The following is a 279568-nucleotide window of genomic DNA, read 5'->3' on the forward strand; positions in this document are numbered from 1 at the left end:
ACAGAGGGCGAGAAACAGAGGGTCTGAAACAGAGGGCGTGAAACAGAGGGCCTGAAACAGAGGGTCTGAAACAGAGGGCGAGAAACAGAGGGTCTGAAACAGAGCTTCTTAAACAGAGGGCGAGAAACAGAGGGCGAGAAACAGAGGGCGAGAAACAGAGGGGCTGAAACAGAGGGGCTGAAACAGAGGGGCTGAAACAGAGAGGCTGAAACAGAGGGGCTGAAACAGAGGGCGAGAAACAGAGGGCCCGAAACAGAGGGCGAGAAACAGAGGGTCTGAAACAGAGGGTCTGAAACAGAGGGCGCGAAACAGAGGGCGCGAAACAGAGGGCGAGAAACAGAGGGTCTGAAACAGAGAGCGTGAAACAGAGGGCCTGAAACTGAGGGTCTGAAACAGAGGGCGAGAAACAGAGGGTCTGAAACAGAGGGTCTGAAACAGAGGGGCTGAAACAGAGCTTCTTAAACAGAGGGCGAGAAACAGAGGGCGAGAAACAGAGGGCGAGAAACAGAGGGGCTGAAACAGAGGGGCTGAAACAGAGGGGCTGAAAGAGAGGGGCTTAAACAGATGGCGCGAAACAGAGGGGCTGAAACAGAGGGGCTGAAACAGAGAGGCTGAAACAGAGGGCGCGAAACAGAGGGCGAGAAACAGAGGGTCTGAAACAGAGGGCGTGAAACAGAGGTCCTGAAACAGAGGGTCTGAAACAGAGGGCGAGAAACAGAGGGTCTGAAACAGATGGTCTGAAACAGAGGGCGAGAAACAGAGGGGCCGAAACAGAGGGCGAGAAACAGAGGGTCTGAAACAGAGGGGCTGAAACAGAGGGGCTGAAACAGAGAGGCTGAAACAGAGGGCGCGAAACAGAGGGCGAGAAACAGAGGGTCTGAAACAGAGGGCGTGAAACAGAGGGCCTGAAACAGAGGGTCTGAAACAGAGGGTCTGAAACAGAGGGGCCGAAACAGACGGCGATAAACAGAGGGTCTGAATCAGAGGGTCTGAAACAGAGGATCTGAAACAGAGGGCGTGAAACAGAGGGTCTGAAACAGAGAGGCTGAAACAGAGGGCGCGAAACAGAGGTTCTGAAACAGAGGGCCCGAAACAGAGGGGGAGAAACAGAGGGTCTGAAACAGAGGGTCTGAAACAGAGGGTTTGAAACAGAGGGCGAGAAACAGAGGGCACAAAACAGAGGGCGCGAAACAGAGGGTCTGAAACAGAGGGGCTGAAACAGAGGGCGAGAAACAGAGGGTCTGAACCAGAGGGCGAGAAACAGAGGGCCCGAAACAGAGGGCGAGAAACAGAGGGGCTGAAACAGAGGGCGAGAAACAGAGGGTCTGAAACAGAGGGTCTGAAACAGAGGGCGCGAAACAGAGGGTCTGAAACAGAGGGTCTGAAACAGAGGGGCTGAAACAGAGCTTCTTAAACAGAGGGCGAGAAACAGAGGGCGAGAAACAGAGGGCGAGAAACTGAGGGGCTGAAACAGAGGGGCTGAAACAGAGGGGCTTAAACAGAGGGCGAGAAACAGAGGGTCTGAAACAGAGGGGCTGAAACAGAGGGCGAGAAACAGAGGGGCCGAAACAGAGGGCGAGAAACAGAGGGCGAGAAACAGAGGGTCTGAAACAGAGGGGCTGAAACAGAGGGCGAGAAACAGAGGGGCTGAAACAGAGGGCGAGAAACAGAGGAGCCGAAACAGTGGGCGAGAAACAGAGCGTCTGAAACAGAGGGGCTGAAACAGAGGGCGAGAAACAGAGGGCACGAAACAGAGGGCGCGAAACAGAGGGTCTGAAACAGAGGGGCTGAAACAGAGGGCGAGAAACAGAGGGTCTGAACCAGAGGGCGAGAAACAGAGGGCCCGAAACAGAGGGCGAGAAACAGAGGGGCTGAAACAGAGGGCGAGAAACAGAGGGTCTGAAACAGAGGGTCTGAAACAGAGGGTCTGAAACAGAGGGCGCGAAACAGAGGGCGCGAAACAGAGGGCGAGAAACAGAGGGTCTGATACAGAGGGCGTGAAACAGAGGGGCTGAAACAGAGGGGCTGAAACAGAGGGCGAGAAGCAGAGGGTGTGAAACAGAGGGCGAGAAACAGAGGAGCCGAAACAGTGGGCGAGAAACAGAGGGTCAGAAACAGAGGGGCTGAAACAGAGGGCGAGAAACAGAGGGCACGAAACAGAGGGCGCGAAACAGAGGGTCTGAAACAGAGGGGCTGAAACAGAGGGCGAGAAACAGAGGGTCTGAACCAGAGGGCGAGAAACAGAGGGCCCGAAACAGAGGGCGAGAAACAGAGGGTCTGAAACAGAGGGTCTGAAACAGAGGGCGCGAAACAGAGGGCGCGAAACAGAGGGCGAGAAACAGAGGGTCTGAAACAGAGAGCGTGAAACAGAGGGCCTGAAACAGAGGGTCTGAAACAGAGGGCGAGAAACAGAGGGTCTGAAACAGAGGGTCTGAAACAGAGGGGCTGAAACAGAGCTTCTTAAACAGAGGGCGAGAAACAGAGGGCGAGAAACAGAGGGCGAGAAACAGAGTGGCTGAAACAGAGGGGCTGAAACAGAGTGGCTGAAAGAGAGGGGCTTAAACAGATGGCGCGAAACAGAGGGGCTGAAACAGAGGGGCTGAAACAGAGAGGCTGAAACAGAGGGCGCGAAACAGAGGGCGAGAAACAGAGGGTCTGAAACAGAGGGCGTGAAACAGAGGTTCTGAAACAGAGGGTCTGAAACAGAGGGCGAGAAACAGAGGGTCTGAAACAGATGGTCTGAAACAGAGGGCGAGAAACAGAGGGGCCGAAACAGAGGGCGAGAAACAGAGGGTCTGAAACAGAGGGGCTGAAACAGAGGGGCTGAAACAGAGAGGCTGAAACTGAGGGCGCGAAACAGAGGGCGAGAAACAGAGGGTCTGAAACAGAGGGCGTGAAACAGAGGGCCTGAAACAGAGGGTCTGAAACAGAGGGTCTGAAACAGAGGGGCCGAAACAGACGGCGATAAACAGAGGGTCTGAATCAGAGGGTCTGAAACAGAGGATCTGAAACAGAGGGCGAGAAACAGAGGGCCCGAAACAGAGTGCGAGAAACAGAGGGGCTGAAACAGAGGGCGAGAAACAGAGGGTCTGAAACAGAGGGTCTGAAACAGAGGGTCTGAAACAGAGGGCGCGAAACAGAGGGCGCGAAACAGAGGGCGAGAAACAGAGGGTCTGATACAGAGGGCGTGAAACAGAGGGGCTGAAACAGAGGGGCTGAAACAGAGGGCGAGAAACAGAGGGTCTGAAACAGAGGGCGAGAAACAGAGGAGCCGAAACAGTGGGCGAGAAACAGAGGGTCAGAAACAGAGGGGCTGAAACAGAGGGCGAGAAACAGAGGGCACGAAACAGAGGGCGCGAAACAGAGGGTCTGAAACAGAGGGGCTGAAACAGAGGGCGAGAAACAGAGGGTCTGAACCAGAGGGCGAGAAACAGAGGGCCCGAAACAGAGGGCGAGAAACAGAGGGTCTGAAACAGAGGGTCTGAAACAGAGGGCGCGAAACAGAGGGCGCGAAACAGAGGGCGAGAAACAGAGGGTCTGAAACAGAAAGCGTGAAACAGAGGGCCTGAAACAGAGGGTCTGAAACAGAGGGCGAGAAACAGAGGGTCTGAAACAGAGGGGCTGAAACAGAGCTTCTTAAACAGAGGGCGAGAAACAGAGGGCGAGAAACAGAGGGCGAGAAACAGAGGGGCTGAAACAGAGGGGCTGAAACAGAGGGGCTGAAAGAGAGGGGCTTAAACAGATGGCGCGAAAGAGAGGGGCTGAAACAGAGGGGCTGAAACAGAGAGGCTGAAACAGAGGGGAGAAACAGAGGGGCCGAAACAGAGGGCGAGAAACAGAGGGTCTGAAACAGAGGGGCTGAAACAGAGGGGCTGAAACAGAGAGGCTGAAACTGAGGGCGCGAAACAGAGGGCGAGAAACAGAGGGTCTGAAACAGAGGGCGTGAAACAGAGGGCCTGAAACAGAGGGTCTGAAACAGAGGGTCTGAAACAGAGGGGCCGAAACAGACGGCGATAAACAGAGGGTCTGAATCAGAGGGTCTGAAACAGAGGATCTGAAACAGAGGGCGTGAAACAGAGGGTCTGAAACAGAGAGCCTGAAACAGAGGGCGCGAAACAGAGGTTCTGAAACAGAGGGCCCGAAACAGAGGGGGAGAAACAGAGGGTCTGAAACAGAGTGTCTGAAACAGAGGGTTTGAAACAGAGGGCGAGAAACAGAGGGTCTGAAACAGAGGGTCTGAAACAGAGGGGCCGAAACAGAGGGTGAGAAACAGAGGTTCTGAAACAGAGGGCCCGAAACAGAGGGGGAGAAACAGAGGGTCTGAAACAGAGTGTCTGAAACAGAGGGTTTGAAACAGAGGGCGAGAAACAGAGGGTCTGAAACAGAGGGTCTGAAACAGAGGGTATGAAACAGACGGCGCGAATCAGAGGGTCTGAAACAGAGGGCGTGAAACAGAGGGCCTGAAACAGAGGGTCTGAAACAGAGGGCGAGAAACAGAGGGTCTGAAACAGAGGGTCTGAAACAGAGGGGCTGAAACAGAGCTTCTTAAACAGAGGGCGAGAAACAGAGGGCGAGAAACAGAGGGTCTGAAACAGAGGGCGTGAAACAGAGGGCCTGAAACAGAGGGTCTGAAACAGAGGGCGAGAAACAGAGGGGCTGAAACAGAGGGGCTGAAACAGAGGGGCTTAAACAGATGGCGCGAAACAGAGGGGCTGAAACAGAGGGGCTGAAACAGAGGGGCTGAAACAGAGAGGCTGAAACAGAGGGGCTGAAACAGAGGGCACGAAACAGATGGTCTGAAACAGAGGGCGGGAAACAGAGGGTCTGAAACAGAGGGGCTGAAACAGAGGGCGCGAAACAGAGGGCGCGAAACAGAGGGCGCGAAACAGAGTGTGCGAAACAGAGGGTCTGAAACAGAGGGGCTGAAACAGAGGGCGAGAAACAGAGGGTCTGAAACAGAGGGCGAGAAACAGAGGAGCCGAAACAGTGGGCGAGAAAAAGAGGGGCCGAAACAGAGGGCGAGAAACAGAGGGCGAGAAACAGAGGGTCTGAAACAGAGGGGCTGAAACAGAGGGCGAGAAACAGAGGGTCTGAAACAGAGGGCGAGAAACAGAGGAGCCGAAACAGTGGGTGAGAAACAGAGGGTCTGAAACAGAGGGGCTGAAACAGAGGGCGAGAAACAGAGGGCATGAAACAGAGGGCGCGAAACAGAGGGTCTGAAACAGAGGGGCTGAAACAGAGGGCGAGAAACAGAGGGTCTGAACCAGAGGGCGAGAAACAGAGGGCCCGAAACAGAGGGCGAGAAACAGAGGGGCTGAAACAGAGGGCGAGAAACAGAGGGTCTGAAACAGAGGGTCTGAAACAGAGGGTCTGAAACAGAGGGCGCGAAACAGAGGGCGCGAAACAGAGGGCGAGAAACAGAGGGTCTGAAACAGAGGGCGTGAAACAGAGGGCCTGAAACAGAGGGTCTGAAACAGAGGGCGAGAAACAGAGGGTCTGAAACAGAGTGTCTGAAACAGAGGGGCTGAAACAGAGTGGCTGAAACAGAGGGCGAGAAACAGAGGGCACGAAACAGAGGGCGCGAAACAGAGGGTCTGAAACAGAGGGGCTGAAACAGAGGGCGAGAAACAGAGGGCGAGAAACAGAGGGCGAGAAACAGAGGGGCTGAAACAGAGGGGCTGAAACAGAGGGGCTTAAACAGATGGCGCGAAACAGAGGGTCTGAAACAGAGGGCGAGAAACAGAGGAGCCGAAACAGTGGGCGAGAAAATGAGGGGCCGAAACAGAGGGCGAGAAACAGAGGGTCTGAAACAGAGGGGCTGAAACAGAGGGCGAGAAACAGAGGGCGAGAAACAGAGGAGCCGAAACAGTGGGCGAGAAACAGAGGGTCTGAATCAGAGGGGCTGAAACAGAGGGCGAGAAACAGAGGGCACGAAACAGAGGGCGCGAAACAGAGGGTCTGAAACAGAGGGGCTGAAACAGAGGGCGAGAAACAGAGGGTCTGAACCAGAGGGCGAGAAACAGAGGGCCCGAAACAGAGGGCGAGAAACAGAGGGGCTGAAACAGAGGGCGAGAAACAGAGGGTCTGAAACAGAGGGTCTGAAACAGAGGGTCTGAAACAGAGGGCGCGAAACAGAGGGCGCGAAACAGAGGGCGAGAAACAGAGGGTCTGAAACAGAGGGCGTGAAACAGAGGGGCTGAAACAGAGGGGCTGAAACAGAGGGCGAGAAACAGAGGGTCTGAAACAGAGGGCGAGAAACAGAGGAGCCGAAACAGTGGGCGAGAAACAGAGGGTCTGAAACAGAGGGGCTGAAACAGAGGGCGAGAAACAGAGGGCACGAAACAGAGGGCGCGAAACAGAGGGTCTGAAACAGAGGGGCTGAAACAGAGGGCGAGAAACAGAGGGTCTGAAACAGAGGGCGTGAAACAGAGGGCCTGAAACAGTGGGTCTGAAACAGAGGGCGAGAAATAGAGGGTCTGAAACAGAGGGTCTGAAACAGAGGGGCTGAAACAGAGCTTCTTAAACAGAGGGCGAGAAACAGAGGGCGAGAAACAGAGGGGCTGAAACAGAGGGGCTGAAACAGAGGGGCTGAAACAGAGGGGCTTAAACAGATGGCGTGAAACAGAGGGGCTGAAACAGAGGGGCTGAAACAGAGAGGCTGAAACAGAGGGCGCGAAACAGAGGGCGAGAAACAGAGGGTCTGAAACAGAGGGCGTGAAACAGAGGGCCTGAAACAGAGGGTCTGAAACAGAGGGCGAGAAACAGAGGGTCTGAAACAGATGGTCTGAAACAGAGGGCGAGAAACAGAGGGGCCGAAACAGAGGGCGAGAAACAGAGGGTCTGAAACAGAGGGGCTGAAACAGAGGGGCTGAAACAGAGAGGCTGAAACAGAGGGCGCGAAACAGAGGGCGAGAAACAGAGGGTCTGAAACAGAGGGCGTGAAACAGAGGGCCTGAAACAGAGGGTCTGAAACAGAGGGTCTGAAACAGAGGGGCCGAAACAGACGGCGATAAACAGAGGGTCTGAATCTGAGGGTCTGAAACAGAGGGTCTGAAACAGAGGGCGTGAAACAGAGGGACTGAAACAGAGAGGCTGAAACAGAGGGCGCGAAACAGAGGGTCTGAAACAGAGGGCGCGAAACAGAGTGCGCGAAACAGAGGGTCTGAAACAGAGGGGCTGAAACAGAGGGGCTGAAACAGAGGGCGAGAAACAGAGGGTCTGAAACAGAGGGTCTGAAACAGAGGGGCCGAAACAGAGGGTGAGAAACAGAGGTTCTGAAACAGAGGGCCCGAAACAGAGGGGGAGAAACAGAGGGTCTGAAACAGAGTGTCTGAAACAGAGGGTTTGAAACAGAGGGCGAGAAACAGAGGGTCTGAAACAGAGGGTCTGAAACAGAGGGTATGAATCAGACGGCGCGAAACAGAGGGTCTGAAACAGAGGGCGTGAAACAGAGGGCCTGAAACAGAGGGTCTGAAACAGAGGGCGAGAAACAGAGGGTCTGAAACAGAGGGTCTGAAACAGAGGGGCTGAAACAGAGCTTCTTAAACAGAGGGCGAGAAACAGAGGGCGAGAAACAGAGTGCGAGAAACAGAGGGGCTGAAACAGAGGGGCTGAAACAGAGGGGCTTAAACAGATGGCGCGAAACAGAGGGGCTGAAACAGAGGGGCTGAAACAGAGGGGCTGAAACAGAGAGGCTGAAACAGAGGGGCTGAAACAGAGGGCACGAAACAGATGGTCTGAAACAGAGGGCGAGAAACAGACGGGCCGAAACAGAGGGCGGGAAACAGAGGGTCTGAAACAGAGGGGCTGAAACAGAGGGCGCGAAACAGAGGGCGCGAAACAGAGGGCGCGAAACAGAGTGTGCGAAACAGAGGGTCTGAAACAGAGGGGCTGAAACAGAGGGCGAGAAACAGAGGGTCTGAAACAGAGGGCGAGAAACAGAGGAGCCGAAACAGTGGGCGAGAAAAAGAGGGGCCGAAACAGAGGGCGAGAAACAAAGGGCGAGAAACAGAGGGTCTGAAACAGAGGGGCTGAAACAGAGGGCGAGAAACAGAGGGTCTGAAACAGAGGGCGAGAAACAGAGGAGCCGAAACAGTGGGCGAGAAACAGAGGGTCTGAATCAGAGGGGCTGAAACAGAGGGCGAGAAACAGAGGGCACGAAACAGAGGGCGCGAAACAGAGGGTCTGAAACAGAGGGGCTGAAACAGAGGGCGAGAAACAGAGGGTCTGAACCAGAGGGCGAGAAACAGAGGGCCCGAAACAGAGGGCGAGAAACAGAGGGGCTGAAACAGAGGGCGAGAAACAGAGGGTCTGAATCAGAGGGCCTGAAACAGAGGGCGCGAAACAGAGGGCGCGAAACAGAGGGCGAGAAACAGAGGGTCTGAAACAGAGGGCGTGAAACAGAGGGCCTGAAACAGAGGGTCTGAAACAGAGGGCGAGAAACAGAGGGTCTGAAACAGAGGGTCTGAAACAGAGGGGCTGAAACAGAGCTTCTTAAACAGAGGGCGAGAAACAGAGGGCGGGAAACAGAGGGCGAGAAACAGAGGGGCTGAAACAGAGGGGCTGAAACAGAGGGGCTGAAACAGAGAGGCTGAAACAGAGGGGCTGAAACAGAGGGCGAGAAACAGAGGGCCCGAAACAGAGGTCGAGAAACAGAGGGTCTGAAACAGAGGGTCTGAAACAGAGGGCGCGAAACAGAGGGCGCGAAACAGAGGGCGAGAAACAGAGGGTCTGAAACAGAGAGCGTGAAACAGAGGGCCTGAAACAGAGGGTCTGAAACAGAGGGCGAGAAACAGAGGGGCCGAAACAGAGGGCGAGAAACAGAGGGTCTGAAACAGAGGGCGAGAAACAGAGGGTCTGAAACAGATGGTCTGAAACAGAGGGCGAGAAACAGAGGGGCCGAAACAGAGGGCGAGAAACAGAGGGTCTGAAACAGAGGGGCTGAAACAGAGGGGCTGAAACAGAGAGGCTGAAACAGAGGGCGCGAAACAGAGGGCGAGAAACAGAGGGTCTGAAACAGAGGGCGTGAAACAGAGGGCCTGAAACAGAGGGTCTGAAACAGAGGGTCTGAAACAGAGGGGCCGAAACAGACGGCGATAAACAGAGGGTCTGAATCAGAGGGTCTGAAACAGAGGATCTGAAACAGAGGGCGTGAAACAGAGGGTCTGAAACAGAGAGGCTGAAACAGAGGGCGCGAAACAGAGGTTCTGAAACAGAGGGCCCGAAACAGAGGGGGAGAAACAGAGGGTCTGAAACAGAGGGTCTGAAACAGAGGGTTTGAAACAGAGGGCGAGAAACAGAGGGTCTGAAACAGAGGGTCTGAAACAGAGGGGCCGAAACAGAGGGTGAGAAACAGAGGTTCTGAAACAGAGGGCCCGAAACAGAGGGGGAGAAACAGAGGGTCTGAAACAGAGTGTCTGAAACAGAGGGTTTGAAACAGAGGGCGAGAAACAGAGGGTCTGAAACAGAGGGTCTGAAACAGAGGGTATGAAACAGACGGCGCGAAACAGAGGGTCTGAAACAGAGGGCGTGAAACAGAGGGCCTGAAACAGAGGGTCTGAAACAGAGGGCGAGAAACAGAGGGTCTGAAACAGAGGGTCTGAAACAGAGGGGCTGAAACAGAGCTTCTTAAACAGAGGGCGAGAAACAGAGGGCGAGAAACAGAGTGCGAGAAACAGAGGGGCTGAAACAGAGGGGCTGAAACAGAGGGGCTTAAACAGATGGCGCGAAACAGAGGGGCTGAAACAGAGGGGCTGAAACAGAGGGGCTGAAACAGAGAGGCTGAAACAGAGGGGCTGAAACAGAGGGTACGAAACAGATGGTCTGAAACAGAGGGCGGGAAACAGAGGGTCTGAAACAGAGGGGCTGAAACAGAGGGCGCGAAACAGAGGGCGCGAAACAGAGGGCGCGAAACAGAGTGTGCGAAACAGAGGGTCTGAAACAGAGGGGCTGAAACAGAGGGCGAGAAACAGAGGGTCTGAAACAGAGGGCGAGAAACAGAGGAGCCGAAACAGTGGGCGAGAAAAAGAGGGGCCGAAACAGAGGGCGAGAAACAGAGGGCGAGAAACAGAGGGTCTGAAACAGAGGGGCTGAAACAGAGGGCGAGAAACAGAGGGTCTGAAACAGAGGGCGAGAAACAGAGGAGCCGAAACAGTGGGCGAGAAACAGAGGGTCTGAAACAGAGGGGCTGAAACAGAGGGCGAGAAACAGAGGGCATGAAACAGAGGGCGCGAAACAGAGGGTCTGAAACAGAGGGGCTGAAACAGAGGGCGAGAAACAGAGGGTCTGAACCAGAGGGCGAGAAACAGAGGGCCCGAAACAGAGGGCGAGAAACAGAGGGGCTGAAACAGAGGGCGAGAAACAGAGGGTCTGAAACAGAGGGTCTGAAACAGAGGGTCTGAAACAGAGGGCGCGAAACAGAGGGCGCGAAACAGAGGGCGAGAAACAGAGGGTCTGAAACAGAGGGCGTGAAACAGAGGGCCTGAAACAGAGGGTCTGAAACAGAGGGCGAGAAACAGAGGGTCTGAAACAGAGGGTCTGAAACAGAGGGGCTGAAACAGAGGGGCTGAAACAGAGGGCGAGAAACAGAGGGCACGAAACAGAGGGCGCGAAACAGAGGGTCTGAAACAGAGGGGCTGAAACATAGGGCGAGAAACAGAGGGCGAGAAACAGAGGGCGAGAAACAGAGGGGCTGAAACAGAGGGGCTGAAACAGAGGGGCTTAAACAGATGGCGCGAAACAGAGGGTCTGAAACAGAGGGCGAGAAACAGAGGAGCCGAAACAGTGGGCGAGAAAATGAGGGGCCGAAACAGAGGGCGAGAAACAGAGGGCGAGAAAAAGAGGGTCTGAAACAGAGGGGCTGAAACAGAGGGCGAGAAACAGAGGGTCTGAAACAGAGGGCGAGAAACAGAGGAGCCGAAACAGTGGGCGAGAAACAGAGGGTCTGAATCAGAGGGGCTGAAACAGAGGGCGAGAAACAGAGGGTCTGAACCAGAGGGCGAGAAACAGAGGGCCCGAAACAGAGGGCGAGAAACAGAGGGGCTGAAACAGAGGGCGAGAAACAGAGGGTCTGAAACAGAGGGTCTGAAACAGAGGATCTGAAACAGAGGGCGCGAAACAGAGGGCGCGAAACAGAGGGCGAGAAACAGAGGGTCTGAAACAGAGGGCGTGAAACAGAGGGGCTGAAACAGAGGGGCTGAAACAGAGGGCGAGAAACAGAGGGTCTGAAACAGAGGGCGAGAAACAGAGGAGCCGAAACAGTGGGCGAGAAACAGAGGGTCTGAAACAGAGGGGCTGAAACAGAGGGCACGAAACAGAGGGCGCGAAACAGAGGGTCTGAAACAGAGGGGCTGAAACAGAGGGCGAGAAACAGAGGGTCTGAAACAGAGGGCGTGAAACAGAGGGCCTGAAACAGTGGGTCTGAAACAGGGCGAGAAACAGAGGGTCTGAAACAGAGGGTCTGAAACAGAGGGGCTGAAACAGAGCTTCTTAAACAGAGGGCGAGAAACAGAGGGCGAGAAACAGAGGGGCTGAAACAGAGGGGCTGAAACAGAGGGGCTGAAACAGAGGGGCTTAAACAGATGGCGCGAAACAGAGGGGCTGAAACAGAGGGGCTGAAACAGAGAGGCTGAAACAGAGTGCGCGAAACAGAGGGCGAGAAACAGAGGGTCTGAAACAGAGGGCGTGAAACAGAGGGCCTGAAACAGAGGGTCTGAAACAGAGGGCGAGAAACAGAGGGTCTGAAACAGATGGTCTGAAACAGAGGGCGAGAAACAGAGGGGCCGAAACAGAGGGCGAGAAACAGAGGGTCTGAAACAGAGGGGCTGAAACAGAGGGGCTGAAACAGAGAGGCTGAAACAGAGGGCGCGAAACAGAGGGCGAGAAACAGAGGGTCTGAAACAGAGGGCGTGAAACAGAGGGCCTGAAACAGAGGGTCTGAAACAGAGGGTCTGAAACAGAGGGGCCGAAACAGACGGCGATAAACAGAGGGTCTGAATCTGAGGGTCTGAAACAGAGGGTCTGAAACAGAGGGCGTGAAACAGAGGGTCTGAAACAGAGAGGCTGAAACAGAGGGCGCGAAACAGAGGGTCTGAAACAGAGGGCGCGAAACAGAGTGCGCGAAACAGAGGGTCTGAAACAGAGGGGCTGAAACAGAGGGGCTGAAACAGAGGGCGAGAAACAGAGGGTCTGAAACAGAGGGTCTGAAACAGAGGGGCCGAAACAGAGGGTGAGAAACAGAGGTTCTGAAACAGAGGGCCCGAAACAGAGGGGGAGAAACAGAGGGTCTGAAACAGAGTGTCTGAAACAGAGGGTTTGAAACAGAGGGCGAGAAACAGAGGGTCTGAAACAGAGGGTCTGAAACAGAGGGTATGAAACAGACGGCGCGAAACTGAGGGTCTGAAACAGAGGGCGTGAAACAGAGGGCCTGAAACAGAGGGTCTGAAACAGAGGGCGAGAAACAGAGGGTCTGAAACAGAGGGCGTGAAACAGAGGGCCTGAAACAGAGGGTCTGAAACAGAGGGGCTGAAACAGAGCTTCTTAAACAGAGGGCGAGAAACAGAGGGCGAGAAACAGAGTGCGAGAAACAGAGGGGCTGAAACAGAGGGGCTGAAACAGAGGGGCTTAAACAGATGGCGCGAAACAGAGGGGCTGAAACAGAGGGGCTGAAACAGAGGGGCTGAAACAGAGAGGCTGAAACAGAGGGGCTGAAACAGAGGGCACGAAACAGATGGTCTGAAACAGAGGGCGAGAAAAAGAGGGGCCGAAACAGAGGGCGGGAAACAGAGGGTCTGAAACAGAGGGGCTGAAACAGAGGGCGCGAAACAGAGGGCGCGAAACAGAGGGCGCGAAACAGAGTGTGCGAAACAGAGGGTCTGAAACAGAGGGGCTGAAACAGAGGGCGAGAAACAGAGGGTCTGAAACAGAGGGCGAGAAACAGAGGAGCCGAAACAGTGGGCGAGAAAAAGAGGGGCCGAAACAGAGGGCGAGAAACAGAGGGCGAGAAACAGAGGGTCTGAAACAGAGGGGCTGAAACAGAGGGCGAGAAACAGAGGGTCTGAAACAGAGGGCGAGAAACAGAGGAGCCGAAACAGAGTGCGAGAAACAGAGGGTCTGAATCAGAGGGGCTGAAACAGAGGGCGAGAAACAGAGGGCACGAAACAGAGGGCGCGAAACAGAGGGTCTGAAACAGAGGGGCTGAAACAGAGGGCGAGAAACAGAGGGTCTGAACCAGAGGGCGAGAAACAGAGGGCCCGAAACAGAGGGCGAGAAACAGAGGGGCTGAAACAGAGGGCGAGAAACAGAGGGTCTGAAACAGAGGGTCTGAAACAGAGGGCGCGAAACAGAGGGCGCGAAACAGAGGGCGAGAAACAGAGGGTCTGAAACAGAGGGCGTGAAACAGAGGGCCTGAAACAGAGGGTCTGAAACAGAGGGCGAGAAACAGAGGGTCTGAAACAGAGGGTCTGAAACAGAGGGGCTGAAACAGAGCTTCTTAAACAGAGGGCGAGAAACAGAGGGCGAGAAACAGAGGGCGAGAAACAGAGGGGCTGAAACAGAGGGGCTGAAACAGAGGGGCTTAAACAGATGGCGCGAAACAGAGGGTCTGAAACAGAGGGCGAGAAAAAGAGGGGCCGAAACAGAGGGCGAGAAACAGAGGGCGAGAAACAGAGGGTCTGAAACAGAGGGGCTGAAACAGAGGGCGAGAAACAGAGGGGCCGAAACAGAGGGCGAGAAACAGAGGGCGAGAAACAGAGGGTCTGAAACAGAGGGTCTGAAACAGAGGGGCTGAAACAGAGCTTCTTAAACAGAGGGCGAGAAACAGAGGGCGAGAAACAGAGTGCGAGAAACAGAGGGGCTGAAACAGAGGGGCTGAAACAGAGGGGCTTAAACAGATGGCGCGAAACAGAGGGGCTGAAACAGAGGGGCTGAAACAGAGGGGCTGAAACAGAGAGGCTGAAACAGAGGGGCTGAAACAGAGGGCACGAAACAGATGGTCTGAAACAGAGGGCGAGAAACAGAGGGGCCGAAACAGAGGGCGGGAAACAGAGGGTCTGAAACAGAGCGGCTGAAACAGAGGGCGCGAAACAGAGGGCGCGAAACAGAGTGTGCGAAACAGAGGGTCTGAAACAGAGGGGCTGAAACAGAGGGCGAGAAACAGAGTATCTGAAACAGAGGGCGAGAAACAGAGGAGCCGAAACAGTGGGCGAGAAAAAGAGGGGCCGAAACAGAGGGCGAGAAACAGAGGGCGAGAAACAGAGGGTCTGAAACAGAGGGGCTGAAACAGAGGGCGAGAAACAGAGGGCCCGAAACAGAGGGCGAGAAACAGAGGGGCTGAAACAGAGGGCGAGAAACAGAGGGTCTGAAACAGAGGGTCTGAAACAGAGGGCGCGAAACAGAGGGCGCGAAACAGAGGGCGAGAAACAGAGGGTCTGAAACAGAGGGCGTGAAACAGAGGGCCTGAAACAGAGGGTCTGAAACAGAGGGCGAGAAACAGAGGGTCTGAAACAGAGGGTCTGAAACAGAGGGGCTGAAACAGAGCTTCTTAAACAGAGGGCGAGAAACAGAGGGCGAGAAACAGAGGGCGAGAAACAGAGGGGCTGAAACAGAGGGGCTGAAACAGAGGGGCTTAAACAGATGGCGCGAAACAGTGGGTCTGAAACAGAGGGCGAGAAAAAGAGGGGCCGAAACAGAGGGCGAGAAACAGAGGGCGAGAAACAGAGGGTCTGAAACAGAGGGGCTGAAACAGAGGGCGAGAAACAGAGGGGCCGAAACAGAGGGCGAGAAACAGAGGGCGAGAAACAGAGGGTCTGAAACAGAGGGGCTGAAACAGAGGGCGAGAAACAGAGGGTCTGAAACAGAGGGCGAGAAACAGAGGAGCCGAAACAGTGGGCGAGAAACAGAGGGTCAGAAACAGAGGGGCTGAAACAGAGGGCGAGAAACAGAGGGCACGAAACAGAGGGCGCGAAACAGAGGGTCTGAAACAGAGGGGCTGAAACAGATGGCGAGAAACAGAGGGTCTGAACCAGAGGGCGAGAAACAGAGGGCCCGAAACAGAGGGTGAGAAACAGAGGGGCTGAAACAGAGGGCGAGAAACAGAGGGTCTGAAACAGAGGGTCTGAAACAGAGGGTCTGAAACAGAGGGCGCGAAACAGAGGGCGCGAAACAGAGGGCGAGAAACAGAGGGTCTGATACAGAGGGCGTGAAACAGAGGGGCTGAAACAGAGGGGCTGAAACAGAGGGCGAGAAACAGAGGGTCTGAAACAGAGGGCGAGAAACAGAGGAGCCGAAACAGTGGGCGAGAAACAGAGGGTCTGAAACAGAGGGGCTGAAACAGAGGGCGAGAAACAGAGGGTCTGAAACAGAGGGTCTGAAACAGATGGCGCGAAACAGAGGGCGCGAAACAGAGGGCGAGAAACAGAGGGTCTGAAACAGAGAGCGTGAAACAGAGGGCCTGAAACAGAGGGTCTGAAACAGAGGGCGAGAAACAGAGGGTCTGAAACAGAGGGTCTGAAACAGAGGGGCTGAAACAGAGCTTCTTAAACAGAGGGCGAGAAACAGAGGGCGAGAAACAGAGGGCGAGAAACAGAGGGGCTGAAACAGAGGGGCTGAAACAGAGGGGCTGAAAGAGAGGAGCTTAAACAGATGGCGCGAAACAGAGGGGCTGAAACAGAGGGGCTGAAACAGAGAGGCTGAAACAGAGGGCGCGAAACAGAGGGCGAGAAACAGAGGGTCTGAAACAGAGGGCGTGAAACAGAGGGCCTGAAACAGAGGGTCTGAAACAGAGGGCGAGAAACAGAGGGTCTGAAACAGATGGTCTGAAACAGAGGGCGAGAAACAGAGGGGCCGAAACAGAGGGCGAGAAACAGAGGGTCTGAAACAGAGGGGCTGAAACAGAGGGGCTGAAACAGAGAGGCTGAAACAGAGGGCGCGAAACAGAGGGCGAGAAACAGAGGGTCTGAAACAGAGGGCGTGAAACAGAGGGCCTGAAACAGAGGGTCTGAAACAGAGGGTCTGAAACAGAGGGGCCGAAACAGACGGCGATAAACAGAGGGTCTGAATCAGAGGGTCTGAAACAGAGGGTCTGAAACAGAGGGCGTGAAACAGAGGGTCTGAAACAGAGAGGCTGAAACAGAGGGCGCGAAACAGAGGTTCTGAAACAGAGGGCCCGAAACAGAGGGGGAGAAACAGAGGGTCTGAAACAGAGTGTCTGAAACAGAGGGTTTGAAACAGAGGGCGAGAAACAGAGGGTCTGAAACAGAGGGTCTGAAACAGAGGGGCCGAAACAGAGGGTGAGAAACAGAGGTTCTGAAACAGAGGGCCCGAAACAGAGGGGGAGAAACAGAGGGTCTGAAACAGAGTGTCTGAAACAGAGGGTTTGAAACAGAGGGCGAGAAACAGAGGGTCTGAAACAGAGGGTCTGAAACAGAGGGTATGAAACAGACGGCGCGAAACAGAGGGTCTGAAACAGAGGGCGTGAAACAGAGGGCCTGAAACAGAGGGTCTGAAACAGAGGGCGAGAAACAGAGGGTCTGAAACAGAGGGTCTGAAACAGAGGGGCTGAAACAGAGCTTCTTAAACAGAGGGCGAGAAACAGAGGGCGAGAAACAGAGTGCGAGAAACAGAGGGGCTGAAACAGAGGGGCTGAAACAGAGGGGCTTAAACAGATGGCGCGAAACAGAGGGGCTGAAACAGAGGGGCTGAAACAGAGGGGCTGAAACAGAGAGGCTGAAACAGAGGGGCTGAAACAGAGGGCACGAAACAGATGGTCTGAAACAGAGGGCGGGAAACAGAGGGTCTGAAACAGAGGGGCTGAAACAGAGGGCGCGAAACAGAGGGCGCGAAACAGAGGGCGCGAAACAGAGTGTGCGAAACAGAGGGTCTGAAACAGAGGGGCTGAAACAGAGGGCGAGAAACAGAGGGTCTGAAACAGAGGGCGAGAAACAGAGGAGCCGAAACAGTGGGCGAGAAAAAGAGGGGCCGAAACAGAGGGCGAGAAAGAGGGCGAGAAACAGAGGGTCTGAAACAGAGGGGCTGAAACAGAGGGCGAGAAACAGAGGGTCTGAAACAGAGGGCGAGAAACAGAGGAGCCGAAACAGTGGGCGAGAAACAGAGGGTCTGAAACAGAGGGGCTGAAACAGAGGGCGAGAAACAGAGGGCATGAAACAGAGGGCGCGAAACAGAGGGTCTGAAACAGAGGGGCTGAAACAGAGGGCGAGAAACAGAGGGTCTGAACCAGAGGGCGAGAAACAGAGGGCCCGAAACAGAGGGCGAGAAACAGAGGGGCTGAAACAGAGGGAGAGAAACAGAGGGTCTGAAACAGAGGGTCTGAAACAGCGGGTCTGAAACAGAGGGCGCGAAACAGAGGGCGCGAAACAGAGGGCGAGAAACAGAGGGTCTGAAACAGAGGGCGTGAAACAGAGGGCCTGAAACAGAGGGTCTGAAACAGAGGGCGAGAAACAGAGGGTCTGAAACAGAGGGTCTGAAACAGAGGGGCTGAAACAGAGGGGCTGAAACAGAGGGCGAGAAACAGAGGGCACGAAACAGAGGGCGCGAAACAGAGGGTCTGAAACAGAGGGGATGAAACAGAGGGCGAGAAACAGAGGGCGAGAAACAGAGGGCGAGAAACAGAGGGGCTGAAACAGAGGGGCTGAAACAGAGGGGCTTAAACAGATGGCGCGAAACAGAGGGTCTGAAACAGAGGGCGAGAAACAGAGGAGCCGAAACAGTGGGCGAGAAAATGAGGGGCCGAAACAGAGGGCGAGAAACAGAGGGCGAGAAACAGAGGGTCTGAAACAGAGGGGCTGAAACAGAGGGCGAGAAACAGAGGGTCTGAAACAGAGGGCGAGAAACAGAGGAGCCGAAACAGTGGGCGAGAAACAGAGGGTCTGAATCAGAGGGGCTGAAACAGAGGGCGAGAAACAGAGGGCACGAAACAGAGGGCGCGAAACAGAGGGTCTGAAACAGAGGGGCTGAAACAGAGGGCGAGAAACAGAGGGTCTGAACCAGAGGGCGAGAAACAGAGGGCCCGAAACAGAGGGCGAGAAACAGAGGGGCTGAAACAGAGGGCGAGAAACAGAGGGTCTGAAACAGAGGGTCTGAAACAGAGGGTCTGAAACAGAGGGCGCGAAACAGAGGGCGCGAAACAGAGGGCGAGAAACAGAGGGTCTGAAACAGAGGGTGTGAAACAGAGGGTCTGAAACAGAGGGGCTGAAACAGAGGGCGAGAAACAGAGGGTCTGAAACAGAGGGCGAGAAACAGAGGAGCCGAAACAGTGGGCGAGAAACAGAGGGTCTGAAACAGAGGGGCTGAAACAGAGGGCGAGAAACAGAGGGCACGAAACAGAGGGCGCGAAACAGAGGGTCTGAAACAGAGGGGCTGAAACAGAGGGCGAGAAACAGAGGGTCTGAACCAGAGGGCGAGAAACAGAGGGCCCGAAACAGAGGGCGAGAAACAGAGGGGCTGAAACAGAGGGCGAGAAACAGAGGGTCTGAAACAGAGGGTCTGAAACAGAGGGTCTGAAACAGAGGGCGCGAAACAGAGGGCGCGAAACAGAGGGCGAGAAACAGAGGGTCTGAAACAGAGGGCGTGAAACAGAGGGCCTGAAACAGAGGGTCTGAAACAGAGGGCGAGAAACAGAGGGTCTGAAACAGAGGGTCTGAAACAGAGGGGCTGAAACAGAGCTTCTTAAACAGAGGGCGAGAAACAGAGGGCGAGAAACAGAGGGCGAGAAACAGAGGGGCTGAAACAGAGGGGCTGAAACAGAGGGGCTGAAACAGAGGGGCTTAAACAGATGGCGCGAAACAGAGGGGCTGAAACAGAGGGGCTGAAACAGAGAGGCTGAAACAGAGGGCGCGAAACAGAGGGCGAGAAACAGAGGGTCTGAAACAGAGGGCGTGAAACAGAGGGCCTGAAACAGAGGGTCTGAAACAGAGGGCGAGAAACAGAGGGTCTGAAACAGATGGTCTGAAACAGAGGGCGAGAAACAGAGGGGCCGAAACAGAGGGCGAGAAACAGAGGGTCTGAAACAGAGGGGCTGAAACAGAGGGGCTGAAACAGAGAGGCTGAAACAGAGGGCGCGAAACAGAGGGCGAGAAACAGAGGGTCTGAAACAGAGGGCGTGAAACAGAGGGCCTGAAACAGAGGGTCTGAAACAGAGGGTCTGAAACAGAGGGACTGAAACAGAGCTTCTTAAACAGAGGGCGAGAAACAGAGGGCGAGAAACAGACGGCGATAAACAGAGGGTCTGAATCAGAGGGTCTGAAACAGAGGGTCTGAAACAGAGGGCGTGAAACAGAGGGTCTGAAACAGAGAGGCTGAAACAGAGGGCGCGAAACAGAGGGTCTGAAACAGAGGGCGCGAAACAGAGTGCGCGAAACAGAGGGTCTGAAACAGAGGGGCTGAAACAGAGGGGCTGAAACAGAGGGGCTGAAACAGAGGGGCTGAAACAGAGGGCGTGAAACAGAGGGTCAGAAACAGAGGGTCTGAAACAGAGGGGCCGAAACAGAGGGTGAGAAACAGAGGTTCTGAAACAGAGGGCCCGAAACAGAGGGGGAGAAACAGAGGGTCTGAAACAGAGTGTCTGAAACAGAGGGTTTGAAACAGAGGGCGAGAAACAGAGGGTCTGAAACAGAGGGTCTGAAACAGAGGGTATGAAACAGACGGCGCGAAACAGAGGGTCTGAAACAGAGGGCGTGAAACAGAGGGCCTGAAACAGAGGGTCTGAAACAGAGGGCGAGAAACAGAGGGTCTGAAACAGAGGGTCTGAAACAGAGGGGCTGAAACAGAGCTTCTTAAACAGAGGGCGAGAAACAGAGGGCGAGAAACAGAGTGCGAGAAACAGAGGGGCTGAAACAGAGGGGCTGAAACAGAGGGGCTTAAACAGATGGCGCGAAACAGAGGGGCTGAAACAGAGGGGCTGAAACAGAGGGGCTGAAACAGAGAGGCTGAAACAGAGGGGCTGAAACAGAGGGCACGAAACAGATGGTCTGAAACAGAGGGCGAGAAACAGAGGGGCCGAAACAGAGGGCGGGAAACAGAGGGTCTGAAACAGAGGGGCTGAAACAGAGGGCGAGAAACAGAGGGCGCGAAACAGAGGGCGCGAAACAGAGGGCGCGAAACAGAGTGTGCGAAACAGAGGGTCTGAAACAGAGGGGCTGAAACAGAGGGCGAGAAACAGAGGGTCTGAAACAGAGGGCGAGAAACAGAGGAGCCGAAACAGTGGGCGAGAAAAAGAGGGGCCGAAACAGAGGGCGAGAAACAGAGGGCAAGAAACAGAGGGTCTGAAACAGAGGGGCTGAAACAGAGGGCGAGAAACAGAGGGTCTGAAACAGAGGGCGAGGAACAGAGGAGCCGAAACAGTGGGCGAGAAACAGAGGGTCTGAATCAGAGGGGCTGAAACAGAGGGCGAGAAACAGAGGGCACGAAACAGAGGGCGCGAAACAGAGGGTCTGAAACAGAGGGGCTGAAACAGAGGGCGAGAAACAGAGGGTCTGAACCAGAGGGCGAGAAACAGAGGGCCCGAAACAGAGGGCGAGAAACAGAGGGGCTGAAACAGAGGGCGAGAAACAGAGGGTCTGAAACAGAGGGTCTGAAACAGAGGGCGCGAAACAGAGGGCGCGAAACAGAGGTCGAGAAACAGAGGGTCTGAAACAGAGGGCGTTAAACAGAGGGCCTGAAACAGAGGGTCTGAAACAGAGGGCGAGAAACAGAGGGCGAGAAACAGAGGGTCTGAAACAGAGGGTCTGAAACAGAGGGTCTGAAACAGAGGGCGCGAAACAGAGGGCGCGAAACAGAGGGCGAGAAACAGAGGGTCTGAAACAGAGGGCGTGAAACAGAGGGCCTGAAACAGAGGGTCTGAAACAGAGGGCGAGAAACAGAGGGTCTGAAACAGAGGGTCTGAAACAGAGGGGCTGAAACAGAGCTTCTTAAACAGAGGGCGAGAAACAGAGGGCGAGAAACAGAGGGCGAGAAACAGAGGGGCTGAAACAGAGGGGCTGGAACAGAGGGGCTGAAACAGAGGGGCTTAAACAGATGGCGCGAAACAGAGGGGCTGAAACAGAGGGGCTGAAACAGAGAGGCTGAAACAGAGGGCGCGAAACAGAGGGCGAGAAACAGAGGGTCTGAAACAGAGGGCGTGAAACAGAGGGCCTGAAACAGAGGGTCTGAAACAGAGGGCGAGAAACAGAGGGTCTGAAACAGATGGTCTGAAACAGAGGGCGAGAAACAGAGGGGCCGAAACAGAGGGCGAGAAACAGAGGGTCTGAAACAGAGGGGCTGAAACAGAGGGGCTGAAACAGAGGGGCTGAAACAGAGGGGCTGAAACAGAGGGCGTGAAACAGAGGGTCAGAAACAGAGGGTCTGAAACAGAGGGGCCGAAACAGAGGGTGAGAAACAGAGGTTCTGAAACAGAGGGCCCGAAACAGAGGGGGAGAAACAGAGGGTCTGAAACAGAGTGTCTGAAACAGAGGGTTTGAAACAGAGGGCGAGAAACAGAGGGTCTGAAACAGAGGGTCTGAAACAGAGGGTATGAAACAGACGGCGCGAAACAGAGGGTCTGAAACAGAGGGCGTGAAACAGAGGGCCTGAAACAGAGGGTCTGAAACAGAGGGCGAGAAACAGAGGGTCTGAAACAGAGGGTCTGAAACAGAGGGGCTGAAACAGAGCTTCTTAAACAGAGGGCGAGAAACAGAGGGCGAGAAACAGAGTGCGAGAAACAGAGGGGCTGAAACAGAGGGGCTGAAACAGAGGGGCTTAAACAGATGGCGCGAAACAGAGGGGCTGAAACAGAGGGGCTGAAACAGAGGGGCTGAAACAGAGAGGCTGAAACAGAGGGGCTGAAACAGAGGGCACGAAACAGATGGTCTGAAACAGAGGGCGAGAAACAGAGGGGCCGAAACAGAGGGCGGGAAACAGAGGGTCTGAAACAGAGGGGCTGAAACAGAGGGCGAGAAACAGAGGGCGCGAAACAGAGGGCGCGAAACAGAGGGCGCGAAACAGAGTGTGCGAAACAGAGGGTCTGAAACAGAGGGGCTGAAACAGAGGGCGAGAAACAGAGGGTCTGAAACAGAGGGCGAGAAACAGAGGAGCCGAAACAGTGGGCGAGAAAAAGAGGGGCCGAAACAGAGGGCGAGAAACAGAGGGCAAGAAACAGAGGGTCTGAAACAGAGGGGCTGAAACAGAGGGCGAGAAACAGAGGGTCTGAAACAGAGGGCGAGGAACAGAGGAGCCGAAACAGTGGGCGAGAAACAGAGGGTCTGAATCAGAGGGGCTGAAACAGAGGGCGAGAAACAGAGGGCACGAAACAGAGGGCGCGAAACAGAGGGTCTGAAACAGAGGGGCTGAAACAGAGGGCGAGAAACAGAGGGTCTGAACCAGAGGGCGAGAAACAGAGGGCCCGAAACAGAGGGCGAGAAACAGAGGGGCTGAAACAGAGGGCGAGAAACAGAGGGTCTGAAACAGAGGGTCTGAAACAGAGGGCGCGAAACAGAGGGCGCGAAACAGAGGTCGAGAAACAGAGGGTCTGAAACAGAGGGCGTTAAACAGAGGGCCTGAAACAGAGGGTCTGAAACAGAGGGCGAGAAACAGAGGGTCTGAAACAGAGGGTCTGAAACAGAGGGGCTGAAACAGAGCTTCTTAAACAGAGGGCGAGAAACAGAGGGCGAGAAACAGAGGGCGAGAAACAGAGGGTCTGAAACAGAGGGGCTGAAACAGTGGGCGAGAAACAGAGGGTCTGAAACAGAGGGGCTGAAACAGAGGGCGAGAAACAGAGGGCACGAAACAGAGGGCGCGAAACAGAGGGTCTGAAACAGAGGGGCTGAAACAGAGGGCGAGAAACAGAGGGTCTGAACCAGAGGGCGAGAAACAGAGGGCCCGAAACAGAAGGCGAGAAACAGAGGGGCTGAAACAGAGGGCGAGAAACAGAGGGTCTGAAACAGAGGGTCTGAAACAGAGGGCGCGAAACAGAGGGCGCGAAACAGAGGGCGAGAAACAGAGGGTCTGAAACAGAGGGCGTGAAACAGAGGGGCTGAAACAGAGGGGCTGAAACAGAGGGCGAGAAACAGAGGGTCTGAAACAGAGGGCGAGAAACAGAGGAGCCGAAACAGTGGGCGAGAAACAGAGGGCCTGAAACAGAGGGGCTGAAACAGAGGGCGAGAAACAGAGGGCACGAAACAGAGGGCGCGAAACAGAGGGTCTGAAACAGAGGGGCTGAAACAGAGGGCGAGAAACAGAGGGTCTGAACCAGAGGGCGAGAAACAGAGGGCCCGAAACAGAGGGCGAGGATCAGAGGGGCTGAAACAGAGGGCGAGAAACAGAGGGTCTGAAACAGAGGGTCTGAAACAGAGGGTCTGAAACAGAGGGCGCGAAACAGAGGGCGCGAAACAGAGGGCGAGAAACAGAGGGTCTGAAACAGAGGGCGTGAAACAGAGGGCCTGAAACAGAGGGTCTGAAACAGAGGGCGAGAAACAGAGGGTCTGAAACAGAGGGTCTGAAACAGAGGGGCTGAAACAGAGCTTCTTAAACAGAGGGCGAGAAACAGAGGGCGAGAAACAGAGGGCGAGAAACAGAGGGGCTGAAACAGAGGGGCTGGAACAGAGGGGCTGAAACAGAGGGGCTTAAACAGATGGCGCGAAACAGAGGGGCTGAAACAGAGGGGCTGAAACAGAGAGGCTGAAACAGAGGGCGCGAAACAGAGGGCGAGAAACAGAGGGTCTGAAACAGAGGGCGTGAAACAGAGGGCCTGAAACAGAGGGTCTGAAACAGAGGGCGAGAAACAGAGGGTCTGAAACAGATGGTCTGAAACAGAGGGCGAGAAACAGAGGGGCCGAAACAGAGGGCGAGAAACAGAGGGTCTGAAACAGAGGGGCTGAAACAGAGGGGCTGAAACAGAGAGGCTGAAACAGAGGGCGCGAAACAGAGGGCGAGAAACAGAGGGTCTGAAACAGAGGGCGTGAAACAAAGGGCCTGAAACAGAGGGTCTGAAACAGAGGGTCTGAAACAGAGGGGCCGAAACAGACGGCGATAAACAGAGGGTCTGAATCAGAGGGTCTGAAACAGAGGGTCTGAAACAGAGGGCGTGAAACAGAGGGTCTGAAACAGAGAGGCTGAAACAGAGGGCGCGAAACAGAGGGTCTGAAACAGAGGGCGCGAAACAGAGTGCGCGAAACAGAGGGTCTGAAACAGAGGGGCTGAAACAGAGGGGCTGAAACAGAGGGCGCGAAACAGAGGGTCTGAAACAGAGGGTCCGAAACAGAGGGGCCGAAACAGAGGGTGAGAAACAGAGGTTCTGAAACAGAGGGCCCGAAACAGAGGGGGAGAAACAGAGGGTCTGAAACAGAGTGTCTGAAACAGAGGGTATGAAACAGACGGCGCGAAACAGAGGGTCTGAAACAGAGGGCGTGAAACAGAGGGCCTGAAACAGAGGGTCTGAAACAGAGGGCGAGAAACAGAGGGTCTGAAACAGAGGGTCTGAAACAGAGGGACTGAAACAGAGCTTCTTAAACAGAGGGCGAGAAACAGAGGGCGAGAAACAGAGTGCGAGAAACAGAGGGGCTGAAACAGAGGGGCTGAAACAGAGGGGCTTAAACAGATGGCGCGAAACAGAGGGGCTGAAACAGAGGGGCTGAAACAGAGGGGCTGAAACAGAGAGGCTGAAACAGAGGGGCTGAAACAGAGGGCACGAAACAGATGGTCTGAAACAGAGGGCGAGAAACAGAGGGGCCGAAACAGAGGGCGGGAAACAGAGTGTCTGAAACAGAGGGGCTGAAACAGAGGGCGCGAAACAGAGGGCGCGAAACAGAGGGCGCGAAACAGAGTGTGCGAAACAGAGGGTCTGAAACAGAGGGGCTGAAACAGAGGGCGAGAAACAGAGGGTCTGAAACAGAGGGCGAGAAACAGAGGAGCCGAAACAGTGGGCGAGAAAAAGAGGGCGAGAAACAGAGGGCGAGAAACAGAGGGTCTGAAACAGAGGGGCTGAAACAGAGGGCGAGAAACAGAGGGTCTGAAACAGAGGGCGAGAAACAGAGGAGCCGAAACAGTGGGCGAGAAACAGAGGGTCTGAAACAGAGGGGCTGAAACAGAGGGCGAGAAACAGAGGGCATGAAACAGAGGGCGCGAAACAGAGGGTCTGAAACAGAGGGGCTGAAACAGAGGGCGAGAAACAGAGGGTCTGAACCAGAGGGCGAGAAACAGAGGGCCCGAAACAGAGGGCGAGAAACAGAGGGGCTGAAACAGAGGGCGAGAAACAGAGGGTCTGAAACAGAGGGTCTGAAACAGAGGGTCTGAAACAGAGGGCGAGAAACAGAGGGCACGAAACAGAGGGCGCGAAACAGAGGGGCTGAAACAGAGGGGCTGAAACAGAGGGGCTTAAACAGATGGCGCGAAACAGAGGGTCTGAAAAAGAGGGCGAGAAACAGAGGAGACGAAACAGTGGGCGAGAAAAAGAGGGGCCGAAACAGAGGGCGAGAAACAGAGGGCGAGAAACAGAGGGCGCGAAACAGAGGGTCTGAAACAGAGGGGCTGAAACAGAGGGCGAGAAACAGAGGGTCTGAACCAGAGGGCGAGAAACAGAGGGCCCGAAACAGAGGGCGAGAAACAGAGGGGCTGAAACAGAGGGCGAGAAACAGAGGGTCTGAAACAGAGGGTCTGAAACAGAGGGTCTGAAACAGAGGGCGCGAAACAGAGGGCGCGAAACAGAGGGCGAGAAACAGAGGGTCTGAAACAGAGGGCGTGAAACAGAGGGCCTGAAACAGAGGGTCTGAAACAGAGGGCGAGAAACAGAGGGTCTGAAACAGAGGGTCTGAAACAGAGGGGCTGAAACAGAGCTTCTTAAACAGAGGGCGAGAAACAGAGGGCGAGAAACAGAGGGCGAGAAACAGAGGGGCTGAAACAGAGGGGCTGGAACAGAGGGGCTGAAACAGAGGGGCTTAAACAGATGGCGCGAAACAGAGGGGCTGAAACAGAGGGGCTGAAACAGAGAGGCTGAAACAGAGGGCGCGAAACAGAGGGCGAGAAACAGAGGGTCTGAAACAGAGGGCGTGAAACAGAGGGCCTGAAACAGAGGGTCTGAAACAGAGGGCGAGAAACAGAGGGTCTGAAACAGATGGTCTGAAACAGAGGGCGAGAAACAGAGGGGCCGAAACAGAGGGCGAGAAACAGAGGGTCTGAAACAGAGGGGCTGAAACAGAGGGGCTGAAACAGAGAGGCTGAAACAGAGGGCGCGAAACAGAGGGCGAGAAACAGAGGGTCTGAAACAGAGGGCGTGAAACAGAGGGCCTGAAACAGAGGGTCTGAAACAGAGGGTCTGAAACAGAGGGGCCGAAACAGACGGCGATAAACAGAGGGTCTGAATCAGAGGGTCTGAAACAGAGGGTCTGAAACAGAGGGCGTGAAACAGAGGGTCTGAAACAGAGAGGCTGAAACAGAGGGCGCGAAACAGAGGGTCTGAAACAGAGGGCGCGAAACAGAGTGCGCGAAACAGAGGGTCTGAAACAGAGGGGCTGAAACAGAGGGGCTGAAACAGTGGGCGCGAAACAGAGGGTCTGAAACAGAGGGTCCGAAACAGAGGGGCCGAAACAGAGGGTGAGAAACAGAGGTTCTGAAACAGAGGGCCCGAAACAGAGGGGGAGAAACAGAGGGTCTGAAACAGAGTGTCTGAAACAGAGGGTATGAAACAGACGGCGCGAAACAGAGGGTCTGAAACAGAGGGCGTGAAACAGAGGGCCTGAAACAGAGGGTCTGAAACAGAGGGCGAGAAACAGAGGGTCTGAAACAGAGGGTCTGAAACAGAGGGACTGAAACAGAGCTTCTTAAACAGAGGGCGAGAAACAGAGGGCGAGAAACAGAGTGCGAGAAACAGAGGGGCTGAAACAGAGGGGCTGAAACAGAGGGGCTTAAACAGATGGCGCGAAACAGAGGGGCTGAAACAGAGGGGCTGAAACAGAGGGGCTGAAACAGAGAGGCTGAAACAGAGGGGCTGAAACAGAGGGCACGAAACAGATGGTCTGAAACAGAGGGCGAGAAACAGAGGGGCCGAAACAGAGGGCGGGAAACAGAGTGTCTGAAACAGAGGGGCTGAAACAGAGGGCGCGAAACAGAGGGCGCGAAACAGAGGGCGCGAAACAGAGTGTGCGAATCAGAGGGTCTGAAACAGAGGGGCTGAAACAGAGGGCTAGAAACAGAGGGTCTGAAACAGAGGGCGAGAAACAGAGGAGCCGAAACAGTGGGCGAGAAAAAGAGGGCGAGAAACAGAGGGCGAGAAACAGAGGGTCTGAAACAGAGGGGCTGAAACAGAGGGCGAGAAACAGAGGGTCTGAAACAGAGGGCGAGAAACAGAGGAGCCGAAACAGTGGGCGAGAAACAGAGGGTCTGAAACAGAGGGGCTGAAACAGAGGGCGAGAAACAGAGGGCATGAAACAGAGGGCGCGAAACAGAGGGTCTGAAACAGAGGGTCTGAACCAGAGGGCGAGAAACAGAGGGCCCGAAACAGAGGGCGAGAAACAGAGGGGCTGAAACAGAGGGCGAGAAACAGAGGGTCTGAAACAGAGGGTCTGAAACAGAGGGTCTGAAACAGAGGGCGCGAAACAGAGGGCGCGAAACAGAGGGCGAGAAACAGAGGGTCTGAAACAGAGGGCGTGAAACAGAGGGCCTGAAACAGAGGGTCTGAAACAGAGGGCGAGAAACAGAGGGTCTGAAACAGAGGGTCTGAAACAGAGGGGCTGAAACAGAGGGGCTGAAACAGAGGGCGAGAAACAGAGGGCACGAAACAGAGGGCGCGAAACAGAGGGGCTGAAACAGAGGGGCTGAAACAGAGGGGCTTAAACAGATGGCGCGAAACAGAGGGTCTGAAACAGAGGGCGAGAAACAGAGGAGCCGAAACAGTGGGCGAGAAAAAGAGGGGCCGAAACAGAGGGCGAGAAACAGAGGGCGAGAAACAGAGGGTCTGAAACAGAGGGGCTGAAACAGAGGGCGAGAAACAGAGGGTCTGAAACAGAGGGCGAGAAACAGAGGAGCCGAAACAGTGGGCGAGAAACAGAGGGTCTGAAACAGAGGGGCTGAAACAGAGGGCGAGAAACAGAGGGCACGAAACAGAGGGCGCGAAACAGAGGGTCTGAAACAGAGGGGCTGAAACAGAGGGCGAGAAACAGAGGGTCTGAACCAGAGGGCGAGAAACAGAGGGCCCGAAACAGAGGGCGAGAAACAGAGGGGCTGAAACAGAGGGCGAGAAACAGAGGGTCTGAAACAGAGGGTCTGAAACAGAGGGTCTGAAACAGAGGGCGCGAAACAGAGGGCGCGAAACAGAGGGCGAGAAACAGAGGGTCTGAAACAGAGGGCGTGAAACAGAGGGCCTGAAACAGAGGGTCTGAAACAGAGGGCGAGAAACAGAGGGTCTGAAACAGAGGGTCTGAAACAGAGGGGCTGAAACAGAGGGGCTGAAACAGAGGGCGAGAAACAGAGGGCACGAAACAGAGGGCGCGAAACAGAGGGGCTGAAACAGAGGGGCTGAAACAGAGGGGCTTAAACAGATGGCGCGAAACAGAGGGTCTGAAACAGAGGGCGAGAAACAGAGGAGCCGAAACAGTGGGCGAGAAAAAGAGGGGCCGAAACAGAGGGCGAGAAACAGAGGGCGAGAAACAGAGGGTCTGAAACAGAGGGGCTGAAACAGAGGGCGAGAAACAGAGGGTCTGAAACAGAGGGCGAGAAACAGAGGAGCCGAAACAGTGGGCGAGAAACAGAGGGTCTGAAACAGAGGGGCTGAAACAGAGGGCGAGAAACAGAGGGCACGAAACAGAGGGCGCGAAACAGAGGGTCTGAAACAGAGGGGCTGAAACAGAGGGCGAGAAACAGAGGGCGCGAAACAGAGGGCGCGAAACAGAGTGTGCGAATCAGAGGGTCTGAAACAGAGGGGCTGAAACAGAGGGCGAGAAACAGAGGGTCTGAAACAGAGGGCGAGAAACAGAGGAGCCGAAACAGTGGGCGAGAAAAAGAGGGCGAGAAACAGAGGGCGAGAAACAGAGGGTCTGAAACAGAGGGGCTGAAACAGAGGGCGAGAAACAGAGGGTCTGAAACAGAGGGCGAGAAACAGAGGAGCCGAAACAGTGGGCGAGAAACAGAGGGTCTGAAACAGAGGGGCTGAAACAGAGGGCGAGAAACAGAGGGCATGAAACAGAGGGCGCGAAACAGAGGGTCTGAAACAGAGGGGCTGAAACAGAGGGCGAGAAACAGAGGGTCTGAACCAGAGGGCGAGAAACAGAGGGCCCGAAACAGAGGGCGAGAAACAGAGGGGCTGAAACAGAGGGCGAGAAACAGAGGGTCTGAAACAGAGGGTCTGAAACAGAGGGTCTGAAACAGAGGGCGCGAAACAGAGGGCGCGAAACAGAGGGCGAGAAACAGAGGGTCTGAAACAGAGGGCGTGAAACAGAGGGCCTGAAACAGAGGGTCTGAAACAGAGGGCGAGAAACAGAGGGTCTGAAACAGAGGGTCTGAAACAGAGGGGCTGAAACAGAGGGGCTGAAACAGAGGGCGAGAAACAGAGGGCACGAAACAGAGGGCGCGAAACAGAGGGGCTGAAACAGAGGGGCTGAAACAGAGGGGCTTAAACAGATGGCGCGAAACAGAGGGTCTGAAACAGAGGGCGAGAAACAGAGGAGCCGAAACAGTGGGCGAGAAAAAGAGGGGCCGAAACAGAGGGCGAGAAACAGAGGGCGAGAAACAGAGGGTCTGAAACAGAGGGGCTGAAACAGAGGGCGAGAAACAGAGGGTCTGAAACAGAGGGCGAGAAACAGAGGAGCCGAAACAGTGGGCGAGAAACAGAGGGTCTGAAACAGAGGGGCTGAAACAGAGGGCGAGAAACAGAGGGCACGAAACAGAGGGCACGAAACAGAGGGCGCGAAACAGAGGGTCTGAAACAGAGGGGCTGAAACAGAGGGCGAGAAACAGAGGGTCTGAACCAGAGGGCGAGAAACAGAGGGCCTGAAACAGAGGGCGAGAAACAGAGGGGCTGAAACAGAGGGCGAGAAACAGAGGGTCTGAAACAGAGGGTCTGAAACAGAGGGTCTGAAACAGAGGGCGCGAAACAGAGGGCGCGAAACAGAGGGCGAGAAACAGAGGGTCTGAAACAGAGGGCGTGAAACAGAGGGGCTGAAACAGAGGGGCTGAAACAGAGGGCGAGAAACAGAGGGTCTGAAACAGAGGGCGAGAAACAGAGGAGCCGAAACAGTGGGCGAGAAACAGAGGGCCTGAAACAGAGGGGCTGAAACAGAGGGCGAGAAACAGAGGGCACGAAACAGAGGGCGCGAAACAGAGGGTCTGAAACAGAGGGGCTGAAACAGAGGGCGAGAAACAGAGGGTCTGAACCAGAGGGCGAGAAACAGAGGGCCCGAAACAGAGGGCGAGAAACAGAGGGGCTGAAACAGAGGGCGAGAAACAGAGGGTCTGAAACAGAGGGTCTGAAACAGAGGGTCTGAAACAGAGGGCGCGATACAGAGGGCGCGAAACAGAGGGCGAGAAACAGAGGGTCTGAAACAGAGGGCGTGAAACAGAGGGCCTGAAACAGAGGGTCTGAAACAGAGGGCGAGAAACAGAGGGTCTGAAACAGAGGGTCTGAAACAGAGGGGGTGAAACAGAGCTTCTTAAACAGAGGGCGAGAAACAGAGGGCGAGAAACAGAGGGCGAGAAACAGAGGGGCTGAAACAGAGGGGCTGAAACAGAGGGGCTGAAACAGAGGGGCTTAAACAGATGGCGCGAAACAGAGGGGCTGAAACAGAGGGGCTGAAAAAGAGAGGCTGAAACAGAGGGCGCGAAACAGAGGGCGAGAAACAGAGGGTCTGAAACAGAGGGCGTGAAACAGAGGGCCTGAAACAGAGGGTCTGAAACAGAGGGCGAGAAACAGAGGGTCTGAAACAGATGGTCTGAAACAGAGGGCGAGAAACAGAGGGGCCGAAACAGAGGGCGAGAAACAGAGGGTCTGAAACAGAGGGGCTGAAACAGAGGGGCTGAAACAGAGAGGCTGAAACAGAGGCCGCGAAACAGAGGGCGAGAAACAGAGGGTCTGAAACAGAGGGCGTGAAACAGAGGGCCTGAAACAGAGGGTCTGAAACAGAGGGTCTGAAACAGAGGGCGCGAAACAGAGGGTCTGAAACAGAGGGCGCGAAACAGAGTGCGCGAAACAGAGGGTCTGAAACAGAGGGGCTGAAACATAGGGGCTGAAACAGAGGGCGCAAAACAGATTGTCTGAAACAGAGGGTCTGAAACAGAGGGGCCGAAACAGAGGGTGAGAAACAGAGGTTCTGAAACAGAGGGCCCGAAACAGAGGGGGAGAAACAGAGGGTCTGAAACAGAGTGTCTGAAACAGAGGGTTTGAAACAGAGGGCGAGAAACAGAGGGTCTGAAACAGAGGGTCTGATACAGAGGGTCTGAAACAGAGGGTATGAAACAGACGGCGCGAAACAGAGGGTCTGAAACAGAGGGCATGAAACAGAGGGCCTGAAACAGAGGGTCTGAAACAGAGGGCGAGAAACAGAGGGTCTGAAACAGAGGGTCTGAAACAGAGGGGCTGAAACAGAGCTTCTTAAACAGAGGGCGAGAAACAGAGGGCGAGAAACAGAGTGCGAGAAACAGAGGGGCTGAAACAGAGGGGCTGAAACAGAGGGGCTGAAACAGATGGCGCGAAACAGAGGGGCTGAAACAGAGGGGCTGAAACAGAGGAGCTGAAACAGAGAGGCTGAAACAGAGGGGCTGAAACAGAGGGCACGAAACAGATGGTCTGAAACAGAGGGCGAGAAACAGAGGGGCCGAAACAGAGGGCGGGAAACAGAGGGTCTGAAACAGATGGGCTGAAACAGAGGGCGCGAAACAGAGGGCGCGAAACAGAGTGTGCGAAACAGAGGGTCTGAAACAGAGGGGCTGAAACAGAGGGCGAGAAACAGAGGGTCTGAAACAGAGGGCGAGAAACAGAGGAGCCGAAACAGTGGGCGAGAAAAAGAGGGCGAGAAACAGAGGGCGAGAAACAGAGGGTCTGAAACAGAGGGGCTGAAACAGAGGGCGAGAATCAGAGGGTCTGAAACAGAGGGCGAGAAACAGAGGAGCCGAAACAGTGGGCGAGAAACAGAGGGTCTGAAACAGAGGGGCTGAAACAGAGGGCGAGAAACAGAGGGCATGAAACAGAGGGCGCGAAACAGAGGGTCTGAAACAGAGGGGCTGAAACAGAGGGTCTGAAACAGAGGGGCCGAAACAGAGGGTGAGAAACAAAGGTTCTGAAACAGAGGGCCCGAAACAGAGGGGGAGAAACAGAGGGTCTGAAACAGAGTGTCTGAAACAGAGGGTTTGAAACAGAGGGCGAGAAACAGAGGGTCTGAAACAGAGGGTCTGAAACAGAGGGTATGAAACAGACGGCGCGAAACAGAGGGTCTGAAACAGAGGGCGTGAAACAGAGGGCCTGAAACAGAGGGTCTGAAACAGAGGGCGAGAAACAGAGGGTCTGAAACAGAGGGTCTGAAACAGAGGGGCTGAAACAGAGCTTCTTAAACAGAGGGCGAGAAACAGAGGGCGAGAAACAGAGTGCGAGAAACAGAGGGGCTGAAACAGAGGGGCTGAAACAGAGGGGCTTAAACAGATGGCGCGAAACAGAGGGGCTGAAACAGAGGGGCTGAAACAGAGGGGCTGAAACAGAGAGGCTGAAACAGAGGGGCTGAAACAGAGGGCACGAAACAGATGGTCTGAAACAGAGGGCGGGAAACAGAGGGTCTGAAACAGAGGGGCTGAAACAGAGGGCGCGAAACAGAGGGCGCGAAACAGAGGGCGCGAAACAGAGTGTGCGAAACAGAGGGTCTGAAACAGAGGGGCTGAAACAGAGGGCGAGAAACAGAGGGTCTGAAACAGAGGGCGAGAAACAGAGGAGCCGAAATAGTGGGCGAGAAAAAGAGGGGCCGAAACAGAGGGCGAGAAACAGAGGGCGAGAAACAGAGGGTCTGAAACAGAGGGGCTGAAACAGAGGGCGAGAAACAGAGGGTCTGAAACAGAGGGCGAGAAACAGAGGAGCCGAAACAGTGGGCGAGAAACAGAGGGTCTGAAACAGAGGGGCTGAAACAGAGGGCGAGAAACAGAGGGCATGAAACAGAGGGCGCGAAACAGAGGGTCTGAAACAGAGGGGCTGAAACAGAGGGCGAGAAACAGAGGGTCTGAACCAGAGGGCGAGAAACAGAGGGCCCGAAACAGAGGGCGAGAAACAGAGGGGCTGAAACAGAGGGCGAGAAACAGAGGGTCTGAAACAGAGGGTCTGAAACAGAGGGTCTGAAACAGAGGGCGCGAAACAGAGGGCGCGAAACAGAGGGCGAGAAACAGAGGGTCTGAAACAGAGGGCGTGAAACAGAGGGGCTGAAACAGAGGGGCTGAAACAGAGGGCGAGAAACAGAGGGTCTGAAACAGAGGGCGAGAAACAGAGGAGCCGAAACAGTGGGCGAGAAACAGAGGGCCTGAAACAGAGGGGCTGAAACAGAGGGCGAGAAACAGAGGGCACGAAACAGAGGGCGCGAAACAGAGGGTCTGAAACAGAGGGGCTGAAACAGAGGGCGAGAAACAGAGGGTCTGAACCAGAGGGCGAGAAACAGAGGGCCCGAAACAGAGGGCGAGAAACAGAGGGGCTGAAACAGAGGGCGAGAAACAGAGGGTCTGAAACAGAGGGTCTGAAACAGAGGGTCTGAAACAGAGGGCGCGAAACAGAGGGCGCGAAACAGAGGGCGAGAAACAGAGGGTCTGAAACAGAGGGCGTGAAACAGAGGGCCTGAAACAGAGGGTCTGAAACAGAGGGCGAGAAACAGAGGGTCTGAAACAGAGGGTCTGAAACAGAGGGGCTGAAACAGAGCTTCTTAAACAGAGGGCGAGAAACAGAGGGCGAGAAACAGAGGGCGAGAAACAGAGGGGCTGAAACAGAGGGGCTGAAACAGAGGGGCTGAAACAGAGGGGCTTAAACAGATGGCGCGAAACAGAGGGGCTGAAACAGAGGGGCTGAAAAAGAGAGGCTGAAACAGAGGGCGCGAAACAGAGGGCGAGAAACAGAGGGTCTGAAACAGAGGGCGTGAAACAGAGGGCCTGAAACAGAGGGTCTGAAACAGAGGGCGAGAAACAGAGGGTCTGAAACAGATGGTCTGAAACAGAGGGCGAGAAACAGAGGGGCCGAAACAGAGGGCGAGAAACAGAGGGTCTGAAACAGAGGGGCTGAAACAGAGGGGCTGAAACAGAGAGGCTGAAACAGAGGGCGCGAAACAGAGGGCGAGAAACAGAGGGTCTGAAACAGAGGGCGTGAAACAGAGGGCCTGAAACAGAGGGTCTGAAACAGAGGGTCTGAAACAGAGGGGCCGAAACAGACGGCGATAAACAGAGGGTCTGAATCAGAGGGTCTGAAACAGAGGGTCTGAAACAGAGGGCGTGAAACAGAGGGTCTGAAACAGAGAGGCTGAAACAGAGGGCGCGAAACAGAGGGTCTGAAACAGAGGGCGCGAAACAGAGTGCGCAAAACAGAGGGTCTGAAACAGAGGGGCTGAAACATAGGGGCTGAAACAGAGGGCGCAAAACAGAGGGTCTGAAACAGAGGGTCTGAAACAGAGGGGCCGAAACAGAGGGTGAGAAACAGAGGTTCTGAAACAGAGGGCCCGAAACAGAGGGGGAGAAACAGAGGGTCTGAAACAGAGTGTCTGAAACAGAGGGTTTGAAACAGAGGGCGAGAAACAGAGGGTCTGAAACAGAGGGTCTGAAACAGAGGGTCTGAAACAGAGGGTATGAAACAGACGGCGCGAAACAGAGGGTCTGAAACAGAGGGGCTGAAACAGAGGGCGAGAAACAGAGGGTCTGAAACAGAGGGCGAGAAACAGAGGAGCCGAAACAGTGGGCGAGAAACAGAGGGTCTGAAACAGAGGGGCTGAAACAGAGGGCGAGAAACAGAGGGCATGAAACAGAGGGCGCGAAACAGAGGGTCTGAAACAGAGGGGCTGAAACAGAGGGCGAGAAACAGAGGGTCTGAACCAGAGGGCGAGAAACAGAGGGCCCGAAACAGAGGGCGAGAAACAGAGGGGCTGAAACAGAGGGCGAGAAACAGAGGGTCTGAAACAGAGGGTCTGAAACAGAGGGTCTGAAACAGAGGGCGCGAAACAGAGGGCGCGAAACAGAGGGCGAGAAACAGAGGGTCTGAAACAGAGGGCGTGAAACAGAGGGCCTGAAACAGAGGGTCTGAAACAGAGGGCGAGAAACAGAGGGTCTGAAACAGAGGGTCTGAAACAGAGGGGCTGAAACAGAGGGGCTGAAACAGAGGGCGAGAAACAGAGGGCACGAAACAGAGGGCGCGAAACAGAGGGGCTGAAACAGAGGGGCTGAAACAGAGGGGCTTAAACAGATGGCGCGAAACAGAGGGTCTGAAACAGAGGGCGAGAAACAGAGGAGCCGAAACAGTGGGCGAGAAAAAGAGGGGCCGAAACAGAGGGCGAGAAACAGAGGGCGAGAAACAGAGGGTCTGAAACAGAGGGGCTGAAACAGAGGGCGAGAAACAGAGGGTCTGAAACAGAGGGCGAGAAACAGAGGAGCCGAAACAGTGGGCGAGAAACAGAGGGTCTGAAACAGAGGGGCTGAAACAGAGGGCGAGAAACAGAGGGCACGAAACAGAGGGCGCGAAACAGAGGGTCTGAAACAGAGGGGCTGAAACAGAGGGCGAGAAACAGAGGGTCTGAACCAGAGGGCGAGAAACAGAGGGCCCGAAACAGAGGGCGAGAAACAGAGGGTCTGAAACAGAGGGCGAGAAACAGAGGGTCTGAAACAGAGGGTCTGAAACAGAGGGTCTGAAACAGAGGGCGCGAAACAGAGGGCGCGAAACAGAGGGCGAGAAACAGAGGGTCTGAAACAGAGGGCGTGAAACAGAGGGCCTGAAACAGAGGGTCTGAAACAGAGGGCGAGAAACAGAGGGTCTGAAACAGAGGGTCTGAAACAGAGGGGCTGAAACAGAGGGGCTGAAACAGAGGGCGAGAAACAGAGGGCACGAAACAGAGGGCGCGAAACAGAGGGGCTGAAACAGAGGGGCTGAAACAGAGGGGCTTAAACAGATGGCGCGAAACAGAGGGTCTGAAACAGAGGGCGAGAAACAGAGGAGCCGAAACAGTGGGCGAGAAAAAGAGGGGCCGAAACAGAGGGCGAGAAACAGAGGGCGAGAAACAGAGGGTCTGAAACAGAGGGGCTGAAACAGAGGGCGAGAAACAGAGGGTCTGAAACAGAGGGCGAGAAACAGAGGAGCCGAAACAGTGGGCGAGAAACAGAGGGTCTGAAACAGAGGGGCTGAAACAGAGGGCGAGAAACAGAGGGCACGAAACAGAGGGCGCGAAACAGAGGGTCTGAAACAGAGGGGCTGAAACAGAGGGCGAGAAACAGAGGGTCTGAACCAGAGGGCGAGAAACAGAGGGCCCGAAACAGAGGGCGAGAAACAGAGGGGCTGAAACAGAGGGCGAGAAACAGAGGGTCTGAAACAGAGGGTCTGGAACAGAGGGTCTGAAACAGAGGGCGCGAAACAGAGGGCGCGAAACAGAGGGCGAGAAACAGAGGGTCTGAAACAGAGGGCGTGAAACAGAGGGGCTGAAACAGAGGGCGAGAAACAGAGGGTCTGAAACAGAGGGCGAGAAACAGAGGAGCCGAAACAGTGGGCGAGAAACAGAGGGCCTGAAACAGAGGGGCTGAAACAGAGGGCGAGAAACAGAGGGCACGAAACAGAGGGCGCAAAACAGAGGGTCTGAAACAGAGGGGCTGAAACAGAGGGCGAGAAACAGAGGGTCTGAACCAGAGGGCGAGAAACAGAGGGCCCGAAACAGAGGGCGAGAAACAGAGGGGCTGAAACAGAGGGCGAGAAACAGAGGGTCTGAAACAGAGGGTCTGAAACAGAGGGTCTGAAACAGAGGGCGCGAAACAGAGGGCGCGAAACAGAGGGCGAGAAACAGAGGGTCTGAAACAGAGGGCGTGAAACAGAGGGCCTGAAACAGAGGGTCTGAAACAGAGGGCGAGAAACAGAGGGTCTGAAACAGAGGGTCTGAAACAGAGGGGCTGAAACAGAGCTTCTTAAACAGAGGGCGAGAAACAGAGGGCGAGAAACAGAGGGCGAGAAACAGAGGGGCTGAAACAGAGGGGCTGAAACAGAGGGGCTGAAACAGAGGGGCTTAAACAGATGGCGCGAAACAGAGGGGCTGAAACAGAGGGGCTGAAAAAGAGAGGCTGAAACAGAGGGCGCGAAACAGAGGGCGAGAAACAGAGGGTCTGAAACAGAGGGCGTGAAACAGAGGGCCTGAAACAGAGGGTCTGAAACAGAGGGCGAGAAACAGAGGGTCTGAAACAGATGGTCTGAAACAGAGGGCGAGAAACAGAGGGGCCGAAACAGAGGGCGAGAAACAGAGGGTCTGAAACAGAGGGGCTGAAACAGAGGGGCTGAAACAGAGAGGCTGAAACAGAGGGCGCGAAACAGAGGGCGAGAAACAGAGGGTCTGAAACAGAGGGCGTGAAACAGAGGGCCTGAAACAGAGGGTCTGAAACAGAGGGTCTGAAACAGAGGGGCCGAAACAGACGGCGATAAACAGAGGGTCTGAATCAGAGGGTCTGAAACAGAGGGTCTGAAACAGAGGGCGTGAAACAGAGGGTCTGAAACAGAGAGGCTGAAACAGAGGGCGCGAAACAGAGGGTCTGAAACAGAGGGCGCGAAACAGAGTGCGCGAAACAGAGGGTCTGAAACAGAGGGGCTGAAACATAGGGGCTGAAACAGAGGGCGCAAAACAGAGGGTCTGAAACAGAGGGTCTGAAACAGAGGGGCCGAAACAGAGGGTGAGAAACAGAGGTTCTGAAACAGAGGGCCCGAAACAGAGGGGGAGAAACAGAGGGTCTGAAACAGAGTGTCTGAAACAGAGGGTTTGAAACAGAGGGCGAGAAACAGAGGGTCTGAAACAGAGGGTCTGAAACAGAGGGTCTGAAACAGAGGGTATGAAACAGACGGCGCGAAACAGAGGGTCTGAAACAGAGGGCATGAAACAGAGGGCCTGAAACAGAGGGTCTGAAACAGAGGGCGAGAAACAGAGGGTCTGAAACAGAGGGTCTGAAACAGAGGGGCTGAAACAGAGCTTCTTAAACAGAGGGCGAGAAACAGAGGGCGAGAAACAGAGTGCGAGAAACAGAGGGGCTGAAACAGAGGGGCTGAAACAGAGGGGCTTAAACAGATGGCGCGAAACAGAGGGGCTGAAACAGAGGGGCTGAAACAGAGGGGCTGAAACAGAGAGGCTGAAACAGAGGGGCTGAAACAGAGGGCACGAAACAGATGGTCTGAAACAGAGGGCGAGAAACAGAGGGGCCGAAACAGAGGGCGGGAAACAGAGGGTCTGAAACAGATGGGCTGAAACAGAGGGCGCGAAACAGAGGGCGCGAAACAGAGTGTGCGAAACAGAGGGTCTGAAACAGAGGGGCTGAAACAGAGGGCGAGAAACAGAGGGTCTGAAACAGAGGGCGAGAAACAGAGGAGCCGAAACAGTGGGCGAGAAAAAGAGGGCGAGAAACAGAGGGCGAGAAACAGAGGGTCTGAAACAGAGGGGCTGAAACAGAGGGCGAGAATCAGAGGGTCTGAAACAGAGGGCGAGAAACAGAGGAGCCGAAACAGTGGGCGAGAAACAGAGGGTCTGAAACAGAGGGGCTGAAACAGAGGGCGAGAAACAGAGGGCATGAAACAGAGGGCGCGAAACAGAGGGTCTGAAACAGAGGGGCTGAAACAGAGGGTCTGAAACAGAGGGGCCGAAACAGAGGGTGAGAAACAAAGGTTCTGAAACAGAGGGCCCGAAACAGAGGGGGAGAAACAGAGGGTCTGAAACAGAGTGTCTGAAACAGAGGGTTTGAAACAGAGGGCGAGAAACAGAGGGTCTGAAACAGAGGGTCTGAAACAGAGGGTATGAAACAGACGGCGCGAAACAGAGGGTCTGAAACAGAGGGCGTGAAACAGAGGGCCTGAAACAGAGGGTCTGAAACAGAGGGCGAGAAACAGAGGGTCTGAAACAGAGGGTCTGAAACAGAGGGGCTGAAACAGAGCTTCTTAAACAGAGGGCGAGAAACAGAGGGCGAGAAACAGAGTGCGAGAAACAGAGGGGCTGAAACAGAGGGGCTGAAACAGAGGGGCTTAAACAGATGGCGCGAAACAGAGGGGCTGAAACAGAGGGGCTGAAACAGAGGGGCTGAAACAGAGAGGCTGAAACAGAGGGGCTGAAACAGAGGGCACGAAACAGATGGTCTGAAACAGAGGGCGGGAAACAGAGGGTCTGAAACAGAGGGCGAGAAACAGAGGAGCCGAAACAGTGGGCGAGAAAAAGAGGGGCCGAAACAGAGGGCGAGAAACAGAGGGCGAGAAACAGAGGGTCTGAAACAGAGGGGCTGAAACAGAGGGCGAGAAACAGAGGGTCTGAAACAGAGGGCGAGAAACAGAGGAGCCGAAACAGTGGGCGAGAAACAGAGGGTCTGAAACAGAGGGGCTGAAACAGAGGGCGAGAAACAGAGGGCATGAAACAGAGGGCGCGAAACAGAGGGTCTGAAACAGAGGGGCTGAAACAGAGGGCGAGAAACAGAGGGTCTGAACCAGAGGGCGAGAAACAGAGGGCCCGAAACAGAGGGCGAGAAACAGAGGGGCTGAAACAGAGGGCGAGAAACAGAGGGTCTGAAACAGAGGGTCTGAAACAGAGGGTCTGAAACAGAGGGCGCGAAACAGAGGGCGCGAAACAGAGGGCGAGAAACAGAGGGTCTGAAACAGAGGGCGTGAAACAGAGGGGCTGAAACAGAGGGGCTGAAACAGAGGGCGAGAAACAGAGGGTCTGAAACAGAGGGCGAGAAACAGAGGAGCCGAAACAGTGGGCGAGAAACAGAGGGCCTGAAACAGAGGGGCTGAAACAGAGGGCGAGAAACAGAGGGCACGAAACAGAGGGCGCGAAACAGAGGGTCTGAAACAGAGGGGCTGAAACAGAGGGCGAGAAACAGAGGGTCTGAACCAGAGGGCGAGAAACAGAGGGCCCGAAACAGAGGGCGAGAAACAGAGGGGCTGAAACAGAGGGCGAGAAACAGAGGGTCTGAAACAGAGGGTCTGAAACAGAGGGTCTGAAACAGAGGGCGCGAAACAGAGGGCGCGAAACAGAGGGCGAGAAACAGAGGGTCTGAAACAGAGGGCGTGAAACAGAGGGCCTGAAACAGAGGGTCTGAAACAGAGGGCGAGAAACAGAGGGTCTGAAACAGAGGGTCTGAAACAGAGGGGCTGAAACAGAGCTTCTTAAACAGAGGGCGAGAAACAGAGGGCGAGAAACAGAGGGCGAGAAACAGAGGGGCTGAAACAGAGGGGCTGAAACAGAGGGGCTGAAACAGAGGGGCTTAAACAGATGGCGCGAAACAGAGGGGCTGAAACAGAGGGGCTGAAAAAGAGAGGCTGAAACAGAGGGCGCGAAACAGAGGGCGAGAAACAGAGGGTCTGAAACAGAGGGCGTGAAACAGAGGGCCTGAAACAGAGGGTCTGAAACAGAGGGCGAGAAACAGAGGGTCTGAAACAGATGGTCTGAAACAGAGGGCGAGAAACAGAGGGGCCGAAACAGAGGGCGAGAAACAGAGGGTCTGAAACAGAGGGGCTGAAACAGAGGGGCTGAAACAGAGAGGCTGAAACAGAGGGCGCGAAACAGAGGGCGAGAAACAGAGGGTCTGAAACAGAGGGCGTGAAACAGAGGGCCTGAAACAGAGGGTCTGAAACAGAGGGTCTGAAACAGAGGGGCCGAAACAGACGGCGATAAACAGAGGGTCTGAATCAGAGGGTCTGAAACAGAGGGTCTGAAACAGAGGGCGTGAAACAGAGGGTCTGAAACAGAGAGGCTGAAACAGAGGGCGCGAAACAGAGGGTCTGAAACAGAGGGCGCGAAACAGAGTGCGCGAAACAGAGGGTCTGAAACAGAGGGGCTGAAACATAGGGGCTGAAACAGAGGGCGCAAAACAGAGGGTCTGAAACAGAGGGTCTGAAACAGAGGGGCCGAAACAGAGGGTGAGAAACAGAGGTTCTGAAACAGAGGGCCCGAAACAGAGGGGGAGAAACAGAGGGTCTGAAACAGAGTGTCTGAAACAGAGGGTTTGAAACAGAGGGCGAGAAACAGAGGGTCTGAAACAGAGGGTCTGAAACAGAGGGTCTGAAACAGAGGGTATGAAACAGACGGCGCGAAACAGAGGGTCTGAAACAGAGGGCATGAAACAGAGGGCCTGAAACAGAGGGTCTGAAACAGAGGGCGAGAAACAGAGGGTCTGAAACAGAGGGTCTGAAACAGAGGGGCTGAAACAGAGCTTCTTAAACAGAGGGCGAGAAACAGAGGGCGAGAAACAGAGTGCGAGAAACAGAGGGGCTGAAACAGAGGGGCTGAAACAGAGGGGCTTAAACAGATGGCGCGAAACAGAGGGGCTGAAACAGAGGGGCTGAAACAGAGGGGCTGAAACAGAGAGGCTGAAACAGAGGGGCTGAAACAGAGGGCACGAAACAGATGGTCTGAAACAGAGGGCGAGAAACAGAGGGGCCGAAACAGAGGGCGGGAAACAGAGGGTCTGAAACAGATGGGCTGAAACAGAGGGCGCGAAACAGAGGGCGCGAAACAGAGTGTGCGAAACAGAGGGTCTGAAACAGAGGGGCTGAAACAGAGGGCGAGAAACAGAGGGTCTGAAACAGAGGGCGAGAAACAGAGGAGCCGAAACAGTGGGCGAGAAAAAGAGGACGAGAAACAGAGGGCGAGAAACAGAGGGTCTGAAACAGAGGGGCTGAAACAGAGGGCGAGAATCAGAGGGTCTGAAACAGAGGGCGAGAAACAGAGGAGCCGAAACAGTGGGCGAGAAACAGAGGGTCTGAAACAGAGGGCCTGAAACAGAGGGCGAGAAACAGAGGGCATGAAACAGAGGGCGCGAAACAGAGGGTCTGAAACAGAGGGGCTGAAACAGAGGGTCTGAAACAGAGGGGCCGAAACAGAGGGTGAGAAACAAAGGTTCTGAAACAGAGGGCCCGAAACAGAGGGGGAGAAACAGAGGGTCTGAAACAGAGTGTCTGAAACAGAGGGTTTGAAACAGAGGGCGAGAAACAGAGGGTCTGAAACAGAGGGTCTGAAACAGAGGGTATGAAACAGACGGCGCGAAACAGAGGGTCTGAAACAGAGGGCGTGAAACAGAGGGCCTGAAACAGAGGGTCTGAAACAGAGGGCGAGAAACAGAGGGTCTGAAACAGAGGGTCTGAAACAGAGGGGCTGAAACAGAGCTTCTTAAACAGAGGGCGAGAAACAGAGGGCGAGAAACAGAGTGCGAGAAACAGAGGGGCTGAAACAGAGGGGCTGAAACAGAGGGGCTTAAACAGATGGCGCGAAACAGAGGGGCTGAAACAGAGGGGCTGAAACAGAGGGGCTGAAACAGAGAGGCTGAAACAGAGGGGCTGAAACAGAGGGCACGAAACAGATGGTCTGAAACAGAGGGCGGGAAACAGAGGGTCTGAAACAGAGGGGCTGAAACAGAGGGCGCGAAACAGAGGGCGCGAAACAGAGGGCGCGAAACAGAGTGTGCGAAACAGAGGGTCTGAAACAGAGGGGCTGAAACAGAGGGCGAGAAACAGAGGGTCTGAAACAGAGGGCGAGAAACAGAGGAGCCGAAACAGTGGGCGAGAAACAGAGGGTCTGAAACAGAGGGGCTGAAACAGAGGGCGAGAAACAGAGGGCATGAAACAGAGGGCGCGAAACAGAGGGTCTGAAACAGAGGGGCTGAAACAGAGGGCGAGAAACAGAGGGTCTGAACCAGAGGGCGAGAAACAGAGGGCCCGAAACAGAGGGCGAGAAACAGAGGGGCTGAAACAGAGGGCGAGAAACAGAGGGTCTGAAACAGAGGGTCTGAAACAGAGGGTCTGAAACAGAGGGCGCGAAACAGAGGGCGCGAAACAGAGGGCGAGAAACAGAGGGTCTGAAACAGAGGGCGTGAAACAGAGGGCCTGAAACAGAGGGTCTGAAACAGAGGGCGAGAAACAGAGGGTCTGAAACAGAGGGTCTGAAACAGAGGGGCTGAAACAGAGGGGCTGAAACAGAGGGCGAGAAACAGAGGGCACGAAACAGAGGGCGCGAAACAGAGGGTCTGAAACAGAGGGGATGAAACAGAGGGCGAGAAACAGAGGGCGAGAAACAGAGGGCGAGAAACAGAGGGGCTGAAACAGAGGGGCTGAAACAGAGGGGCTTAAACAGATGGCGCGAAACAGAGGGTCTGAAACAGAGGGCGAGAAACAGAGGAGCCGAAACAGTGGGCGAAAAAATGAGGGGCCGAAACAGAGGGCGAGAAACAGAGGGCGAGAAACAGAGGGTCTGAAACAGAGGGGCTGAAACAGAGGGCGAGAAACAGAGGGTCTGAAACAGAGGGCGAGAAACAGAGGAGCCGAAACAGTGGGCGAGAAACAGAGGGTCTGAATCAGAGGGGCTGAAACAGAGGGCGAGAAACAGAGGGCACGAAACAGAGGGCGCGAAACAGAGGGTCTGAAACAGAGGGGCTGAAACAGAGGGCGAGAAACAGAGGGTCTGAACCAGAGGGCGAGAAACAGAGGGCCCGAAACAGAGGGCGAGAAACAGAGGGGCTGAAACAGAGGGCGAGAAACAGAGGGTCTGAAACAGAGGGTCTGAAACAGAGGGTCTGAAACAGAGGGCGCGAAACAGAGGGCGCGAAACAGAGGGCGAGAAACAGAGGGTCTGAAACAGAGGGCGTGAAACAGAGGGGCTGAAACAGAGGGGCTGAAACAGAGGGCGAGAAACAGAGGGTCTGAAACAGAGGGCGAGAAACAAAGGAGCCGAAACAGTGGGCGAGAAACAGAGGGTCTGAAACAGAGGGGCTGAAACAGAGGGCGAGAAACAGAGGGCACGAAACAGAGGGCGCGAAACAGAGGGTCTGAAACAGAGGGGCTGAAACAGAGGGCGAGAAACAGAGGGTCTGAACCAGAGGGCGAGAAACAGAGGGCCCGAAACAGAGGGCGAGAAACAGAGGGGCTGAAACAGAGGGCGAGAAACAGAGGGTCTGAAACAGAGGGTCTGAAACAGAGGGTCTGAAACAGAGGCCGCGAAACAGAGGGCGCGAAACAGAGGGCGAGAAACAGAGGGTCTGAAACAGAGGGCGTGAAACAGAGGGCCTGAAACAGAGGGTCTGAAACAGAGGGCGAGAAACAGAGGGTCTGAAACAGAGGGTCTGAAACAGAGGGGCTGAAACAGAGCTTCTTAAACAGAGGGCGAGAAACAGAGGGCGAGAAACAGAGGGCGAGAAACAGAGGGGCTGAAACAGAGGGGCTGAAACAGAGGGGCTGAAACAGAGGGGCTTAAACAGATGGCGCGAAACAGAGGGGCTGAAACAGAGGGGCTGAAACAGAGAGGCTGAAACAGAGGGCGCGAAACAGAGGGCGAGAAACAGAGGGTCTGAAACAGAGGGCGTGAAACAGAGGGCCTGAAACAGAGGGTCTGAAACAGAAGGCGAGAAACAGAGGGTCTGAAACAGATGGTCTGAAACAGAGGGCGAGAAACAGAGGGGCCGAAACAGAGGGCGAGAAACAGAGGGTCTGAAACAGAGGGGCTGAAACAGAGGGGCTGAAACAGAGAGGCTGAAACAGAGGGCGCGAAACAGAGGGCGAGAAACAGAGGGTCTGAAACAGAGGGCGTGAAACAGAGGGCCTGAAACAGAGGGTCTGAAACAGAGGGTCTGAAACAGAGGGGCCGAAACAGACGGCGATAAACAGAGGGTCTGAATCAGAGGGTCTGAAACAGAGGGTCTGAAACAGAGGGCGTGAAACAGAGGGTCTGAAACAGAGAGGCTGAAACAGAGGGCGCGAAACAGAGGGTTGAAACAGAGGGCGCGAAACAGAGTGCGCGAAACAGAGGGTCTGAAACAGAGGGGCTGAAACAGAGGGGCTGAAACAGAGGGCGCGAAACAGAGGGTCAGAAACAGAGGGTCTGAAACAGAGGGGCCGAAACAGAGGGTGAGAAACAGAGGTTCTGAAACAGAGGGCCCGAAACAGAGGGTTTGAAACAGAGGGCGAGAAACAGAGGGTCTGAAACAGAGGGTCTGAAACAGAGGGTATGAAACAGACGGCGCGAAACAGAGGGTCTGAAACAGAGGGCGTGAAACAGAGGGCCTGAAACAGAGGGTCTGAAACAGAGGGCGAGAAACAGAGGGTCTGAAACAGAGGGTCTGAAACAGAGGGGCTGAAACAGAGCTTCTTAAACAGAGGGCGAGAAACAGAGGGCGAGAAACAGAGTGCGAGAAACAGAGGGGCTGAAACAGAGGGGCTGAAACAGAGGGGCTTAAACAGATGGCGCGAAACAGAGGGGCTGAAACAGAGGGGCTGAAACAGAGGGGCTGAAACAGAGGGGCTGAAACAGAGGGGCTGAAACAGAGGGCACGAAACAGATGGTCTGAAACAGAGGGCGAGAAACAGAGGGGCCGAAACAGAGGGCGGGAAACAGAGGGTCTGAAACAGAGGGGCTGAAACAGAGGGCGCGAAACAGAGGGCGCGAAACAGAGGGCGCGAAACAGTGTGCGAAACAGAGGGTCTGAAACAGAGGGGCTGAAACAGAGGGCGAGAAACAGAGGGTCTGAAACAGAGGGCGAGAAACAGAGGAGCCGAAACAGTGGGCGCGAAAAAGAGGGGCCGAAACAGAGGGCGAGAAACAGAGGGCGAGAAACAGAGGGTCTGAAACAGAGGGGCTGAAACAGAGGGCGAGAAACAGAGGGTCTGAAACAGAGGGCGAGGAACAGAGGAGCCGAAACAGTGGGCGAGAAACAGAGGGTCTGAATCAGAGGGGCTGAAACAGAGGGCGAGAAACAGAGGGCACGAAACAGAGGGCGCGAAACAGAGGGTCTGAAACAGAGGGGCTGAAACAGAGGGCGAGAAACAGAGGGTCTGAACCAGAGGGCGAGAAACAGAGGGCCCGAAACAGAGGGCGAGAAACAGAGGGGCTGAAACAGAGGGCGAGAAACAGAGGGTCTGAAACAGAGGGTCTGAAACAGAGGGCGCGAAACAGAGGGCGCGAAACAGAGGGCGAGAAACAGAGGGTCTGAAACAGAGGGCGTTAAACAGAGGGCCTGAAACAGAGGGTCTGAAACAGAGGGCGAGAAACAGAGGGTCTGAAACAGAGGGTCTGAAACAGAGGGGCTGAAACAGAGCTTCTTAAACAGAGGGCGAGAAACAGAGGGCGAGAAACAGAGGGGCTGAAACAGAGGGGCTGAAACAGAGGGGCTTAAACAGATGGCGCGAAACAGAGGGTCTGAAACAGAGGGCGAGAAACAGAGGAGCCGAAACAGTGGGCGAGAAAAAGAGGGGCCGAAACAGAGGGCGAGAAACAGAGGGCGAGAATCAGAGGGTCTGAAACAGAGGGGCTGAAACAGAGGGCGAGAAACAGAGGGTCTGAAACAGAGGGCGAGAAACAGAGGAGCCGAAACAGTGGGCGAGAAACAGAGGGTCTGAAACAGAGGGGCTGAAACAGAGGGCGAGAAACAGAGGGCACGAAACAGAGGGCGAGAAACAGAGGGTCTGAAACAGAGGGGCTGAAACAGAGGGCGAGAAACAGAGGGTCTGAACCAGAAGGCGAGAAACAGAGGGCCCGAAACAGAGGGCGAGAAACAGAGGGGCTGAAACAGAGGGCGAGAAACAGAGGGTCTGAAACAGAGGGTCTGAAACAGAGGGTCTGAAACAGAGGGCGCGAAACAGAGGGCGCGAAACAGAGGGCGAGAAACAGAGGGTCTGATACAGAGGGCGTGAAACAGAGGCGCTGAAACAGAGGGGCTGAAACAGAGGGCGAGAAACAGAGGGTCTGAAACAGAGGGCGGGAAACAGAGGAGCCGAAACAGTGGGCGAGAAACAGAGGGTCTGAAACAGAGGGCGAGAAACAGAGGGTCTGAAACAGAGGGTCTGAAACAGAGGGGCTGAAACAGAGCTTCTTAAACAGAGGGCGAGAAACAGAGGGCGAGAAACAGAGTGCGAGAAACAGAGGGGCTGAAACAGAGGGGCTGAAACAGAGGGGATTAAACAGATGGCGCGAAACAGAGGGGCTGAAACAGAGGGGCTGAAACAGAGGGGCTGAAACAGAGAGGCTGAAACAGAGGGGCTGAAACAGAGGGCACGAAACAGATGGTCTGAAACAGAGGGCGAGAAACAGAGGGGCCGAAACAGAGGGCGGGAAACAGAGGGTCTGAAACAGAGGGGCTGAAACAGAGGGCGCGAAACAGAGGGCGCGAAAAAGAGGGCGCGAAACAGAGTGTGCGAAACAGAGGGTCTGAAACAGAGCGGCTGAAACAGAGGGCGAGAAACAGAGGGTCTGAAACAGAGGGCGAGAAACAGAGGAGCCGAAACAGTGGGCGAGAAAAAGAGGGCGAGAAACAGAGGGCGAGAAACAGAGGGTCTGAAACAGAGGGGCTGAAACAGAGGGCGAGAAACAGAGGGTCTGAAACAGAGGGCGAGAAACAGAGGAGCCAAAACAGTGGGCGAGAAACAGAGGGTCTGAAACAGAGGGGCTGAAACAGAGGGCGAGAAACAGAGGGCATGAAACAGAGGGCGCGAAACAGAGGGTCTGAAATAGAGGGGCTGAAACAGAGGGCGAGAAACAGAGGGTCTGAACCAGAGGGCGAGAAACAGAGGGCCCGAAACAGAGGGCGAGAAACAGAGGGGCTGAAACAGAGGGCGAGAAACAGAGGGTCTGAAACAGAGCGTCTGAAACAGAGGGTCTGAAACAGAGGGCGCGAAACAGAGGGCGCGAAACAGAGGGCGAGAAACAGAGGGTCTGAAACAGAGGGCGTGAAACAGAGGGCCTGAAACAGAGGGTCTGAAACAGAGGGCGAGAAACAGAGGGTCTGAAACAGAGGGTCTGAAACAGAGGGGCTGAAACAGAGGGGCTGAAACAGAGGGCGAGAAACAGAGGGCACGAAACAGAGGGCGCGAAACAGAGGGGCTGAAACAGAGGGGCTGAAACAGAGGGGCTTAAACAGATGGCGCGAAACAGAGGGTCTGAAACAGAGGGCGAGAAACAGAGGAGCCAAAACAGTGGGCGAGAAAAAGAGGGGCCGAAACAGAGGGCGAGAAACAGAGGGCGAGAAACAGAGGGTCTGAAACAGAGGGGCTGAAACAGAGGGCGAGAAACAGAGGGTCTGAAACAGAGGGCGAGAAACAGAGGAGCCGAAACAGTGGGCGAGAAACAGAGGGTCTGAAACAGAGGGGCTGAAACAGAGGGCGAGAAACAGAGGGCACGAAACAGAGGGCGCGAAACAGAGGGTCTGAAACAGAGGGGCTGAAACAGAGGGCGAGAAACAGAGGGTCTGAACCAGAGGGCGAGAAACAGAGGGCCCGAAACAGAGGGCGAGAAACAGAGGGGCTGAAACAGAGGGCGAGAAACAGAGGGTCTGAAACAGAGGGTCTGAAACAGAGGGTCTGAAACAGAGGGCGCGAAACAGAGGGCGCGAAACAGAGGGCGAGAAACAGAGGGTCTGAAACAGAGGGCGTGAAACAGAGGGGCTGAAACAGAGGGGCTGAAACAGAGGGCGAGAAACAGAGGGTCTGAAACAGAGGGTAAGAAACAGAGGAGCCGAAACAGTGGGCGAGAAACAGAGGGCCTGAAACAGAGGGGCTGAAACAGAGGGCGAGAAACAGAGGGCACGAAACAGAGGGCGCGAAACAGAGGGTCTGAAACAGAGGGGCTGAAACAGAGGGCGAGAAACAGAGGGTCTTAACCAGAGGGCGAGAAACAGAGGGCCCGAAACAGAGGGCGAGAAACAGAGGGGCTGAAACAGAGGGCGAGAAACAGAGGGTCTGAAACAGAGGGTCTGAAACAGAGGGTCTGAAACAGAGGGCGCGAAACAGAGGGCGCGAAACAGAGGGCGAGAAACAGAGGGTCTGAAACAGAGGGCGTGAAACAGAGGGCCTGAAACAGAGGGTCTGAAACAGAGGGCGAGAAACAGAGGGTCTGAAACAGAGGGTCTGAAACAGAGGGGCTGAAACAGAGCTTCTTAAACAGAGGGCGAGAAACAGAGGGCGAGAAACAGAGGGCGAGAAACAGAGGGGCTGAAACAGAGGGGCTGGAACAGAGGGGCTGAAACAGAGGGGCTTAAACAGATGGCGCGAAACAGAGGGGCTGAAACAGAGGGGCTGAAACAGAGAGGCTGAAACAGAGGGCGCGAAACAGAGGGCGAGAAACAGAGGGTCTGAAACAGAGGGCGTGAAACAGAGGGCCTGAAACAGAGGGTCAGAAACAGAGGGCGAGAAACAGAGGGTCTGAAACAGAGGGTCTGAAACAGAGGGTATGAAACAGACGGCGCGAAACAGAGGGTCTGAAACAGAGGGCGTGAAACAGAGGGCCTGAAACAGAGGGTCTGAAACAGAGGGCGAGAAACAGAGGGTCTGAAACAGAGGGTCTGAAACAGAGGGGCTGAAACAGAGCTTCTTAAACAGAGGGCGAGAAACAGAGGGCGAGAAACAGAGTGCGAGAAACAGAGGGGCTGAAACAGAGGGGCTGAAACAGAGGGGCTTAAACAGATGGCGCGAAACAGAGGGGCTGAAACAGAGGGGCTGAAACAGAGGGGCTGAAACAGAGGGGCTGAAACAGAGGGGCTGAAACAGAGGGCACGAAACAGATGGTCTGAAACAGAGGGCGAGAAACAGAGGGGCCGAAACAGAGGGCGGGAAACAGAGGGTCTGAAACAGAGGGTCTGAAACAGAGGGCGCGAAACAGAGGGCGCGAAACAGAGGGCGCGAAACAGAGTGTGCGAAACAGAGGGTCTGAAACAGAGGGGCTGAAACAGAGGGCGAGAAACAGAGGGTCTGAAACAGAGGGCGAGAAACAGAGGAGCCGAAACAGTGGGCGCGAAAAAGAGGGGCCGAAACAGAGGGCGAGAAACAGAGGGCGAGAAACAGAGGGTCTGAAACAGAGGGGCTGAAACAGAGGGCGAGAAACAGAGGGTCTGAAACAGAGGGCGAGGAACAGAGGAGCCGAAACAGTGGGCGAGAAACAGAGGGTCTGAATCAGAGGGGCTGAAACAGAGGGCGAGAAACAGAGGGCACGAAACAGAGGGCGCGAAACAGAGGGTCTGAAACAGAGGGGCTGAAACAGAGGGCGAGAAACAGAGGGTCTGAACCAGAGGGCGAGAAACAGAGGGCCCGAAACAGAGGGCGAGAAACAGAGGGGCTGAAACAGAGGGCGAGAAACAGAGGGTCTGAAACAGAGGGTCTGAAACAGAGGGCGCGAAACAGAGGGCGCGAAACAGAGGGCGAGAAACAGAGGGTCTGAAACAGAGGGCGTTAAACAGAGGGCCTGAAACAGAGGGTCTGAAACAGAGGGCGAGAAACAGAGGGTCTGAAACAGAGGGTCTGAAACAGAGGGCGCGAAACAGAGGGCGCGAAACAGAGGGCGAGAAACAGAGGGTCTGAAACAGAGGGCGTGAAACAGAGGGCCTGAAACAGAGGGTCTGAAACAGAGGGCGAGAAACAGAGGGTCTGAAACAGAGGGTCTGAAACAGAGGGGCTGAAACAGAGCTTCTTAAACAGAGGGCGAGAAACAGAGGGCGAGAAACAGAGGGCGAGAAACAGAGGGGCTGAAACAGAGGGGCTGGAACAGAGGGGCTGAAACAGAGGGGCTTAAACAGATGGCGCGAAACAGAGGGGCTGAAACAGAGGGGCTGAAACAGAGAGGCTGAAACAGAGGGCGCGAAACAGAGGGCGAGAAACAGAGGGTCTGAAACAGAGGGCGTGAAACAGAGGGCCTGAAACAGAGGGTCTGAAACAGAGGGCGAGAAACAGAGGGTCTGAAACAGAGGGTCTGAAACAGAGGGTATGAAACAGACGGCGCGAAACAGAGGGTCTGAAACAGAGGGCGTGAAACAGAGGGCCTGAAACAGAGGGTCTGAAACAGAGGGCGAGAAACAGAGGGTCTGAAACAGAGGGTCTGAAACAGAGGGGCTGAAACAGAGCTTCTTAAACAGAGGGCGAGAAACAGAGGGCGAGAAACAGAGTGCGAGAAACAGAGGGGCTGAAACAGAGGGGCTGAAACAGAGGGGCTTAAACAGATGGCGCGAAACAGAGGGGCTGAAACAGAGGGGCTGAAACAGAGGGGCTGAAACAGAGGGGCTGAAACAGAGGGCACGAAACAGATGGTCTGAAACAGAGGGCGAGAAACAGAGGGGCCGAAACAGAGGGCGGGAAACAGAGGGTCTGAAACAGAGGGGCTGAAACAGAGGGCGCGAAACAGAGGGCGCGAAACAGAGGGCGCGAAACAGAGTGTGCGAAACAGAGGGTCTGAAACAGAGGGGCTGAAACAGAGGGCGAGAAACAGAGGGTCTGAAACAGAGGGCGAGAAACAGAGGAGCCGAAACAGTGGGCGCGAAAAAGAGGGGCCGAAACAGAGGGCGGTAAACAGAGGGCGAGAAACAGAGGGTCTGAATCAGAGGGGCTGAAACAGAGGGCGAGAAACAGAGGGTCTGAAACAGAGGGCGAGGAACAGAGGAGCCGAAACAGTGGGCGAGAAACAGAGGGTCTGAATCAGAGGGGCTGAAACAGAGGGCGAGAAACAGAGGGCACGAAACAGAGGGCGCGAAACAGAGGGTCTGAAACAGAGGGGCTGAAACAGAGGGCGAGAAACAGAGGGTCTGAACCAGAGGGCGAGAAACAGAGGGCCCGAAACAGAGGGCGAGAAACAGAGGGGCTGAAACAGAGGGCGAGAAACAGAGGGTCTGAAACAGAGGGTCTGAAACAGAGGGCGCGAAACAGAGGGCGCGAAACAGAGGGCGAGAAACAGAGGGTCTGAAACAGAGGGCGTTAAACAGAGGGCCTGAAACAGAGGGTCTGAAACAGAGGGCGAGAAACAGAGGGTCTGAAACAGAGGGTCTGAAACAGAGGGGCTGAAACAGAGCTTCTTAAACAGAGGGCGAGAAACAGAGGGCGAGAAACAGAGGGCGAGAAACAGAGGGGCTGAAACAGAGGGGCTGAAACAGAGGGGCTTAAACAGATGGCGCGAAACAGAGGGTCTGAAACAGAGGAGCCGAAACAGAGGAGCCGAAACAGTGGGCGAGAAAAAGAGGGGCCGAAACAGAGGGCGAGAAACAGAGGGCGAGAAACAGAGGGTCTGAAACAGAGGGGCTGAAACAGAGGGCGAGAAACAGAGGGTCTGAAACAGAGGGCGAGAAACAGAGGAGCCGAAACAGTGGGCGAGAAACAGAGGGTCTGAAACAGAGGGGCTGAAACAGAGGGCGAGAAACAGAGGGCACGAAACAGAAGGCGAGAAACAGAGGGTCTGAAACAGAGGGGCTGAAACAGAGGGCGAGAAACAGAGGGTCTGAACCAGAGGGCGAGAAACAGAGGGCCCGAAACAGAGGGCGAGAAACAGAGGGGCTGAAACAGAGGGCGAGAAACAGAGGGTCTGAAACAGAGGGTCTGAAACAGAGGGTCTGAAACAGAGGGCGCGAAACAGAGGGCGCGAAACAGAGGGCGAGAAACAGAGGGTCTGATACAGAGGGCGTGAAACAGAGGGGCTGAAACAGAGGGGCTGAAACAGAGGGCGAGAAACAGAGGGTCTGAAACAGAGGGCGAGAAACAGAGGAGCCGAAACAGTGGGCGAGAAACAGAGGGTCTGAAACAGAGGGCGAGAAACAGAGGGCACGAAACAGAGGGCGCGAAACAGAGGGTCTGAAACAGAGGGGCTGAAACGGAGGGCGAGAAACAGAGGGTCTGAACCAGAGGGCGAGAAACAGAGGGCCCGAAACAGAGGGCGAGAAACAGAGGGGCTGAAACAGAGGGCGAGAAACAGAGGGTCTGAAACAGAGGGTCTGAAACAGAGGGCGCGAAACAGAGGGCGCGAAACAGAGGGCGAGAAACAGAGGGTCTGAAACAGAGGGCGTGAAACAGAGGGCCTGAAACAGAGGGTCTGAAACAGAGGGCGAGAAACAGAGGGTCTGAAACAGAGGGCGAGAAACAGAGGGGCTGAAACAGAGCTTCTTAAACAGAGGGCGAGAAACAGAGGGCGAGAAACAGAGGGCGAGAAACAGAGGGGCTGAAACAGAGGGGCTGGAACAGAGGGGCTGAAACAGAGGGGCTTAAACAGATGGCGCGAAACAGAGGGGCTGAAACAGAGGGGCTGAAACAGAGAGGCTGAAACAGAGGGCGCGAAACAGAGGGCGAGAAACAGAGGGTCTGAAACAGAGGGCGTGAAACAGAGGGCCTGAAACAGAGGGTCTGAAACAGAGGGCGAGAAACAGAGGGTCTGAAACAGATGGTCTGAAACAGAGGGCGAGAAACAGAGGGGCCGAAACAGAGGGCGAGAAACAGAGGGTCTGAAACAGAGGGGCTGAAACAGAGGGGCTGAAACAGAGAGGCTGAAACAGAGGGCGCGAAACAGAGGGCGAGAAACAGAGGGTCTGAAACAGAGGGCGTGAAACAGAGGGCCTGAAACAGAGGGTCTGAAACAGAGGGTCTGAAACAGAGGGGCCGAAACAGACGGCGATAAACAGAGGGTCTGAATCAGAGGGTCTGAAACAGAGGGTCTGAAACAGAGGGCGTGAAACAGAGGGTCTGAAACAGAGAGGCTGAAACAGAGGGCGCGAAACAGAGGGTCTGAAACAGAGGGCGCGAAACAGAGTGCGCGAAACAGAGGGTCTGAAATAGAGGGGCTGAAACAGAGGGCGAGAAACAGAGGGTCTGAACCAGAGGGCGAGAAACAGAGGGCCCGAAACAGAGGGCGAGAAACAGAGGGGCTGAAACAGAGGGCGAGAAACAGAGGGTCTGAAACAGAGCGTCTGAAACAGAGGGTCTGAAACAGAGGGCGCGAAACAGAGGGCGCGAAACAGAGGGCGAGAAACAGAGGGTCTGAAACAGAGGGCGTGAAACAGAGGGCCTGAAACAGAGGGTCTGAAACAGAGGGCGAGAAACAGAGGGTCTGAAACAGAGGGTCTGAAACAGAGGGGCTGAAACAGAGGGGCTGAAACAGAGGGCGAGAAACAGAGGGCACGAAACAGAGGGCGCGAAACAGAGGGGCTGAAACAGAGGGGCTGAAACAGAGGGGCTTAAACAGATGGCGCGAAACAGAGGGTCTGAAACAGAGGGCGAGAAACAGAGGAGCCAAAACAGTGGGCGAGAAAAAGAGGGGCCGAAACAGAGGGCGAGAAACAGAGGGCGAGAAACAGAGGGTCTGAAACAGAGGGGCTGAAACAGAGGGCGAGAAACAGAGGGTCTGAAACAGAGGGCGAGAAACAGAGGAGCCGAAACAGTGGGCGAGAAACAGAGGGTCTGAAACAGAGGGGCTGAAACAGAGGGCGAGAAACAGAGGGCACGAAACAGAGGGCGCGAAACAGAGGGTCTGAAACAGAGGGGCTGAAACAGAGGGCGAGAAACAGAGGGTCTGAACCAGAGGGCGAGAAACAGAGGGCCCGAAACAGAGGGCGAGAAACAGAGGGGCTGAAACAGAGGGCGAGAAACAGAGGGTCTGAAACAGAGGGTCTGAAACAGAGGGTCTGAAACAGAGGGCGCGAAACAGAGGGCGCGAAACAGAGGGCGAGAAACAGAGGGTCTGAAACAGAGGGCGTGAAACAGAGGGGCTGAAACAGAGGGGCTGAAACAGAGGGCGAGAAACAGAGGGTCTGAAACAGAGGGTAAGAAACAGAGGAGCCGAAACAGTGGGCGAGAAACAGAGGGCCTGAAACAGAGGGGCTGAAACAGAGGGCGAGAAACAGAGGGCACGAAACAGAGGGCGCGAAACAGAGGGTCTGAAACAGAGGGGCTGAAACAGAGGGCGAGAAACAGAGGGTCTGAACCAGAGGGCGAGAAACAGAGGGCCCGAAACAGAGGGCGAGAAACAGAGGGGCTGAAACAGAGGGCGAGAAACAGAGGGTCTGAAACAGAGGGTCTGAAACAGAGGGTCTGAAACAGAGGGCGCGAAACAGAGGGCGCGAAACAGAGGGCGAGAAACAGAGGGTCTGAAACAGAGGGCGTGAAACAGAGGGCCTGAAACAGAGGGTCTGAAACAGAGGGCGAGAAACAGAGGGTCTGAAACAGAGGGGCTGAAACAGAGGGGCTGAAACAGAGCTTCTTAAACAGAGGGCGAGAAACAGAGGGCGAGAAACAGAGGGCGAGAAACAGAGGGGCTGAAACAGAGGGGCTGGAACAGAGGGGCTGAAACAGAGGGGCTTAAACAGATGGCGCGAAACAGAGGGGCTGAAACAGAGGGGCTGAAACAGAGAGGCTGAAACAGAGGGCGCGAAACAGAGGGCGAGAAACAGAGGGTCTGAAACAGAGGGCGTGAAACAGAGGGCCTGAAACAGAGGGTCTGAAACAGAGGGCGAGAAACAGAGGGTCTGAAACAGAGGGTCTGAAACAGAGGGTATGAAACAGACGGCGCGAAACAGAGGGTCTGAAACAGAGGGCGTGAAACAGAGGGCCTGAAACAGAGGGTCTGAAACAGAGGGCGAGAAACAGAGGGTCTGAAACAGAGGGTCTGAAACAGAGGGGCTGAAACAGAGCTTCTTAAACAGAGGGCGAGAAACAGAGTGCGAGAAACAGAGGGGCTGAAACAGAGGGGCTGAAACAGAGGGGCTTAAACAGATGGCGCGAAACAGAGGGGCTGAAACAGAGGGGCTGAAACAGAGGGGCTGAAACAGAGGGGCTGAAACAGAGGGGCTGAAACAGAGGGCACGAAACAGATGGTCTGAAACAGAGGGCGAGAAACAGAGGGGCCGAAACAGAGGGCGGGAAACAGAGGGTCTGAAACAGAGGGGCTGAAACAGAGGGCGCGAAACAGAGGGCGCGAAACAGAGGGCGCGAAACAGAGTGTGCGAAACAGAGGGTCTGAAACAGAGGGGCTGAAACAGAGGGCGAGAAACAGAGGGTCTGAAACAGAGGGCGAGAAACAGAGGAGCCGAAACAGTGGGCGCGAAAAAGAGGGGCCGAAACAGAGGGCGAGAAACAGAGGGCGAGAAACAGAGGGTCTGAAACAGAGGGGCTGAAACAGAGGGCGAGAAACAGAGGGTCTGAAACAGAGGGCGAGGAACAGAGGAGCCGAAACAGTGGGCGAGAAACAGAGGGTCTGAATCAGAGGGGCTGAAACAGAGGGCGAGAAACAGAGGGCACGAAACAGAGGGCGCGAAACAGAGGGTCTGAAACAGAGGGGCTGAAACAGAGGGCGAGAAACAGAGGGTCTGAACCAGAGGGCGAGAAACAGAGGGCCCGAAACAGAGGGCGAGAAACAGAGGGGCTGAAACAGAGGGCGAGAAACAGAGGGTCTGAAACAGAGGGTCTGAAACAGAGGGCGCGAAACAGAGGGCGCGAAACAGAGGGCGAGAAACAGAGGGTCTGAAACAGAGGGCGTTAAACAGAGGGCCTGAAACAGAGGGTCTGAAACAGAGGGCGAGAAACAGAGGGTCTGAAACAGAGGGTCTGAAACAGAGGGGCTGAAACAGAGCTTCTTAAACAGAGGGCGAGAAACAGAGGGCGAGAAACAGAGGGCGAGAAACAGAGGGGCTGAAACAGAGGGGCTGAAACAGAGGGGCTTAAACAGATGGCGCGAAACAGAGGGTCTGAAACAGAGGGCGAGAAACAGAGGAGCCGAAACAGTGGGCGAGAAAAAGAGGGGCCGAAACAGAGGGCGAGAAACAGAGGGCGAGAAACAGAGGGTCTGAAACAGAGGGGCTGAAACAGAGGGCGAGAAACAGAGGGTCTGAAACAGAGGGCGAGAAACAGAGGAGCCGAAACAGTGGGCGAGAAACAGAGGGTCTGAAACAGAGGGGCTGAAACAGAGGGCGAGAAACAGAGGGCACGAAACAGAAGGCGAGAAACAGAGGGTCTGAAACAGAGGGGCTGAAACAGAGGGCGAGAAACAGAGGGTCTGAACCAGAGGGCGAGAAACAGAGGGCCCGAAACAGAGGGCGAGAAACAGAGGGGCTGAAACAGAGGGCGAGAAACAGAGGGTCTGAAACAGAGGGTCTGAAACAGAGGGTCTGAAACAGAGGGCGCGAAACAGAGGGCGCGAAACAGAGGGCGAGAAACAGAGGGTCTGATACAGAGGGCGTGAAACAGAGGGGCTGAAACAGAGGGGCTGAAACAGAGGGCGAGAAACAGAGGGTCTGAAACAGAGGGCGAGAAACAGAGGAGCCGAAACAGTGGGCGAGAAACAGAGGGTCTGAAACAGAGGGCGAGAAACAGAGGGCACGAAACAGAGGGCGCGAAACAGAGGGTCTGAAACAGAGGGGCTGAAACGGAGGGCGAGAAACAGAGGGTCTGAACCAGAGGGCGAGAAACAGAGGGCCCGAAACAGAGGTCGAGAAACAGAGGGGCTGAAACAGAGGGCGAGAAACAGAGGGTCTGAAACAGAGGGTCTGAAACAGAGGGCGCGAAACAGAGGGCGCGAAACAGAGGGCGAGAAACAGAGGGTCTGAAACAGAGGGCGTGAAACAGAGGGCCTGAAACAGAGGGTCTGAAACAGAGGGCGAGAAACAGAGGGTCTGAAACAGAGGGCGAGAAACAGAGGGGCTGAAACAGAGCTTCTTAAACAGAGGGCGAGAAACAGAGGGCGAGAAACAGAGGGCGAGAAACAGAGGGGCTGAAACAGAGGGGCTGAAACAGAGGGGCTGAAACAGAGGGGCTTAAACAGATGGCGCGAAACAGAGGGGCTGAAACAGAGGGGCTGAAACAGAGAGGCTGAAACAGAGGGCGCGAAACAGAGGGCGAGAAACAGAGGGTCTGAAACAGAGGGCGTGAAACAGAGGGCCTGAAACAGAGGGTCTGAAACAGAGGGCGAGAAACAGAGGATCTGAAACAGATGGTCTGAAACAGAGGGCGAGAAACAGAGGGGCCGAAACAGAGGGCGAGAAACAGAGGGTCTGAAACAGAGGGGCTGAAACAGAGGGGCTGAAACAGAGAGGCTGAAACAGAGGGCGCGAAACAGAGGGCGAGAAACAGAGGGTCTGAAACAGAGGGCGTGAAACAGAGGGCCTGAAACAGAGGGTCTGAAACAGAGGGTCTGAAACAGAGGGGCCGAAACAGACGGCGATAAACAGAGGGTCTGAATCAGAGGGTCTGAAACAGAGGGTCTGAAACAGAGGGCGTGAAACAGAGGGTCTGAAACAGAGAGGCTGAAACAGAGGGCGCGAAACAGAGGGTCTGAAACAGAGGGCGCGAAACAGAGTGCGCGAAACAGAGGGTCTGAAACAGAGGGGCTGAAACAGAGGGGCTGAAACAGAGGGCGCGAAACAGAGGGTCTGAAACAGAGGGTCTGAAACAGAGGGGCCGAAACAGAGGGTGAGAAACAGAGGTTCTGAAACAGAGGGCCCGAAACAGAGGGGGAGAAACAGAGGGTCTGAAACAGAGTGTCTGAAACAGAGGGTTTGAAACAGAGGGCGAGAAACAGAGGGTCTGAAACAGAGGGTCTGAAACAGAGGGTATGAAACAGACGGCGCGAAACAGAGGGTCTGAAACAGAGGGCGTGAAACAGAGGGCCTGAAACAGAGGGTCTGAAACAGAGGGCGAGAAACAGAGGGTCTGAAACAGAGGGTCTGAAACAGAGGGGCTGAAACAGAGCTTCTTAAACAGAGGGCGAGAAACAGAGGGCGAGAAACAGAGTGCGAGAAACAGAGGGGCTGAAACAGAGGGGATTAAACAGATGGCGCGAAACAGAGGGGCTGAAACAGAGGGGCTGAAACAGAGGGGCTGAAACAGAGAGGCTGAAACAGAGGGGCTGAAACAGAGGGCACGAAACAGATGGTCTGAAACAGAGGGCGAGAAACAGAGGGGCCGAAACAGAGGGCGGGAAACAGAGGGTCTGAAACAGAGGGGCTGAAACAGAGGGCGCGAAACAGAGGGAGCGAAACAGAGGGCGCGAAACAGAGTGTGCGAAACAGAGGGTCTGAAACAGAGGGGCTGAAACAGAGGGCGAGAAACAGAGGGTCTGAAACAGAGGGCGAGAAACAGAGGAGCCGAAACAGTGGGCGAGAAAAAGAGGGCGAGAAACAGAGGGCGAGAAACAGAGGGTCTGAAACAGAGGGGCTGAAACAGAGGGCAAGAAACAGAGGGTCTGAAACAGAGGGCGAGAAACAGAGGAGCCGAAACAGTGGGCGAGAAACAGAGGGTCTGAAACAGAGGGGCTGAAACAGAGGGCGAGAAACAGAGGGCATGAAACAGAGGGCGCGAAACAGAGGGTCTGAAATAGAGGGGCTGAAACAGAGGGCGAGAAACAGAGGGTCTGAACCAGAGGGCGAGAAACAGAGGGCCCGAAACAGAGGGTCTGAAACAGAGGGTCTGAAACAGAGGGCGCGAAACAGAGGGCGCGAAACAGAGGGCGAGAAACAGAGGGTCTGAAACAGAGGGCGTGAAACAGAGGGCCTGAAACAGAGGGTCTGAAACAGAGGGCGAGAAACAGAGGGTCTGAAACAGAGGGTCTGAAACAGAGGGGCTGAAACAGAGGGGCTGAAACAGAGGGCGAGAAACAGAGGGCACGAAACAGAGGGCGCGAAACAGAGGGGCTGAAACAGAGGGGCTGAAACAGAGGGGCTTAAACAGATGGCGCGAAACAGAGGGTCTGAAACAGAGGGCGAGAAACAGAGGAGCCGAAACAGTGGGCGAGAAAAAGAGGGGCCGAAACAGAGGGCGAGAAACAGAGGGCGAGAAACAGAGGGTCTGAAACAGAGGGGCTGAAACAGAGGGCGAGAAACAGAGGGTCTGAAACAGAGGGCGAGAAACAGAGGAGCCGAAACAGTGGGCGAGAAACAGAGGGTCTGAAACAGAGGGGCTGAAACAGAGGGCGAGAAACAGAGGGCACGAAACAGAGGGCGCGAAACAGAGGGTCTGAAACAGAGGGGCTGAAACAGAGGGCGAGAAACAGAGGGTCTGAACCAGAGGGCGAGAAACAGAGGGCCCGAAACAGAGGGCGAGAAACAGAGGGGCTGAAACAGAGGGCGAGAAACAGAGGGTCTGAAACAGAGGGTCTGAAACAGAGGGTCTGAAACAGAGGGCGCGAAACAGAGGGCGCGAAACAGAGGGCGAGAAACAGAGGGTCTGAAACAGAGGGCGTGAAACAGAGGGCCTGAAACAGAGGGTCTGAAACAGAGGGCGAGAAACAGAGGGTCTGAAACAGAGGGTCTGAAACAGAGGGGCTGAAACAGAGGGGCTGAAACAGAGGGCGAGAAACAGAGGGCACGAAACAGAGGGCGCGAAACAGAGGGGCTGAAACAGAGGGGCTGAAACAGAGGGGCTTAAACAGATGGCGCGAAACAGAGGGTCTGAAACAGAGGGCGAGAAACAGAGGAGCCGAAACAGTGGGCGAGAAAAAGAGGGGCCGAAACAGAGGGCGAGAAACAGAGGGCGAGAAACAGAGGGTCTGAAACAGAGGGGCTGAAACAGAGGGCGAGAAACAGAGGGTCTGAAACAGAGGGCGAGAAACAGAGGAGCCGAAACAGTGGGCGAGAAACAGAGGGTCTGAAACAGAGGGGCTGAAACAGAGGGCGAGAAACAGAGGGCACGAAACAGAGGGCGCGAAACAGAGGGTCTGAAACAGAGGGGCTGAAACAGAGGGCGAGAAACAGAGGGTCTGAACCAGAGGGCGAGAAACAGAGGGCCCGAAACAGAGGGCGAGAAACAGAGGGGCTGAAACAGAGGGCGAGAAACAGAGGGTCTGAAACAGAGGGTCTGAAACAGAGGGCGAGAAACAGAGGGGCCGAAACAGAGGGCGGGAAACAGAGGGTCTGAAACAGAGGGGCTGAAACAGAGGGCGCGAAACAGAGGGAGCGAAACAGAGGGCGCGAAACAGAGTGTGCGAAACAGAGGGTCTGAAACAGAGGGGCTGAAACAGAGGGCGAGAAACAGAGGGTCTGAAACAGAGGGCGAGAAACAGAGGAGCCGAAACAGTGGGCGAGAAAAAGAGGGCGAGAAACAGAGGGCGAGAAACAGAGGGTCTGAAACAGAGGGGCTGAAACAGAGGGCAAGAAACAGAGGGTCTGAAACAGAGGGCGAGAAACAGAGGAGCCGAAACAGTGGGCGAGAAACAGAGGGTCTGAAACAGAGGGGCTGAAACAGAGGGCGAGAAACAGAGGGCATGAAACAGAGGGCGCGAAACAGAGGGTCTGAAATAGAGGGGCTGAAACAGAGGGCGAGAAACAGAGGGTCTGAACCAGAGGGCGAGAAACAGAGGGCCCGAAACAGAGGGCGAGAAACAGAGGGGCTGAAACAGAGGGCGAGAAACAGAGGGTCTGAAACAGAGGGTCTGAAACAGAGGGTCTGAAACAGAGGGCGCGAAACAGAGGGCGCGAAACAGAGGGCGAGAAACAGAGGGTCTGAAACAGAGGGCGTGAAACAGAGGGCCTGAAACAGAGGGTCTGAAACAGAGGGCGAGAAACAGAGGGTCTGAAACAGAGGGTCTGAAACAGAGGGGCTGAAACAGAGGGGCTGAAACAGAGGGCGAGAAACAGAGGGCACGAAACAGAGGGCGCGAAACAGAGGGGCTGAAACAGAGGGGCTGAAACAGAGGGGCTTAAACAGATGGCGCGAAACAGAGGGTCTGAAACAGAGGGCGAGAAACAGAGGAGCCGAAACAGTGGGCGAGAAAAAGAGGGGCCGAAACAGAGGGCGAGAAACAGAGGGCGAGAAACAGAGGGTCTGAAACAGAGGGGCTGAAACAGAGGGCGAGAAACAGAGGGTCTGAAACAGAGGGCGAGAAACAGAGGAGCCGAAACAGTGGGCGAGAAACAGAGGGTCTGAAACAGAGGGGCTGAAACAGAGGGCGAGAAACAGAGGGCACGAAACAGAGGGCGCGAAACAGAGGGTCTGAAACAGAGGGGCTGAAACAGAGGGCGAGAAACAGAGGGTCTGAACCAGAGGGCGAGAAACAGAGGGCCCGAAACAGAGGGCGAGAAACAGAGGGGCTGAAACAGAGGGCGAGAAACAGAGGGTCTGAAACAGAGGGTCTGAAACAGAGGGTCTGAAACAGAGGGCGTGAAACAGAGGGCGCGAAACAGAGGGCGAGAAACAGAGGGTCTGAAACAGAGGGCGTGAAACAGAGGGGCTGAAACAGAGGGGCTGAAACAGAGGGCGAGAAACAGAGTGTCTGAAACAGAGGGTAAGAAACAGAGGAGCCGAAACAGTGGGCGAGAAACAGAGGGCCTGAAACAGAGGGGCTGAAACAGAGGGCGAGAAACAGAGGGCACGAAACAGAGGGCGCGAAACAGAGGGTCTGAAACAGAGGGGCTGAAACAGAGGGTGAGAAACAGAGGGTCTGAACCAGAGGGCGAGAAACAGAGGGCCCGAAACAGAGGGCGAGAAACAGAGGGGCTGAAACAGAGGGCGAGAAACAGAGGGTCTGAAACAGAGGGTCTGAAACAGAGGGTCTGAAACAGAGGGCGCGAAACAGAGGGCGCGAAACAGAGGGCGAGAAACAGAGGGTCTGAAACAGAGGGCGTGAAACAGAGGGCCTGAAACAGAGGGTCTGAAACAGAGGGCGAGAAACAGAGGGTCTGAAACAGAGGGTCTGAAACAGAGGGGCTGAAACAGAGCTTCTTAAACAGAGGGCGAGAAACAGAGGGCGAGAAACAGAGGGCGAGAAACAGAGGGGCTGAAACAGAGGGGCTGGAACAGAGGGGCTGAAACAGAGGGGCTTAAACAGATGGCGCGAAACAGAGGGGCTGAAACAGAGGGGCTGAAACAGAGAGGCTGAAACAGAGGGCGCGAAACAGAGGGCGAGAAACAGAGGGTCTGAAACAGAGGGCGTGAAACAGAGGGCCTGAAACAGAAGGTCTGAAACAGAGGGCGAGAAACAGAGGGTCTGAAACAGATGGTCTGAAACAGAGGGCGAGAAACAGAGGGGCCGAAACAGAGGGCGAGAAACAGAGGGTCTGAAACAGAGGGGCTGAAACAGAGGGGCTGAAACAGAGAGGCTGAAACAGAGGGCGCGAAACAGAGGGCGAGAAACAGAGGGTCTGAAACAGAGGGCGTGAAACAGAGGGCCTGAAACAGAGGGTCTGAAACAGAGGGTCTGAAACAGAGGGGCCGAAACAGACGGCGATAAACAGAGGGTCTGAATCAGAGGGTCTGAAACAGAGGGTCTGAAACAGAGGGCGTGAAACAGAGGGTCTGAAACAGAGAGGCTGAAACAGAGGGCGCGAAACAGAGGGTCTGAAACAGAGGGCGCGAAACAGAGTGCGCGAAACAGAGGGTCTGAAACAGAGGGGCTGAAACAGAGGGGCTGAAACAGAGGGCGCGAAACAGAGGGTCTGAAACAGAGGGTCTGAAACAGAGGGGCCGAAACAGAGGGTGAGAAACAGAGGTTCTGAAACAGAGGGCCCGAAACAGAGGGGGAGAAACAGAGGGTCTGAAACAGAGTGTCTGAAACAGAGGGTATGAAACAGACGGCGCGAAACAGAGGGTCTGAAACAGAGGGCGTGAAACAGAGGGCCTGAAACAGAGGGTCTGAAACAGAGGGCGAGAAACAGAGGGTCTGAAACAGAGGGTCTGAAACAGAGGGGCTGAAACAGAGCTTCTTAAACAGAGGGCGAGAAACAGAGGGCGAGAAACAGAGTGCGAGAAACAGAGGGGCTGAAACAGAGGGGCTGAAACAGAGGGGCTTAAACAGATGGCGCGAAACAGAGGGGCTGAAACAGAGGGGCTGAAACAGAGGGGCTGAAACAGAGAGGCTGAAACAGAGGGGCTGAAACAGAGGGCACGAAACAGATGGTCTGAAACAGAGGGCGAGAAACAGAGGGGCCGAAACAGAGGGCGGGAAACAGAGTGTCTGAAACAGAGGGGCTGAAACAGAGGGCGCGAAACAGAGGGCGCGAAACAGAGGGCGCGAAACAGAGTGTGCGAAACAGAGGGTCTGAAACAGAGGGGCTGAAACAGAGGGCGAGAAACAGAGGGTCTGAAACAGAGGGCGAGAAACAGAGGAGCCGAAACAGTGGGCGAGAAAAAGAGGGCGAGAAACAGAGGGCGAGAAACAGAGGGTCTGAAACAGAGGGGCTGAAACAGAGGGCGAGAAACAGAGGGTCTGAAACAGAGGGCGAGAAACAGAGGAGCCGAAACAGTGGGCGAGAAACAGAGGGCGAGAAACAGAGGGTCTGAACCAGAGGGCGAGAAACAGAGGGCCCGAAACAGAGGGCGAGAAACAGAGGGGCTGAAACAGAGGGCGAGAAACAGAGGGTCTGAAACAGAGGGTCTGAAACAGAGGGTCTGAAACAGAGGGCGCGAAACAGAGGGCGCGAAACAGAGGGCGAGAAACAGAGGGTCTGAAACAGAGGGCGTGAAACAGAGAGCCTGAAACAGAGGGTCTGAAACAGAGGGCGAGAAACAGAGGGTCTGAAACAGAGGGTCTGAAACAGAGGGGCTGAAACAGAGGGGCTGAAACAGAGGGCGAGAAACAGAGGGCACGAAACAGAGGGCGCGAAACAGAGGGGCTGAAACAGAGGGGCTTAAACAGATGGCGCGAAACAGAGGGGCTGAAACAGAGGGGCTGAAACAGAGGGGCTGAAACAGAGAGGCTGAAACAGAGGGGCTGAAACAGAGGGCACGAAACAGATGGTCTGAAACAGAGGGCGAGAAACAGAGGGGCCGAAACAGAGGGCGGGAAACAGAGGGTCTGAAACAGAGGGGCTGAAACAGAGGGCGCGAAACAGAGGGCGCGAAACAGAGTGTGCGAAACAGAGGGTCTGAAACAGAGGGGCTGAAACAGAGGGCGAGAAACAGAGGGTCTGAAACAGAGGGCGAGAAACAGAGGAGCCGAAACAGTGGGCGAGAAAAAGAGGGGCCGAAACAGAGGGCGAGAAACAGAGGGCGAGAAACAGAGGGTCTGAAACAGAGGGGCTGAAACAGAGGGCGAGAAACAGAGGGTCTGAAACAGAGGGCGAGGAACAGAGGAGCCGAAACAGTGGGCGAGAAACAGAGGGTCTGAATCAGAGGGGCTGAAACAGAGGGCGAGAAACAGAGGGCACGAAACAGAGGGCGCGAAACAGAGGGTCTGAAACAGAGGGGCTGAAACAGAGGGCGAGAAACAGAGGGTCTGAACCAGAGGGCGAGAAACAGAGGGCCCGAAACAGAGGGCGAGAAACAGAGGGGCTGAAACAGAGGGCGAGAAACAGAGGGTCTGAAACAGAGGGTCTGAAACAGAGGGCGCGAAACAGAGGGCGCGAAACAGAGGGCGAGAAACAGAGGGTCTGAAACAGAGGGCGTTAAACAGAGGGCCTGAAACAGAGGGTCTGAAACAGAGGGCGAGAAACAGAGGGTCTGAAACAGAGGGTCTGAAACAGAGGGGCTGAAACAGAGCTTCTTAAACAGAGGGCGAGAAACAGAGGGCGAGAAACAGAGGGCGAGAAACAGAGGGGCTGAAACAGAGGGGCTGAAACAGAGGGGCTTAAACAGATGGCGCTAAACAGAGGGTCTGAAACAGAGGGCGAGAAACAGAGGAGCCGAAACAGTGGGCGAGAAAAAGAGGGGCCGAAACAGAGGGCGAGAAACAGAGGGCGAGAAACAGAGGGTCTGAAACAGAGGGGCTGAAACAGAGGGCGAGAAACAGAGGGTCTGAAACAGAGGGTCTGAAACAGAGGGGCTGAAACAGAGCTTCTTAAACAGAGGGCGAGAAACAGAGGGCGAGAAACAGAGGGCGAGAAACAGAGGGGCTGAAACAGAGGGGCTGAAACAGAGGGGCTGAAACAGAGGGGCTTAAACAGATGGCGCGAAACAGAGGGGCTGAAACAGAGGGGCTGAAAAAGAGAGGCTGAAACAGAGGGCGCGAAACAGAGGGCGAGAAACAGAGGGTCTGAAACAGAGGGCGTGAAACAGAGGGCCTGAAACAGAGGGTCTGAAACAGAGGGCGAGAAACAGAGGGTCTGAAACAGATGGTCTGAAACAGAGGGCGAGAAACAGAGGGGCCGAAACAGAGGGCGAGAAACAGAGGGTCTGAAACAGAGGGGCTGAAACAGAGGGGCTGAAACAGAGAGGCTGAAACAGAGGCCGCGAAACAGAGGACGAGAAACAGAGGGTCTGAAACAGAGGGCGTGAAACAGAGGGCCTGAAACAGAGGGTCTGAAACAGAGGGTCTGAAACAGAGGGCGCGAAACAGAGGGTCTGAAACAGAGGGCGCGAAACAGAGTGCGCGAAACAGAGGGTCTGAAACAGAGGGGCTGAAACATAGGGGCTGAAACAGAGGGCGCAAAACAGATTGTCTGAAACAGAGGGTCTGAAACAGAGGGGCCGAAACAGAGGGTGAGAAACAGAGGTTCTGAAACAGAGGGCCCGAAACAGAGGGGGAGAAACAGAGGGTCTGAAACAGAGTGTCTGAAACAGAGGGTTTGAAACAGAGGGCGAGAAACAGAGGGTCTGAAACAGAGGGTCTGATACAGAGGGTCTGAAACAGAGGGTATGAAACAGACGGCGCGAAACAGAGGGTCTGAAACAGAGGGCATGAAACAGAGGGCCTGAAACAGAGGGTCTGAAACAGAGGGCGAGAAACAGAGGGTCTGAAACAGAGGGTCTGAAACAGAGGGGCTGAAACAGAGCTTCTTAAACAGAGGGCGAGAAACAGAGGGCGAGAAACAGAGTGCGAGAAACAGAGGGGCTGAAACAGAGGGGCTGAAACAGAGGGGCTGAAACAGATGGCGCGAAACAGAGGGGCTGAAACAGAGGGGCTGAAACAGAGGAGCTGAAACAGAGAGGCTGAAACAGAGGGGCTGAAACAGAGGGCACGAAACAGATGGTCTGAAACAGAGGGCGAGAAACAGAGGGGCCGAAACAGAGGGCGGGAAACAGAGGGTCTGAAACAGATGGGCTGAAACAGAGGGCGCGAAACAGAGGGCGCGAAACAGAGTGTGCGAAACAGAGGGTCTGAAACAGAGGGGCTGAAACAGAGGGCGAGAAACAGAGGGTCTGAAACAGAGGGCGAGAAACAGAGGAGCCGAAACAGTGGGCGAGAAAAAGAGGGCGAGAAACAGAGGGCGAGAAACAGAGGGTCTGAAACAGAGGGGCTGAAACAGAGGGCGAGAATCAGAGGGTCTGAAACAGAGGGCGAGAAACAGAGGAGCCGAAACAGTGGGCGAGAAACAGAGGGTCTGAAACAGAGGGGCTGAAACAGAGGGCGAGAAACAGAGGGCATGAAACAGAGGGCGCGAAACAGAGGGTCTGAAACAGAGGGGCTGAAACAGAGGGTCTGAAACAGAGGGGCCGAAACAGAGGGTGAGAAACAAAGGTTCTGAAACAGAGGGCCCGAAACAGAGGGGGAGAAACAGAGGGTCTGAAACAGAGTGTCTGAAACAGAGGGTTTGAAACAGAGGGCGAGAAACAGAGGGTCTGAAACAGAGGGTCTGAAACAGAGGGTATGAAACAGACGGCGCGAAACAGAGGGTCTGAAACAGAGGGCGTGAAACAGAGGGCCTGAAACAGAGGGTCTGAAACAGAGGGCGAGAAACAGAGGGTCTGAAACAGAGGGTCTGAAACAGAGGGGCTGAAACAGAGCTTCTTAAACAGAGGGCGAGAAACAGAGGGCGAGAAACAGAGTGCGAGAAACAGAGGGGCTGAAACAGAGGGGCTGAAACAGAGGGGCTTAAACAGATGGCGCGAAACAGAGGGGCTGAAACAGAGGGGCTGAAACAGAGGGGCTGAAACAGAGAGGCTGAAACAGAGGGGCTGAAACAGAGGGCACGAAACAGATGGTCTGAAACAGAGGGCGGGAAACAGAGGGTCTGAAACAGAGGGGCTGAAACAGAGGGCGCGAAACAGAGGGCGCGAAACAGAGGGCGCGAAACAGAGTGTGCGAAACAGAGGGTCTGAAACAGAGGGGCTGAAACAGAGGGCGAGAAACAGAGGGTCTGAAACAGAGGGCGAGAAACAGAGGAGCCGAAACAGTGGGCGAGAAAAAGAGGGGCCGAAACAGAGGGCGAGAAACAGAGGGCGAGAAACAGAGGGTCTGAAACAGAGGGGCTGAAACAGAGGGCGAGAAACAGAGGAGCCGAAACAGTGGGCGAGAAAAAGAGGGGCCGAAACAGAGGGCGAGAAACAGAGGGCGAGAAACAGAGGGTCTGAAACAGAGGGGCTGAAACAGAGGGCGAGAAACAGAGGGTCTGAAACAGAGGGCGAGAAACAGAGGAGCCGAAACAGTGGGCGAGAAACAGAGGGTCTGAAACAGAGGGGCTGAAACAGAGGGCGAGAAACAGAGGGCACGAAACAGAGGGCGCGAAACAGAGGGTCTGAAACAGAGGGGCTGAAACAGAGGGCGAGAAACAGAGGGTCTGAACCAGAGGGCGAGAAACAGAGGGCCCGAAACAGAGGGCGAGAAACAGAGGGGCTGAAACAGAGGGCGAGAAACAGAGGGTCTGAAACAGAGGGTCTGAAACAGAGGGTCTGAAACAGAGGGCGCGAAACAGAGGGCGCGAAACAGAGGGCGAGAAACAGAGGGTCTGAAACAGAGGGCGTGAAACAGAGGGGCTGAAACAGAGGGCGAGAAACAGAGGGTCTGAAACAGAGGGCGAGAAACAGAGGAGCCGAAACAGTGGGCGAGAAACAGAGGGCCTGAAACAGAGGGGCTGAAACAGAGGGCGAGAAACAGAGGGCACGAAACAGAGGGCGCAAAACAGAGGGTCTGAAACAGAGGGGCTGAAACAGAGGGCGAGAAACAGAGGGTCTGAACCAGAGGGCGAGAAACAGAGGGCCCGAAACAGAGGGCGAGAAACAGAGGGGCTGAAACAGAGGGCGAGAAACAGAGGGTCTGAAACAGAGGGTCTGAAACAGAGGGTCTGAAACAGAGGGCGCGAAACAGAGGGCGCGAAACAGAGGGCGAGAAACAGAGGTTCTGAAACAGAGGGCGTGAAACAGAGGGCCTGAAACAGAGGGTCTGAAACAGAGGGCGAGAAACAGAGGGTCTGAAACAGAGGGTCTGAAACAGAGGGGCTGAAACAGAGCTTCTTAAACAGAGGGCGAGAAACAGAGGGCGAGAAACAGAGGGCGAGAAACAGAGGGGCTGAAACAGAGGGGCTGAAACAGAGGGGCTGAAACAGAGGGGCTTAAACAGATGGCGCGAAACAGAGGGGCTGAAACAGAGGGGCTGAAAAAGAGAGGCTGAAACAGAGGGCGCGAAACAGAGGGCGAGAAACAGAGGGTCTGAAACAGAGGGCGTGAAACAGAGGGCCTGAAACAGAGGGTCTGAAACAGAGGGCGAGAAACAGAGGGTCTGAAACAGATGGTCTGAAACAGAGGGCGAGAAACAGAGGGGCCGAAACAGAGGGCGAGAAACAGAGGGTCTGAAACAGAGGGGCTGAAACAGAGGGGCTGAAACAGAGAGGCTGAAACAGAGGGCGCGAAACAGAGGGCGAGAAACAGAGGGTCTGAAACAGAGGGCGTGAAACAGAGGGCCTGAAACAGAGGGTCTGAAACAGAGGGTCTGAAACAGAGGGGCCGAAACAGACGGCGATAAACAGAGGGTCTGAATCAGAGGGTCTGAAACAGAGGGTCTGAAACAGAGGGCGTGAAACAGAGGGTCTGAAACAGAGAGGCTGAAACAGAGGGCGCGAAACAGAGGGTCTGAAACAGAGGGCGCGAAACAGAGTGCGCGAAACAGAGGGTCTGAAACAGAGGGGCTGAAACATAGGGGCTGAAACAGAGGGCGCAAAACAGAGGGTCTGAAACAGAGGGTCTGAAACAGAGGGGCCGAAACAGAGGGTGAGAAACAGAGGTTCTGAAACAGAGGGCCCGAAACAGAGGGGGAGAAACAGAGGGTCTGAAACAGAGTGTCTGAAACAGAGGGTTTGAAACAGAGGGCGAGAAACAGAGGGTCTGAAACAGAGGGTCTGAAACAGAGGGTCTGAAACAGAGGGTATGAAACAGACGGCGCGAAACAGAGGGTCTGAAACAGAGGGCATGAAACAGAGGGCCTGAAACAGAGGGTCTGAAACAGAGGGCGAGAAACAGAGGGTCTGAAACAGAGGGTCTGAAACAGAGGGGCTGAAACAGAGCTTCTTAAACAGAGGGCGAGAAACAGAGGGCGAGAAACAGAGTGCGAGAAACAGAGGGGCTGAAACAGAGGGGCTGAAACAGAGGGGCTTAAACAGATGGCGCGAAACAGAGGGGCTGAAACAGAGGGGCTGAAACAGAGGGGCTGAAACAGAGAGGCTGAAACAGAGGGGCTGAAACAGAGGGCACGAAACAGATGGTCTGAAACAGAGGGCGAGAAACAGAGGGGCCGAAACAGAGGGCGGGAAACAGAGGGTCTGAAACAGATGGGCTGAAACAGAGGGCGCGAAACAGAGGGCGCGAAACAGAGTGTGCGAAACAGAGGGTCTGAAACAGAGGGGCTGAAACAGAGGGCGAGAAACAGAGGGTCTGAAACAGAGGGCGAGAAACAGAGGAGCCGAAACAGTGGGCGAGAAAAAGAGGGCGAGAAACAGAGGGCGAGAAACAGAGGGTCTGAAACAGAGGGGCTGAAACAGAGGGCGAGAATCAGAGGGTCTGAAACAGAGGGCGAGAAACAGAGGAGCCGAAACAGTGGGCGAGAAACAGAGGGTCTGAAACAGAGGGGCTGAAACAGAGGGCGAGAAACAGAGGGCATGAAACAGAGGGCGCGAAACAGAGGGTCTGAAACAGAGGGGCTGAAACAGAGGGTCTGAAACAGAGGGGCCGAAACAGAGGGTGAGAAACAAAGGTTCTGAAACAGAGGGCCCGAAACAGAGGGGGAGAAACAGAGGGTCTGAAACAGAGTGTCTGAAACAGAGGGTTTGAAACAGAGGGCGAGAAACAGAGGGTCTGAAACAGAGGGTCTGAAACAGAGGGTATGAAACAGACGGCGCGAAACAGAGGGTCTGAAACAGAGGGCGTGAAACAGAGGGTCTGAAACAGAGGGTCTGAAACAGAGGGGCTGAAACAGAGCTTCTTAAACAGAGGGCGAGAAACAGAGGGCGAGAAACAGAGTGCGAGAAACAGAGGGGCTGAAACAGAGGGGCTGAAACAGAGGGGCTTAAACAGATGGCGCGAAACAGAGGGGCTGAAACAGAGGGGCTGAAACAGAGGGGCTGAAACAGAGAGGCTGAAACAGAGGGGCTGAAACAGAGGGCACGAAACAGATGGTCTGAAACAGAGGGCGGGAAACAGAGGGTCTGAAACAGAGGGGCTGAAACAGAGGGCGCGAAACAGAGGGCGCGAAACAGAGGGCGCGAAACAGAGTGTGCGAAACAGAGGGTCTGAAACAGAGGGGCTGAAACAGAGGGCGAGAAACAGAGGGTCTGAAACAGAGGGCGAGAAACAGAGGAGCCGAAACAGTGGGCGAGAAAAAGAGGGGCCGAAACAGAGGGCGAGAAACAGAGGGCGAGAAACAGAGGGTCTGAAACAGAGGGGCTGAAACAGAGGGCGAGAAACAGAGGGTCTGAAACAGAGGGCGAGAAACAGAGGAGCCGAAACAGTGGGCGAGAAACAGAGGGTCTGAAACAGAGGGGCTGAAACAGAGGGCGAGAAACAGAGGGCATGAAACAGAGGGCGCGAAACAGAGGGTCTGAAACAGAGGGGCTGAAACAGAGGGCGAGAAACAGAGGGTCTGAACCAGAGGGCGAGAAACAGAGGGCCCGAAACAGAGGGCGAGAAACAGAGGGGCTGAAACAGAGGGCGAGAAACAGAGGGTCTGAAACAGAGGGTCTGAAACAGAGGGTCTGAAACAGAGGGCGCGAAACAGAGGGCGCGAAACAGAGGGCGAGAAACAGAGGGTCTGAAACAGAGGGCGTGAAACAGAGGGGCTGAAACAGAGGGGCTGAAACAGAGGGCGAGAAACAGAGGGTCTGAAACAGAGGGCGAGAAACAGAGGAGCCGAAACAGTGGGCGAGAAACAGAGGGCCTGAAACAGAGGGGCTGAAACAGAGGGCGAGAAACAGAGGGCACGAAACAGAGGGCGCGAAACAGAGGGTCTGAAACAGAGGGGCTGAAACAGAGGGCGAGAAACAGAGGGTCTGAACCAGAGGGCGAGAAACAGAGGGCCCGAAACAGAGGGCGAGAAACAGAGGGGCTGAAACAGAGGGCGAGAAACAGAGGGTCTGAAACAGAGGGTCTGAAACAGAGGGTCTGAAACAGAGGGCGCGAAACAGAGGGCGCGAAACAGAGGGCGAGAAACAGAGGGTCTGAAACAGAGGGCGTGAAACAGAGGGCCTGAAACAGAGGGTCTGAAACAGAGGGCGAGAAACAGAGGGTCTGAAACAGAGGGTCTGAAACAGAGGGGCTGAAACAGAGCTTCTTAAACAGAGGGCGAGAAACAGAGGGCGAGAAACAGAGGGCGAGAAACAGAGGGGCTGAAACAGAGGGGCTGAAACAGAGGGGCTGAAACAGAGGGGCTTAAACAGATGGCGCGAAACAGAGGGGCTGAAACAGAGGGGCTGAAAAAGAGAGGCTGAAACAGAGGGCGCGAAACAGAGGGCGAGAAACAGAGGGTCTGAAACAGAGGGCGTGAAACAGAGGGCCTGAAACAGAGGGTCTGAAACAGAGGGCGAGAAACAGAGGGTCTGAAACAGATGGTCTGAAACAGAGGGCGAGAAACAGAGGGGCCGAAACAGAGGGCGAGAAACAGAGGGTCTGAAACAGAGGGGCTGAAACAGAGGGGCTGAAACAGAGAGGCTGAAACAGAGGGCGCGAAACAGAGGGCGAGAAACAGAGGGTCTGAAACAGAGGGCGTGAAACAGAGGGCCTGAAACAGAGGGTCTGAAACAGAGGGTCTGAAACAGAGGGGCCGAAACAGACGGCGATAAACAGAGGGTCTGAATCAGAGGGTCTGAAACAGAGGGTCTGAAACAGAGGGCGTGAAACAGAGGGTCTGAAACAGAGAGGCTGAAACAGAGGGCGCGAAACAGAGGGTCTGAAACAGAGGGCGCGAAACAGAGTGCGCGAAACAGAGGGTCTGAAACAGAGGGGCTGAAACATAGGGGCTGAAACAGAGGGCGCAAAACAGAGGGTCTGAAACAGAGGGTCTGAAACAGAGGGGCCGAAACAGAGGGTGAGAAACAGAGGTTCTGAAACAGAGGGCCCGAAACAGAGGGGGAGAAACAGAGGGTCTGAAACAGAGTGTCTGAAACAGAGGGTTTGAAACAGAGGGCGAGAAACAGAGGGTCTGAAACAGAGGGTCTGAAACAGAGGGTCTGAAACAGAGGGTATGAAACAGACGGCGCGAAACAGAGGGTCTGAAACAGAGGGCATGAAACAGAGGGCCTGAAACAGAGGGTCTGAAACAGAGGGCGAGAAACAGAGGGTCTGAAACAGAGGGTCTGAAACAGAGGGGCTGAAACAGAGCTTCTTAAACAGAGGGCGAGAAACAGAGGGCGAGAAACAGAGTGCGAGAAACAGAGGGGCTGAAACAGAGGGGCTGAAACAGAGGGGCTTAAACAGATGGCGCGAAACAGAGGGGCTGAAACAGAGGGGCTGAAACAGAGGGGCTGAAACAGAGAGGCTGAAACAGAGGGGCTGAAACAGAGGGCACGAAACAGATGGTCTGAAACAGAGGGCGAGAAACAGAGGGGCCGAAACAGAGGGCGGGAAACAGAGGGTCTGAAACAGATGGGCTGAAACAGAGGGCGCGAAACAGAGGGCGCGAAACAGAGTGTGCGAAACAGAGGGTCTGAAACAGAGGGGCTGAAACAGAGGGCGAGAAACAGAGGGTCTGAAACAGAGGGCGAGAAACAGAGGAGCCGAAACAGTGGGCGAGAAAAAGAGGACGAGAAACAGAGGGCGAGAAACAGAGGGTCTGAAACAGAGGGGCTGAAACAGAGGGCGAGAATCAGAGGGTCTGAAACAGAGGGCGAGAAACAGAGGAGCCGAAACAGTGGGCGAGAAACAGAGGGTCTGAAACAGAGGGCCTGAAACAGAGGGCGAGAAACAGAGGGCATGAAACAGAGGGCGCGAAACAGAGGGTCTGAAACAGAGGGGCTGAAACAGAGGGTCTGAAACAGAGGGGCCGAAACAGAGGGTGAGAAACAAAGGTTCTGAAACAGAGGGCCCGAAACAGAGGGGGAGAAACAGAGGGTCTGAAACAGAGTGTCTGAAACAGAGGGTTTGAAACAGAGGGCGAGAAACAGAGGGTCTGAAACAGAGGGTCTGAAACAGAGGGTATGAAACAGACGGCGCGAAACAGAGGGTCTGAAACAGAGGGCGTGAAACAGAGGGCCTGAAACAGAGGGTCTGAAACAGAGGGCGAGAAACAGAGGGTCTGAAACAGAGGGTCTGAAACAGAGGGGCTGAAACAGAGCTTCTTAAACAGAGGGCGAGAAACAGAGGGCGAGAAACAGAGTGCGAGAAACAGAGGGGCTGAAACAGAGGGGCTGAAACAGAGGGGCTTAAACAGATGGCGCGAAACAGAGGGGCTGAAACAGAGGGGCTGAAACAGAGGGGCTGAAACAGAGAGGCTGAAACAGAGGGGCTGAAACAGAGGGCACGAAACAGATGGTCTGAAACAGAGGGCGGGAAACAGAGGGTCTGAAACAGAGGGGCTGAAACAGAGGGCGCGAAACAGAGGGCGCGAAACAGAGGGCGCGAAACAGAGTGTGCGAAACAGAGGGTCTGAAACAGAGGGGCTGAAACAGAGGGCGAGAAACAGAGGGTCTGAAACAGAGGGCGAGAAACAGAGGAGCCGAAACAGTGGGCGAGAAACAGAGGGTCTGAAACAGAGGGGCTGAAACAGAGGGCGAGAAACAGAGGGCATGAAACAGAGGGCGCGAAACAGAGGGTCTGAAACAGAGGGGCTGAAACAGAGGGCGAGAAACAGAGGGTCTGAACCAGAGGGCGAGAAACAGAGGGCCCGAAACAGAGGGCGAGAAACAGAGGGGCTGAAACAGAGGGCGAGAAACAGAGGGTCTGAAACAGAGGGTCTGAAACAGAGGGTCTGAAACAGAGGGCGCGAAACAGAGGGCGCGAAACAGAGGGCGAGAAACAGAGGGTCTGAAACAGAGGGCGTGAAACAGAGGGCCTGAAACAGAGGGTCTGAAACAGAGGGCGAGAAACAGAGGGTCTGAAACAGAGGGTCTGAAACAGAGGGGCTGAAACAGAGGGGCTGAAACAGAGGGCGAGAAACAGAGGGCACGAAACAGAGGGCGCGAAACAGAGGGTCTGAAACAGAGGGGATGAAACAGAGGGCGAGAAACAGAGGGCGAGAAACAGAGGGCGAGAAACAGAGGGGCTGAAACAGAGGGGCTGAAACAGAGGGGCTTAAACAGATGGCGCGAAACAGAGGGTCTGAAACAGAGGGCGAGAAACAGAGGAGCCGAAACAGTGGGCGAAAAAATGAGGGGCCGAAACAGAGGGCGAGAAACAGAGGGCGAGAAACAGAGGGTCTGAAACAGAGGGGCTGAAACAGAGGGCGAGAAACAGAGGGTCTGAAACAGAGGGCGAGAAACAGAGGAGCCGAAACAGTGGGCGAGAAACAGAGGGTCTGAATCAGAGGGGCTGAAACAGAGGGCGAGAAACAGAGGGCACGAAACAGAGGGAGCGAAACAGAGGGTCTGAAACAGAGGGGCTGAAACAGAGGGCGAGAAACAGAGGGTCTGAACCAGAGGGCGAGAAACAGAGGGCCCGAAACAGAGGGCGAGAAACAGAGGGGCTGAAACAGAGGGCGAGAAACAGAGGGTCTGAAACAGAGGGTCTGAAACAGAGGGTCTGAAACAGAGGGCGCGAAACAGAGGGCGCGAAACAGAGGGCGAGAAACAGAGGGTCTGAAACAGAGGGCGTGAAACAGAGGGGCTGAAACAGAGGGGCTGAAACAGAGGGCGAGAAACAGAGGGTCTGAAACAGAGGGCGAGAAACAAAGGAGCCGAAACAGTGGGCGAGAAACAGAGGGTCTGAAACAGAGGGGCTGAAACAGAGGGCGAGAAACAGAGGGCACGAAACAGAGGGCGCGAAACAGAGGGTCTGAAACAGAGGGGCTGAAACAGAGGGCGAGAAACAGAGGGTCTGAACCAGAGGGCGAGAAACAGAGGGCCCGAAACAGAGGGCGAGAAACAGAGGGGCTGAAACAGAGGGCGAGAAACAGAGGGTCTGAAACAGAGGGTCTGAAACAGAGGGTCTGAAACAGAGGCCGCGAAACAGAGGGCGCGAAACAGAGGGCGAGAAACAGAGGGTCTGAAACAGAGGGCGTGAAACAGAGGGCCTGAAACAGAGGGTCTGAAACAGAGGGCGAGAAACAGAGGGTCTGAAACAGAGGGTCTGAAACAGAGGGGCTGAAACAGAGCTTCTTAAACAGAGGGCGAGAAACAGAGGGCGAGAAACAGAGGGCGAGAAACAGAGGGGCTGAAACAGAGGGGCTGAAACAGAGGGGCTGAAACAGAGGGGCTTAAACAGATGGCGCGAAACAGAGGGGCTGAAACAGAGGGGCTGAAACAGAGAGGCTGAAACAGAGGGCGCGAAACAGAGGGCGAGAAACAGAGGGTCTGAAACAGAGGGCGTGAAACAGAGGGCCTGAAACAGAGGGTCTGAAACAGAAGGCGAGAAACAGAGGGTCTGAAACAGATGGTCTGAAACAGAGGGCGAGAAACAGAGGGGCCGAAACAGAGGGCGAGAAACAGAGGGTCTGAAACAGAGGGGCTGAAACAGAGGGGCTGAAACAGAGAGGCTGAAACAGAGGGCGCGAAACAGAGGGCGAGAAACAGAGGGTCTGAAACAGAGGGCGTGAAACAGAGGGCCTGAAACAGAGGGTCTGAAACAGAGGGTCTGAAACAGAGGGGCCGAAACAGACGGCGATAAACAGAGGGTCTGAATCAGAGGGTCTGAAACAGAGGGTCTGAAACAGAGGGCGTGAAACAGAGGGTCTGAAACAGAGAGGCTGAAACAGAGGGCGCGAAACAGAGGGTTGAAACAGAGGGCGCGAAACAGAGTGCGCGAAACAGAGGGTCTGAAACAGAGGGGCTGAAACAGAGGGGCTGAAACAGAGGGCGCGAAACAGAGGGTCAGAAACAGAGGGTCTGAAACAGAGGGGCCGAAACAGAGGGTGAGAAACAGAGGTTCTGAAACAGAGGGCCCGAAACAGAGGGTTTGAAACAGAGGGCGAGAAACAGAGGGTCTGAAACAGAGGGTCTGAAACAGAGGGTATGAAACAGACGGCGCGAAACAGAGGGTCTGAAACAGAGGGCGTGAAACAGAGGGCCTGAAACAGAGGGTCTGAAACAGAGGGCGAGAAACAGAGGGTCTGAAACAGAGGGTCTGAAACAGAGGGGCTGAAACAGAGCTTCTTAAACAGAGGGCGAGAAACAGAGGGCGAGAAACAGAGTGCGAGAAACAGAGGGGCTGAAACAGAGGGGCTGAAACAGAGGGGCTTAAACAGATGGCGCGAAACAGAGGGGCTGAAACAGAGGGGCTGAAACAGAGGGGCTGAAACAGAGGGGCTGAAACAGAGGGGCTGAAACAGAGGGCACGAAACAGATGGTCTGAAACAGAGGGCGAGAAACAGAGGGGCCGAAACAGAGGGCGGGAAACAGAGGGTCTGAAACAGAGGGGCTGAAACAGAGGGCGCGAAACAGAGGGCGCGAAACAGAGGGCGCGAAACAGTGTGCGAAACAGAGGGTCTGAAACAGAGGGGCTGAAACAGAGGGCGAGAAACAGAGGGTCTGAAACAGAGGGCGAGAAACAGAGGAGCCGAAACAGTGGGCGCGAAAAAGAGGGGCCGAAACAGAGGGCGAGAAACAGAGGGCGAGAAACAGAGGGTCTGAAACAGAGGGGCTGAAACAGAGGGCGAGAAACAGAGGGTCTGAAACAGAGGGCGAGGAACAGAGGAGCCGAAACAGTGGGCGAGAAACAGAGGGTCTGAATCAGAGGGGCTGAAACAGAGGGCGAGAAACAGAGGGCACGAAACAGAGGGCGCGAAACAGAGGGTCTGAAACAGAGGGGCTGAAACAGAGGGCGAGAAACAGAGGGTCTGAACCAGAGGGCGAGAAACAGAGGGCCCGAAACAGAGGGCGAGAAACAGAGGGGCTGAAACAGAGGTCGAGAAACAGAGGGTCTGAAACAGAGGGTCTGAAACAGAGGGCGCGAAACAGAGGGCGCGAAACAGAGGGCGAGAAACAGAGGGTCTGAAACAGAGGGCGTTAAACAGAGGGCCTGAAACAGAGGGTCTGAAACAGAGGGCGAGAAACAGAGGGTCTGAAACAGAGGGTCTGAAACAGAGGGGCTGAAACAGAGCTTCTTAAACAGAGGGCGAGAAACAGAGGGCGAGAAACAGAGGGCGAGAAACAGAGGGGCTGAAACAGAGGGGCTGAAACAGAGGGGCTTAAACAGATGGCGCGAAACAGAGGGTCTGAAACAGAGGGCGAGAAACAGAGGAGCCGAAACAGTGGGCGAGAAAAAGAGGGGCCGAAACAGAGGGCGAGAAACAGAGGGCGAGAATCAGAGGGTCTGAAACAGAGGGGCTGAAACAGAGGGCGAGAAACAGAGGGTCTGAAACAGAGGGCGAGAAACAGAGGAGCCGAAACAGTGGGCGAGAAACAGAGGGTCTGAAACAGAGGGGCTGAAACAGAGGGCGAGAAACAGAGGGCACGAAACAGAGGGCGAGAAACAGAGGGTCTGAAACAGAGGGGCTGAAACAGAGGGCGAGAAACAGAGGGTCTGAACCAGAAGGCGAGAAACAGAGGGCCCGAAACAGAGGGCGAGAAACAGAGGGGCTGAAACAGAGGGCGAGAAACAGAGGGTCTGAAACAGAGGGTCTGAAACAGAGGGTCTGAAACAGAGGGCGCGAAACAGAGGGCGCGAAACAGAGGGCGAGAAACAGAGGGTCTGATACAGAGGGCGTGAAACAGAGGCGCTGAAACAGAGGGGCTGAAACAGAGGGCGAGAAACAGAGGGTCTGAAACAGAGGGCGGGAAACAGAGGAGCCGAAACAGTGGGCGAGAAACAGAGGGTCTGAAACAGAGGGCGAGAAACAGAGGGTCTGAAACAGAGGGTCTGAAACAGAGGGGCTGAAACAGAGCTTCTTAAACAGAGGGCGAGAAACAGAGGGCGAGAAACAGAGTGCGAGAAACAGAGGGGCTGAAACAGAGGGGCTGAAACAGAGTGGATTAAACAGATGGCGCGAAACAGAGGGGCTGAAACAGAGGGGCTGAAACAGAGGGGCTGAAACAGAGAGGCTGAAACAGAGGGGCTGAAACAGAGGGCACGAAACAGATGGTCTGAAACAGAGGGCGAGAAACAGAGGGGCCGAAACAGAGGGCGGGAAACAGAGGGTCTGAAACAGAGGGGCTGAAACAGAGGGCGCGAAACAGAGGGCGCGAAAAAGAGGGCGCGAAACAGAGTGTGCGAAACAGAGGGTCTGAAACAGAGGGGCTGAAACAGAGGGCGAGAAACAGAGGGTCTGAAACAGAGGGCGAGAAACAGAGGAGCCGAAACAGTGGGCGAGAAAAAGAGGGCGAGAAACAGAGGGCGAGAAACAGAGGGTCTGAAACAGAGGGGCTGAAACAGAGGGCGAGAAACAGAGGGTCTGAAACAGAGGGCGAGAAACAGAGGAGCCAAAACAGTGGGCGAGAAACAGAGGGTCTGAAACAGAGGGGCTGAAACAGAGGGCGAGAAACAGAGGGCATGAAACAGAGGGCGCGAAACAGAGGGTCTGAAATAGAGGGGCTGAAACAGAGGGCGAGAAACAGAGGGTCTGAACCAGAGGGCGAGAAACAGAGGGCCCGAAACAGAGGGCGAGAAACAGAGGGGCTGAAACAGAGGGCGAGAAACAGAGGGTCTGAAACAGAGCGTCTGAAACAGAGGGTCTGAAACAGAGGGCGCGAAACAGAGGGCGCGAAACAGAGGGCGAGAAACAGAGGGTCTGAAACAGAGGGCGTGAAACAGAGGGCCTGAAACAGAGGGTCTGAAACAGAGGGCGAGAAACAGAGGGTCTGAAACAGAGGGTCTGAAACAGAGGGGCTGAAACAGAGGGGCTGAAACAGAGGGCGAGAAACAGAGGGCACGAAACAGAGGGCGCGAAACAGAGGGGCTGAAACAGAGGGGCTGAAACAGAGGGGCTTAAACAGATGGCGCGAAACAGAGGGTCTGAAACAGAGGGCGAGAAACAGAGGAGCCAAAACAGTGGGCGAGAAAAAGAGGGGCCGAAACAGAGGGCGAGAAACAGAGGGCGAGAAACAGAGGGTCTGAAACAGAGGGGCTGAAACAGAGGGCGAGAAACAGAGGGTCTGAAACAGAGGGCGAGAAACAGAGGAGCCGAAACAGTGGGCGAGAAACAGAGGGTCTGAAACAGAGGGGCTGAAACAGAGGGCGAGAAACAGAGGGCACGAAACAGAGGGCGCGAAACAGAGGGTCTGAAACAGAGGGGCTGAAACAGAGGGCGAGAAACAGAGGGTCTGAACCAGAGGGCGAGAAACAGAGGGCCCGAAACAGAGGGCGAGAAACAGAGGGGCTGAAACAGAGGGCGAGAAACAGAGGGTCTGAAACAGAGGGTCTGAAACAGAGGGTCTGAAACAGAGGGCGCGAAACAGAGGGCGCGAAACAGAGGGCGAGAAACAGAGGGTCTGAAACAGAGGGCGTGAAACAGAGGGGCTGAAACAGAGGGGCTGAAACAGAGGGCGAGAAACAGAGGGTCTGAAACAGAGGGTAAGAAACAGAGGAGCCGAAACAGTGGGCGAGAAACAGAGGGCCTGAAACAGAGGGGCTGAAACAGAGGGCGAGAAACAGAGGGCACGAAACAGAGGGCGCGAAACAGAGGGTCTGAAACAGAGGGGCTGAAACAGAGGGCGAGAAACAGAGGGTCTTAACCAGAGGGCGAGAAACAGAGGGCCCGAAACAGAGGGCGAGAAACAGAGGGGCTGAAACAGAGGGCGAGAAACAGAGGGTCTGAAACAGAGGGTCTGAAACAGAGGGTCTGAAACAGAGGGCGCGAAACAGAGGGCGCGAAACAGAGGGCGAGAAACAGAGGGTCTGAAACAGAGGGCGTGAAACAGAGGGCCTGAAACAGAGGGTCTGAAACAGAGGGCGAGAAACAGAGGGTCTGAAACAGAGGGTCTGAAACAGAGGGGCTGAAACAGAGCTTCTTAAACAGAGGGCGAGAAACAGAGGGCGAGAAACAGAGGGCGAGAAACAGAGGGGCTGAAACAGAGGGGCTGGAACAGAGGGGCTGAAACAGAGGGGCTTAAACAGATGGCGCGAAACAGAGGGGCTGAAACAGAGGGGCTGAAACAGAGAGGCTGAAACAGAGGGCGCGAAACAGAGGGCGAGAAACAGAGGGTCTGAAACAGAGGGCGTGAAACAGAGGGCCTGAAACAGAGGGTCTGAAACAGAGGGCGAGAAACAGAGGGTCTGAAACAGAGGGTCTGAAACAGAGGGTATGAAACAGACGGCGCGAAACAGAGGGTCTGAAACAGAGGGCGTGAAACAGAGGGCCTGAAACAGAGGGTCTGAAACAGAGGGCGAGAAACAGAGGGTCTGAAACAGAGGGTCTGAAACAGAGGGGCTGAAACAGAGCTTCTTAAACAGAGGGCGAGAAACAGTGGGCGAGAAACAGAGTGCGAGAAACAGAGGGGCTGAAACAGAGGGGCTGAAACAGAGGGGCTTAAACAGATGGCGCGAAACAGAGGGGCTGAAACAGAGGGGCTGAAACAGAGGGGCTGAAACAGAGGGGCTGAAACAGAGGGGCTGAAACAGAGGGCACGAAACAGATGGTCTGAAACAGAGGGCGAGAAACAGAGGGGCCGAAACAGAGGGCGGGAAACAGAGGGTCTGAAACAGAGGGTCTGAAACAGAGGGCGCGAAACAGAGGGCGCGAAACAGAGGGCGCGAAACAGAGTGTGCGAAACAGAGGGTCTGAAACAGAGGGGCTGAAACAGAGGGCGAGAAACAGAGGGTCTGAAACAGAGGGCGAGAAACAGAGGAGCCGAAACAGTGGGCGCGAAAAAGAGGGGCCGAAACAGAGGGCGAGAAACAGAGGGCGAGAAACAGAGGGTCTGAAACAGAGGGGCTGAAACAGAGGGCGAGAAACAGAGGGTCTGAAACAGAGGGCGAGGAACAGAGGAGCCGAAACAGTGGGCGAGAAACAGAGGGTCTGAATCAGAGGGGCTGAAACAGAGGGCGAGAAACAGAGGGCACGAAACAGAGGGCGCGAAACAGAGGGTCTGAAACAGAGGGGCTGAAACAGAGGGCGAGAAACAGAGGGTCTGAACCAGAGGGCGAGAAACAGAGGGCCCGAAACAGAGGGCGAGAAACAGAGGGGCTGAAACAGAGGGCGAGAAACAGAGGGTCTGAAACAGAGGGTCTGAAACAGAGGGCGCGAAACAGAGGGCGCGAAACAGAGGGCGAGAAACAGAGGGTCTGAAACAGAGGGCGTTAAACAGAGGGCCTGAAACAGAGGGTCTGAAACAGAGGGCGAGAAACAGAGGGTCTGAAACAGAGGGTCTGAAACAGAGGGCGCGAAACAGAGGGCGCGAAACAGAGGGCGAGAAACAGAGGGTCTGAAACAGAGGGCGTGAAACAGAGGGCCTGAAACAGAGGGTCTGAAACAGAGGGCGAGAAACAGAGGGTCTGAAACAGAGGGTCTGAAACAGAGGGGCTGAAACAGAGCTTCTTAAACAGAGGGCGAGAAACAGAGGGCGAGAAACAGAGGGCGAGAAACAGAGGGGCTGAAACAGAGGGGCTGGAACAGAGGGGCTGAAACAGAGGGGCTTAAACAGATGGCGCGAAACAGAGGGGCTGAAACAGAGGGGCTGAAACAGAGAGGCTGAAACAGAGGGCGCGAAACAGAGGGCGAGAAACAGAGGGTCTGAAACAGAGGGCGTGAAACAGAGGGCCTGAAACAGAGGGTCTGAAACAGAGGGCGAGAAACAGAGGGTCTGAAACAGAGGGTCTGAAACAGAGGGTATGAAACAGACGGCGCGAAACAGAGGGTCTGAAACAGAGGGCGTGAAACAGAGGGCCTGAAACAGAGGGTCTGAAACAGAGGGCGAGAAACAGAGGGTCTGAAACAGAGGGTCTGAAACAGAGGGGCTGAAACAGAGCTTCTTAAACAGAGGGCGAGAAACAGAGGGCGAGAAACAGAGTGCGAGAAACAGAGGGGCTGAAACAGAGGGGCTGAAACAGAGGGGCTTAAACAGATGGCGCGAAACAGAGGGGCTGAAACAGAGGGGCTGAAACAGAGGGGCTGAAACAGAGGGGCTGAAACAGAGGGGCTGAAACAGAGGGCACGAAACAGATGGTCTGAAACAGAGGGCGAGAAACAGAGGGGCCGAAACAGAGGGCGGGAAACAGAGGGTCTGAAACAGAGGGGCTGAAACAGAGGGCGCGAAACAGAGGGCGCGAAACAGAGGGCGCGAAACAGAGTGTGCGAAACAGAGGGTCTGAAACAGAGGGGCTGAAACAGAGGGCGAGAAACAGAGGGTCTGAAACAGAGGGCGAGAAACAGAGGAGCCGAAACAGTGGGCGCGAAAAAGAGGGGCCGAAACAGAGGGCGGTAAACAGAGGGCGAGAAACAGAGGGTCTGAAACAGAGGGGCTGAAACAGAGGGCGAGAAACAGAGGGTCTGAAACAGAGGGCGAGGAACAGAGGAGCCGAAACAGTGGGCGAGAAACAGAGGGTCTGAATCAGAGGGGCTGAAACAGAGGGCGAGAAACAGAGGGCACGAAACAGAGGGCGCGAAACAGAGGGTCTGAAACAGAGGGGCTGAAACAGAGGGCGAGAAACAGAGGGTCTGAACCAGAGGGCGAGAAACAGAGGGCCCGAAACAGAGGGCGAGAAACAGAGGGGCTGAAACAGAGGGCGAGAAACAGAGGGTCTGAAACAGAGGGTCTGAAACAGAGGGCGCGAAACAGAGGGTCTGAAACAGAGGGCGAGAAACAGAGGGTCTGAAACAGAGGGCGTTAAACAGAGGGCCTGAAACAGAGGGTCTGAAACAGAGGGCGAGAAACAGAGGGTCTGAAACAGAGGGTCTGAAACAGAGGGGCTGAAACAGAGCTTCTTAAACAGAGGGCGAGAAACAGAGGGCGAGAAACAGAGGGCGAGAAACAGAGGGGCTGAAACAGAGGGGCTGAAACAGAGGGGCTTAAACAGATGGCGCGAAACAGAGGGTCTGAAACAGAGGAGCCGAAACAGAGGAGCCGAAACAGTGGGCGAGAAAAAGAGGGGCCGAAACAGAGGGCGAGAAACAGAGGGCGAGAAACAGAGGGTCTGAAACAGAGGGGCTGAAACAGAGGGCGAGAAACAGAGGGTCTGAAACAGAGGGCGAGAAACAGAGGAGCCGAAACAGTGGGCGAGAAACAGAGGGTCTGAAACAGAGGGGCTGAAACAGAGGGCGAGAAACAGAGGGCACGAAACAGAAGGCGAGAAACAGAGGGTCTGAAACAGAGGGGCTGAAACAGAGGGCGAGAAACAGAGGGTCTGAACCAGAGGGCGAGAAACAGAGGGCCCGAAACAGAGGGCGAGAAACAGAGGGGCTGAAACAGAGGGCGAGAAACAGAGGGTCTGAAACAGAGGGTCTGAAACAGAGGGTCTGAAACAGAGGGCGCGAAACAGAGGGCGCGAAACAGAGGGCGAGAAACAGAGGGTCTGATACAGAGGGCGTGAAACAGAGGGGCTGAAACAGAGGGGCTGAAACAGAGGGCGAGAAACAGAGGGTCTGAAACAGAGGGCGAGAAACAGAGGAGCCGAAACAGTGGGCGAGAAACAGAGGGTCTGAAACAGAGGGCGAGAAACAGAGGGCACGAAACAGAGGGCGCGAAACAGAGGGTCTGAAACAGAGGGGCTGAAACGGAGGGCGAGAAACAGAGGGTCTGAACCAGAGGGCGAGAAACAGAGGGCCCGAAACAGAGGGCGAGAAACAGAGGGGCTGAAACAGAGGGCGAGAAACAGAGGGTCTGAAACAGAGGGTCTGAAACAGAGGGCGCGAAACAGAGGGCGCGAAACAGAGGGCGAGAAACAGAGGGTCTGAAACAGAGGGCGTGAAACAGAGGGCCTGAAACAGAGGGTCTGAAACAGAGGGCGAGAAACAGAGGGTCTGAAACAGAGGGCGAGAAACAGAGGGGCTGAAACAGAGCTTCTTAAACAGAGGGCGAGAAACAGAGGGCGAGAAACAGAGGGCGAGAAACAGAGGGGCTGAAATAGAGGGGCTGGAACAGAGGGGCTGAAACAGAGGGGCTTAAACAGATGGCGCGAAACAGAGGGGCTGAAACAGAGGGGCTGAAACAGAGAGGCTGAAACAGAGGGCGCGAAACAGAGGGCGAGAAACAGAGGGTCTGAAACAGAGGGCGTGAAACAGAGGGCCTGAAACAGAGGGTCTGAAACAGAGGGCGAGAAACAGAGGGTCTGAAACAGATGGTCTGAAACAGAGGGCGAGAAACAGAGGGGCCGAAACAGAGGGCGAGAAACAGAGGGTCTGAAACAGAGGGGCTGAAACAGAGGGGCTGAAACAGAGAGGCTGAAACAGAGGGCGCGAAACAGAGGGCGAGAAACAGAGGGTCTGAAACAGAGGGCGTGAAACAGAGGGCCTGAAACAGAGGGTCTGAAACAGAGGGTCTGAAACAGAGGGGCCGAAACAGACGGCGATAAACAGAGGGTCTGAATCAGAGGGTCTGAAACAGAGGGTCTGAAACAGAGGGCGTGAAACAGAGGGTCTGAAACAGAGAGGCTGAAACAGAGGGCGCGAAACAGAGGGTCTGAAACAGAGGGCGCGAAACAGAGTGCGCGAAACAGAGGGTCTGAAATAGAGGGGCTGAAACAGAGGGCGAGAAACAGAGGGTCTGAACCAGAGGGCGAGAAACAGAGGGCCCGAAACAGAGGGCGAGAAACAGAGGGGCTGAAACAGAGGGCGAGAAACAGAGGGTCTGAAACAGAGCGTCTGAAACAGAGGGTCTGAAACAGAGGGCGCGAAACAGAGGGCGCGAAACAGAGGGCGAGAAACAGAGGGTCTGAAACAGAGGGCGTGAAACAGAGGGCCTGAAACAGAGGGTCTGAAACAGAGGGCGAGAAACAGAGGGTCTGAAACAGAGGGTCTGAAACAGAGGGGCTGAAACAGAGGGGCTGAAACAGAGGGCGAGAAACAGAGGGCACGAAACAGAGGGCGCGAAACAGAGGGGCTGAAACAGAGGGGCTGAAACAGAGGGGCTTAAACAGATGGCGCGAAACAGAGGGTCTGAAACAGAGGGCGAGAAACAGAGGAGCCAAAACAGTGGGCGAGAAAAAGAGGGGCCGAAACAGAGGGCGAGAAACAGAGGGCGAGAAACAGAGGGTCTGAAACAGAGGGGCTGAAACAGAGGGCGAGAAACAGAGGGTCTGAAACAGAGGGCGAGAAACAGAGGAGCCGAAACAGTGGGCGAGAAACAGAGGGTCTGAAACAGAGGGGCTGAAACAGAGGGCGAGAAACAGAGGGCACGAAACAGAGGGCGCGAAACAGAGGGTCTGAAACAGAGGGGCTGAAACAGAGGGCGAGAAACAGAGGGTCTGAACCAGAGGGCGAGAAACAGAGGGCCCGAAACAGAGGGCGAGAAACAGAGGGGCTGAAACAGAGGGCGAGAAACAGAGGGTCTGAAACAGAGGGTCTGAAACAGAGGGTCTGAAACAGAGGGCGCGAAACAGAGGGCGCGAAACAGAGGGCGAGAAACAGAGGGTCTGAAACAGAGGGCGTGAAACAGAGGGGCTGAAACAGAGGGGCTGAAACAGAGGGCGAGAAACAGAGGGTCTGAAACAGAGGGTAAGAAACAGAGGAGCCGAAACAGTGGGCGAGAAACAGAGGGCCTGAAACAGAGGGGCTGAAACAGAGGGCGAGAAACAGAGGGCACGAAACAGAGGGCGCGAAACAGAGGGTCTGAAACAGAGGGGCTGAAACAGAGGGCGAGAAACAGAGGGTCTGAACCAGAGGGCGAGAAACAGAGGGCCCGAAACAGAGGGCGAGAAACAGAGGGGCTGAAACAGAGGGCGAGAAACAGAGGGTCTGAAACAGAGGGTCTGAAACAGAGGGTCTGAAACAGAGGGCGCGAAACAGAGGGCGCGAAACAGAGGGCGAGAAACAGAGGGTCTGAAACAGAGGGCGTGAAACAGAGGGCCTGAAACAGAGGGTCTGAAACAGAGGGCGAGAAACAGAGGGTCTGAAACAGAGGGTCTGAAACAGAGGGGCTGAAACAGAGCTTCTTAAACAGAGGGCGAGAAACAGAGGGCGAGAAACAGAGGGCGAGAAACAGAGGGGCTGAAACAGAGGGGCTGGAACAGAGGGGCTGAAACAGAGGGGCTTAAACAGATGGCGCGAAACAGAGGGGCTGAAACAGAGGGGCTGAAACAGAGAGGCTGAAACAGAGGGCGCGAAACAGAGGGCGAGAAACAGAGGGTCTGAAACAGAGGGCGTGAAACAGAGGGCCTGAAACAGAGGGTCTGAAACAGAGGGCGAGAAACAGAGGGTCTGAAACAGAGGGTCTGAAACAGAGGGTATGAAACAGACGGCGCGAAACAGAGGGTCTGAAACAGAGGGCGTGAAACAGAGGGCCTGAAACAGAGGGTCTGAAACAGAGGGCGAGAAACAGAGGGTCTGAAACAGAGGGTCTGAAACAGAGGGGCTGAAACAGAGCTTCTTAAACAGAGGGCGAGAAACAGAGTGCGAGAAACAGAGGGGCTGAAACAGAGGGGCTGAAACAGAGGGGCTTAAACAGATGGCGCGAAACAGAGGGGCTGAAACAGAGGGGCTGAAACAGAGGGGCTGAAACAGAGGGGCTGAAACAGAGGGGCTGAAACAGAGGGCACGAAACAGATGGTCTGAAACAGAGGGCGAGAAACAGAGGGGCCGAAACAGAGGGCGGGAAACAGAGGGTCTGAAACAGAGGGGCTGAAACAGAGGGCGCGAAACAGAGGGCGCGAAACAGAGGGCGCGAAACAGAGTGTGCGAAACAGAGGGTCTGAAACAGAGGGGCTGAAACAGAGGGCGAGAAACAGAGGGTCTGAAACAGAGGGCGAGAAACAGAGGAGCCGAAACAGTGGGCGCGAAAAAGAGGGGCCGAAACAGAGGGCGAGAAACAGAGGGCGAGAAACAGAGGGTCTGAAACAGAGGGGCTGAAACAGAGGGCGAGAAACAGAGGGTCTGAAACAGAGGGCGAGGAACAGAGGAGCCGAAACAGTGGGCGAGAAACAGAGGGTCTGAATCAGAGGGGCTGAAACAGAGGGCGAGAAACAGAGGGCACGAAACAGAGGGCGCGAAACAGAGGGTCTGAAACAGAGGGGCTGAAACAGAGGGCGAGAAACAGAGGGTCTGAACCAGAGGGCGAGAAACAGAGGGCCCGAAACAGAGGGCGAGAAACAGAGGGGCTGAAACAGAGGGCGAGAAACAGAGGGTCTGAAACAGAGGGTCTGAAACAGAGGGCGCGAAACAGAGGGCGCGAAACAGAGGGCGAGAAACAGAGGGTCTGAAACAGAGGGCGTTAAACAGAGGGCCTGAAACAGAGGGTCTGAAACAGAGGGCGAGAAACAGAGGGTCTGAAACAGAGGGTCTGAAACAGAGGGGCTGAAACAGAGCTTCTTAAACAGAGGGCGAGAAACAGAGGGCGAGAAACAGAGGGCGAGAAACAGAGGGGCTGAAACAGAGGGGCTGAAACAGAGGGGCTTAAACAGATGGCGCGAAACAGAGGGTCTGAAACAGAGGGCGAGAAACAGAGGAGCCGAAACAGTGGGCGAGAAAAAGAGGGGCCGAAACAGAGGGCGAGAAACAGAGGGCGAGAAACAGAGGGTCTGAAACAGAGGGGCTGAAACAGAGGGCGAGAAACAGAGGGTCTGAAACAGAGGGCGAGAAACAGAGGAGCCGAAACAGTGGGCGAGAAACAGAGGGTCTGAAACAGAGGGGCTGAAACAGAGGGCGAGAAACAGAGGGCACGAAACAGAAGGCGAGAAACAGAGGGTCTGAAACAGAGGGGCTGAAACAGAGGGCGAGAAACAGAGGGTCTGAACCAGAGGGCGAGAAACAGAGGGCCCGAAACAGAGGGCGAGAAACAGAGGGGCTGAAACAGAGGGCGAGAAACAGAGGGTCTGAAACAGAGGGTCTGAAACAGAGGGTCTGAAACAGAGGGCGCGAAACAGAGGGCGCGAAACAGAGGGCGAGAAACAGAGGGTCTGATACAGAGGGCGTGAAACAGAGGGGCTGAAACAGAGGGGCTGAAACAGAGGGCGAGAAACAGAGGGTCTGAAACAGAGGGCGAGAAACAGAGGAGCCGAAACAGTGGGCGAGAAACAGAGGGTCTGAAACAGAGGGCGAGAAACAGAGGGCACGAAACAGAGGGCGCGAAACAGAGGGTCTGAAACAGAGGGGCTGAAACGGAGGGCGAGAAACAGAGGGTCTGAACCAGAGGGCGAGAAACAGAGGGCCCGAAACAGAGGTCGAGAAACAGAGGGGCTGAAACAGAGGGCGAGAAACAGAGGGTCTGAAACAGAGGGTCTGAAACAGAGGGCGCGAAACAGAGGGCGCGAAACAGAGGGCGAGAAACAGAGGGTCTGAAACAGAGGGCGTGAAACAGAGGGCCTGAAACAGAGGGTCTGAAACAGAGGGCGAGAAACAGAGGGTCTGAAACAGAGGGCGAGAAACAGAGGGGCTGAAACAGAGCTTCTTAAACAGAGGGCGAGAAACAGAGGGCGAGAAACAGAGGGCGAGAAACAGAGGGGCTGAAACAGAGGGGCTGAAACAGAGGGGCTGAAACAGAGGGGCTTAAACAGATGGCGCGAAACAGAGGGGCTGAAACAGAGGGGCTGAAACAGAGAGGCTGAAACAGAGGGCGCGAAACAGAGGGCGAGAAACAGAGGGTCTGAAACAGAGGGCGTGAAACAGAGGGCCTGAAACAGAGGGTCTGAAACAGAGGGCGAGAAACAGAGGATCTGAAACAGATGGTCTGAAACAGAGGGCGAGAAACAGAGGGGCCGAAACAGAGGGCGAGAAACAGAGGGTCTGAAACAGAGGGGCTGAAACAGAGGGGCTGAAACAGAGAGGCTGAAACAGAGGGCGCGAAACAGAGGGCGAGAAACAGAGGGTCTGAAACAGAGGGCGTGAAACAGAGGGCCTGAAACAGAGGGTCTGAAACAGAGGGTCTGAAACAGAGGGGCCGAAACAGACGGCGATAAACAGAGGGTCTGAATCAGAGGGTCTGAAACAGAGGGTCTGAAACAGAGGGCGTGAAACAGAGGGTCTGAAACAGAGAGGCTGAAACAGAGGGCGCGAAACAGAGGGTCTGAAACAGAGGGCGCGAAACAGAGTGCGCGAAACAGAGGGTCTGAAACAGAGGGGCTGAAACAGAGGGGCTGAAACAGAGGGCGCGAAACAGAGGGTCTGAAACAGAGGGTCTGAAACAGAGGGGCCGAAACAGAGGGTGAGAAACAGAGGTTCTGAAACAGAGGGCCCGAAACAGAGGGGGAGAAACAGAGGGTCTGAAACAGAGTGTCTGAAACAGAGGGTTTGAAACAGAGGGCGAGAAACAGAGGGTCTGAAACAGAGGGTCTGAAACAGAGGGTATGAAACAGACGGCGCGAAACAGAGGGTCTGAAACAGAGGGCGTGAAACAGAGGGCCTGAAACAGAGGGTCTGAAACAGAGGGCGAGAAACAGAGGGTCTGAAACAGAGGGTCTGAAACAGAGGGGCTGAAACAGAGCTTCTTAAACAGAGGGCGAGAAACAGAGGGCGAGAAACAGAGTGCGAGAAACAGAGGGGCTGAAACAGAGGGGATTAAACAGATGGCGCGAAACAGAGGGGCTGAAACAGAGGGGCTGAAACAGAGGGGCTGAAACAGAGAGGCTGAAACAGAGGGGCTGAAACAGAGGGCACGAAACAGATGGTCTGAAACAGAGGGCGAGAAACAGAGGGGCCGAAACAGAGGGCGGGAAACAGAGGGTCTGAAACAGAGGGGCTGAAACAGAGGGCGCGAAACAGAGGGAGCGAAACAGAGGGCGCGAAACAGAGTGTGCGAAACAGAGGGTCTGAAACAGAGGGGCTGAAACAGAGGGCGAGAAACAGAGGGTCTGAAACAGAGGGCGAGAAACAGAGGAGCCGAAACAGTGGGCGAGAAAAAGAGGGCGAGAAACAGAGGGCGAGAAACAGAGGGTCTGAAACAGAGGGGCTGAAACAGAGGGCAAGAAACAGAGGGTCTGAAACAGAGGGCGAGAAACAGAGGAGCCGAAACAGTGGGCGAGAAACAGAGGGTCTGAAACAGAGGGGCTGAAACAGAGGGCGAGAAACAGAGGGCATGAAACAGAGGGCGCGAAACAGAGGGTCTGAAATAGAGGGGCTGAAACAGAGGGCGAGAAACAGAGGGTCTGAACCAGAGGGCGAGAAACAGAGGGCCCGAAACAGAGGGTCTGAAACAGAGGGTCTGAAACAGAGGGCGCGAAACAGAGGGCGCGAAACAGAGGGCGAGAAACAGAGGGTCTGAAACAGAGGGCGTGAAACAGAGGGCCTGAAACAGAGGGTCTGAAACAGAGGGCGAGAAACAGAGGGTCTGAAACAGAGGGTCTGAAACAGAGGGGCTGAAACAGAGGGGCTGAAACAGAGGGCGAGAAACAGAGGGCACGAAACAGAGGGCGCGAAACAGAGGGGCTGAAACAGAGGGGCTGAAACAGAGGGGCTTAAACAGATGGCGCGAAACAGAGGGTCTGAAACAGAGGGCGAGAAACAGAGGAGCCGAAACAGTGGGCGAGAAAAAGAGGGGCCGAAACAGAGGGCGAGAAACAGAGGGCGAGAAACAGAGGGTCTGAAACAGAGGGGCTGAAACAGAGGGCGAGAAACAGAGGGTCTGAAACAGAGGGCGAGAAACAGAGGAGCCGAAACAGTGGGCGAGAAACAGAGGGTCTGAAACAGAGGGGCTGAAACAGAGGGCGAGAAACAGAGGGCACGAAACAGAGGGCGCGAAACAGAGGGTCTGAAACAGAGGGGCTGAAACAGAGGGCGAGAAACAGAGGGTCTGAACCAGAGGGCGAGAAACAGAGGGCCCGAAACAGAGGGCGAGAAACAGAGGGGCTGAAACAGAGGGCGAGAAACAGAGGGTCTGAAACAGAGGGTCTGAAACAGAGGGTCTGAAACAGAGGGCGCGAAACAGAGGGCGCGAAACAGAGGGCGAGAAACAGAGGGTCTGAAACAGAGGGCGTGAAACAGAGGGCCTGAAACAGAGGGTCTGAAACAGAGGGCGAGAAACAGAGGGTCTGAAACAGAGGGTCTGAAACAGAGGGGCTGAAACAGAGGGGCTGAAACAGAGGGCGAGAAACAGAGGGCACGAAACAGAGGGCGCGAAACAGAGGGGCTGAAACAGAGGGGCTGAAACAGAGGGGCTTAAACAGATGGCGCGAAACAGAGGGTCTGAAACAGAGGGCGAGAAACAGAGGAGCCGAAACAGTGGGCGAGAAAAAGAGGGGCCGAAACAGAGGGCGAGAAACAGAGGGCGAGAAACAGAGGGTCTGAAACAGAGGGGCTGAAACAGAGGGCGAGAAACAGAGGGTCTGAAACAGAGGGCGAGAAACAGAGGAGCCGAAACAGTGGGCGAGAAACAGAGGGTCTGAAACAGAGGGGCTGAAACAGAGGGCGAGAAACAGAGGGCACGAAACAGAGGGCGCGAAACAGAGGGTCTGAAACAGAGGGGCTGAAACAGAGGGCGAGAAACAGAGGGTCTGAACCAGAGGGCGAGAAACAGAGGGCCCGAAACAGAGGGCGAGAAACAGAGGGGCTGAAACAGAGGGCGAGAAACAGAGGGTCTGAAACAGAGGGTCTGAAACAGAGGGCGAGAAACAGAGGGGCCGAAACAGAGGGCGGGAAACAGAGGGTCTGAAACAGAGGGGCTGAAACAGAGGGCGCGAAACAGAGGGAGCGAAACAGAGGGCGCGAAACAGAGTGTGCGAAACAGAGGGTCTGAAACAGAGGGGCTGAAACAGAGGGCGAGAAACAGAGGGTCTGAAACAGAGGGCGAGAAACAGAGGAGCCGAAACAGTGGGCGAGAAAAAGAGGGCGAGAAACAGAGGGCGAGAAACAGAGGGTCTGAAACAGAGGGGCTGAAACAGAGGGCAAGAAACAGAGGGTCTGAAACAGAGGGCGAGAAACAGAGGAGCCGAAACAGTGGGCGAGAAACAGAGGGTCTGAAACAGAGGGGCTGAAACAGAGGGCGAGAAACAGAGGGCATGAAACAGAGGGCGCGAAACAGAGGGTCTGAAATAGAGGGGCTGAAACAGAGGGCGAGAAACAGAGGGTCTGAACCAGAGGGCGAGAAACAGAGGGCCCGAAACAGAGGGCGAGAAACAGAGGGGCTGAAACAGAGGGCGAGAAACAGAGGGTCTGAAACAGAGGGTCTGAAACAGAGGGCGCGAAACAGAGGGCGCGAAACAGAGGGCGAGAAACAGAGGGTCTGAAACAGAGGGCGTGAAACAGAGGGCCTGAAACAGAGGGTCTGAAACAGAGGGCGAGAAACAGAGGGTCTGAAACAGAGGGTCTGAAACAGAGGGGCTGAAACAGAGGGGCTGAAACAGAGGGCGAGAAACAGAGGGCACGAAACAGAGGGCGCGAAACAGAGGGGCTGAAACAGAGGGGCTGAAACAGAGGGGCTTAAACAGATGGCGCGAAACAGAGGGTCTGAAACAGAGGGCGAGAAACAGAGGAGCCGAAACAGTGGGCGAGAAAAAGAGGGGCCGAAACAGAGGGCGAGAAACAGAGGGCGAGAAACAGAGGGTCTGAAACAGAGGGGCTGAAACAGAGGGCGAGAAACAGAGGGTCTGAAACAGAGGGCGAGAAACAGAGGAGCCGAAACAGTGGGCGAGAAACAGAGGGTCTGAAACAGAGGGGCTGAAACAGAGGGCGAGAAACAGAGGGCACGAAACAGAGGGCGCGAAACAGAGGGTCTGAAACAGAGGGGCTGAAACAGAGGGCGAGAAACAGAGGGTCTGAACCAGAGGGCGAGAAACAGAGGGCCCGAAACAGAGGGCGAGAAACAGAGGGGCTGAAACAGAGGGCGAGAAACAGAGGGTCTGAAACAGAGGGTCTGAAACAGAGGGTCTGAAACAGAGGGCGTGAAACAGAGGGCGCGAAACAGAGGGCGAGAAACAGAGGGTCTGAAACAGAGGGCGTGAAACAGAGGGGCTGAAACAGAGGGGCTGAAACAGAGGGCGAGAAACAGAGGGTCTGAAACAGAGGGTAAGAAACAGAGGAGCCGAAACAGTGGGCGAGAAACAGAGGGCCTGAAACAGAGGGGCTGAAACAGAGGGCGAGAAACAGAGGGCACGAAACAGAGGGCGCGAAACAGAGGGTCTGAAACAGAGGGGCTGAAACAGAGGGTGAGAAACAGAGGGTCTGAACCAGAGGGCGAGAAACAGAGGGCCCGAAACAGAGGGCGAGAAACAGAGGGGCTGAAACAGAGGGCGAGAAACAGAGGGTCTGAAACAGAGGGTCTGAAACAGAGGGTCTGAAACAGAGGGCGCGAAACAGAGGGCGCGAAACAGAGGGCGAGAAACAGAGGGTCTGAAACAGAGGGCGTGAAACAGAGGGCCTGAAACAGAGGGTCTGAAACAGAGGGCGAGAAACAGAGGGTCTGAAACAGAGGGTCTGAAACAGAGGGGCTGAAACAGAGCTTCTTAAACAGAGGGCGAGAAACAGAGGGCGAGAAACAGAGGGCGAGAAACAGAGGGGCTGAAACAGAGGGGCTGGAACAGAGGGGCTGAAACAGAGGGGCTTATACAGATGGCGCGAAACAGAGGGGCTGAAACAGAGGGGCTGAAACAGAGAGGCTGAAACAGAGGGCGCGAAACAGAGGGCGAGAAACAGAGGGTCTGAAACAGAGGGCGTGAAACAGAGGGCCTGAAACAGAAGGTCTGAAACAGAGGGCGAGAAACAGAGGGTCTGAAACAGATGGTCTGAAACAGAGGGCGAGAAACAGAGGGGCCGAAACAGAGGGCGAGAAACAGAGGGTCTGAAACAGAGGGGCTGAAACAGAGGGGCTGAAACAGAGAGGCTGAAACAGAGGGCGCGAAACAGAGGGCGAGAAACAGAGGGTCTGAAACAGAGGGCGTGAAACAGAGGGCCTGAAACAGAGGGTCTGAAACAGAGGGTCTGAAACAGAGGGGCCGAAACAGACGGCGATAAACAGAGGGTCTGAATCAGAGGGTCTGAAACAGAGGGTCTGAAACAGAGGGCGTGAAACAGAGGGTCTGAAACAGAGAGGCTGAAACAGAGGGCGCGAAACAGAGGGTCTGAAACAGAGGGCGCGAAACAGAGTGCGCGAAACAGAGGGTCTGAAACAGAGGGGCTGAAACAGAGGGGCTGAAACAGAGGGCGCGAAACAGAGGGTCTGAAACAGAGGGTCTGAAACAGAGGGGCCGAAACAGAGGGTGAGAAACAGAGGTTCTGAAACAGAGGGCCCGAAACAGAGGGGGAGAAACAGAGGGTCTGAAACAGAGTGTCTGAAACAGAGGGTATGAAACAGACGGCGCGAAACAGAGGGTCTGAAACAGAGGGCGTGAAACAGAGGGCCTGAAACAGAGGGTCTGAAACAGAGGGCGAGAAACAGAGGGTCTGAAACAGAGGGTCTGAAACAGAGGGGCTGAAACAGAGCTTCTTAAACAGAGGGCGAGAAACAGAGGGCGAGAAACAGAGTGCGAGAAACAGAGGGGCTGAAACAGAGGGGCTGAAACAGAGGGGCTTAAACAGATGGCGCGAAACAGAGGGGCTGAAACAGAGGGGCTGAAACAGAGGGGCTGAAACAGAGAGGCTGAAACAGAGGGGCTGAAACAGAGGGCACGAAACAGATGGTCTGAAACAGAGGGCGAGAAACAGAGGGGCCGAAACAGAGGGCGGGAAACAGAGTGTCTGAAACAGATGGGCTGAAAAAGAGGGCGCGAAACAGAGGGCGCGAAACAGAGGGCGCGAAACAGAGTGTGCGAAACAGAGGGTCTGAAACAGAGGGGCTGAAACAGAGGGCGAGAAACAGAGGGTCTGAAACAGAGGGCGAGAAACAGAGGAGCCGAAACAGTGGGCGAGAAAAAGAGGGCGAGAAACAGAGGGCGAGAAACAGAGGGTCTGAAACAGAGGGGCTGAAACAGAGGGCGAGAAACAGAGGGTCTGAAACAGAGGGCGAGAAACAGAGGAGCCGAAACAGTGGGCGAGAAACAGAGGGCGAGAAACAGAGGGTCTGAACCAGAGGGCGAGAAACAGAGGGCCCGAAACAGAGGGCGAGAAACAGAGGGGCTGAAACAGAGGGCGAGAAACAGAGGGTCTGAAACAGAGGGTCTGAAACAGAGGGTCTGAAACAGAGGGCGCGAAACAGAGGGCGCGAAACAGAGGGCGAGAAACAGAGGGTCTGAAACAGAGGGCGTGAAACAGAGAGCCTGAAACAGAGGGTCTGAAACAGAGGGCGAGAAACAGAGGGTCTGAAACAGAGGGTCTGAAACAGAGGGGCTGAAACAGAGGGGCTGAAACAGAGGGCGAGAAACAGAGGGCACGAAACAGAGGGCGCGAAACAGAGGGTCTGAAACAGAGGGCGCGAAACAGAGGGCGCGAAACAGAGGGCGAGAAACAGAGGGCGAGAAACAGAGGGTCTGAAACAGAGGGCGTGAAACAGAGGGCCTGAAACAGAGGGCCTGAAACAGAGGGTCTGAAACAGAGGGCGAGAAACAGAGGGTCTGAAACAGAGGGTCTGAAACAGAGGGGCTGAAACAGAGCTTCTTAAACAGAGGGCGAGAAACAGAGGGCGAGAAACAGAGTGCGAGAAACAGAGGGGCTGAAACAGAGGGGCTGAAACAGAGGGGCTTAAACAGATGGCGCGAAACAGAGGGGCTGAAACAGAGGGGCTGAAACAGAGGGGCTGAAACAGAGGGGCTGAAACAGAGGGGCTGAAACAGAGGGCACGAAACAGATGGTCTGAAACAGAGGGCGAGAAACAGAGGGGCCGAAACAGAGGGCGGGAAACAGAGGGTCTGAAACAGAGGGTCTGAAACAGAGGGCGCGAAACAGAGGGCGCGAAACAGAGGGCGCGAAACAGAGTGTGCGAAACAGAGGGTCTGAAACAGAGGGGCTGAAACAGAGGGCGAGAAACAGAGGGTCTGAAACAGAGGGCGAGAAACAGAGGAGCCGAAACAGTGGGCGCGAAAAAGAGGGGCCGAAACAGAGGGCGAGAAACAGAGGGCGAGAAACAGAGGGTCTGAAACAGAGGGGCTGAAACAGAGGGCGAGAAACAGAGGGTCTGAAACAGAGGGCGAGGAACAGAGGAGCCGAAACAGTGGGCGAGAAACAGAGGGTCTGAATCAGAGGGGCTGAAACAGAGGGCGAGAAACAGAGGGCACGAAACAGAGGGCGCGAAACAGAGGGTCTGAAACAGAGGGGCTGAAACAGAGGGCGAGAAACAGAGGGTCTGAACCAGAGGGCGAGAAACAGAGGGCCCGAAACAGAGGGCGAGAAACAGAGGGGCTGAAACAGAGGGCGAGAAACAGAGGGTCTGAAACAGAGGGTCTGAAACAGAGGGCGCGAAACAGAGGGCGCGAAACAGAGGGCGAGAAACAGAGGGTCTGAAACAGAGGGCGTTAAACAGAGGGCCTGAAACAGAGGGTCTGAAACAGAGGGCGAGAAACAGAGGGTCTGAAACAGAGGGTCTGAAACAGAGGGCGCGAAACAGAGGGCGCGAAACAGAGGGCGAGAAACAGAGGGTCTGAAACAGAGGGCGTGAAACAGAGGGCCTGAAACAGAGGGTCTGAAACAGAGGGCGAGAAACAGAGGGTCTGAAACAGAGGGTCTGAAACAGAGGGGCTGAAACAGAGCTTCTTAAACAGAGGGCGAGAAACAGAGGGCGAGAAACAGAGGGCGAGAAACAGAGGGGCTGAAACAGAGGGGCTGGAACAGAGGGGCTGAAACAGAGGGGCTTAAACAGATGGCGCGAAACAGAGGGGCTGAAACAGAGGGGCTGAAACAGAGAGGCTGAAACAGAGGGCGCGAAACAGAGGGCGAGAAACAGAGGGTCTGAAACAGAGGGCGTGAAACAGAGGGCCTGAAACAGAGGGTCTGAAACAGAGGGCGAGAAACAGAGGGTCTGAAACAGAGGGTCTGAAACAGAGGGTATGAAACAGACGGCGCGAAACAGAGGGTCTGAAACAGAGGGCGTGAAACAGAGGGCCTGAAACAGAGGGTCTGAAACAGAGGGCGAGAAACAGAGGGTCTGAAACAGAGGGTCTGAAACAGAGGGGCTGAAACAGAGCTTCTTAAACAGAGGGCGAGAAACAGAGGGCGAGAAACAGAGTGCGAGAAACAGAGGGGCTGAAACAGAGGGGCTGAAACAGAGGGGCTTAAACAGATGGCGCGAAACAGAGGGGCTGAAACAGAGGGGCTGAAACAGAGGGGCTGAAACAGAGGGGCTGAAACAGAGGGGCTGAAACAGAGGGCACGAAACAGATGGTCTGAAACAGAGGGCGAGAAACAGAGGGGCCGAAACAGAGGGCGGGAAACAGAGGGTCTGAAACAGAGGGGCTGAAACAGAGGGCGCGAAACAGAGGGCGCGAAACAGAGGGCGCGAAACAGAGTGTGCGAAACAGAGGGTCTGAAACAGAGGGGCTGAAACAGAGGGCGAGAAACAGAGGGTCTGAAACAGAGGGCGAGAAACAGAGGAGCCGAAACAGTGGGCGCGAAAAAGAGGGGCCGAAACAGAGGGCGGTAAACAGAGGGCGAGAAACAGAGGGTCTGAAACAGAGGGGCTGAAACAGAGGGCGAGAAACAGAGGGTCTGAAACAGAGGGCGAGGAACAGAGGAGCCGAAACAGTGGGCGAGAAACAGAGGGTCTGAATCAGAGGGGCTGAAACAGAGGGCGAGAAACAGAGGGCACGAAACAGAGGGCGCGAAACAGAGGGTCTGAAACAGAGGGGCTGAAACAGAGGGCGAGAAACAGAGGGTCTGAACCAGAGGGCGAGAAACAGAGGGCCCGAAACAGAGGGCGAGAAACAGAGGGGCTGAAACAGAGGGCGAGAAACAGAGGGTCTGAAACAGAGGGTCTGAAACAGAGGGCGCGAAACAGAGGGCGCGAAACAGAGGGCGAGAAACAGAGGGTCTGAAACAGAGGGCGTTAAACAGAGGGCCTGAAACAGAGGGTCTGAAACAGAGGGCGAGAAACAGAGGGTCTGAAACAGAGGGTCTGAAACAGAGGGGCTGAAACAGAGCTTCTTAAACAGAGGGCGAGAAACAGAGGGCGAGAAACAGAGGGCGAGAAACAGAGGGGCTGAAACAGAGGGGCTGAAACAGAGGGGCTTAAACAGATGGCGCGAAACAGAGGGTCTGAAACAGAGGAGCCGAAACAGAGGAGCCGAAACAGTGGGCGAGAAAAAGAGGGGCCGAAACAGAGGGCGAGAAACAGAGGGCGAGAAACAGAGGGTCTGAAACAGAGGGGCTGAAACAGAGGGCGAGAAACAGAGGGTCTGAAACAGAGGGCGAGAAACAGAGGAGCCGAAACAGTGGGCGAGAAACAGAGGGTCTGAAACAGAGGGGCTGAAACAGAGGGCGAGAAACAGAGGGCACGAAACAGAAGGCGAGAAACAGAGGGTCTGAAACAGAGGGGCTGAAACAGAGGGCGAGAAACAGAGGGTCTGAACCAGAGGGCGAGAAACAGAGGGCCCGAAACAGAGGGCGAGAAACAGAGGGGCTGAAACAGAGGGCGAGAAACAGAGGGTCTGAAACAGAGGGTCTGAAACAGAGGGTCTGAAACAGAGGGCGCGAAACAGAGGGCGCGAAACAGAGGGCGAGAAACAGAGGGTCTGATACAGAGGGCGTGAAACAGAGGGGCTGAAACAGAGGGGCTGAAACAGAGGGCGAGAAACAGAGGGTCTGAAACAGAGGGCGAGAAACAGAGGAGCCGAAACAGTGGGCGAGAAACAGAGGGTCTGAAACAGAGGGCGAGAAACAGAGGGCACGAAACAGAGGGCGCGAAACAGAGGGTCTGAAACAGAGGGGCTGAAACGGAGGGCGAGAAACAGAGGGTCTGAACCAGAGGGCGAGAAACAGAGGGCCCGAAACAGAGGGCGAGAAACAGAGGGGCTGAAACAGAGGGCGAGAAACAGAGGGTCTGAAACAGAGGGTCTGAAACAGAGGGCGCGAAACAGAGGGCGCGAAACAGAGGGCGAGAAACAGAGGGTCTGAAACAGAGGGCGTGAAACAGAGGGCCTGAAACAGAGGGTCTGAAACAGAGGGCGAGAAACAGAGGGTCTGAAACAGAGGGCGAGAAACAGAGGGGCTGAAACAGAGCTTCTTAAACAGAGGGCGAGAAACAGAGGGCGAGAAACAGAGGGCGAGAAACAGAGGGGCTGAAACAGAGGGGCTGGAACAGAGGGGCTGAAACAGAGGGGCTTAAACAGATGGCGCGAAACAGAGGGGCTGAAACAGAGGGGCTGAAACAGAGAGGCTGAAACAGAGGGCGCGAAACAGAGGGCGAGAAACAGAGGGTCTGAAACAGAGGGCGTGAAACAGAGGGCCTGAAACAGAGGGTCTGAAACAGAGGGCGAGAAACAGAGGGTCTGAAACAGATGGTCTGAAACAGAGGGCGAGAAACAGAGGGGCCGAAACAGAGGGCGAGAAACAGAGGGTCTGAAACAGAGGGGCTGAAACAGAGGGGCTGAAACAGAGAGGCTGAAACAGAGGCCGCGAAACAGAGGGCGAGAAACAGAGGGTCTGAAACAGAGGGCGTGAAACAGAGGGCCTGAAACAGAGGGTCTGAAACAGAGGGTCTGAAACAGAGGGGCCGAAACAGACGGCGATAAACAGAGGGTCTGAATCAGAGGGTCTGAAACAGAGGGTCTGAAACAGAGGGCGTGAAACAGAGGGTCTGAAACAGAGAGGCTGAAACAGAGGGCGCGAAACAGAGGGTCTGAAACAGAGGGCGCGAAACAGAGTGCGCGAAACAGAGGGTCTGAAATAGAGGGGCTGAAACAGAGGGCGAGAAACAGAGGGTCTGAACCAGAGGGCGAGAAACAGAGGGCCCGAAACAGAGGGCGAGAAACAGAGGGGCTGAAACAGAGGGCGAGAAACAGAGGGTCTGAAACAGAGCGTCTGAAACAGAGGGTCTGAAACAGAGGGCGCGAAACAGAGGGCGCGAAACAGAGGGCGAGAAACAGAGGGTCTGAAACAGAGGGCGTGAAACAGAGGGCCTGAAACAGAGGGTCTGAAACAGAGGGCGAGAAACAGAGGGTCTGAAACAGAGGGTCTGAAACAGAGGGGCTGAAACAGAGGGGCTGAAACAGAGGGCGAGAAACAGAGGGCACGAAACAGAGGGCGCGAAACAGAGGGGCTGAAACAGAGGGGCTGAAACAGAGGGGCTTAAACAGATGGCGCGAAACAGAGGGTCTGAAACAGAGGGCGAGAAACAGAGGAGCCAAAACAGTGGGCGAGAAAAAGAGGGGCCGAAACAGAGGGCGAGAAACAGAGGGCGAGAAACAGAGGGTCTGAAACAGAGGGGCTGAAACAGAGGGCGAGAAACAGAGGGTCTGAAACAGAGGGCGAGAAACAGAGGAGCCGAAACAGTGGGCGAGAAACAGAGGGTCTGAAACAGAGGGGCTGAAACAGAGGGCGAGAAACAGAGGGCACGAAACAGAGGGCGCGAAACAGAGGGTCTGAAACAGAGGGGCTGAAACAGAGGGCGAGAAACAGAGGGTCTGAACCAGAGGGCGAGAAACAGAGGGCCCGAAACAGAGGGCGAGAAACAGAGGGGCTGAAACAGAGGGCGAGAAACAGAGGGTCTGAAACAGAGGGTCTGAAACAGAGGGTCTGAAACAGAGGGCGCGAAACAGAGGGCGCGAAACAGAGGGCGAGAAACAGAGGGTCTGAAACAGAGGGCGTGAAACAGAGGGGCTGAAACAGAGGGGCTGAAACAGAGGGCGAGAAACAGAGGGTCTGAAACAGAGGGTAAGAAACAGAGGAGCCGAAACAGTGGGCGAGAAACAGAGGGCCTGAAACAGAGGGGCTGAAACAGAGGGCGAGAAACAGAGGGCACGAAACAGAGGGCGCGAAACAGAGGGTCTGAAACAGAGGGGCTGAAACAGAGGGCGAGAAACAGAGGGTCTGAACCAGAGGGCGAGAAACAGAGGGCCCGAAACAGAGGGCGAGAAACAGAGGGGCTGAAACAGAGGGCGAGAAACAGAGGGTCTGAAACAGAGGGTCTGAAACAGAGGGTCTGAAACAGAGGGCGCGAAACAGAGGGCGCGAAACAGAGGGCGAGAAACAGAGGGTCTGAAACAGAGGGCGTGAAACAGAGGGCCTGAAACAGAGGGTCTGAAACAGAGGGCGAGAAACAGAGGGTCTGAAACAGAGGGTCTGAAACAGAGGGGCTGAAACAGAGCTTCTTAAACAGAGGGCGAGAAACAGAGGGCGAGAAACAGAGGGCGAGAAACAGAGGGGCTGAAACAGAGGGGCTGGAACAGAGGGGCTGAAACAGAGGGGCTTAAACAGATGGCGCGAAACAGAGGGGCTGAAACAGAGGGGCTGAAACAGAGAGGCTGAAACAGAGGGCGCGAAACAGAGGGCGAGAAACAGAGGGTCTGAAACAGAGGGCGTGAAACAGAGGGCCTGAAACAGAGGGTCTGAAACAGAGGGCGAGAAACAGAGGGTCTGAAACAGAGGGTCTGAAACAGAGGGTATGAAACAGACGGCGCGAAACAGAGGGTCTGAAACAGAGGGCGTGAAACAGAGGGCCTGAAACAGAGGGTCTGAAACAGAGGGCGAGAAACAGAGGGTCTGAAACAGAGGGTCTGAAACAGAGGGGCTGAAACAGAGCTTCTTAAACAGAGGGCGAGAAACAGAGTGCGAGAAACAGAGGGGCTGAAACAGAGGGGCTGAAACAGAGGGGCTTAAACAGATGGCGCGAAACAGAGGGGCTGAAACAGAGGGGCTGAAACAGAGGGGCTGAAACAGAGGGGCTGAAACAGAGGGGCTGAAACAGAGGGCACGAAACAGATGGTCTGAAACAGAGGGCGAGAAACAGAGGGGCCGAAACAGAGGGCGGGAAACAGAGGGTCTGAAACAGAGGGGCTGAAACAGAGGGCGCGAAACAGAGGGCGCGAAACAGAGGGCGCGAAACAGAGTGTGCGAAACAGAGGGTCTGAAACAGAGGGGCTGAAACAGAGGGCGAGAAACAGAGGGTCTGAAACAGAGGGCGAGAAACAGAGGAGCCGAAACAGTGGGCGCGAAAAAGAGGGGCCGAAACAGAGGGCGAGAAACAGAGGGCGAGAAACAGAGGGTCTGAAACAGAGGGGCTGAAACAGAGGGCGAGAAACAGAGGGTCTGAAACAGAGGGCGAGGAACAGAGGAGCCGAAACAGTGGGCGAGAAACAGAGGGTCTGAATCAGAGGGGCTGAAACAGAGGGCGAGAAACAGAGGGCACGAAACAGAGGGCGCGAAACAGAGGGTCTGAAACAGAGGGGCTGAAACAGAGGGCGAGAAACAGAGGGTCTGAACCAGAGGGCGAGAAACAGAGGGCCCGAAACAGAGGGCGAGAAACAGAGGGGCTGAAACAGAGGGCGAGAAACAGAGGGTCTGAAACAGAGGGTCTGAAACAGAGGGCGCGAAACAGAGGGCGCGAAACAGAGGGCGAGAAACAGAGGGTCTGAAACAGAGGGCGTTAAACAGAGGGCCTGAAACAGAGGGTCTGAAACAGAGGGCGAGAAACAGAGGGTCTGAAACAGAGGGTCTGAAACAGAGGGGCTGAAACAGAGCTTCTTAAACAGAGGGCGAGAAACAGAGGGCGAGAAACAGAGGGCGAGAAACAGAGGGGCTGAAACAGAGGGGCTGAAACAGAGGGGCTTAAACAGATGGCGCGAAACAGAGGGTCTGAAACAGAGGGCGAGAAACAGAGGAGCCGAAACAGTGGGCGAGAAAAAGAGGGGCCGAAACAGAGGGCGAGAAACAGAGGGCGAGAAACAGAGGGTCTGAAACAGAGGGGCTGAAACAGAGGGCGAGAAACAGAGGGTCTGAAACAGAGGGCGAGAAACAGAGGAGCCGAAACAGTGGGCGAGAAACAGAGGGTCTGAAACAGAGGGGCTGAAACAGAGGGCGAGAAACAGAGGGCACGAAACAGAAGGCGAGAAACAGAGGGTCTGAAACAGAGGGGCTGAAACAGAGGGCGAGAAACAGAGGGTCTGAACCAGAGGGCGAGAAACAGAGGGCCCGAAACAGAGGGCGAGAAACAGAGGGGCTGAAACAGAGGGCGAGAAACAGAGGGTCTGAAACAGAGGGTCTGAAACAGAGGGTCTGAAACAGAGGGCGCGAAACAGAGGGCGCGAAACAGAGGGCGAGAAACAGAGGGTCTGATACAGAGGGCGTGAAACAGAGGGGCTGAAACAGAGGGGCTGAAACAGAGGGCGAGAAACAGAGGGTCTGAAACAGAGGGCGAGAAACAGAGGAGCCGAAACAGTGGGCGAGAAACAGAGGGTCTGAAACAGAGGGCGAGAAACAGAGGGCACGAAACAGAGGGCGCGAAACAGAGGGTCTGAAACAGAGGGGCTGAAACGGAGGGCGAGAAACAGAGGGTCTGAACCAGAGGGCGAGAAACAGAGGGCCCGAAACAGAGGTCGAGAAACAGAGGGGCTGAAACAGAGGGCGAGAAACAGAGGGTCTGAAACAGAGGGTCTGAAACAGAGGGCGCGAAACAGAGGGCGCGAAACAGAGGGCGAGAAACAGAGGGTCTGAAACAGAGGGCGTGAAACAGAGGGCCTGAAACAGAGGGTCTGAAACAGAGGGCGAGAAACAGAGGGTCTGAAACAGAGGGCGAGAAACAGAGGGGCTGAAACAGAGCTTCTTAAACAGAGGGCGAGAAACAGAGGGCGAGAAACAGAGGGCGAGAAACAGAGGGGCTGAAACAGAGGGGCTGAAACAGAGGGGCTGAAACAGAGGGGCTTAAACAGATGGCGCGAAACAGAGGGGCTGAAACAGAGGGGCTGAAACAGAGAGGCTGAAACAGAGGGCGCGAAACAGAGGGCGAGAAACAGAGGGTCTGAAACAGAGGGCGTGAAACAGAGGGCCTGAAACAGAGGGTCTGAAACAGAGGGCGAGAAACAGAGGATCTGAAACAGATGGTCTGAAACAGAGGGCGAGAAACAGAGGGGCCGAAACAGAGGGCGAGAAACAGAGGGTCTGAAACAGAGGGGCTGAAACAGAGGGGCTGAAACAGAGAGGCTGAAACAGAGGGCGCGAAACAGAGGGCGAGAAACAGAGGGTCTGAAACAGAGGGCGTGAAACAGAGGGCCTGAAACAGAGGGTCTGAAACAGAGGGTCTGAAACAGAGGGGCCGAAACAGACGGCGATAAACAGAGGGTCTGAATCAGAGGGTCTGAAACAGAGGGTCTGAAACAGAGGGCGTGAAACAGAGGGTCTGAAACAGAGAGGCTGAAACAGAGGGCGCGAAACAGAGGGTCTGAAACAGAGGGCGCGAAACAGAGTGCGCGAAACAGAGGGTCTGAAACAGAGGGGCTGAAACAGAGGGGCTGAAACAGAGGGCGCGAAACAGAGGGTCTGAAACAGAGGGTCTGAAACAGAGGGGCCGAAACAGAGGGTGAGAAACAGAGGTTCTGAAACAGAGGGCCCGAAACAGAGGGGGAGAAACAGAGGGTCTGAAACAGAGTGTCTGAAACAGAGGGTTTGAAACAGAGGGCGAGAAACAGAGGGTCTGAAACAGAGGGTCTGAAACAGAGGGTATGAAACAGACGGCGCGAAACAGAGGGTCTGAAACAGAGGGCGTGAAACAGAGGGCCTGAAACAGAGGGTCTGAAACAGAGGGCGAGAAACAGAGGGTCTGAAACAGAGGGTCTGAAACAGAGGGGCTGAAACAGAGCTTCTTAAACAGAGGGCGAGAAACAGAGGGCGAGAAACAGAGTGCGAGAAACAGAGGGGCTGAAACAGAGGGGATTAAACAGATGGCGCGAAACAGAGGGGCTGAAACAGAGGGGCTGAAACAGAGGGGCTGAAACAGAGAGGCTGAAACAGAGGGGCTGAAACAGAGGGCACGAAACAGATGGTCTGAAACAGAGGGCGAGAAACAGAGGGGCCGAAACAGAGGGCGGGAAACAGAGGGTCTGAAACAGAGGGGCTGAAACAGAGGGCGCGAAACAGAGGGAGCGAAACAGAGGGCGCGAAACAGAGTGTGCGAAACAGAGGGTCTGAAACAGAGGGGCTGAAACAGAGGGCGAGAAACAGAGGGTCTGAAACAGAGGGCGAGAAACAGAGGAGCCGAAACAGTGGGCGAGAAAAAGAGGGCGAGAAACAGAGGGCGAGAAACAGAGGGTCTGAAACAGAGGGGCTGAAACAGAGGGCAAGAAACAGAGGGTCTGAAACAGAGGGCGAGAAACAGAGGAGCCGAAACAGTGGGCGAGAAACAGAGGGTCTGAAACAGAGGGGCTGAAACAGAGGGCGAGAAACAGAGGGCATGAAACAGAGGGCGCGAAACAGAGGGTCTGAAATAGAGGGGCTGAAACAGAGGGCGAGAAACAGAGGGTCTGAACCAGAGGGCGAGAAACAGAGGGCCCGAAACAGAGGGTCTGAAACAGAGGGTCTGAAACAGAGGGCGCGAAACAGAGGGCGCGAAACAGAGGGCGAGAAACAGAGGGTCTGAAACAGAGGGCGTGAAACAGAGGGCCTGAAACAGAGGGTCTGAAACAGAGGGCGAGAAACAGAGGGTCTGAAACAGAGGGTCTGAAACAGAGGGGCTGAAACAGAGGGGCTGAAACAGAGGGCGAGAAACAGAGGGCACGAAACAGAGGGCGCGAAACAGAGGGGCTGAAACAGAGGGGCTGAAACAGAGGGGCTTAAACAGATGGCGCGAAACAGAGGGTCTGAAACAGAGGGCGAGAAACAGAGGAGCCGAAACAGTGGGCGAGAAAAAGAGGGGCCGAAACAGAGGGCGAGAAACAGAGGGCGAGAAACAGAGGGTCTGAAACAGAGGGGCTGAAACAGAGGGCGAGAAACAGAGGGTCTGAAACAGAGGGCGAGAAACAGAGGAGCCGAAACAGTGGGCGAGAAACAGAGGGTCTGAAACAGAGGGGCTGAAACAGAGGGCGAGAAACAGAGGGCACGAAACAGAGGGCGCGAAACAGAGGGTCTGAAACAGAGGGGCTGAAACAGAGGGCGAGAAACAGAGGGTCTGAACCAGAGGGCGAGAAACAGAGGGCCCGAAACAGAGGGCGAGAAACAGAGGGGCTGAAACAGAGGGCGAGAAACAGAGGGTCTGAAACAGAGGGTCTGAAACAGAGGGTCTGAAACAGAGGGCGCGAAACAGAGGGCGCGAAACAGAGGGCGAGAAACAGAGGGTCTGAAACAGAGGGCGTGAAACAGAGGGCCTGAAACAGAGGGTCTGAAACAGAGGGCGAGAAACAGAGGGTCTGAAACAGAGGGTCTGAAACAGAGGGGCTGAAACAGAGGGGCTGAAACAGAGGGCGAGAAACAGAGGGCACGAAACAGAGGGCGCGAAACAGAGGGGCTGAAACAGAGGGGCTGAAACAGAGGGGCTTAAACAGATGGCGCGAAACAGAGGGTCTGAAACAGAGGGCGAGAAACAGAGGAGCCGAAACAGTGGGCGAGAAAAAGAGGGGCCGAAACAGAGGGCGAGAAACAGAGGGCGAGAAACAGAGGGTCTGAAACAGAGGGGCTGAAACAGAGGGCGAGAAACAGAGGGTCTGAAACAGAGGGCGAGAAACAGAGGAGCCGAAACAGTGGGCGAGAAACAGAGGGTCTGAAACAGAGGGGCTGAAACAGAGGGCGAGAAACAGAGGGCACGAAACAGAGGGCGCGAAACAGAGGGTCTGAAACAGAGGGGCTGAAACAGAGGGCGAGAAACAGAGGGTCTGAACCAGAGGGCGAGAAACAGAGGGCCCGAAACAGAGGGCGAGAAACAGAGGGGCTGAAACAGAGGGCGAGAAACAGAGGGTCTGAAACAGAGGGTCTGAAACAGAGGGCGAGAAACAGAGGGGCCGAAACAGAGGGCGGGAAACAGAGGGTCTGAAACAGAGGGGCTGAAACAGAGGGCGCGAAACAGAGGGAGCGAAACAGAGGGCGCGAAACAGAGTGTGCGAAACAGAGGGTCTGAAACAGAGGGGCTGAAACAGAGGGCGAGAAACAGAGGGTCTGAAACAGAGGGCGAGAAACAGAGGAGCCGAAACAGTGGGCGAGAAAAAGAGGGCGAGAAACAGAGGGCGAGAAACAGAGGGTCTGAAACAGAGGGGCTGAAACAGAGGGCAAGAAACAGAGGGTCTGAAACAGAGGGCGAGAAACAGAGGAGCCGAAACAGTGGGCGAGAAACAGAGGGTCTGAAACAGAGGGGCTGAAACAGAGGGCGAGAAACAGAGGGCATGAAACAGAGGGCGCGAAACAGAGGGTCTGAAATAGAGGGGCTGAAACAGAGGGCGAGAAACAGAGGGTCTGAACCAGAGGGCGAGAAACAGAGGGCCCGAAACAGAGGGCGAGAAACAGAGGGGCTGAAACAGAGGGCGAGAAACAGAGGGTCTGAAACAGAGGGTCTGAAACAGAGGGCGCGAAACAGAGGGCGCGAAACAGAGGGCGAGAAACAGAGGGTCTGAAACAGAGGGCGTGAAACAGAGGGCCTGAAACAGAGGGTCTGAAACAGAGGGCGAGAAACAGAGGGTCTGAAACAGAGGGTCTGAAACAGAGGGGCTGAAACAGAGGGGCTGAAACAGAGGGCGAGAAACAGAGGGCACGAAACAGAGGGCGCGAAACAGAGGGGCTGAAACAGAGGGGCTGAAACAGAGGGGCTTAAACAGATGGCGCGAAACAGAGGGTCTGAAACAGAGGGCGAGAAACAGAGGAGCCGAAACAGTGGGCGAGAAAAAGAGGGGCCGAAACAGAGGGCGAGAAACAGAGGGCGAGAAACAGAGGGTCTGAAACAGAGGGGCTGAAACAGAGGGCGAGAAACAGAGGGTCTGAAACAGAGGGCGAGAAACAGAGGAGCCGAAACAGTGGGCGAGAAACAGAGGGTCTGAAACAGAGGGGCTGAAACAGAGGGCGAGAAACAGAGGGCACGAAACAGAGGGCGCGAAACAGAGGGTCTGAAACAGAGGGGCTGAAACAGAGGGCGAGAAACAGAGGGTCTGAACCAGAGGGCGAGAAACAGAGGGCCCGAAACAGAGGGCGAGAAACAGAGGGGCTGAAACAGAGGGCGAGAAACAGAGGGTCTGAAACAGAGGGTCTGAAACAGAGGGTCTGAAACAGAGGGCGTGAAACAGAGGGCGCGAAACAGAGGGCGAGAAACAGAGGGTCTGAAACAGAGGGCGTGAAACAGAGGGGCTGAAACAGAGGGGCTGAAACAGAGGGCGAGAAACAGAGGGTCTGAAACAGAGGGTAAGAAACAGAGGAGCCGAAACAGTGGGCGAGAAACAGAGGGCCTGAAACAGAGGGGCTGAAACAGAGGGCGAGAAACAGAGGGCACGAAACAGAGGGCGCGAAACAGAGGGTCTGAAACAGAGGGGCTGAAACAGAGGGTGAGAAACAGAGGGTCTGAACCAGAGGGCGAGAAACAGAGGGCCCGAAACAGAGGGCGAGAAACAGAGGGGCTGAAACAGAGGGCGAGAAACAGAGGGTCTGAAACAGAGGGTCTGAAACAGAGGGTCTGAAACAGAGGGCGCGAAACAGAGGGCGCGAAACAGAGGGCGAGAAACAGAGGGTCTGAAACAGAGGGCGTGAAACAGAGGGCCTGAAACAGAGGGTCTGAAACAGAGGGCGAGAAACAGAGGGTCTGAAACAGAGGGTCTGAAACAGAGGGGCTGAAACAGAGCTTCTTAAACAGAGGGCGAGAAACAGAGGGCGAGAAACAGAGGGCGAGAAACAGAGGGGCTGAAACAGAGGGGCTGGAACAGAGGGGCTGAAACAGAGGGGCTTAAACAGATGGCGCGAAACAGAGGGGCTGAAACAGAGGGGCTGAAACAGAGAGGCTGAAACAGAGGGCGCGAAACAGAGGGCGAGAAACAGAGGGTCTGAAACAGAGGGCGTGAAACAGAGGGCCTGAAACAGAAGGTCTGAAACAGAGGGCGAGAAACAGAGGGTCTGAAACAGATGGTCTGAAACAGAGGGCGAGAAACAGAGGGGCCGAAACAGAGGGCGAGAAACAGAGGGTCTGAAACAGAGGGGCTGAAACAGAGGGGCTGAAACAGAGAGGCTGAAACAGAGGGCGCGAAACAGAGGGCGAGAAACAGAGGGTCTGAAACAGAGGGCGTGAAACAGAGGGCCTGAAACAGAGGGTCTGAAACAGAGGGTCTGAAACAGAGGGGCCGAAACAGACGGCGATAAACAGAGGGTCTGAATCAGAGGGTCTGAAACAGAGGGTCTGAAACAGAGGGCGTGAAACAGAGGGTCTGAAACAGAGAGGCTGAAACAGAGGGCGCGAAACAGAGGGTCTGAAACAGAGGGCGCGAAACAGAGTGCGCGAAACAGAGGGTCTGAAACAGAGGGGCTGAAACAGAGGGGCTGAAACAGAGGGCGCGAAACAGAGGGTCTGAAACAGAGGGTCTGAAACAGAGGGGCCGAAACAGAGGGTGAGAAACAGAGGTTCTGAAACAGAGGGCCCGAAACAGAGGGGGAGAAACAGAGGGTCTGAAACAGAGTGTCTGAAACAGAGGGTATGAAACAGACGGCGCGAAACAGAGGGTCTGAAACAGAGGGCGTGAAACAGAGGGCCTGAAACAGAGGGTCTGAAACAGAGGGCGAGAAACAGAGGGTCTGAAACAGAGGGTCTGAAACAGAGGGGCTGAAACAGAGCTTCTTAAACAGAGGGCGAGAAACAGAGGGCGAGAAACAGAGTGCGAGAAACAGAGGGGCTGAAACAGAGGGGCTGAAACAGAGGGGCTTAAACAGATGGCGCGAAACAGAGGGGCTGAAACAGAGGGGCTGAAACAGAGGGGCTGAAACAGAGAGGCTGAAACAGAGGGGCTGAAACAGAGGGCACGAAACAGATGGTCTGAAACAGAGGGCGAGAAACAGAGGGGCCGAAACAGAGGGCGGGAAACAGAGTGTCTGAAACAGAGGGGCTGAAACAGAGGGCGCGAAACAGAGGGCGCGAAACAGAGGGCGCGAAACAGAGTGTGCGAAACAGAGGGTCTGAAACAGAGGGGCTGAAACAGAGGGCGAGAAACAGAGGGTCTGAAACAGAGGGCGAGAAACAGAGGAGCCGAAACAGTGGGCGAGAAAAAGAGGGCGAGAAACAGAGGGCGAGAAACAGAGGGTCTGAAACAGAGGGGCTGAAACAGAGGGCGAGAAACAGAGGGTCTGAAACAGAGGGCGAGAAACAGAGGAGCCGAAACAGTGGGCGAGAAACAGAGGGCGAGAAACAGAGGGTCTGAACCAGAGGGCGAGAAACAGAGGGCCCGAAACAGAGGGCGAGAAACAGAGGGGCTGAAACAGAGGGCGAGAAACAGAGGGTCTGAAACAGAGGGTCTGAAACAGAGGGTCTGAAACAGAGGGCGCGAAACAGAGGGCGCGAAACAGAGGGCGAGAAACAGAGGGTCTGAAACAGAGGGCGTGAAACAGAGAGCCTGAAACAGAGGGTCTGAAACAGAGGGCGAGAAACAGAGGGTCTGAAACAGAGGGTCTGAAACAGAGGGGCTGAAACAGAGGGGCTGAAACAGAGGGCGAGAAACAGAGGGCACGAAACAGAGGGCGCGAAACAGAGGGGCTGAAACAGAGGGGCTTAAACAGATGGCGCGAAACAGAGGGGCTGAAACAGAGGGGCTGAAACAGAGGGGCTGAAACAGAGAGGCTGAAACAGAGGGGCTGAAACAGAGGGCACGAAACAGATGGTCTGAAACAGAGGGCGAGAAACAGAGGGGCCGAAACAGAGGGCGGGAAACAGAGGGTCTGAAACAGAGGGGCTGAAACAGAGGGCGCGAAACAGAGGGCGCGAAACAGAGGGCGCGAAACAGAGTGTGCGAAACAGAGGGTCTGAAACAGAGGGGCTGAAACAGAGGGCGAGAAACAGAGGGTCTGAAACAGAGGGCGAGAAACAGAGGAGCCGAAACAGTGGGCGAGAAAAAGAGGGGCCGAAACAGAGGGCGAGAAACAGAGGGCGAGAAACAGAGGGTCTGAAACAGAGGGGCTGAAACAGAGGGCGAGAAACAGAGGGTCTGAAACAGAGGGCGAGGAACAGAGGAGCCGAAACAGTGGGCGAGAAACAGAGGGTCTGAATCAGAGGGGCTGAAACAGAGGGCGAGAAACAGAGGGCACGAAACAGAGGGCGCGAAACAGAGGGTCTGAAACAGAGGGGCTGAAACAGAGGGCGAGAAACAGAGGGTCTGAACCAGAGGGCGAGAAACAGAGGGCCCGAAACAGAGGGCGAGAAACAGAGGGGCTGAAACAGAGGGCGAGAAACAGAGGGTCTGAAACAGAGGGTCTGAAACAGAGGGCGCGAAACAGAGGGCGCGAAACAGAGGGCGAGAAACAGAGGGTCTGAAACAGAGGGCGTTAAACAGAGGGCCTGAAACAGAGGGTCTGAAACAGAGGGCGAGAAACAGAGGGTCTGAAACAGAGGGTCTGAAACAGAGGGGCTGAAACAGAGCTTCTTAAACAGAGGGCGAGAAACAGAGGGCGAGAAACAGAGGGCGAGAAACAGAGGGGCTGAAACAGAGGGGCTGAAACAGAGGGGCTTAAACAGATGGCGCGAAACAGAGGGTCTGAAACAGAGGGCGAGAAACAGAGGAGCCGAAACAGTGGGCGAGAAAAAGAGGGGCCGAAACAGAGGGCGAGAAACAGAGGGCGAGAAACAGAGGGTCTGAAACAGAGGGGCTGAAACAGAGGGCGAGAAACAGAGGGTCTGAAACAGAGGGCGAGAAACAGAGGAGCCGAAACAGTGGGCGAGAAACAGAGGGTCTGAAACAGAGGGGCTGAAACAGAGGGCGAGAAACAGAGGGCACGAAACAGAGGGCGAGAAACAGAGGGTCTGAAACAGAGGGGCTGAAACAGAGGGCGAGAAACAGAGGGTCTGAACCAGAGGGCGAGAAACAGAGGGCCCGAAACAGAGGGCGAGAAACAGAGGGGCTGAAACAGAGGGCGAGAAACAGAGGGTCTGAAACAGAGGGTCTGAAACAGAGGGTCTGAAACAGAGGGCGCGAAACAGAGGGCGCGAAACAGAGGGCGAGAAACAGAGGGTCTGATACAGAGGGCGTGAAACAGAGGGGCTGAAACAGAGGGGCTGAAACAGAGGGCGTGAAACAGAGGGCCTGAAACAGAGGGTCTGAAACAGAGGGCGAGAAACAGAGGGTCTGAAACAGAGGGTCTGAAACAGAGGGGCTGAAACAGAGCTTCTTAAACAGAGGGCGAGAAACAGAGGGCGAGAAACAGAGTGCGAGAAACAGAGGGGCTGAAACAGAGGGGCTGAAACAGAGGGGCTTAAACAGATGGCGCGAAACAGAGGGGCTGAAACAGAGGGGCTGAAACAGAGGGGCTGAAACAGAGAGGCTGAAACAGAGGGGCTGAAACAGAGGGCACGAAACAGATGGTCTGAAACAGAGGGGCCGAAACAGAGGGCGGGAAACAGAGTGTCTGAAACAGAGGGGCTGAAACAGAGGGCGCGAAACAGAGGGCGCGAAACAGAGGGCGCGAAACAGAGTGTGCGAAACAGAGGGTCTGAAACAGAGGGGCTGAAACAGAGGGCGAGAAACAGAGGGTCTGAAACAGAGGGCGAGAAACAGAGGAGCCGAAACAGTGGGCGAGAAAAAGAGGGCGAGAAACAGAGGGCGAGAAACAGAGGGTCTGAAACAGAGGGGCTGAAACAGAGGGCGAGAAACAGAGGGTCTGAAACAGAGGGCGAGAAACAGAGGAGCCGAAACAGTGGGCGAGAAACAGAGGGTCTGAAACAGAGGGGCTGAAACAGAGGGCGAGAAACAGAGGGCATGAAACAGAGGGCGCGAAACAGAGGGTCTGAAACAGAGGGGCTGAAACAGAGGGCGAGAAACAGAGGGTCTGAACCAGAGGGCGAGAAACAGAGGGCCCGAAACAGAGGGCGAGAAACAGAGGGGCTGAAACAGAGGGCGAGAAACAGAGGGTCTGAAACAGAGGGTCTGAAACAGAGGGTCTGAAACAGAGGGCGCGAAACAGAGGGCGCGAAACAGAGGGCGAGAAACAGAGGGTCTGAAACAGAGGGCGTGAAACAGAGAGCCTGAAACAGAGGGTCTGAAACAGAGGGCGAGAAACAGAGGGTCTGAAACAGAGGGTCTGAAACAGAGGGGCTGAAACAGAGGGGCTGAAACAGAGGGCGAGAAACAGAGGGCACGAAACAGAGGGCGCGAAACAGAGGGGCTGAAACAGAGGGGCTGAAACAGAGGGGCTTAAACAGATGGCGCGAAACAGAGGGGCTGAAACAGAGGGGCTGAAACAGAGGGGCTGAAACAGAGAGGCTGAAACAGAGGGGCTGAAACAGAGGGCACGAAACAGATGGTCTGAAACAGAGGGCGAGAAACAGAGGGGACGAAACAGAGGGCGGGAAACAGAGGGTCTGAAACAGAGGGGCTGAAACAGAGGGCGCGAAACAGAGGGCGCGAAACAGAGGGCGCGAAACAGAGTGTGCGAAACAGAGGGTCTGAAACAGAGGGGCTGAAACAGAGGGCGAGAAACAGAGGGTCTGAAACAGAGGGCGAGAAACAGAGGAGCCGAAACAGTGGGCGAGAAAAAGAGGGGCCGAAACAGAGGGCGAGAAACAGAGGGCGAGAAACAGAGGGTCTGAAACAGAGGGGCTGAAACAGAGGGCGAGAAACAGAGGGTCTGAAACAGAGGGCGAGGAACAGAGGAGCCGAAACAGTGGGCGAGAAACAGAGGGTCTGAATCAGAGGGGCTGAAACAGAGGGCGAGAAACAGAGGGCACGAAACAGAGGGCGCGAAACAGAGGGTCTGAAACAGAGGGGCTGAAACAGAGGGCGAGAAACAGAGGGTCTGAACCAGAGGGCGAGAAACAGAGGGCCCGAAACAGAGGGCGAGAAACAGAGGGGCTGAAACAGAGGGCGAGAAACAGAGGGTCTGAAACAGAGGGTCTGAAACAGAGGGCGCGAAACAGAGGGCGCGAAACAGAGGGCGAGAAACAGAGGGTCTGAAACAGAGGGCGTTAAACAGAGGGCCTGAAACAGAGGGTCTGAAACAGAGGGCGAGAAACAGAGGGTCTGAAACAGAGGGTCTGAAACAGAGGGGCTGAAACAGAGCTTCTTAAACAGAGGGCGAGAAACAGAGGGCGAGAAACAGAGGGCGAGAAACAGAGGGGCTGAAACAGAGGGGCTGAAACAGAGGGGCTTAAACAGATGGCGCGAAACAGAGGGTCTGAAACAGAGGGCGAGAAACAGAGGAGCCGAAACAGTGGGCGAGAAAAAGAGGGGCCGAAACAGAGGGCGAGAAACAGAGGGCGAGAAACAGAGGGTCTGAAACAGAGGGGCTGAAACAGAGGGCGAGAAACAGAGGGTCTGAAACAGAGGGCGAGAAACAGAGGAGCCGAAACAGTGGGCGAGAAACAGAGGGTCTGAAACAGAGGGGCTGAAACAGAGGGCGAGAAACAGAGGGCACGAAACAGAGGGCGCGAAACAGAGGGTCTGAAACAGAGGGGCTGAAACAGAGGGCGAGAAACAGAGGGTCTGAACCAGAGGGCGAGAAACAGAGGGCCCGAAACAGAGGGCGAGAAACAGAGGGGCTGAAACAGAGGGCGAGAAACAGAGGGTCTGAAACAGAGGGTCTGAAACAGAGGGTCTGAAACAGAGAGCGCGAAACAGAGGGCGCGAAACAGAGGGCGAGAAACAGAGGGTCTGATACAGAGGGCGTGAAACAGAGGGGCTGAAACAGAGGGGCTGAAACAGAGGGCGAGAAACAGAGGGTCTGAAACAGAGGGCGAGAAACAGAGGAGCCGAAACAGTGGGCGAGAAACAGAGGGTCTGAAACAGAGGGCGAGAAACAGAGGGCACGAAACAGAGGGCGCGAAACAGAGGGTCTGAAACAGAGGGGCTGAAACGGAGGGCGAGAAACAGAGGGTCTGAACCAGAGGGCGAGAAACAGAGGGCCCGAAACAGAGGGCGAGAAACAGAGGGGCTGAAACAGAGGGCGAGAAACAGAGGGTCTGAAACAGAGGGTCTGAAACAGAGGGCGCGAAACAGAGGGCGCGAAACAGAGGGCGATAAACAGAGGGTCTGAAACAGAGGGCGTGAAACAGAGGGCCTGAAACAGAGGGTCTGAAACAGAGGGCGAGAAACAGAGGGTCTGAAACAGAGGGTCTGAAACAGAGGGGCTGAAACAGAGGGCGAGAAACAGAGGGCGAGAAACAGAGGGCGAGAAACAGAGGGGCTGAAACAGAGGGGCTGGAACAGAGGGGCTGAAACAGAGGGGCTTAAACAGATGGCGCGAAACAGAGGGGCTGAAACAGAGGGGCTGAAACAGAGAGGCTGAAACAGAGGGCGCGAAACAGAGGGCGAGAAACAGAGGGTCTGAAACAGAGGGCGTGAAACAGAGGGCCTGAAACAGAGGGTCTGAAACAGAGGGCGAGAAACAGAGGGTCTGAAACAGATGGTCTGAAACAGAGGGCGAGAAACAGAGGGGCCGAAACAGAGGGCGAGAAACAGAGTGTCTGAAACAGAGGGGCTGAAACAGAGGGGCTGAAACAGAGAGGCTGAAACAGAGGACGCGAAACAGAGGGCGAGAAACAGAGGGTCTGAAACAGAGGGCGTGAAACAGAGGGCCTGAAACAGAGGGTCTGAAACAGAGGGTCTGAAACAGAGGGGCCGAAACAGACGGCGATAAACAGAGGGTCTGAATCAGAGGGTCTGAAACAGAGGGTCTGAAACAGAGGGCGTGAAACAGAGGGTCTGAAACAGAGAGGCTGAAACAGAGGGCGCGAAACAGAGGGTCTGAAACAGAGGGCGCGAAACAGAGTGCGCGAAACAGAGGGTCTGAAACAGAGGGGCTGAAACAGAGGGGCTGAAACAGAGGGCGCGAAACAGAGGGTCTGAAACAGAGGGTCTGAAACAGAGGGGCCGAAACAGAGGGTGAGAAACAGAGGTTCTGAAACAGAGGGCCCGAAACAGAGGGGGAGAAACAGAGGGTCTGAAACAGAGTGTCTGAAACAGAGGGTTTGAAACAGAGGGCGAGAAACAGAGGGTCTGAAACAGAGGGTCTGAAACAGAGGGTATGAAACAGACGGCGCGAAACAGAGGGTCTGAAACAGGGGGCGTGAAACAGAGGGCCTGAAACAGAGGGTCTGAAACAGAGGGCGAGAAACAGAGGGTCTGAAACAGAGGGTCTGAAACAGAGGGGCTGAAACAGAGCTTCTTAAACAGAGGGCGAGAAACAGAGGGCGAGAAACAGAGTGCGAGAAACAGAGGGGCTGAAACAGAGGGGCTGAAACAGAGGGCGAGAAACAGAGGAGCCGAAACAGTGGGCGAGAAAAAGAGGGGCCGAAACAGAGGGCGGGAAACAGAGGGTCTGAAACAGAGGGAACGAAACAGAGGGCGCGAAACAGAGGGGCTGAAACAGAGGGGCTGAAACAGAGGGGCTTAAACAGATGGCGCGAAACAGAGGGGCTGAAACAGAGGGGCTGAAACAGAGGGGCTGAAACAGAGAGGCTGAAACAGAGGGGCTGAAACAGAGGGCACGAAACAGATGGTCTGAAACAGAGGGCGCGAAACAGATGGGCCGAAACAGAGGGCGGGAAACAGAGGGTCTGAAACAGAGGGGCTGAAACAGAGGGCGCGAAACAGAGGGCGCGAAACAGAGGGCGCGAAACAGAGTGTGCGAAACAGAGGGTCTGAAACAGAGGGGCTGAAACAGAGGGGGAGAAACAGAGGGTCTGAAACAGAGGGCGAGAAACAGAGGAGCCGAAACAGTGGGCGAGAAAAAGAGGGGCCGAAACAGAGGGCGAGAAACAGAGGGCGAGAAACAGAGGGTCTGAAACAGAGGGGCTGAAACAGAGGGCGAGAAACAGAGGGTCTGAAACAGAGGGCGAGGAACAGAGGAGCCGAAACAGTGGGCGAGAAACAGAGGGTCTGAATCAGAGGGGCTGAAACAGAGGGCGAGAAACAGAGGGCACGAAACAGAGGGCGCGAAACAGAGGGTCTGAAACAGAGGGGCTGAAACAGAGGGCGAGAAACAGAGGGTCTGAACCAGAGGGCGAGAAACAGAGGGCCCGAAACAGAGGGCGAGAAACAGAGGGGCTGAAACAGAGGGCGAGAAACAGAGGGTCTGAAACAGAGGGTCTGAAACAGAGGGCGCGAAACAGAGGGCGCGAAACAGAGGGCGAGAAACAGAGGGTCTGAAACAGAGGGCGTTAAACAGAGGGCCTGAAACAGAGGGTCTGAAACAGAGGGCGAGAAACAGAGGGTCTGAAACAGAGGGTCTGAAACAGAGGGGCTGAAACAGAGCTTCTTAAACAGAGGGCGAGAAACAGAGGGCGAGAAACAGAGGGCGAGAAACAGAGGGGCTGAAACAGAGGGGCTGAAACAGAGGGGCTTAAACAGATGGCGCGAAACAGGAGGGTCTGAAACAGAGGGCGAGAAACAGAGGAGCCGAAACAGTGGGCGAGAAAAAGAGGGGCCGAAACAGAGGGCGAGAAACAGAGGGCGAGAAACAGAGGGTCTGAAACAGAGGGGCTGAAACAGAGGGCGAGAAACAGAGGGTCTGAAACAGAGGGCGAGAAACAGAGGAGCCGAAACAGTGGGCGAGAAACAGAGGGTCTGAAACAGAGGGGCTGAAACAGAGGGCGAGAAACAGAGGGCACGAAACAGAGGGCGAGAAACAGAGGGTCTGAAACAGAGGGGCTGAAACAGAGGGCGAGAAACAGAGGGTCTGAACCAGAGGGCGAGAAACAGAGGGCCCGAAACAGAGGGCGAGAAACAGAGGGGCTGAAACAGAGGGCGAGAAACAGAGGGTCTGAAACAGAGGGTCTGAAACAGAGGGTCTGAAACAGAGAGCGCGAAACAGAGGGGCTGAAACAGAGGGGCTGAAACAGAGGGGCTGAAACAGAGAGGCTGAAACAGAGGGGCTGAAACAGAGGGCACGAAACAGATGGTCTGAAACAGAGGGCGAGAAACAGAGGGGCCGAAACAGAGGGCGGGAAACAGAGGGTCTGAAACAGAGGGGCTGAAACAGAGGGCGCGAAACAGAGGGCGCGAAACAGAGGGCGCGAAACAGAGTGTGCGAAACAGAGGGTCTGAAACAGAGGGGCTGAAACAGAGGGCGAGAAACAGAGGGTCTGAAACAGAGGGCGAGAAACAGAGGAGCCGAAACAGTGGGCGAGAAAAAGAGGGGCCGAAACAGAGGGCGAGAAACAGAGGGCGAGAAACAGAGGGTCTGAAACAGAGGGGCTGAAACAGAGGGCGAGAAACAGAGGGTCTGAAACAGAGGGCGAGAAACAGAGGAGCCGAAACAGTGGGCGAGAAACAGAGGGTCTGAAACAGAGGGGCTGAAACAGAGGGCGAGAAACAGAGGGCACGAAACAGAGGGCGCGAAACAGAGGGTCTGAAACAGAGGGGCTGAAACAGAGGGCGAGAAACAGAGGGTCTGAACCAGAGGGCGAGAAACAGAGGGCCCGAAACAGAGGGCGAGAAACAGAGGGGCTGAAACAGAGGGCGAGAAACAGAGGGTCTGAAACAGAGGGTCTGAAACAGAGGGTCTGAAACAGAGAGCGCGAAACAGAGGGCGCGAAACAGAGGGCGAGAAACAGAGGGTCTGATACAGAGGGCGTGAAACAGAGGGGCTGAAACAGAGGGGCTGAAACAGAGGGCGAGAAACAGAGGGTCTGAAACAGAGGGCGAGAAACAGAGGAGCCGAAACAGTGGGCGAGAAACAGAGGGTCTGAAACAGAGGGCGAGAAACAGAGGGCACGAAACAGAGGGCGCGAAACAGAGGGTCTGAAACAGAGGGGCTGAAACGGAGGGCGAGAAACAGAGGGTCTGAACCAGAGGGCGAGAAACAGAGGGCCCGAAACAGAGGGCGAGAAACAGAGGGGCTGAAACAGAGGGCGAGAAACAGAGGGTCTGAAACAGAGGGTCTGAAACAGAGGGCGCGAAACAGAGGGCGCGAAACAGAGGGCGATAAACAGAGGGTCTGAAACAGAGGGCGTGAAACAGAGGGCCTGAAACAGAGGGTCTGAAACAGAGGGCGAGAAACAGAGGGTCTGAAACAGAGGGTCTGAAACAGAGGGGCTGAAACAGAGGGCGAGAAACAGAGGGCGAGAAACAGAGGGCGAGAAACAGAGGGGCTGAAACAGAGGGGCTGGAACAGAGGGGCTGAAACAGAGGGGCTTAAACAGATGGCGCGAAACAGAGGGGCTGAAACAGAGGGGCTGAAACAGAGAGGCTGAAACAGAGGGCGCGAAACAGAGGGCGAGAAACAGAGGGTCTGAAACAGAGGGCGTGAAACAGAGGGCCTGAAACAGAGGGTCTGAAACAGAGGGCGAGAAACAGAGGGTCTGAAACAGATGGTCTGAAACAGAGGGCGAGAAACAGAGGGGCCGAAACAGAGGGCGAGAAACAGAGGGTCTGAAACAGAGGGGCTGAAACAGAGGGGCTGAAACAGAGAGGCTGAAACAGAGGACGCGAAACAGAGGGCGAGAAACAGAGGGTCTGAAACAGAGGGCGTGAAACAGAGGGCCTGAAACAGAGGGTCTGAAACAGAGGGTCTGAAACAGAGGGGCCGAAACAGACGGCGATAAACAGAGGGTCTGAATCAGAGGGTCTGAAACAGAGGGTCTGAAACAGAGGGCGTGAAACAGAGGGTCTGAAACAGAGAGGCTGAAACAGAGGGCGCGAAACAGAGGGTCTGAAACAGAGGGCGCGAAACAGAGTGCGCGAAACAGAGGGTCTGAAACAGAGGGGCTGAAACAGAGGGGCTGAAACAGAGGGCGCGAAACAGAGGGTCTGAAACAGAGGGTCTGAAACAGAGGGGCCGAAACAGAGGGTGAGAAACAGAGGTTCTGAAACAGAGGGCCCGAAACAGAGGGGGAGAAACAGAGGGTCTGAAACAGAGTGTCTGAAACAGAGGGTTTGAAACAGAGGGCGAGAAACAGAGGGTCTGAAACAGAGGGTCTGAAACAGAGGGTATGAAACAGACGGCGCGAAACAGAGGGTCTGAAACAGGGGGCGTGAAACAGAGGGCCTGAAACAGAGGGTCTGAAACAGAGGGCGAGAAACAGAGGGTCTGAAACAGAGGGTCTGAAACAGAGGGGCTGAAACAGAGCTTCTTAAACAGAGGGCGAGAAACAGAGGGCGAGAAACAGAGTGCGAGAAACAGAGGGGCTGAAACAGAGGGGCTGAAACAGAGGGCGAGAAACAGAGGGCACGAAACAGAGGGCGCGAAACAGAGGGGCTGAAACAGAGGGGCTGAAACAGAGGGGCTTAAACAGATGGCGCGAAACAGAGGGGCTGAAACAGAGGGGCTGAAACAGAGGGGCTGAAACAGAGAGGCTGAAACAGAGGGGCTGAAACAGAGGGCACGAAACAGATGGTCTGAAACAGAGGGCGCGAAACAGATGGGCCGAAACAGAGGGCGGGAAACAGAGGGTCTGAAACAGAGGGGCTGAAACAGAGGGCGCGAAACAGAGGGCGCGAAACAGAGGGCGCGAAACAGAGTGTGCGAAACAGAGGGTCTGAAACAGAGGGGCTGAAACAGAGGGGGAGAAACAGAGGGTCTGAAACAGAGGGCGAGAAACAGAGGAGCCGAAACAGTGGGCGAGAAAAAGAGGGGCCGAAACAGAGGGCGAGAAACAGAGGGCGAGAAACAGAGGGTCTGAAACAGAGGGGCTGAAACAGAGGGCGAGAAACAGAGGGTCTGAAACAGAGGGCGAGGAACAGAGGAGCCGAAACAGTGGGCGAGAAACAGAGGGTCTGAATCAGAGGGGCTGAAACAGAGGGCGAGAAACAGAGGGCACGAAACAGAGGGCGCGAAACAGAGGGTCTGAAACAGAGGGGCTGAAACAGAGGGCGAGAAACAGAGGGTCTGAACCAGAGGGCGAGAAACAGAGGGCCCGAAACAGAGGGCGAGAAACAGAGGGGCTGAAACAGAGGGCGAGAAACAGAGGGTCTGAAACAGAGGGTCTGAAACAGAGGGCGCGAAACAGAGGGCGCGAAACAGAGGGCGAGAAACAGAGGGTCTGAAACAGAGGGCGTTAAACAGAGGGCCTGAAACAGAGGGTCTGAAACAGAGGGCGAGAAACAGAGGGTCTGAAACAGAGGGTCTGAAACAGAGGGGCTGAAACAGAGCTTCTTAAACAGAGGGCGAGAAACAGAGGGCGAGAAACAGAGGGCGAGAAACAGAGGGGCTGAAACAGAGGGGCTGAAACAGAGGGGCTTAAACAGATGGCGCGAAACAGGAGGGTCTGAAACAGAGGGCGAGAAACAGAGGAGCCGAAACAGTGGGCGAGAAAAAGAGGGGCCGAAACAGAGGGCGAGAAACAGAGGGCGAGAAACAGAGGGTCTGAAACAGAGGGGCTGAAACAGAGGGCGAGAAACAGAGGGTCTGAAACAGAGGGCGAGAAACAGAGGAGCCGAAACAGTGGGCGAGAAACAGAGGGTCTGAAACAGAGGGGCTGAAACAGAGGGCGAGAAACAGAGGGCACGAAACAGAGGGCGAGAAACAGAGGGTCTGAAACAGAGGGGCTGAAACAGAGGGCGAGAAACAGAGGGTCTGAACCAGAGGGCGAGAAACAGAGGGCCCGAAACAGAGGGCGAGAAACAGAGGGGCTGAAACAGAGGGCGAGAAACAGAGGGTCTGAAACAGAGGGTCTGAAACAGAGGGTCTGAAACAGAGAGCGCGAAACAGAGGGGCTGAAACAGAGGGGCTGAAACAGAGGGGCTGAAACAGAGAGGCTGAAACAGAGGGGCTGAAACAGAGGGCACGAAACAGATGGTCTGAAACAGAGGGCGAGAAACAGAGGGGCCGAAACAGAGGGCGGGAAACAGAGGGTCTGAAACAGAGGGGCTGAAACAGAGGGCGCGAAACAGAGGGCGCGAAACAGAGGGCGCGAAACAGAGTGTGCGAAACAGAGGGTCTGAAACAGAGGGGCTGAAACAGAGGGCGAGAAACAGAGGGTCTGAAACAGAGGGCGAGAAACAGAGGAGCCGAAACAGTGGGCGAGAAAAAGAGGGGCCGAAACAGAGGGCGAGAAACAGAGGGCGAGAAACAGAGGGTCTGAAACAGAGGGGCTGAAACAGAGGGCGAGAAACAGAGGGTCTGAAACAGAGGGCGAGGAACAGAGGAGCCGAAACAGTGGGCGAGAAACAGAGGGTCTGAATCAGAGGGGCTGAAACAGAGGGCGAGAAACAGAGGGCACGAAACAGAGGGCGCGAAACAGAGGGTCTGAAACAGAGGGGCTGAAACAGAGGGCGAGAAACAGAGGGTCTGAACCAGAGGGCGAGAAACAGAGGGCCCGAAACAGAGGGCGAGAAACAGAGGGGCTGAAACAGAGGGCGAGAAACAGAGGGTCTGAAACAGAGGGTCTGAAACAGAGGGCGCGAAACAGAGGGCGCGAAACAGAGGGCGAGAAACAGAGGGTCTGAAACAGAGGGCGTTAAACAGAGGGCCTGAAACAGAGGGTCTGAAACAGAGGGCGAGAAACAGAGGGTCTGAAACAGAGGGTCTGAAACAGAGGGGCTGAAACAGAGCTTCTTAAACAGAGGGCGAGAAACAGAGGGCGAGAAACAGAGGGCGAGAAACAGAGGGGCTGAAACAGAGGGGCTGAAACAGAGGGGCTTAAACAGATGGCGCGAAACAGAGGGTCTGAAACAGAGGGCGAGAAACAGAGGAGCCGAAACAGTGGGCGAGAAAAAGAGGGGCCGAAACAGAGGGCGAGAAACAGAGGGCGAGAAACAGAGGGTCTGAAACAGAGGGGCTGAAACAGAGGGCGAGAAACAGAGGGTCTGAAACAGAGGGCGAGAAACAGAGGAGCCGAAACAGTGGGCGAGAAACAGAGGGTCTGAAACAGAGGGGCTGAAACAGAGGGCGAGAAACAGAGGGCACGAAACAGAGGGCGAGAAACAGAGGGTCTGAAACAGAGGGGCTGAAACAGAGGGCGAGAAACAGAGGGTCTGAACCAGAGGGCGAGAAACAGAGGGCCCGAAACAGAGGGCGAGAAACAGAGGGGCTGAAACAGAGGGCGAGAAACAGAGGGTCTGAAACAGAGGGTCTGAAACAGAGGGTCTGAAACAGAGAGCGCGAAACAGAGGGCGCGAAACAGAGGGCGAGAAACAGAGGGTCTGATACAGAGGGCGTGAAACAGAGGGGCTGAAACAGAGGGGCTGAAACAGAGGGCGAGAAACAGAGGGTCTGAAACAGAGGGCGAGAAACAGAGGAGCCGAAACAGTGGGCGAGAAACAGAGGGTCTGAAACAGAGGGCGAGAAACAGAGGGCACGAAACAGAGGGCGCGAAACAGAGGGTCTGAAACAGAGGGGCTGAAACGGAGGGCGAGAAACAGAGGGTCTGAACCAGAGGGCGAGAAACAGAGGGCCCGAAACAGAGGGCGAGAAACAGAGGGGCTGAAACAGAGGGCGAGAAACAGAGGGTCTGAAACAGAGGGTCTGAAACAGAGGGCGCGAAACAGAGGGCGCGAAACAGAGGGCGATAAACAGAGGGTCTGAAACAGAGGGCGTGAAACAGAGGGCCTGAAACAGAGGGTCTGAAACAGAGGGCGAGAAACAGAGGGTCTGAAACAGAGGGCGAGAAACAGAGGGGCTGAAACAGAGCTTCTTAAACAGAGGGCGAGAAACAGAGGGCGAGAAACAGAGGGCGAGAAACAGAGGGGCTGAAACAGAGGGGCTGAAACAGAGGGGCTGAAACAGAGGGGCTTAAACAGATGGCGCGAAACAGAGGGGCTGAAACAGAGGGGCTGAAACAGAGAGGCTGAAACAGAGGGCGCGAAACAGAGGGCGAGAAACAGAGGGTCTGAAACAGAGGGCGTGAAACAGAGGGCCTGAAACAGAGGGTCTGAAACAGAGGGCGAGAAACAGAGGGTCTGAAACAGATGGTCTGAAACAGAGGGCGAGAAACAGAGGGGCCGAAACAGAGGGCGAGAAACAGAGGGTCTGAAACAGAGGGGCTGAAACAGAGGGGCTGAAACAGAGAGGCTGAAACAGAGGACGCGAAACAGAGGGCGAGAAACAGAGGGTCTGAAACAGAGGGCGTGAAACAGAGGGCCTGAAACAGAGGGTCTGAAACAGAGGGTCTGAAACAGAGGGGCCGAAACAGACGGCGATAAACAGAGGGTCTGAATCAGAGGGTCTGAAACAGAGGGTCTGAAACAGAGGGCGTGAAACAGAGGGTCTGAAACAGAGAGGCTGAAACAGAGGGCGCGAAACAGAGGGTCTGAAACAGAGGGCGCGAAACAGAGTGCGCGAAACAGAGGGTCTGAAACAGAGGGGCTGAAACAGAGGGGCTGAAACAGAGGGCGCGAAACAGAGGGTCTGAAACAGAGGGTCTGAAACAGAGGGGCCGAAACAGAGGGTGAGAAACAGAGGTTCTGAAACAGAGGGCCCGAAACAGAGGGGGAGGAACAGAGGGTCTGAAACAGAGTGTCTGAAACAGAGGGTTTGAAACAGAGGGCGAGAAACAGAGGGTCTGAAACAGAGGGTCTGAAACAGAGGGTATGAAACAGACGGCGCGAAACAGAGGGTCTGAAACAGAGGGCGTGAAACAGAGGGCCTGAAACAGAGGGTCTGAAACAGAGGGCGAGAAACAGAGGGTCTGAAACAGAGGGTCTGAAACAGAGGGGCTGAAACAGAGCTTCTTAAACAGAGGGCGAGAAACAGAGGGCGAGAAACAGAGTGCGAGAAACAGAGGGGCTGAAACAGAGGGGCTGAAACAGAGGGGATTAAACAGATGGCGCGAAACAGAGGGGCTGAAACAGAGGGGCTGAAACAGAGGGGCTGAAACAGAGAGGCTGAAACAGAGGGGCTGAAACAGAGGGCACGAAACAGATGGTCTGAAACAGAGGGCGAGAAACAGAGGGGCCGAAACAGAGGGCGGGAAACAGAGGGTCTGAAACAGAGGGGCTGAAACAGAGGGCGCGAAACAGAGGGCGCGAAACAGAGGGCGCGAAACAGAGTGTGCGAAACAGAGGGTCTGAAACAGAGGGGCTGAAACAGAGGGCGAGAAACAGAGGGTCTGAAACAGAGGGCGAGAAACAGAGGAGCCGAAACAGTGGGCGAGAAAAAGAGGGCGAGAAACAGAGGGCGAGAAACAGAGGGTCTGAAACAGAGGGGCTGAAACAGAGGGCGAGAAACAGAGGGTCTGAAACAGAGGGCGAGAAACAGAGGAGCCGAAACAGTGGGCGAGAAACAGAGGGTCTGAAACAGAGGGGCTGAAACAGAGGGCGAGAAACAGAGGGCATGAAACAGAGGGCGCGAAACAGAGGGTCTGAAATAGAGGGGCTGAAACAGAGGGCGAGAAACAGAGGGTCTGAACCAGAGGGCGAGAAACAGAGGGCCCGAAACAGAGGGCGAGAAACAGAGGGGCTGAAACAGAGGGCGAGAAACAGAGGGTCTGAAACAGAGCGTCTGAAACAGAGGGTCTGAAACAGAGGGCGCGAAACAGAGGGCGCGAAACAGAGGGCGAGAAACAGAGGGTCTGAAACAGAGGGCGTGAAACAGAGGGCCTGAAACAGAGGGTCTGAAACAGAGGGCGAGAAACAGAGGGTCTGAAACAGAGGGTCTGAAACAGAGGGGCTGAAACAGAGGGGCTGAAACAGAGGGCGAGAAACAGAGGGCACGAAACAGAGGGCGCGAAACAGAGGGGCTGAAACAGAGGGGCTGAAACAGAGGGGCTTAAACAGATGGCGCGAAACAGAGGGTCTGAAACAGAGGGCGAGAAACAGAGGAGCCGAAACAGTGGGCGAGAAAAAGAGGGGCCGAAACAGAGGGCGAGAAACAGAGGGCGAGAAACAGAGGGTCTGAAACAGAGGGGCTGAAACAGAGGGCGAGAAACAGAGGGTCTGAAACAGAGGGCGAGAAACAGAGGAGCCGAAACAGTGGGCGAGAAACAGAGGGTCTGAAACAGAGGGGCTGAAACAGAGGGCGAGAAACAGAGGGCACGAAACAGAGGGCGCGAAACAGAGGGTCTGAAACAGAGGGGCTGAAACAGAGGGCGAGAAACAGAGGGTCTGAACCAGAGGGCGAGAAACAGAGGGCCCGAAACAGAGGGCGAGAAACAGAGGGGCTGAAACAGAGGGCGAGAAACAGAGGGTCTGAAACAGAGGGTCTGAAACAGAGGGTCTGAAACAGAGGGCGCGAAACAGAGGGCGCGAAACAGAGGGCGAGAAACAGAGGGTCTGAAACAGAGGGCGTGAAACAGAGGGGCTGAAACAGAGGGGCTGAAACAGAGGGCGAGAAACAGAGGGTCTGAAACAGAGGGCGAGAAACAGAGGAGCCGAAACAGTGGGCGAGAAACAGAGGGCCTGAAACAGAGGGGCTGAAACAGAGGGCGAGAAACAGAGGGCACGAAACAGAGGGCGCGAAACAGAGGGTCTGAAACAGAGGGGCTGAAACAGAGGGCGAGAAACAGAGGGTCTGAACCAGAGGGCGAGAAACAGAGGGCCCGAAACAGAGGGCGAGAAACAGAGGGGCTGAAACAGAGGGCGAGAAACAGAGGGTCTGAAACAGAGGGTCTGAAACAGAGGGTCTGAAACAGAGGGCGCGAAACAGAGGGCGCGAAACAGAGGGTCTGAAACAGAGGGCGTGAAACAGAGGGCCTGAAACACAGGGTCTGAAACAGAGGGCGAGAAACAGAGGGTCTGAAACAGAGGGTCTGAAACAGAGGGGCTGAAACAGAGCTTCTTAAACAGAGGGCGAGAAACAGAGGGCGAGAAACAGAGGGCGAGAAACAGAGGGGCTGAAACAGAGGGGCTGGAACAGAGGGGCTGAAACAGAGGGGCTTAAACCGATGGCGCGAAACAGAGGGGCTGAAACAGAGGGGCTGAAACAGAGAGGCTGAAACAGAGGGCGCGAAACAGAGGTCGAGAAACAGAGGGTCTGAAACAGAGGGCGTGAAACAGAGGGCCTGAAACAGAGGGTCTGAAACAGAGGGCGAGAAACAGAGGGTCTGAAACAGATGGTCTGAAACAGAGGGCGAGAAACAGAGGGGCCGAAACAGAGGGCGAGAAACAGAGGGTCTGAAACAGAGCGGCTGAAACAGAGGGGCTGAAACAGAGAGGCTGAAACAGAGGGCGCGAAACAGAGGGCGAGAAACAGAGGGTCTGAAACAGAGGGCGTGAAACAGAGGGCCTGAAACAGAGGGTCTGAAACAGAGGGTCTGAAACAGAGGGGCCGAAACAGACGGCGATAAACAGAGGGTCTGAATCAGAGGGTCTGAAACAGAGGGCGTGAAACAGAGGGTCTGAAACAGAGAGGCTGAAACAGAGGGCGCGAAACAGAGGGTCTGAAACAGAGGGCGCGAAACAGAGTGCGCGAAACAGAGGGTCTGAAACAGAGGGGCTGAAACAGAGGGGCTGAAACAGAGGGCGCGAAACAGAGGGTCTGAAACAGAGGGTCTGAAACAGAGGGGCCGAAACAGAGGGTGAGAAACAGAGGTTCTGAAACAGAGGGCCCGAAACAGAGGGGGAGAAACAGAGGGTCTGAAACAGAGTGTCTGAAACAGAGGGTATGAAACAGACGGCGCGAAACAGAGGGTCTGAAACAGAGGGCGTGAAACAGAGGGCCTGAAACAGAGGGTCTGAAACAGAGGGCGAGAAACAGAGGGTCTGAAACAGAGGGTCTGAAACAGAGGGGCTGAAACAGAGCTTCTTAAACAGAGGGCGAGAAACAGAGGGCGAGAAACAGAGTGCGAGAAACAGAGGGGCTGAAACAGAGGGGCTGAAACAGAGGGGCTTAAACAGATGGCGCGAAACAGAGGGGCTGAAACAGAGGGGCTGAAACAGAGGGGCTGAAACAGAGAGGCTGAAACAGAGGGGCTGAAACAGAGGGCACGAAACAGATGGTCTGAAACAGAGGGCGAGAAACAGAGGGGCCGAAACAGAGGGCGGGAAACAGAGTGTCTGAAACAGAGGGGCTGAAACAGAGGGCGCGAAACAGAGGGCGCGAAACAGAGGGCGCGAAACAGAGTGTGCGAAACAGAGGGTCTGAAACAGAGGGGCTGAAACAGAGGGCGAGAAACAGAGGGTCTGAAACAGAGGGCGAGAAACAGAGGAGCCGAAACAGTGGGCGAGAAAAAGAGGGCGAGAAACAGAGGGCGAGAAACAGAGGGTCTGAAACAGAGGGGCTGAAACAGATGGCGAGAAACAGAGGGTCTGAAACAGAGGGCGAGAAACAGAGGAGCCGAAACAGTGGGCGAGAAACAGAGGGTCTGAAACAGAGGGGCTGAAACAGAGGGCGAGAAACAGAGGGCATGAAACAGAGGGCGCGAAACAGAGGGTCTGAAACAGAGGGGCTGAAACAGAGGGCGAGAAACAGAGGGTCTGAACCAGAGGGCGAGAAACAGAGGGCCCGAAACAGAGGGCGAGAAACAGAGGGGCTGAAACAGAGGGCGAGAAACAGAGGGTCTGAAACAGAGGGTCTGAAACAGAGGGTCTGAAACAGAGGGCGCGAAACAGAGGGCGCGAAACAGAGGGCGAGAAACAGAGGGTCTGAAACAGAGGGCGTGAAACAGAGGGCCTGAAACAGAGGGTCTGAAACAGAGGGCGAGAAACAGAGGGTCTGAAACAGAGGGTCTGAAACAGAGGGGCTGAAACAGAGCTTCTTAAACAGAGGGCGAGAAACAGTGGGCGAGAAACAGAGGGCGAGAAACAGAGGGGCTGAAACAGAGGTGCTGGAACAGAGGGGCTGAAACAGAGGGGCTTAAACAGATGGCGCGAAACAGAGGGGCTGAAACAGAGGGGCTGAAACAGAGAGGCTGAAACAGAGGGCGCGAAACAGAGGGCGAGAAACAGAGGGTCTGAAACAGAGGGCGTGAAACAGAGGGCCTGAAACAGAGGGTCTGAAACAGAGGGCGAGAAACAGAGGGTCTGAAACAGATGGTCTGAAACAGAGGGCGAGAAACAGAGGGGCCGAAACAGAGGGCGAGAAACAGAGGGTCTGAAACAGAGGGGCTGAAACAGAGGGGCTGAAACAGAGAGGCTGAAACAGAGGGCGCGAAACAGAGGGCGAGAAACAGAGGGTCTGAAACAGAGGGCGTGAAACAGAGGGTCTGTAACAGAGGGCGTGAAACAGAGGGCCTGAAACAGAGGGTCTGAAACAGAGGGTCTGAAACAGAGGGGCCGAAACAGACGGCGATAAACAGAGGGTCTGAATCAGAGGGTCTGAAACAGAGGGCGTGAAACAGAGGGTCTGAAACAGAGAGGCTGAAACAGAGGGCGCGAAACAGAGGGTCTGAAACAGAGGGCGCGAAACAGAGTGCGCGAAACAGAGGGTCTGAAACAGAGGGGCTGAAACAGAGGGGCTGAAACAGAGGGCGCGAAACAGAGGGTCTGAAACAGAGGGTCTGAAACAGAGGGGCCGAAACAGAGGGTGAGAAACAGAGGTTCTGAAACAGAGGGCCCGAAACAGAGGGGGAGAAACAGAGGGTCTGAAACAGAGTGTCTGAAACAGAGGGTTTGAAACAGAGGGCGAGAAACAGAGGGTCTGAAACAGAGGGTCTGAAACAGAGGGTATGAAACAGACGGCGCGAAACAGAGGGTCTGAAACAGAGGGCGTGAAACAGAGGGCCTGAAACAGAGGGTCTGAAACAGAGGGCGAGAAACAGAGGGTCTGAAACAGAGGGTCTGAAACAGAGGGGCTGAAACAGAGCTTCTTAAACAGAGGGCGAGAAACAGAGGGCGAGAAACAGAGTGCGAGAAACAGAGGGGCTGAAACAGAGGGGATTAAACAGATGGCGCGAAACAGAGGGGCTGAAACAGAGGGGCTGAAACAGAGGGGCTGAAACAGAGAGGCTGAAACAGAGGGGCTGAAACAGAGGGCACGAAACAGATGGTCTGAAACAGAGGGCGAGAAACAGAGGGGCCGAAACAGAGGGCGGGAAACAGAGGGTCTGAAACAGAGGGGCTGAAACAGAGGGCGCGAAACAGAGGGAGCGAAACAGAGGGCGCGAAACAGAGTGTGCGAAACAGAGGGTCTGAAACAGAGGGGCTGAAACAGAGGGCGAGAAACAGAGGGTCTGAAACAGAGGGCGAGAAACAGAGGAGCCGAAACAGTGGGCGAGAAAAAGAGGGCGAGAAACAGAGGGCGAGAAACAGAGGGTCTGAAACAGAGGGGCTGAAACAGAGGGCGAGAAACAGAGGGTCTGAACCAGAGGGCGAGAAACAGAGGGCCCGAAACAGAGGGCGAGAAACAGAGGGGCTGAAACAGAGGGCGAGAAACAGAGGGTCTGAAACAGAGGGTCTGAAACAGAGGGTCTGAAACAGAGGGCGCGAAACAGAGGGCGCGAAACAGAGGGCGAGAAACAGAGGGTCTGAAACAGAGGGCGTGAAACAGAGGGCCTGAAACAGAGGGTCTGAAACAGAGGGTCTGAAACAGAGGGTCTGAAACAGAGGGGCTGAAACAGAGGGGCTGAAACAGAGGGCGAGAAACAGAGGGCACGAAACAGAGGGCGCGAAACAGAGGGGCTGAAACAGAGGGGCTGAAACAGAGGGGCTTAAACAGATGGCGCGAAACAGAGGGTCTGAAACAGAGGGCGAGAAACAGAGGAGCCGAAACAGTGGGCGAGAAAAAGAGGGGCCGAAACAGAGGGCGAGAAACAGAGGGCGAGAAACAGAGGGTCTGAAACAGAGGGGCTGAAACAGAGGGCGAGAAACAGAGGGTCTGAAACAGAGGGCGAGAAACAGAGGAGCCGAAACAGTGGGCGAGAAACAGAGGGTCTGAAACAGAGGGGCTGAAACAGAGGGCGAGAAACAGAGGGCACGAAACAGAGGGCGCGAAACAGAGGGTCTGAAACAGAGGGGCTGAAACAGAGGGCGAGAAACAGAGGGTCTGAACCAGAGGGCGAGAAACAGAGGGCCCGAAACAGAGGGCGAGAAACAGAGGGGCTGAAACAGAGGGCGAGAAACAGAGGGTCTGAAACAGAGGGTCTGAAACAGAGGGTCTGAAACAGAGGGCGCGAAACAGAGGGCGCGAAACAGAGGGCGAGAAACAGAGGGTCTGAAACATAGGGCGTGAAACAGAGGGGCTGAAACAGAGGGGCTGAAACAGAGGGCGAGAAACAGAGGGTCTGAAACAGAGGGCGAGAAACAGAGGAGCCGAAACAGTGGGCGAGAAACAGAGGGCCTGAAACAGAGGGGCTGAAACAGAGGGCGAGAAACAGAGGGCACGAAACAGAGGGCGCGAAACAGAGGGTCTGAAACAGAGGGGCTGAAACAGAGGGCGAGAAACAGAGGGTCTGAACCAGAGGGCGAGAAACAGAGGGCCCGAAACAGAGGGCGAGAAACAGAGGGGCTGAAACAGAGGGCGAGAAACAGAGGGTCTGAAACAGAGGGTCTGAAACAGAGGGTCTGAAACAGAGGTCGCGAAACAGAGGGTGCGAAACAGAGGGCGAGAAACAGAGGGTCTGAAACAGAGGGCGTGAAACAGAGGGCCTGAAACAGAGGGTCTGAAACAGAGGGCGAGAAACAGAGGGTCTGAAACAGAGGGTCTGAAACAGAGGGGCTGAAACAGAGCTTCTTAAACAGAGGGCGAGAAACAGAGGGCGAGAAACAGAGGGCGAGAAACAGAGGGGCTGAAACAGAGGGGCTGAAACAGAGGGGCTGAAACAGAGGGGCTTAAACAGATGGCGCGAAACAGAGGGGCTGAAACAGAGGGGCTGAAACAGAGAGGCTGAAACAGAGGGCGCGAAACAGAGGGCGAGAAACAGAGGGTCTGAAACAGAGGGCGTGAAACAGAGGGCCTGAAACAGAGGGTCTGAAACAGAGGGCGAGAAACAGAGGGTCTGAAACAGATGGTCTGAAACAGAGGGCGAGAAACAGAGGGGCCGAAACAGAGGGCGAGAAACAGAAGGTCTGAAACAGAGGGGCTGAAACAGAGGGGCTGAAACAGAGAGGCTGAAACAGAGGCCGCGAAACAGAGGGCGAGAAACAGAGGGTCTGAAACAGAGGGCGTGAAACAGAGGGCCTGAAACAGAGGGTCTGAAACAGAGGGTCTGAAACAGAGGGGCCGAAACAGACGGCGATAAACAGAGGGTCTGAATCAGAGGGTCTGAAACAGAGGGTCTGAAACAGTGGGCGTGAAACAGAGGGTCTGAAACAGAGAGGCTGAAACAGAGGGCGCGAAACAGAGGGTCTGAAACAGAGGGCGCGAAACAGAGTGCGCGAAACAGAGGGTCTGAAACAGAGGGGCTGAAACATAGGGGCTGAAACAGAGGGCGCAAAACAGAGGGTCTGAAACAGAGGGTCTGAAACAGAGGGGCCGAAACAGAGGGTGAGAAACAGAGGTTCTGAAACAGAGGGCCCGAAACAGAGGGGGAGAAACAGAGGGTCTGAAACAGAGTGTCTGAAACAGAGGGTTTGAAACAGAGGGCGAGAAACAGAGGGTCTGAAACAGAGGGTCTGAAACAGAGGGTATGAAACAGACGGCGCGAAACAGAGGGTCTGAAACAGAGGGCATGAAACAGAGGGCCTGAAACAGAGGGTCTGAAACAGAGGGCGAGAAACAGAGGGTCTGAAACAGAGGGTCTGAAACAGAGGGGCTGAAACAGAGCTTCTTAAACAGAGGGCGAGAAACAGAGGGCGAGAAACAGAGTGCGAGAAACAGAGGGGCTGAAACAGAGGGGCTGAAACAGAGGGGCTTAAACAGATGGCGCGAAACAGAGGGGCTGAAACAGAGGGGCTGAAACAGAGGGGCTGAAACAGAGAGGCTGAAACAGAGGGGCTGAAACAGAGGGCACGAAACAGATGGTCTGAAACAGAGGGCGAGAAACAGAGGGGCTGAAACAGAGGGCGGGAAACAGAGGGTCTGAAACAGATGGGCTGAAACAGAGGGCGCGAAACAGAGGGCGCGAAACAGAGTGTGCGAAACAGAGGGTCTGAAACAGAGGGGCTGAAACAGAGGGCGAGAAACAGAGGGTCTGAAACAGAGGGCGAGAAACAGAGGAGCCGAAACAGTGGGCGAGAAAAAGAGGGCGAGAAACAGAGGGCGAGAAACAGAGGGTCTGAAACAGAGGGGCTGAAACAGAGGGCGAGAATCAGAGGGTCTGAAACAGAGGGCGAGAAACAGAGGAGCCGAAACAGTGGGCGAGAAACAGAGGGTCTGAAACAGAGGGGCTGAAACAGAGGGCGAGAAACAGAGGGCATGAAACAGAGGGCGCGAAACAGAGGGTCTGAAACAGAGGGGCTGAAACAGAGGGCGAGAAACAGAGGGTCTGAACCAGAGGGCGAGAAACAGAGGGCCCGAAACAGAGGGCGAGAAACAGAGGGGCTGAAACAGAGGGCGAGAAACAGAGGGTCTGAAACAGAGGGTCTGAAACAGAGTGTCTGAAACAGAGGGCGCGAAACAGAGGGCGAGAAACAGAGGGTCTGAAACAGAGGGCGTGAAACAGAGGGCCTGAAACAGAGGGTCTGAAACAGAGGGCGAGAAACAGAGGGTCTGAAACAGAGGGTCTGAAACAGAGGGGCTGAAACAGAGGGTCTGAAACAGAGGGCGAGAAACAGAGGGCACGAAACAGAGGGCGCGAAACAGAGGGGCTGAAACAGAGGGGCTGAAACAGAGGGGCTTAAACAGATGGCGCGAAGCAGAGGGTCTGAAACAGAGGGCGAGAAACAGAGGAGCCGAAACAGTGGGCGAGAAAAAGAGGTGCCGAAACAGAGGGCGAGAAACAGAGGGCGAGAAACAGAGGGTCTGAAACAGAGGGGCTGAAACAGAGGGCGAGAAACAGAGGGTCTGAAACAGAGGGCGAGAAACAGAGGAGCCGAAACAGTGGGCGAGAAACAGAGGGTCTGAAACAGAGGGGCTGAAACAGAGGGCCAGAAACAGAGGGCACGAAACAGAGGGCGCGAAACAGAGGGTCTGAAACAGAGGGGCTGAAACAGAGGGCGAGAAACAGAGGGTCTGAACCAGAGGGCGAGAAACAGAGGGCCCGAAACAGAGGGCGAGAAACAGAGGGTCTGAAACAGAGGGTCTGAAACAGAGGGTCTGAAACAGAGGGCGCGAAACAGAGGGCGCGAAACAGAGGGCGAGAAACAGAGGGTCTGAAACAGAGGGCGTGAAACAGAGGGGCTGAAACAGAGGGGCTGAAACAGAGGGCGAGAAACAGAGGGTCTGAAACAGAGGGCGAGAAACAGAGGAGCCGAAACAGTGGGCGAGAAACAGAGGGCCTGAAACAGAGGGGCTGAAACAGAGGGCGAGAAACAGAGGGCACGAAACAGAGGGCGCGAAACAGAGGGTCTGAAACAGAGGGGCTGAAACAGAGGGCGAGAAACAGAGGGTCTGAACCAGAGGGCGAGAAACAGAGGGCCCGAAACAGAGGGCGAGAAACAGAGGGGCTGAAACAGAGGGCGAGAAACAGAGGGGCTGAAACAGAGGGGCTGAAACAGAGAGGCTGAAACAGAGGGCGCGAAACAGAGGGCGAGAAACAGAGGGTCTGAAACAGAGGGCGTGAAACAGAGGGCCTGAAACAGAGGGTCTGAAACAGAGGGCGAGAAACAGAGGGTCTGAAACAGAGGGTCTGAAACAGAGGGTCTGAAACAGAGGGGCTGAAACAGAGCTTCTTAAACAGAGGGCGAGAAACAGAGGGCGAGAAACAGAGGGCGAGAAACAGAGGGGCTGAAACAGAGGGGCTGAAACAGAGGGGCTGAAACAGAGGGGCTTAAACAGATGGCGCGAAACAGAGGGGCTGAAACAGAGGGGCTGAAACAGAGAGGCTGAAACAGAGGGCGCGAAACAGAGGGCGAGAAACAGAGGGTCTGAAACAGAGGGCGTGAAACAGAGGGCCTGAAACAGAGGGTCTGAAACAGAGGGCGAGAAACAGAGGGTCTGAAACAGATGGTCTGAAACAGAGGGCGAGAAACAGAGGGGCCGAAACAGAGGGCGAGAAACAGAGGGTCTGAAACAGAGGGCGAGAAACAGAGGGTCTGAAACAGAGGGTCTGAAACAGAGGGTATGAAACAGAGTGTGCGAAACAGAGGGTCTGAAACAGAGGGCATGAAACAGAGGGCCTGAAACAGAGGGTCTGAAACAGAGGGCGAGAAACAGAGGGTCTGAAACAGAGGGTCTGAAACAGAGGGGCTGAAACAGAGCTTCTTAAACAGAGGGCGAGAAACAGAGGGCGAGAAACAGAGTGCGAGAAACAGAGGGGCTGAAACAGAGGGGCTGAAACAGAGGGGCTTAAACAGATGGCGCGAAACAGAGGGGCTGAAACAGAGGGGCTGAAACAGAGGGGCTGAAACAGAGAGGCTGAAACAGAGGGGCTGAAACAGAGGGCACGAAACAGATGGTCTGAAACAGAGGGCGAGAAACAGAGGGGCTGAAACAGAGGGCGGGAAACAGAGGGTCTGAAACAGATGGGCTGAAACAGAGGGCGCGAAACAGAGGGCGCGAAACAGAGTGTGCGAAACAGAGGGTCTGAAACAGAGGGGCTGAAACAGAGGGCGAGAAACAGAGGGTCTGAAACAGAGGGCGAGAAACAGAGGAGCCGAAACAGTGGGCGAGAAAAAGAGGGCGAGAAACAGAGGGCGAGAAACAGAGGGTCTGAAACAGAGGGGCTGAAACAGAGGGCGAGAATCAGAGGGTCTGAAACAGAGGGCGAGAAACAGAGGAGCCGAAACAGTGGGCGAGAAACAGAGGGTCTGAAACAGAGGGGCTGAAACAGAGGGCGAGAAACAGAGGGCATGAAACAGAGGGCGCGAAACAGAGGGTCTGAAACAGAGGGGCTGAAACAGAGGGCGAGAAACAGAGGGTCTGAACCAGAGGGCGAGAAACAGAGGGCCCGAAACAGAGGGCGAGAAACAGAGGGGCTGAAACAGAGGGCGAGAAACAGAGGGTCTGAAACAGAGGGTCTGAAACAGAGGGCCCGAAACAGAGGGCGAGAAACAGAGGGTCTGAAACAGAGGGTCTGAAACAGAGGGTCTGAAACAGAGGGCGCGAAACAGAGGGCGCGAAACAGAGGGCGAGAAACAGAGGGTCTGAAACAGAGGGCGTGAAACAGAGGGGCTGAAACAGAGGGGCTGAAACAGAGGGCGAGAAACAGAGGGTCTGAAACAGAGGGCGAGAAACAGAGGAGCCGAAACAGTGGGCGAGAAACAGAGGGCCTGAAACAGAGGGGCTGAAACAGAGGGCGAGAAACAGAGGGCACGAAACAGAGGGCGCGAAACAGAGGGTCTGAAACAGAGGGGCTGAAACAGAGGGCGAGAAACAGAGGGTCTGAACCAGAGGGCGAGAAACAGAGGGCCCGAAACAGAGGGTGAGAAACAGAGGGGCTGAAACAGAGGGCGAGAAACAGAGGGTCTGAAACAGAGGGTCTGAAACAGAGGGTCTGAAACAGAGGGCGCGAAACAGAGGGCGCGAAACAGAGGGCGAGAAACAGAGGGTCTGAAACAGAGGGCGTGAAACAGAGGGCCTGAAACAGAGGGTCTGAAACAGAGGGCGAGAAACAGAGGGTCTGAAACAGAGGGTCTGAAACAGAGGGGCTGAAACAGAGCTTCTTAAACAGAGGGCGAGAAACAGAGGGCGAGAAACAGAGGGCGAGAAACAGAGGGGCTGAAACAGAGGGGCTGAAACAGAGGGGCTGAAACAGAGGGGCTTAAACAGATGGCGCGAAACAGAGGGTCTGAAACAGAGGGTCTGAAACAGAGGGTCTGAAACAGAGGGCGCGAAACAGAGGGCGCGAAACAGAGGGCGAGAAACAGAGGGTCTGAAACAGAGGGCCTGAAACAGAGGGCCTGAAACAGAGGGTCTGAAACAGAGGGCGAGAAACAGAGGGGCCGAAACAGAGGGCGAGAAACAGAGGGTCTGAAACAGAGGGCGAGAAACAGAGGGTCTGAAACAGAGGGTCTGAAACAGAGGGTATGAAACAGAGTGTGCGAAACAGAGGGTCTGAAACAGAGGGCATGAAACAGAGGGCCTGAAACAGAGGGTCTGAAACAGAGGGCGAGAAACAGAGGGTCTGAAACAGAGGGTCTGAAACAGAGGGGCTGAAACAGAGCTTCTTAAACAGAGGGCGAGAAACAGAGGGCGAGAAACAGAGTGCGAGAAACAGAGGGGCTGAAACAGAGGGGCTGAAACAGAGGGGCTTAAACAGATGGCGCGAAACAGAGGGGCTGAAACAGAGGGGCTGAAACAGAGGGGCTGAAACAGAGAGGCTGAAACAGAGGGGCTGAAACAGAGGGCACGAAACAGATGGTCTGAAACAGAGGGCGAGAAACAGAGGGGCTGAAACAGAGGGCGGGAAACAGAGGGTCTGAAACAGATGGGCTGAAACAGAGGGCGCGAAACAGAGGGCGCGAAACAGAGTGTGCGAAACAGAGGGTCTGAAACAGAGGGGCTGAAACAGAGGGCGAGAAACAGAGGGTCTGAAACAGAGGGCGAGAAACAGAGGAGCCGAAACAGTGGGCGAGAAAAAGAGGGCGAGAAACAGAGGGCGAGAAACAGAGGGTCTGAAACAGAGGGGCTGAAACAGAGGGCGAGAATCAGAGGGTCTGAAACAGAGGGCGAGAAACAGAGGAGCCGAAACAGTGGGCGAGAAACAGAGGGTCTGAAACAGAGGGGCTGAAACAGAGGGCGAGAAACAGAGGGCATGAAACAGAGGGCGCGAAACAGAGGGTCTGAAACAGAGGGGCTGAAACAGAGGGCGAGAAACAGAGGGTCTGAACCAGAGGGCGAGAAACAGAGGGCCCGAAACAGAGGGCGAGAAACAGAGGGGCTGAAACAGAGGGCGAGAAACAGAGGGTCTGAAACAGAGGGTCTGAAACAGAGGGCCCGAAACAGAGGGCGAGAAACAGAGGGTCTGAAACAGAGGGTCTGAAACAGAGGGTCTGAAACAGAGGGCGCGAAACAGAGGGCGCGAAACAGAGGGCGAGAAACAGAGGGTCTGAAACAGAGGGCGTGAAACAGAGGGGCTGAAACAGAGGGGCTGAAACAGAGGGCGAGAAACAGAGGGTCTGAAACAGAGGGCGAGAAACAGAGGAGCCGAAACAGTGGGCGAGAAACAGAGGGCCTGAAACAGAGGGGCTGAAACAGAGGGCGAGAAACAGAGGGCACGAAACAGAGGGCGCGAAACAGAGGGTCTGAAACAGAGGGGCTGAAACAGAGGGCGAGAAACAGAGGGTCTGAACCAGAGGGCGAGAAACAGAGGGCCCGAAACAGAGGGTGAGAAACAGAGGGGCTGAAACAGAGGGCGAGAAACAGAGGGTCTGAAACAGAGGGTCTGAAACAGAGGGTCTGAAACAGAGGGCGCGAAACAGAGGGCGCGAAACAGAGGGCGAGAAACAGAGGGTCTGAAACAGAGGGCGTGAAACAGAGGGCCTGAAACAGAGGGTCTGAAACAGAGGGCGAGAAACAGAGGGTCTGAAACAGAGGGTCTGAAACAGAGGGGCTGAAACAGAGCTTCTTAAACAGAGGGCGAGAAACAGAGGGCGAGAAACAGAGGGCGAGAAACAGAGGGGCTGAAACAGAGGGGCTGAAACAGAGGGGCTGAAACAGAGGGGCTTAAACAGATGGCGCGAAACAGAGGGTCTGAAACAGAGGGTCTGAAACAGAGGGTCTGAAACAGAGGGCGCGAAACAGAGGGCGCGAAACAGAGGGCGAGAAACAGAGGGTCTGAAACAGAGGGCCTGAAACAGAGGGCCTGAAACAGAGGGTCTGAAACAGAGGGCGAGAAACAGAGGGTCTGAAACAGAGGGTCTGAAACAGAGGGGCTGAAACAGAGCTTCTTAAACAGAGGGCGAGAAACAGAGGGCGAGAAACAGAGGGCGAGAAACAGAGGGGCTGAAACAGAGGGGCTGAAACAGAGGGGCTGAAACAGAGGGGCTTAAACAGATGGCGCGAAACAGAGGGGCTGAAACAGAGGGGCTGAAACAGAGAGGCTGAAACAGAGGGCGCGAAACAGAGGGCGAGAAACAGAGGGTCTGAAACAGAGGGCGTGAAACAGAGGGCCTGAAACAGAGGGTCTGAAACAGAGGGCGAGAAACAGAGGGTCTGAAACAGATGGTCTGAAACAGAGGGCGAGAAACAGAGGGGCCGAAACAGAGGGCGAGAAACAGAGGGTCTGAAACAGAGGGGCTGAAACAGAGGGGCTGAAACAGAGAGGCTGAAACAGAGGGCGCGAAACAGAGGGCGAGAAACAGAGGGTCTGAAACAGAGGGCGTGAAACAGAGGGCCTGAAACAGAGGGTCTGAAACAGAGGGTCTGAAACAGAGGGGCCGAAACAGACGGCGATAAACAGAGGGTCTGAATCAGAGGGTCTGAAACAGAGGGTCTGAAACAGAGGGCGTGAAACAGAGGGTCTGAAACAGAGAGGCTAAAACAGAGGGCGCGAAACAGAGGGTCTGAAACAGAGGGCGCGAAACAGAGTGCGCGAAACAGAGGGTCTGAAACAGAGGGGCTGAAACAGAGGGGCTGAAACAGAGGGCGCGAAACAGAGTGTCTGAAACAGAGGGTCTGAAACAGAGGGGCCGAAACAGAGGGTGAGAAACAGAGGTTCTGAAACAGAGGGCCCGAAACAGAGGGGGAGAAACAGAGGGTCTGAAACAGAGTGTCTGAAACAGAGGGTTTGAAACAGAGGGCGAGAAACAGAGGGTCTGAAACAGAGGGTCTGAAACAGAGGGTATGAAACAGACGGCGCGAAACAGAGGAGCCGAAACAGTGGGCGAGAAACAGAGGGTCTGAAACAGAGGGGCTGAAACAGAGGGCGAGAAACAGAGGGCACGAAACAGAGGGCGCGAAACAGAGGGTCTGAAACAGAGGGGCTGAAACAGAGGGCGAGAAACAGAGGGTCTGAACCAGAGGGCGAGAAACAGAGGGCCCGAAACAGAGGGCGAGAAACAGAGGGGCTGAAACAGAGGGCGAGAAACAGAGGGTCTGAAACAGAGGGTCTGAAACAGAGGGTCTGAAACAGAGGGCGCGAAACAGAGGGCGCGAAACAGAGGGCGATAAACAGAGGGTCTGAAACAGAGGGCGTGAAACAGAGGGGCTGAAACAGAGGGGCTGAAACAGAGGGCGAGAAACAGAGGGTCTGAAACAGAGGGCGAGAAACAGAGGAGCCGAAACAGTGGGCGAGAAACAGAGGGCACGAAACAGAGGGCGCGAAACAGAGGGTCTTAAACAGAGGGGCTGAAACAGAGGGCGAGAAACAGAGGGTCTGAACCAGAGGGCGAGAAACAGAGGGCCCGAAACAGAGGGCGAGAAACAGAGGGGCTGAAACAGAGGGCGAGAAACAGAGGGTCTGAAACAGAGGGTCTGAAACAGAGGGTCTGAAACAGAGGGCGCGAAACAGAGGGCGCGAAACAGAGGGCGAGAAACAGAGGGTCTGAAACAGAGGGCGTGAAACAGAGGGCCTGAAACAGAGGGTCTGAAACAGAGGGCGAGAAACAGAGGGTCTGAAACAGAGGGTCTGAAACAGAGGGGCTGAAACAGAGCTTCTTAAACAGAGGGCGAGAAACAGAGGGCGAGAAACAGAGGGCGAGAAACAGAGGGGCTGAAACAGAGGGGCTGGAACAGAGGGGCTGAAACAGAGGGGCTTAAACAGATGGCGCGAAACAGAGGGGCTGAAACAGAGGGGCTGAAACAGAGAGGCTGAAACAGAGGGCGCGAAACAGAGGGCGAGAAACAGAGGGTCTGAAACAGAGGGCGTGAAACAGAGGGCCTGAAACAGAGGGTCTGAAACAGAGGGCGAGAAACAGAGGGTCTGAAACAGATGGTCTGAAACAGAGGGCGAGAAACAGAGGGGCCGAAACAGAGGGCGAGAAACAGAGGGTCTGAAACAGAGGGGCTGAAACAGAGGGGCTGAAACAGAGAGGCTGAAACAGAGGGCGCGAAACAGAGGGCGAGAAACAGAGGGTCTGAAACAGAGGGCGTGAAACAGAGGGCCTGAAACAGAGGGTCTGAAACAGAGGGTCTGAAACAGAGGGGCCGAAACAGACGGCGATAAACAGAGGGTCTGAATCAGAGGGTCTGAAACAGAGGGTCTGAAACAGAGGGCGTGAAACAGAGGGTCTGAAACAGAGAGGCTGAAACAGAGGGCGCGAAACAGAGGGTCTGAAACAGAGGGTGCGAAACAGAGTGCGCGAAACAGAGGGTCTGAAACAGAGGGGCTGAAACAGAGGGGCTGAAACAGAGGGCGCGAAACAGAGGGTCTGAAACAGAGGGTCTGAAACAGAGGGGCCGAAACAGAGGGTGAGAAACAGAGGTTCTGAAACAGAGGGCCCGAAACAGAGGGGGAGAAACAGAGGGTCTGAAACAGAGTGTCTGAAACAGAGGGTATGAAACAGACGGCGCGAAACAGAGGGTCTGAAACAGAGGGCGTGAAACAGAGGGCCTGAAACAGAGGGTCTGAAACAGAGGGCGAGAAACAGAGGGTCTGAAACAGAGGGTCTGAAACAGAGGGGCTGAAACAGAGCTTCTTAAACAGAGGGCGAGTAACAGAGGGCGAGAAACAGAGTGCGAGAAACAGAGGGGCTGAAACAGAGGGGCTGAAACAGAGGGGCTTAAACAGATGGCGCGAAACAGAGGGGCTGAAACAGAGGGGCTGAAACAGAGGGGCTGAAACAGAGAGGCTGAAACAGAGGGGCTGAAACAGAGGGCACGAAACAGATGGTCTGAAACAGAGGGCGAGAAACAGAGGGGCCGAAACAGAGGGCGGGAAACAGAGTGTCTGAAACAGAGGGGCTGAAACAGAGGGCGCGAAACAGAGGGCGCGAAACAGAGGGCGCGAAACAGAGTGTGCGAAACAGAGGGTCTGAAACAGAGGGGCTGAAACAGAGGGCGAGAAACAGAGGGTCTGAAACAGAGGGCGAGAAACAGAGGAGCCGAAACAGTGGGCGAGAAAAAGAGGGCGAGAAACAGAGGGCGAGAAACAGAGGGGCTGAAACAGAGGGCGAGAAACAGAGGGTCTGAAACAGAGGGCGAGAAACAGAGGAGCCGAAACAGTGGGCGAGAAACAGAGGGTCTGAAACAGAGGGGCTGAAACAGAGGGCGAGAAACAGAGGGCATGAAACAGAGGGCGCGAAACAGAGGGTCTGAAACAGAGGGGCTGAAACAGAGGGCGAGAAACAGAGGGTCTGAACCAGAGGGCGAGAAACAGAGGGCCCGAAACAGAGGGCGAGAAACAGAGGGGCTGAAACAGAGGGCGAGAAACAGAGGGTCTGAAACAGAGGGTCTGAAACAGAGGGTCTGAAACAGAGGGCGCGAAACAGAGGGCGCGAAACAGAGGGCGAGAAACAGAGGGTCTGAAACAGAGGGCGTGAAACAGAGGGCCTGAAACAGAGGGTCTGAAACAGAGGGTGAGAAACAGAGGGTCTGAAACAGAGGGTCTGAAACAGAGGGGCTGAAACAGAGCTTCTTAAACAGAGGGCGAGAAACAGAGGGCGAGAAACAGAGGGCGAGAAACAGAGGGGCTGAAACAGAGGGGCTGGAACAGAGGGGCTGAAACAGAGGGGCTTAAACAGATGGCGCGAAACAGAGGGGCTGAAACAGAGGGCCTGAAACAGAGAGGCTGAAACAGAGGGCGCGAAACAGAGGCGAGAAACAGAGGGTCTGAAACAGAGGGCGTGAAACAGAGGGCCTGAAACAGAGGGTCTGAAACAGAGGGCGAGAAACAGAGGGTCTGAAACAGATGGTCTGAAACAGAGGGCAAGAAACAGAGGGGCCGAAACAGAGGGCGAGAAACAGAGGGTCTGAAACAGAGGGGCTGAAACAGAGGGGCTGAAACAGAGGGGCTGAAACAGAGGGGCTTAAACAGATGGCGCGAAACAGAGGGGCTGAAACAGAGGGCCTGAAACAGAGAGGCTGAAACAGAGGGCGCGAAACAGAGGGCGAGAAACAGAGGGTCTGAAACAGAGGGCGTGAAACAGAGGGCCTGAAACAGAGGGTCTGAAACAGAGGGCGAGAAACAGAGGGTCTGAAACAGATGGTCTGAAACAGAGGGCGAGAAACAGAGGGGCCGAAACAGAGGGCGAGAAACAGAGGGTCTGAAACAGAGGGGCTGAAACAGAGGGGCTGAAACAGAGAGGCTGAAACAGAGGGCGCGAAACAGAGGGCGAGAAACAGAGGGTCTGAAACAGAGGGCGTGAAACAGAGGGCCTGAAACAGAGAGGCTGAAACAGAGGGCGCGAAACAGAGGGTCTGAAACAGAGGGGCCGAAACAGACGGCGATAAACAGAGGGTCTGAATCAGAGGGTCTGAAACAGAGGGTCTGAAACAGAGAGGCTGAAACAGAGGGCGCGAAACAGAGGGTCTGAAACAGAGGGCGCGAAACAGAGTGCGCGAAACAGAGGGTCTGAAACAGAGGTGCTGAAACAGAGGGGCTGAAACAGAGGGCGCGAAACAGAGGGTCTGAAACAGAGGGTCTGAAACAGAGGGGCCGAAACAGAGGGTGAGAAACAGAGGTTCTGAAACAGAGGGCCCGAAACAGAGGGGGAGAAACAGAGGGTCTGAAACAGAGTGTCTGAAACAGAGGGTATGAAACAGACGGCGCGAAACAGAGGGTCTGAAACAGAGGGCGTGAAACAGAGGGCCTGAAACAGAGGGTCTGAAACAGAGGGCGAGAAACAGAGGGTCTGAAACAGAGGGTCTGAAACAGAGGGGCTGAAACAGAGCTTCTTAAACAGAGGGCGAGAAACAGAGGGCGAGAAACAGAGTGCGAGAAACAGAGGGGCTGAAACAGAGGGGCTGAAACAGAGGGGATTAAACAGATGGCGCGAAACAGAGGGGCTGAAACAGAGGGGCTGAAACAGAGGGGCTGAAACAGAGAGGCTGAAACAGAGGGGCTGAAACAGAGGGCACGAAACAGATGGTCTGAAACAGAGGGCGAGAAACAGAGGGGCCGAAACAGAGGGCGGGAAACAGAGGGTCTGAAACAGAGGGGCTGAAACAGAGGGCGCGAAACAGAGGGCGCGAAACAGAGGGCGCGAAACAGAGTGTGCGAAACAGAGGGTCTGAAACAGAGGGGCTGAAACAGAGGGCGAGAAACAGAGGGTCTGAAACAGAGGGCGAGAAACAGAGGAGCCGAAACAGTGGGCGAGAAAAAGAGGGCGAGAAACAGAGGGCGAGAAACAGAGGGTCTGAAACAGAGGGGCTGAAACAGAGGGCGAGAAACAGAGGGTCTGAAACAGAGGGCGAGAAACAGAGGAGCCGAAACAGTGGGCGAGAAACAGAGGGTCTGAAACAGAGGGGCTGAAACAGAGGGCGAGAAACAGAGGGCATGAAACAGAGGGCGCGAAACAGAGGGTCTGAAACAGAGGGGCTGAAACAGAGGGCGAGAAACAGAGGGTCTGAACCAGAGGGCGAGAAACAGAGGGGCTGAAACAGAGGGCGAGAAACAGAGGGTCTGAAACAGAGCGTCTGAAACAGAGGGTCTGAAACAGAGGGCGCGAAACAGAGGGCGCGAAACAGAGGGCGAGAAACAGAGGGTCTGAAACAGAGGGCGTGAAACAGAGGGCCTGAAACAGAGGGTCTGAAACAGAGGGCGAGAAACAGAGGGTCTGAAACAGAGGGTCTGAAACAGAGGGGCTGAAACAGAGGGGCTGAAACAGAGGGCGAGAAACAGAGGGCACGAAACAGAGGTCGCGAAACAGAGGGGCTGAAACAGAGGGGCTGAAACAGAGGGGCTTAAACAGATGGCGCGAAACAGAGGGTCTGAAACAGAGGGCGAGAAACAGAGGAGCCGAAACAGTGGGCGAGAAAAAGAGGGGCCGAAACAGAGGGCGAGAAACAGAGGGCGAGAAACAGAGGGTCTGAAACAGAGGGGCTGAAACAGAGGGCGAGAAACAGAGGGTCTGAAACAGAGGGCAAGAAACAGAGGAGCCGAAACAGTGGGCGAGAAACAGAGGGTCTGAAACAGAGGGGCTGAAACAGAGGGCGAGAAACAGAGGGCACGAAACAGAGGGCGCGAAACAGAGGGTCTGAAACAGAGGGGCTGAAACAGAGGGCGAGAAACAGAGGGTCTGAACCAGAGGGCGAGAAACAGAGGGCCCGAAACAGAGGGCGAGAAACAGAGGGGCTGAAACAGAGGGCGAGAAACAGAGGGTCTGAAACAGAGGGTCTGAAACAGAGGGTCTGAAACAGAGGGCGCGAAACAGAGGGCGCGAAACAGAGGGCGAGAAACAGAGGGTCTGAAACAGAGGGCGTGAAACAGAGGGGCTGAAACAGAGGGGCTGAAACAGAGGGCGAGAAACAGAGGGTCTGAAACAGAGGGCGAGAAACAGAGGAGCCGAAACAGTGGGCGAGAAACAGAGGGTCTGAAACAGAGGGGCTGAAACAGAGGGCGAGAAACAGAGGGCACGAAACAGAGGGCGCGAAACAGAGGGTCTGAAACAGAGGGGCTGAAACAGAGGGCGAGAAACAGAGGGTCTGAACCAGAGGGCGAGAAACAGAGGGCCCGAAACAGAGGGCGAGATACAGAGGGGCTGAAACAGAGGGCGAGAAACAGAGGGTCTGAAACAGAGGGTCTGAAACAGAGGGTCTGAAACAGAGGGCGCGAAACAGAGGGCGCGAAACAGAGGGCGAGAAACAGAGGGTCTGAAACAGAGGGCGTGAAACAGAGGGCCTGAAACAGAGGGTCTGAAACAGAGGGCGAGAAACAGAGGGTCTGAAACAGAGGGTCTGAAACAGAGGGGCTGAAACAGAGCTTCTTAAACAGAGGGCGAGAAACAGAGGGCGAGAAACAGAGGGCGAGAAACAGAGGGGCTGAAACAGAGGGGCTGAAACAGAGGGGCTGAAACAGAGGGGCTTAAACAGATGGCGCGAAACAGAGGGGCTGAAACAGAGGGGCTGAAACAGAGAGGCTGAAACAGAGGGCGCGAAACAGAGGGCGAGAAACAGAGGGTCTGAAACAGAGGGCGTGAAACAGAGGGCCTGAAACAGAGGGTCTGAAACAGAGGGCGAGAAACAGAGGGTCTGAAACAGATGGTCTGAAACAGAGGGCGAGAAACAGAGGGGCCGAAACAGAGGGCGAGAAACAGAGGGTCTGAAACAGAGGGGCTGAAACAGAGGGGCTGAAACAGAGAGGCTGAAACAGAGGCCGCGAAACAGAGGGCGAGAAACAGAGGGTCTGAAACAGAGGGCGTGAAACAGAGGGCCTGAAACAGAGGGTCTGAAACAGAGGGTCTGAAACAGAGGGGCCGAAACAGACGGCGATAAACAGAGGGTCTGAATCAGAGGGTCTGAAACAGAGGGTCTGAAACAGAGGGCGTGAAACAGAGGGTCTGAAACAGAGAGGCTGAAACAGAGGGCGCGAAACAGAGGGTCTGAAACAGAGGGCGCGAAACAGAGTGCGCGAAACAGAGGGTCTGAAACAGAGGGGCTGAAACATAGGGGCTGAAACAGAGGGCGCAAAACAGAGGGTCTGAAACAGAGGGTCTGAAACAGAGGGGCCGAAACAGAGGGTGAGAAACAGAGGTTCTGAAACAGAGGGCCCGAAACAGAGGGGGAGAAACAGAGGGTCTGAAACAGAGTGTCTGAAACAGAGGGTTTGAAACAGAGGGCGAGAAACAGAGGGTCTGAAACAGAGGGTCTGAAACAGAGGGTATGAAACAGACGGCGCGAAACAGAGGGTCTGAAACAGAGGGCATGAAACAGAGGGCCTGAAACAGAGGGTCTGAAACAGAGGGCGAGAAACAGAGGGTCTGAAACAGAGGGTCTGAAACAGAGGGGCTTAAAAAGATGGCGCGAAACAGAGGGGCTGAAACAGAGGGGCTGAAACAGAGGGGCTGAAACAGAGAGGCTGAAACAGAGGGGCTGAAACAGAGGGCACGAAACAGATGGTCTGAAACAGAGGGCGAGAAACAGAGGGCGAGAAACAGAGTGCGAGAAACAGAGGGGCTGAAACAGAGGGGCTGAAACAGAGGGGCTTAAACAGATGGCGCGAAACAGAGGGGCTGAAACAGAGGGGCTGAAACAGAGGGGCTGAAACAGAGAGGCTGAAACAGAGGGGCTGAAACAGAGGGCACGAAACAGATGGTCTGAAACAGAGGGCGAGAAACAGAGGGGCCGAAACAGAGGGCGGGAAACAGAGTGTCTGAAACAGAGGGGCTGAAACAGAGGGCGCGAAACAGAGGGAGCGAAACAGAGGGCGCGAAACAGAGTGTGCGAAACAGAGGGTCTGAAACAGAGGGGCTGAAACAGAGGGCGAGAAACAGAGGGTCTGAAACAGAGGGCGAGAAACAGAGGAGCCGAAACAGTGGGCGAGAAAAAGAGGGCGAGAAACAGAGGGCGAGAAACAGAGGGTCTGAAACAGAGGGGCTGAAACAGAGGGCGAGAAACAGAGGGTCTGAAACAGAGGGCGAGAAACAGAGGAGCCGAAACAGTGGGCGAGAAACAGAGGGTCTGAAACAGAGGGGCTGAAACAGAGGGCGAGAAACAGAGGGCATGAAACAGAGGGCGCGAAACAGAGGGTCTGAAACAGAGGGGCTGAAACAGAGGGCGAGAAACAGAGGGTCTGAACCAGAGGGCGAGAAACAGAGGGCCCGAAACAGAGGGCAAGAAACAGAGGGGCTGAAACAGAGGGCGAGAAACAGAGGGTCTGAAACAGAGGGTCTGAAACAGAGGGTCTGAAACAGAGGGCGCGAAACAGAGGGCGCGAAACAGAGGGCGAGAAACAGAGGGTCTGAAACAGAGGGCGTGAAACAGAGGGCCTGAAACAGAGGGTCTGAAACAGAGGGCGAGAAACAGAGGGTCTGAAACAGAGGGTCTGAAACAGAGGGGCTGAAACAGAGGGGCTGAAACAGAGGGCGAGAAACAGAGGGCACGAAACAGAGGGCGAGAAACAGAGGGGCTGAAACAGAGGGGCTGGAACAGAGGGGCTGAAACAGAGGGGCTTAAACAGATGGCGCGAAACAGAGGGGCTGAAACAGAGGGCCTGAAACAGAGAGGCTGAAACAGAGGGCGCGAAACAGAGGGCGAGAAACAGAGGGTCTGAAACAGAGGGCGTGAAACAGAGGGCCTGAAACAGAGGGTCTGAAACAGAGGGCGAGAAACAGAGGGTCTGAAACAGATGGTCTGAAACAGAGGGCGAGAAACAGAGGGGCCGAAACAGAGGGCGAGAAACAGAGGGTCTGAAACAGAGGGGCTGAAACAGAGGGGCTGAAACAGAGAGGCTGAAACAGAGGGCGCGAAACAGAGGGCGAGAAACAGAGGGTCTGAAACAGAGGGCGTGAAACAGAGGGCCTGAAACAGAGGGTCTGAAAGAGAGGGTCTGAAACAGAGGGGCCGAAACAGACGGCGATAAACAGAGGGTCTGAATCAGAGGGTCTGAAACAGAGGGTCTGAAACAGAGGGCGTGAAACAGAGGGTCTGAAACAGAGAGGCTGAAACAGAGGGCGCGAAACAGAGGGTCTGAAACAGAGGGCGCGAAACAGAGTGCGCGAAACAGAGGGTCTGAAACAGAGGTGCTGAAACAGAGGGGCTGAAACAGAGGGCGCGAAACAGAGGGTCTGAAACAGAGGGTCTGAAACAGAGGGGCCGAAACAGAGGGTGAGAAACAGAGGTTCTGAAACAGAGGGCCCTAAACAGAGGGGGAGAAACAGAGGGTCTGAAACAGAGTGTCTGAAACAGAGGGTATGAAACAGACGGCGCGAAACAGAGGGTCTGAAACAGAGGGCGTGAAACAGAGGGCCTGAAACAGAGGGTCTGAAACAGAGGGCGAGAAACAGAGGGTCTGAAACAGAGGGTCTGAAACAGAGGGGCTGAAACAGAGCTTCTTAAACAGAGGGCGAGAAACAGAGGGCGAGAAACAGAGTGCGAGAAACAGAGGGGCTGAAACAGAGGGGCTGAAACAGAGGGGCTTAAACAGATGGCGCGAAACAGAGGGGCTGAAACAGAGGGGCTGAAACAGAGGGGCTGAAACAGAGAGGCTGAAACAGAGGGGCTGAAACAGAGGGCACGAAACAGATGGTCTGAAACAGAGGGCGAGAAACAGAGGGGCCGAAACAGAGGGCGGGAAACAGAGTGTCTGAAACAGAGGGGCTGAAACAGAGGGCGCGAAACAGAGGGCGCGAAACAGAGGGCGCGAAACAGAGTGTGCGAAACAGAGGGTCTGAAACAGAGGGGCTGAAACAGAGGGCGAGAAACAGAGGGTCTGAAACAGAGGGCGAGAAACAGAGGAGCCGAAACAGTGGGCGAGAAAAAGAGGGCGAGAAACAGAGGGCGAGAAACAGAGGGTCTGAAACAGAGGGGCTGAAACAGAGGGCGAGAAACAGAGGGTCTGAAACAGAGGGCGAGAAACAGAGGAGCCGAAACAGTGGGCGAGAAACAGAGGGTCTGAAACAGAGGGGCTGAAACAGAGGGCGAGAAACAGAGGGCATGAAACAGAGGGCGCGAAACAGAGGGTCTGAAACAGAGGGGCTGAAACAGAGGGCGAGAAACAGAGGGTCTGAACCAGAGGGCGAGAAACAGAGGGCCCGAAACAGAGGGCGAGAAACAGAGGGGCTGAAACAGAGGGCGAGAAACAGAGGGTCTGAAACAGAGGGTCTGTAACAGAGGGTCTGAAACAGAGGGCGAGAAACAGAGGGTCTGAAACAGAGGGTCTGAAACAGAGGGGCTGAAACAGAGCTTCTTAAACAGAGGGCGAGAAACAGAGGGCGAGAAACAGAGTGCGAGAAACAGAGGGGCTGAAACAGAGGGGCTGAAACAGAGGGGCTTAAACAGATGGCGCGAAACAGAGGGGCTGAAACAGAGGGGCTGAAACAGAGGGGCTGAAACAGAGAGGCTGAAACAGAGGGGCTGAAACAGAGGGCACGAAACAGATGGTCTGAAACAGAGGGCGAGAAACAGAGGGGCCGAAACAGAGGGCGGGAAACAGAGTGTCTGAAACAGAGGGGCTGAAACAGAGGGCGCGAAACAGAGGGCGCGAAACAGAGGGCGCGAAACAGAGTGTGCGAAACAGAGGGTCTGAAACAGAGGGGCTGAAACAGAGGGCGAGAAACAGAGGGTCTGAAACAGAGGGCGAGAAACAGAGGAGCCGAAACAGTGGGCGAGAAAAAGAGGGCGAGAAACAGAGGGCGAGAAACAGAGGGTCTGAAACAGAGGGGCTGAAACAGAGGGCGAGAAACAGAGGGTCTGAAACAGAGGGCGAGAAACAGAGGAGCCGAAACAGTGGGCGAGAAACAGAGGGTCTGAAACAGAGGGGCTGAAACAGAGGGCGAGAAACAGAGGGCATGAAACAGAGGGCGCGAAACAGAGGGTCTGAAACAGAGGGGCTGAAACAGAGGGCGAGAAACAGAGGGTCTGAACCAGAGGGCGAGAAACAGAGGGCCCGAAACAGAGGGCGAGAAACAGAGGGGCTGAAACAGAGGGCGAGAAACAGAGGGTCTGAAACAGAGGGTCTGTAACAGAGGGTCTGAAACAGAGGGCGCGAAACAGAGGGCGCGAAACAGACGGCGAGAAACAGAGGGTCTGAAACAGAGGGCGTGAAACAGAGGGCCTGAAACAGAGGGTCTGAAACAGAGGGTCTGAAACAGAGGGTCTGAAACAGAGGGTCTGAAACAGAGGGGCTGAAACAGAGGGGCTGAAACAGAGGGCGAGAAACAGAGGGCACGAAACAGAGGGCGCGAAACAGAGGGGCTGAAACAGAGGGGCTGAAACAGAGGGGCTTAAACAGATGGCGCGAAACAGAGGGTCTGAAACAGAGGGCGAGAAACAGAGGAGCCAAAACAGTGGGCGAGAAAAAGAGGGGCCGAAACAGAGGGCGAGAAACAGAGGGCGAGAAACAGAGGGTCTGAAACAGAGGGGCTGAAACAGAGGGCGAGAAACAGAGGGTCTGAAACAGAGGGCGAGAAACAGAGGAGCCGAAACAGTGGGCGAGAAACAGAGGGTCTGAAACAGAGGGGCTGAAACAGAGGGCGAGAAACAGAGGGCACGAAACAGAGGGCGCGAAACAGAGGGTCTGAAACAGAGGGGCTGAAACAGAGGGCGAGAAACAGAGGGTCTGAACCAGAGGGCGAGAAACAGAGGGCCCGAAACAGAGGGCGAGAAACAGAGGGGCTGAAACAGAGGGCGAGAAACAGAGGGTCTGAAACAGAGGGTCTGAAACAGAGGGTCTGAAACAGAGGGCGCGAAACAGAGGGCGCGAAACAGAGGGCGAGAAACAGAGGGTCTGAAACAGAGGGCGTGAAACAGAGGGGCTGAAACAGAGGGTCTGAAACAGAGGGCGAGAAACAGAGGGTCTGAAACAGAGGGCGAGAAACAGAGGAGCCGAAACAGTGGGCGAGAAACAGAGGGCCTGAAACAGAGGGGCTGAAACAGAGGGCGAGAAACAGAGGGGCTGAAACAGAGGGCGAGAAACAGAGGGTCTGAACCAGAGGGCGAGAAACAGAGGGCCCGAAACAGAGGGCGAGAAACAGAGGGGCTGAAACAGAGGGCGAGAAACAGAGGGTCTGAAACAGAGGGTCTGAAACAGAGGGTCTGAAACAGAGGGCGCGAAACAGAGGGCGCGAAACAGAGGGCGAGAAACAGAGGGTCTGAAACAGAGGGCGTGAAACAGAGGGCCTGAAACAGAGGGTCTGAAACAGAGGGCGAGAAACAGAGGGTCTGAAACAGAGGGTCTGAAACAGAGGGGCTGAAACAGAGCTTCTTAAACAGAGGGCGAGAAACAGAGGGCGAGAAACAGAGGGCGAGAAACAGAGGGGCTGAAACAGAGGGGCTGAAACAGAGGGGCTGAAACAGAGGGGCTTAAACAGATGGCGCGAAACAGAGGGGCTGAAACAGAGGGGCTGAAACAGAGAGGCTGAAACAGAGGGCGCGAAACAGAGGGCGAGAAACAGAGGGTCTGAAACAGAGGGCGTGAAACAGAGGGCCTGAAACAGAGGGTCTGAAACAGAGGGCGAGAAACAGATGGTCTGAAACAGATGGTCTGAAACAGAGGGCGAGAAACAGAGGGGCCGAAACAGAGGGCGAGAAACAGAGGGTCTGAAACAGAGGGGCTGAAACAGAGGGGCTGAAACAGAGAGGCTGAAACAGAGGCCGCGAAACAGAGGGCGAGAAACAGAGGGTCTGAAACAGAGGGCGTGAAACAGAGGGCCTGAAACAGAGGGTCTGAAACAGAGGGTCTGAAACAGAGGGGTCGAAACAGACGGCGATAAACAGAGGGTCTGAATCAGAGGGTCTGAAACAGAGGGTCTGAAACAGAGGGCGTGAAACAGAGGGTCTGAAACAGAGAGGCTGAAACAGAGGGCGCGAAACAGAGGGTCTGAAACAGAGGGCGCGAAACAGAGTGCGCGAAACAGAGGGTCTGAAACAGAGGGGCTGAAACATAGGGGCTGAAACAGAGGGCGCAAAACAGAGGGTCTGAAACAGAGGGTCTGAAACAGAGGGGCCGAAACAGAGGGTGAGAAACAGAGGTTCTGAAACAGAGGGCCCGAAACAGAGGGGGAGAAACAGAGGGTCTGAAACAGAGTGTCTGAAACAGAGGGTTTGAAACAGAGGGCGAGAAACAGAGGGTCTGAAACAGAGGGTCTGAAACAGAGGGTATGAAACAGACGGCGCGAAACAGAGGGTCTGAAACAGAGGGCATGAAACAGAGGGCCTGAAACAGAGGGTCTGAAACAGAGGGCGAGAAACAGAGGGTCTGAAACAGAGGGTCTGAAACAGAGGGGCTGAAACAGAGCTTCTTAAACAGAGGGCGAGAAACAGAGGGCGAGAAACAGAGTGCGAGAAACAGAGGGGCTGAAACAGAGGGGCTGAAACAGAGGGGCTTAAACAGATGGCGCGAAACAGAGGGGCTGAAACAGAGGGGCTGAAACAGAGGGGCTGAAACAGAGAGGCTGAAACAGAGGGGCTGAAACAGAGGGCACGAAACAGATGGTCTGAAACAGAGGGCGAGAAACAGAGCGGCCGAAACAGAGGGCGGGAAACAGAGGGTCTGAAACAGATGGGCTGAAACAGAGGGCGCGAAACAGAGGGCGCGAAACAGAGTGTGCGAAACAGTGGGTCTGAAACAGAGGGGCTGAAACAGAGGGCGAGAAACAGAGGGTCTGAAACAGAGGGCGAGAAACAGAGGAGCCGAAACAGTGGGCGAGAAAAAGAGGGCGAGAAACAGAGGGCGAGAAACAGAGGGGCTGAAACAGAGGGGCTGAAACAGAGGGGCTTAAACAGATGGCGCGAAACAGAGGGGCTGAAACAGAGCTTCTTAAACAGAGGGCGAGAAACAGAGGGCGAGAAACAGAGTGCGAGAAACAGAGGGGCTGAAACAGAGGGGCTGAAACAGAGGGGCTTAAACAGATGGCGCGAAACAGAGGGGCTGAAACAGAGGGGCTGAAACAGAGGGGCTGAAACAGAGAGGCTGAAACAGAGGGGCTGAAACAGAGGGCACGAAACAGATGGTCTGAAACAGAGGGCGAGAAACAGAGGGGCCGAAACAGAGGGCGGGAAACAGAGGGTCTGAAACAGAGGGGCTTAAACAGATGGCGCGAAACAGAGGGCCTGAAACAGAGGGTCTGAAACAGAGGGCGAGAAACAGAGGGTCTGAAACAGATGGTCTGAAACAGAGGGCGAGAAACAGAGGGTCTGAACCAGAGGGCGAGAAACAGAGGGGCCGAAACAGAGGGCGAGAAACAGAGGGGCCGAAACAGAGGGCGAGAAACAGAGGGTCTGAAACAGAGGGTCTGAAACAGAGGGTCTGAAACAGAGGGCGTGAAACAGAGGGCACGAAACAGAGGGCGAGAAACAGAGGGTCTGAAACAGAGGGCGTGAAACAGAGGGCGAGAAACAGAGGGTCTGAAACAGAGGGCGAGAAACAGAGGGTCTGAAACAGATGGTCTGAAACAGAGGGCGAGAAACAGAGGGGCCGAAACAGAGGGCGAGAAACAGAGGGTCTGAAACAGAGGGGCTGAAACAGAGGGGCTGAAACAGAGAGGCTGAAACAGAGGGCGCGAAACAGAGGGCGAGAAACAGAGGGGCTGAAACAGAGGGCGTGAAACAGAGGGCCTGAAACAGAGGGTCTGAAACAGAGGGTCTGAAACAGAGGGGCCGAAACAGACGGCGATAAACAGAGGGTCTGAATCAGAGGGTCTGAAACAGAGGGTCTGAAACAGAGGGCGTGAAACAGAGGGTCTTAAACAGAGAGGCTGAAACAGAGGGCGCGAAACAGAGGGTCTGAAACAGAGGGCGCGAAACAGAGTGCGCGAAACAGAGGGTCTGAAACAGAGGGGCTGAAACATAGGGGCTGAAACAGAGGGCGCAAAACAGAGGGTCTGAAACAGAGGGTCTGAAACAGAGGGGCCGAAACAAAGGGTGAGAAACAGAGGTTCTGAAACAGAGGGCCCGAAACAGAGGGGGAGAAACAGAGGGTCTGAAACAGAGTGTCTGAAACAGAGGGTTTGAAACAGAGGGCGAGAAACAGAGGGTCTGAAACAGAGGGTCTGAAACAGAGGGTATGAAACAGACGGCGCGAAACAGAGGGTCTGAAACAGAGGGCATGAAACAGAGGGCCTGAAACAGAGGGTCTGAAACAGAGGGCGAGAAACAGAGGGTCTGAAACAGAGGGTCTGAAACAGAGGGGCTGAAACAGAGCTTCTTAAACAGAGGGCGAGAAACAGAGGGCGAGAAACAGAGTGCGAGAAACAGAGGGGCTGAAACAGAGGGCGAGAAACAGAGGGGCTGAAACAGAGGGCGAGAAACAGAGGGGTCGAAACAGAGGGCGAGAAACAGAGGGTCTGAAACAGAGGGGCCGAAACAGACGGCGATAAACAGAGGGTCTGAATCAGAGGGTCTGAAACAGAGGGTCTGAAACAGAGGGCGTGAAACAGAGGGTCTGAAACAGAGAGGCTGAAACAGAGGGCGCGAAACAGAGGGTCTGAAACAGAGGGCGCGAAACAGAGTGCGCGAAACAGAGGGTCTGAAACAGAGGTGCTGAAACAGAGGGGCTGAAACAGAGGGCGCGAAACAGAGGGTCTGAAACAGAGGGTCTGAAACAGAGGGGCCGAAACAGAGGGTGAGAAACAGAGGTTCTGAAACAGAGGGCCCTAAACAGAGGGGGAGAAACAGAGGGTCTGAAACAGAGTGTCTGAAACAGAGGGTATGAAACAGACGGTGCGAAACAGAGGGTCTGAAACAGAGGGCGTGAAACAGAGGGCCTGAAACAGAGGGTCTGAAACAGAGGGTCTGAAACAGAGGGGCTGAAACAGAGCTTCTTAAACAGAGGGCGAGAAACAGAGGGCGAGAAACAGAGTGCGAGAAACAGAGGGGCTGAAACAGAGGGGCTGAAACAGAGGGGCTTAAACAGATGGCGCGAAACAGAGGGGCTGAAACAGAGGGGCTGAAACAGAGGGGCTGAAACAGAGAGGCTGAAACAGAGGGGCTGAAACAGAGGGCACGAAACAGATGGTCTGAAACAGAGGGCGAGAAACAGAGGGGCCGAAACAGAGGGCGGGAAACAGAGTGTCTGAAACAGAGGGGCTGAAACAGAGGGCGCGAAACAGAGGGCGCGAAACAGAGGGCGCGAAACAGAGTGTGCGAAACAGAGGGTCTGAAACAGAGGGGCTGAAACAGAGGGCGAGAAACAGAGGGTCTGAAACAGAGGGCGAGAAACAGAGGAGCCGAAACAGTGGGCGAGAAAAAGAGGGCGAGAAACAGAGGGCGAGAAACAGAGGGTCTGAAACAGAGGGGCTGAAACAGAGGGCGAGAAACAGAGGGTCTGAAACAGAGGGCGAGAAACAGAGGAGCCGAAACAGTGGGCGAGAAACAGAGGGTCTGAAACAGAGGGGCTGAAACAGAGGGCGAGAAACAGAGGGCATGAAACAGAGGGCGCGAAACAGAGGGTCTGAAACAGAGGGGCTGAAACAGAGGGCGAGAAACAGAGGGTCTGAACCAGAGGGCGAGAAACAGAGGGCCCGAAACAGAGGGCGAGAAACAGAGGGGCTGAAACAGAGGGCGAGAAACAGAGGGTCTGAAACAGAGGGTCTGAAACAGAGGGTCTGAAACAGAGGGCGCGAAACAGAGGGCGCGAAACAGAGGGCGAGAAACAGAGGGTCTGAAACAGAGGGCGTGAAACAGAGGGCCTGAAACAGAGGGTCTGAAACAGAGGTTCTGAAACAGAGGGTCTGAAACAGAGGGTCTGAAACAGAGGGGCTGAAACAGAGGGTCTGAAACAGAGGGCGAGAAACAGAGGGCACGAAACAGAGGGCGCGAAACAGAGGGGCTGAAACAGAGGGGCTGAAACAGAGGGGCTTAAACAGATGGCGCGAAACAGAGGGTCTGAAACAGAGGGCGAGAAACAGAGGAGCCAAAACAGTGGGCGAGAAAAAGAGGGGCCGAAACAGAGGGCGAGAAACAGAGGGCGAGAAACAGAGGGTCTGAAACAGAGGGGCTGAAACAGAGGGCGAGAAACAGAGGGTCTGAAACAGAGGGCGAGAAACAGAGGAGCCGAAACAGTGGGCGAGAAACAGAGGGTCTGAAACAGAGGGGCTGAAACAGAGGGCGAGAAACAGAGGGCACGAAACAGAGGGCGCGAAACAGAGGGTCTGAAACAGAGGGGCTGAAACAGAGGGCGAGAAACAGAGGGTCTGAACCAGAGGGCGAGAAACAGAGGGCCCGAAACAGAGGGCGAGAAACAGAGGGGCTGAAACAGAGGGCGAGAAACAGAGGGTCTGAAACAGAGGGTCTGAAACAGAGGGTCTGAAACAGAGGGCGCGAAACAGAGGGCGCGAAACAGAGGGCGAGAAACAGAGGGTCTGAAACAGAGGGCGTGAAACAGAGGGGCTGAAACAGAGGGGCTGAAACAGAGGGCGAGAAACAGAGGGTCTGAAACAGAGGGCGAGAAACAGAGGAGCCGAAACAGTGGGCGAGAAACAGAGGGCCTGAAACAGAGGGGCTGAAACAGAGGGCGAGAAACAGAGGGCACGAAACAGAGGGCGCGAAACAGAGGGTCTGAAACAGAGGGGCTGAAACAGAGGGCGAGAAACAGAGGGTCTGAACCAGAGGGCGAGAAACAGAGGGCCCGAAACAGAGGGCGAGAAACAGAGGGGCTGAAACAGAGGGCGAGAAACAGAGGGTCTGAAACAGAGGGTCTGAAACAGAGGGTCTGAAACAGAGGGCGCGAAACAGAGGGCGCGAAACAGAGGGCGAGAAACAGAGGGTCTGAAACAGAGGACGTGAAACAGAGGGCCTGAAACAGAGGGTCTGAAACAGAGGGCGAGAAACAGAGGGTCTGAAACAGAGGATCTGAAACAGAGGGGCTGAAACAGAGCTTCTTAAACAGAGGGCGAGAAACAGAGGGCGAGAAACAGAGGGCGAGAAACAGAGGGGCTGAAACAGAGGGGCTGAAACAGAGGGGCTGAAACAGAGGGGCTTAAACAGATGGCGCGAAACAGAGGGGCTGAAACAGAGGGGCTGAAACAGAGAGGCTGAAACAGAGGGCGCGAAACAGAGGGCGAGAAACAGAGGGTCTGAAACAGAGGGCGTGAAACAGAGGGCCTGAAACAGAGGGTCTGAAACAGAGGGCGAGAAACAGATGGTCTGAAACAGATGGTCTGAAACAGAGGGCGAGAAACAGAGGGGCCGAAACAGAGGGCGAGAAACAGAGGGTCTGAAACAGAGGGGCTGAAACAGAGGGGCTGAAACAGAGAGGCTGAAACAGAGGCCGCGAAACAGAGGGCGAGAAACAGAGGGTCTGAAACAGAGGGCGTGAAACAGAGGGCCTGAAACAGAGGGTCTGAAACAGAGGGTCTGAAACAGAGGGGTCGAAACAGACGGCGATAAACAGAGGGTCTGAATCAGAGGGTCTGAAACAGAGGGTCTGAAACAGAGGGCGTGAAACAGAGGGTCTGAAACAGAGAGGCTGAAACAGAGGGCGCGAAACAGAGGGTCTGAAACAGAGGGCGCGAAACAGAGTGCGCGAAACAGAGGGTCTGAAACAGAGGGGCTGAAACATAGGGGCTGAAACAGAGGGCGCAAAACAGAGGGTCTGAAACAGAGGGTCTGAAACAGAGGGGCCGAAACAGAGGGTGAGAAACAGAGGTTCTGAAACAGAGGGCCCGAAACAGAGGGGGAGAAACAGAGGGTCTGAAACAGAGTGTCTGAAACAGAGGGTTTGAAACAGAGGGCGAGAAACAGAGGGTCTGAAACAGAGGGTCTGAAACAGAGGGTATGAAACAGACGGCGCGAAACAGAGGGTCTGAAACAGAGGGCATGAAACAGAGGGCCTGAAACAGAGGGTCTGAAACAGAGGGCGAGAAACAGAGGGTCTGAAACAGAGGGTCTGAAACAGAGGGGCTGAAACAGAGCTTCTTAAACAGAGGGCGAGAAACAGAGGGCGAGAAACAGAGTGCGAGAAACAGAGGGGCTGAAACAGAGGGGCTGAAACAGAGGGGCTTAAACAGATGGCGCGAAACAGAGGGGCTGAAACAGAGGGGCTGAAACAGAGGGGCTGAAACAGAGAGGCTGAAACAGAGGGGCTGAAACAAAGGGCACGAAACAGATGGTCTGAAACAGAGGGCGAGAAACAGAGGGGCCGAAACAGAGGGCGGGAGACAGAGGGTCTGAAACAGATGGGCTGAAACAGAGGGCGCGAAACAGAGGGCGCGAAACAGAGTGTGCGAAACAGTGGGTCTGAAACAGAGGGGCTGAAACAGAGGGCGAGAAACAGAGGGTCTGAAACAGAGGGCGAGAAACAGAGGAGCCGAAACAGTGGGCGAGAAAAAGAGGGCGAGAAACAGAGGGCGAGAAACAGAGGGGCTGAAACAGAGGGGCTGAAACAGAGGGGCTTAAACAGATGGCGCGAAACAGAGGGGCTGAAACAGAGCTTCTTAAACAGAGGGCGAGAAACAGAGGGCGAGAAACAGAGTGCGAGAAACAGAGGGGCTGAAACAGAGGGGCTGAAACAGAGGGGCTTAAACAGATGGCGCGAAACAGAGGGGCTGAAACAGAGGGGCTGAAACAGAGGGGCTGAAACAGAGAGGCTGAAACAGAGGGGCTGAAACAGAGGGCACGAAACAGATGGTCTGAAACAGAGGGCGAGAAACAGAGGGGCCGAAACAGAGGGCGGGAAACAGAGGGTCTGAAACAGAGGGGCTTAAACAGATGGCGCGAAACAGAGGGCCTGAAACAGAGGGTCTGAAACAGATGGTCTGAAACAGAGGGCGAGAAACAGAGGGTCTGAACCAGAGGGCGAGAAACAGAGGGGCCGAAACAGAGGGCGAGAAACAGAGGGCGAGAAACAGAGGGTCTGAAACAGAGGGCGAGAAACAGAGGGTCTGAAACAGATGGTCTGAAACAGAGGGCGAGAAACAGAGGGGCCGAAACAGAGGGCGAGAAACAGAGGGTCTGAAACAGAGGGGCTGAAACAGAGGGGCTGAAACAGAGAGGCTGAAACAGAGGGCGCGAAACAGAGGGCGAGAAACAGAGGGGCTGAAACAGAGGGCGTGAAACAGAGGGCCTGAAACAGAGGGTCTGAAACAGAGGGTCTGAAACAGAGGGGCCGAAACAGACGGCGATAAACAGAGGGTCTGAATCAGAGGGTCTGAAACAGAGGGTCGGAAACAGAGGGCGTGAAACAGAGGGTCTGAAACAGAGAGGCTGAAACAGAGGGCGCGAAACAGAGGGTCTGAAACAGAGGGCGCGAAACAGAGTGCGCGAAACAGAGGGTCTGAAACAGAGGGGCTGAAACATAGGGGCTGAAACAGAGGGCGCAAAACAGAGGGTCTGAAACAGAGGGTCTGAAACAGAGGGGCCGAAACAAAGGGTGAGAAACAGAGGTTCTGAAACAGAGGGCCCGAAACAGAGGGGGAGAAACAGAGGGTCTGAAACAGAGTGTCTGAAACAGAGGGTTTGAAACAGAGGGCGAGAAACAGAGGGTCTGAAACAGAGGGTCTGAAACAGAGGGTATGAAACAGACGGCGCGAAACAGAGGGTCTGAAACAGAGGGCATGAAACAGAGGGCCTGAAACAGAGGGTCTGAAAAAGAGGGCGAGAAACAGAGGGTCTGAAACAGAGGGTCTGAAACAGAGGGGCTGAAACAGAGCTTCTTAAACAGAGGGCGAGAAACAGAGGGCGAGAAACAGAGTGCGAGAAACAGAGGGGCTGAAACAGAGGGGCTGAAACAGAGGGGCTTAAACAGATGGCGCGAAACAGAGGGGCTGAAACAGAGGGGCTGAAACAGAGGGGCTGAAACAGAGAGGCTGAAACAGAGGGGCTGAAACAGAGGGCACGAAACAGATGGTCTGAAACAGAGGGCGAGAAACAGAGGGGCCGAAACAGAGGGCGGGAAACAGAGGGTCTGAAACAGATGGGCTGAAACAGAGGGCGCGAAACAGAGGGCGCGAAACAGAGGGCGCGAAACAGAGTGTGCGAAACAGAGGGTCTGAAACAGAGGGGCTGAAACAGAGGGCGAGAAACAGAGGGTCTGAAACAGAGGGCGAGAAACAGAGGAGCCGAAACAGTGGGCGAGAAAAAGAGGGCGAGAAACAGAGGGCGAGAAACAGAGGGTCTGAAACAGAGGGGCTGAAACAGAGGGCGAGAAACAGAGGGTCTGAAACAGAGGGCGAGAAACAGAGGAGCCGAAACAGTGGGCGAGAAACAGAGGGTCTGAAACAGAGGGGCTGAAACAGAGGGCGAGAAACAGAGGGCATGAAACAGAGGGCGCGAAACAGAGGGTCTGAAACAGAGGGGCTGAAACAGAGGGCGAGAAACAGAGGGTCTGAACCAGAGGGCGAGAAACAGAGGGCCCGAAACAGAGGGCGAGAAACAGAGGGGCTGAAACAGAGGGCGAGAAACAGAGGGTCTGAAACAGAGGGTCTGAAACAGAGGGTCTGAAACAGAGGGCGCGAAACAGAGGGCGCGAAACAGAGGGCGAGAAACAGAGGGTCTGAAACAGAGGGCGTGAAACAGAGGGCCTGAAACAGAGGGTCTGAAACAGAGGGCGAGAAACAGAGGGTCTGAAACAGAGGGTCTGAAACAGAGGGGCTGAAACAGAGGGTCTGAAACAGAGGGCGAGAAACAGAGGGCACGAAACAGAGGGCGCGAAACAGAGGGGCTGAAACAGAGGGGCTGAAACAGAGGGGCTTAAACAGATGGCGCGAAACAGAGGGTCTGAAACAGAGGGCGAGAAACAGAGGAGCCGAAACAGTGGGCGAGAAAAAGAGGGGCCGAAACAGAGGGCGAGAAACAGAGGGCGAGAAACAGAGGGTCTGAAACAGAGGGGCTGAAACAGAGGGCGAGAAACAGAGGGTCTGAAACAGAGGGCGAGAAACAGAGGAGCCGAAACAGTGGGCGAGAAACAGAGGGTCTGAAACAGAGGGGCTGAAACAGAGGGCGAGAAACAGAGGGCACGAAACAGAGGGCGCGAAACAGAGGGTCTGAAACAGAGGGGCTGAAACAGAGGGCGAGAAACAGAGGGTCTGAACCAGAGGGCGAGAAACAGAGGGCCCGAAACAGAGGGCGAGAAACAGAGGGGCTGAAACAGAGGGCGAGAAACAGAGGGTCTGAAACAGAGGGTCTGAAACAGAGGGTCTGAAACAGAGGGCGCGAAACAGAGGGCGCGAAACAGAGGGCGAGAAACAGAGGGTCTGAAACAGAGGGCGTGAAACAGAGAGGCTGAAACAGAGGGGCTGAAACAGAGGGCGAGAAACAGAGGGTCTGAAACAGAGGGCGAGAAACAGAGGAGCCGAAACAGTGGGCGAGAAACAGAGGGCCTGAAACAGAGGGGCTGAAACAGAGGGCGAGAAACAGAGGGCACGAAACAGAGGGCGCGAAACAGAGGGTCTGAAACAGAGGGGCTGAAACAGAGGGCGAGAAACAGAGGGTCTGAACCAGAGGGCGAGAAACAGAGGGCCCGAAACAGAGGGCGAGAAACAGAGGGGCTGAAACAGAGGGCGAGAAACAGAGGGTCTGAAACAGAGGGTCTGAAACAGAGGGTCTGAAACAGAGGGCGCGAAACAGAGGGCGCGAAACAGAGGGCGAGAAACAGAGGGTCTGAAACAGAAGGCGTGAAACAGAGGGCCTGAAACAGAGGGTCTGAAACAGAGGGCGAGAAACAGAGGGTCTGAAACAGAGGGTCTGAAACAGAGGGGCTGAAACAGAGCTTCTTAAACAGAGGGCGAGAAACAGAGGGTGAGAAACAGAGGGCGAGAAACAGAGGGGCTGAAACAGAGGGGCTGAAACAGAGGGGCTGAAACAGAGGGGCTTAAACAGATGGCGCGAAACAGAGGGGCTGAAACAGAGGGGCTGAAACAGAGAGGCTGAAACAGAGGGCGCGAAACAGAGGGCGAGAAACAGAGGGTCTGAAACAGAGGGCGTGAAACAGAGGGCCTGAAACAGAGGGTCTGAAACAGATGGTCTGAAACAGAGGGCGAGAAACAGAGGGGCCGAAACAGAGGGCGAGAAACAGAGGGTCTGAAACAGAGGGGCTGAAACAGAGGGGCTGAAACAGAGAGGCTGAAACAGAGGGCGCGAAACAGAGGGCGAGAAACAGAGGGTCTGAAACAGAGGGCGTGAAACAGAGGGCCTGAAACAGAGGGTCTGAAACAGAGGGTCTGAAACAGAGGGGCCGAAACAGACGGCGATAAACAGAGGGTCTGAATCAGAGGGTCTGAAACAGAGGGTCTGAAACAGAGGGCGTGAAACAGAGGGTCTGAAACAGAGAGGCTGAAACAGAGGGCGCGAAACAGAGGGTCTGAAACAGAGGGCGCGAAACAGAGTGCGCGAAACAGAGGGTCTGAAACAGAGGGGCTGAAACAGAGGGGCTGAAACAGAGGGCGCGAAACAGAGGGTCTGAAACAGAGGGTCTGAAACAGAGGGGCCGAAACAGAGGGTGAGAAACAGAGGTTCTGAAACAGAGGGCCAGAAACAGAGGGGGAGAAACAGAGGGTCTGAAACAGAGTGTCTGAAACAGAGGGTTTGAAACAGAGGGCGAGAAACAGAGGGTCTGAAACAGAGGGTCTGAAACAGAGGGTATGAAACAGACGGCGCGAAACAGAGGGTCTGAAACAGAGGGCGTGAAACAGAGGGCCTGAAACAGAGGGTCTGAAACAGAGGGCGAGAAACAGAGGGTCTGAAACAGAGGGTCTGAAACAGAGGGGCTGAAACAGAGCTTCTTAAACAGAGGGCGAGAAACAGAGGGCGAGAAACAGAGTGCGAGAAACAGAGGGGCTGAAACAGAGGGGCTGAAACAGAGGGGCTTAAACAGATGGCGCGAAACAGAGGGGCTGAAACAGAGGGGCTGAAACAGAGGGGCTGAAACAGAGAGGCTGAAACAGAGGGGCTGAAACAGAGGGCACGAAACAGATGGTCTGAAACAGAGGGCGAGAAACAGAGGGGCCGAAACAGAGGGCGGGAAACAGAGGGTGCGAAACAGAGGGCGCGAAACAGAGTGTGCGAAACAGAGGGTCTGAAACAGAGGGGCTGAAACAGAGGGCGAGAAACAGAGGGTCTGAAACAGAGGGCGAGAAACAGAGGAGCCGAAACAGTGGGCGAGAAAAAGAGGGTTTGAAACAGAGGGCGAGAAACAGAGGGCGAGAAACAGAGTGTCTGAAAAAGAGGGGCTGAAACAGAGGGCGAGAAACAGAGGGTCTGAAACAGAGGGCGAGAAACAGAGGAGCCGAAACAGTGGGCGAGAAACAGAGGGTCTGAAACAGAGGGGCTGAAACAGAGGGCGAGAAACAGAGGGCACGAAACAGAGGGCGCGAAACAGAGGGTCTGAAACAGAGGGCGCGAAACAGAGGGTCTGAAACAGAGGGGCTGAAACAGAGGGCGAGAAACAGAGGGTCTGAACCAGAGGGCGAGAAACAGAGGGCCCGAAACAGAGGGCGAGAAACAGAGGGGCTGAAACAGAGGGCGAGAAACAGAGGGTCTGAAACAGAGGGTCTGAAACAGAGGGTCTGAAACAGAGGGCGCGAAACAGAGGGCGCGAAACAGAGGGCGAGAAACAGAGGGTCTGAAACAGAGGGCGTGAAACAGAGGGCCTGAAACAGAGGGTCTGAAACAGAGGGCGAGAAACAGAGGGTCTGAAACAGAGGGTCTGAAACAGAGGGGCTGAAACAGAGGGTCTGAAACAGAGGGCGAGAAACAGAGGGCACGAAACAGAGGGCGCGAAACAGAGGGGCTGAAACAGAGGGGCTGAAACAGAGGGGCTTAAACAGATGGCGCGAAACAGAGGGTCTGAAACAGAGGGCGAGAAACAGAGGAGCCGAAACAGTGGGCGAGAAAAAGAGGGGCCGAAACAGAGGGCGAGAAACAGAGGGGCTGAAACAGAGGGCGAGAAACAGAGGAGCCGAAACAGTGGGCGAGAAACAGAGGGTCTGAAACAGAGGGGCTGAAACAGAGGGCGAGAAACAGAGGGCACGAAACAGAGGGCGCGAAACAGAGGGTCTGAAACAGAGGGCGCGAAACAGAGGGTCTGAAACAGAGGGGCTGAAACAGAGGGCGAGAAACAGAGGGTCTGAACCAGAGGGCGAGAAACAGAGGGCCCGAAACAGAGGGCGAGAAACAGAGGGGCTGAAACAGAGGGCGAGAAACAGAGGGTCTGAAACAGAGGGTCTGAAACAGAGGGTCTGAAACAGAGGGCGCGAAACAGAGGGCGCGAAACAGAGGGCGAGAAACAGAGGGTCTGAAACAGAGGGCGTGAAACAGAGGGCCTGAAACAGAGGGTCTGAAACAGAGGGCGAGAAACAGAGGGTCTGAAACAGAGGGTCTGAAACAGAGGGGCTGAAACAGAGGGTCTGAAACAGAGGGCGAGAAACAGAGGGCACGAAACAGAGGGCGCGAAACAGAGGGGCTGAAACAGAGGGGCTGAAACAGAGGGGCTTAAACAGATGGCGCGAAACAGAGGGTCTGAAACAGAGGGCGAGAAACAGAGGAGCCGAAACAGTGGGCGAGAAAAAGAGGGGCCGAAACAGAGGGCGAGAAACAGAGGGGGAGAAACAGAGGGTCTGAAACAGAGGGGCTGAAACAGAGGGCGAGAAACAGAGGGTCTGAAACAGAGGGCGAGAAACAGAGGAGCCGAAACAGTGGGCGAGAAACAGAGGGTCTGAAACAGAGGGGCTGAAACAGAGGGCGAGAAACAGAGGGCACGAAACAGAGGGCGCGAAACAGAGGGTCTGAAACAGAGGGGCTGAAACAGAGGGCGAGAAACAGAGGGTCTGAACCAGAGGGCGAGAAACAGAGGGCCCGAAACAGAGGGCGAGAAACAGAGGGGCTGAAACAGAGGGCGTGAAACAGAGGGGCTGAAACAGAGGGGCTGAAACAGAGGGCGAGAAACAGAGGGTCTGAAACAGAGGGCGAGAAACAGAGGAGCCGAAACAGTGGGCGAGAAACAGAGGGCCTGAAACAGAGGGGCTGAAACAGAGGGCGAGAAACAGAGGGCACAAAACAGAGGGCGCGAAACAGAGGGTCTGAAACAGAGGGGCTGAAACAGAGGGTGAGAAACAGAGGGTCTGAACCAGAGGGCGAGAAACAGAGGGCCCGAAACAGAGGGCGAGAAACAGAGGGGCTGAAACAGAGGGCGAGAAACAGAGGGTCTGAAACAGAGGGTCTGAAACAGAGGGTCTGAAACAGAGGGCGCGAAACAGAGGGCGCGAAACAGAGGGCGAGAAACAGAGGGTCTGAAACAGAGGGCGTGAAACAGAGGGCCTGAAACAGAGGGTCTGAAGCAGAGGGCGAGAAACAGAGGGTCTGAAACAGAGGGTCTGAAACAGAGGGGCTGAAACAGAGCTTCTTAAACAGAGGGCGAGAAACAGAGGGCGAGAAACAGAGGGCGAGAAACAGAGGAGCTGAAACAGAGGGGCTGAAACAGAGGGGCTGAAACAGAGGGGCTTAAACAGATGGCGCGAAACAGAGGGGCTGAAACAGAGGGGCTGAAACAGAGAGGCTGAAACAGAGGGCGCGAAACAGAGGGCGAGAAACAGAGGGTCTGAAACAGAGGGCGTGAAACAGAGGGCCTGAAACAGAGGGTCTGAAACAGAGGGCGAGAAACAGAGGGTCTGAAACAGATGGTCTGAAACAGAGGGCGAGAAACAGAGGGGCCGAAACAGAGGGCGAGAAACAGAGGGTCTGAAACAGAGGGGCTGAAACAGAGGGGCTGAAACAGAGAGGCTGAAACAGAGGGCGCGAAACAGAGGGCGAGAAACAGAGGGTCTGAAACAGAGGGCGTGAAACAGAGGGCCTGAAACAGAGGGTCTGAAACAGAGGGTCTGAAACAGAGGGGCCAAAACAGACGTCGATAAACAGAGGGTCTGAATCAGAGGGTCTGAAACAGAGGGTCTGAAACAGAGGGCGTGAAACAGAGGGTCTGAAACAGAGAGGCTGAAACAGAGGGCGCGAAACAGAGGGTCTGAAACAGAGGGCGCGAAACAGAGTGCGCGAAACAGAGGGTCTGAAACAGAGGGGCTGAAACAGAGGGGCTGAAACACAGGGCGCGAAACAGAGGGTCTGAAACAGAGGGTCTGAAACAGAGGGGCCGAAACAGAGGGTGAGAAACAGAGGTTCTGAAACAGAGGGCCCGAAACAGAGGGGGAGAAACAGAGGGTCTGAAACAGAGTGTCTGAAACAGAGGGTTTGAAACAGAGGGCGAGAAACAGAGGTTCTGAAACAGAGGGTCTGAAACAGAGGGTATGAAACAGACGGCGCGAAACAGAGGGTCTGAAACAGAGGGCGTGAAACAGAGGGCCTGAAACAGAGGGTCTGAAACAGAGGGCGAGAAACAGAGGGGCTGAAACAGAGGGTCTGAAACAGAGGGGCTGAAACAGAGCTTCTTAAACATAGGGCGAGAAACAGAGGGCGAGAAACAGAGTGCGAGAAACAGAGGGGCTGAAACAGAGGGGCTTAAACAGATGGCGCGAAACAGAGGGGCTGAAACAGAGGGGCTGAAACAGAGGGGCTGAAACAGAGAGGCTGAAACAGAGGGGCTGAAACAGAGGGCACGAAACAGATGGTCTGAAACAGAGGGCGAGAAACAGAGGGGCCGAAACAGAGGGCGGGAAACAGAGGGTCTGAAACAGAGGGTCTGAAACAGAGGGCGCGAAACAGAGGGCGCGAAACAGAGGGCGCGAAACAGAGTGTGCGAAACAGAGGGTCTGAAACAGAGGGGCTGAAACAGAGGGCGAGAAACAGAGGGTCTGAAACAGAGGGTCTGAAACAGAGGGCACGAAACAAAGGGGCCGAAACAGAGGGCGAGAAACAGAGGGGCCGAACAGAGGGCGAGAAACAGAGGGTCTGAAACAGAGGGTCTGAAACAGATGGGCTGAAACAGAGGGGCTGAAACAGAGGGCGAGAAACAGAGGGGCTGATACAGAGGGGCTGAAACAGAGGGTCTGAAACAGAGGGCGCGAAACAGAGGGCGAGAAACAGAGGGCGAGAAACAGAGGGGCTGAAACAGTGGGGCTGAAACAGAGGGGCTGAAACAGAGGGGCTGAAACAGAGGGCACGAAACAGATGGTCTGAAACAGAGGGCGAGAAACAGAGGGGCCGAAACAGAGGGCGGGAAACAGAGGGTGCGAAACAGAGGGCGCGAAACAGAGTGTGCGAAACAGAGGGTCTGAAACAGAGGGGCTGAAACAGAGGGCGAGAAACAGAGGGTCTGAAACAGAGGGCGAGAAACAGAGGAGCCGAAACAGTGGGCGAGAAAAAGAGGGTTTGAAACAGAGGGCGAGAAACAGAGGGCGAGAAACAGAGTGTCTGAAAAAGAGGGGCTGAAACAGAGGGCGAGAAACAGAGGGTCTGAAACAGAGGGCGAGAAACAGAGGAGCCGAAACAGTGGGCGAGAAACAGAGGGTCTGAAACAGAGGGGCTGAAACAGAGGGGCTGAAACAGAGGGCGAGAAACAGAGGGTCTGAAACAGAGGGCGAGAAACAGAGGAGCCGAAACAGTGGGCGAGAAAAAGAGGGTTTGAAACAGAGGGCGAGAAACAGAGGGCGAGAAACAGAGTGTCTGAAAAAGAGGGGCTGAAACAGAGGGCGAGAAACAGAGGGTCTGAAACAGAGGGCGAGAAACAGAGGAGCCGAAACAGTGGGCGAGAAACAGAGGGTCTGAAACAGAGGGGCTGAAACAGAGGGCGAGAAACAGAGGGCACGAAACAGAGGGCGCGAAACAGAGGGTCTGAAACAGAGGGCGCGAAACAGAGGGTCTGAAACAGAGGGCGCGAAACAGAGGGCGAGAAACAGAGGGTCTGAAACAGAGGGCGTGAAACAGAGGGCCTGAAACAGAGGGTCTGAAACAGAGGGCGAGAAACAGAGGGTCTGAAACAGAGGGTCTGAAACAGAGGGGCTGAAACAGAGGGTCTGAAACAGAGGGCGAGAAACAGAGGGCACGAAACAGAGGGCGCGAAACAGAGGGGCTGAAACAGAGGGGCTGAAACAGAGGGGCTTAAACAGATGGCGCGAAACAGAGGGTCTGAAACAGAGGGCGAGAAACAGAGGAGCCGAAACAGTGGGCGAGAAAAAGAGGGGCCGAAACAGAGGGCGAGAAACAGAGGGGCTGAAACAGAGGGCGAGAAACAGAGGAGCCGAAACAGTGGGCGAGAAACAGAGGGTCTGAAACAGAGGGGCTGAAACAGAGGGCGAGAAACAGAGGGCACGAAACAGAGGGCGCGAAACAGAGGGTCTGAAACAGAGGGCGCGAAACAGAGGGTCTGAAACAGAGGGGCTGAAACAGAGGGCGAGAAACAGAGGGTCTGAACCAGAGGGCGAGAAACAGAGGGCCCGAAACAGAGGGCGAGAAACAGAGGGGCTGAAACAGAGGGCGAGAAACAGAGGGTCTGAAACAGAGGGTCTGAAACAGAGGGTCTGAAACAGAGGGCGCGAAACAGAGGGCGCGAAACAGAGGGCGAGAAACAGAGGGTCTGAAACAGAGGGCGTGAAACAGAGGGCCTGAAACAGAGGGTCTGAAACAGAGGGCGAGAAACAGAGGGTCTGAAACAGAGGGTCTGAAACAGAGGGGCTGAAACAGAGGGTCTGAAACAGAGGGCGAGAAACAGAGGGCACGAAACAGAGGGCGCGAAACAGAGGGGCTGAAACAGAGGGGCTGAAACAGAGGGGCTTAAACAGATGGCGCGAAACAGAGGGTCTGAAACAGAGGGCGAGAAACAGAGGAGCCGAAACAGTGGGCGAGAAAAAGAGGGGCCGAAACAGAGGGCGAGAAACAGAGGGGGAGAAACAGAGGGTCTGAAACAGAGGGGCTGAAACAGAGGGCGAGAAACAGAGGGTCTGAAACAGAGGGCGAGAAACAGAGGAGCCGAAACAGTGGGCGAGAAACAGAGGGTCTGAAACAGAGGGGCTGAAACAGAGGGCGAGAAACAGAGGGCACGAAACAGAGGGCGCGAAACAGAGGGTCTGAAACAGAGGGGCTGAAACAGAGGGCGAGAAACAGAGGGTCTGAACCAGAGGGCGAGAAACAGAGGGCCCGAAACAGAGGGCGAGAAACAGAGGGGCTGAAACAGAGGGCGAGAAACAGAGGGTCTGAAACAGAGGGTCTGAAACAGAGGGTCTGAAACAGAGGGCGCGAAACAGAGGGCGCGAAACAGAGGGCGAGAAACAGAGGGTCTGAAACAGAGGGCGTGAAACAGAGGGGCTGAAACAGAGGGCGAGAAACAGAGGGTCTGAAACAGAGGGTCTGAAACAGAGGGTATGAAACAGACGGCGCGAAACAGAGGGTCTGAAACAGAGGGCGTGAAACAGAGGGCCTGAAACAGAGGGTCTGAAACAGAGGGCGAGAAACAGAGGGTCTGAAACAGAGGGTCTGAAACAGAGGGGCTGAAACAGAGCTTCTTAAACATAGGGCGAGAAACAGAGGGCGAGAAACAGAGTGCGAGAAACAGAGGGGCTGAAACAGAGGGGCTTAAACAGATGGCGCGAAACAGAGGGGCTGAAACAGAGGGTCTGAAACAGAGGGGCTGAAACAGAGAGGCTGAAACAGAGGGGCTGAAACAGAGGGCACGAAACAGATGGTCTGAAACAGAGGGCGAGAAACAGAGGGGCCGAAACAGAGGGCGGGAAACAGAGGGTCTGAAACAGAGGGGCTGAAACAGAGGGCGCGAAACAGAGGGCGCGAAACAGAGGGCGCTAAACAGAGTGTGCGAAACAGAGGGTCTGAAACAGAGGGGCTGAAACAGAGGGCGAGAAACAGAGGGTCTGAAACAGAGGGCGAGAAACAGAGGAGCCGAAACAGTGGGCGAGAAAAAGAGGGGCCGAAACAGAGGGCGAGAAACAGAGTGTCTGAAACAGAGGGGCAGAAACAGAGGGCGAGAAACAGAGGGTCTGAAACAGAGGGCGAGAAACAGAGGAGCCGAAACAGTGGGCGAGAAACAGAGGGTCTGAAACAGAGGGGCTGAAACAGAGGGCGAGAAACAGAGGGCACGAAACAGAGGGCGCGAAACAGAGGGTCTGAAACAGAGGGGCTGAAACAGAGGGCGAGGAACAGAGGGTCTGAACCAGAGGGCGAGAAACAGAGGGCCCGAAACAGAGGGCGAGAAACAGAGGGGCTGAAACAGAGGGCGAGAAACAGAGGGTCTGAAACAGAGGGTCTGAAACAGAGGGCGCGAAACAGAGGGCGCGAAACAGAGGGCGAGAAACAGAGGGTCTGAAACAGAGGGCGTGAAACAGAGGGCCTGAAACAGAGGGTCTGAAACAGAGGGCGAGAAACAGAGGGTCTGAAACAGAGGGTCTGAAACAGAGGGGCTGAAACAGAGCTTCTTAAACAGAGGGCGAGAAACAGAGGGCGAGAAACAGAGGGCGAGAAACAGAGGGGCTGAAACAGAGGGGCTGAAACAGAGGGGCTTAAACAGATGGCGCGAAACAGAGGGGCTGAAACAGAGGGGCTGAAACAGAGGGGCTGAAACAGAGAGGCTGAAACAGAGGGCGCGAAACAGAGGGCGAGAAACAGAGGGTCTGAAACAGAGGGCGTGAAACAGAGGGCCTGAAACAGAGGGTCTGAAACAGAGGGCGAGAAACAGAGGGTCTGAAACAGATGGTCTGAAACAGAGGGTGAGAAACAGAGGGGCCGAAACAGAGGGCGAGAAACAGAGGGTCTGAAACAGAGGGGCTGAAACAGAGGGGCTGAAACAGAGAGGCTGAAACAGAGGGCGCGAAACAGAGGGCGAGAAACAGAGGGTCTGAAACAGAGGGCGTGAAACAGAGGGCCTGAAACAGAGGGTCTGAAACAGAGGGGCTGAAACAGACGGCACGAAACAGATGGTCTGAAACAGAGGGCGAGAAACAGAGGGGCCGAAACAGAGGGCGAGAAACAGAGGGTCTGAAACAGAGGGGCTGAAACAGAGGGCGCGAAACAGAGGTCGCGAAACAGAGGGCGCGAAACAGAGTGTGCGAAACAGAGGGTCTGAAACAGAGGGGCTGAAACAGAGGGCGAGAAACAGAGGGTCTGAAACAGAGGGCGAGAAACAGAGGAGCCGAAACAGTGGGCGAGAAACAGAGGGGCAGAAACAGAGGGCGAGAAACAGAGGGTCTGAAACAGAGGGGCTGAAACAGAGGGCGAGAAACAGAGGGGCCGAAACAGAGGGCGAGAAACAGAGGGGCCGAAACAGAGGGCGAGAAACAGAGGGCGAGAAACAGAGGGTCTGACACAGAGGCTCTGAAACAGAGGGGCTGAAACAGAGGGCGACAAACAGAGGGTCTGAAACAGAGGGTCAGAAAGAGAGGGGCTGAAACAGAGGGCGAGAGACAGAGGGTCTGAAACAGATGGTCTGAAACAGAGGGTCTGAAACAGAGGGTCTGAAACAGAGGGCGCGAAACAGAAGGGCCGAAACAGAGGCAGGAAACAGAGGGTTTGAAACAGAGGGCGAGAAACAGAGGGTCTGAAACAGAGGGTCTGAAACAGAGGGGCTGAAACAGAGGGGCTGAAACAGAGGGCGCAAAACAGAGGGTCTGAAGCAGAGGGTCTGAAACAGAGGGGCCGAAACAGTGGGCGCGAAACAGAGGGTCTGAAACAGAGGGGCTGAAACAGAGGGGCTGAAACAGAGGGCGCGAAACAGAGGGTCTGAAACAGAGGGTCTGAAACAGAGGGGCCGAAACAGAGGGTGAGAAACAGAGGTTCCGAAACAGAGGGGCCGAAACAGAGGGCGAGAAACAGAGGGTCTGAAACAGAGGGTCTGAAACAGAGGGTTTGAAACAGAGGGCGAGAAACAGAGGGTCTGAAACAGAGGGTCTGAAACAGAGGGTCTGAAACAGAGGGCGCGAAACAGAGGGTCTGAAACAGAGGGGCTGAAACAGAGGGCGCGAAACAGAGGGTCTGAAACAGAGGGCGCGAAACAGAGGGGCTGAAACAGAGAGGCTGAAACAGAGGGGCTGAAACAGAGGGCACGAAACAGATGGTCTGAAACAGAGGGCGAGAAACAGAGGGGCCGAAACAGAGGGCGGGAAACAGAGGGTCTGAAACAGAGGGGCTGACACAGAGGGCGCGAAACAGAGGGCGCGAAACAGAGGGCGCGAAACAGAGGAGCCGAAACAGTGGGCGAGAAAAAGAGGGGCCGAAACAGAGGGCGAGAAACAGAGTGTCTGAAACAGAGGTGCTGAAACAGAGGGCGAGAAACAGAGGGTCTGAAACAGAGGGCGAGAAACAGAGGAGCCGAAACAGTGGGCGAGAAACAGAGGGTCTGAAACAGAGGGGCTGAAACAGAGGGCGAGAAACAGAGGGCACGAAACAGAGGGCGCGAAACAGAGGGTCTGAAACAGAGGGGCTGAAACAGAGGGCGAGGAACAGAGGGTCTGAACCAGAGGGCGAGAAACAGAGGGCCCGAAACAGAGGGCGAGAAACAGAGGGGCTGAAACAGAGGGCGAGAAACAGAGGGTCTGAAACAGAGGGTCTGAAACAGAGGGCGCGAAACAGAGGGCGCGAAACAGAGGGCGAGAAACAGAGGGTCTGAAACAGAGGGCGTGAAACAGAGGGCCTGAAACAGAGGGTCTGAAACAGAGGGCGAGAAACAGAGGGTCTGAAACAGAGGGTCTGAAACAGAGGGGCTGAAACAGAGCTTCTTAAACAGAGGGCGAGAAACAGAGGGCGAGAAACAGAGGGCGAGAAACAGAGGGGCTGAAACAGAGGGGCTGAAACAGAGGGGCTTAAACAGATGGCGCGAAACAGAGGGGCTGAAACAGAGGGGCTGAATCAGAGGGGCTGAAACAGAGAGGCTGAAACAGAGGGCGCGAAACAGAGGGCGAGAAACAGAGGGTCTGAAACAGAGGGCGTGAAACAGAGGGCCTGAAACAGAGGGTGTGAAACAGAGGGCGAGAAACAGAGGGTCTGAAACAGATGGTCTGAAACAGAGGGTGAGAAACAGAGGGGCCGAAACAGAGGGCGAGAAACAGAGGGTCTGAAACAGAGGGGCTGAAACAGAGGGGCTGAAACAGAGAGGCTGAAACAGAGGGCGCGAAACAGAGGGCGAGAAACAGAGGGTCTGAAACAGAGGGCGTGAAACAGAGGGCCTGAAACAGAGGGTCTGAAACAGAGGGGCTGAAACAGAGGGCACGAAACAGATGGTCTGAAACAGAGGGCGAGAAACAGAGGGGCCGAAACAGAGGGCGAGAAACAGAGGGTCTGAAACAGAGGGGCTGAAACAGAGGGCGCGAAACAGAGGTCGCGAAACAGAGGGCGCGAAACAGAGTGCGCGAAACAGAGGGTCTGAAACAGAGGGGCTGAAACAGAGGGCGAGAAACAGAGGGTCTGAAACAGAGGGCGAGAAACAGAGGAGCCGAAACAGTGGGCGAGAAACAGAGGGGCTGAAACAGAGGGCGAGAAACAGAGGGTCTGAAACAGAGGGGCTGAAACAGAGGGCGAGAAACAGAGGGGCCGAAACAGAGGGCGAGAAACAGAGGGGCCGAAACAGAGGGCGAGAAACAGAGGGTCTGAAACTGAGGGCGCGAAACAGAGGGCGAGAAACAGAGGGTCTGACACAGAGGCTCTGAAACAGAGGGGCTGAAACAGAGGGCGACAAACAGAGGGTCTGAAACAGAGGGTCAGAAAGAGAGGGGCTGAAACAGAGGGCGAGAGACAGAGGGTCTGAAACAGAGGGTCTGAAACAGAGGGTCTGAAACAGAGGGTCTGAAACAGAGGGCGCGAAACAGAAGGGCCGAAACAGAGGCAGGAAACAGAGGGTTTGAAACAGAGGGCGAGAAACAGAGGGTCTGAAACAGAGGGTCTGAAACAGAGGGGCTGAAACAGAGGGGCTGAAACAGAGGGCGCAAAACAGAGGGTCTGAAGCAGAGGGTCTGAAACAGAGGGGCCGAAACAGTGGGCGCGAAACAGAGGGTCTGAAACAGAGGGGCTGAAACAGAGGGGCTGAAACAGAGGGCGCGAAACAGAGGGTCTGAAACAGAGGGTCTGAAACAGAGGGGCCGAAACAGAGGGTGAGAAACAGAGGTTCCGAAACAGAGGGGCCGAAACAGAGGGCGAGAAACAGAGGGTCTGAAACAGAGGGTCTGAAACAGAGGGTTTGAAACAGAGGGCGAGAAACAGAGGGTCTGAAACAGAGGGTCTGAAACAGAGGGTCTGAAACAGAGGGCGTGAAACAGAGGGTCTGAAACAGAGGGGCTGAAACAGAGGGCGCGAAACAGAGGGTCTGAAACAGAGGGCGCGAAACAGAGGGGCTGAAACAGAGAGGCTGAAACAGAGGGGCTGAAACAGAGGGCACGAAACAGATGGTCTGAAACAGAGGGCGAGAAACAGAGGGGCCGAAACAGAGGGCGGGAAACAGAGGGTCTGAAACAGAGGGGCTGAAACAGAGGGCGCGAAACAGAGGGCGCGAAACAGAGGGCGCGAAACAGAGGAGCCGAAACAGTGGGCGAGAAAAAGAGGGGCCGAAACAGAGGGCGAGAAACAGAGTGTCTGAAACAGAGGGGCTGAAACAGAGGGCGAGAAACAGAGGGTCTGAAACAGAGGGCGAGAAACAGAGGAGCCGAAACAGTGGGCGAGAAACAGAGGGTCTGAAACAGAGGGGCTGAAACAGAGGGCGAGAAACAGAGGGCACGAAACAGAGGGCGCGAAACAGAGGGTCTGAAACAGAGGGGCTGAAACAGAGGGCGAGGAACAGAGGGTCTGAACCAGAGGGCGAGAAACAGAGGGCCCGAAACAGAGGGCGAGAAACAGAGGGGCTGAAACAGAGGGCGAGAAACAGAGGGTCTGAAACAGAGGGTCTGAAACAGAGGGTGCGAAACAGAGGGCGCGAAACAGAGGGCGAGAAACAGAGGGTCTGAAACAGAGGGCGTGAAACAGAGGGCCTGAAACAGAGGGTCTGAAACAGAGGGCGAGAAACAGAGGGTCTGAAACAGAGGGTCTGAAACAGAGGGGCTGAAACAGAGCTTCTTAAACAGAGGGCGAGAAACAGAGGGCGAGAAACAGAGGGCGAGAAACAGAGGGGCTGAAACAGAGGGGCTGAAACAGAGGGGCTTAAACAGATGGCGCGAAACAGAGGGGCTGAAACAGAGGGGCTGAAACAGAGGGGCTGAAACAGAGAGGCTGAAACAGAGGGCGCGAAACAGAGGGCGAGAAACAGAGGGTCTGAAACAGAGGGCGTGAAACAGAGGGCCTGAAACAGAGGGTGTGAAACAGAGGGCGAGAAACAGAGGGTCTGAAACAGATGGTCTGAAACAGAGGGTGAGAAACAGAGGGGCCGAAACAGAGGGCGAGAAACAGAGGGTCTGAAACAGAGGGGCTGAAACAGAGGGGCTGAAACAGAGAGGCTGAAACAGAGGGCGCGAAACAGAGGGCGAGAAACAGAGGGTCTGAAACAGAGGGCGTGAAACAGAGGGCCTGAAACAGAGGGTCTGAAACAGAGGGGCTGAAACAGAGGGCACGAAACAGATGGTCTGAAACAGAGGGCGAGAAACAGAGGGGCCGAAACAGAGGGCGAGAAACAGAGGGTCTGAAACAGAGGGGCTGAAACAGAGGGCGCGAAACAGAGGTCGCGAAACAGAGGGCGCGAAACAGAGTGCGCGAAACAGAGGGTCTGAAACAGAGGGGCTGAAACAGAGGGCGAGAAACAGAGGGTCTGAAACAGAGGGCGAGAAACAGAGGAGCCGAAACAGTGGGCGAGAAACAGAGGGGCTGAAACAGAGGGCGAGAAACAGAGGGTCTGAAACAGAGGGGCTGAAACAGAGGGCGAGAAACAGAGGGGCCGAAACAGAGGGCGAGAAACAGAGGGGCCGAAACAGAGGGCGAGAAACAGAGGGTCTGAAACAGAGGGCGCGAAACAGAGGGCGAGAAACAGAGGGTCTGACACAGAGGCTCTGAAACAGAGGGGCTGAAACAGAGGGCGACAAACAGAGGGTCTGAAACAGAGGGTCAGAAAGAGAGGGGCTGAAACAGAGGGCGAGAGACAGAGGGTCTGAAACAGAGGGTCTGAAACAGAGGGTCTGAAACAGAGGGTCTGAAACAGAGGGCGCGAAACAGAAGGGCCGAAACAGAGGCAGGAAACAGAGGGTTTGAAACAGAGGGCGAGAAACAGAGGGTCTGAAACAGAGGGTCTGAAACAGAGGGGCTGAAACAGAGGGGCTGAAACAGAGGGCGCAAAACAGAGGGTCTGAAGCAGAGGGTCTGAAACAGAGGGGCCGAAACAGTGGGCGCGAAACAGAGGGTCTGAAACAGAGGGGCTGAAACAGAGGGGCTGAAACAGAGGGCGCGAAACAGAGGGTCTGAAACAGAGGGTCTGAAACAGAGGGGCCGAAACAGAGGGAGAGAAACAGAGGTTCCGAAACAGAGGGGCCGAAACAGAGGGCGAGAAACAGAGGGTCTGAAACAGAGGGTCTGAAACAGAGGGTTTGAAACAGAGGGCGAGAAACAGAGGGTCTGAAACAGAGGGTCTGAAACAGAGGGTCTGAAACAGAGGGCGCGAAACAGAGGGTCTGAAACAGAGGGGCTGAAACAGAGGGCGCGAAACAGAGGGTCTGAAACAGAGGGCGCGAAACAGAGGGGCTGAAACAGAGGGTCTCAAACAGTGGCGCTGAAACAGTGGGTCTGAAACAGAGGGCGAGAAACAGAGGGCGAGAAACAGAGGGCGAGAAACAGAGGTTCTGAAACAGAGGGGCTGAAACAGAGGGGCTGAAGCAGAGGGGGAGAAACAGAGGGGCTGAAACAGAGGGCTCGAAACAGAGGGGCCAAAACAGAGTGCGAGAAACAGAGGGGCGGAAACAGAGGGCGAGAAACAGAGTTGCTGAAACAGAGGGTTGAAACAGAGGGTCTGAAACAGAGGGGCTGAAACAGAGGGGCTGAAACAGAGGGTCCGAAACAGAGGGCGAGAAACAGAGGGGCCGAAACAGAGGGCGAGAAACAGAGGGGCTGAAACAGAGGGCGAGAAACAGAGGGGTCGAAACAGAGGGCGAGAAACAGAGGGTCTGAAACAGAGGGGCCGAAACAGACGGCGATAAACAGAGGGTCTGAATCAGAGGGTCTGAAACAGAGGGTCTGAAACAGAGAGGCTGAAACAGAGGGCGCGAAACAGAGGGTCTGAAACAGAGGGCGCGAAACAGAGTGCGCGAAACAGAGGGTCTGAAACAGAGGGGCTGAAACAGAGGGGCTGAAACGAAGGGCGCGAAACAGAGGGTCTGAAACAGAGGGTCTGAAACAGAGGGCGAGAAACAGAGGGGCCGAAACAGAGGGCGAGATACAGAGGGGCCGAAACAGAGGGCGAGAAACAGAGGGTCTGAAACAGAGGGCGCGAAACAGAGGGCGAGAAACAGAGGGTCTGACACAGAGGCTCTGAAACAGAGGGGCTGAAACAGAGGGCGACAAACAGAGGGTCTGAAACAGAGGGTCAGAAAGAGAGGGGCTGAAACAGAGGGCGAGAGACAGAGGGTCTGAAACAGAGGGTCTGAAACAGAGGGTCTGAAACAGAGGGCGCGAAACAGAAGGGCCGAAACAGAGGCAGGAAACAGAGGGTTTGAAACAGAGGGGCTGTAACAGAGGGGCTGAAACAGAGGGCGCAAAACAGAGGGTCTGAAGCAGAGGGTCTGAAACAGAGGGGATGAAACAGTCGGCGCGAAACAGAGGGTCTGAAACAGAGGGGCTAAAACAGAGGGGCTGAAACAGAGGGCGCGAAACAGAACGGTCTGAAACAGAGGGTCTGAAACAGAGGGGCCGAAACAGAGGGTGAGAAACAGAGGTTCCGAAACAGTGGGGCCAAAACAGAGGGCGAGAAACAGAGGGTCTGAAACAGAGGGTCTGAAACAGAGGGTTTGTAACAGAGGGCGAGAAACAGAGGGTCTGAAACAGAGGGTCTGAAACAGAGGGTCTGAAACAGAGGGCGCGAAACAGAGGGTCTGAAACAGAGGGGCTGAAACAGAGGGCGCGAAACAGAGGGTCTGAAACAGAGGGCGCGAAACAGAGGGGCTGAAACAGAGGGTCTCAAACAGTGGCGCTGAAACAGAGGGTCTGAAACAGAGGGCGAGAAACAGAGGGCGAGAAACAGAGGGCGAGAAACAGAGGGTCTGAAACAGAGGGGCTGAAACAGAGGGCGCGAAACAGAGGGCGCGAAACAGAGGGCGCGAAATAGAGTGTGCGAAACAGCGGGTCTGAAACAGAGGGGCTGAAACAGAGGGCGAGAAACAGAGGGTCTGAAACAGAGGGCGAGAAACAGAGGAGCCGAAACAGTGGGCGAGAAACAGAGGGGCCGAAACAGAGGGCGAGAAACAGAGGGCGAGAAACAGAGGGGCTGAAACAGAGGGCGAGAAACAGAGGGGCCGAAACAGAGGGCGAGAAACAGAGGGGCCGAAACAGAGGGCGAGAAACAGGGGGTCTGAAACAGAGGGCGCGAAACAGAGGGCGAGAAACAGAGGGTCTGACACAGAGGCTCTGAAACAGAGGGGCTGAAACAGAGGGCGACAAACAGAGGGTCTGAAACAGAGGGTCAGAAAGAGAGGGGCTGAAACAGAGGGCGAGAGACAGAGGGTCTGAAACAGAGGTTCTGAAACAGAGGGTCTGAAACAGAGGGTCTGAAACAGAGGGCGCGAAACATAAGGGCCGAAACAGAGGCAGGAAACAGAGGGTTTGAAACAGAGGGGCTGAAACAGAGGGGCTGAAGCAGAGGGGGAGAAACAGAGGGGCTGAAACAGAGGGCTCGAAACAGAGGGGCCAAAACAGAGGGCGAGAAACAGAGGGGCCGAAACAGAGGGCGAGAAACAGAGTGGCTGAAACAGAGGGTTGAAACAGAGGGACTGAAACAGAGGGGCTGAAACAGAGGGGCTGAAACAGAGGGTCCGAAACAGAGGGCGAGAAACAGAGGGGCCGAAACAGAGGGCGAGAAACAGAGGGGCCGAAACAGAGGGCGAGAAACAGAGGGGTCGAAACAGAGGGCGAGAAACAGAGGGTCTGAAACAGAGGGGCCGAAACAGACGGCGATAAACAGAGGGTCTGAAACAGAGGGTCTGAAACAGAGGGTCTGAAACAGAGCGCGTGAAACAGAGGGTCTGAAACAGAGAGGCTGAAACAGAGGGCGCGAAACAGAGGGTCTGAAACAGAGGGCGCGAAACAGAGTGCGCGAAACAGAGGGTCTGAAACAGAGGGGCTGAAACAGAGGGGCTGAAACAGAGGGCGCGAAACAGAGGGTCTGAAACAGAGGGTCTGAAACAGAGGGGCCGAAACAGAGGGTGAGAAACAGAGGTTCTGAAACAGAGGGCCCGAAACAGAGGGCGAGAAACAGAGGGTCTGAAACAGAGTGTCTGAAACAGAGGGTTTGAAACAGAGGGCGAGAAACAAAGGGTCTGAAACAGAGGGTCTGAAACAGAGGGTATGAAACAGACGGCGCGAAACAGAGGGTCTGAAACAGAGGGGCTGAAACAGAGGGCGCGAAACAGAGAGTCTGAAACAGAGGGCGCGAAACAGAGGGGCTGAAACAGAGGGTCTGAAACAGTGGGGCTGAAACAGCGGGTCTGAAACAGAGGTCGAGAAACAGAGGGCGAGAAACAGAGGGCGAGAAACAGAGGTTCTGAAACAGAGGGACTAAAACAGAGAGGCTGAAGCAGAGGGGGAGGAACAGAGGGGCTGAAACAGAGGGCGAGAAACAGAGGGCGCGAAACAGAGGGTCTGAAACAGAGGGTCTGAAACAGAGGGGCCGAAACAGAGGGTGAGAAACAGAGGGTCTGACACAGAGGGTCTGAAACAGAGGGGCTGAAACAGAGGGCGACAAACAGAGGGTCTGAAACAGAGGGTCAGAAAGAGAGGGGCTGAAACAGAGGGCGAGAGACAGAGGGTCTGAAACAGAGGGTCTGAAACAGAGGGTCTGAAACAGAGGGTCTGAAACAGAGGGCGCGAAACAGAAGGTCCGAAACAGAGGCAGGAAACAGAGGGTTTGAAACAGAGGGGCTGTAACAGAGGGGCTGAAACAGAGGGCACAAAACAGAGGGTCTGAATCAGAGGGTCTGAAACAGAGGGGCCGAAACAGTGGGAGCGAAACAGATGGTCTGAAACAGAGGGGCTGAAACAGAGGTCGCGAAACAGAGGGCGCGAAACAGAACGGTCTGAAACAGAGGGTCTGAAACAGAGGGGCCGAAACAGAGGGTGAGAAACAGAGGTTCCGAAACAGAGGGGCCAAAACAGAGGGCGAGAAACAGAGGGTCTGAAACAGAGGGTCTGAAACAGAGGGTTTGAAACAGAGGGCGAGAAACAGAGGGTCTGAAACAGAGGGGCTGAAACAGAGGGCGCGAAACAGAGGGTCTGAAACAGAGGGCGCGAAACAGAGGGGCTGAAACAGAGGGTCTCAAACAGTGGCGCTGAAACAGAGGGTCTGAAACAGAGGGCGAGAAACAGAGGGCGAGAAACAGAGGGCGAGAAACAGAGTTTCTGAAACAGAGGGGCTGAAACAGAGGGGCTGAAGCAGAGGGGGAGAAACAGAGGGGCTGAAACAGAGGGCTCGAAACAGAGGGGCCAAAACAGAGGGCGAGAAACAGAGGGGCCGAAACAGAGGGCGAGAAACAGAGGGCGAGAAACAGAGGGTCTGAAACAGAGGGGCTGAAACAGAGGGCGCGAAACAGAGGGCGCGAAACAGAGGGCGCGAAATAGAGTGTGCGAAACAGAGGGTCTGAAACAGAGGGGCTGAAACAGAGGGCGAGAAACAGAGGGTCTGAAACAGAGGGCGAGAAACAGAGGAGCCGAAACAGTGGGCGAGAAACAGAGGGGCCGAAACAGAGGGCGAGAAACAGAGGGCGAGAAACAGAGGGTCTGAAACAGAGGGGCTGAAACAGAGGGCGAGAAACAGAGGGGCCGAAACAGAGGGCGAGAAACAGAGGGTCTGAAACAGAGGGCGCGAAACAGAGGGCGAGAAACAGAGGGTCTGACACAGAGGCTCTGAAACAGAGGGGCTGAAACAGAGGGCGACAAACAGAGGGTCTGAAACAGAGGGTCAGAAAGAGAGGGGCTGAAACAGAGGGCGAGAGACAGAGGGTCTGAAACAGAGGGTCTGAAACAGAGGGTCTGAAACAGAGGGCGCGAAACAGAAGGGCCGAAACAGAGGCAGGAAACAGAGGGTTTGAAACAGAGGGACTGAAACAGAGGGGCTGAAGCAGAGGGGGAGAAACAGAGGGGCTGAAACAGAGGGCTCGAAACAGAGGGGCCAAAACAGAGGGCGAGAAACAGAGGGGCCGAAACAGAGGGCGAGAAACAGAGTGGCTGAAACAGAGGGTTGAAACAGAGGGACTGAAACAGAGGGGCTGAAACAGAGGGTCCGAAACAGAGGGCGAGAAACAGAGGGGCCGAAACAGAGGGCGAGAAACAGAGGGGCCGAAACAGAGGGCGAGAAACAGAGGGGTCGAAACAGAGGGCGAGAAACAGAGGGTCTGAAACAGAGGGGCCGAAACAGACGGCGATAAACAGAGGGTCTGAAACAGAGGGTCTGAAACAGAGGGTCTGAAACAGAGCGCGTGAAACAGAGGGTCTGAAACAGAGAGGCTGAAACAGAGGGCGCGAAACAGAGGGTCTGAAACAGAGGGCGCGAAACAGAGTGCGCGAAACAGAGGGTCTGAAACAGAGGGGCTGAAACAGAGGGGCTGAAACAGAGGGCGCGAAACAGAGGGTCTGAAACAGAGGGTCTGAAACAGAGGGGCCGAAACAGAGGGTGAGAAACAGAGGTTCTGAAACAGAGGGCCCGAAACAGAGGGCGAGAAACAGAGGGTCTGAACCAGAGTGTCTGAAACAGAGGGTTTGAAACAGAGGGCGAGAAACAAAGGGTCTGAAACAGAGGGTCTGAAACAGAGGGTATGAAACAGACGGCGCGAAACAGAGGGTCTGAAACAGAGGGGCTGAAACAGAGGGCGCGAAACAGAGAGTCTGAAACAGAGGGCGCGAAACAGAGGGGCTGAAACAGAGGGTCTGAAACAGTGGGGCTGAAACAGCGGGTCTGAAACAGAGGTCGAGAAACAGAGGGCGAGAAACAGAGGGCGAGAAACAGAGGTTCTGAAACAGAGGGACTAAAACAGAGAGGCTGAAGCAGAGGGGGAGGAACAGAGGGGCTGAAACAGAGGGCGAGAAACAGAGGGCGCGAAACAGAGGGTCTGAAACAGAGGGTCTGAAACAGAGGGGCCGAAACAGAGGGTGAGAAACAGAGGGTCTGACACAGAGGGTCTGAAACAGAGGGGCTGAAACAGAGGGCGACAAACAGAGGGTCTGAAACAGAGGGTCAGAAAGAGAGGGGCTGAAACAGAGGGCGAGAGACAGAGGGTCTGAAACAGAGGGTCTGAAACAGAGGGTCTGAAACAGAGGGTCTGAAACAGAGGGCGCGAAACAGAAGGTCCGAAACAGAGGCAGGAAACAGAGGGTTTGAAACAGAGGGGCTGTAACAGAGGGGCTGAAACAGAGGGCGCAAAACAGAGGGTCTGAATCAGAGGGTCTGAAACAGAGGGGCCGAAACAGTGGGAGCGAAACAGAGGGTCTGAAACAGAGGGGCTGAAACAGAGGGGCTGAAACAGAGGGCGCGAAACAGAACGGTCTGAAACAGAGGGTCTGAAACAGAGGGGCCGAAACAGAGGGTGAGAAACAGAGGTTCCGAAACAGAGGGGCCAAAACAGAGGGCGAGAAACAGAGGGTCTGAAACAGAGGGTCTGAAACAGAGGGTTTGAAACAGAGGGCGAGAAACAGAGGGTCTGAAACAGAGGGTCTGAAACAGAGGGTCTGAAACAGAGGGCGCGAAACAGAGGGTCTGAAACAGAGGGGCTGAAACAGAGGGCGCGAAACAGAGGGTCTGAAACAGAGGGCGCGAAACAGAGGGGCTGAAACAGAGGGTCTCAAACAGTGGCGCTGAAACAGAGGGTCTGAAACAGAGGGCGAGAAACAGAGGGCGAGAAACAGAGGGCGAGAAACAGAGTTTCTGAAACAGAGGGGCTGAAACAGAGGGGCTGAAGCAGAGGGGGAGAAACAGAGGGGCTGAAACAGAGGGCTCGAAACAGAGGGGCCAAAACAGAGGGCGAGAAACAGAGGGGCCGAAACAGAGGGCGAGAAACAGAGTGGCTGAAACAGAGGGTTGAAACAGAGGGACTGAAACAGAGGGGCTGAAACAGAGGGGCTGAAACAGAGGGTCCGAAACAGAGGGCGAGAAACAGAGGGGCCGAAACAGAGGGCGAGAAACAGAGGGGCCGAAACAGAGGGTATGAAACAGAGGGACTAAAACAGAGAGGCTGAAGTAGAGGGGGAGGAACAGAGGGGCTGAAACAGAGGGCGAGAAACAGAGGGCGCGAAACAGAGGGTCTGAAACAGAGGGTATGAAACAGAGGGGCCGAAACAGAGGGTGAGAAACAGAGGTTCTGAAACAGAGGGCCTGAAACAGAGGGCGAGAAACAGAGGGTTTGAAACAGAGGGCGAGAAACAGAGGGTCTGAAACAGAGGGTCTGAAACAGAGGGTCTGAAACAGAGGGCTCGAAACAGAGGGTCTGAAACAGAGGGGCTGAAACAGAGGGCGCGAAACAGAGGGTCTGAAACAGAGGGGCTGAAACAGAGGGGCTGAAACAGAGGGCGCGAAACAGAGGGTCTGAAACAGAGGGTCTGAAACAGAGGGGCCGAAACAGAGGGTGAGAAACAGAGGTTCTGAAACAGAGGGCCCGAAACAGAGGGGGAGAAACAGAGGGTCTGAAACAGAGTGTCTGAAACAGAGGGTTTGAAACAGAGGGCGAGAAACAGAGGGTCTGAAACAGAGGGTATGAAACAGACGGCGCGAAACAGAGGGTCTGAAACAGAGGGCGTGAAACAGAGGGCCTGAAACAGAGGGTCTGAAACAGAGGGCGAGAAACAGAGGGTCTGAAACAGAGGGTCTGAAACAGAGGGGCTGAAACAGAGCTTCTTAAACAGAGGGCGAGAAACAGAGGGCGAGAAACAGAGTGCGAGAAACAGAGGGGCTGAAACAGAGGGGCTGAAACAGAGGGGCTGAAACAGAGAGGCTGAAACAGAGGGGCTGAAACAGAGGGCACGAAACAGATGGTCTGAAACAGAGGGCGAGAAACAGAGGGGCCGAAACAGAGGGCGGGAAACAGAGGGTCTGAAACAGAGGGGCTGAAACAGAGGGCGCGAAACAGAGGGCGCGAAACAGAGGGCGCGAAACAGAGTGTGCGAAACAGAGGGTCTGAAACAGAGGGGCTGAAACAGAGGGCGAGAAACAGAGGGTCTGAAACAGAGGGCGAGAAACAGAGGAGCCGAAACAGTGGGCGAGAAAAAGAGGGGACGAAACAGAGGGCGAGAAACAGAGGGCGAGAAACAGAGGGTCTGAAACAGAGGGGCTGAAACAGAGGGCGAGAAACAGAGGGGCCGAAACAGAGGGCGAGAAACAGAGAGGCCGAAACAAAGGGCGAGAAACAGAGGGTCTGAAACAGAGGGCGCGAAACAGAGGGCGAGAAACTGAGGGTCTGACACAGAGGGTCTGAAACAGAGGGGCTGAAACAGAGGGCGACAAACAGAGGGTCTGAAACAGAGGGTCAGAAAGAGAGGGGCTGAAACAGAGGGCGAGAGACAGAGGGTCTGAAACAGAGGGTCTGAAACAGCGGGTCTGAAACAGAGGGCGCGAAACAGAAGGGCCGAAACAGAGGCAGGAAACAGAGGGTTTGAAAGAGAGGGCGAGAAACAGAGGGTCTGAAACAGAGGGGCTGAAACAGAGGGGCTGAAACAGAGGGGCTGAAACAGAAGGCGCAAAACAGAGGGTCTGAAGCAGAGGGTCTGAAACAGAGGGGCCGAAACAGTGGGCGCGAAACAGAGGGGCTGAAACAGAGGGGCCGAAACTGAGGGTGAGAAACAGAGGTTCCGAAACAGAGGGTTTGAAACAGAGGGCGAGAAACAGAGGGTCTGAAACAGAGGGTCTGAAACAGAGGGTCTGAAACAGAGGGCACGAAACAGAGGGTCTGAAACAGAGGGGCTGAAACAGAGGGCGCGAAACAGAGGGTCTGAAACAGAGGGCGCGAAACAGAGGGGCTGAAACAGAGGGTCTGAAACAATGGCGCTGAAACAGAGGGTCTGAAACAGAGGGCGAGAAACAGAGGGGCCAAAACAGAGGGCGAGAAACAGAGGGTCTGAAACAGAGGGGCTGAAACAGAGGGCGCGAAACAGAGGGCGCGAAACAGAGGGCGCGAAACAGAGGGCGAGAAACAGAGGGTCTGAAACAGAGGGTCTGAAACAGAGGGGCTGGAACAGAGGGTCTGAAAGAGAGGGTCTGAAACAGAGGGCGAGAAACAGATGAGCCGAAACAGAGGGCGAGAAACAGAGGGGCCGAAACAGAGGGCGAGAAACAGAGGGCGAGAAACAGAGGGTCTGAAACAGAGGGGCTGAAACAGAGGGCGAGAAACAGAGGGCACGAAACAGAGGGCGCGAAACAGAGGGTCTGAAACAGAGGGGCTGAAACAGAGGGCGAGAAACAGAGGGTCTGAACCAGAGGGCGAGAAACAGAGGGCCCGAAACAGAGGGCGAGAAACAGAGGGGCTGAAACAGAGGGCGAGAAACAGAGGGTCTGAAACAGAGGGTCTGAAACAGAGGGTCTGAAACAGAGGGCGCGAAACAGAGGGCGCGAAACAGAGGGCGAGAAACAGAGGGTCTGAAACAGAGGGCGTGAAACAGAGGGCCTGAAACAGAGGGTCTGAAACAGAGGGCGAGAAACAGAGGGTCTGAAACAGAGGGTCTGAAACAGAGGGGCTGAAACAGAGCTTCTTAAACAGAGGGCGAGAAACAGAGGGCGAGAAACAGAGGGCGAGAAACAGAGGGGCTGAAACAGAGGGGCTGAAACAGAGGGGCTTAAACAGATGGCGCGAAACAGAGGGGCTGAAACAGAGGGGCTGAAACAGAGGGGCTGAAACAGAGAGGCTGAAACAGAGGGGCTGAAACAGAGGGCACGAAACAGATGGTCTGAAACAGAGGGCGAGAAACAGAGGGGCCGAAACAGAGGGCGAGAAACAGAGGGTCTGAAACAGAGGGGCTGAAACAGAGGGCGCGAAACAGAGGGCGCGAAACAGAGGGCGCGAAACAGAGTGTGCGAAACAGAGGGTCTGAAACAGAGGGGCTGAAACAGAGGGCGAGAAACAGAGGGTCTGAAACAGAGGGCGAGAAACAGAGGAGACGAAACAGTGGGCGAGAAACAGAGGGGCCGAAACAGAGGGCAAGAAACAGAGTGCGAGAAACAGAGGGTCTGAAACAGAGGGGCTGAAACAGAGGGCGAGAAACAGAGGGGCCGAAACAGAGGGCGAGAAACAGAGGGGCCGAAACAGAGGGCGAGAAACAGAGGGTCTGAAACAGAGGGCGCGAAACAGAGGGCGAGAAACAGAGGGTCTGACACAGAGGGTCTGAAACAGAGGGGCTGAAACAGAGGGCGACAAACAGAGGGTCTGAAACAGAGGGTCAGAAAGAGAGGGGCTGAAACAGAGGGCGAGAGACAGAGGGTCTGAAACAGAGGGTCTGAAACAGAGGGTCTGAAACAGAGGGCCCGAAACAGAAGGGCCGAAACAGAGGCAGGAAACAGAGGGTTTGAAACAGAGGGGCTGTAACAGAGGGGCTGAAACAGAGGGCGCAAAACAGAGGGTCTGAAGCAGAGGGTCTGAAACAGAGGGGCCGAAACAGTGGGCGCGAAACAGAGGGTCTGAAACAGAGGGGCTGAAACAGAGGGGCTGAAACAGAGGGCGCGAAACAGAGTGGCTGAAACAGAGGGTTGAAACAGAGGGACTGAAACAGAGGGGCTGAAACAGAGGGGCTGAAACAGAGGGTCCGAAACAGAGGGCGAGAAACAGAGGGGCCGAAACAGAGGGCGAGAAACAGAGGGGCCGAAACAGAGGGCGAGAAACAGAGGGGTCGAAACAGAGGGCGAGAAACAGAGGGTCTGAAACAGAGGGTCTGAAACAGAGGGTCTGAAACAGAGGACTCGAAACAGAGGGCGAGAAACAGAGGGCGAGAAACAGAGGGTCTGAAACAGAGGGTCTGAAACAGAGGGTTTGAAACAGAGGGCGAGAAACAGAGGGTCTGAAACAGAGGGTCTGAAACAGAGGGTCTGAAACAGAGGGCGCGAAACAGAGGGTCTGAAACAGAGGGGCTCAAACAGAGGGCGCGAAACAGAGGGTCTGAAACAGAGGGCGCGAAACAGAGGGGCTGAAACAGAGGGTCTCAAACAGTGGCGCTGAAACAGAGGGTCTGAAACAGAGGGCGAGAAACAGAGGGCGAGAAACAGTGGGCGAGAAACAGAGTTTCTGAAACAGAGGGGCTGAAACAGAGGGGCTGAAGCAGAGGGGGAGAAACAGAGGGGCTGAAACAGAGGGCTCGAAACAGAGGGGCCAAAACAGAGGGCGAGAAACAGAGGGGCCGAAACAGAGGGCGAGAAACAGAGTGGCTGAAACAGAGGGTTGAAACAGAGGGACTGAAACAGAGGGGCTGAAACAGAGGGGCTGAAACAGAGGGTCCGAAACAGAGGGCGAGAAACAGAGGGGCCGAAACAGAGGGCGAGAAACAGAGGGGCCGAAACAGAGGGCGAGAAACAGAGGGGTCGAAACAGAGGGCGAGAAACAGAGGGTCTGAAACAGAGGGGCCGAAACAGACGGCGATAAACAGAGGGTCTGAAACAGAGGGTCTGAAACAGAGCGCGTGAAACAGAGGGTCTGAGACAGAGAGGCTGAAACAGAGGGCGCGAAACAGAGGGTCTGAAACAGAGGGCGCGAAACAGAGTGCGCGAAACAGAGGGTCTGAAACAGAGGGGCTGAAACAGAGGGGCTGAAACAGAGGGCGCGAAACAGAGGGTCTGAAACAGAGGATCTGAAACAGAGGGGCCGAAACAGAGGGTGAGAAACAGAGGTTCTGAAACAGAGGGCCCGAAACAGAGGGCGAGAAACAGAGGGTCTGAAACAGAGTGTCTGAAACAGAGGGTTTGAAACAGAGGGCGAGAAACAAAGGGTCTGAAACAGAGGGTCTGAAACAGAGGGTATGAAACAGACGGCGCGAAACAGAGGGTCTGAAACAGAGGGGCTGAAACAGAGGCCGCGAAACAGAGAGTCTGAAACAGAGGGCGCGAAACAGAGGGGCTGAAACAGAGGGTCTGAAACAGTGGGGCTGAAACAGCGGGTCTGAAACAGAGGTCGAGAAACAGAGGGCGAGAAACAGAGGGCGAGAAACAGAGGTTCTGAAACAGAGGGACTAAAACAGAGAGGCTGAAGCAGAGGGGGAGGAACAGAGGGGCTGAAACAGAGGGCGAGAAACAGAGGGCTCGAAACAGAGGGTCTGAAACAGAGGGTATGAAACAGAGGGGCCGAAACAGAGGGCGAGAAACAGAGGGTCTGAAACAGAGGGTCTGAAACAGAGGGTCTGAAACAGAGGGCTCGAAACAGAGGGTCTGAAACAGAGGGGCTGAAACAGAGGGCGCGAAACAGAGGGTCTGAAACAGAGGGCGCGAAACAGAGGGACTGAAACAGAGGGTCTGAAACAGAGGGTCTGAAACAGAGGGTCTGAAACTGAGGGTGTGAAACAGAGGGCGCGAAACAGAGGGCGCGAAACAGAGGGCGAGAAACAGAGGGTCTGAAACACAGGGTCTGAAACAGAGGGGCTGAAGCAGAGGGCGAAAAACAGAGGGTCTGAAACAGAGGGTCTGAAACAGAGGGGCTGGAGCAGAGGTTCTGAAACAGAGGGCGAGAAACAGAGGGCGAGAAACAGAGGGCGAGAAACAGAGGTGCTGAAACAGAGGGGCTGAAACAGAGGGGCTTAAACAGATGGCGAGAAACAGAGGGCGAGAAACAGAGGGCGAGAAACAGAGGGCGAGAAACAGAGGGCGAGAAACAGAGGGTCTGAAACAGAGGGGCTGAAACAGAGGGCGAGAAACAGAGGGTCTGAAACAGAGGGTCTGAAACAGAGGGTTTGAAACAGAGGGCGAGAAACAGAGGGTCTGAAACAGAGGGTCTGAAACAGAGGGTCTGAAACAGCGGGGCTGAAACAGAGGGTCTGAAACATGGGGCGAGAAACAGAGGGCGAGAAACAGAGGGGCTGAAACAGCGGGGCTGAAACAGAGGGCCTGAAACAGAGGGGCCGAAACAGAGGGTCTGAAACAGAGGGTCTGAAACAGAGGGTCTGAAACAGAGGGTTTGAAACAGAGGGCGAGAAACAGAGGGTCTGAAACAGAGGGTCTGAAACAGAGGGTCTGAAACAAAGGGCGCGAAACAGAGGGTCTGAAACAGAGGGGCTGAAACAGAGGGTGCGAAACAGAGGTTCTGAAACAGAGGGCGCGAAACAGAGTGGCTGAAACAGAGGGTCTGAAACAGAGGAGCTGAAACAGAGGGGCTGAAACAGAGGGCGCGAAACAGAGGGTCTGAAAAAGAGGGTCTGAAACAGAGGGGCCGAAACAGAGGGCGAGAAACAGAGGGTTGGAAACAGAGAGCGAGAAACAGAGGGTCTGAAACAGAGGGTCTGAAACAGAGGGTCTGAAACAGAGGGCGAGAAACAGAGAGCGAGAAACAGAGGGCGAGAAACAGAGGGCGAGAAACAGAGGGTCTGAAACAGAGGGGCTGAAACAGAGCGCGAGAAACAGAGGGTCTGAAACAGAGGGTCTGAAACAGAGGGTTTGAAACAGAGGGCGAGAAACAGAGGGTCTGAAACAGAGGGTCTGAAACAGAGGGTCTGAAACAGCGGGGCTGAAACAGAGGGTCTGAAACATTCGGCGAGAAACAGAGGGCGAGAAACAGAGGGGCTGAAACAGCGGGGCTGAAACAGAGGGCCTGAAACAGAGGGGCCGAAACAGAGGGCGAGAAACAGAGGGTCTGAAACAGAGGGTCTGAAACAGAGGGTTTGAAACAGAGGGCGAGAAACAGAGGGTCTGAAACAGAGGGTCTGAAACAGAGGGTCTGAAACAGAGGGCGCGAAACAGAGGGTCTGAAACAGAGGGGCTGAAACAGAGGGTGCGAAACAGAGGTTCTGAAACAGAGGGCGCGAAACAGAGGGGCTGAAACAGAGGGTCTGAAACAGAGGAGCTGAAAAAGAGGGGCTGAAACAGAGGGCACGAAACAGAGGGTCTGAAAAAGAAGGTCTGAAACAGAGGGGCCGAAACAGAGGGCGAGAAACAAAGGGTTGGAAACAGAGGGCGAGAAACAGAGGGTCTGAAACAGAGGGTCTGAAACAGAGGGTCTGAAACAGAGGGCTCGAAACAGAGGGTTTGAAACAGAGGGGCTGAAACAGAGGGCGCGAAACAGAGGGTCTGAAACAGAGGGGCCGAAACAGAGGGTGAGAAACAGAGGTTCTGAAACAGAGGGCCTGAAACAGAGGGCGAGAAACAGAAGGTTTGAAACAGAGGGCGAGAAACAGAGGGTCTGAAACAGAGGGTCTGAAACAGAGGGTCTGAAACAGAGGGCTCGAAACAGAGGGTCTGAAACAGAGGGGCTGAAACAGAGGGCGCGAAACAGAGGGTCTAAAACAGAGGGCGCGAAACAGAGGGGCTGAAACAGAGGGTCTGAAACAGAGGGTCTGAAACAGAGGGTCTGAAACTGAGGGTGTGAAACAGAGGGCGCGAAACAGAGGGCGCGAAACAGAGGGCGAGAAACAGAGGGTCTGAAACACAGGGTCTGAAACAGAGGGGCTGAATCAGAGGGCGAGAAACAGAGGGTCTGAAACAGAGGGTCTGAAACAGCGGGGCTGAAACAGAGGGTCTGAAACAGAGGGCGAGAAACAGAGGGCGAGAAACAGAGGGTCTGAAACAGAGGGGCTGAAACAGAGGGCGAGAAACAGAGGGTCTGAAACAGAGGGTCTGAAACAGAGAGCCTGAAACAGCGGGGCTGAAACAGAGGGTCTGAAACAGAGGGCGAGAAACAGAGGGCGAGAAACAGAGGGGCTGAAACAGCGGGGCTGAAACAGAGGGCCTGAAACAGAAGTGCCGAAACAGAGGGCGAGAAACAGAGGGTCTGAAACAGAGGGTCTGAAACAGAGGGTTTGAAACAGAGGGCGAGAAACAGAGGGTCTGAAACAGAGGGTCTGAAACAGAGGGTCTGAAACAGAGGGCGCGAAACAGAGGGGCTGAAACAGAGGGTCTGAAACAGAGGAGCTGAAACAGAGGGGCTGAAACAGAGGGCGCGAAACAGAGGGTCTGAAACAGAGGAGCTGAAACAGAGGGGCTGAAACAGAGGGCGCGAAACAGAGGGTCTGAAACAGAGGGTCTGAAACGGAGGGGCCGAAACAGAGGGTGAGAAACAGAGGTTCTGAAACAGAGGGGCCGAAACAGTGTGCGCGAAACAGAGGGTCTGAAAAAGAAGGTCTGAAACAGAGGGGCCGAAACAGAGGGCGAGAAACAAAGGGTTGGAAACAGAGGGCGAGAAACAGAGGGTCTGAAACAGAGGGTCTGAAACAGAGGGTCTGAAACAGAGGGCTCGAAACAGAGGGTTTGAAACAGAGGGGCTGAAACAGAGGGCGCGAAACAGAGGGTCTGAAACAGAGGGGCCGAAACAGAGGGTGAGAAACAGAGGTTCTGAAACAGAGGGCCTGAAACAGAGGGCGAGAAACAGAAGGTTTGAAACAGAGGGCGAGAAACAGAGGGTCTGAAACAGAGGGTCTGAAACAGAGGGTCTGAAACAGAGGGCTCGAAACAGAGGGTCTGAAACAGAGGGGCTGAAACAGAGGGCGCGAAACAGAGGGTCTAAAACAGAGGGCGCGAAACAGAGGGGCTGAAACAGAGGGTCTGAAACAGAGGGTCTGAAACAGAGGGTCTGAAACTGAGGGTGTGAAACAGAGGGCGCGAAACAGAGGGCGCGAAACAGAGGGCGAGAAACAGAGGGTCTGAAACACAGGGTCTGAAACAGAGGGGCTGAATCAGAGGGCGAGAAACAGAGGGTCTGAAACAGAGGGTCTGAAACAGCGGGGCTGAAACAGAGGGTCTGAAACAGAGGGCGAGAAACAGAGGGCGAGAAACAGAGGGTCTGAAACAGAGGGGCTGAAACAGAGGGCGAGAAACAGAGGGTCTGAAACAGAGGGTCTGAAACAGAGAGCCTGAAACAGCGGGGCTGAAACAGAGGGTCTGAAACAGAGGGCGAGAAACAGAGGGCGAGAAACAGAGGGGCTGAAACAGCGGGGCTGAAACAGAGGGCCTGAAACAGAAGTGCCGAAACAGAGGGCGAGAAACAGAGGGTCTGAAACAGAGGGTCTGAAACAGAGGGTTTGAAACAGAGGGCGAGAAACAGAGGGTCTGAAACAGAGGGTCTGAAACAGAGGGTCTGAAACAGAGGGCGCGAAACAGAGGGGCTGAAACAGAGGGTCTGAAACAGAGGAGCTGAAACAGAGGGGCTGAAACAGAGGGCGCGAAACAGAGGGTCTGAAACAGAGGAGCTGAAACAGAGGGGCTGAAACAGAGGGCGCGAAACAGAGGGTCTGAAACAGAGGGTCTGAAACGGAGGGGCCGAAACAGAGGGTGAGAAACAGAGGTTCTGAAACAGAGGGGCCGAAACAGTGTGCGCGAAACAGAGGGTCTGAAACAGAGGGGCTGAAACAGAGGGGCTGAAACAGAGGTCGCGAAACAGAGGGTCTGAAACAGAGGGTCTGAAACAGAGGGGCCGAAACAGAGGGTGAGAAACAGAGGTTCTGAAACAGAGGGGGCGAAACAGAGGGTTTGAAACAGAGGGTCTGAAACAGAGGGTCTGAAACAGAGGGGCTGAAACAGAGGGCGCGAAACAGAGGGTCTGAAACAGAGTGGCTGAAACAGAGGGCGCGAAACAGAGTTTCTGAAACAGAGGGCGCGAAACAGCGGGGCTGAAACCGAGGGTCTGAAACAGTGGCGCTGAAACAGAGGGTCTGAAACAAAGGGCGAGAAACAGAGGGCGAGAAACTGAGGTTCTGAAACAGAGCGGCTGAAACAGAGGGGCTGAAGCAGAGGGGGAGAAACAGAGGGGCTGAAACAGAGGGCGCGAAACAGAGGGGCCGAAACTGAGGGCGAGAAACAAAAGGGCCGAAACAGAGGGCGAGAAACAGAGGGGCCGAAACAGAGGGCGAGAAACAGAGGGGTCAAAACACAGGGCGAGAAACAGAGGGTCTGAAACAGAGGGGCCGAAACAGAGGGCGATAAACAGAGGGTCTGAAACAGAGGGTCTGAAACAGTGGGTCTGAAACAGAGGGTCTGAAACAGAGGACGAGAAACAGAGGGTCGGAAACAGAGGGGCTGAAACAGAGGGCGCGAAACAGAGGGTCTGAAACAGAGGGTCTGAAACAGAGGGGCCGAAACAGAGGGTGAGAAACAGAGGTTCTGAAACATTGGGGCCGAAACAGAGGGCGAGAAACAGAGGGTCTGAAACAGAGGGTCTGAAACAGAGGGTTTGAAACAGAGGGCGAGAAACAGAGGGTCTGAAACAGAGGGTCTGAAACAGAGGGGCTGAAACAGAGGGCGCGAAACAGAGGGTCAGAAACAGAGGGTCTGAAACAGAGGGCGTGAAACAGAGGGTCTGAAACAGAGGGCGAGAAACAGAGGGCGAGAAACAGAGGTTCTGAAACAGAGGGGCTGAAACAGAGGGGCTGAAGAAGAGGGGGAGAAACAGAGGGGCTGAAACAGAGGGCGCGAAACAGAGGGTCCGAAACAGAGGGTGCGAAACAGAGGGCGCGAAACAAAGGCCACGAAACAGAGGGCGCGAAACAGAGTGTCTGAAACAGAGGGGCTGAAACAGAGGGTCTGAAACAGAGGGTCTGAAACAGAGGGTCTGAAACTGAGGGTGTGAAACAGAGGGCGCGAAACAGAGGGCGCGAAACAGAGGGCGAGAAACAGAGGGTCTGAAACACAGGGTCTGAAACAGAGGGGCTGAATCAGAGGGCGAGAAACAGAGGGTCTGAAACAGAGGGTCTGAAACAGCGGGGCTGAAACAGAGGGTCTGAAACAGAGGGCGAGAAACAGAGGGCGAGAAACAGAGGGTCTGAAACAGAGGGGCTGAAACAGAGGGCGAGAAACAGAGGGTCTGAAACAGAGGGTCTGAAACAGAGAGCCTGAAACAGCGGGGCTGAAACAGAGGGTCTGAAACAGAGGGCGAGAAACAGAGGGCGAGAAACAGAGGGGCTGAAACAGCGGGGCTGAAACAGAGGGCCTGAAACAGAAGTGCCGAAACAGAGGGCGAGAAACAGAGGGTCTGAAACAGAGGGTCTGAAACAGAGGGTTTGAAACAGAGGGCGAGAAACAGAGGGTCTGAAACAGAGGGTCTGAAACAGAGGGTCTGAAACAGAGGGCGCGAAACAGAGGGGCTGAAACAGAGGGTCTGAAACAGAGGAGCTGAAACAGAGGGGCTGAAACAGAGGGCGCGAAACAGAGGGTCTGAAACAGAGGAGCTGAAACAGAGGGGCTGAAACAGAGGGCGCGAAACAGAGGGTCTGAAACAGAGGGTCTGAAACAGAGGGGCCGAAACAGAGGGTGAGAAACAGAGGTTCTGAAACAGAGGGGCCGAAACAGTGTGCGCGAAACAGAGGGTCTGAAACAGAGGGGCTGAAACAGAGGGGCTGAAACAGAGGTCGCGAAACAGAGGGTCTGAAACAGAGGGTCTGAAACAGAGGGGCCGAAACAGAGGGTGAGAAACAGAGGTTCTGAAACAGAGGGGGCGAAACAGAGGGTTTGAAACAGAGGGTCTGAAACAGAGGGTCTGAAACAGAGGGGCTGAAACAGAGGGCGCGAAACAGAGGGTCTGAAACAGAGTGGCTGAAACAGAGGGCGCGAAACAGAGTTTCTGAAACAGAGGGCGCGAAACAGCGGGGCTGAAACAGAGGGTCTGAAACAGTGGCGCTGAAACAGAGGGTCTGAAACAAAGGGCGAGAAACAGAGGGCGAGAAACAGAGGGCGAGAAACTGAGGTTCTGAAACAGAGCGGCTGAAACAGAGGGGCTGAAGCAGAGGGGGAGAAACAGAGGGGCTGAAACAGAGGGCGCGAAACAGAGGGGCAGAAACTGAGGGCGAGAAACAAAAGGGCCGAAACAGAGGGCGAGAAACAGAGGGTCTGAAACAGAGGGCGAGAAACAGAGGGGTCGAAACAGAGGGCGAGAAACAGAGGGTCTGAAACAGAGGGGCCGAAACAGAGGGCGATAAACAGAGGGTCTGAAACAGAGGGTCTGAAACAGTGGGTCTGAAACAGAGGGTCTGAAACAGAGGACGAGAAACAGAGGGTCGGAAACAGAGGGGCTGAAACAGAGGGCGCGAAACAGAGGGTCTGAAACAGAGGGTCTGAAACAGAGGGGCCGAAACAGAGGGTGAGAAACAGAGGTTCTGAAACATTGGGGCCGAAACAGAGGGCGAGAAACAGAGGGTCTGAAACAGAGGGTCTGAAACAGAGGGTTTGAAACAGAGGGCGAGAAACAGAGGGTCTGAAACAGAGGGTCTGAAACAGAGGGTCTGAAACAGAGGGCGCGAAACAGAGGGTCAGAAACAGAGGGGCTGAAACAGAGGGCGCGAAACAGAGGGTCTGAAACAGAGGGCGTGAAACAGAGGGTCTGAAACAGAGGGCGAGAAACAGAGGGCGAGAAACAGAGGTTCTGAAACAGAGGGGCTGAAACAGAGGGGCTGAAGAAGAGGGGGAGAAACAGAGGGGCTGAAACAGAGGGCGCGAAACAGAGGGTCCGAAACAGAGGGTGTGAAACAGAGGGCGCGAAACAGAGGGCACGAAACAGAGGGCGCGAAACAGAGTGTCTGAAACAGAGGGGCTGAAACAGAGGGCGAGAAACAGAGGGTCTGAAACAGAGGGTCTGAAACAGAGGGTTTGAAACAGAGGGCAAGAAACAGAGGGTCTGAAACAGAGGGTCTGAAACAGAGGGTCTGAAACAGAGGGCGGGAAACAGAGGGTCTGAAACAGAGGGGCTGAAACAGAGGGTGCGAAACAGAGGTTCTGAAACAGAGGGCGCGAAACAGAGGGGCTGAAACAGAGGGTCTGAAACAGAGGAGCTGAAACAGAGGGGCTGAAACAGAGGGCGCGAAACAGAGGGTCTGAGACAGAGGGTCTGAAACAGAGGGGCCGAAACAGAGGGTGAGAAACATAGGTTCTGAAACAGAGGGGCCGAAACAGTGTGCGCGAAACAGAGGGTCTGAAACAGAGGGGCTGAAACAGAGGGGCTGAAACAGAGGTCGCGAAACAGAGGGTCTGAAACAGAGGGTCTGAAACAGAGGGGCCGAAACAGAGGGTGAGAAACAGAGGTTCTGAAACAGAGGGGCCGAAACAGAGGGTTTGAAACAGAGGGCGAGAAACAGAGGGTCTGAAACAGAGGGTCTGAAACAGAGGGGCTGAAACAGAGTGCGCGAAACAGAGGGGCTGAAACAGAGGGTCTGAAACAGAGGAGCTGAAACAGAGGGGCTGAAACAGAGGGCGCGAAACAGAGGGTCTGAGACAGAGGGTCTGAAACAGAGGGGCCGAAACAGAGGGTGAGAAACATAGGTTCTGAAACAGAGGGGCCGAAACAGTGTGCGCGAAACAGAGGGTCTGAAACAGAGGGGCTGAAACAGAGGGGCTGAAACAGAGGTCGCGAAACAGAGGGTCTGAAACAGAGGGTCTGAAACAGAGGGGCCGAAACAGAGGGTGAGAAACAGAGGTTCTGAAACAGAGGGGCCGAAACAGAGGGTTTGAAACAGAGGGCGAGAAACAGAGGGTCTGAAACAGAGGGTCTGAAACAGAGGGGCTGAAACAGAGTGCGCGAAACAGAGGGTCTGAAACAGAGGGGCTGAAACAGAGGGCGCGAAACAGAGGGTCTGAAACAGAGGGCGCGAAACAGCGGGGCTGAAACAGAGGGTCTGAAACAGTGGCGCTGAAACAGAGGGTCTGAAACAGAGGGCGAGAAACAGAGGGCGAGAAACAGAGGGCGAGAAACAGAGGTTCTGAAAAAGAGCGGTTGAAACAGAGGGGCTGAAGCAGAGGGGGAGAAACAGAGGGGCTGAAACAGACGGCGCGAAACAAAGGGGCCGAAACAGAGGGCGAGAAACAAAGGGGCCGAAACAGAGGGCGAGAAACAGAGGGGCCGAAACAGAGGGCGAGAAAAAGAGGGGTCGAAACAGAGGGCGAGAAACAGAGGGTCTGAAACAGAGGGGCCGAAACAGAGGGCGATAAACAGAGGGTCTGAAACAGAGGGTCTGAAACAGTAAGTCTGAAAAAGAGGGCGAGAAATAGAGGGTCTGAAACAGAGGGTCTGAAACAGAGGGCGTGAAACAGAGTGTCTGAAACAGAGGGGCTGAAACAGAGGGCGCGAAACAGAGGGTCTGAAACAGAGGGCGCGAAACAGAGTGCGCGAAACAGAGGGTCTGAAACAGAGGGGCTGAAACAGAGGGGCTGAAACAGAGGGCGCGAAACAGAGGGTCTGAAACAGAGGGTCTGAAACAGAGGGGCCGAAACAGAGGGTGAGAAACAGAGGTTCTGAAACAGAGGGCCCGAAACAGATGGCGAGAAACAGAGGGTCTGAAACAGAGAGTCTGAAACAGAGGGTTTGAAACAGAGGGCGAGAAAAATAGGGTCTGAAACAGAGGGTCTGAAACAGAGGGTCTGAAACAGAGGGCGCGAAACACAGGGTCTGAAACAGAGGGGCTCAAACAGAGGGCGCGAAACAGAGGGTCTGAAACAGAGGGCGCGAAACAGAGGGGCTCAAACAGAGGGTCTGAAACAGTGGGGCTGAAACAGAGGGTCTGAAACAGAGGGGCTGAAACAGAGGGCGAGAAACAGAGGGTCTGAAACAGAGGGCGAGAAACAGAGGGGCCGAAACAGAGGGCGAGAAACAGAGGGGCCGAAACAGAGGGCGAGAAACAGAGGGTCTGGAACAGAGGGTCTGAAACAGAGGGTCTGAAACAGAGGGCGCGAAACAGAGGGCGCGAAACAGAGGGCGAGAAACAGAGGGTCTGAAAAAGAGGGCGTGAAACAGAGGGCCTGAAACAGAGGGTCTGAAACAGAGGGTCTGAAACAGAGGGGCCGAAACAGAGGGTGAGAAACAGAGGTTCTGAAACATAGGGGCCGAAACAGAGGGCGAGAAATAGAGGGTCTGAAACAGAGGGTCTGAAACAGAGGGTTTGAAACAGAGGGCGAGAAACAGAGGGTCTGAAACAGAGGGTCTGAAACAAAGGGTCTGAAGCAGAGGGTTTGAAACAGAGGGCGAGAAACAGAGGGTCTGAAACAGAGGGTCTGAAACAGAGGGTCTGAAACAGAGGGCGCGAAACAGAGGGTCTGAAACAGAGGGTCTGAAACAGAGGGTCTGAAACAGAGGGGCCGAAACAGAGGGCGAGAAACAGAGGGTTGGAAACAGAGAGCGAGAAACAGAGGGTCTGAAACAGAGGGTCTGAAACAGAGGGTCTGAAACAGAGGGTTTGAAACAGAGGGCGAGAAACAGAGGGTCTGAAACAGAGGGTCTGAAACAGAGGGTCTGAAACAGAGGGCGCGAAACAGAGGGTCAGAAACAGAGGGGCTGAAACAGAGGGCGCGAAACAGAGGGTCTGAAACAGAGGGCGTGAAACAGAGGGTCTGAAACAGAGGGCGAGAAACAGAGGGCGAGAAACAGAGGTTCTGAAACAGAGGGGCTGAAACAGAGGGGCTGAAGAAGAGGGGGAGAAACAGAGGGGCTGAAACAGAGGGCGCGAAACAGAGGGTCGAAACAGAGGGTGTGAAACAGAGGGCGCGAAACAGAGGGCACGAAACAGAGGGCGCGAAACAGAGTGTCTGAAACAGAGGGGCTGAAACAGAGGGCGAGAAACAGAGGGTCTGAAACAGAGGGTCTGAAACAGAGGGTTTGAAACAGAGGGCAAGAAACAGAGGGTCTGAAACAGAGGGTCTGAAACAGAGGGTCTGAAACAGAGGGCGGGAAACAGAGGGTCTGAAACAGAGGGGCTGAAACAGAGGGTGCGAAACAGAGGTTCTGAAACAGAGGGCGCGAAACAGAGGGGCTGAAACAGAGGGTCTGAAACAGAGGAGCTGAAACAGAGGGGCTGAAACAGAGGGCGCGAAACAGAGGGTCTGAGACAGAGGGTCTGAAACAGAGGGGCCGAAACAGAGGGTGAGAAACATAGGTTCTGAAACAGAGGGGCCGAAACAGTGTGCGCGAAACAGAGGGTCTGAAACAGAGGGGCTGAAACAGAGGGGCTGAAACAGAGGTCGCGAAACAGAGGGTCTGAAACAGAGGGTCTGAAACAGAGGGGCCGAAACAGAGGGTGAGAAACAGAGGTTCTGAAACAGAGGGGCCGAAACAGAGGGTTTGAAACAGAGGGCGAGAAACAGAGGGTCTGAAACAGAGGGTCTGAAACAGAGGGGCTGAAACAGAGTGCGCGAAACAGAGGGGCTGAAACAGAGGGTCTGAAACAGTGGCGCTGAAACAGAGGGGCTGAAACAGAGGGCGCGAAACAGCGGGGCTGAAACAGAGGGTCTGAAACAGTGGCGCTGAAACAGAGGGTCTGAAACAGAGGGCGAGAAACAGAGGGCGAGAAACAGAGGGCGAGAAACAGAGGGCGAGAAACAGAGGTTCTGAAACAGAGCGGCTGAAACAGAGGGGCTGAAGCAGAGGGGGAGAAACAGAGGGGCTGAAACAGATGGCGCGAAACAAAGGGGCCGAAACAGAGGGCGAGAAACAAAGGGGCCGAAACAGAGGGCGAGAAACAGAGGGGCCGAAACAGAGGGCGAGAAAAAGAGAGGTCGAAACAGAGGGCGAGAAACAGAGGGTCTGAAACAGAGGGGCCGAAACAGAGGGCGATAAACAGAGGGTCTGAAACAGAGGGTCTGAAACAGTAAGTCTGAAAAAGAGGGCGAGAAATAGAGGGTCTGAAACAGAGGGTCTGAAACAGAGGGCGTGAAACAGAGGGTCTGAAACAGAGGGGCTGAAACAGAGGGCGCGAAACAGAGGGTCTGAAACAGAGGGCGCGAAACAGAGTGCGCGAAACAGAGGGTCTGAAACAGAGGGGCTGAAACAGAGGGGCTGAAACAGAGGGCGCGAAACAGAGGGTCTGAAACAGAGGGTCTGAAACAGAGGGGCCGAAACAGAGGGTGAGAAACAGAGGTTCTGAAACAGAGGGCCCGAAACAGATGGCGAGAAACAGAGGGTCTGAAACAGAGAGTCTGAAACAGAGGGTTTGAAACAGAGGGCGAGAAACAGAGGGTCTGAAACAGAGGGTCTGAAACAGAGGGTCTGAAACAGAGGGCGCGAAATACAGGGTCTGAAACAGAGGGGCTCAAACAGAGGGCGCGAAACAGAGGGTCTGAAACAGAGGGCGCGAAACAGAGGGGCTGAAACAGAGGGTCTGAAACAGTGGGGCTGAAACAGAGGGTCTGAAACAGAGGGGCTGAAACAGAGGGCGAGAAACAGAGGGTCTGAAACAGAGGGCGAGAAACAGAGGGGCCGAAACAGAGGGCGAGAAACAGAGGGGCCGAAACAGAGGGCGAGAAACAGAGGTTCTGAAACAGAGGGGCCGAAACAGAGGGCGAGAAACAGAGGGTCTGAAACAGAGTGTCTGAAACAGAGGCTTTGAAACAGAGGGCGAGAAACAGAGGGTCTGAAACAGAGGGTCTGAAACAGAGGGTATGAAACAGACGGCGCGAAACAGAGGGTCTGAAACAGAGGGGCTGAAACAGAGGGCGCGAAACAGAGAGTCTGAAACAGAGGGCGCGAAACAGAGGGGCTGAAACAGAGGGTCTGAAACAGTGGGGCTGAAACAGAGGGGCTGAAGCAGAGGGGGAGGAACAGAGGGGCTGAAACAGAGGGCGAGAAACAGAGGGCGCGAAACAGAGGGTCTGAAACAGAGGGTATGAAACAGAGGGGCCGAAACAGAGGGTGAGAAACAGAGGTTCTGAAACAGAGGGCCTGAAACAGAGGGTGAGAAACAGAGGGTTTGAAACAGAGGGCGAGAAACAGAGGGTCTGAAACAGAGGGTCTGAAACAGAGGGTCTGAAACAGAGGGCTCGAAACAGAGGGTCTGAAACAGAGGGGCTGAAACAGAGGGCGCGAAACAGAGGGTCTGAAACAGAGGGCGCGAAACAGAGGGACTGAAACAGAGGGTCTGAAACAGAGGGTCTGAAACAGAGGGTCTGAAACTGAGGGTGTGAAACAGAGGGCGCGAAACAGAGGCCGCGAAACAGAGGGCGAGAAACAGAGGGTCTGAAACACAGGGTCTGAAACAGAGGGGCTGAAACAGAGGGCGAAAAACAGAGGGTCTGAAACAGAGGGTCTGAAACAGCGGGGCTGAAACAGAGGGTCTGAAACAGAGGGCGAGAAACAGAGAGCGAGAAACAGAGGGCGAGAAACAGAGGGCGAGAAACAGAGGGTCTGAAACAGAGGGGCTGAAACAGAGGGCGAAAAACAGAGGGTCTGAAACAGAGGGTCTGAAACAGAGGGTTTGAAACAGAGGGTGAGAAACAGAGGGTCTGAAACAGAGGGTCTGAAACAGAGGGTCTGAAACAGCGGGGCTGAAACAGAGGGTCTGAAACAGAGGGTCTGAAACAGAGGGCGAGAAACAGAGGGGCTGAAACAGCGGGGCTGAAACAGAGGAGCCGAAACAGAGGGCGAGAAACAGACGGGCCGAAACAGAGGGCGAGAAACAGAGGGCGAGAAACAGAGGGTCTGAAACAGAGGGGCTGAAGCAGAGGGCGAGAAACAGAGGGCACGAAAAAGAGGGCGCGAAACAGAGGGCGAGAAACAGAGGGTCTGAAACACAGGGTCTGAAACAGAGGGGCTGAATCAGAGGGCGAGAAACAGAGGGTCTGAAACAGAGGGTCTGAAACAGCGGGGCTGAAACAGAGGGTCTGAAACAGAGGGCGAGAAACAGAGGGCGAGAAACAGAGGGTCTGAAACAGAGGGGCTGAAACAGAGGGCGAGAAACAGAGGGTCTGAAACAGAGGGTCTGAAACAGAGAGCCTGAAACAGCGGGGCTGAAACAGAGGGTCTGAAACAGAGGGCGAGAAACAGAGGGCGAGAAACAGAGGGGCTGAAACAGCGGGGCTGAAACAGAGGGCCTGAAACAGAAGTGCCGAAACAGAGGGCGAGAAACAGAGGGTCTGAAACAGAGGGTCTGAAACAGAGGGTTTGAAACAGAGGGCGAGAAACAGAGGGTCTGAAACAGAGGGTCTGAAACAGAGGGTCTGAAACAGAGGGCGCGAAACAGAGGGGCTGAAACAGAGGGTCTGAAACAGAGGAGCTGAAACAGAGGGGCTGAAACAGAGGGCGCGAAACAGAGGGTCTGAAACAGAGGAGCTGAAACAGAGGGGCTGAAACAGAGGGCGCGAAACAGAGGGTCTGAAACAGAGGGTCTGAAACGGAGGGGCCGAAACAGAGGGTGAGAAACAGAGGTTCTGAAACAGAGGGGCTGAAACAGAGGGCGCGAAACAGAGGGTCTGAAACAGAGAGGCTGAAACAGAGGGCGCGAAACAGAGTTTCTGAAACAGAGGGCGCGAAACAGCGGGGCTGAAACAGAGGGTCTGAAACAGTGGCGCTGAAACAGAGGTTCTGAAACAAAGGGCGAGAAACAGAGGGCGAGAAACAGAGGGCGAGAAACTGAGGTTCTGAAACAGAGCGGCTGAAACAGAGGGGCTGAAGCAGAGGGGGAGAAACAGAGGGGCTGAAACAGAGGGCGCGAAACAGAGGGGCCGAAACAGAGGGCGAGAAACAAAAGGGCCGAAACAGAGGGCGAGAAACAGAGGGGCCGAAACAGAGGGCGAGAAACAGAGGGGTCGAAACAGAGGGCGAGAAACAGAGGGTCTGAAACAGAGGGGTTCGAAACAGAGGGCGATAAACAGAGGGTCTGAAACAGAGGGTCTGAAACAGTGGGTCTGAAACAGAGGGTCTGAAACAGAGGACGAGAAACAGAGGGTCGGAAACAGAGGGGCTGAAACAGAGGGCGCGAAACAGAGGGTCTGAAACAGAGGGTCTGAAACAGAGGGGCCGAAACAGAGGGTGAGAAACAGAGGTTCTGAAACATTGGGGCCGAAACAGAGGGCGAGAAACAGAGAGTCTGAAACAGAGGGTCTGAAACAGAGGGTTTGAAACAGAGGGCGAGAAACAGAGGGTCTGAAACAGAGGGTCTGAAACAGAGGGTCTGAAACAGAGGGCGCGAAACAGAGGGTCAGAAACAGAGGGGCTGAACCAGAGGGCGCGAAACAGAGGGTCTGAAACAGAGGGCGTGAAACAGAGGGTCTGAAACAGAGGGCGAGAAACAGAGGGCGAGAAACAGAGGTTCTGAAACAGAGGGGCTGAAACAGAGGGGCTGAAGAAGAGGGGGAGAAACAGAGGGGCTGAAACAGAGGGCGCGAAACAGAGGGTCCGAAACAGAGGGTGCGAAACAGAGGGCGCGAAACAGAGGGCACGAAACAGAGGGCGCGAAACAGAGGGTCTGAAACAGAGGGGCTGAAACAGAGGGCGAGAAACAGAGGGTCTGAAACAGAGGGTCTGAAACAGAGTGTTTGAAACAGAGGGCAAGAAACAGAGGGTCTGAAACAGAGGGTCTGAAACAGAGGGTCTGAAACAGAGGGCGCGAAACAGAGGGTCTGAAACAGAGGGGCTGAAACAGAGGGTGCGAAACAGAGGTTCTGAAACAGAGGGCGCGAAACAGAGGGGCTGAAACAGAGGGTCTGAAACAGAGGAGCTGAAACAGAGGGGCTGAAACAGAGGGCGCGAAACAGAGGTTCTGAGACAGAGGGTCTGAAACAGAGGGGCCGAAACAGAGGGTGAGAAACAGAGGTTCTGAAACAGAGGGGCCGAAACAGTGTGCGCGAAACAGAGGGTCTGAAACAGAGGGGCTGAAACAGAGGGGCTGAAACAGAGGTCGCGAAACAGAGGGTCTGAAACAGAGGGTCTGAAACAGAGGGGCCGAAACAGAGGGTGAGAAACAGAGGTTCTGAAACAGAGGGGCCGAAACAGAGGGTTTGAAACAGAGGGCGAGAAACAGAGGGTCTGAAACAGAGGGTCTGAAACAGAGGTCCTGAAACAGAGGGCGCGAAACAGAGGGTCTGAAACAGAGGGGCTGAAACAGAGGGCGCGAAACAGAGGGTCTGAAACAGAGGGCGCGAAACAGCGGGGCTGAAACAGAGGGTCTGAAACAGTGGCGCTGAAACAGAGGGTCTGAAACAGAGGGTCTGAAACAGAGGGTTTGAAACAGACGGCGAGAAACAGAGGGTCTGAAACAGAGGGTCTGAAACAGAGGGTCTGAAACAGAGGGCGCGAAACAGAGGGTCAGAAACAGAGGGGCTGAAACAGAGGGCGCGAAACAGAGGGTCTTAAACAGAGGGCGTGAAACAGAGGGTCTGAAACAGAGGGCGAGAAACAGAGGGCGAGAAACAGAGGTTCTGAAACAGAGGGGCTGAAACAGAGGGGCTGAAGAAGAGGGGGAGAAACAGAGGGGCTGAAACAGAGGGCGCGAAACAGAGTTTCCGAAACAGAGGGTGCGAAACAGAGGGCGCGAAACAGAGGGCACGAAACAGAGGGCGCGAAACAGAGTGTCTGAAACAGAGGGGCTGAAACAGAGGGCGAGAAACAGAGGGTCTGAAACAGAGGGTCTGAAACAGAGGGTTTGAAACAGAGGGCAAGAAAAAGAGGGTCTGAAACAGAGGGTCTGAAACAGAGGGTCTGAAACAGAGGGCGCGAAACAGAGGGTCTGAAACAGAGGGGCTGAAACAGAGGGTGCGAAACAGAGGTTCTGAAACAGAGGGCGCGAAACAGAGGGGCTGAAACAGAGGGTCTGAAACAGAGGAGCTGAAACAGAGGGGCTGAAACAGAGGGCGCGAAACAGAGGGTCTGAGACAGAGGGTCTGAAACAGAGGGGCCGAAACAGAGGGTGAGAAACAGAGGTTCTGAAACAGAGGGGCCGAAACAGTGTGCGCGAAACAGAGGGTCTGAAACAGAGGGGCTGAAACAGAGGGGCTGAAACAGAGGTCGCGAAACAGAGGGTCTGAAACAGAGGGTCTGAAACAGAGGGGCCGAAACAGAGGGTGAGAAACAGAGGTTCTGAAACAGAGGGGCCGAAACATAGGGTTTGAAACAGAGGGCGAGAAACAGAGGGTCTGAAACAGAGGGTCTGAAACAGAGGGCCTGAAACAGAGGGCGCGAAACAGAGGGTCTGAAACAGAGGGGCTGAAACAGAGGGCGCGAAACAGAGGGTCTGAAACAGAGGGCGCGAAACAGCGGGGCTGAAACAGAGGGTCTGAAACAGTGGCGCTGAAACAGAGGGTCTGAAACAGAGGGCGAGAAACAGAGGGCGAGAAACAGAGGGCGAGAAACAGAGGGCGAGAAACAGAGGTTCTGAAACAGAGCGGCTGAAACAGAGGGGCTGAAGCAGAGGGGGAGAAAGAGAGGGGCTGAAACAGACGGCGCGAAACAGCGGGGCTGAAACAGAGGGTCTGAAACAGTGGCGCTGAAACAGAGGGTCTGAAACAGAGGGTCTGAAACAGAGGGTTTGAAACAGACGGCGAGAAACAGAGGGTCTGAAACAGAGGGTCTGAAACAGAGGGTCTGAAACAGAGGGCGCGAAACAGAGGGTCAGAAACAGAGGGGCTGAAACAGAGGGCGCGAAACAGAGGGTCTTAAACAGAGGGCGTGAAACAGAGGGTCTGAAACAGAGGGCGAGAAACAGAGGGCGAGAAACAGAGGTTCTGAAACAGAGGGGCTGAAACAGAGGGGCTGAAGAAGAGGGGGAGAAACAGAGGGGCTGAAACAGAGGGCGCGAAACAGAGGGTCCGAAACAGAGGGTGCGAAACAGAGGGCGCGAAACAGAGGGCACGAAACAGAGGGCGCGAAACAGAGTGTCTGAAACAGAGGGGCTGAAACAGAGGGCGAGAAACAGAGGGTCTGAAACAGAGGGTCTGAAACAGAGGGTTTGAAACAGAGGGCAAGAAAAAGAGGGTCTGAAACAGAGGGTCTGAAACAGAGGGTCTGAAACAGAGGGCGCGAAACAGAGGGTCTGAAACAGAGGGGCTGAAACAGAGGGTGCGAAACAGAGGTTCTGAAACAGAGGGCGCGAAACAGAGGGGCTGAAACAGAGGGTCTGAAACAGAGGAGCTGAAACAGAGGGGCTGAAACAGAGGGCGCGAAACAGAGGGTCTGAGACAGAGGGTCTGAAACAGAGGGGCCGAAACAGAGGGTGAGAAACAGAGGTTCTGAAACAGAGGGGCCGAAACAGTGTGCGCGAAACAGAGGGTCTGAAACAGAGGGGCTGAAACAGAGGGGCTGAAACAGAGGTCGCGAAACAGAGGGTCTGAAACAGAGGGTCTGAAACAGAGGGGCCGAAACAGAGGGTGAGAAACAGAGGTTCTGAAACAGAGGGGCCGAAACAGAGGGTTTGAAACAGAGGGCGAGAAACAGAGGGTCTGAAACAGAGGGTCTGAAACAGAGGGCCTGAAACAGAGGGCGCGAAACAGAGGGTCTGAAACAGAGGGGCTGAAACAGAGGGCGCGAAACAGAGGGTCTGAAACAGAGGGCGCGAAACAGCGGGGCTGAAACAGAGGGTCTGAAACAGTGGCGCTGAAACAGAGGGTCTGAAACAGAGGGCGAGAAACAGAGGGCGAGAAACAGAGGGCGAGAAACAGAGGGCGAGAAACAGAGGTTCTGAAACAGAGCGGCTGAAACAGAGGGGCTGAAGCAGAGGGGGAGAAACAGAGGGGCTGAAACAGACGGCGCGAAACAAAGGGGCCGAAACAGAGGGCGAGAAACAAAGGGGCCGAAACAGAGGGCGAGAAACAGAGGGGCCGAAACAGAGGGCGAGAAAAAGAGAGGTCGAAACAGAGGGCGAGAAACAGAGGGTCTGAAACAGAGGGGCCGAAACAGAGGGCGAGAAACAGAGGGTCTGAAACAGAGGGGCTGAAACAGAGGGCGAAAAACAGAGGGTCTGAAACAGAGGGTCTGAAACAGAGGGTTTGAAACAGAGGGCGAGAAACAGAGGGTCTGAAACAGAGGGTCTGAAACAGAGGGTCTGAAACAGCGGGGCTGAAACAGAGGGTCTGAAACATAGGGCGAGAAACAGAGGGCGAGAAACAGAGGGGCTGAAACAGCGGGGCTGAAACAGAGGAGCCGAAACAGAGGGCGAGAAACAGACGGGCCGAAACAGAGGGCGAGAAACAGAGGCCGAGAAACAGAGGGTCTGAAACAGAGGGGCTGAAGCAGAGGGCGAGAAACAGAGGGCACGAAAAAGAGGGCGCGAAACAGAGGGTCTGAAACAGAGGGGCTGAAACAGAGGGCGAGAAACAGAGGGTCTGAACCAGAGGGCGAGAAACAGAGGGGCCGAAACAGAGGGCGAGAAACAGAGGGGCCGAAACAGAGGGCGAGAAACAGAGGGTCTGAAACAGAGGGTCTGAAACAGAGGGTCTGAAACAGAGGGCGTGAAACAGAGGGCGCGAAACAGAGGGCGAGAAACAGAGGGTCTGAAACAGAGGGCGTGAAACAGAGGGCAAGAAACAGAGGGCGAGAAACAGAGGGTCTGAAACAGAGGGTCTGAAACAGAGGGGCTGAAACAGAGGTTCTGAAACAGAGGGCGAGAAACAGAGGGTCTGAAACAGAGGGGCTGAAACAGAGGGGCTCAAACAGAGGGCACGAAACAGAGGGTCTAAAACAGAGGGCGAGAAACAGAGGGGCCGAAACAGAGGGCGAGAAACAGAGTGTCTGAAACAGAGGGGCTGAAACAGAGGGCGCGAAACAGAGGGCGCGAAACAGAGGGTCTGAAACAGAGGGGCTGAAACAGACGGCGAGAAACAGAGGGTCTGAAACAGAGGGTGAGAAACAGAGGAGCCGAAACAGTGGGCGAAAAACAGAGGGGCCGAAACAGAGGGCGAGAAACAGAGGGCGAGAAACAGAGGGTCTGAAACAGAGGGGCTGAAACAGAGGGCGAGAAACAGAGGGGCCGAAACAGAGGGCGAGAAACAGAGGGCACGAAACAGAGGGCGTGAAACAGAGGGGCTGAAACAGAGGGGCTGAAACAGAGGGGCTGAAACAGAGGGTCCGAAACAGAGGGCGAGAAACAGAGGGGCCGAAACAGAGGGCGAGAAACAGAGGGGTCGAAACAGAGGGCGAGAAACAGAGGGTCTGAAACAGAGGGGCCGAAACAGACGGTGATAAACAGAGGGTCTGAAACAGAGGGTCTGAAACAGAGGGCCTGAAACAGAGGGCATGAAACAGAGGGTCTGGAACAGAGAGGCTGAAACAGAGGGCGCGAAACAGAGGGTCTGAAACAGAGGGGCTGAAGCAGAGGGGGAGGAACAGAGGGGCTGAAACAGAGGGCGAGAAACAGAGGGCGCGAAACAGAGGGTCTGAAACAGAGGGCGCGAAACAGAGGGGCTGAAACAGAGGGTCTGAAACAGTGGGGCTGAAACAGAGGGGCTGAAGCAGAGGGGGAGGAACAGAGGGGCTGAAACAGAGGGCGAGAAACAGAGGGCGCGAAACAGAGGGTCTGAAACAGAGGGTATGAAACAGAGGGGCCGAAACAGAGGGTGAGAAACAGAGGTTCTGAAACAGAGGGCCTGAAACAGAGGGCGAGAAACAGAGGGTTTGAAACAGAGGGCGAGAAACAGAGGGTCTGAAACAGAGGGCCTGAAACAGAGGGCGAGAAACAGAGGGTTTGAAACAGAGGGCGAGAAACAGAGGGTCTGAAACAGAGGGTCTGAAACAGAGGGTCTGAAACAGAGGGCTCGAAACAGAGGGTCTGAAACAGAGGGGCTGAAACAGAGGGCGCGAAACAGAGGGTCTGAAACAGAGGGCGCGAAACAGAGGGACTGAAACAGAGGGTCTGAAACAGAGGGTCTGAAACTGAGGGTGTGAAACAGAGGGCGCGAAACAGAGGGCGCGAAACAGAGGGCGAGAAACAGAGGGTCTGAAACACAGGGTCTGAAACAGAGGGGCTGAAACAGAGGGCGAAAAACAGAGGGTCTGAAACAGAGGGTCTGAAACAGCGGGGCTGAAACAGAGGGTCTGAAACAGAGGGCGAGAAACAGAGAGCGAGAAACAGAGGGCGAGAAACAGAGGGCGAGAAACAGAGGGTCTGAAACAGAGGGGCTGAAACAGAGGGCGAGAAACAGAGGGTCTGAAACAGAGGGTCTGAAACAGAGGGTTTGAAACAGAGGGCGAGAAACAGAGGGTCTGAAACAGAGGGTCTGAAACAGAGGGTCTGAAACAGCGGGGCTGAAACAGAGGTTCTGAAACATAGGGCGAGAAACAGAGGGCGAGAAACAGAGGGCCTGAAACAGAGGGGCCGAAACAGAGGGCGAGAAACAGAGGGTCTGAAACAGAGGGTCTGAAACAGAGGGTTTGAAACAGAGGGCGAGAAACAGAGGGTCTGAAACAGAGGGTCTGAAACAGAGGGTCTGAAACAGAGGGCGCGAAACAGAGGGTCTGAAACAGAGGGGCTGAAACAGAGGGTGCGAAACAGAGGGTCTTAAACAGAGGGCGTGAAACAGAGGGTCTGAAACAGAGGGCGAGAAACAGAGGGCGAGAAACAGAGGTTCTGAAACAGAGGGGCTGAAACAGAGGGGCTGAAGAAGAGGGGGAGAAACAGAGGGGCTGAAACAGAGGGCGCGAAACAGAGGGTCCGAAACAGAGGGTGCGAAACAGAGGGCGCGAAACAGAGGGCACGAAACAGAGGGCGCGAAACAGAGTGTCTGAAACAGAGGGGCTGAAACAGAGGGCGAGAAACAGAGGGTCTGAAACAGAGGTTCTGAAACAGAGGGTTTGAAACAGAGGGCAAGAAACAGAGGGTCTGAAACAGAGGGTCTGAAACAGAGGGTCTGAAACAGAGGGCGCGAAACAGAGGGTCTGAAACAGAGGGGCTGAAACAGAGGGTGCGAAACAGAGGTTCTGAAACAGAGGGCGCGAAACAGAGGGGCTGAAACAGAGGGTCTGAAACAGAGGAGCTGAAACAGAGGGGCTGAAACAGAGGGCGCGAAACAGAGGGTCTGAGACAGAGGGTCTGAAACAGAGGGGCCGAAACAGAGGGTGAGAAACAGAGGTTCTGAAACAGAGGGGCCGAAACAGTGTGCGCGAAACAGAGGGTCTGAAACAGAGGGGCTGAAACAGAGGGGCTGAAACAGAGGTCGCGAAACAGAGGGTCTGAAACAGAGGGTCTGAAACAGAGGGGCCGAAACAGAGGGTGAGAAACAGAGGTTCTGAAACAGAGGGGCCGAAACAGAGGGTTTGAAACAGAGGGCGAGAAACAGAGGGTCTGAAACAGAGGGTCTGAAACAGAGGGCCTGAAACAGAGGGCGCGAAACAGAGGGGCTGAAACAGAGGGGCTGAAACAGAGGGCGCGAAACAGAGGGTCTGAAACAGAGGGCGCGAAACAGCGGGGCTGAAACAGAGGGTCTGAAACAGTGGCGCTGAAACAGAGGGTCTGAAACAGAGGGCGAGAAACAGAGGGCGAGAAACAGAGGGCGAGAAACAGAGGGCGAGAAACAGAGGTTCTGAAACAGAGCGGCTGAAACAGAGGGGCTGAAGCAGAGGGGGAGAAACAGAGGGGCTGAAACAGACGGCGCGAAACAAAGGGGCCGAAACAGAGGGCGAGAAACAAAGGGGCCGAAACAGAGGGCGAGAAACAGAGGGGCCGAAACAGAGGGCGAGAAAAAGAGAGGTCGAAACAGAGGGCGAGAAACAGAGGGTCTGAAACAGAGGGGCCGAAACAGAGGGCGATAAACAGAGGGTCTGAAACAGAGGGTCTGAAACAGTAAGTCTGAAAAAGAGGGCGAGAAATAGAGGGTCTGAAACAGAGGGTCTGAAACAGAGGGCGTGAAACAGAGGGTCTGAAACAGAGGGGCTGAAACAGAGGGCGCGAAACAGAGGGTCTGAAACAGAGGGCGCGAAACAGAGTGCGCGAAACAGAGGGTCTGAAACAGAGGGGCTGAAACAGAGGGGCTGAAACAGAGGGCGCGAAACAGAGGGTCTGAAACAGAGGGTCTGAAACAGAGGGGCCGAAACAGAGGGTGAGAAACAGAGGTTCTGAAACAGAGGGCCCGAAACAGATGGCGAGAAACAGAGGGTCTGAAACAGAGAGTCTGAAACAGAGGGTTTGAAACAGAGGGCGAGAAACAGAGGGTCTGAAACAGAGGGTCTGAAACAGAGGGTCTGAAACAGAGGGCGCGAAACACAGGGTCTGAAACAGAGGGGCTCAAACAGAGGGCGCGAAACAGAGGGTCTGAAACAGAGGGCGCGAAACAGAGGGGCTGAAACAGAGGGTCTGAAACAGTGGGGCTGAAACAGAGGGTCTGAAACAGAGGGGCTGAAACAGAGGGCGAGAAACAGAGGGTCTGAAACAGAGGGCGAGAAACAGAGGGGCCGAAACAGAGGGCGAGAAACAGAGGGGCCGAAACAGAGGGCGAGAAACAGAGGTTCTGAAACAGAGGGGCCGAAACAGAGGGCGAGAAACAGAGGGTCTGAAACAGAGTGTCTGAAACAGAGGCTTTGAAACAGAGGGCGAGAAACAGAGGGTCTGAAACAGAGGGTCTGAAACAGAGGGTATGAAACAGACGGCGCGAAACAGAGGGTCTGAAACAGAGGGGCTGAAACAGAGGGCGCGAAACAGAGAGTCTGAAACAGAGGGCGCGAAACAGAGGGGCTGAAACAGAGGGTCTGAAACAGTGGGGCTGAAACAGAGGGGCTGAAGCAGAGGGGGAGGAACAGAGGGGCTGAAACAGAGGGCGAGAAACAGAGGGCGCGAAACAGAGGGTCTGAAACAGAGGGTATGAAACAGAGGGGCCGAAACAGAGGGTGAGAAACAGAGGTTCTGAAACAGAGGGCCTGAAACAGAGGGTGAGAAACAGAGGGTTTGAAACAGAGGGCGAGAAACAGAGGGTCTGAAACAGAGGGTCTGAAACAGAGGGTCTGAAACAGAGGGCTCGAAACAGAGGGTCTGAAACAGAGGGGCTGAAACAGAGGGCGCGAAACAGAGGGTCTGAAACAGAGGGCGCGAAACAGAGGGACTGAAACAGAGGGTCTGAAACAGAGGGTCTGAAACAGAGGGTCTGAAACTGAGGGTGTGAAACAGAGGGCGCGAAACAGAGGCCGCGAAACAGAGGGCGAGAAACAGAGGGTCTGAAACACAGGGTCTGAAACAGAGGGGCTGAAACAGAGGGCGAAAAACAGAGGGTCTGAAACAGAGGGTCTGAAACAGCGGGGCTGAAACAGAGGGTCTGAAACAGAGGGCGAGAAACAGAGAGCGAGAAACAGAGGGCGAGAAACAGAGGGCGAGAAACAGAGGGTCTGAAACAGAGGGGCTGAAACAGAGGGCGAAAAACAGAGGGTCTGAAACAGAGGGTCTGAAACAGAGGGTTTGAAACAGAGGGCGAGAAACAGAGGGTCTGAAACAGAGGGTCTGAAACAGAGGGTCTGAAACAGCGGGGCTGAAACAGAGGGTCTGAAACATAGGGCGAGAAACAGAGGGCGAGAAACAGAGGGGCTGAAACAGCGGGGCTGAAACAGAGGAGCCGAAACAGAGGGCGAGAAACAGACGGGCCGAAACAGAGGGCGAGAAACAGAGGGCGAGAAACAGAGGGTCTGAAACAGAGGGGCTGAAACAGAGGGCGAGAAACAGAGGGCACGAAAAAGAGGGCGCGAAACAGCGGGTCTGAAACAGAGGGGCTGAAACAGAGGGCGAGAAACAGAGGGTCTGAACCAGAGGGCGAGAAACAGAGGGGCCGAAACAGAGGGCGAGAAACAGAGGGGCCGAAACAGAGGGCGAGAAACAGAGGGTCTGAAACAGAGGGTCTGAAACAGAGGGTCTGAAACAGAGGGCGTGAAACAGAGGGCGCGAAACAGAGGGCGAGAAACAGAGGGTCTGAAACAGAGGGCGTGAAACAGAGGGCCTGAAACAGAGGGCGAGAAACAGAGGGTCTGAAACAGAGGGTCTGAAACAGAGGGGCTGAAACAGAGGTTCTGAAACAGAGGGCGAGAAACAGAGGGTCTGAAACAGAGGGGCTGAAACAGAGGGGCTGAAACAGAGGGCACGAAACAGAGGGTCTAAAACAGAGGGCGAGAAACAGAGGGGCCGAAACAGAGGGCGAGAAACAGAGTGTCTGAAACAGAGGGGCTGAAACAGAGGGCGCGAAACAGAGGGCGCGAAACAGAGGGTCTGACACAGAGGGGCTGAAACAGACGGCGAGAAACAGAGGGTCTGAAACAGAGGGTGAGAAACAGAGGAGCCGAAACAGTGGGCGAAAAACAGAGGGGCCGAAACAGAGGGCGAGAAACAGAGGGCGAGAAACAGAGGGTCTGAAACAGAGGGGCTGAAACAGAGGGCGAGAAACAGAGGGGCCGAAACAGAGGGCGAGAAACAGAGGGCACGAAACAGAGGGCGTGAAACAGAGGGGCTGAAACAGAGGGGCTGAAACAGAGGGGCTGAAACAGAGGGTCCGAAACAGAGGGCGAGAAACAGAGGGGCCGAAACAGAGGGCGAGAAACAGAGGGGTCGAAACAGAGGGCGAGAAACAGAGGGTCTGAAACAGAGGGGCCGAAACAGACGGTGATAAACAGAGGGTCTGAAACAGAGGGTCTGAAACAGAGGGCCTGAAACAGAGGGCATGAAACAGAGGGTCTGGAACAGAGAGGCTGAAACAGAGGGCGCGAAACAGAGGGTCTGAAACAGAGGGCGCGAAACAGAGTGCACGAAACAGAGGGGCTGAAACAGAGGGGCTGAAGCAGAGGGGGAGGAACAGAGGGGCTGAAACAGAGGGCGAGAAACAGAGGGCGCGAAACAGAGGGTCTGAAACAGAGGGCGCGAAACAGAGGGGCTGAAACAGAGGGTCTGAAACAGTGGGGCTGAAACAGAGGGGCTGAAGCAGAGGGGGAGGAACAGAGGGGCTGAAACAGAGGGCGAGAAACAGAGGGCGCGAAACAGAGGGTCTGAAACAGAGGGTATGAAACAGAGGGGCCGAAACAGAGGGTGAGAAACAGAGGTTCTGAAACAGAGGGCCTGAAACAGAGGGCGAGAAACAGAGGGTATGAAACAGAGGGCGAGAAACAGAGGGTCTGAAACAGAGGGCCTGAAACAGAGGGCGAGAAACAGAGTGTTTGAAACAGAGGGCGAGAAACAGAGGGTCTGAAACAGAGGGTCTGAAACAGAGGGTCTGAAACAGAGGGCTCGAAACAGAGGGTCTGAAACAGAGGGGCTGAAACAGAGGGCGCGAAACAGAGGGTCTGAAACAGAGGGCGCGAAACAGAGGGACTGAAACAGAGGGTCTGAAACAGAGGGTCTGAAACTGAGGGTGTGAAACAGAGGGCGCGAAACAGAGGGCGCGAAACAGAGGGCGAGAAACAGAGGGTCTGAAACACAGGGTCTGAAACAGAGGGGCTGAAACAGAGGGCGAAAAACAGAGGGTCTGAAACAGAGGGTCTGAAACAGCGGGGCTGAAACAGAGGGTCTGAAACAGAGGGCGAGAAACAGAGAGCGAGAAACAGAGGGCGAGAAACAGAGGGCGAGAAACAGAGGGTCTGAAACAGAGGGGCTGAAACAGAGGGCGAGAAACAGAGGGTCTGAAACAGAGGGTCTGAAACAGAGGGTTTGAAACAGAGGGCGAGAAACAGAGGGTCTGAAACAGAGGGTCTGAAACAGAGGGTCTGAAACAGCGGGGCTGAAACAGAGGGTCTGAAACATAGGGCGAGAAACAGAGGGCGAGAAACAGAGGGGCTGAAACAGCGGGGCTGAAACAGAGGGCCTGAAACAGAGGGGCCGAAACAGAGGGCGAGAAACAGAGGGTCTGAAACAGAGGGTCTGAAACAGAGGGTTTGAAACAGAGGGCGAGAAACAGAGGGTCTGAAAGAGAGGGTCTGAAACAGAGGGTCTGAAACAGAGGGCGCGAAACAGAGGGTCTGAAACAGAGGGGCTGAAACAGAGGGTGCGAAACAGAGGTTCTGAAACAGAGGGCGCGAAACAGAGGGGCTGAAACAGAGGGTCTGAAACAGAGGAGCTGAAACAGAGGGGCTGAAACAGAGGGCGCGAAACAGAGGGTCTGAAACAGAGGGTCTGAAACAGAGGGCTCGAAACAGAGGGTCTGAAACAGAGGGGCTGAAACAGAGGGCGCGAAACAGAGGGTCTGAAACAGAGGGGCCGAAACAGAGGGTGAGAAACAGAGGTTCTGAAACAGAGGGCCCGAAACAGAGGGCGAGAAATAGAGGGTCTGAAACAGAGGGTCTGAAACAGAGGGTTTGAAACAGAGGGCGAGAAACAGAGGGTCTGAAACAGAGGGTCTGAAACAGAGGGTCTGAAACAGCGGGGCTGAAGCAGAGGGTCTGAAACATAGGGCGAGAAACAGAGGGCGAGAAACAGAGGGGCTGAAACAGCGGGGCTGAAACAGAGGGCCTGAAACAGAGGGGCCGAAACAGAGGGCGAGAAACAGAGGGTCTGAAACAGAGGGTCTGAAACAGAGGGTTTGAAACAGAGGGCGAGAAACAGAGGGTCTGAAAGAGAGGGTCTGAAACAGAGGTTCTGAAACAGAGGGCGCGAAACAGAGGGTCTGAAACAGAGGGGCTGAAACAGAGGGTGCGAAACAGAGGTTCTGAAACAGAGGGCGCGAAACAGAGGGGCTGAAACAGAGGGTCTGAAACAGAGGAGCTGAAACAGAGGGGCTGAAACAGAGGGCGCGAAACAGAGGGTCTGAAACAGAGGGTCTGAAACAGAGGGCTCGAAACAGAGGGTCTGAAACAGAGGGGCTGAAACAGAGGGCGCGAAACAGAGGGTCTGAAACAGAGGGGCCGAAACAGAGGGTGAGAAACAGAGGTTCTGAAACAGAGGGCCCGAAACAGAGGGCGAGAAATAGAGGGTCTGAAACAGATGGTCTGAAACAGAGGGGCTGAAACACAGGGCGCGAAACAGAGGGTCTGAAACAGAGGGTCTGAAACAGAGGGGCCGAAACAGAGGGTGAGAAACAGAGGTTCTGAAACAGAGGGCCTGAAACAGAGGGCGAGAAACAGAGGGTTTGAAACAGAGGGCGAGAAACAGAGGGTCTGAAACAGAGGGTCTGAAACAGAGGGTCTGAAACAGAGGGCTCGAAACAGAGGGTCTGAAACAGAGGGGCTGAAACAGAGGGCGCGAAACAGTGGGTCTAAAACAGAGGGCGCGAAACAGAGGGGCTGAAACAGAGGGTCTGAAACAGAGGGTCTGAAACAGAGGGTCTGAAACTGAGGGTGTGAAACAGAGGGCGCGAAACAGAGGGCGCGAAATAGAGGGCGAGAAACAGAGGGTCTGAAACACAGGGTCTGAAACAGAGGGGCTGAATCAGAGGGCGAGAAACAGAGGGTCTGAAACAGAGGGTCTGAAACAGCGGGGCTGAAACAGAGGGTCTGAAACAGAGGGCGAGAAACAGAGGGCGAGAAACAGAGGGCGAGAAACAGAGGGTCTGAAACAGAGGGGCTGAAACAGAGGGCGAGAAACAGAGGGCGAGAAACAGAGGGTCTGAAACAGTGGGTTTGAAACAGAGGGCGAGAAACAGAGGGTCTGAAACAGAGGGTCTGAAACAGAGGGTCTGAAACAGAGGGCGCGAAACAGAGAGTCTGAAACAGAGGGGATGAAACAGAGGGTGCGAAACAGAGGTTCTGAAACAGAGGGCGCGAAACAGAGGGGCTGAAACAGAGGGTATTTAACAGAGGAGCTGAAACAGAGGGGCTGAAACAGAGGGCGCGAAACAGAGGGTCTGAAACAGAGGGTCTGAAACGGAGGGGCCGAAACAGAGGGTGAGAAACAGAGGTTCTGAAACAGAGGGGCCGAAACAGTGTGCGCGAAACAGAGGGTCTGAAACAGAGGGGCTGAAACAGAGGGGCTGAAACAGAGGTCGCGAAACAGAGGGTCTGAAACAGAGGGTCTGAAACAGAGGGGCCGAAACAGAGGGTGAGAAACAGAGGTTCTGAAACAGAGGGGCTGAAACAGAGGGCGCGAAACAGAGGGTCTGAAACAGAGTGGCTGAAACAGAGGGCGCGAAACAGAGGGTCTGAAACAGAGGGCGCGAAACAGCGGGGCTGAAACAGAGGGTCTGAAACAGTGGCGCTGAAACAGAGGGTCTGAAACAGAGGGCGAGAAACAGAGGGCGAGAAACAGAGGGTCTGAAACAGAGGGTCTGAAACAGAGGGGCTGAAACAGAGGGCGCGAAACAGAGGGTCTGAAACAGAGGGGCTGAAACAGAGGGTATGAAACAGAGGAGCTGAAACAGAGGGGCTGAAACAGAGGGCGCGAAACAGAGGGTCTGAAACAGAGGCTCTGAAACGGAGGTACCGAAACAGAGGGTGAGAAACAGAGGTTCTGAAACAGAGGGGCCGAAACAGTGTGCGCGAAACAGAGGGTCTGAAACAGAGGGGCTGAAACAGAGGGGCTGAAACAGAGGGCGAGAAACAGAGGGCACGAAACAGAGGGCACGAAACAGAGGGTCTGAAACAGAGGGGCTGAAACAGAGGGCGAGAAACAGAGGGTCTGAACCAGAGGGCGAGAAACAGAGGGGCCGAAACAGAGGGCGAGAAACAGAGGGGCCGAAACAGAGGGCGAGAAACAGAGGGTCTGAAACAGAGGGTCTGAAACAGAGGGTCTGAAACAGAGGGCGTGAAACAGAGGGCGCGAAACAGAGGGCGATAAATAGAGGGTCTGAAACAGAGGGCGTGAAACAGAGGGCCTGAAACAGAGGGCGAGAAACAGAGGGTCTGAAACAGAGGGTCTGAAACAGAGGGGCTGAAACAGAGGTTCTGAAACAGAGGGCGAGAAACAGAGGGTCTGAAACAGAGGGCACGAAACAGAGGGTCTAAAACAGAGGGCGAGAAACAGAGGGGCCGAAACAGAGGGCGAGAAACAGAGTGTCTGAAACAGAGGGGCTGAAACAGAGGGCGCGAAACAGAGGGCGCGAAACAGAGGGTCTGAAACAGAGGGGCTGAAACAGACGGTGAGAAACAGAGGGTCTGAAACAGAGGGTGAGAAACAGAGGAGCCGAAACAGTGGGCGAGAAACAGAGGGGCCGAAACAGAGGGCGAGAAACAGAGGGCGAGAAACAGAGGGTCTGAAACAGAGGGGCTGAAACAGAGGGCGAGAAACAGAGGGGCCGAAACAGAGGGCGAGAAACAGAGGGCACGAAACAGAGGGCGCGAAACAGAGGGGCTGAAACAGAGGGGCTGAAACAGAGGGGCTGAAACAGAGGGTCCGAAACAGAGGGCGAGAAACAGAGGGGCCGAAACAGAGGGCGAGAAACAGAGGGGTCGAAACAGAGGGCGAGAAACAGAGGGTCTGAAACAGAGGGGCCGAAACAGACGGTGATAAACAGAGGGTCTGAAACAGAGGGTCTGAAACAGAGGGCCTGAAACAGAGGGCGTGAAACAGAGGGTCTGGAACAGAGAGGCTGAAACAGAGGGCGCGAAACAGAGGGTCTGAAACAGAGGGCGCGAAACAGAGTGCACGAAACAGAGGGGCTGAAACAGAGGGGCTGAAACAGAGGGGCTGAAACAGAGGGCGCGAAACAGAGGGTCTGAAACAGAGGGTCTGAAACAGAGGGGCCGAAACAGAGGTTGAGAAACAGAGGTTCTGAAACAGAGGGCCCGAAACAGAGGGCGAGAAACAGAGGGTCTGAAACAGAGTGTCTGAAACAGAGGGTTTGAAACAGAGCGCGAGAAACAGAGGGTCTGAAACAGAGGGTATGAAACAGACGGCGCGAAATAGACGGTCTGAAACAGAGGGGCTGAAAGAGAGGGCGCGAAACAGAGAGTCTGAAACAGAGGGCGCGAAACAGTGGGGCTGAAACAGAGGGTCTGAAACAGTGGGGCTGAAACAGAGGGGCTGAAGCAGAGGGGGAGGAACAGAGGGGCTGAAACAGAGGGCGAGAAACAGAGGGCGCGAAACAGAGGGTCTGAAACAGAGGGTATGAAACAGAGGGGCCGAAACAGAGGGTGAGAAACAGAGGTTCTGAAACAGAGGGCCTGAAACAGAGGGCGAGAAACAGAGGGTTTGAAACAGAGGGCGAGAAACAGAGGGTCTGAAACAGAGGGCCTGAAACAGAGGGCGAGAAACAGAGGGTTTGAAACAGAGGGCGAGAAACAGAGGGTCTGAAACAGAGGGTCTGAAACAGAGGGTCTGAAACAGAGGGCTCGAAACAGAAGGTCTGAAACAGAGGGGCTGAAACAGAGGGCGCGAAACAGAGGGACTGAAACAGAGGGTCTGAAACAGAGGGTCTGAAACTGAGGGTGTGAAACAGAGGGCGCGAAACAGAGGGCGCGAAACAGAGGGCGAGAAACAGAGGGTCTGAAACACAGGGTCTAAAACAGAGGGGCTGAAACAGAGGGCGAAAAACAGAGGGTCTGAAACAGAGGGTCTGAAACAGCGGGGCTGAAACAGAGGGTCTGAAACAGAGGGCGAGAAACGGAGAGCGAGAAACAGAGGGCGAGAAACAGAGGGCGAGAAACAGAGGGTCTGAAACAGAGGGGCTGAAACAGAGGGCGAGAAACAGAGGGTCTGAAACAGAGGGTCTGAAACAGAGGGTTTGAAACAGAGGGCGAGAAACAGAGGGTCTGAAACAGAGGGTCTGAAACAGAGGGTCTGAAACAGCGGGGCTGAAACAGAGGGTCTGAAACATAGGGCGAGAAACAGAGGGCGAGAAACAGAGGGGCTGAAACAGCGGGGCTGAAACAGAGGGCCTGAAACAGAGGGGCCGAAACAGAGGGCGAGAAACAGAGGGTCTGAAACAGAGGGTCTGAAACAGAGGGCTTGAAACAGAGGGCGAGAAACAGAGGGTCTGAAAGAGAGGGTCTGAAACAGAGGGTCTGAAACAGAGGGCGCGAAACAGAGGGTCTGAAACAGAGGGGCTGAAACAGAGGGTGCGAAACAGAGGTTCTGAAACAGAGGGCGCGAAACAGAGGGGCTGAAACAGAGGGTCTGAAACAGAGGAGCTGAAACAGAGGGGCTGAAACAGAGGGCGCGAAACAGAGGGTCTGAAACAGAGGGTCTGAAACAGAGGGCTCGAAACAGAGGGTCTGAAACAGAGGGGCTGAAACAGAGGGCGCGAAACAGAGGGTCTGAAACAGAGGGGCCGAAACAGAGGGTGAGAAACAGAGGTTCTGAAACAGAGGGGCCGAAACAGTGTGCGCGAAACAGAGGGTCTGAAACAGAGGGGCTGAAACAGAGGGGCTGAAACAGAGGTCGCGAAACAGAGGGTCTGAAACAGAGGGTCTGAAACAGAGGGGCCGAAACAGAGGGTGAGAAACAGAGGTTCTGAAACAGAGGGGCTGAAACAGAGGGCGCGAAACAGAGGGTCTGAAACAGAGTGGCTGAAACAGAGGGCGCGAAACAGAGGGTCTGAAACAGAGGGCGCGAAACAGCGGGGCTGAAACAGAGGGTCTGAAACAGTGGCGCTGAAACAGAGGGTCTGAAACAGAGGGCGAGAAACAGAGGGCGAGAAACAGAGGGTCTGAAACAGAGGGTCTGAAACAGAGGGGCTGAAACAGAGGGCGCGAAACAGAGGGTCTGAAACAGAGGGGCTGAAACAGAGGGTATGAAACAGAGGAGCTGAAACAGAGGGGCTGAAACAGAGGGCGCGAAACAGAGGGTCTGAAACAGAGGCTCTGAAACGGAGGTACCGAAACAGAGGGTGAGAAACAGAGGTTCTGAAACAGAGGGGCCGAAACAGTGTGCGCGAAACAGAGGGTCTGAAACAGAGGGGCTGAAACAGAGGGGCTGAAACAGAGGGCGAGAAACAGAGGGCACGAAACAGAGGGCACGAAACAGAGGGTCTGAAACAGAGGGGCTGAAACAGAGGGCGAGAAACAGAGGGTCTGAACCAGAGGGCGAGAAACAGAGGGGCCGAAACAGAGGGCGAGAAACAGAGGGGCCGAAACAGAGGGCGAGAAACAGAGGGTCTGAAACAGAGGGTCTGAAACAGAGGGTCTGAAACAGAGGGCGTGAAACAGAGGGCGCGAAACAGAGGGCGATAAATAGAGGGTCTGAAACAGAGGGCGTGAAACAGAGGGCCTGAAACAGAGGGCGAGAAACAGAGGGTCTGAAACAGAGGGTCTGAAACAGAGGGGCTGAAACAGAGGTTCTGAAACAGAGGGCGAGAAACAGAGGGTCTGAAACAGAGGGCACGAAACAGAGGGTCTAAAACAGAGGGCGAGAAACAGAGGGGCCGAAACAGAGGGCGAGAAACAGAGTGTCTGAAACAGAGGGGCTGAAACAGAGGGCGCGAAACAGAGGGCGCGAAACAGAGGGTCTGAAACAGAGGGGCTGAAACAGACGGTGAGAAACAGAGGGTCTGAAACAGAGGGTGAGAAACAGAGGAGCCGAAACAGTGGGCGAGAAACAGAGGGGCCGAAACAGAGGGCGAGAAACAGAGGGCGAGAAACAGAGGGTCTGAAACAGAGGGGCTGAAACAGAGGGCGAGAAACAGAGGGGCCGAAACAGAGGGCGAGAAACAGAGGGCACGAAACAGAGGGCGCGAAACAGAGGGGCTGAAACAGAGGGGCTGAAACAGAGGGGCTGAAACAGAGGGTCCGAAACAGAGGGCGAGAAACAGAGGGGCCGAAACAGAGGGCGAGAAACAGAGGGGTCGAAACAGAGGGCGAGAAACAGAGGGTCTGAAACAGAGGGGCCGAAACAGACGGTGATAAACAGAGGGTCTGAAACAGAGGGTCTGAAACAGAGGGCCTGAAACAGAGGGCGTGAAACAGAGGGTCTGGAACAGAGAGGCTGAAACAGAGGGCGCGAAACAGAGGGTCTGAAACAGAGGGCGCGAAACAGAGTGCACGAAACAGAGGGGCTGAAACAGAGGGGCTGAAACAGAGGGGCTGAAACAGAGGGCGCGAAACAGAGGGTCTGAAACAGAGGGTCTGAAACAGAGGGGCCGAAACAGAGGTTGAGAAACAGAGGTTCTGAAACAGAGGGCCCGAAACAGAGGGCGAGAAACAGAGGGTCTGAAACAGAGTGTCTGAAACAGAGGGTTTGAAACAGAGCGCGAGAAACAGAGGGTCTGAAACAGAGGGTATGAAACAGACGGCGCGAAATAGACGGTCTGAAACAGAGGGGCTGAAAGAGAGGGCGCGAAACAGAGAGTCTGAAACAGAGGGCGCGAAACAGTGGGGCTGAAACAGAGGGTCTGAAACAGTGGGGCTGAAACAGAGGGGCTGAAGCAGAGGGGGAGGAACAGAGGGGCTGAAACAGAGGGCGAGAAACAGAGGGCGCGAAACAGAGGGTCTGAAACAGAGGGTATGAAACAGAGGGGCCGAAACAGAGGGTGAGAAACAGAGGTTCTGAAACAGAGGGCCTGAAACAGAGGGCGAGAAACAGAGGGTTTGAAACAGAGGGCGAGAAACAGAGGGTCTGAAACAGAGGGCCTGAAACAGAGGGCGAGAAACAGAGGGTTTGAAACAGAGGGCGAGAAACAGAGGGTCTGAAACAGAGGGTCTGAAACAGAGGGTCTGAAACAGAGGGCTCGAAACAGAAGGTCTGAAACAGAGGGGCTGAAACAGAGGGCGCGAAACAGAGGGACTGAAACAGAGGGTCTGAAACAGAGGGTCTGAAACTGAGGGTGTGAAACAGAGGGCGCGAAACAGAGGGCGCGAAACAGAGGGCGAGAAACAGAGGGTCTGAAACACAGGGTCTAAAACAGAGGGGCTGAAACAGAGGGCGAAAAACAGAGGGTCTGAAACAGAGGGTCTGAAACAGCGGGGCTGAAACAGAGGGTCTGAAACAGAGGGCGAGAAACGGAGAGCGAGAAACAGAGGGCGAGAAACAGAGGGCGAGAAACAGAGGGTCTGAAACAGAGGGGCTGAAACAGAGGGCGAGAAACAGAGGGTCTGAAACAGAGGGTCTGAAACAGAGGGTTTGAAACAGAGGGCGAGAAACAGAGGGTCTGAAACAGAGGGTCTGAAACAGAGGGTCTGAAACAGCGGGGCTGAAACAGAGGGTCTGAAACATAGGGCGAGAAACAGAGGGCGAGAAACAGAGGGGCTGAAACAGCGGGGCTGAAACAGAGGGCCTGAAACAGAGGGGCCGAAACAGAGGGCGAGAAACAGAGGGTCTGAAACAGAGGGTCTGAAACAGAGGGCTTGAAACAGAGGGCGAGAAACAGAGGGTCTGAAAGAGAGGGTCTGAAACAGAGGGTCTGAAACAGAGGGCGCGAAACAGAGGGTCTGAAACAGAGGGGCTGAAACAGAGGGTGCGAAACAGAGGTTCTGAAACAGAGGGCGCGAAACAGAGGGGCTGAAACAGAGGGTCTGAAACAGAGGAGCTGAAACAGAGGGGCTGAAACAGAGGGCGCGAAACAGAGGGTCTGAAACAGAGGGTCTGAAACAGAGGGCTCGAAACAGAGGGTCTGAAACAGAGGGGCTGAAACAGAGGGCGCGAAACAGAGGGTCTGAAACAGAGGGGCCGAAACAGAGGGTGAGAAACAGAGGTTCTGAAACACAGGGCCCGAAACAGAGGGCGAGAAATAGAGGGTCTGAAACAGAGGGTCTGAAACAGAGGGTTTGAAACAGAGGGCGAGAAACAGAGGGTCTGAAACATAGGGCGAGAAACAGAGGGCGAGAAACAGAGGGGCTGAAACAGCGGGGCTGAAACAGAGGGCCTGAAACAGAGGGGCCGAAACAGAGGGCGAGAAACAGAGGGTCTGAAACAGAGGGTCTGAAACAGAGGGTTTGAAACAGAGGGCGAGAAACAGAGGGTCTGAAAGAGAGGGTCTGAAACAGAGGGTCTGAAACAGAGGGCGCGAAACAGAGGGTCTGAAACAGAGGGGCTGAAACAGAGGGTGCGAAACAGAGGTTCTGAAACAGAGGGCGCGAAACAGAGGGGCTGAAACAGAGGGTCTGAAACAGAGGAGCTGAAACAGAGGGGCTGAAACAGAGGGCGCGAAACAGAGGGTCTGAAACAGAGGGTCTGAAACAGAGGGCTCGAAACAGAGGGTTTGAAACAGAGGGGCTGAAACAGAGGGCGCGAAACAGAGGGTCTGAAACAGAGGGGCCGAAACAGAGGGTGAGAAACAGAGGTTCTGAAACAGAGGGCCCGAAACAGAGGGCGAGAAATAGAGGGTCTGAAACAGATGGTCTGAAACAGAGGGGCTGAAACACAGGGCGCGAAACAGAGGGTCTGAAACAGAGGGTCTGAAACAGAGGGGCCGAAACAGAGGGTGAGAAACAGAGGTTCTGAAACAGAGGGCCTGAAACAGAGGGCGAGAAACAGAGGGTTTGAAACAGAGGGCGAGAAACAGAGGGTCTGAAACAGAGGGTCTGAAACAGAGGGCTCGAAACAGAGGGTCTGAAACAGAGGGGCTGAAACAGAGGGCGCGAAACAGAGGGTCTAAAACAGAGGGCGCGAAACAGAGGGGCTGAAACAGAGGGTCTGAAACAGAGGGTCTGAAACAGAGGGTCTGAAACTGAGGGTGTGAAACAGAGGGCGCGAAACAGAGGGCGAGAAACAGAGGGTCTGAAACACAGGGTCTGAAACAGAGGGGCTGAATCAGAGGGCGAGAAACAGAGGGTCTGAAACAGAGGGTCTGAAACAGCGGGGCTGAAACAGAGGGTCTGAAACAGAGGGCGAGAAACAGAGGGCGAGAAACAGAGGGCGAGAAACAGAGGGTCTGAAACAGAGGGGCTGAAACAGAGGGCGAGAAACAGAGGCCGAGAAACAGAGGGTCTGAAACAGAGGGTCTGAAACAGTGGGTTTTAAACAGAGGGCGAGAAACAGAGGGTCTGAAACAGAGGGTGCGAAACAGAGGGTCTGAAACAGAGGGCGCGAAACAGAGGGGCTGAAACAGAGGGTATGAAACAGAGGAGCTGAAACAGAGGGGCTGAAACAGAGGGCGCGAAACAGAGGGTCTGAAACAGAGGGTCTGAAACGGAGGGGCCGAAACAGAGGGTGAGAAACAGAGGGTCTGAAACAGAGGGGCTGAAACAGAGGGGCTGAAACAGAGGTCGCGAAACAGAGGGTCTGAAACAGAGGGTCTGAAACAGAGGGGCCGAAACAGAGGGTGAGAAACAGAGGTTCTGAAACAGAGGGGCCGAAACAGAGGGTTTGAAACAGAGGGCGAGAAACAGAGGGTCTGAAACAGAGGGTCTGAAACAGAGGGGCTGAAACAGAGGGCGCGAAACAGAGGGTCTGAAACAGAGTGGCTGAAACAGAGGGCGCGAAACAGAGGGTCTGAAACAGAGGGCGCGAAACAGCGGGGCTGAAACAGAGGGTCTGAAACAGTGGCGCTGAAACAGAGGGTCTGAAACAGAGGGCGAGAAACAGAGGGCGAGAAACAGAGGGCGAGAAACAGAGGGTCTGAAACAGAGGGTCTGAAACAGAGGGGCTGAAACAGAGGGCGCGAAACAGAGGGTCTGAAACAGAGGGGCTGAAACAGAGGAGCTGAAACAGAGGAGCTGAAACAGAGGGGCTGAAACAGAGGGCGCGAAACAGAGGGTCTGAAACAGAGGGTCTGAAACGGAGGGGCCGAAACAGAGGGTGAGAAACAGAGGTTCTGAAACAGAGGGGCCGAAACAGTGTGCGCGAAACAGAGGGTCTGAAACAGAGGGGCTGAAACAGAGGGGCTGAAACAGAGGTCGCGAAACAGAGGGTCTGAAACAGAGGGTCTGAAACAGAGGGGCCGAAACAGAGGGTGAGAAACAGAGGTTCTGAAACAGAGGGCGCGAAACAAAAGGGCCGAAACAGAGGGCGAGAAACAGAGGGGCCGAAACAGAGGGCAAGAAACAGAGGGGTCGAAACAGAGGGCGAGAAACAGAGGGTCTGAAACAGAGGGGCCGAAACAGAGGGCGATAAACAGAGGGTCTGAAACAGTGGGTCTGAAAAAGAGGGCGAGAAATAGAGGGTCTGAAACAGAGGGTCTGAAACAGAGGGCGTGAAACAGAGGGTCTGAAACAGAGGGGCTGAAACAGAGGGCGCGAAACAGAGGGTCTGAAACAGAGGGCGCGAAACAGAGTGCGCGAAACAGAGGGTCTGAAACAGAGGGGCTGAAACAGAGGGGCTGAAACAGAGGGCGCGAAACAGAGGGTCTGAAACAGAGGGTCTGAAACAGAGGGGCCGAAACAGAGGGTGAGAAACAGAGGTTCTGAAACAGAGGGGCCGAAACAGAGGGCGAGAAACAGAGGGTCTGAAACAGAGAGTCTGAAACAGAGGGTTTGAAACAGAGGGCGAGAAACAGAGGGTCTGAAACAGAGGGTCTGAAACAGAGGGTCTGAAACAGAGGGCGCGAAACAGAGGGTCTGAAACAGAGGGGCTCAAACAGAGGGCGCGAAACAGAGGGTCTGAAACAGAGTGCGCGAAACAGAGGGGCTGAAACAGAGGGTCTGAAACAGTGGGGCTGAAACAGAGGGTCTGAAACAGTGGGGCTGAAACAGAGGGCGATAAACAGAGGGTCTGAAACAGAGGGCGAGAAACAGAGGGGCCGAAACAGAGGGTGAGAAACAGAGGGGCCGAAACAGAGGGCGAGAAACAGAGGGTCTGAAACAGAGGGTCTGAAACAGAGGGCCTGAAACAGAGGGTCTGAAACAGAGGGTCTGAAACAGAGGGTCTGAAACAGAGGACGAGAAACAGAGGGTCGGAAACAGAGGGGCTGAAACAGAGGGTCTGAAACAGAGGGGCCGAAACAGAGGGTGAGAAACACAGGTTCTGAAACATAGGGGCCGAAACAGAGGGCGAGAAACAGAGGGTCTGAAACAGAGGGTCTGAAACAGAGGGTTTGAAACAGAGGGCGAGAAACAGAGGGTCTGAAACAGAGGGCGCGAAACAGAGGGTCTGAAACAGAGGGGCTGAAACAGAGGGCGCGAAACAGAGGGTCTGAAACAGAGGGCGCGAAACGGAGGGTCTGAAACAGAGTGTCATGAAACAGTGGGGCTGAAACAGAGGGTCTGAAACAGAGGGCGAGAAACAGAGGGCGAGAAACAGAGGGCGAGAAACAGAGGTTCTGAAACAGAGGGGCTGAAACAGAGGGGCTGAAGAAGAGGGGGAGAAACAGAGGGGCTGAAACAGAGGGCGCGAAACAGAGGGCGAGAAACAGAGGGTGCGAAACAGAGGGCGCGAAACAGAGGGCACGAAACAGAGGGCGCGAAACAGAGGGTCTGAAACAGAGGGGCTGAAACAGAGGGCGAGAAACAGAGGGTCTGAAACAGAGGGTCTGAAACAGAGGGTTTGAAACAGAGGGCGAGAAACAGAGGGTCTGAAACAGAGGGTCTGAAACAGAGGGTCTGAAACAGAGGGCGCGAAACAGAGGGTCTGAAACAGAGGGTGCGAAACAGAGGTTCTGAAACAGAGGGCGCGAAACAGAGGGGCTGAAACAGAGGGTCTGAAACAGAGGAGCTGAAACAGAGGGGCTGAAACAGAGGGCGCGAAACAGAGGGTCTGAAACAGAGGGTCTGAAACAGAGGGGCTGAAACAGAGGGTAAGAAACAGAGGTTCTGAAACAGAGGAGCCGAAACAGTGTGTGCGAAACAGAGGGTCTGAAACAGAGGGTCTGAAACAGAGGGGCTGAAACAGAGGTCGCGAAACAGAGGGTCTGAAACAGAGGGTCTGAAACAGAGGGGCCGAAACAGAGGGTGAGAAACAGAGGTTCTGAAACAGAGGGGCCGAAACAGAGGGTTTGAAACAGAGGGCGAGAAACAGAGGGTCTGAAACAGAGGGTCTGAAACAGAGGGGTTAAAACAGAGGGCGCGAAACAGAGGGTCTGAAACAGAGTGGCTGAAACAGAGGGCGCGAAACAGAGGGTCTGAAACAGAGGGCGCGAAACAGCGGGGCTGAAACAGAGGGTCTGAAACAGTGGCGCTGAAACAGAGGGTCTGAAACAGAGGGCGAGAAACAGAGGGCGAGAAACAGAGGGCGAGAAACAGAGGGCGAGAAACAAAGGTTCTGAAACAGAGCGGCTGAAACAGAGGGCGCGAAACAGAGGGGCCGAAACAGAGGGCGAGAAACAAAGGGGCCGAAACAGAGGGCGAGAAACAGAGGGGCCGAAACAGAGGGCGAGAAAAAGAGGTGTCGAAACAGAGGGCGAGAAACAGAGGGTCTGAAACAGAGGGGCCGAAACAGAGGGCGATAAACAGAGGGTCTGAAACAGAGGGTGAGAAACAGAGGAGCCGAAACAGTGGGCGAGAAACAGAGGGGCCGAAACAGAGGGCGAGAAACAGAGGGCGAGAAACAGAGGGTCTGAAACAGAGGGGCTGAAACAGAGGGCGAGAAACAGAGGGGCCGAAACAGAGGGCGAGAAACAGAGGGCACGAAACAGAGGGCGCGAAACAGAGGGGCTGAAACAGAGGGGCTGAAGCAGAGGGGGAGAAACAGAGGGGCTGAAACAGAGGGCTCGAAACAGAGGGGCCAAAACAGAGGGCGAGAAACAGAGGGGCCGAAACAGAGGGCGAGAAACAGAGTGGCTGAAACAGAGGGTTGAAACAGAGGGTCTGAAACAGAGGGGCTGAAACAGAGGGGCTGAAACAGAGGGTCCGAAACAGAGGGCGAGAAACAGAGGGGCCGAAACAGAGGGCGAGAAACAGAGGGGTCGAAACAGAGGGCGAGAAACAGAGGGTCTGAAACAGAGGGGCCGAAACAGACGGCGATAAACAGAGGGTCTGAAACAGAGGGTCTGAAACAGAGGGCCTGAAACAGAGGGCGTGAAACAGAGGGTCTGAAACAGAGAGGCTGAAACAGAGGGCGCGAAACAGAGGGTCTGAAACAGAGGGCGCGAAACAGAGTGCGCGAAACAGAGGGGCTGAAACAGAGGGGCTGAAACAGAGGTCACGAAACAGAGGGTCTGAAACAGAGGGTCTGAAACAGAGGGGCCGAAACAGAGGGTGAGAAACAGAGGTTCTGAAACAGAGGGGCCGAAACAGAGGGCGAGAAACAGAGGGTCTGAAACAGAGTGTCTGAAACAGAGGGTTTGAAACAGAGGGCGAGAAACAGAGGGTCTGAAACAGAGGGTCTGAAACAGAGGGTATGAAACAGACGGCGCGAAACAGAGGGTCTGAAACAGAGGGGCTGAAACAGAGGGCGCGAAACAGAGAGTCTGAAACAGAGGGCGCGAAACAGAGGTGCTGAAACAGAGGGTCTGAAACAGTGGGGCTGAAACAGAGGGGCTGAAGCAGAGGGGGAGGAACAGAGGGGCTGAAACAGAGGGCGAGAAACAGAGGGCGCGAAACAGAGGGTCTGAAACAGAGGGTGAGAAACAGAGGGTTTGAAACAGAGGGCGAGAAACAGAGGGTCTGAAACAGAGGGTCTGAAACAGAGGGTCTGAAAGAGAGGGCTCGAAACAGAGGGACTGAAACAGAGGGGCTGAAACAGAGGGCGCGAAACAGAGGGTCTGAAACAGAGGGCGCGAAACAGAGGGACTGAAACAGAGGGTCTGAAACAGTGGGTCTGAAACAGAGGGTCTGAAACTGAGGGTGTGAAACAGAGGGCGCGAAACAGAGGGCGCGAAACAGAGGGCGAGAAACAGAGGGTCTGAAACACAGGGTCTGAAACAGAGGGGCTGAAACAGAGGGCGAAAAACAGAGGGTCTGAAACAGAGGGTCTGAAACAGCGGGGCTGAAACAGAGGGTCTGAAACAGAGGGCGAGAAACAGAGAGCGAGAAACAGAGGGCGAGAAACAGAGGGCGAGAAACAGAGGGTCTGAAACAGAGGGGCTGAAACAGAGGGTGAGAAACAGAGGGTCTGAAACAGAGGGTCTGAAACAGAGGGTTTGAAACAGAGGGCGAGAAACAGAGGGTCTGAAACAGAGGGTCTGAAACAGAGGGTCTGAAACAGCGGGGCTGAAACAGAGGGTCTGAAACATAGGGCGAGAAACAGAGGGCGAGAAACAGAGGGGCTGAAACAGCGGGGCTGAAACAGAGGAGCCGAAACAGAGGGCGAGAAACAGACGGGCCGAAACAGAGGGCGAGAAACAGAGGGCGAGAAACAGAGGGTCTGAAACAGAGGGGCTGAAACAGAGGGCGAGAAACAGAGGGCACGAAACAGAGGGCGCGAAACAGAGGGTCTGAAACAGAGGGGCTGAAACAGAGGGCGAGAAACAGAGGGTCTGAACCAGAGGGCGAGAAACAGAGGGGCCGAAACAGAGGGCGAGAAACAGAGGGGCCGAAACAGAGAGCGAGAAACAGAGGGTCTGAAACAGAGGGTCTGAAACAGAGGGTCTGAAACAGAGGGCGTGAAACAGAGGGCGCAAAACAGAGGGCGAGAAACAGAGGGTCTGAAACAGAGGGCGTGAAATAGAGGGCCTGAAACAGAGGGCGCGAAACAGAGGGTCTGAAACAGAGGGTGAGAAACAGAGGGTTTGAAACAGAGGGCGAGAAACAGAGGGTCTGAAACAGAGGGTCTGAAACAGAGGGTCTGAAACAGAGGGCTCGAAACAGAGGGTCTGAAACAGAGGGCGCGAAACAGAGGGACTGAAACAGAGGGTCTGAAACAGAGGGTCTGAAACAGAGGGTCTGAAACTGAGGGTGTGAAACAGAGGGCGCGAAACAGAGGGCGCGAAACAGAGGGCGAGAAACAGAGGGTCTGAAACACAGGGTCTGAAACAGAGGGGCTGAAACAGAGGGCGAAAAACAGAGGGTCTGAAACAGAGGGTGAGAAACAGAGGTTCTGAAACAGAGGGGCCGAAACAGAGGGCGAGAAACAGAGGGTCTGAAACAGAGTGTCTGAAACAGAGGGTTTGAAACAGAGGGCGAGAAACAGAGGGTCTGAAACAGAGGGTCTGAAACAGAGGGTATGAAACAGACGGCGCGAAACAGAGGGTCTGAAACAGAGGGGCTGAAACAGAGGGCGCGAAACAGAGAGTCTGAAACAGAGGGCGCGAAACAGAGGTGCTGAAACAGAGGGTCTGAAACAGTGGGGCTGAAACAGAGGGGCTGAAGCAGAGGGGGAGGAACAGAGGGGCTGAAACAGAGGGCGAGAAACAGAGGGCGCGAAACAGAGGGTCTGAAACAGAGGGTGAGAAACAGAGGGTTTGAAACAGAGGGCGAGAAACAGAGGGTCTGAAACAGAGGGTCTGAAACAGAGGGTCTGAAAGAGAGGGCTCGAAACAGAGGGTCTGAAACAGAGGGGCTGAAACAGAGGGCGCGAAACAGAGGGTCTGAAACAGAGGGCGCGAAACAGAGGGACTGAAACAGAGGGTCTGAAACAGTGGGTCTGAAACAGAGGGTCTGAAACTGAGGGTGTGAAACAGAGGGCGCGAAACAGAGGGCGCGAAACAGAGGGCGAGAAACACAGGGTCTGAAACAGAGGGGCTGAAACAGAGGGCGAAAAACAGAGGGTCTGAAACAGAGGGTCTGAAACAGCGGGGCTGAAACAAAGGGTCTGAAACAGAGGGCGAGAAACAGAGAGCGAGAAACAGAGGGCGAGAAACAGAGGGGCTGAAACAGAGGGCGCGAAACAGAGGGTCTGAAACAGAGGGCGCGAAACAGAGGGACTGAAACAGAGGGTCTGAAACAGTGGGTCTGAAACAGAGGGTCTGAAACTGAGGGTGTGAAACACAGGGCGCGAAACAGAGGGCGCGAAACAGAGGGCGAGAAACAGAGGGTCTGAAACACAGGGTCTGAAACAGAGGGGCTGAAACAGAGGGCGAAAAACAGAGGGTCTGAAACAGAGGGTCTGAAACAGCGGGGCTGAAACAAAGGGTCTGAAACAGAGGGCGAGAAACAGAGAGCGAGAAACAGAGGGCGAGAAACAGAGGGCGAGAAACAGAGGGTCTGAAACAGAGGGGCTGAAACAGAGGGTGAGAAACAGAGGGTCTGAAACAGAGGGTCTGAAACAGAGGGTTTGAAACAGAGGGCGAGAAACAGAGGGTCTGAAACAGAGGGTCTGAAACAGAGGGTCTGAAACAGCGGGGCTGAAACAGAGGGTCTGAAACATAGGGCGAGAAACAGAGGGCGAGAAACAGAGGGGCTGAAACAGCGGGGCTGAAACAGAGGAGCCGAAACAGAGGGCGAGAAACAGACGGGCCGAAACAGAGGGCGAGAAACAGAGGGCGAGAAACAGAGGGTCTGAAACAGAGGGGCTGAAACAGAGGGCGAGAAACAGAGGGCACGAAACAGAGGGCGCGAAACAGAGGGTCTGAAACAGAGGGGCTGAAACAGAGGGCGAGAAACAGAGGGTCTGAAACAGAGGGCGAGAAACAGAGGGGCCGAAACAGAGGGCGAGAAACAGAGGGGCCGAAACAGAGAGCGAGAAACAGAGGGTCTGAAACAGAGGGTCTGAAACAGAGGGTCTGAAACAGAGGGCGTGAAACAGAGGGCGCAAAACAGAGGGCGAGAAACAGAGGGTCTGAAACAGAGGGCGTGAAACAGAGGGCCTGAAACAGAGGGCGCGAAACAGAGGGTCTGAAACAGAGGGTGAGAAACAGAGGGTTTGAAACAGAGGGCGAGAAACAGAGGGTCTGAAACAGAGGGTCTGAAACAGAGGGTCTGAAACAGAGGGCTCGAAACAGAGGGTCTGAAACAGAGGGGCTGAAACAGAGGGCGCGAAACAGAGGGTCTGAAACAGAGGGCGCGAAACAGAGGGACTGAAACAGAGGGTCTGAAACAGAGGGTCTGAAACAGAGGGTCTGAAACTGAGGGTGTGAAACAGAGGGCGCGAAACAGAGGGCGCGAAACAGAGGGCGAGAAACAGAGGGACTGAAACACAGGGTCTGAAACAGAGGGGCTGAAACAGAGGGCGAAAAACAGAGGGTCTGAAACAGAGGGTGAGAAACAGAGGTTCTGAAACAGAGGGGCAGAAACAGAGGGCGAGAAACAGAGGGTCTGAAACAGAGTGTCTGAAACAGAGGGTTTGAAACAGAGGGCGAGAAACAGAGGGTCTGAAACAGAGGGTCTGAAACAGAGGGTATGAAACAGACGGCGCGAAACAGAGAGTCTGAAACAGAGGGCGCGAAACAGAGGTGCTGAAACAGAGGGTCTGAAACAGTGGGGCTGAAACAGAGGGGCTGAAGCAGAGGGGGAGGAACAGAGGGGCTGAAACAGAGGGCGAGAAACAGAGGGCGCGAAACAGAGGGTCTGAAACAGAGGGTGAGAAACAGAGGGTTTGAAACAGAGGGCGAGAAACAGAGGGTCTGAAACAGAGGGTCTGAAACAGAGGGTCTGAAAGAGAGGGCTCGAAACAGAGGGTCTGAAACAGAGGGGCTGAAACAGAGGGCGCGAAACAGAGGGTCTGAAACAGAGGGCGCGAAACAGAGGGACTGAAACAGAGGGTCTGAAACAGTGGGTCTGAAACAGAGGGTCTGAAACTGAGGGTGTGAAACAGGGCGCGAAACAGAGGGCGCGAAACAGAGGGCGAGAAACAGAGGGTCTGAAACACAGGGTCTGAAACAGAGGGGCTGAAACAGAGGGCGAAAAACAGAGGGTCTGAAACAGAGGGTCTGAAACAGCGGGGCTGAAACAGAGGGTCTGAAACAGAGGGCGAGAAACAGAGAGCGAGAAACAGAGGGCGAGAAACAGAGGGCGAGAAACAGAGGGTCTGAAACAGAGGGGCTGAAACAGAGGGCGAGAAACAGAGGGTCTGAAACAGAGGGTCTGAAACAGAGGGTTTGAAACAGAGGGCGAGAAACAGAGGGTCTGAAACAGAGGGTCTGAAACAGAGGGTCTGAAACAGCGGGGCTGAAACAGAGGGTCTGAAACATAGGGCGAGAAACAGAGGGCGAGAAACAGAGGGGCTGAAACAGCGGGGCTGAAACAGAGGAGCCGAAACAGAGGGCGAGAAACAGACGGGCCGAAACAGAGGGCGAGAAACAGAGGGCGAGAAACAGAGGGTCTGAAACAGAGGGGCTGAAACAGAGGGCGAGAAACAGAGGGCACGAAACAGAGGGCGCGAAACAGAGGGTCTGAAACAGAGGGGCTGAAACAGAGGGCGAGAAACAGAGGGTCTGAACCAGAGGGCGAGAAACAGAGGGGCCGAAACAGAGGGCGAGAAACAGAGGGGCCGAAACAGAGAGCGAGAAACAGAGGGTCTGAAACAGAGGGTCTGAAACAGAGGGTCTGAAACAGAGGGCGTGAAACAGAGGGCGCAAAACAGAGGGCGAGAAACAGAGGGTCTGAAACAGAGGGCGTGAAACAGAGGGCCTGAAACAGAGGGCGCGAAACAGAGGGTCTGAAACAGAGGGTGAGAAACAGAGGGTTTGAAACAGAGGGCGAGAAACAGAGGGTCTGAAACAGAGGGTCTGAAACAGAGGGTCTGAAACAGAGGGCTCGAAACAGAGGGTCTGAAACAGAGGGGCTGAAACAGAGGGCGCGAAACAGAGGGTCTGAAACAGAGGGCGCGAAACAGAGGGACTGAAACAGAGGGTCTGAAACAGAGGGTCTGAAACAGAGGGTCTGAAACTGAGGGTGTGAAACAGAGGGCGCGAAACAGAGGGCGCGAAACAGAGGGCGAGAAACAGAGGGTCTGAAACACAGGGTCTGAAACAGAGGGGCTGAAACAGAGGGCGAAAAACAGAGGGTCTGAAACAGAGGGTCTGAAACAGCGGGGCTGAAACAGAGGGTCTGAAACAGAGGGCGAGAAACAGAGAGCGAGAAACAGAGGGCGAGAAACAGAGGGCGAGAAACAGAGGGTCTGAAACAGAGGGGCTGAAACAGAGGGTGAGAAACAGAGGGTCTGAAACAGAGGGTCTGAAACAGAGGGTTTGAAACAGAGGGTCTGAAACAGAGGTTCTGAAACAGAGGGTCTGAAACAGAGGGTCTGAAACAGCGGGGCTGAAACAGAGGGTCTGAAACATAGGGCGAGAAACAGAGGGCGAGAAACAGAGGGGCTGAAACAGCGGGGCTGAAACAGAGGAGCCGAAACAGAGGGCGAGAAACAGACGGGCCGAAACAGAGGGCGAGAAACAGAGGGCGAGAAACAGAGGGTCTGAAACAGAGGGGCTGAAACAGAGGGCGAGAAACAGAGGGCACGAAACAGAGGGCGCGAAACAGAGGGTCTGAAACAGAGGGGCTGAAACAGAGGACGAGAAACAGAGGGTCTGAACCAGAGGGCGAGAAACAGAGGGGCCGAAACAGAGGGCGAGAAACAGAGGGGCCGAAACAGAGGGCGGGAAACAGAGGGTCTGAAACAGAGGGTCTGAAACAGAGGGTCTGAAACAGAGGGCGTGAAACAGAGGGCGCAAAACAGAGGGCGAGAAACAGAGGGTCTGAAACAGAGGGCGTGAAACAGAGGGCCTGAAACAGAGGGCGAGAAACAGAGGGTCTGAAACAGAGGGTCTGAAACAGAGGGGCTGAAACAGAGGTTCTGAAACAGAGGGCGAGAAACAGAGGGGCTGAAACAGAGGGGCTGAAACAGAGGGGCTTAAACAGATGGCGAGAAACAGAGGGGCTGAAACAGAGGGTGAGAAACAGAGGGTCTGAAACAGAGGGGCTGAAACAGAGGGGCTGAAACAGAGGGCACGAAACAGAGGGTCTAAAACAGAGGGCGAGAAACAGAGGGGCCGAAACAGAGGGCGAGAAACAGAGTGTCTGAAACAGAGGGGCTGAAACAGAGGGCGCGAAACAGAGGGCGCGAAACAGAGGGTCTGAAACAGAGGGGCTGAAACAGACGGCGAGAAACAGAGGGTCTGAAACAGAGGGTGAGAAACAGAGGAGCCGAAACAGTGGGCGAGAAACAGAGGGGCCGAAACAGAGGGCGAGAAACAGAGGGCGAGAAACAGAGGGTCTGAAACAGAGGGGCTGAAACAGAGGGCGAGAAACAGAGGGGCCGAAACAGAGGGCGAGAAACAGAGGGCACGAAACAGAGGGCGCGAAACAGAGGGGCTGAAACAGAGGGGCTGAAACAGAGGGGCTGAAACAGAGGGTCCGAAACAGAGGGCGAGAAACAGAGGGGCCGAAACAGAGGGCGAGAAACAGAGGGGTCGAAACAGAGGGCGAGAAACAGAGGGTCTGAAACAGAGGGGCCGAAACAGACGGTGATATACAGAGGGTCTGAAACAGAGGGTCTGAAACAGAGGGCCTGAAACAGAGGGCGTGAAACAGAGGGTCTGGAACAGAGAGGCTGAAACAGAGGGCGCGAAACAGAGGGTCTGAAACAGAGGGCGCGAAACAGAGTGCACGAAACAGAGGGGCTGAAACAGAGGGGCTGAAACAGAGGGGCTGAAACAGAGGTCGCGAAACAGAGGGTCTGAAACAGAGGGTCTGAAACAGAGGGGCCGAAACAGAGGGTGAGAAACAGAGATTCTGAAACAGAGGGCCCGAAACAGAGGGCGAGAAACAGAGGGTCTGAAACAGAGTGTCTGAAACAGAGGGTTTGAAACAGAGCGCGAGAAACAGAGGGTCTGAAACAGAGGGTCTGAAACAGAGGGTATGAAACAGACGGCGCGAAATAGACGGTCTGAAACAGAGGGGCTGAAACAGAGGGCGCGAAACAGAGAGTCTGAAACAGAGGGCGCGAAACAGAGGGGCTGAAACAGAGGGTCTGAAACAGTGGGGCTGAAACAGAGGGGCTGAAGCAGAGGGGGAGGAACAGAGGGGCTGAAACAGAGGGCGAGAAACAGAGGGCGCGAAACAGAGGGTCTGAAACAGAGGGTATGAAACAGAGGGGCCGAAACAGAGGGTGAGAAACAGAGGTTCTGAAACAGAGGGCCTGAAACAGAGGGCGAGAAACAGAGGGTTTGAAACAGAGGGCGAGAAACAGAGGGTCTGAAACAGAGGGTCTGAAACAGAGGGTCTGAAACAGAGGGCTCGAAACAGAGGGTCTGAAACAGAGGGGCTGAAACAGAGGGCGCGAAACAGAGGGTCTGAAACAGAGGGCGCGAAACAGAGGGACTGAAACAGAGGGTCTGAAACAGAGGGTCTGAAACTGAGGGTGTGAAACAGAGGGCGCGAAACAGAGGGCGCGAAACAGAGGGCGAGAAACAGAGGGTCTGAAACACAGGGTCTGAAACAGAGGGGCTGAAACAGAGGGCGAAAAACAGAGGGTCTGAAACAGAGGGTCTGAAACAGCGGGGCTGAAACAGAGAGTCTGAAACAGAGGGCGAGAAACAGAGAGCGAGAAACAGAGGGCGAGAAACAGAGGGCGAGAAACAGAGTGTCTGAAACAGAGGGGCTGAAACAGAGGGCGAGAAACAGAGGGTCTGAAACAGAGGGTCTGAAACAGAGGGTTTGAAACAGAGGGCGAGAAACAGAGGGTCTGAAACAGAGGGTCTGAAACAGAGGGTCTGAAACAGCGGGGCTGAAACAGAGGGTCTGAAACATAGGGCGAGAAACAGAGGGCGAGAAACAGAGGGGCTGAAACAGCGGGGCTGAAACAGAGGGCCTGAAACAGAGGGGCCGAAACAGAGGGCGAGAAACAGAGGGTCTGAAACAGAGGGTCTGAAACAGAGGGTTTGAAACAGAGGGCGAGAAACAGAGGGTCTGAAAGAGAGGGTCTGAAACAGAGGGTCTGAAACAGAGGGCGCGACACAGAGGGTCTGAAACAGAGGGGCTGAAACAGAGGGTGCGAAACAGAGGTTCTGAAACAGAGGACGCGAAACAGAGGGGCTGAAACAGAGGGTCTGAAACAGAGGAGCTGAAACAGAGGGGCTGAAACAGAGGGCGCGAAACAGAGGGTCTGAAACAGAGGGTCTGAAACAGAGGGCTCGAAACAGAGGGTCTGAAACAGAGGGGCTGAAACAGAGGGCGCGAAACAGAGGGTCTGAAACAGAGGGGCCGAAACAGAGGGTGAGAAACAGAGGTTCTGAAACAGAGGGCCCGAAACAGAGGGCGAGAAATAGAGGGTCTGAAACAGATGGTCTGAAACAGAGGGGCTGAAACACAGGGCGCGAAACAGAGGGTCTGAAACAGAGGGTCTGAAACAGAGGGGCCGAAACAGAGGGTGAGAAACAGAGGTTCTGAAACAGAGGGCCTGAAACAGAGGGCGAGAAACAGAGGGTCTGAAAGAGAGGGTCTGAAACAGAGGGTCTGAAACAGAGGGCGCGACACAGAGGGTCTGAAACAGAGGGGCTGAAACAGAGGGTGCGAAACAGAGGTTCTGAAACAGAGGACGCGAAACAGAGGGGCTGAAACAGAGGGTCTGAAACAGAGGAGCTGAAACAGAGGGGCTGAAACAGAGGGCGCGAAACAGAGGGTCTGAAACAGAGGGTCTGAAACAGAGGGCTCGAAACAGAGGGTCTGAAACAGAGGGGCTGAAACAGAGGGCGCGAAACAGAGGGTCTGAAACAGAGGGGCCGAAACAGAGGGTGAGAAACAGAGGTTCTGAAACAGAGGGCCCGAAACAGAGGGCGAGAAATAGAGGGTCTGAAACAGATGGTCTGAAACAGAGGGGCTGAAACACAGGGCGCGAAACAGAGGGTCTGAAACAGAGGGTCTGAAACAGAGGGGCCGAAACAGAGGGTGAGAAACAGAGGTTCTGAAACAGAGGGGCCGAAACAGTGTGCGCGAAACAGAGGGTCTGAAACAGAGGGGCTGAAACAGAGGGGCTGAAACAGAGGGCGCGAAACAGAGAGTCTGAAACAGAGGGGATGAAACAGAGGGTGCGAAACAGAGGTTCTGAAACAGAGGGCGCGAAACAGAGGTGCTGAAACAGAGGGTATGAAACAGAGGAGCTGAAACAGAGGGGCTGAAACAGAGGGCGCGAAACAGAGGGACTGAAACAGAGGGTCTGAAACGGAGGGGCCGAAACAGAGGGTGAGAAACAGAGGTTCTGAAACAGAGGGGCCGAAACAGTGTGCGCGAAACAGAGGGTCTGAAACAGAGGGGCTGAAACAGAGGGGCTGAAACAGAGGTCGCGAAACAGAGGGTCTGAAACAGAGGGTCTGAAACAGAGGGGCCGAAACAGAGGGTGAGAAACAGAGGTTCTGAAACAGAGGGGCCGAAACAGAGTGTTTGAAACAGAGGGCGAGAAACAGAGGGTCTGAAACAGAGGGTCTGAAACAGAGGGGCTGAAACAGAGGGCGCGAAACAGAGGGTCTGAAACAGAGTGGCTGAAACAGAGGGCGCGAAACAGAGGGTCTGAAACAGAGGGTTTGAAACAGAGCGCGAGAAACAGAGGGTCTGAAACAGAGGGTCTGAAACAGAGGGTATGAAACAGACGGCGCGAAATAGACGGTCTGAAACAGAGGGGCTGAAACAGAGGGCGCGAAACAGAGAGTCTGAAACAGAGGGCGCGAAACAGAGGGGCTGAAACAGAGGGTCTGAAACAGTGGGGCTGAAACAGAGGGGCTGAAGCAGAGGGGGAGGAACAGAGGGGCTGAAACAGAGGGCGAGAAACAGAGGGCGCGAAACAGAGGGTCTGAAACAGAGGGTATGAAACAGAGGGGCCGAAACAGAGGGTGAGAAACAGAGGTTCTGAAACAGAGGGCCTGAAACAGAGGGCGAGAAACAGAGGGTTTGAAACAGAGGGCGAGAAACAGAGGGTCTGAAACAGAGGGTCTGAAACAGAGGGTCTGAAACAGAGGGCTCGAAACAGAGGGTCTGAAACAGAGGGGCTGAAACAGAGGGCGCGAAACAGAGGGTCTGAAACAGAGGGCGCGAAACAGAGGGACTGAAACAGAGGGTCTGAAACAGAGGGTCTGAAACTGAGGGTGTGAAACAGAGGGCGCGAAACAGAGGGCGCGAAACAGAGGGCGAGAAACAGAGGGTCTGAAACACAGGGTCTGAAACAGAGGGGCTGAAACAGAGGGCGAAAAACAGAGGGTCTGAAACAGAGGGTCTGAAACAGCGGGGCTGAAACAGAGAGTCTGAAACAGAGGGCGAGAAACAGAGAGCGAGAAACAGAGGGCGAGAAACAGAGGGCGAGAAACAGAGTGTCTGAAACAGAGGGGCTGAAACAGAGGGCGAGAAACAGAGGGTCTGAAACAGAGGGTCTGAAACAGAGGGTTTGAAACAGAGGGCGAGAAACAGAGGGTCTGAAACAGAGGGTCTGAAACAGAGGGTCTGAAACAGCGGGGCTGAAACAGAGGGTCTGAAACATAGGGCGAGAAACAGAGGGCGAGAAACAGAGGGGCTGAAACAGCGGGGCTGAAACAGAGGGCCTGAAACAGAGGGGCCGAAACAGAGGGCGAGAAACAGAGGGTCTGAAACAGAGGGTCTGAAACAGAGGGTTTGAAACAGAGGGCGAGAAACAGAGGGTCTGAAAGAGAGGGTCTGAAACAGAGGGTCTGAAACAGAGGGCGCGACACAGAGGGTCTGAAACAGAGGGGCTGAAACAGAGGGTGCGAAACAGAGGTTCTGAAACAGAGGACGCGAAACAGAGGGGCTGAAACAGAGGGTCTGAAACAGAGGAGCTGAAACAGAGGGGCTGAAACAGAGGGCGCGAAACAGAGGGTCTGAAACAGAGGGTCTGAAACAGAGGGCTCGAAACAGAGGGTCTGAAACAGAGGGGCTGAAACAGAGGGCGCGAAACAGAGGGTCTGAAACAGAGGGGCCGAAACAGAGGGTGAGAAACAGAGGTTCTGAAACAGAGGGCCCGAAACAGAGGGCGAGAAATAGAGGGTCTGAAACAGATGGTCTGAAACAGAGGGGCTGAAACACAGGGCGCGAAACAGAGGGTCTGAAACAGAGGGTCTGAAACAGAGGGGCCGAAACAGAGGGTGAGAAACAGAGGTTCTGAAACAGAGGGCCTGAAACAGAGGGCGAGAAACAGAGGGTTTGAAACAGAGGGCGAGAAACAGAGGGTCTGAAACAGAGGGTCTGAAACAGAGGGCTCGAAACAGAGGGTCTGAAACAGAGGGGCTGAAACAGAGGGCGCGAAACAGAGAGTCTGAAACAGAGGGCGCGAAACAGAGGGGCTGAAACAGAGGGTCTGAAACAGTGGGGCTGAAACAGAGGGGCTGAAGCAGAGGGGGAGGAACAGAGGGGCTGAAACAGAGGGCGAGAAACAGAGGGCGCGAAACAGAGGGTCTGAAACAGAGGGTATGAAACAGAGGGGCCGAAACAGAGGGTGAGAAACAGAGGTTCTGAAACAGAGGGCCTGAAACAGAGGGCGAGAAACAGAGGGTTTGAAACAGAGGGCGAGAAACAGAGGGTCTGAAACAGAGGGTCTGAAACAGAGGGTCTGAAACAGAGGGCTCGAAACAGAGGGTCTGAAACAGAGGGGCTGAAACAGAGGGCGCGAAACAGAGGGTCTGAAACAGAGGGCGCGAAACAGAGGGACTGAAACAGAGGGTCTGAAACAGAGGGTCTGAAACTGAGGGTGTGAAACAGAGGGCGCGAAACAGAGGGCGCGAAACAGAGGGCGAGAAACAGAGGGTCTGAAACACAGGGTCTGAAACAGAGGGGCTGAAACAGAGGGCGAAAAACAGAGGGTCTGAAACAGAGGGTCTGAAACAGCGGGGCTGAAACAGAGAGTCTGAAACAGAGGGCGAGAAACAGAGAGCGAGAAACAGAGGGCGAGAAACAGAGGGCGAGAAACAGAGTGTCTGAAACAGAGGGGCTGAAACAGAGGGCGAGAAACAGAGGGTCTGAAACAGAGGGTCTGAAACAGAGGGTTTGAAACAGAGGGCGAGAAACAGAGGGTCTGAAACAGAGGGTCTGAAACAGAGGGTCTGAAACAGCGGGGCTGAAACAGAGGGTCTGAAACATAGGGCGAGAAACAGAGGGCGAGAAACAGAGGGGCTGAAACAGCGGGGCTGAAACAGAGGGCCTGAAACAGAGGGGCCGAAACAGAGGGCGAGAAACAGAGGGTCTGAAACAGAGGGTCTGAAACAGAGGGTTTGAAACAGAGGGCGAGAAACAGAGGGTCTGAAAGAGAGGGTCTGAAACAGAGGGTCTGAAACAGAGGGCGCGACACAGAGGGTCTGAAACAGAGGGGCTGAAACAGAGGGTGCGAAACAGAGGTTCTGAAACAGAGGACGCGAAACAGAGGGGCTGAAACAGAGGGTCTGAAACAGAGGAGCTGAAACAGAGGGGCTGAAACAGAGGGCGCGAAACAGAGGGTCTGAAACAGAGGGTCTGAAACAGAGGGCTCGAAACAGAGGGTCTGAAACAGAGGGGCTGAAACAGAGGGCGCGAAACAGAGGGTCTGAAACAGAGGGGCCGAAACAGAGGGTGAGAAACAGAGGTTCTGAAACAGAGGGCCCGAAACAGAGGGCGAGAAATAGAGGGTCTGAAACAGATGGTCTGAAACAGAGGGGCTGAAACACAGGGCGCGAAACAGAGGGTCTGAAACAGAGGGTCTGAAACAGAGGGGCCGAAACAGAGGGTGAGAAACAGAGGTTCTGAAACAGAGGGCCTGAAACAGAGGGCGAGAAACAGAGGGTTTGAAACAGAGGGCGAGAAACAGAGGGTCTGAAACAGAGGGTCTGAAACAGAGGGCTCGAAACAGAGGGTCTGAAACAGAGGGGCTGAAACAGAGGGCGCGAAACAGAGGGTCTAAAACAGAGGGCGCGAAACAGAGGGGCTGAAACAGAGGGTCTGAAACAAAGGGTCTGAAACAGAGGGTCTGAAACTGAGGGTGTGAAACAGAGGGCGCGAAACAGAGGGCGCGAAACAGAGGGCGAGAAACAGAGGGTCTGAAACACAGGGTCTGAAACAGAGGGGCTGAATCAGAGGGCGAGAAACAGAGGGTCTGAAACAGAGGGTCTGAAACAGCGGGGCTGAAACAGAGGGTCTGAAACAGAGGGCGAGAAACAGAGGGCGAGAAACAGAGGGCGAGAAACAGAGGGTCTGAAACAGAGGGGCTGAAACAGAGGGCGAGAAACAGAGGGCGAGAAACAGAGGGTCTGAAACAGAGGGTCTGAAACAGTGGGTTTGAAACAGAGGGCGAGAAACAGAGGGTCTGAAACAGAGGGTCTGAAACAGAGGGTCTGAAACCAAGGGCGCGAAACAGAGAGTCTGAAACAGAGGGGATGAAACAGAGGGTGCGAAACAGAGGTTCTGAAACAGAGGGCGCGAAACAGAGGGGCTGAAACAGAGGGTATGAAACAGAGGAGCTGAAACAGAGGGGCTGAAACAGAGGGCGCGAAACAGAGGGTCTGAAACAGAGGGTCTAAAACGGAGGGGCCGAAACAGAGGGTGAGAAACAGAGGTTCTGAAACATAGGGGCCGAAACAGTGTGCGCGAAACAGAGGGTCTGAAACAGAGGGGCTGAAACAGAGGGGCTGAAACAGAGGTCGCGAAACAGAGGGTCTGAAACAGAGGGTCTGAAACAGAGGGGCCGAAACAGAGGGTGGGAAACAGAGGTTCTGAAACAGAGGGGCCGAAACAGAGTGTTTGAAACAGAGGGCGAGAAACAGAGGGTCTGAAACAGAGGGTCTGAAACAGAGGGGCTGAAACAGAGGGCGCGAAACAGAGGGTCTGAAACAGAGTGGCTGAAACAGAGGGCGCGAAACAGAGGGTCTGAAACAGAGGGCGCGAAACAGCGGGGCTGAATCAGAGGGTCTGAAACAGTGGCGCTGAAACAGAGGGTCTGAAACAGAGGGCGAGAAACAGAGGGCGAGAAACAGAGGGCGAGAAACTGAGGTTCTGAAACAGAGCGGCTGAAACAGAGGGGCTGAAGCAGAGGGGGAGAAACAGAGGGGCTGAAACAGAGGGCGCGAAACAAAAGGGCCGAAACAGAGGGCGAGAAACAGAGGGGCCGAAACAGAGGGCAAGAAACAGAGGGGTCGAAACAGAGGGCGAGAAACAGAGGGTCTGAAACAGAGGGGCCGAAACAGAGGGCGATAAACAGAGGGTCTGAAACAGAGGGTCTGAAACAGTGGGTCTGAAAAAGAGGGCGAGAAATAGAGGGTCTGAAACAGAGGGTCTGAAACAGAGGGCGTGAAACAGAGGGTCTGAAACAGAGGGGCTGAAACAGAGAGCGCGAAACAGAGTGCGCGAAACAGAGGGTCTGAAACAGAGGGGCTGAAACAGAGGGGCTGAAACAGAGGGCGCGAAACAGAGGGTCTGAAACAGAGGGTCTGAAACAGAGGGGCCGAAACAGAGGGTGAGAAACAGAGGTTCTGAAACAGAGGGTCTGAAACAGAGGGTCTGAAACAGAGGGCGCGAAACAGAGAGTCTGAAACAGAGGGGATGAAACAGAGGGTGCGAAACAGAGGTTCTGAAACAGAGGGCGCGAAACAGAGGTGCTGAAACAGAGGGTATGAAACAGAGGAGCTGAAACAGAGGGGCTGAAACAGAGGGCGCGAAACAGAGGGACTGAAACAGAGGGTCTGAAACGGAGGGGCCGAAACAGAGGGTGAGAAACAGAGGTTCTGAAACAGAGGGGCCGAAACAGTGTGCGCGAAACAGAGGGTCTGAAACAGAGGGGCTGAAACAGAGGGGCTGAAACAGAGGTCGCGAAACAGAGGGTCTGAAACAGAGGGTCTGAAACAGAGGGGCCGAAACAGAGGGTGAGAAACAGAGGTTCTGAAACAGAGGGGCCGAAACAGAGTGTTTGAAACAGAGGGCGAGAAACAGAGGGTCTGAAACAGAGGGTCTGAAACAGAGGGGCTGAAACAGAGGGCGCGAAACAGAGGGTCTGAAACAGAGTGGCTGAAACAGAGGGCGCGAAACAGAGGGTCTGAAACAGAGGGCGCGAAACAGCGGGGCTGAAACAGAGGGTCTGAAACAGTGGCGCTGAAACAGAGGGTCTGAAACAGAGGGCGAGAAACAGAGGGCGAGAAACAGAGGGCGAGAAACTGAGGTTCTGAAACAGAGCGGCTGAAACAGAGGGGCTGAAGCAGAGGGGGAGAAACAGAGGGGCTGAAACAGAGGGCGCGAAACAAAAGGGCCGAAACAGAGGGCGAGAAACAGAGGGGCCGAAACAGAGAGCAAGAAACAGAGGGGTCGAAACAGAGGGCGAGAAACAGAGGGTCTGAAACAGAGGGGCCGAAACAGAGGGCGATAAACAGAGGGTCTGAAACAGAGGGTCTGAAACAGTGGGTCTGAAAAAGAGGGCGAGAAATAGAGGGTCTGAAACAGAGGGTCTGAAACAGAGGGCGTGAAACAGAGGGTCTGAAACAGAGGGGCTGAAACAGAGGGCGCGAAACAGAGGGTCTGAAACAGAGGGCGCGAAACAGAGTGTGCGAAACAGAGGGTCTGAAACAGAGGGGCTGAAACAGAGGGGCTGAAACAGAGGGCGCGAAACAGAGGGTCTGAAACAGAGGGTCTGAAACAGAGGGGCCGAAACAGAGGGTGAGAAACAGAGGTTCTGAAACAGAGGGGCCGAAACAGAGGGCGAGAAACAGAGGGTCTGAAACAGAGAGGCTGAAACAGAGGGTTTGAAACAGAGGGCGAGAAACAGAGGGTCTGAAACAGAGGGTATGAAACAGAGGGTCTGAAACAGAGGGCGCGAAACAGAGGGTCTGAAACAGAGGGGCTCAAACAGAGGGCGCGAAACAGAGGGTCTGAAACAGAGTGCGCGAAACAGAGGGGCTGAAACAGAGGGTCTGAAACAGTGGGGCTGAAACAGAGGGCGATAAACAGAGGGTCTGAAACAGAGGGCGAGAAACAGAGGGGCCGAAACAGAGGGCGAGAAACAGAGGGGCCGAAACAGAGGGCGAGAAACAGAGGGTCTGAAACAGAGGGTCTGAAACATAGGGTCTGAAACAGAGGGCGCGAAACAGAGGGCGCGAAACAGAGGTCGAGAAACAGAGGGTCTGAAAAAGAGGGCGTGAAACAGAGGGCCTGAAACAGAGGGTCTAAAACAGAGGGTCGGAAACAGAGGGGCTGAAACAGAGGGTCTGAAACAGAGGGGCCGAAACAGAGGGTGAGAAACAGAGGTTCTGAAACATAGGGGCCGAAACAGAGGGCGAGAAACAGAGGGTCTGAAACAGAGGGTCTGAAACAGAGGGTTTGAAACAGAGGGCGAGAAACAGAGGGTCTGAAACAGAGGGCGCGAAACAGAGGGTCTGAAACAGAGGGGCTGAAACAGAGGGGCCGAAACAGAGGGTCTGAAACAGAGGGCGCGAAACGGAGGGTCTGAAACAGAGTGTCATGAAACAGTGGGGCTGAAACAGAGGGTCTGAAACAGAGGGCGAGAAACAGAGGGCGAGAAACAGAGGGCGAGAAACAGAGGTTCTGAAACAGAGGGGCTGAAACAGAGGGGCTGAAGCAGAGGGGGAGAAACAGAGGGGCTGAAACAGAGGGCGCGAAACAGAGGGCGAGAAACAGAGGGTGCGAAACAGAGGGCGCGAAACAGAGGGCACGAAACAGAGGGCGCGAAACAGAGGGTCTGAAACAGAGGGGCTGAAACAGAGGGCGAGAAACAGAGGGTCTGAAACAGAGGGTCTGAAACAGAGGGTTTGAAACAGAGGGCGAGAAACAGAGGGTCTGAAACAGAGGGTCTGAAACAGAGGGTCTGAAACAGAGGGCGCGAAACAGAGGGTCTGAAACAGAGGGGCTGAAACAGAGGGTGCGAAACAGAGGTTCTGAAACAGAGGGCGCGAAACAGAGGGGCTGAAACAGAGGGTCTGAAACAGAGGAGCTGAAACAGAGGGGCTGAAACAGAGGGCGCGAAACAGAGGGTCTGAAACAGAGGGTCTGAAACAGAGGGGCCGAAACAGAGGGTAAGAAACAGAGGTTCTGAAACAGAGGAGCCGAAACAGTGTGCGCGAAACAGAGGGTCTGAAACAGAGGGGCTGAAACAGAGGGGCTGAAACAGAGGTCGCGAAACAGAGGGTCTGAAACAGAGGGTCTGAAGCAGAGGGGCCGAAACAGAGGGTGAGAAACAGAGGTTCTGAAACAGAGGGGCCGAAACAGAGGGTTTGAAACAGAGGGCGAGAAACAGAGGGTCTGAAACAGAGGGTCTGAAACAGAGGGGCTGAAACAGAGGGCGCGAAACAGAGGGTCTGAAACAGAGTGGCTGAAACAGAGGGCGCGAAACAGAGGGTCTGAAACAGAGGGCGCGAAACAGCGGGGCTGAAACAGAGGGTCTGAAACAGTGGCGCTGAAACAGAGGGTCTGAAACAGAGGGCGAGAAACAGAGGGCGAGAAACAGAGGGCGAGAAACAGAGGGCGAGAAACAGAGGTTCTGAAACAGAGCGGCTGAAACAGAGGGGCTGAAGCAGAGGGGGAGAAACAGAGGGGCTGAAACAGAGGGCGCGAAACAGAGGGGCCGAAACAGAGGGCGAGAAACAAAGGGGCCGAAACAGAGGGCGAGAAACAGAGGGGCTGAAACAGAGGGCGAGAAAAAGAGGTGTCGAAACAGAGTGCGAGAAACGGAGGGTCTGAAACAGAGGGGCCGAAACAGAGGGCGATAAACAGAGGGTCTGAAACAGAGGGTGAGAAACAGAGGAGCCGAAACAGTGGGCGAGAAACAGAGGGGCCGAAACAGAGGGCGAGAAACAGAGGGCGAGAAACAGAGGGTCTGAAACAGAGGGGCTGAAACAGAGGGCGAGAAACAGAGGGGCCGAAACAGAGGGCGAGAAACAGAGGGCACGAAACAGAGGGCGCGAAACAGAGGGGCTGAAACAGAGGGGCTGAAGCAGAGGGGGAGAAACAGAGGGGCTGAAACAGAGGGCTCGAAACAGAGGGGCCAAAACAGAGGGTGAGAAACAGAGGGGCCGAAACAGAGGGCGAGAAACAGAGTGGCTGAAAAAGAGGGTTGAAACAGAGGGTCTGAAACAGAGGGGCTGAAACAGAGGGGCTGAAACAGAGGGTCCGAAACAGAGGGCGAGAAACAGAGGGGCCGAAACAGAGGGCGAGAAACAGAGGGGTCGAAACAGAGGGCGAGAAACAGAGGGTCTGAAACAGAGGGGCCGAAACAGACGGCGATAAACAGAGGGTCTGAAACAGAGGGTCTGAAACAGAGGGCCTGAAACAGAGGGCGTGAAACAGAGGGTCTGAATCAGAGAGGCTGAAACAGAGGGCGCGAAACAGAGGGTCTGAAACAGAGGGCGCGAAACAGAGTGCGCGAAACAGAGGGGCTGAAACAGAGGGGCTGAAACAGAGGGGCTGAAACAGAGGTCACGAAACAGAGGGTCTGAAACAGAGGGTCTGAAACAGAGGGGCCGAAACAGAGGGTGAGAAAGAGAGGTTCTGAAACAGAGGGGCCGAAACAGAGGGCGAGAAACAGAGGGTCTGAAACAGAGTGTCTGAAACAGAGGGTTTGAAACAGAGGGCGAGAAACAGAGGGTCTGAAACAGAGGGTCTGAAACAGAGGGTATGAAACAGACGGCGCGAAACAGAGGGTCTGAAACAGAGGGGCTGAAACAGAGGGCGCGAAACAGAGAGTCTGAAACAGAGGGCGCGAAACAGAGGTGCTGAAACAGAGGGTCTGAAACAGTGGGGCTGAAACAGAGGGGCTGAAGCAGAGGGGGAGGAACAGAGGGGCTGAAACAGAGGGCGAGAAACAGAGGGCGCGAAACAGAGGGTCTGAAACAGAGGGTATGAAACAGAGGGGCCGAAACAGAGGGTGAGAAACAGAGGTTCTGAAACAGAGGGCCTGAAACAGAGGGTGAGAAACAGAGGGTTTGAAACAGAGGGCGAGAAACAGAGGGTCTGAAACAGAGGGTCTGAAACAGAGGTTCTGAAACAGAGGGCTCGAAACAGAGGGTCTGAAACAGAGGGGCTGAAACAGAGGGCGCGAAACAGAGGGTCTGAAACAGAGGGCGCGAAACAGAGGGACTGAAACAGAGGGTCTGAAACAGAGGGTCTGAAACAGAGGGTCTGAAACTGAGGGTGTGAAACAGAGGGCGCGAAACAGAGGGCGCGAAACAGAGGGCGAGAAACAGAGGGTCTGAAACACAGGGTCTGAAACAGATTGGCTGAAACAGAGGGCGAAAAACAGAGGGTCTGAAACAGAGGGTCTGAAACAGCGGGGCTGAAACAGAGGGTCTGAAACAGAGGGCGAGAAACAGAGAGCGAGAAACAGAGGGCGAGAAACAGAGGGCGAGAAACAGAGGGTCTGAAACAGAGGGTCTGAAACAGAGGGCGAGAAACAGAGGGTCTGAAACAGAGGGTCTGAAACAGAGGGTTTGAAACAGAGGGCGAGAAACAGAGGGTCTGAAACAGAGGGTCTGAAACAGCGGGGCTGAAACAGAGGGTCTGAAACATAGGGCGAGAAACAGAGGGCGAGAAACAGAGGGGCTGAAACAGCGGGGCTGAAACAGAGGGCCTGAAACAGAGGGGCCGAAACAGAGGGCGAGAAACAGAGGGTCTGAAAGAGAGAGTCTGAAACCGAGGGTTTGAAACAGAGGGCGAGAAACAGAGGGTCTGAAAGAGAGGGTCTGAAACAGAGGGTCTGAAACAGAGGGCGCGAAACAGAGGGTCTGAAACAGAGGGGCTGAAACAGAGGGTGCGAAACAGAGGTTCTGAAACAGAGGGCGCGAAACAGAGGGGCTGAAACAGAGGGTCTGAAACAGAGGAGCTGAAACAGAGGGGCTGAAACAGAGGGCGCGAAACAGAGGGTCTGAAACAGAGGGTCTGAAACAGAGGTCTCGAAACAGAGGGTCTGAAACAGAGGGGCTGAAACAGAGGGCGCGAAACAGAGGGTCTGAAACAGAGGGGCCGAAACAGAGGGTGAGAAACAGAGGTTCTGAAACAGAGGGCCCGAAACAGAGGGCGAGAAATAGAGGGTCTGAAACAGATGGTCTGAAACAGAGGTTCTGAAACAGAGGGTCTGAAACAGAGGGTCTGAAACAGAGGGGCCGAAACAGAGGGTGAGAAACAGAGGTTCTGAAACAGAGGGCCTGAAACAGAGGGCGAGAAACAGAGGGTCTGAAACAGAGGGCGAGAAACAGAGGGTCTGAAACAGAGGGTCTGAAACAGAGGGTCTGAAACAGAGGGCTCGAAACAGAGGGTCTGAAACAGAGGGGCTGAAACAGAGGGCGCGAAAATGAGGGTCTAAAACAGAGGGCGCGAAACAGAGGGGCTGAAACAGACGGTCTGAAACAGAGGGTCTGAAACAGAGGGTCTGAAACTGAGGGTGTGAAACAGAGGGCGCGAAACAGAGGGCGCGAAACAGAGGGCGAGACACAGAGGGTCTGAAACACAGGGTCTGAAACAGAGGGGCTGAATCAGAGGGCGAGAAACAGAGGGTCTGAAACAGAGGGTCTGAAACAGAGGGCGCGAAACAGAGGGTCTGAAACAGAGGGGCTGAAACAGAGGGTGCGAAACAGAGGTTCTGAAACAGAGGGCGCGAAACAGAGGGGCTGAAACAGAGGGTCTGAAACAGAGGAGCTGAAACAGAGGGTCTGAAACAGAGGGTCTGAAACAGAGGGGCCGAAACAGAGGGTAAGAAACAGAGGTTCTGAAACAGAGGAGCCGAAACAGTGTGCGCGAAACAGAGGGTCTGAAACAGAGGGGCTGAAACAGAGGGGCTGAAACAGAGGTCGCGAAACAGAGGGTCTGAAACAGAGGGTCTGAAACAGAGGGGCCGAAACAGAGGGTGAGAAACAGAGGTTCTGAAACAGAGGGGCCGAAACAGAGGGTTTGAAACAGAGGGCGAGAAACAGAGGGTCTGAAACAGAGGGTCTGAAACAGAGGGGCTGAAACAGAGGGCGCGAAACAGAGGGTCTGAAACAGAGTGGCTGAAACAGAGGGCGCGAAACAGAGGGTCTGAAACAGAGGGCGCGAAACAGCGGGGCTGATACAGAGGGTCTGAAACAGTGGCGCTGAAACAGAGGGTCTGAAACAGAGGGCGAGAAACAGAGGGCGAGAAACAGAGGGCGAGAAACAGAGGGCGAGAAACAGAGGTTCTGAAACAGAGCGGCTGAAACAGAGGGGCTGAAGCAGAGGGGGAGAAACAGAGGGGCTGAAACAGAGGGCGCGAAACAGAGGGGCCGAAACAGAGGGCGAGAAACAAAGGGGCCGAAACAGAGGGTCTGAAACAGAGGGGCCGAAACAGAGGGTAAGAAACAGAGGTTCTGAAACAGAGGAGCCGAAACAGTGTGCGCGAAACAGAGGGTCTGAAACAGAGGGGCTGAAACAGAGGGGCTGAAACAGAGGTCGCGAAACAGAGGGTCTGAAACAGAGGGTCTGAAACAGAGGGCGCGAAACAGAGGGTCTGAAACAGAGGGGCTGAAACAGAGGGTGCGAAACAGAGGTTCTGAAACAGAGGGCGCGAAACAGAGGGGCTGAAACAGAGGGTCTGAAACAGAGGAGCTGAAACAGAGGGTCTGAAACAGAGGTTCTGAAACAGAGGAGCCGAAACAGTGTGCGCGAAACAGAGGGTCTGAAACAGAGGGGCTGAAACAGAGGGGCTGAAACAGAGGTCGCGAAACAGAGGGTCTGAAACAGAGGGCGCGAAACAGAGGGCGCGAAACAGAGGGTCTGAAACAGAGGGGCTGAAACAGAGGGGCTGAATCAGAGGGCGAGAAACAGAGGGTCTGAAACAGAGGGTCTGAAACAGAGGGCGCGAAACAGAGGGTCTGAAACAGAGGGGCTGAAACAGAGGGTGCGAAACAGAGGTTCTGAAACAGAGGGCGCGAAACAGAGGGGCTGAAACAGAGGGTCTGAAACAGAGGAGCTGAAACAGAGGGTCTGAAACAGAGGGTCTGAAACAGAGGGGCCGAAACAGAGGGTAAGAAACAGAGGTTCTGAAACAGAGGAGCCGAAACAGTGTGCGCGAAACAGAGGGTCTGAAACAGAGGGGCTGAAACAGAGGGGCTGAAACAGAGGTCGCGAAACAGAGGGTCTGAAACAGAGGGTCTGAAACAGAGGGGCCGAAACAGAGGGTGAGAAACAGAGGTTCTGAAACAGAGGGGCCGAAACAGAGGGTTTGAAACAGAGGGCGAGAAACAGAGGGTCTGAAACAGAGGGTCTGAAACAGAGGGGCTGAAACAGAGGGCGCGAAACAGAGGGTCTGAAACAGAGTGGCTGAAACAGAGGGCGCGAAACAGAGGGTCTGAAACAGAGGGCGCGAAACAGCGGGGCTGAAACAGAGGGTCTGAAACAGTGGCGCTGAAACAGAGGGTCTGAAACAGAGGGCGAGAAACAGAGGGCGAGAAACAGAGGGCGAGAAACAGAGGGCGAGAAACAGAGGTTCTGAAACAGAGCGGCTGAAACAGAGGGGCTGAAGCAGAGGGGGAGAAACAGAGGGGCTGAAACAGAGGGCGCGAAACAGAGGGGCCGAAACAGAGGGCGAGAAACAAAGGGGCCGAAACAGAGGGCGAGAAACAGAGGGGCTGAAACAGAGGGCGAGAAAAAGAGGTGTCGAAACAGAGTGCGAGAAACAGAGGGTCTGAAACAGAGGGGCCGAAACAGAGGGCGATAAACAGAGGGTCTGAAACAGAGGGTGAGAAACAGAGGAGCCGAAACAGTGGGCGAGAAACAGAGGGGCCGAAACAGAGGGCGAGAAACAGAGGGCGAGAAACAGAGGGTCTGAAACAGAGGGGCTGAAACAGAGGGCGAGAAACAGAGGGGCCGAAACAGAGGGCGAGAAACAGAGGGCACGAAACAGAGGGCGCGAAACAGAGGGGCTGAAACAGAGGGGCTGAAGCAGAGGGGGAGAAACAGAGGGGCTGAAACAGAGGGCTCGAAACAGAGGGGCCAAAACAGAGGGCGAGAAACAGAGGGGCCGAAACAGAGGGCGAGAAACAGAGTGGCTGAAACAGAGGGTTGAAACAGAGGGTCTGAAACAGAGGGGCTGAAACAGAGGGGTTGAAACAGAGGGTCCGAAACAGAGGGCGAGAAACAGAGGGGCCGAAACAGAGGGCGAGAAACAGAGGGGTCGAAACAGAGGGCGAGAAACAGAGGGTCTGAAACAGAGGGGCCGAAACAGACGGCGATAAACAGAGGGTCTGAAACAGAGGGTCTGAAACAGAGGGCCTGAAACAGAGGGCGTGAAACAGAGGGTCTGAATCAGAGAGGCTGAAACAGAGGGCGCGAAACAGAGGGTCTGAAACAGAGGGCGCGAAACAGAGTGCGCGAAACAGAGGGGCTGAAACAGAGGGGCTGAAACAGAGGGGCTGAAACAGAGGTCACGAAACAGAGGGTCTGAAACAGAGGGTCTGAAACAGAGGGGCCGAAACAGAGGGTGAGAAAGAGAGGTTCTGAAACAGAGGGGCCGAAACAGAGGGCGAGAAACAGAGGGTCTGAAACAGAGTGTCTGAAACAGAGGGTTTGAAACAGAGGGCGAGAAACAGAGGGTCTGAAACAGAGGGTCTGAAACAGAGGGTATGAAACAGACGGCGCGAAACAGAGGGTCTGAAACAGAGGGGCTGAAACAGAGGGCGCGAAACAGAGAGTCTGAAACAGAGGGCGCGAAACAGAGGTGCTGAAACAGAGGGTCTGAAACAGTGGGGCTGAAACAGAGGGGCTGAAGCAGAGGGGGAGGAACAGAGGGGCTGAAACAGAGGGCGAGAAACAGAGGGCGCGAAACAGAGGGTCTGAAACAGAGGGTATGAAACAGAGGGGCCGAAACAGAGGGTGAGAAACAGAGGTTCTGAAACAGAGGGCCTGAAACAGAGGGTGAGAAACAGAGGGTTTGAAACAGAGGGCGAGAAACAGAGGGTCTGAAACAGAGGGTCTGAAACAGAGGTTCTGAAACAGAGGGCTCGAAACAGAGGGTCTGAAACAGAGGGGCTGAAACAGAGGGCGCGAAACAGAGGGTCTGAAACAGAGGGCGCGAAACAGAGGGACTGAAACAGGGGGTCTGAAACAGAGGGTCTGAAACAGAGGGTCTGAAACTGAGGGTGTGAAACAGAGGGCGCGAAACAGAGGGCGCGAAACAGAGGGCGAGAAACAGAGGGTCTGAAACACAGGGTCTGAAACAGAGGGGCTGAAACAGAGGGCGAAAAACAGAGGGTCTGAAAAAGAGGGTCTGAAACAGCGGGGCTGAAACAGAGGGTCTGAAACAGAGGGCGAGAAACAGAGAGCGAGAAACAGAGGTTCTGAAACAGAGGGCCTGAAACAGAGGGCGAGAAACAGAGGGTCTGAAACAGAGGGCGAGAAACAGAGGGTCTGAAACAGAGGGTCTGAAACAGAGGGTCTGAAACAGAGGGCTCGAAACAGAGGGTCTGAAACAGAGGGGCTGAAACAGAGGGCGCGAAAATGAGGGTCTAAAACAGAGGGCGCGAAACAGAGGGGCTGAAACAGACGGTCTGAAACAGAGGGTCTGAAACAGAGGGTCTGAAACTGAGGGTGTGAAACAGAGGGCGCGAAACAGAGGGCGCGAAACAGAGGGCGAGACACAGAGGGTCTGAAACACAGGGTCTGAAACAGAGGGGCTGAATCAGAGGACGAGAAACAGAGGGTCTGAAACAGAGGGTCTGAAACAGAGGGCGCGAAACAGAGGGTCTGAAACAGAGGGGCTGAAACAGAGGGTGCGAAACAGAGGTTCTGAAACAGAGGGCGCGAAACAGAGGGGCTGAAACAGAGGGTCTGAAACAGAGGAGCTGAAACAGAGGGGCTGAAACAGGGCGCGAAACAGAGGGTCTGAAACAGAGGGTCTGAAACAGAGGGGCCGAAACAGAGGGTAAGAAACAGAGGGTAAGAAACAGAGGAGCCGAAACAGTGTGCGCGAAACAGAGGGTCTGAAACAGAGGGGCTGAAACAGAGGGGCTGAAACAGAGGTCGCGAAACAGAGGGTCTGAAACAGAGGGTCTGAAACAGAGGGGCCGAAACAGAGGGTGAGAAACAGAGGTTCTGAAACAGAGGGGCCGAAACAGAGGGTTTGAAACAGAGGGCGAGAAACAGAGGGTCTGAAACAGAGGGTCTGAAACAGAGGGGCTGAAACAGAGGGCGCGAAACAGAGGGTCTGAAACAGAGTGGCTGAAACAGAGGGCGCGAAACAGAGGGTCTGAAACAGAGGGCGCGAAACAGCGGGGCTGAAACAGAGGGTCTGAAACAGTGGCGCTGAAACAGAGGGTCTGAAACAGAGGGTCTGAAACAGAGGGCGCGAAACAGAGGGTCTGAAACAGAGGGGCTGAAACAGAGGGTGCGAAACAGAGGTTCTGAAACAGAGGGCGCGAAACAGAGGGGCTGAAACAGAGGGTCTGAAACAGAGGAGCTGAAACAGAGGGGCTGAAACAGAGGGCGCGAAACAGAGGGTCTGAAACAGAGGGTCTGAAACAGAGGTCTCGAAACAGAGGGTCTGAAACAGAGGGGCTGAAACAGAGGGCGCGAAACAGAGGGTCTGAAACAGAGGGGCCGAAACAGAGGGTGAGAAACAGAGGTTCTGAAACAGAGGGCCCGAAACAGAGGGCGAGAAATAGAGGGTCTGAAACAGATGGTCTGAAACAGAGGTTCTGAAACAGAGGGTCTGAAACAGAGGGTCTGAAACAGAGGGGCCGAAACAGAGGGTGAGAAACAGAGGTTCTGAAACAGAGGGCCTGAAACAGAGGGCGAGAAACAGAGGGTCTGAAACAGAGGGCGAGAAACAGAGGGTCTGAAACAGAGGGTCTGAAACAGAGGGTCTGAAACAGAGGGCTCGAAACAGAGGGTCTGAAACAGAGGGGCTGAAACAGAGGGCGCGAAAATGAGGGTCTAAAACAGAGGGCGCGAAACAGAGGGGCTGAAACAGACGGTCTGAAACAGAGGGTCTGAAACAGAGGGTCTGAAACTGAGGGTGTGAAACAGAGGGCGCGAAACAGAGGGCGCGAAACAGAGGGCGAGACACAGAGGGTCTGAAACACAGGGTCTGAAACAGAGGGGCTGAATCAGAGGGCGAGAAACAGAGGGTCTGAAACAGAGGGTCTGAAACAGAGGGCGCGAAACAGAGGGTCTGAAACAGAGGGGCTGAAACAGAGGGTGCGAAACAGAGGTTCTGAAACAGAGGGCGCGAAACAGAGGGGCTGAAACAGAGGGTCTGAAACAGAGGAGCTGAAACAGAGGGGCTGAAACAGGGCGCGAAACAGAGGGTCTGAAACAGAGGGTCTGAAACAGAGGGGCCGAAACAGAGGGTAAGAAACAGAGGTTCTGAAACAGAGGAGCCGAAACAGTGTGCGCGAAACAGAGGGTCTGAAACAGAGGGGCTGAAACAGAGGGGCTGAAACAGAGGTCGCGAAACAGAGGGTCTGAAACAGAGGGTCTGAAACAGAGGGGCCGAAACAGAGGGTGAGAAACAGAGGTTCTGAAACAGAGGGGCCGAAACAGAGGGTTTGAAACAGAGGGCGAGAAACAGAGGGTCTGAAACAGAGGGTCTGAAACAGAGGGGCTGAAACAGAGGGCGCGAAACAGAGGGTCTGAAACAGAGTGGCTGAAACAGAGGGCGCGAAACAGAGGGTCTGAAACAGAGGGCGCGAAACAGCGGGGCTGAAACAGAGGGTCTGAAACAGTGGCGCTGAAACAGAGGGTCTGAAACAGAGGGCGAGAAACAGAGGGCGAGAAACAGAGGGCGAGAAACAGAGGGCGAGAAACAGAGGTTCTGAAACAGAGCGGCTGAAACAGAGGGGCTGAAGCAGAGGGGGAGAAACAGAGGGGCTGAAACAGAGGGCGCGAAACAGAGGGGCCGAAACAGAGGGCGAGAAACAAAGGGGCCGAAACAGAGGGTCTGAAACAGAGGGGCCGAAACAGAGGGTAAGAAACAGAGGTTCTGAAACAGAGGAGCCGAAACAGTGTGCGCGAAACAGAGGGTCTGAAACAGAGGGGCTGAAACAGAGGGGCTGAAACAGAGGTCGCGAAACAGAGGGTCTGAAACAGAGGGTCTGAAACAGAGGGGCCGAAACAGAGGGTGAGAAACAGAGGTTCTGAAACAGAGGGGCCGAAACAGAGGGTTTGAAACAGAGGGCGAGAAACAGAGGGTCTGAAACAGAGGGTCTGAAACAGAGGGGCTGAAACAGAGGGCGCGAAACAGAGGGTCTGAAACAGAGTGGCTGAAACAGAGGGCGCGAAACAGAGGGTCTGAAACAGAGGGCGCGAAACAGCGGGGCTGAAACAGAGGGTCTGAAACAGTGGCGCTGAAACAGAGGGTCTGAAACAGAGGGCGAGAAACAGAGGGCGAGAAACAGAGGGCGAGAAACAGAGGGCGAGAAACAGAGGTTCTGAAACAGAGCGGCTGAAACAGAGGGGCTGAAGCAGAGGGGGAGAAACAGAGGGGCTGAAACAGAGGGCGCGAAACAGAGGGGCCGAAACAGAGGGCGAGAAACAAAGGGGCCGAAACAGAGGGCGAGAAACAGAGGGGCTGAAACAGAGGGCGAGAAAAAGAGGTGTCGAAACAGAGTGCGAGAAACAGAGGGTCTGAAACAGAGGGGCCGAAACAGAGGGCGATAAACAGAGGGTCTGAAACAGAGGGTGAGAAACAGAGGAGCCGAAACAGTGGGCGAGAAACAGAGGGGCCGAAACAGAGGGCGAGAAACAGAGGGCGAGAAACAGAGGGTCTGAAACAGAGGGGCTGAAACAGAGGGCGAGAAACAGAGGGGCCGAAACAGAGGGCGAGAAACAGAGGGCACGAAACAGAGGGCGCGAAACAGAGGGGCTGAAACAGAGGGGCTGAAGCAGAGGGGGAGAAACAGAGGGGCTGAAACAGAGGGCTCGAAACAGAGGGGCCAAAACAGAGGGCGAGAAACAGAGGGGCCGAAACAGAGGGCGAGAAACAGAGTGGCTGAAACAGAGGGTTGAAACAGAGGGTCTGAAACAGAGGGGCTGAAACAGAGGGGTTGAAACAGAGGGTCCGAAACAGAGGGCGAGAAACAGAGGGGCCGAAACAGAGGGCGAGAAACAGAGGGGTCGAAACAGAGGGCGAGAAACAGAGGGTCTGAAACAGAGGGGCCGAAACAGACGGCGATAAACAGAGGGTCTGAAACAGAGGGTCTGAAACAGAGGGCCTGAAACAGAGGGCGTGAAACAGAGGGTCTGAATCAGAGAGGCTGAAACAGAGGGCGCGAAACAGAGGGTCTGAAACAGAGGGCGCGAAACAGAGTGCGCGAAACAGAGGGGCTGAAACAGAGGGGCTGAAACAGAGGGGCTGAAACAGAGGTCACGAAACAGAGGGTCTGAAACAGAGGGTCTGAAACAGAGGGGCCGAAACAGAGGGTGAGAAAGAGAGGTTCTGAAACAGAGGGGCCGAAACAGAGGGCGAGAAACAGAGGGTCTGAAACAGAGTGTCTGAAACAGAGGGTTTGAAACAGAGGGCGAGAAACAGAGGGTCTGAAACAGAGGGTCTGAAACAGAGGGTATGAAACAGACGGCGCGAAACAGAGGGTCTGAAACAGAGGGGCTGAAACAGAGGGCGCGAAACAGAGAGTCTGAAACAGAGGGCGCGAAACAGAGGTGCTGAAACAGAGGGTCTGAAACAGTGGGGCTGAAACAGAGGGGCTGAAGCAGAGGGGGAGGAACAGAGGGGCTGAAACAGAGGGCGAGAAACAGAGGGCGCGAAACAGAGGGTCTGAAACAGAGGGTATGAAACAGAGGGGCCGAAACAGAGGGTGAGAAACAGAGGTTCTGAAACAGAGGGCCTGAAACAGAGGGTGAGAAACAGAGGGTTTGAAACAGAGGGCGAGAAACAGAGGGTCTGAAACAGAGGGTCTGAAACAGAGGTTCTGAAACAGAGGGCTCGAAACAGAGGGTCTGAAACAGAGGGGCTGAAACAGAGGGCGCGAAACAGAGGGTCTGAAACAGAGGGCGCGAAACAGAGGGACTGAAACAGGGGGTCTGAAACAGAGGGTCTGAAACAGAGGGTCTGAAACTGAGGGTGTGAAACAGAGGGCGCGAAACAGAGGGCGCGAAACAGAGGGCGAGAAACAGAGGGTCTGAAACACAGGGTCTGAAACAGAGGGGCTGAAACAGAGGGCGAAAAACAGAGGGTCTGAAAAAGAGGGTCTGAAACAGCGGGGCTGAAACAGAGGGTCTGAAACAGAGGGCGAGAAACAGAGAGCGAGAAACAGAGGGCGAGAAACAGAGGGCGAGAAACAGAGGGTCTGAAACAGAGGGGCTGAAACAGAGGGCGAGAAACAGAGGGTCTGAAACAGAGGGTCTGAAACAGAGGGTTTGAAACAGAGGGCGAGAAACAGAGGGTCTGAAACAGAGGGTCTGAAACAGAGGGTCTGAAACAGCGGGGCTGAAACAGAGGGTCTGAAACATAGGGCGAGAAACAGAGGGCGAGAAACAGAGGGGCTGAAACAGCGGGGCTGAAACAGAGGGCCTGAAACAGAGGGGCCGAAACAGAGGGCGAGAAACAGAGGGTCTGAAAGAGAGGGTCTGAAACCGAGGGTTTGAAACAGAGGGCGAGAAACAGAGGGTCTGAAAGAGAGGGTCTGAAACAGAGGGTCTGAAACAGAGGGCGCGAAACAGAGGGTCTGAAACAGAGGGGCTGAAACAGAGGGTGCGAAACAGAGGTTCTGAAACAGAGGGCGCGAAACAGAGGGGCTGAAACAGAGGGTCTGAAACAGAGGAGCTGAAACAGAGGGGCTGAAACAGAGGGCGCGAAACAGAGGGTCTGAAACAGAGGGTCTGAAACAGAGGTCTCGAAACAGAGGGTCTGAAACAGAGGGGCTGAAACAGAGGGCGCGAAACAGAGGGTCTGAAACAGAGGGGCTGAAACAGAGGGCGCGAAACAGAGAGTCTGAAACAGAGGGCGCGAAACAGAGGTGCTGAAACAGAGGGTCTGAAACAGTGGGGCTGAAACAGAGGGGCTGAAGCAGAGGGGGAGGAACAGAGGGGCTGAAACAGAGGGCGAGAAACAGAGGGCGAGAAACAGAGGGTCTGAAAGAGAGGGTCTGAAACAGAGGGTCTGAAACAGAGGGCGGGAAACAGAGGGTCTGAAACAGAGGGGCTGAAACAGAGGGTGCGAAATAGAGGTTCTGAAACAGAGGGCGCGAAACAGAGGGGCTGAAACAGAGGGTCTGAAACAGAGGAGCTGAAACAGAGGGGCTGAAACAGAGGGCGCGAAACAGAGGGTCTGAAACAGAGGGTCTGAAACAGAGGTCTCGAAACAGAGGGTCTGAAACAGAGGGGCTGAAACAGAGGGCGCGAAACAGAGGGTCTGAAACAGAGGGGCCGAAACAGAGGGTGAGAAACAGAGGTTCTGAAACAGAGGGCCCGAAACAGAGGGCGAGAAATAGAGGGTCTGAAACAGATGGTCTGAAACAGAGGGGCTGAAACAGAGGGCGCGAAACAGAGGGTCTGAAACAGAGGGTCTGAAACAGAGGGGCCGAAACAGAGGGTGAGAAACAGAGGTTCTGAAACAGAGGGCCTGAAACAGAGGGCGAGAAACAGAGGGTCTGAAACAGAGGGCGAGAAACAGAGGGTCTGAAACAGAGGGTCTGAAACAGAGGGCTCGAAACAGAGGGTCTGAAACAGAGGGGCTGAAACAGAGGGCGCGAAAATGAGGGTCTAAAACAGAGGGCGCGAAACAGAGGGGCTGAAACAGCCGGTCTGAAACAGAGGGTCTGAAACAGAGGGTCTGAAACTGAGGGTGTGAAACAGAGGGCGCGAAACAGAGGGCGCGAAACAGAGGGCGAGACACAGAGGGTCTGAAACACAGGGTCTGAAACAGAGGGGCTGAATCAGAGGGCGAGAAACAGAGGGTCTGAAACAGAGGGTCTGAAACAGCGGGGTTGAAACAGAGGGTCTGAAACAGAGGGCGAGAAACAGAGGGCGAGAAACAGAGGGCGAGAAACAGAGGGTCTAAAACAGAGGGGCTGAAACAGAGGGCGAGAAACAGAGGGCGAGAAACAGAGGGTCTGAAACAGAGGGTCTGAAACAGTGGGTTTGAAACAGAGGGCGAGAAACAGAGGGTTTGAAACAGAGGGTCTGAAACAGAGGGTCTGAAACAGAGGGCGCGAAACAGAGAGTCTGAAACAGAGGGGATGAAACAGAGGGTGCGAAACAGAGGTTCTGAAACAGAGGGCGCGAAACAGAGGGGCTGAAACAGAGGGTCTGAAACAGAGGAGCTGAAACAGAGGGGCTGAAACAGAGGGCGCGAAACAGAGGGTCTGAAACAGAGGGTCTGAAACGGAGGGGCCGAAACAGAGGGTGAGAAACAGAGGTTCTGAAACAGAGGGGCCGAAACAGTGTGCGCGAAACAGAGGGTCTGAAACAGAGGGGCTGAAACAGAGGGGCTGAAACAGAGGTCGCGAAACAGAGGGTCTGAAACAGAGGGTCTGAAACAGAGGGGCCGAAACAGAGGGTGAGAAACAGAGGTTCTGAAACAGAGGGGCCGAAACAGAGAGTTTGAAACAGAGGGCGAGAAACAGAGGGTCTGAAACAGAGGGTCTGAAACAGAGGGGCTGAAACAGAGGGCGCGAAACAGAGGGTCTGAAACAGAGGGCGCGAAACAGCGTGGCTGAAACAGAGGGTCTGAAACAGTGGCGCTGAAACAGAGGGTCTGAAACAGAGGGCGAGAAACAGAGGGCGAGAAACAGAGGGCGAGAAACTGAGGTTCTGAAACAGAGCGGCTGAAACAGAGGGGCTGAAGCAGAGGGGGAGAAACAGAGGGGCTGAAACAGAGGGCGCGAAACAGAGGGTCCGATACAGAGGGCGAGAAACAAAAGGGCCGAAACAGAGGGCGAGAAGCAGAGGGGCCGAAACAGAGGGCGAGAAACAGAGGGGTCGAAACAGAGGTCGAGAAACAGAGGGTCTGAAACAGAGGGGCCGAAACAGAGGGCGATAAACAGAGGGTCTGAAACAGAGGGTCTGAAACAGTGGGTCTGAAAAAGAGGGCGAGAAATAGAGGGTCTGAAACAGAGGGTCTGAAACAGAGGGCGTGAAACAGAGGGTCTGAAACAGAGGGGCTGAAACAGAGGGCGCGAAACAGAGGGTCTGAAACAGAGGGCGCGAAACAGAGTGCGCGAAACAGAGGGTCTGAAACAGAGGGGCTGAAACAGAGGGGCTGAAACAGAGGGCGCGAAACAGAGGGTCTGAAACAGAGGGTCTGAAACAGATGGGCCGAAACAGAGGGTGAGAAACAGAGGTTCTGAAACAGAGGGGCCGAAACAGAGGGCGAGAAACAGAGGGTCTGAAACAGAGAGTCTGAAACAGAGGGTTTGAAACAGAGGGCGAGAAACAGAGGGTCTGAAACAGAGGGTCTGAAACAGAGGGTCTGAAACAGAGGGCGCGAAACAGAGGGTCTGAAACAGAGGGGCTCAAACAGAGGGCGCGAAACAGAGGGTCTGAAACAGAGGGCGCGAAACAGAGGGGCTGAAACAGAGGGACTGAAACCGTGGGGCTGAAACAGAGGGTCTGAAACAGAGGGGCTGAAACAGAGGGCGAGAAACAGAGGGTCTGAAACAGAGGGCGAGAAACAGAGGGGCCGAAACAGAGGGCGAGAAACAGAGGGGCCGAAACAGAGGGCGAGAAACAGAGGGTCTGAAACAGAGGGTCTGAAACATAGGGTCTGAAACAGAGGGCGCGAAACAGAGGGCGCGAAACAGAGGTCGAGAAACAGAGGGTCTGAAAAAGAGGGCGTGAAACAGAGGGCCTGAAACAGAGGGTCTGAAACAGAGGGTCTGAAACAGAGGGTCTGAAACAGAGGACGAGAAACAGAGGGTCGGAAACAGAGGGGCTGAAACAGAGGGCGCGAAACAGAGGGTCTGAAACAGAGGGTCTGAAACAGAGGGGCCGAAACAGAGGGTGAGAAACAGAGGTTCTGAAACATAGGGGCCGAAACAGAGGGCGAGAAACAGAGGGTCTGAAACAGAGGGTCTGAAACAGAGGGTTTGAAACAGAGGGCGAGAAACAGAGGGTCTGAAACAGAGGGTCTGAAACAGAGGGTCTGAAACAGAGGGCGCGAAACAGAGGGTCTGAAACAGAGGGGCTGAAACAGAGGGTGCGAAACAGAGGGTCTGAAACAGAGGGCGCGAAACGGAGGGTCTGAAACAGAGTGTCATGAAACAGTGGGGCTGAAACAGAGGGTCTGAAACAGAGGGCGAGAAACAGAGGGCGAGAAACAGAGGGCGAGAAACAGAGGTTCTGAAACAGAGGGGCTGAAACAGAGGGGCTGAAGAAGAGGGGGGGAAACAGAGGGGCTGAAACAGAGGGCGCGAAACAGAGGGTCCGAAACAGAGGGTGCGAAACAGAGGGCGCGAAACAGAGGGCACGAGACAGAGGGTGCGAAACAGAGGGTCTGAAACAGAGGGGCTGAAACAGAGGGCGAGAAACAGAGGGTCTGAAACAGAGGGTCTGAAACAGAGGGTTTGAAACAGAGGGCGAGAAACAGAGGGTCTGAAACAGAGGGTCTGAAACAGAGGGTCTGAAACAGAGGGCGCGAAACAGAGGGTCTGAAACAGAGGGGCTGAAACAGAGGGTGCGAAACAGAGGTTCTGAAACAGAGGGCGCGAAACAGAGGGGCTGAAACAGAGGGACTGAAACAGAGGAGCTGAAACAGAGGGGCTGAAACAGAGGGCGCGAAACAGAGGGTCTGAAACAGAGGGTCTGAAACAGAGGGGCCGAAACAGAGGGTAAGAAACAGAGGTTCTGAAACAGAGGAGCCGAAACAGAGGGGCTGAAACAGAGGTCGCGAAACAGAGGGTCTGAAACAGAGGGTCTGAAACAGAGGGGCCGAAACAGAGGGTGAGAAACAGAGGTTCTGAAACAGAGGGGCCGAAACAGAGGGTTTGAAACAGAAGGCGAGAAACAGAGGGTCTGAAACAGAGGGTCTGAAACAGAGGGGCTGAAACAGAGGGCGCGAAACAGAGGGTCTGAAACAGAGTGGCTGAAACAGAGGGCGCGAAACAGAGGGTCTGAAACAGAGGGCGCGAAACAGCGGGGCTGAAACAGAGGGTCTGAAACAGTGGCGCTGAAACAGAGGGTCTGAAACAGAGGGCGAGAAACAGAGGGCGAGAAACAGAGGGCGAGAAACAGAGGGCGAGAAACAGAGGTTCTGAAACAGAGCGGCTGAAACAGAGGGGCTGAAGCAGAGGGGGAGAAACAGAGGAGCTGAAACAGAGGGCGCGAAACAGAGGGCCCGAAACAGAGGGCGAGAAACAAAGGGGCCGAAACAGAGGGCGAGAAACAGAGGGGCCGAAACAGAGGGCGAGAAAAAGAGGGGTCGAAACAGAGGGCGAGAAACAGAGGGTCTGAAACAGAGGGGCCGAAACAGAGGGCGATAAACAGAGGGTCTGAAACAGAGGGTCTGAAACAGTGGGTCTGAAAAAGAGGGCGAGAAATAGAGGGTCTGAAACAGAGGGTCTGAAACAGAGGGCGTGAAACAGAGGGTCTGAAACAGAGGGGCTGAAACAGAGGGCGCGAAACAGAGGGTCTGAAACAGAGGGCGCGAAACAGAGTGCGCGAAACAGAGGGTCTGAAACAGAGGGGCTGAAACAGAGGGGCTGAAACAGAGGGCGCGAAACAGAGGGTCTGAAACAGAGGGTCTGAAACAGAGGGGCCGAAACAGAGGGTGAGAAACAGAGGTTCTGAAACAGAGGGCCCGAAACAGAGGGCGAGAAACAGAGGGTCTGGAACAGAGAGTCTGAAACAGAGGGTTTGAAACAGAGGGCGAGAAACAGAGGGTCTGAAACAGAGGGTCTGAAACAGAGGGTCTGAAACAGAGGGCGCGAAACAGAGGGTCTGAAACAGAGGGGCTCAAACAGAGGGCGCGAAACAGAGGGTCTGAAACAGAGGGCGCGAAACAGAGGGGCTGAAACAGAGGGTCTGAAACAGTGGGGCTGAAACAGAGGGTCTGAAACAGAGGGGCTGAAACAGCGGGCGAGAAACAGAGGGTCTGAAACAGAGGGCGAGAAATAGAGGGGCCGAAACAGAGGGCGAGAAACAGAGGGGCCGAAACAGAGGGCGAGAAACAGAGGGTCTGAAACAGAGGGTCTGAAACAGAGGGGCTGAAACAGAGGGCGCGAAACAGAGGGTCTGAAACAGAGGGCGCGAAACGGAGGGTCTGAAACAGAGTGTCATGAAACAGTGGGGCTGAAACAGAGGGTCTGAAACAGAGGGCGAGAAATAGAGGGCGAGAGACAGAGGGCGAGAAACAGAGGTTCTGAAACAGAGGGGCTGAAACAGAGGGGCTGAAGAAGAGGGGGAGAAACAGAGGGGCTGAAACAGAGGGGCTGAAACAGAGGGCGCGAAACAGAGGGTCTGAAACAGAGGGTGCGAAACAGAGGGCGCGAAACAGAGGGCACGAAACAGAGGGCGCGAAACAGAGGGTCTGAAACAGAGGGGCTGAAACAGAGGGCGAGAAACAGAGGGTCTGAAACAGAGGGTCTGAAACAGAGGGCGAGAAACAGAGGGCGAGAAACAGAGGGTCTGAAACAGAGGGTCTGAAACAGAGGGTCTGAAACAGAGGGCGCGAAACAGAGGGTCTGAAACAGAGGGGCTGAAACAGAGGGTGCGAAACAGAGGTTCTGAAACAGAGGGCGCGAAACAGAGGGGCTGAAACAGAGGGTCTGAAACAGAGGAGCTGAAACAGAGGGGCTGAAACAGAGGGCGCGAAACAGAGGGTCTGAAACAGAGGGTCTGAAACAGAGGGGCCGAAACAGAGGGTGAGAAACAGAGGTTCTGAAACAGAGGGGCCGAAACAGAGTGTTTGAAACAGAGGGTCTGAAACAGAGGGTCTGAAACAGAGGGGCTGAAACAGAGGGCGCGAAACAGAGGGTCTGAAACAGAGTGGCTGAAACAGAGGGCGCGAAACAGAGGGTCTGAAACAGAGGGCGCGAAACAGCGGGGCTGAAACAGAGGGTCTGAAACAGTGGCGCTGAAACAGAGGGTCTGAAAAAGAGGGCGAGAAACAGAGGGCGAGAAACAGAGGGCGAGAAACTGAGGTTCTGAAACAGAGCGGCTGAAACAGAGGGGCTGAAGCAGAGGGGGAGAAACAGAGGGGCTGAAACAGAGGGCGCGAAACAAAAGGGCCGAAACAGAGGGCGAGAAACAGAGGGGCCGAAACAGAGGGCAAGAAACAGAGGGGTCGAAACAGAGGGCGAGAAACAGAGGGTCTGAAACAGAGGGGCCGAAACAGAGGGCGATAAACAGAGGGTCTGAAACAGAGGGTCTGAAACAGTGGGTCTGAAAAAGAGGGCAAGAAATAGAGGGTCTGAAACAGAGGGTCTGAAACAGAGGGCGTGAAACAGAGGGTCTGAAACAGAGGGGCTGAAACAGAGGGCGCGAAACAGAGGGTCTGAAACAGAGGGCGCGAAACAGAGTGCGCGAAACAGAGGGTCTGAAACAGAGGGGCTGAAACAGAGGGGCTGAAACAGAGGGCGCGAAACAGAGGGTCTGAAACAGAGGGTCTGAAACAGAGGGGCCGAAACAGAGGGTGAGAAACAGAGGTTCTGAAACAGAGGGGCCGAAACAGAGGGCGAGAAACAGAGGGTCTGAAACAGAGAGTCTGAAACAGAGGGTTTGAAACAGAGGGCGAGAAACAGAGGGTCTGAAACAGAGGGTATGAAACAGAGGGTCTGAAACAGAGGGCGCGAAACAGAGGGTCTGAAACAGAGGGGCTCAAACAGAGGGCGCGAAACAGAGGGTCTGAAACAGAGTGCGCGAAACAGAGGGGCTGAAACAGAGGGTCTGAAACAGTGGGGCTGAAACAGAGGGTCTGAAACAGAGGGGCTGAAACAGAGGGCGATAAACAGAGGGTCTGAAACAGAGGGCGAGAAACAGAGGGGCCGAAACAGAGGGCGAGAAACAGAGGGGCCGAAACAGAGGGCGAGAAACAGAGGGTCTGAAACAGAGGGTCTGAAACATAGGGTCTGAAACAGAGGGCGCGAAACAGAGGGCGCGAAACAGAGGTCGAGAAACAGAGGGTCTGAAAAAGAGGGCGTGAAACAGAGGGCCTGAAACAGAGGGTCTGAAACAGAGGGTCTGAAACAGAGGCTCTGAAACAGAGGACGAGAAAGAGAGGGTCGGAAACAGAGGGGCTGAAACAGAGGGTCTGAAACAGAGGGGCCGAAACAGAGGGTGAGAAACAGAGGTTCTGAAACATAGGGGCCGAAACAGAGGGCGAGAAACAGAGGGTCTGAAACAGAGGGCGCGAAACAGAGGGTCTGAAACAGAGGGGCTGAAACAGAGGGCGCGAAACAGAGGGTCTGAAACAGAGGGCGCGAAACGGAGGGTCTGAAACAGAGTGTCATGAAACAGTGGGGCTGAAACAGAGGGTCTGAAACAGAGGGCGAGAAACAGAGGGCGAGAAACAGAGGGCGAGAAACAGAGGTTCTGAAACAGAGGGGCTGAAACAGAGGGGCTGAAGCAGAGGGGGAGAAACAGAGGGGCTGAAACAGAGGGCGCGAAACAGAGGGCGAGAAACAGAGGGTGCGAAACAGAGGGCGCGATACAGAGGGCACGAAACAGAGGGCGCGAAACAGAGGGTCTGAAACAGAGGGGCTGAAACAGAGGGCGAGAAACAGAGGGTCTGAAACAGAGGGTCTGAAACAGAGGGTTTGAAACAGAGGGCGAGAAACAGAGGGTCTGAAACAGAGGGTCTGAAACAGAGGGTCTGAAACAGAGGGCGCGAAACAGAGGGTCTGAAACAGAGGGGCTGAAACAGAGGGTGCGAAACAGAGGTTCTGAAACAGAGGGCGCGAAACAGAGGGGCTGAAACAGAGGGGCTGAAACAGAGGGGCTGAAACAGGTGGCCAGAAACAGAGGGGCTGAAACAGAGGGTCTGAAACAGAGGGGCCGAAACAGAGGGTGAGAAACAGAGGTTCTGAAACAGAGGGGCCGAAACAGAGTGTTTGAAACAGAGGGTCTGAAACAGAGGGTCTGAAACAGAGGGGCTGAAACAGAGGGCGCGAAACAGAGGGTCTGAAACAGAGTGGCTGAAACAGAGGGCGCGAAACAGAGGGTCTGAAACAGAGGGCGCGAAACAGCGGGGCTGAAACAGAGGGTCTGAAACAGTGGCGCTGAAACAGAGGGTCTGAAAAAGAGGGCGAGAAACAGAGGGCGAGAAACAGAGGGCGAGAAACTGAGGTTCTGAAACAGAGCGGCTGAAACAGAGGGGCTGAAGCAGAGGGGGAGAAACAGAGGGGCTGAAACAGAGGGCGCGAAACAAAAGGGCCGAAACAGAGGGCGAGAAACAGAGGGGCCGAAACAGAGGGCAAGAAACAGAGGGGTCGAAACAGAGGGCGAGAAACAGAGGGTCTGAAACAGAGGGGCCGAAACAGAGGGCAATAAACAGAGGGTCTGAAACAGAGGGTCTGAAACAGTGGGTCTGAAAAAGAGGGCGAGAAATAGAGGGTCTGAAACAGAGGGTCTGAAACAGAGGGCGTGAAACAGAGGGTCTGAAACAGAGGGGCTGAAACAGAGGGCGCGAAACAGAGGGTCTGAAACAGAGGGCGCGAAACAGAGTGCGCGAAACAGAGGGTCTGAAACAGAGGGGCTGAAACAGAGGGGCTGAAACAGAGGGCGCGAAACAGAGGGTCTGAAACAGAGGGTCTGAAACAGAGGGGCCGAAACAGAGGGTGAGAAACAGAGGTTCTGAAACAGAGGGGCCGAAACAGAGGGCGAGAAACAGAGGGTCTGAAACAGAGAGTCTGAAACAGAGGGTTTGAAACAGAGGGCGAGAAACAGAGGGTCTGAAACAGAGGGTATGAAACAGAGGGTCTGAAACAGAGGGCGCGAAACAGAGGGTCTGAAACAGAGGGGCTCAAACAGAGGGCGCGAAACAGAGGGTCTGAAACAGAGTGCGCGAAACAGAGGGGCTGAAACAGAGGGTCTGAAACAGTGGGGCTGAAACAGAGGGTCTGAAACAGAGGGGCTGAAACAGAGGGCGATAAACAGAGGGTCTGAAACAGAGGGCGAGAAACAGAGGGGCCGAAACAGAGGGCGAGAAACAGAGGGGCCGAAACAGAGGGCGAGAAACAGAGGGTCTGAAACAGAGGGTCTGAAACATAGGGTCTGAAACAGAGGGCGCGAAACAGAGGGCGCGAAACAGAGGTCGAGAAACAGAGGGTCTGAAAAAGAGGGCGTGAAACAGAGGGCCTGAAACAGAGGGTCTGAAACAGAGGGTCTGAAACAGAGGCTCTGAAACAGAGGACGAGAAAGAGAGGGTCGGAAACAGAGGGGCTGAAACAGAGGGTCTGAAACAGAGGGGCCGAAACAGAGGGTGAGAAACAGAGGTTCTGAAACATAGGGGCTGAAACAGAGGGCGAGAAACAGAGGGTCTGAAACAGAGGGGCTGAAACAGAGGGTGCGAAACAGAGGTTCTGAAACAGAGGGCGCGAAACAGAGGGGCTGAAACAGAGGGTCTGAAACAGAGGAGCTGAAACAGAGGGGCTGAAACAGAGGGCGCGAAACAGAGGGTCTGAAACAGAGGGTCTGAAACAGAGGGGCCGAAACAGAGGGTAAGAAACAGAGGTTCTGAAACAGAGGAGCCGAAACAGTGTGCGCGAAACAGAGGGTCTGAAACAGAGGGGCTGAAACAGAGGGGCTGAAACAGAGGTCGCGAAACAGAGGGTCTGAAACAGAGGGTCTGAAACAGAGGGGCCGAAACAGAGGGTGAGAAACAGAGGTTCTGAAACAGAGGGGCCGAAACAGAGGGTTTGAAACAGAGGGCGAGAAACAGAGGGTCTGAAACAGAGGGTCTGAAACAGAGGGGCTGAAACAGAGGGCGCGAAACAGAGGGTCTGAAACAGAGTGGCTGAAACAGAGGGCGTGAAACAGAGGGTCTGAAACAGAGGGCGCGAAACAGCGGGGCTGAAACAGAGGGTCTGAAACAGTGGCGCTGAAACAGAGGGTCTGAAACAGAGGGCGAGAAACAGAGGGCGAGAAACAGAGGGCGAGAAACAGAGGGCGAGAAACAGAGGTTCTGAAACAGAGCGGCTGAAACAGAGGGGCTGAAGCAGAGGGGGAGAAACAGAGGGGCTGAAACAGAGGGCGCGAAACAGAGGGGCCGAAACAGAGGGCGAGAAACAAAGGGTCTGAAACAGAGGGTCTGAAACAGAGGGTCTGAAACAGAGGGCGCGAAACAGAGGGTCTGAAACAGAGGGGCTGAAACAGAGGGTGCGAAACAGAGGTTCTGAAACAGAGGGCGCGAAACAGAGGGGCTGAAACAGAGGGTCTGAAACAGAGGAGCTGAAACAGAGGGGCTGATACAGAGGGCGCGAAACAGAGGGTCTGAAACAGAGGGTCTGAAACAGAGGGGCCGAAACAGAGGGTAAGAAACAGAGGTTCTGAAACAGAGGAGCCGACACAGTGTGCGCGAAACAGAGGGTCTGAAACAGAGGGGCTGAAACAGAGGGGCTGAAACAGAGGTCGCGAAACAGAGGGTCTGAAACAGAGGGTCTGAAACAGAGGGGCCGAAACAGAGGGTGAGAAACAGAGGTTCTGAAACAGAGGGGCCGAAACAGAGGGTTTGAAACAGAGGGCGAGAAACAGAGGGTCTGAAACAGAGGGGCTGAAACAGAGGGGCTGAAACAGAGGGCGCGAAACAGAGGGTCTGAAACAGAGTGGCTGAAACAGAGGGCGCGAAACAGAGGGTCTGAAACAGAGGGCGCGAAACAGCGGGGCTGAAACAGAGGGTCTGAAACAGTGGCGCTGAAACAGAGGGTCTGAAACAGAGGGCGAGAAACAGAGGGCGAGAAACAGAGGGCGAGAAACAGAGGGCGAGAAACAGAGGTTCTGAAACAGAGCGGCTGAAACAGAGGGGCTGAAGCAGAGGGGGAGAAACAGAGGGGCTGAAACAGAGGGCGCGAAACAGAGGGGCCGAAACAGAGGGCGAGAAACAAAGGGGCCGAAACAGAGGGCGAGAAACAGAGGGGCTGAAACAGAGGGCGAGAAAAAGAGGTGTCGAAACAGAGTGCGAGAAACGGAGGGTCTGAAACAGAGGGGCCGAAACAGAGGGCGATAAACAGAGGGTCTGAAACAGAGGGTGAGAAACAGAGGAGCCGAAACAGTGGGCGAGAAACAGAGGGGCCGAAACAGAGGGCGAGAAACAGAGGGCGAGAAACAGAGGGTCTGAAACAGAGGGGCTGAAACAGAGGGCGAGAAACAGAGGGGCCGAAACAGAGGGCGAGAAACAGAGGGCACGAAACAGAGGGCGCGAAACAGAGGGGCTGAAACAGAGGGGCTGAAGCAGAGGGGGAGAAACAGAGGGGCTGAAACAGAGGGCTCGAAACAGAGGGGCCAAAACAGAGGGCGAGAAACAGAGGGGCCGAAACAGAGGGCGAGAAACAGAGTGGCTGAAAAAGAGGGTTGAAACAGAGGGTCTGAAACAGAGGGGCTGAAACAGAGGGGCTGAAACAGAGGGTCCGAAACAGAGGGCGAGAAACAGAGGGGCCGAAACAGAGGGCGAGAAACAGAGGGGTCGAAACAAAGGGCGAGAAACAGAGGGTCTGAAACAGAGGGGCCGAAACAGACGGCGATAAACAGAGGGTCTGAAACAGAGGGTCTGAAACAGAGGGCCTGAAACAGAGGGCGTGAAACAGAGGGTCTGAATCAGAGAGGCTGAAACAGAGGGCGCGAAACAGAGGGTCTGAAACAGAGGGCGCGAAACAGAGGGCGCGAAACAGAGGGGCTGAAACAGAGGGGCTGAAACAGAGGGGCTGAAACAGAGGTCACGAAACAGAGGGTCTGAAACAGAGGGTCTGAAACAGAGGGGCCGAAACAGAGGGTGAGAAAGAGAGGTTCTGAAACAGAGGGGCCGAAACAGAGGGCGAGAAACAGAGGGTCTGAAACAGAGTGTCATAAAACAGAGGGTTTGAAACAGAGGGCGAGAAACAGAGGGTCTGAAACAGAGGGTCTGAAACAGAGGGTATGAAACAGACGGCGCGAAACAGAGGGTCTGAAACAGAGGGGCTGAAACAGAGGGCGCGAAACAGAGAGTCTGAAACAGAGGGCGCGAAACAGAGGTGCTGAAACAGAGGGTCTGAAACAGTGGGGCTGAAACAGAGGGGCTGAAGCAGAGGGGGAGGAACAGAGGGGCTGAAACAGAGGGCGAGAAACAGAGGGCGCGAAACAGAGGGTCTGAAACAGAGGGTATGAAACAGAGGGGCCGAAACAGAGGGTGAGAAACAGAGGTTCTGAAACAGGGGGCCTGAAACAGAGGGTGAGAAACAGAGGGTTTGAAACAGAGGGCGAGAAACAGAGGGTCTGAAACAGAGGGTCTGAAACAGAGGTTCTGAAACAGAGGGCTCGAAACAGAGGGTCTGAAACAGAGGGGCTGAAACAGAGGGCGCGAAACAGAGGGTCTGAAACAGAGGGCGCGAAACAGAGGGACTGAAACAGAGGGTCTGAAACAGAGGGTCTGAAACAGAGGGTCTGAAACTGAGGGTGTGAAACAGAGGGCGCGAAACAGAGGGCGCGAAACAGAGGGCGAGAAACAGAGGGTCTGAAACACAGGGTCTGAAACAGATTGGCTGAAACAGAGGGCGACAAACAGAGGGTCTGAAACAGAGGGTCTGAAACAGCGGGGCTGAAACAGAGGGTCTGAAACAGAGGGCGAGAAACAGAGAGCGAGAAACAGAGGGCGAGAAACAGAGGGCGAGAAACAGAGGGTCTGAAACAGAGGGGCTGAAACAGAGGGCGAGAAACAGAGGGTCTGAAACAGAGGGTCTGAAACAGAGGGTTTGAAACAGAGGGCGAGAAACAGAGGGTCTGAAACAGAGGGTCTGAAACAGAGGGTCTGAAACAGCGGGGCTGAAACAGAGGGTCTGAAACATAGGGCGAGAAACAGAGGGCGAGAAACAGAGGGGCTGAAACAGCGGGGCTGAAACAGAGGGCCTGAAACAGAGGGGCCGAAACAGAGGGCGAGAAACAGAGGGTCTGAAAGAGAGAGTCTGAAACCGAGGGTTTGAAACAGAGGGCGAGAAACAGAGGGTCTGAAAGAGAGGGTCTGAAACAGAGGGTCTGAAACAGAGGGCGCGAAACAGAGGGTCTGAAACAGAGGGGCTGAAACAGAGGGTGCGAAACAGAGGTTCTGAAACAGAGGGCGCGAAACAGAGGGGCTGAAACAGAGGGTCTGAAACAGAGGAGCTGAAACAGAGGGGCTGAAACAGAGGGCGCGAAACAGAGGGTCTGAAACAGAGGGTCTGAAACAGAGGTCTCGAAACAGAGGGTCTGAAACAGAGGGGCTGAAACAGAGGGCGCGAAACAGAGGGTCTGAAACAGAGGGGCCGAAACAGAGGGTGAGAAACAGAGGTTCTGAAACAGAGGGCCCGAAACAGAGGGCGAGAAATAGAGGGTCTGAAACAGATGGTCTGAAACAGAGGGGCTGAAACAGAGGTTCTGAAACAGAGGGTCTGAAACAGAGGGTCTGAAACAGAGGGGCCGAAACAGAGGGTGAGAAACAGAGGTTCTGAAACAGAGGGCCTGAAACAGAGGGCGAGAAACAGAGGGTCTGAAACAGAGGGCGAGAAACAGAGGGTCTGAAACAGAGGGTCTGAAACAGAGGGTCTGAAACAGAGGGCTCGAAACAGAGGGTCTGAAACAGAGGGGCTGAAACAGAGGGCGCGAAAATGAGGGTCTAAAACAGAGGGCGCGAAACAGAGGGGCTGAAACAGACGGTCTGAAACAGAGGGTCTGAAACAGAGGGTCTGAAACTGAGGGTGTGAAACAGAGGGCGCGAAACAGAGGGCGCGAAACAGAGGGCGAGACACAGAGGGTCTGAAACACAGGGTCTGAAACAGAGGGGCTGAATCAGAGGGCGAGAAACAGAGGGTCTGAAACAGAGGGTCTGAAACAGAGGGCGCGAAACAGAGGGTCTGAAACAGAGGGGCTGAAACAGAGGGTGCGAAACAGAGGTTCTGAAACAGAGGGCGCGAAACAGAGGGGCTGAAACAGAGGGTCTGAAACAGAGGAGCTGAAACAGAGGGGCTGAAACAGAGGGCGCGAAACAGAGGGTCTGAAACAGAGGTTCTGAAACAGAGGAGCCGAAACAGTGTGCGCGAAACAGAGGGTCTGAAACAGAGGGGCTGAAACAGAGGGGCTGAAACAGAGGTCGCGAAACAGAGGGTCTGAAACAGAGGGTCTGAAACAGAGGGGCCGAAACAGAGGGTGAGAAACAGAGGTTCTGAAACAGAGGGGCCGAAACAGAGGGTTTGAAACAGAGGGCGAGAAACAGAGGGTCTGAAACAGAGGGTCTGAAACAGAGGGGCTGAAACAGAGGGCGCGAAACAGAGGGTCTGAAACAGAGTGGCTGAAACAGAGGGCGCGAAACAGAGGGTCTGAAACAGAGGGCGCGAAACAGCGGGGCTGAAACAGAGGGTCTGAAACAGTGGCGCTGAAACAGAGGGTCTGAAACAGAGGGCGAGAAACAGAGGGCGAGAAACAGAGGGCGAGAAACAGAGGGCGAGAAACAGAGGTTCTGAAACAGAGCGGCTGAAACAGAGGGGCTGAAGCAGAGGGGGAGAAACAGAGGGGCTGAAACAGAGGGCGCGAAACAGAGGGGCCGAAACAGAGGGCGAGAAACAAAGGGGCCGAAACAGAGGGCGAGAAACAGAGGGGCTGAAACAGAGGGCGAGAAAAAGAGGTGTCGAAACAGAGTGCGAGAAACAGAGGGTCTGAAACAGAGGGGCCGAAACAGAGGGCGATAAACAGAGGGTCTGAAACAGAGGGTGAGAAACAGAGGAGCCGAAACAGTGGGCGAGAAACAGAGGGGCCGAAACAGAGGGCGAGAAACAGAGGGCGAGAAACAGAGGGTCTGAAACAGAGGGGCTGAAACAGAGGGCGAGAAACAGAGGGGCCGAAACAGAGGGCGAGAAACAGAGGGCACGAAACAGAGGGCGCGAAACAGAGGGGCTGAAACAGAGGGGCTGAAGCAGAGGGGGAGAAACAGAGGGGCTGAAACAGAGGGCTCGAAACAGAGGGGCCAAAACAGAGGGCGAGAAACAGAGGGGCCGAAACAGAGGGCGAGAAACAGAGTGGCTGAAACAGAGGGTTGAAACAGAGGGTCTGAAACAGAGGGGCTGAAACAGAGGGGTTGAAACAGAGGGTCCGAAACAGAGGGCGAGAAACAGAGGGGCCGAAACAGAGGGCGAGAAACAGAGGGGTCGAAACAGAGGGCGAGAAACAGAGGGTCTGAAACAGAGGGGCCGAAACAGACGGCGATAAACAGAGGGTCTGAAACAGAGGGTCTGAAACAGAGGGCCTGAAACAGAGGGCGTGAAACAGAGGGTCTGAAACAGAGGGCGCGAAACAGAGTGCGCGAAACAGAGGGTCTGAAACAGAGGGGCTGAAACAGAGGGCGCGAAACAGAGGGTCTGAAACAGAGGGTCTGAAACAGAGGGGCCGAAACAGAGGGTGAGAAACAGAGGTTCTGAAACAGAGGGCCCGAAACAGAGGGCGAGAAACAGAGGGTCTGAAACAGAGAGTCTGAAACAGAGGGTTTGAAACAGAGGGCGAGAAACAGAGGGTCTGAAACAGAGGGTCTGAAACAGAGGGTCTGAAACAGAGGGCGCGAAACAGAGGGTCTGAAACAGAGGGGCTCAAACAGAGGGCGCGAAACAGAGGGTCTGAAACAGAGGGCGCGAAACAGAGGGGCTGAAACAGAGGGTCTGAAACAGTGGGGCTGAAACAGAGGGTCTGAAACAGAGGGGCTGAAACAGCGGGCGAGAAACAGAGGGTCTGAAACAGAGGGCGAGAAATAGAGGGGCCGAAACAGAGGGCGAGAAACAGAGGGGCCGAAACAGAGGGCGAGAAACAGAGGGTCTGAAACAGAGGGTCTGAAACAGAGGGGCTGAAACAGAGGGCGCGAAACAGAGGGTCTGAAACAGAGGGCGCGATACGGAGGGTCTGAAACAGAGTGTCATGAAACAGTGGGGCTGAAACAGAGGGTCTGAAACAGAGGGCGAGAAATAGAGGGCGAGAGACAGAGGGCGAGAAACAGAGGTTCTGAAACAGAGGGGCTGAAACAGAGGGGCTGAAGAAGAGGGGGAGAAACAGAGGGGCTGAAACAGAGGGGCTGAAACAGAGGGCGCGAAACAGAGGGTCCGAAACAGAGGGTGCGAAACAGAGGGCGCGAAACAGAGGGCACGAAACAGAGGGCGCGAAACAGAGGGTCTGAAACAGAGGGGCTGAAACAGAGGGCGAGAAACAGAGGGTCTGAAACAGAGGGTCTGAAACAGAGGGCGAGAAACAGAGGGCGAGAAACAGAGGGTCTGAAACAGAGGGTCTGAAACAGAGGGTCTGAAACAGAGGGCGCGAAACAGAGGGTCTGAAACAGAGGGGCTGAAACAGAGGGTGCGAAACAGAGGTTCTGAAACAGAGGGCGCGAAACAGAGGGGCTGAAACAGAGGGGCTGAAACAGAGGGCGCGAAACAGAGGGTCTGAAACAGAGGGTCTGAAACAGAGGGGCCGAAACAGAGGGTGAGAAACAGAGGTTCTGAAACAGAGGGGCCGAAACAGAGTGTTTGAAGCAGAGGGTCTGAAACGGAGGGTCTGAAACAGAGGGGCTGAAACAGAGGGCGCGAAACAGAGGGTCTGAAACAGAGTGGCTGAAACAGAGGGCGCGAAACAGAGGGTCTGAAACAGAGGGCGCGAAACAGCGGGGCTGAAACAGAGGGTCTGAAACAGTGGCGCTGAAACAGAGGGTCTGAAAAAGAGGGCGAGAAACAGAGGGCGAGAAACAGAGGGCGAGAAACTGAGGTTCTGAAACAGAGCGGCTGAAACAGAGGGGCTGAAGCAGAGGGGGAGAAACAGAGGGGCTGAAACAGAGGGCGCGAAACAAAAGGGCCGAAACAGAGGGGCCGAAACAGAGGGCAAGAAACAGAGGGGTCGAAACAGAGGGCGAGAAACAGAGGGTCTGAAACAGAGGGGCCGAAACAGAGGGCGATAAACAGAGGGTCTGAAACAGAGGGTCTGAAACAGTGGGTCTGAAAAAGAGGGCGAGAAATAGAGGGTCTGAAACAGAGGGTCTGAAACAGAGGGCGTGAAACAGAGGGTCTGAAACAGAGGGGCTGAAACAGAGGGCGCGAAACAGAGGGTCTGAAACAGAGGGCGCGAAACAGAGTGCGCGAAACAGAGGGTCTGAAACAGAGGGGCTGAAACAGAGGGGCTGAAACAGAGGGCGCGAAACAGAGGGTCTGAAACAGAGGGTCTGAAACAGAGGGGCCGAAACAGAGGGTGAGAAACAGAGGTTCTGAAACAGAGGGGCCGAAACAGAGGGCGAGAAACAGAGGGTCTGAAACAGAGAGTCTGAAACAGAGGGTTTGAAACAGAGGGCGAGAAACAGAGGGTCTGAAACAGAGGGTATGAAACAGAGGGTCTGAAACAGAGGGCGCGAAACAGAGGGTCTGAAACAGAGGGGCTCAAACAGAGGGCGCGAAACAGAGGGTCTGAAACAGAGTGCGCGAAACAGAGGGGCTGAAACAGAGGGTCTGAAACAGTGGGGCTGAAACAGAGGGTCTGAAACAGAGGGGCTGAAACAGAGGGCGATAAACAGAGGGTCTGAAACAGAGGGTATGAAACAGAGGGTATGAAACAGACGGCGCGAAACAGAGGGTCTGAAACAGAGGGGCTGAAACAGAGGGCGCGAAACAGAGAGTCTGAAACAGAGGGCGCGAAACAGAGGTGCTGAAACAGAGGGTCTGAAACAGTGGGGCTGAAACAGAGGGGCTGAAGCAGAGGGGGAGGAACAGAGGGGCTGAAACAGAGGGCGAGAAACAGAGGGCGCGAAACAGAGGGTCTGAAACAGAGGGTATGAAACAGAGGGGCCGAAACAGAGGGTGAGAAACAGAGGTTCTGAAACAGGGGGCCTGAAACAGAGGGTGAGAAACAGAGGGTTTGAAACAGAGGGCGAGAAACAGAGGGTCTGAAACAGAGGGTCTGAAACAGAGGTTCTGAAACAGAGGGCTCGAAACAGAGGGTCTGAAACAGAGGGGCTGAAACAGAGGGCGCGAAACAGAGGGTCTGAAACAGAGGGCGCGAAACAGAGGGACTGAAACAGAGGGTCTGAAACAGAGGGTCTGAAACAGAGGGTCTGAAACTGAGGGTGTGAAACAGAGGGCGCGAAACAGAGGGCGCGAAACAGAGGGCGAGAAACAGAGGGTCTGAAACACAGGGTCTGAAACAGATTGGCTGAAACAGAGGGCGAAAAACAGAGGGTCTGAAACAGAGGGTCTGAAACAGCGGGGCTGAAACAGAGGGTCTGAAACAGAGGGCGAGAAACAGAGAGCGAGAAACAGAGGGCGAGAAACAGAGGGCGAGAAACAGAGGGTCTGAAACAGAGGGGCTGAAACAGAGGGCGAGAAACAGAGGGTCTGAAACAGAGGGTCTGAAACAGAGGGTTTGAAACAGAGGGCGAGAAACAGAGGGTCTGAAACAGAGGGTCTGAAACAGAGGGTCTGAAACAGCGGGGCTGAAACAGAGGGTCTGAAACATAGGGCGAGAAACAGAGGGCGAGAAACAGAGGGGCTGAAACAGCGGGGCTGAAACAGAGGGCCTGAAACAGAGGGGCCGAAACAGAGGGCGAGAAACAGAGGGTCTGAAAGAGAGAGTCTGAAACCGAGGGTTTGAAACAGAGGGCGAGAAACAGAGGGTCTGAAAGAGAGGGTCTGAAACAGAGGGTCTGAAACAGAGGGCGCGAAACAGAGGGTCTGAAACAGAGGGGCTGAAACAGAGGGTGCGAAACAGAGGTTCTGAAACAGAGGGCGCGAAACAGAGGGGCTGAAACAGAGGGTCTGAAACAGAGGAGCTGAAACAGAGGGGCTGAAACAGAGGGCGCGAAACAGAGGGTCTGAAACAGAGGGTCTGAAACAGAGGTCTCGAAACAGAGGGTCTGAAACAGAGGGGCTGAAACAGAGGGCGCGAAACAGAGGGTCTGAAACAGAGGGGCCGAAACAGAGGGTGAGAAACAGAGGTTCTGAAACAGAGGGCCCGAAACAGAGGGCGAGAAATAGAGGGTCTGAAACA

Source organism: Chiloscyllium punctatum, chromosome X, assembly GCF_047496795.1.
Source record: "Chiloscyllium punctatum isolate Juve2018m chromosome X, sChiPun1.3, whole genome shotgun sequence".
NCBI lineage: Eukaryota > Metazoa > Chordata > Chondrichthyes > Orectolobiformes > Hemiscylliidae > Chiloscyllium > Chiloscyllium punctatum.